At 49.6% G+C, this 268,602-nt stretch overlaps 4 protein-coding genes, 1 long non-coding RNA gene and 2 pseudogenes across 5 annotated transcripts; 3 read left to right on the top strand and 4 right to left on the bottom strand.

Annotated features, from left to right (window-relative positions):
- The first annotated feature begins 54,690 nt into the window (after window positions 1-54,690).
- Window positions 54,691-117,030, top strand: HK1 (hexokinase 1). The gene is made up of 18 exons (XM_088019922.1): window positions 54,691-54,803; window positions 72,486-72,648; window positions 84,040-84,188; window positions 88,765-88,884; window positions 91,999-92,094; window positions 92,681-92,780; window positions 92,892-93,075; window positions 98,665-98,820; window positions 101,249-101,482; window positions 103,569-103,873; window positions 105,230-105,378; window positions 105,715-105,834; window positions 107,200-107,295; window positions 108,784-108,883; window positions 111,437-111,620; window positions 113,412-113,567; window positions 114,378-114,611; window positions 116,138-117,030. Exons 1-18 carry the CDS (start codon window positions 54,741-54,743, stop codon window positions 116,280-116,282), a joined length of 2,754 nt encoding a protein of 917 aa, XP_087876048.1. The 5' UTR covers window positions 54,691-54,740; the 3' UTR covers window positions 116,283-117,030.
- Window positions 117,031-117,121: 91 nt separating this feature from the next.
- On the top strand, window positions 117,122-119,462 carry LOC114214218 (uncharacterized). Its single transcript, XR_003610361.2, has 2 exons — window positions 117,122-118,590; window positions 119,140-119,462. It is a non-coding gene; the product is annotated as an uncharacterized LOC114214218 (long non-coding RNA).
- Window positions 118,696-132,389, bottom strand: TACR2 (tachykinin receptor 2). Its single transcript, XM_028109724.2, has 5 exons — window positions 131,998-132,389; window positions 127,305-127,499; window positions 123,596-123,749; window positions 122,122-122,318; window positions 118,696-119,192 (listed from the first exon to the last, which is right to left on the bottom strand). Exons 1-5 carry the CDS (start codon window positions 132,387-132,389, stop codon window positions 118,976-118,978), a joined length of 1,155 nt encoding a protein of 384 aa, XP_027965525.1. The 3' UTR covers window positions 118,696-118,975.
- A 4,789-nt stretch (window positions 132,390-137,178) lies between these two features.
- Window positions 137,179-137,931, bottom strand: LOC114214113 (large ribosomal subunit protein mL40 pseudogene; annotated as a pseudogene).
- Window positions 137,932-154,682: 16,751 nt separating this feature from the next.
- Window positions 154,683-204,414, top strand: TSPAN15 (tetraspanin 15). Its single transcript, XM_028109725.2, has 8 exons — window positions 154,683-154,890; window positions 181,776-181,961; window positions 183,207-183,281; window positions 193,228-193,323; window positions 195,935-196,051; window positions 201,258-201,305; window positions 202,945-203,061; window positions 203,598-204,414. The coding sequence occupies exons 1-8, from the start codon at window positions 154,795-154,797 to the stop codon at window positions 203,745-203,747; spliced, it is 885 nt and encodes a 294-aa protein (XP_027965526.1). The 5' UTR covers window positions 154,683-154,794; the 3' UTR covers window positions 203,748-204,414.
- A 22,081-nt stretch (window positions 204,415-226,495) lies between these two features.
- On the bottom strand, window positions 226,496-251,395 carry LOC114214112 (small ribosomal subunit protein uS2 pseudogene; annotated as a pseudogene).
- A 60-nt stretch (window positions 251,396-251,455) lies between these two features.
- Window positions 251,456-252,103, bottom strand: NEUROG3 (neurogenin 3). The gene has a single exon (XM_028109504.1). The coding sequence runs from the start codon at window positions 252,101-252,103 to the stop codon at window positions 251,456-251,458; it is 648 nt and encodes a 215-aa protein (XP_027965305.1).
- Between the last annotated feature and the right edge of the window lie 16,499 nt (window positions 252,104-268,602).

The following is a 268,602-nucleotide window of genomic DNA, read 5'->3' as shown; positions in this document are numbered from 1 at the left end:
GGCATGATTGAAAAATGAAGTGTTCCAAGAAAATTTTGGAAAAAGTAGAGGCCATTATCATGGGCTACAGACTGAAGAGAATAATATCCCAGACCGTCCAGGCTGATTTTATTTTGATTTATGTACTTAATTCCTAGTGATAATTGTCACCATTTGTTGAAGCAGGATGTTCAGACGGATAGAATGGAGGAGGCTGAAGGAGGGTAAGAGAGACCAGCTGGGGCTGGGGACAGATGAGGGAGCTGAGGTTCCCTAGGAAATATTTTTTCATACATTCAGTAAACACGTAGAGAGATACTTCTGTGGGTGGGGCCTAGATTTACCAAAGTGATTTTTTTTTTTTTTTTTTTTTGTATTTTAAGGTTATACCTCTCTGGGGAGATGTTGTATGGATTTATTGAATTTATCTTTTTGTATTTTGAAGTTATACTTTCGGGAAATCGTCCACCTTATCTGATTTTGTCTTCATCAACCCCAAACCTTGTTGCCCTTGTTATCTCTCCCCAGTTCTCTGTTTCCTTGGTAAGATACACCCAGCCCCCTAGTTCCTTTTCCTCCTGCTTCCGATGGGAGTCTCTGCCTTCGCCCTCCTGCCTGGATGGGTGATCTGGCCCAGAGATGCAGGCACTTGGGCCATTACATTGTCCCACACCAGGTCCCTTACCAGGTTTGAGGAGCTCATCCAGCTCTGGGCTCTCATCAGAAAAAGAACCCCCAAGGTATCTAGGCAACCTTGCACATTCTGACTAATTGAGAGCATCATAGAATCTTTGAACCAGAACGGAACTGCTGAGAGGGCACACATCCATCTTGTTGTCTTTGGACAGGCCAGCCCCTGAAACACCGGGGGCAATGGAAAGCTAACTTCTCCTCAAAGTTTACTAGGCAAGACCAGCAGCCACAGCAACAAGGTAAAGTATTCTCATGTGGACCTGACTTTTCCTCTTACGAGGGGCATCTTAGTCTACATTTCTACCCTGTGGTTAGTTTCTCCCAGCAACCTTTTGGCTAAAAAGAGCTGCTAGATTTAAGAACTAGATTTTCCCCATGACTCTGACTCTCCAGAAGAAGTGACCTTATTCCCATTTGTCTGTCTTCAGAAATCTTGTGTACTCTTCTTCCCATTAGCTGGAATGGGGGCTCTGTGAGAATAAGGACTTGGAGCTCATCTTTCCTATTTTCCCCAGGCCTACCACAGCGACTGGCATTGAATAGCCATTAGATAATTCTCTAAATGGATGCATGAATGAATGAATACTCAGACAAGTATGTGAATGAATTTATTGCTCTCCCCTGAATCTCTTCATTCTTTAGCCTCCCCCAATGGGACCTGAGCCTTAGACACATGAGGTACTCTATAAATGAGAGTTCAGTGAATGCCAAGCCCTGTTCTAGGCACCGAGGACCCAAAGGAATAGAAGATAGCGCTCCTGCTTTATTAGAATTCACATGCTGGCAAGGAAGGAAAGACATATAAATACCTGCAATCCAATATGGTAACAGGAACAAGAGGAGAACACAATTCCTGAACGTGTGCTTCGTCCTTTAGATCAGGAACTCTCAGCCTGTGTGCGAGTATTTGTGTGTATGCATGTGTGTACGCGTGCACCATAAACCCCTTTGGCAATTGCGCAGAGCCTACAGATCCTTTCTCATAATGCTTCTTCTTTTTTTTTTTTAAAGATTTATTTATTAGAGAGTGAGAGAGTATGAGCATGGCAGGGGGAGGGGCAGAGGGAGAGGGAGAGAGAATCTTTAAGATTTTATTTATTCATTTGAGAGAGACAGAGAGAGCACAAGCAGGGGGAGAGGCGGAGGGAGAAGCAGACTCCCCACCGAGCTAGGATCCCAGAGTGGGACTCAATCCCAGGACCCCAGGATCATGACTTGCGCTGAAGGCAGATGCTGAACCATCTGAGCCACCCAGGTGTCCCTGGGAGAGAGAGAGTCTTAGGCAGACTCTGTGCTGAGCATGGAGCCTGATGTGGGGCTCAATCTCATGACCCGGGGATCACGACATGAGCCAAAATTGAGAGTCGGCTGCTCAACCAACTCTGCCACCCAGGCACCCCACATAATGCTTCTAAATGCCTAAAATATGTAGGGGTACAAGGGAAGCCAATGGTATTGAATTACAATTATTAGATTAAAGCAACATATGTGTTTATTTTTTTATTGCACTGTAATGAGATCCAGCAGGAGCCTGATAACAACCATAATTCTGAAATCCTGATGAGTATAAACAGTATTTTGAGACATTTGCAACCACAGCACAGACGTGAAAATGTCCATGGTTTCTCCTGGAGACAGAGTCCCAGGGGCTGCTGCCAGTTCTGTGGTTTGTTGTCTGCATCCAAAATGGAAGGGAATGCCAAATTTCAATTAGAGGTGATTGAAAATAAGTCCCAAAGAAGCTCGGGGACTCCCCACTTTGGGGGTCTCTCCTTTGGGGGCTTAGGTTAATAATCCCCGATTGAAATATCCTACTAGACCTGGCACTTAATTAGGGAAAGCATCTCAGATGGCAGAGAGGCAGTGTGGTTTGGACTCAGAAAGAATCAGGCATGCTAGTCAACCTTTCTGAGCTGCAATTTCCTCACAGATAACAGCCTAACAAGGTTATGCCAACTACACAAGCTAAACATGTGGACACGGGGATAAGCTATGAGCCACTTGTACACATGTGAGGTAGTTGTGTTATGGTGGTTGCTATATTGTTAGGGGCCTTTTTATTTGTATGATCACCTTGACCATCAACCTAAAAGTCCTTCCAAGCTGATTGCCCAGATATGCAGATGGGTAAAGAATGGCAATTGAGAGAAATGCGTTTCTCACAACCCCTTCCTTCCACCTCCACTGTCTTGATATATTCTCTCTTTTACTATTTCACAGTTGAAACTCCTCGTGAACCATATTTTGTTAGAAGAAGGATGGGACTTGGGCCAAGTCAGGGATGATAGAGGGATCTGGTAGCTCATATTTGGGGTGAACTAAAAGGGTCAGTTAGAGTAGAAGAGTTGAATTCCTTTCTGTTCCAGCCAGGGAAAGAATGATGCTGGCGAGAAAATGAAATCTTCCAGTTTTGTTTTTTTTTAATATATAAGAAAGAAAGAGAGATAGCAAGAAAGGTAGGTTATTGATAATTTAGGGAATCAGAATGGTTTGGGGGATTGACCTAAAAAGCAGGGATGCATTAACAGCACAGGGACAATTCCAGGGGGGCCATTTACATCATTGTCTGTATGTGACCCAGTTCCTGCTGAGTCACCTCTGTGACAGTCTAGAGTGGCCTTTCACAAAGTCAGCCGGTCTGGAGTCATTCTTTCCTCTAATACTCAAATAAAATGGTTCATATCCCACATGCTGCAGAGAGGCCTGTCTCCTGCACTCACATTTCAACACTCCTGAATGAAAGGCTTACATCTTCCAGTTACTCCTCTTATTCCTGCCTCCAGTAAACTGCTTCCACTCATCTTAGTCGATGTCACAATTCCTGCAGGGGTTGCCATTCTCTCTCTCTCTCTGTTTTGTCTGATGTACAGAACTGTCCCTTCCTCTCGGATTCCCCAAACACCATTAACTCAAGGCTAGTGTCTGGAACAGACTGAACTAAAGGCTTGGAGACTGTGGAACAGGGACTACTTCACAGAATAGGAAACAACTTAAATATGAATATTAGATATCAAAGTTCTATGACTGTCTTCACCCCAGAGAATTTTTCACTGGCTGTTGTTCTCCATAGGCTCTCTGGCTACATGGATTACAGATTCTCCCCAATTCCTCTGCAAGCTTCTTTCTCATACTCTTCTCGTCTATGAATTCTGGACTCTTTCCATAAAATGAAAAATTCCTAGTGTTCTGTTTCATAGAGCTAATGACTCTTCTATACGCCAGCCCAGGGGACCTCACCTTTCCCAGCCAAAAAACTTCCCATTGAGGTATTTGAATAAAAAGAGGGATTTTCTCTCTAAAAGGAATTATTCTGTTCTCTTACAGTCAAGCTACAGAAACTTTTTTCCTTGATATCCAGCAAACTGCCAATATTCCAAGCTATGATATTGTTAACACAATCAAGATAATAAACATATCACCGCCAAAAGTTTCCTTGTGACCCTTTGTAATACCTCCTTTCTGCCCTGTTTCTCTTTCCTTTTACTCAGTTAACTACTGAGTTGCTTTCTGTTTTGATATAGTTTGCATTTTTTAGAATTTTATATAAATGGAAGCATATAGTTGGTATACTTTTTAAATCTGGCTTTCTTCATTCAGTATACTTACTTTGAGACTCATTCATGTTGATGCAAGTATTGATTTCATTCCTTTTATTGCTGACTGTTCCATTATATGGATATACCACGGTTTGTTTATCCGTTCATCTATTCATGGATATTTGGGTTGTTTCCAGTTTTGGGTTATTCAGATAAGACAGCTATGAGCATTGTATACAAGTCTTCGTTTGGACATACAATTTCATTTCTCTTGGGTAAATACCTAGGAGTGGAATAGTTAACTCATTCAGTTAAATTTTTAGGCAAAAGCCAAACTACTTTCCAAAGTAGGTGAACCATTTTATACTCCCATCACTGGTATATGAGACTTTGAGTTTTTCCACATCTTTGCCAACACTTGGATTGGTTGGTCTTTTTAATTTTAGACATTCTAATGGGTATATAGTGGTATATAATTGTGGTTTTTTAATTTGTATTTCCCTGATATTTAACATTTCTTCATATATTTATGGACCAAATGTTTTCCTTCTTCAATGAAATGTTTTAGTCATGGCTTTTGCCTGTTTTTAAGTTGAGCTCTTTGTTCCTTTTTATTGATTTGTAGGAGTTCTTTATATATTATGAATCTAGTCCTTTGTCAGTTTTAGGCATTACAAATATCTTCTCATTTTTTAATTTTCTTTAAGGTTTTGATGAACATAGTTCTTAATATTGTCAAAATTCTTAATCTTTTTTTAAAAAGTTAGCATTTTTGGGGGGGGCACCTGGGTGGCTCAGTTGGTCAAACATCTAGCACTTGATTTTATCTCAGGTCATGATCTCAGCGTCAGGGGATCAAGCCCTATGTCGGGCTCTGTGCTCAGCCTGGAGTTTGCTTGTCCCTTTCCCTCTGCTCCTACCCTCGCTCGTTCTCTCTCTCTTAAAGAAATAAAATCTTTAAAAAAAGTTTGCATTTTTTGTTTCTTAACCAATCTGTCTTTACCCTTAAGGTCAGAAGGATTTTCAACAATATTGTCCTCTAAAAACATTTAAAGTTTTGCTTTTGAGGAGCACCTGGGTGGCTCAGTCAGTTAAGCAGCTGCCTTTGGCTCAGGTCATAATCTCAGGGGTCCTGGGATCGAGCACTGAGTCAGCTCCCTGATCACTGGGGAGTCTGCTTCTCTCTCTCCCTCTGCCCCTACCCTTGCTTATGCTCTGTCTCTCTCTCTCAAAAAAATAAATAAAATCTTTCAAAAAAAAAGTTTTACTTTTGAGGGGTGCCTGGCTGGCTCAGTTGGTGGAGCATGTGACTCTTGATCTCAGGGTTGTGGGTTCAAACCCCATGTTGGGTGTAGATATTACTTAAAAAAAATAAAATGATAAAGTTTTGCTTTTGACATTTGTTCTTAATCCAAGTGAGATGATTTTTACATATGGATAATTTACAAGCCAATTTTATTTTTCCCCCTTTAGGTAACTAGTTTTACAAGTTCTGTTTCTTAAATAGTCTCTCCTTCACCATTGACATAACATGCAAGCTTGTTAAATTCCACAAAAACCAAAATTCAAAAAAGCCTTTTGGTAATTGTATTGATCTTGCATTGTATCTGTAGATTAATTTGGGGAGAATGATCTCTTTAAGATATTAATTCTTCTTAGCCATTAACATGGCTTATCTCTCCATTAATTTAGGCCTTTCCTAACGTTTTCCAAAAAGCTTTGTAATTTCCTACATAAATCTTCCACACTTCTATTCTTAGATTTATTCTTAAGTAGTTTATAGTTTTTGATAGTTTTGTGATACGGTTTTGTGATTAAAAATTCAGTCCTTTAGAAAAAGTTTTAGTTCCTAATTGTCTGGTTGCTAATGCAAAGAAATGCAATTGACTTTTATTACTAATCTTATATCCAATTACCTTACTAGACTTTTCTATTACTTTTATTAACCTTGTTAGTTTGAAAAAATCCAAAATCCATAGAAAACTGGCAAGAATGTTACAATGAACTCCCATTTATCCTTCACCTAAATTCATTGATAGATAATATTTGCCAGATTTGTTTTATCTCCCTGTGTAGATACATAATGTAATATAATAGGGATTACTTACTACTCATATTCTAGTTTTGCAAAATCATTCAAGAGTGAATTGCAAAGATCATGACCCTTCACCTCTAAATAACGCATCATGTATCTATTGAGAACAAGGACAATCTCTTACACAACCACAGTGAAATGATCAAATTTAGGAATCTCCTCTAGTTATTTAAATTAGTTTGGATTTTATGTATAGACCATTATATAATCCACCAATATTATCAGTTTTTCTTTCTATTTCTACACTTTTAATTTTGTTTCTTGTCTATATCACCTAAATCATACAGTACAATGTTGACGTGAAATGGCGGTGGTGAGGATCTTTGTCTTATTCCTGCACATTTCTTCATTTAGAATCATTTTTTTTTCATATGCATGGTTAGTGTTTTATTTTTGAAGAATGGGTCTGAAACATCACACCAACACAAGCTGTATAGTAAAGTTTAAAATAGTTTTATAAGGATCTGTTATAGCATATGTAATGACTGTTCACTCTACAAAATCTCGCTCACAGAACTTATGATACATCTAGTTGGAAGCAGCACTGGGCTTTCCAGACAGTCACTCAGCATTTTTCTCCTAACTGCGCAGACTTCTCATCAGCTGCCTTCTGCTTGTGCTGTGTGGTCTCAGAGTCCCTCCGCTTCCTCTGAGAGGTAGTCAAGGTAAACTCCTTTCTTTTTCCCTTGCTAATTTCCTCGGATTTCTTCATGCTTTCCTGATGGTAAATTCTTGTTGGTTTCCATGGGCCCCACCAGCTGCTGGATTGAGGCTGAAACAGAGCCACTAGGAAAACTGGGGGTCCCCTCCCACACTCATCGGCACCCCCCACCTGTGGATCTTGAAGGCTGAGCCCATGTAGGCCCTCCGTGAGGCAATGCCTCTGCTCCATCCTCCTAGAATGATTTTTATGGGTTTTTGGGAGTACATTTCATCCGCTTACATAGGTTCTCCTTTAGTCATAGTTTACTAAGACTTTTTGTTTTCCCACAAACAGGTATTGAATTTTATCAAATTATCTTACTACACTATTGATGTAGTATAAATTTTTTTTTCTCATTTACTTAACAAAAGTGAGTGACATCTATTTAATAATATTAAAGCATCACTGCAATGCTGGGTAAACCCATCTTGGTCATTTTTATTTTCATTATTTATGAAATAAATATTAAAATGATATTATCATTTTTATAACTGTTGGATTTGATTTGTTGATATTTTATTTAGAATTTCTGCATCTATATTTATGAGTGAAATAAGCTTATCTTTTTTCTTTTTCATACCACCATTGCTTTTGTATATGTATACTAGCCTCATAGAAGGAATTTTTATTCTCTGAAAGAGTTCATTGAAAGTTTTGTAGAATCTACTTCAAAAGCCATTTGGGACTTGTATTTTCTTTGGGTTAAGATTTTAACTACTGCTTCAATTTTTTTGAATAATCAGACTATCCAGGTTTTCCATTTTTTCTTCAATCAGGTTGGTTAGGTTATATTTTTCCAAGAATTTATCCACATTGTCATATTTTAAAAATATAATGACATAATTTTTTTTATTTAGATATAACCCAAACAACATAAAATTCACCTCTTTTAAAGTGTACAATTCAGGGTTCTTTAAAATATCAACAAGTTGTGCAACCATCACTACCATCTAATCCCAGAACATTTTCCGTGTCCCAAAAGAAGCTCCGTACCCATTAGTAACCACTATTCCTCCTGAGCCCTAGCCCAGGCAAACACTAATCAGCTTTCTGTCTCTACAGAGGCTCCTGTTTTGAACATTTCATATGATGGAATCATACCATATCATCCCCTTTTGTGTCTAGCATCTCTCACTTAACGTTTTCAAGCTTCCTTTGTGTTATAGCATGTGTCAAAACTAACTTCTGTTAAATGCCAATGATATTCCATTGTATGGATATACTGCATTTTGTTTATTCACTTACAAGTTGATGGATATTTGGTGGTTTCCACATTTGGTTATTATGAATAGTGCCGCTGTAAACATTTGCCAACAAGATTTTGTGTGAACATATGATTTTAATTCTCTTAGATATACATCTAGTAATAGGATTGCTGGACCATATGGTAATTCCATGTTTTAACTTTTTGAGGAACTGCCAAATTGTTTCCCAAAATGGCTGCATGATTTACATTCCCACCACAGCAGTGTGTGTGTGTGTGTGTGTGCGTGTGTGTGCAGTGTAGTGGAGCGTTGTACCACCACATCCTCATCAACACTTGCTATTGGCAGTCTTTTTAATTACAGCCATCCTACTTTTTATGAAGTAATATCTCACTAGGTGTAGATTTGCATTTCCCTAGTGACTATTGATATTCAGCATCTTTTTATACGCTTATCGGTCATTTGTACATCCTCTTCGGAGACATGTCTGCTAAAATCCTTAGCCCATATTAAAAGTTGACTATTTCTCTTTTCATTGTTGAGTTTTAAGTGATCTTTATATATTCTGGATACTAGACCCTTTCCAGATGTATGATTTACAAACAATTTCTTCCATTTCAGTAGCTTGTCTTTTCATTTTTTGAAAATATCCTTTGAAGCTTACAAGTTATACTTTTGATAAAGTCCAATTTATTTTTTCTTTTGTTTGTGCTTTGGTGTTATATTTAGAAAACTTTTGCCTAACACAGGTAAAGATTTACCCCTATGTTTTCTTCTCCGTGTTTTATAGTTTTAGTTTTTACATTTAGGTCTTTTACACATTTTGAGTTAATTTTTGTATATGGTGTGAGGGAGAAGACCAACTTCATTCTTTTGCATTTGACTATCCATTGTTGAATCCCAGCACCATTTCTTGAAAGGACTATTCTTTCCTCATTGAAGGTTCCTGGCACTCTTGTCAATAATCAATTGACCATAAATGTATGGGTGCATTTCTGGACTCTCAATTCTATTCTCTTGATCTATATGTCTGTCACTGTGACATGAAGTTTTAACTAATGTTCTCTCATTATTTTAAAAAAATATCTAGTGTATCTCTAGTTATGTCCCCATTTTCATTCATTACATTATTCTAAGCCTTTTCTCTTTTTGTTGATCAATTTTGCCGGAGACATTTTTGTTGTTGTTTATGTCTACTTTGTTTGATACTAAGATATTTGCATCAGCTGTTTTATGGTTAATGTTTGCATGTTATGTTATTTTCTGTACTTTTATTTTCAACAATGTGTACCCTATATTTAAAGTGTGTCTTTTGTAAACAGCATTTAGTTGGATCTTCTTTTGTCTTGTTTTTATGTTGTCTGATAATTTCTGTTTTCTAAATGGAGTATTTATTCTATTTACATTTAGTGTAACTACTATTACAGGTGGGTTTAATCCTATCCCCTGAATGCTTTGTTTTTTATTTGTCCTATTTGTTGTTTCTTTATTTCTGTTTTCCTGACTTCTTTTGGATTAATCAAAGTAGTTTTATTATTCCATCTTATTTCATCTATTGGCTTTTAAATTATACAGATTGTTAAATGCTTTTACTTTCTTTTGAGATAAACTCTGCATACAATGAAATGAGTAAACTAAAAATTTCCATGTGGTGAGTTTCAATAAATGCATGCCCTGATACAACTTAGATAGGCAATATTATCTTCACTCTGGAAAAGTTTACATTGTTTGAGGTGGTACTCTAGGAATTACAATATGGATTTTTAATGTATCACAGCCTACCTTGACTTAGTGTTTTACCATTTCATGGGCAATGTAAGAACCTTATTGTGTAAACCTATTTACCTTCCTCCTGCCCTTTATGCTATTGTTGACATATAGTTTACATATATATTTGTTATAATACCTACAATACATAGTTATTGTTGTTTTAAACAGTTGATAGTCTTTTTATATTAAAAACTGTGTTATATTAATCCACTTGGCTACTTTTTCTTTCATTATGCAGTTCCATGATTCCATCTGGGATCATTCTCCTTCAATCTGGAAAACTTCAATTGGCATTTCTTGTAATACAGTACTACTGGAGGTAAATTCGCTCAACATTTATTTGTCTGAAAATGTCTTTTTTTTTTTTTGACTCATTTTGGAAGGATATAGATTTCTAATTTGGCAGGTTCTTTTCTTCCAATATTTTAAGGATGTTATTTCATATTTTTTTGACTTCCATAGTTTTTTTTGTGTCTGTGTGTGAGAACACACACACACACACACACACACACACACACACACACACACGAGGCAGGGAGGGGCAGAGGGAGAAGGAGAGAGAGAGAATCTCAAGCAGACTCCCCACTCAGTACAGAGCCCTACATGGGGCTCCACCCAATGACCCTGAGATCGTGACCTGAGCTGAAATCAAGAGTCGGACACTTAACCAACTGAGCCACCCAGGTGCCTCTGGCTTCCATAGTTTTTGTTGAGAAGTCAATCATCATTCTTAGTGTTGTTCTCTTGCAGGTAATGTGTCTATTTACTGTGGCTGTTTTTAAGGGTTTCCTTTTATCCGTAGTTTTTAGCAGTTTAACTATAACATGCATGGGTGTGGCTTTCTTTTTATTTGTTCTGCTTGAGATTTGCTGAGAGCTTCTTTAATCTGTGGGTTAATGTCTTTGTTGGATTTTGAAAATTCTTGGCTTGTGACCCAGTATTTCTCCTCTCTTCTCCCAGGACTCTAATATACCTATGTTAGATTATTTTATCATGTCTCACACATCTTTCATGTTCTGTTCTGTTTTCATTAATTTTTTTCCCTCTGTGCTTCAGTTTGCATAATTTCCACTAACCAATCTTTTAAGTTCACTGATTTTTTTTTTCTGTTGTATCCAATTTGCCATTAAGCCTAGCCAATGAATTCTCTCTCTCTCTCTCTCTTTTAACAAAAATACTACATGAGAAATACTTAGAGGACATGACTAGGGAGTGCACACAATAAATGATTATCATCAGCATTGGATTAATAAAAAAATGTTTTTTGCTGTATTTTATATTGATATCCAGTTTTATTGGGTAATGATAAGAAAATGTCTTATAGAGTAGGACAAAATAAAACAAAGTAGTATTTAAAATTTTTACTGAGATATAACTGACATATAAAATTATATTAGTTTTAGGTATAAAATACAATGATCTGATTGGGGCATCTGGGTGGCTCAACTGGTTAAGCATCTGACTCTTGATTTCAGCTCAGGTCATGATCTCAGGGTTGTGAGATCAAGCCCCACATCAGGCTCCATGCTCAGCAGGGAATCTGCTTGAGATTCTCTCCCTCCTTCTCCCTCTGCCCTTCCTCACCCCCCTCTCTCTCTCCCTTTCTCTCTCTCTAAAAATAAATAAATAAATCTTTAAAAAATATATAAGGATCTGATATATGTATATATTACAAACTGATTGTCACTATAAGTTTAGTTAAAAATCCATCACCACACATAGTTAACAATTTTTTTCTTATGATGAGAACTTTTAAAGTGTACTCTCCTAGCAACTTTCAAATATACAATATAGTAATTGTTAACTATAGTCACCATGTTGTACATTACAGCCACAGCACTTATTTATCTTATAACTGGAAGTTTGTACCTTTTGATCACCTTCACCCATTTTGCTCACCCTCCTTCACCCTCTTTATCTGTTCTCTGTATCTAGGAGTTCAGGTTTTTTTAGATTCCACATACAATTGAGATCATATAGCATTTGTTTTTCTCTGTCTGATTTTCCTAGCTTACCATAATACCCTCACTCTCCATCCATGTTGTTGCAAATGACAGGATTTCCTTTTTTATGGCTGAGTAATATTCCATGTATCTAGAAACCAAATTTACTTTATCCACTCATTCACTGGTAGTCACAGGTTGTTTTTATACCTTGGCTATTGTAAATAATGCTGCAATGGACGTGGAGGTACAGATATCTCTTTGAGATAGTAATTCCATTTCCTTTGGATTAATACCCAGAAGTAGAATTGCTGGGTCATATGGTAGTTTTAGTTTTAGTTTTCTGTGGAACCTCCATATTTATTCCACAGTAGCTAAGCCAATTTATAGTCCCACCAACAGTGTACAAGATTCCCTTTTCTCCATATCCTCTCCAACACTTGTTATTTCTTGTCTTTTTGATAACAACAGTCTAACAGGTATGACGTGATATCTCACTGTAGTTTTGATTTGCATTTCCCTGATGATTAATGATGTTGAACACCTTTTCATGTGCCTGTTGGCCATTTGTATGTCTTCGCTGGAAAAATGTCTATTCAAATACTCGCCCATTTTTTAGTTAGATTCTTTTTTTCTGTTGATTTATATATGTCTTTAAAATATTTGGATGTTAAGGGGGTTCAGTTGGTTGGGCATCTGACTCTTGGTTTCAGCTCAGGGCATGATCTCAGGGTCATGGGGATGAGCCCCACAATGAGCCCTGCATCAGGCTCCACGCTCAGCGGTCTGCTTCTCTCCCTCTCCCTCTGCCCCTCCCCCTAGTCATGTGCACTCTCTTTAAAAAAATATTTTGGATGTTAAGCCCCTATCAGATATATGATTTAAAAACACATTCTTTCATTCTTTAGGCTGCCTTTTCATTTTGTTGATGGGTCCCTTTGCTGTACAGAGCATTTTAGTTTGATATAGTCACACTTGTTTATTTTTGCTTTTGTTGCCTTTGCTTTTAGTCTCAAATAAAAAAAATCATTGCCAAGACTGATAATGTCAAAGAACTTACCCTTTGTTTTCTTCTAGGAGTTTTATGGTTTCAGGCCTTATATTCAAGTCCTTAATCCATTTTGGTTCATTTCTGTGTATGGTGTAAGACAGTGGTCCAGTTTCATTTTTTTGCACATGGCTGTCCAGTTTTCCCAACACCATTTATTAAAGATACTATCCTTTTCCCATTGCATAGTCTTGGTTCCTTTGTTGAAAAGTAATTGACCATTAATGTGTGGGCTTATTAGTGTGTTCAGATTTTGTAGTTTTTCATGGTTTAGTCTTAATAGTTTTATTTTCTAGGAATTTATGTCTTCTAAGTTTTCCAATTTGTTGGCATATAACTGTTCATAGTAGAATCTTATCAACTTTTGTATTTCTTTGGTATCAGTTGTAACATCTCATCTTTCATTTATGATTTTATTTGAGTCCTCTACTATTTTCTTGGAGAATCTAGCTGAAGGTTTGTTTAGTTTATCTTTTAAGCCAGTACCATGCTGTCTTGGTGATCACTGCTTTGTAATGTAGCTTGAAATCGAGCGACGTGATGCCCCCAGCTTTGTTTTTCTTTTTCAACATTTCCTTGGTGAATCGGGGTCTTTTCTGATTCCATACAAATTTTAGGATTGTTTGTTCCAACGCTTTGAAAAACGTCATTGGAATTTTGATTGGGATGGCATTGAAGGTATAGATTGCTCTGGGTAGCATAGACATTTTAACAATGTTTATTCTTCAATCCATGAGAATGGAATGTTTTTCCATCTTTTTGTGTCTTCAATTTCCTTCATGAGTGTTCTGTAGTTCCTAGAGTATAGATCCTTTACCTCTTTGGTTAGGTTTATTCCAAGGTATCTTATGCTTTTTGGTGCTATTGTAAATGGAATCGTTTCTCTAATTTCTCTTTCTACAAGTTGCGTTGTTAGTGTATAAGAAAGCAACTGATTTCAAGACATAGATGTAGTGAAAAGAAGGGCCATATGCACCCCAATGTTCATAGCAGCAATGTCTGCAATAGCCAAACTGTGGAAAGAGCTGAGATGCCCTTCAACAGATGAATGGATAAAGAAGATGTGGTCCATATATACAATGGAATATTACTCAGCCATCAGAAAGGATGAATACCCAACTTTTACATCAACATGTATGGGACTGGAGGAGATTATGCTAAGTGAAATAAGTGAAGCAGAGAAAGCCAATTATCATATGGTTTCACTTATTTGTGGAACATAAGGAATATCATGGAGGACATTAGGAGAAGGAAGGGAAAAATGAAGGGGGGGGGAATCGGAGGGAGAGATGAACCATGAGAGACTATGGGCTCTGAGAAACAATCTGAGGGTTTTAGAGGGGAGGGGGGTGGGAGGATGGGTTAGCCCGGTGATGGGTATTTGTATGGGAGGGCACATACTGCATGGTTATACGAAAACAATGAATCATGGATCACTACATCAAAAACTAATGATGTATTGTATGGTGACTAATATAACATAATAAAATAAAATTTGAAAAAAAGAAAAAAAGAAAAAAGAAAAAAAACAACTTTCAGTTTCATTGATCTTTTCTATTGTCTTTTAAAGTCTTTGTTTCATTTATCTCCACTCTGATCTTTGTTATTTCCTTTCCTTCTCTGAACTTGGGGCTCTTTTTCTACTTCCTTTAGGTGTAAAGTTAGGTGGTTTATTTGAGATTTTTCTTGTTTCTTAATGTAGGGGTTTATCACTATAAACTTTCCTCTCAGAACTGCTTTTGCTGTATCCCATTAGTTTTGATATATTGTATTTCCATTTTATTTTGCCTCAAGATATTTTTTTGACTTCTCTTTTGGTTTCTTCTTTGACACATCATTCAATAGCATGTTGTTTATTCTCCATGTATTTGTGAATTTTCCAGTTTTCTTCTTGTAATTGATTTCCTAGTTTTATACTATTGTGGTCAGAAAAGATGCTTGATATGATTTCAGGTCTTCTTAAATTTATTAAGACTTCTTTTGTGGCCTAACATATGATCTATCCTGGAAGATGTTCCATGTGCACTAGAAAAGAATATGTATTCTGTTGCTTTTGGATGGAGTGTTCTCTATATGACTGTTAAGTCATTCTTTATCATTCTTTTTTCTTTTTTGCTCCACTTATTGGATGCATTCCACTGCCCTGTCTTTCAGTTTGCTGATCCTTTCTTCTCTTTCATCTAGTCTGATGTTGAGCCCTTTTATTGAATTTTTCAGTTTAGTTGTATTCTTCAGCTGTGTGATTTCTGTTTGGTATTTTCTTATATTTTAAATCTCCTAGTTGAAATTCTCATTTTGTTTTTGCATTGTTCTCCTGACCTTGGTGAACATCTTTTTGACCATTATTTTGAACTCTTTATCTGGTAAATCCCTTATTTCTGTTTCATTAAGGTCTTTTTCTGGGGTTTTATCTTGTTATTTCATTTGGAATATATTCTTCTGTTTCTTCATTTTTCTTGACTCTCTAAGTTGGTTTCTATGCATTAGATAATACAGCCATCTTTCCCAGTCTTGAAAGAGTGGCCTCATGTAGGAGATGAACTTTATCATTCAATCCTAACCTAGCTTTTGGTTTTGGTTGTCTCTCAAGTCTTTGTAATTGTTCAAGCAGGCTTCTTTGTTCTTAGTGGCTCCCAGTAGTTGAGGGTGTGCTAAGGTGTGTCAGTGTCCCAGGAGAAAGAATCTCATTCAGCACCTAGATGTAGGCTGACTGGAAGATCTAGTCTCAGGCAGCAGCTTTTAAGGTTTGCAACTACACCTCGTTCAGGGGAATTCTGGGAGATGGGCATTTCTTTTTGTTTCCTCTGCACTGATCCTTGGGAAGATAGCCACTTCTTAACTAGACTTGCTAGAGTCCTTTTGAGCCCATGAACACAAGCCATACTGGCCACCAGAGCCAGGCTATCAAGAGTTGTATCTTCTGGGCCACAGCTACAAAAGCCAGGGTGCCAGACTTACTCACAAGCTCCTTTTATGGAGACACAAGAGATCTGGGGCAGGGTAAAGGGTGAGTGGTAACAGGGCACCTGCCAGCCTCTCTTTCTCTGAAAGGGATTGGAGTTGGAGTTGGTCCCTAGATATGTGTTAAATTAGTGACCCTCAGGCTGTAGTTTTAAGATCTTTAAATAGGCCTTATGTGGAAAAACTGGTCATTTCAGTCTACTGCCTCTGTGCTGTGCCCTGAGGGGATAGGCAGTTAAAAACTGTTGTTGTTGTTGTTGTTGTTTGTTTGTTTGTTTGTTACAGTTCTGTGAGACTCTGGAATGTAAGGCCCACTGACCGCCAGAGCCACATAATTAAGGGGTATCCTCTGGGAGGCAGTTGCAAAACCTGGGGAGGCAGATGTGTGCACAAGCTTCTTTCTGGGAGACACTGGTGATCTGGAGTGAGGCATAGGGAAAGTATAAAGGTGGATTAATTAATTCTTAATTTAAAATATTGTGTTTTATAAATTATAGAATATCCATGAGTTTTTTTTTTTAAGCAATTCAATTTCTTTGTTGGCATTCTTTATCTTTTCATCCATTTTGCCCATCTTTTATTTTCTTTAACATATTTATAATAGTTATTTTAAAGTCCTTGTTTGCTAATTCTAACTCTAATTCCAATTTTGGGTGACCTGTAAGACTGTTTTTATTGTTTATTTTTTCTCTTGCTTATAGGTCACATTTTCCTACTTCTTTGCATTATTTCTCTCTCTCAATCTCTGTCTTGTATAATAATAGCCACAGAGTCTGAAGTAGATGTTATTTTTTTCCCAGAGAGAGAACAACCCTTTCTTCTCTGAGACAGCTGAAATGATGGACTCATTACTTCAATCCAGTTTGATATCCAGCTGGATCAGTCTGCTTTTAGCTTCCACTGTCTTAAGATTGATGCTTAACTTGTGTTTATTGCAGGCCTGCTTTTCAAGCAGACTTCTCTTTCTCAAACATAATATTTCAGGAAATCTTTCCCTGAATTTCCATTCTAACCCCTAGACTCCTCTATTGCCCTGAACATGTAAAAATCCTGTGGGGGAGCACTGGTAGGTGGGGAAACCAGTGTGCACTTAAGGCTTCTTGAGATTCTACTTTGTCAGGCCAACCTACATGGCCATTAAAAGCTGGTTTTTTCTCTTCATTCTCTCTCTCAGCAGGTTTGCCTTTGCTCTGACAAGTCCAATTTCTGTCAGTTCATGTCCAGACTCGGCAAATGCCCTCAGAGAGGAAAGCAGGAGCTAATCTCCATTCACCTTGGAAGAGTTCTTTCTGCCTTGGAGTTTAGTTCCATTAGACTTCTTTGTATCGATAGCTTTCTAGTGTCTCTAAAAAGAAATATGATTTTTTTCAGCTGCCCATTTTTTCCCAGTTGTTAAGTGAATACAGTGACCTGCTGCTACCTTCTCTGTCCTAACCACCAGTTTCAAATATTTTGAATTCTTATTATGATTTCTTATTTTACTCATTATTTAAAAGAGCTTCTAAGTTTTTACTTTCATAATTTCCAAAAATATGAAGTTTTAAAATTTATTTTGTTGTTAACTTCTGACTTAATTGTGTTTTGATCATAGAATATGGGGTTGGCAAACTTATGCTGTAAAAGGCCAGATAATAAATATTTTAGGATTTGTGAACCATATGGTTTGTACCATTATAGCACAAAAGTCGCTATAGACAATATATAAATGAATGGGAATGGCTGTGTTCAAATAAAACTTTATTTATAAAACCGGGTGACAGAGTGGATTTGGCCTGCAGGCCATAGTTTGCTAATCCCTGCTCTGTATTATATTTATTATTTAGAAATCTATTAAGGCTTGCCTTGCAAATATTTTATGTGTGCTTGAAAACAATATATATTCTATGTTAAATAAAGAATTCTATATACGTCTACTAGATTAAACTTGTAATTTTGTTGTTCAGCTCTTCTATGTCTTTGTTGACTTGGCTTGTTTGCTTGACCTAACAACAGAGAGAAATATATTTAAGTCTCTCTCTCTCTCTCTCCTTTTTTTTAAGATTTTATTTATTTATTTGTCAGAGAGAGAGAACGCACAAGCAGGGGAAGTGGCAGGCAGAGGGAGAAGCAGGCTCCCCACTGACCTGGGAGCCCAGCAATCTGGGATCATGAACTGCACTGACGGCAGACGCTTAACCCACTGAGCCACCCAGGTGTCCCTAGAGGCCAATTTATTAAAATTTTAGTATCTTCTTCATAAGTTAAAAATTTAACATTCTTGTAGTGACCTTCTTTGTCTAATGATGCCTTTCATTTTATAGTCTATATTGTCTGATATTAACTCACCAGCTTTCTTTTGGTAAGTAAGTCACCTCATATATCTTTTTTCATTCTTTTGCCGTCAATTCTTCTGTCATACTTCAGATATACTTCTTCAAAATAGCATTTGGCAGTATTTTTGTTGTTTAGTACATTAACATTTCTATAATTATTAATATATTTGAATTTTTTTCTACTATCTTTGTTTTTATGTCGATTTTAATCTATTTTTATCTATGTTTCCTTTTACATGTATTTCATTTTTCTCTTTTTGTCTCTTTTTTTGGGATGTGGAATTGAGAGGTTGATAGATAAATCTTTTTCCAAAGAAGACAAGTATTTTAGTATGCTTTCATGTGCTTTGGTCTCCCCTACTCCTGTAGAAAAGAGTCTAGAATCTTAGTTCTGTGTTGTTATTGATAAACTTTCACTTATTTGACTACTTTCTTCAAAAGTATTTTCTTTAAATTTTTTTATTGTTATGTTAATCACCATACATTACATCATTAGTTTGTGATGTAGTGTTCCATGATTCATTGTTTGTGCATAACACCCAGTGCTCCATGCACAACGTGCCCTCTTTAATACCCATCACCAGGCTAACCCATCCCCCCACCCCCATCCCCTCTAGAACCCTCAGTTTGTTTTTCAGAGTCCATCATCTCTCATGGTTCATCTCCCCCTCTGATTTACCCCCCTTCATTCTTCCCCTTCTGCTATCTTCTTTCAAAAGTATTTTCAAGGAGAGACTTTATGTGGCAAGTTGAAGATTTATAAACCTAAAAATATTTTTATATTTTTATTATGCCCTCATATTTAAGTGATAATTTGACTGGATGTAAAATTCTAGATTCAAGAATCCTTTCCTTAAATTCATGAAGTTCGTTGTTTTCTTATTTCATTGTTGCTGTTGAGAAGCCTAATGTCAATCTAGTTCTTGTTCCCTTTTGGGTGATTTGGTGTCTCTCTAGAAGCTTTTAGAATTTGCTCTTTGTTTTGTCTATGATATTCTGTAATATGGGGTGGATTTTCCCTTCTATCTTTTGTTTAGCACTCTATGGCCTTTTCTTTTTACTTTTTATTTATTATTTATTTGAGAGAGAGAGAGAGAACAAGTGAGAGGGGCAGAGGGAGAGGAAGAGAGAATCTCAAGCAGACTCCAAGCTGAGCATGGAGCCTGAGGCATGGCTTGATCTCATGTCCCTGAGATCATGACCTGAGCTGAAACCAAGAGTCGGATGCTTAACCGACTGCACCGCCCAGGCACTCTTTTATGGCCTTTTCAATCTGAGGTCCTTCATTTTTTTCCCCCTTAATTGTAGGAAATGTATCTGTTTTTTCTTCAAATATCTTCTATTTTAATTTTTCTCTTTTTCTGGCACTCCTATTATCCAAATGTTGACACTTCTGCTTCTATCCTTCATATTGTTTAACTTTTCTATTTCTTTTTCTTTCCCTACTACTTACTAGGAGAGTTCCTCAATCTAATCTTCCAACTCAGCAATTCATTCTTCATCTGTATCCATTCTAATAGATGTATCCATCTATTATGTTTTGCCTTTTCTTTTCTTTTTTTTTGCATTTTTTATTTTATTATGTTAATCACCATGCATTACATAATTAGTTTTTTGATGTAGTGTTCCATGATTCGTTGTTTGTGTATAACACCCAGTGCTCCATTCAGTACATGCCCTCTTTAATACCCATCACCAGGCTAACCCATCCCCCCACCCCCTCCCCTCGAGAACCCTCAGTTTGTTTCTCAGACTCCATAGTCTCTCATGGTTTGAGCCAAGATGTCCATCGACAGATGAATGGATAAAGAAGATGTGGTATGTATATACAATGGAATATTATGTAGCCATCAAAAGGAATGAAATCTTGCCATTGCCTTTTATTTTCTTAACAGGGTCTCCCAAAGAGCAAAAGTTTTTAATTTTAATGAAGTTTAGTTCATTCATGGCTTATGCTTTTGGTGCCACACACACACACACACACACACACACACACACACACACACACGCACACGTATGTATGTATATATGCCTAATTTTCTATTATGTTGTTTTTCAACTCTATGTTTTTCATGTCTTATTTCATGCTATTCTTCTTTATCTCATTAAATATATCTATCCTTTAAAAGATTTTTTATTTAAATAATTGAGTATATCTATCATCTTTATTTTACATTCTTTGTCTGTCTGTTCTAATATTCTGCTTCAAATGGTTTATATTGCCTGGTTTGTTGATGCTCTTTTCAGGTAGTTTTGTTCCTCAGATATCTCATTAGTTGCCTGGTGAGCTTCTTCACTAAGGGTTATCCACTATTCTGTCTTGGAATGTGTACTGGGTTAGAGCCTAAGGCTAGAGCCTAGTCTGAGTCAGTCCCAGTGAATTCATGGAGATGGGAGAGGCGGAGCTCTAGGATGTAGATTCCTGGGCCCCCAAACCCCATTAAACATTCTTATTAGCCCCAAGTATTTCCCTTGGTCAGGGTTTTAGGGATTGACCTTTATTTAAAAAAAATTTTTTTCTCAGCTTTGAAAATTTATTTATCATTACAATGTCAGTATAAAAAATAAAATAATTCATGGAAACCAAAAGGAATAAAGTTTCAAGGACCAGTAACATCCTGTAATACAGAAAAGACATAGTACTGATATGATATGAAGAGTTATTTCACATCCAAATATCTGGAGAGGAAAGAAGACTTACCAAGAAAAATACGCATATTAGAAAGACCTATCTAGAATGAAGACAATCACATAGTTTATAGATTCATTCACTCACTTATTTTAAATTCATAAGAGCAAACTCCAAAAAACATGAGAAATTAAATTTAAGAAATAAAGCAAATTGACTCGGAAGAGTGACATTATATTGGCTGGATTCTTTTACTAGTTAGGTAAGGTACTGGTTTATCTTTGATGCTTTGAGGATGAGAATGTGAAAATGAGGTAACTTCCCAACCTTGTGGAGTTAATTAAAGGATGTTACCCAGTACATCAGCTTTTGATATTTTTTTAAAATTTTTTATAAAGATTTTGTTTATTTATTTGAGAGAGAGAGTACCTGAGCACAAGCAGGGGGCATTTGGGGAAGCAGAAGGAGAGGGAGAAGCACACTCCCTGCTGCGCAAGGAGCCCAGTGCTGGGTTTGATCCCGAGATCCTGGGATCATGACCTGAGCCAAAGGCAGAGCTCAACTGACTGAGCCACCCAGCTGCCCCGGGATTAACCTTTAGTCTCTTAGGGAGAAGCAGCACTGGGAGGGAATATCTCACTGGGGTTGTTATCTCCCAGCCCTTGGAGATAGGTGAGTAATACCTGAGGCTATTCAAGCCTCACATGCTTTTCTGGCTCTGTTGGAGCAAGCCTTCTGCCCTGATCTTACTCCATGGGCCCCTGTCCTGGGGTCTGAGATATTCCTGCCCCTCTTGAAGGAGCAGGAAGTGACTGTCTCAGTTTGTATGCAGGGAGAGGCAGGAGCAGATTTTACATCACTTTTCTCTAACCTTCACCATCTTTCATCTACACAATCAGACATTTCCTATGGTGCAGTTGATATATGTGGATATGATTGTTTTTGTTTGTGGCAGTGGTAATAAAAATGGGATTTTACTCTACACATTACTCTCTATCTAACTTTTTTGGCTTAACAATATATCATGGATAACCATTATGATTTATGTCATCTTTTTCCTTTTTTTTAAGATTTTATTTATTTATTAGAGAGAGCGACAGAAAGAGCACAAGCAGGGGAGAGGGAGAAGCAGACTCCCTGCTGAGCAGAGAGACTGATGTGGGACCCGAGGCAAAGGCAGATGCCCAACCAACTGAGCCACCCAGGTGTCCTATCTTTTTCCTCTTTTAATAACTTCTTATAGGCCTAAATGAAATACTATTTATCAGGCACCCTGGTGCTGATAAAAACACTGTATGTTTTGAGGCTCCTGGGTGGTTCAGTCAGTTGAGCATTGGCCTTCGGGTCAGGACCTGATCCTGGGGTCCTGGGATCAAGCCCTGCATTGAGCTCTCTGCTCCATCAGGGAGCCTGCTTCTCCCTCTGCCTGCCGCTCCCCCTACTTGTGCTCTCTCTCTCTCTCTCTCTCTCACTCTCTCTGTCAAATAAATAAAATCTTTAAACAAACGAACAAAAAACAGTATGTTTTGCAGTCAACTGTGGAGGGACAGGGGGAGGGCTGGGTGCAAAAGTAAATCTGATGGTGGGACTAGGCCTGAGGGGCCAGAGGAAAGGAGACTGACATTTCCTAGGGAAAGGGACAGGTTAGCCCTGTCCCAGGTCAAATCCATCTTCTTGGAACCACCTGACATTTCCTCTGATAACTAAAGCACTTACTATTAAAGGACTTAACTGCTGACAGGACGGCTGCCTGGCTCATTTTTCTTGGGTGTATGTGGGCTGCATCTGTGTTTTGTCTATTAACTATTTGAGGACTTCATAGTTCAATTCTGCTCCCAGGCCCCACCACTCACCGATACCCTTTTCCTCCTGTGTCTGGTACACAGACGGCAGCACGTACTGGGTCAACCTGGGAATTCATCCCTCCCCTGGGAGAGTTAGAGCTATGTATGTGGCCAGTCCCTGGGCCCCAGATCCTAGTCTGTCTAGATTTCTGAGTCTGCTTGTGAGGTCAAGAGATGCTTCTGGCAGGGAGGACAGGGTGGACTGTCCTGGGTTTGAAGCTTGGGATCTGCACTGTTGGACAGTGTCTGGGGTTTTATACAAAAGAGAATTGAATTGTAGATCAGATGGGAGGTTATTGTGATAGGCCCCGGGGCCCTGTGCCTCCCGGGCTCTGGAACCCTGTGGGAGCACATAGCTGGCATTTTTTGCTCAAGATAGGAAGTCTTTGGCTTCCTCTGCGAAGAGGCTTGAATGCAAAGGACTGTTGTGGTAGGATGGAGTCGTTTTCGTGGTAAAAATGAAGCAGAGATTTGGCTCCGGTTGTTACGAGGTGGTGGGCAAATGAGCTCTCCCTCCAGCATTTGGTGGAAAGCCAGTTTAAGAGCTTGTGGTCACGTTGTTGTCCGACATCTAGACAGCATAGAGAAGCTGTGATTCCAGCCCCAGAGGAGTCAGCTTTTATCTCGAGGTGACTCTCCAAAGACCATCTTTATGCACAAGAAGTGTCAGAGGCCCATTTCATAGTAAGTTTCTTTCAGGGTTTTGTTTTGGTGGATGGTAAGTTCCATATCATCACTCAAGGGCTGGTGTCATCTCTAGATAGTGGTAACCCTGAGAGTCTTCCCAGGCCCGGGAGGTACTGACTGGTGGTGGATGACCAGGCTGAGAGGCAGGGCCCTGTGATGTAGTTCTTCCCGGGCCTCAGTCTGGCTCTCTCTGAAATGTGCTAATCATCTCCCTGCCCTCTTCCCAGGCTGTGGGGAGGGGAGTTTGAAAAAGAATTTACGTTGCTTTTTTATACTCTGCCAAATTCTGTTTTCTCGAAGTTGGGTCTTTTGTTAGCATATTCTTTGGAGCAGAACTTTTCTAAGCTTGGGTCTCTCAATTTGGAGAAGAAATTGGGTAGTGCCCACCCCCCGGTGGACTGGGACTGGATGTGCAGAATGGTTAAATGAATGTGTGAATGACCATGCAATTGGTTGGCTGAGATGAGGGACCTCAGAGTGACAAAAGAAACATGTTCTGGGGACTGTTCACTCCAGAAACTGTAAGTAGATCCTGGCTGTGAAGTGGTTAATACACATAAGCATTGGCAGTTTAAATATATAGTCCAAGTCATGAATGCAGGACTTAAAAGAAAGCAAATGGGAGGGGCTCAGTGAGTTGGGGAGCATCCAGCGCTCGGGACAGAGTTAGGAATCAGCTCCTTGTGACCTTTATTTAACATTCTTCAGAATGTGGGCCAGCCTGCACAGCCACCCTCAAGTCGGCCTGCCCAGCTGACGGGCACGTGTACTTGAAGTTGCTATCATGTTCACTCTTGCTTTAATAAAAGCATTTATAAGTCCAGGGTCTTCGTTCACATTCGGTTGGTCAGTGATTATGTCTTTGCTAAGAATCACAGATAAGCATGATTGTCATCCTTGGGAGGTTGTGGGGAAGGGGGAAAGGGTTTTCTGCAAGAGTCCAGAGAACTAAGGCCAATGGAAGGAAGTCAGAGGGAGGCATATTTCATCTCAGACACAACTGGCCAACAGTGGAGAAAGCTGCTTTTAAGGGTGAGATACTACTTACGGGGTCTTGTCTTGGATCGGGGTGGGAGTGGCACATGATGTTCTAGGTTCTTTCCAGCTCTCAAAGAATACGCTTTCACCTCCTGCAGTCTCATCTCCTGGGAAATTAACCTCTGAATTGCTAAAATCCTTGTATTTTACCCCTACCTCCAATCCCATCAAACAACTGGTCCCATTTCTCTCTATGGCTACAGATTCCTTTTGGGTATTCTCTCAAAATATCATCTGTGAATTCCTCTTTCATGTGGAGAGCATGAGAGAGGGGGAGAGGACCAGATCTATTATACTTTTGATGAGTAATGCATTTGACTGTAGACATAGAGAACGTGGCTCTGAACTCGAGCCGGTGGCAGAATGGCCAAGAGGGCTTCTTTTTTTTTTTTTTTTTAAGATTTTATTTATTTATTCATTCATGAGAGACAGAGAGAGAGAGAGAGAGAGAGAGAGAGAGGCAGAGGGAGAAGCAGGCTCCCAAGGAGCAGGGAGCCTGATGCGGGACTCGATCCCAGGACCCCGGGATCATGACCTGAGCCGAAGGGAGACGCTTAACCATCTGAGCCACCCAGGCGCCCCAAGAGGGCTTCTTAAACACAGATGGTTGGCTTCTTCCCCAAAGTTTTCAGTTGGATAGGTCTGTGGCAGGGCCTGAGAATGTGCATTTTTAACAAGTTCCCAGGTAATGCTGCTGCCCCTGGTCCAGGGACCACACTTGAAGAACCACTGCCCTAGAGGGCAGGGACCCAGGCCAGCCTACTCTCAGCAAGCCCCAAATCTGCAGGGGGTGAATTAATAAATTTTAAGGCACATTCTCCTCCTCTTTTATTAAGGCTCACTTGTCCCTGCCTCAGGGGCTTCAAAGAAAACTCTGACCCAGACCAATATGTCCCAGATCCAAAGTCACTTCCTCTGGGATGCCTTCCATGAATCCCCAGGATCCGATGCTGTGGCTTCCTATGCTTCCTCATGACAGTTACCAGATACAAGTCACAGTTTGTAATGGTAATTCATGTGATTTCTTAATTAACATCTCTCTCCCCAAGAGACTATGAGGAAAGCTCTCTGAAGGTAGGAAAACACAGTAGGAAAAAGGGAAGGTGGCAGCGCGGAGGAACAGTAGTGGGTCATGCCAGGCTTATGGAAGAGAGTGGAAGAAGAGGGGCTTTTGTCCCCCCCAAAGAAGTGCCTCATGACAGGAAGAGGAAGGAAGGAGGTGGCATTCTCTAGGATTTTTGGCTGAGGTCCACCCCAGCTCTGGCTGGCACCAATCAGACATTTGTCTTCTCTACTTCTCCCATCAGCCAGAGTATTTCCTCTCTCTCCTGATTGTAAAACCTCAGTTGGTTTTGTTTGCTCTAAGCCTCAGCTACTGCACCTATAAAATAAAGAGTTAAGCCCCAGGGTGGGAGAGGTCTAAGTTCAAACCCCAGTCCAGCTACATTTCATGTACATTACTGCTGCATTTCCATGAGCACCTGACTTCCCTTCTGTAAGCTTCGGCTTCCCTGGGCACAAGGAAGTGGTTTCTGCTTCCTGGCATTTGGTGGGAGCTTCCAGAGTCAATGCACAGTGTCTGGTAACTATCACGAGGGCTCAGTGCACGTGGGTCCCTGTTCATCACTGTCCCCACTGTCCTCTTCACCACCGCCATGATTCCTGCCCCTCACCCAAGGTTTTCATGAGGTTTCTATGAGTAGGATAAAGAACTCCATAACCATAAAGCACCTTCTGAATGTCTAGGACACCAAGTGCCCCAGCCCCTGCCCCTGCCCGTGAGGCCGCCGTACCATCCTCTTCACTGGAAACAGGGCCTGTGCTCCTCTTTCCACAGGACACCGGTGCATGCTCTCCCCCTGCCAGTCCTTTGGTGACTCTTGATATTATGACAAATGCATCTTTTGTCTCTGTCTGTTCTCAGGACTCCCAACTAACCAGCTAAAGAACTGTTACCCAGAGCATTGTTCCCGAGGAAGAAAAGAGCTAAACACCCACCCACAACTGCTTTGTGCCAAGAATCTACAGTTGGGTTGCAAGGTGGCGTATGTTGTCCTTTTGGAAAAATGAGAGTGAGACCAAGTGAAGAGGCAGCAGAGGTGTCTCAAGCCATCCCAAGGCAAGTGGCCTCCTCCCTGGGCTAGACCCCATCCTGGCCTTTTGCAGTTTGTAGCTTCCTGTCCTCTGTAAATAAATGCTCAAGTCTCAGGATCTCGAAGGCTAGCTGCTGGGGTTTAAACCCACTTATGTTACTGATGAGGCCCAGAGAGGGACAAACACTTTCCCAAGGTTACACAGTGATTTGTAACTGGACCAGAACTTACTATAGCTAGATCTCTTTGAAGTATTGGGGCCAATTCCATCTAGAGTGTGATTTTTTTTTTTTAAGGCAAAAGCTGTGTTCATCATAGCTTGATAAACTGTAAAAGGCCTCTCTCTCCTGAGTACTCACTTACTCTTCTCTACTAACCTCTGTGTCTGAATTGATGCTAGGCACAGTGGAGGAGGGTGTAGTAGAATGACAGAGCACCCAGGACCTGGAGCCAGCCTGACTTCAAAGCTTGGCTCTGTTCCTCACCCGCTGTCCGAGGTTGGGAAGTTCCTTCATCTTGCTGAGCCTCAGTTTCTTCGTCTATAAAATAGGATAATGTCACTTATGAGGGGTTCTTGCAATTTAATGCCCGAGTCTTTTGTAGCAGTGCCTGAAAGATGGGAAGTCAATTGATGAGGGGGTTCATGGTGTCTGAAAACAAGGCTCAAAGGATAAAAAGAAAGTATAGCTGGAAACGAGCAAGGAATCCAGCCATTAGGAGACACAAATGAGTTACATATTTTTCTGTTATTAAAATGCTGGGATCTCCGGATCCCTAAATTCAGGTAAATGATTCAAGAAATGAAGCATCTACTTTGAAAGTATGTTATGATGGTGCCTGTGCCAGCTGTTTTGGGAAAGGCAACACTTGGTTTACACAGATGCTTTAGAATCTGAGGAGGGAGTTCTAGAGAGATCTGTGCAAGTCCCAGGGAGAAGAGTGATGGGCTCCAAGGGTAATGGAGTGATAGGGGAATGCCAACTCCCAGCACGAAGTAGGCTGCATATGCAGAATGGAACCATGGTGGGCCCATGGAAATGCCATGAATTTCTATGTGAACTCTAGACCAAGCAGTCTCTTGACAATAAGCGATGCTGCTTTGGATGACCTTCAAACTGAGTGCCCTGGGCCAGTCACCAGGGCTCCTTTTTCCCCTTCCACTCCTGTCTCCTGGGTAACAGCAGATAGGAAGCCATGGAAGAAGGGGATGGTAGCATAATCTTCTTTGTCTTTCGACAGACCCATGGGAACTTAAGACATTAATGCCGATAGGGAAGATGTAACATTTATTCTTGGTAAGGTTGCTTTGGTGATCCAGAGCAATGTGTGAACTAGATTTGGGAAGTTACCCGGGTATCAGAGTGAAAGGCAAGAGTGCGCGTGGAATCTGTTGACGAACCGCTTTGAATGCTGGTGGGCAGCTTGGCTCCCGCAGGCTCTCCTTGCACAGGGCCTGGGGCTGGGAAGCATACAATTCCCTCCACCCCAGCATTCAGGAGGCTGAGGTGTGAGCAGGGGTGGATGATGTGACACAGACTCTGGAGGAGCGGCAGTGTATGGGGTGGGAAGAAAGAGGGCTCTGGAGTCTGTAAGATCTGCACCCTGCTCGTCTCCCCAGGTCCTGCTGTGTGATTTTGAGAAATTACGGCACCCCTCTAAACGTCAGCATCCTCACCCCTAAGTTAGGATCTTATTATCCCCCTTGTAATGGTGTGAAAGCATCACATGAGAAGTTGTGTAAGAAGTGTGATGCAGTTAGTGCTCTATGAATGCAACTCTTTCTTCTTGTGGCATTATTAACGGTTATTGGGCAACAAGGTTTCTTCCAGCTTCCATTCAGGCCGTGCTAATGGCTCCCTTGAGGGATCCAGGTAGCTGTATGTGATCCTCACCACAACCCAGTGAGGTAGACAGGAGAGCGGTTGTAATCAGGTGACACACTGAGGCTTGGAAATGTTAATCACCTTCCTGGAGACCATTTGGGGAACAGATTGTGGACCGCAGACCGGAGATGGTTCCCTATCTCCTGGTTCAGGGATCCTCCAGGAGAGCCTGCTCCTGAAGGGCAGGGACCAGCTCCTTGGGGCTCAGTTATCTGCTACGACATAAAAAAAAAAACCACCCCCAAACTTAGTGGCTTCGAAGAATAAGCCCATGGTTCTATGTTTCAGCAATTTGGGTTGAGCTCAGCTGGGTGGTTGTAAAGGAAGAAACACTCCACTTGGGTGTCTCCTTCTCACTCCTCACACTGAACCATTCTGGTTACCAACATGTGGGGTTTCTTCCCACACCAAACAATTCTGCATCACCAGAATTACAGAATGTCTTAGATGTAACTCAATTCAACTTGGAGATAAAAGAGGACTCCAATGATCTCCATTTTGACCTCGGTCTGTACTTGCTAATTGATTAAGTTCTTCCTAGCTTATCTCTTAACTCATACAAAAGACGGAGTGGGCAAAGCATCCCGTGATGGGAACCAAAACTATCCCTTCAGGCAATAGGGACTGCCCTGAGCCAGCAACACCCCGTGGGATTGACCCCAAGACGATGACTGCCCACCTGCACGTACCCACCGACTTTTGTCCCACGTTTTCCTTATATAAACCTGCAAGTATTCAGCCTTTGGGACATTAGTCTGTTGTCTTCTGGGTGATGGCCTCACTGAAATCAATTCCTTTCTTGTTTCACCACCACTCGGTCTCTGCCTTTGGATTTTGTCAGTGGCAAGTGGCCAAACCTGATCTCTTTGGGACCCTGGAGCGGGTGCTCTTACACCCCTGCGCCTGGTTACAGAGATGGTGTCAGACCCCACAGGTTAAGGGCTCAGTCCCACAGACCTCTCCCTCCCCCCCCCCATATGCCAATCACAAGGCCAGGTTGTCACCTGGGCTTCTGACCAATCAATCGGCTATAGAGTCTCAGTACCCCCTCCTCAGGTTTGCTTAATTTGCTGGAGCAGCTCAGAGTTCAGGAAAACAGTTTAGCGGCTAGATTACTCATTTATCATAAAAGGATGTAACTCAAGAACAGCCAGATGGAAAAATGCATACGGTAAGGTATATGGGAAAGGGTGCATAGCTGCCATGCCCTCACTGGGAGGTCACCCTCCCCCACCTCCACGTGTTCCCCATCCTGGAAGCTCTCTGAACCTTGTCCTTTTACGTTTTTATGGAGGCTCCAATACATAGGCACAAGTGATTAAATCACTGCCCTTTGGTGACTGATGTATCCTCCAGCCCCTACCCCTGCCTTGGAGAGGGGCAGGCTGAAAGTTCCCACCTTTAAATTACAAGGTTGGTTCCCCAGGCAACCAGCCCCATCCTCCTTAACATAAACTCAGGGTCATTGAAAGGGGCTTGTTATGAGTAACAAGACATGCCTACCACCTTTATCACCAGAACGATTTCAGGAACTGGAGCTACTTGAGGACAAAAGACCAACTATTGTAATACAAGATTCTCCCATTGCTCTTAAAACTTAGGAAATTACAAGGATTTTAGGAGCTGTGTGCCAGGAATGGGGACAAAGACCAAAAAATATTTCTTATAATCACAATTATCACAGTGGTTCTGCAGAGCTGAGCCAGGGGTGGCTGGTTTGGGTTGGGCTTATTCCTGCATCTTAGTCCCCTGGTTGGCTGGGGGCTGGCTGGCCTAAGATACTCAGCTGGGACGGCTGTTTCTACCTCATGTGGCCACTAGTCATCCAGTAGGCTAGCTGGGGCTTATTCCCATGGCAACAGTGGCAGGGGTCCCAAGAGCAACGAGAGAGAATAAGCCCCTCATGTATAAGCATTTTTCAGATCTTTTCTTGTGATGCATTGTCCAGTGGCCAAAGCAAGTCATTGGCCAAGGTCAGTCTTTGTGGATGAGAACGACCCAGGGGCATGGATAGAGAGAGGCATGCCCATCGTTGCAACAAGCTACCTTGTGTACAGTGGGCAGGGGAAGAAGGTGAGCACCAGGACTCCAGTCTTCATCCAACCTAGGATTCTGTGCCATGGCCTAAGGCTGGTACTCTGAAATGCCTTCTTGGATTCCCAAATCTATGTAGTTCCAAATAAACTACCCCACTCTCCCTCCCCCCATCACATTCACTGTAATTGCTCTTTGTTACAAGCTCTGCCAAGCCAGGACCGTATCCATCTTTTCCATCTTCTCATCTAGCACTGAGATTGGCATGCAGTTGGTGCTCAATAAATACTTGTGTGGAAGGGACATTTGTATATTTCCTCCTTTCGGAATTACAGAATGGTGTTTTCTCCTGTTTCATAATGGGGCTCTATCTGGTAGTCTGATACCCCACCTGCGCTCCTCGGGGTTAGAATAATCTCTTGCCCACTATGAGTTAGTGAATGTAGATAAAACAAAATACCAAAAACAATAATAATAGCCATTTATTTAGTACTCACAGTTATCAATTAAATACTTACTATATGCCAGGATCTCTGCACAACTCAATCTGTAACCCCCATCAGGAGTGTTCTAGACTCTACTAAACCTTCAGATTCAAAGACTGCTACCAGCCACACTTGGCTCCATTCTGCCTGCAGGGCTATAAGACGGCGACCACAGCTTGCTGGCAGGACAAGGCCAAATGTTTCTTTTCTGAGGGAATCTGTGTAGCAGTCCACAGAGGGAGAAGCTCTCACTGGGTGGGTGCAGGATTCCTCCCGGCTTGAAAAGCCTCCTGCCCAGCAGGAGCCAAATTCTCCTGTAACAACTCCATAGGGACATTTTCCATGGTCTCTATAGGGGACAAAACAAGACTCATCTCAGTTAGGGAAACCTAGAGCTATGGTATCCCATCTAGTATTTATAATGTTTCCAACCCAGGAGCAATCTACCAACAAGAGGTCAGCTTTATCATAAGAAATGTTACTCAGTAACAGGGGCGCCTGGGTGGCTCAGTCAGTTGAGCATCTGACTCTTGATTTCAACTCAGGTCATGATCTGAGGGTCCTGGGATTGAGCCCCGCATCCGGGTCCAGGCTCGGTGCAGTTTGCCTGAGGATTCTCTCTTCCTCTCCTTCTGCCACCACCCCCCCCAACTAAATAAATAAATCATAAAAAAAAAAAAAAGAAATGTTACTCCTAACATATTTGATATTCCACCCTTACTGGAAGGGAGCTAACATGAGTTCCCTCCTTGGTGAGTCAGATAGAAGCTACACCAGGTGTTGTCACACAAAAGAAACTTTATCTGTGGCAAAGAAGGAAACCATAGGTAATAACGTCCAAAGCTGTGACTCTCTGAGCAAGGATGAATGGGTTTTTTTTTTTTTTTTTTTTTAATTTATGGTTGGGATAAATATTTAGAAAGAGAGCCTTGTCATCTATGTAGAGGCAGGCATAAGGTCACACATGTGCCTTAAGGAAACATGCCTGTACATACATGGTAAGTTATGTAAATAAGGCTTGTGCCCCTCCGTGGGCAGAGATTTTAGCATTTCAATGAGGTAGAGTTGACTGTTGGTCACCATATGGGTTGCCCCATGGCCCATCTGTGTAGGCATGAGTCCACACTGGCCTGAGTTCTCTGTCAGGGTGTTCATTATTGTTTGAGGGGTAGTTTCAGTTTCCAGTGGGGATGCTATGCCTGGGGGGTCTTTTGTCTGAGTTAAAAGATAAGCTGGAAAGAAGGGCTTTAAGAAAAATGTGGGACAACTTTGGTGAGTACAAGCAGGTGAGCAGTAAAGGTCATACCTTGGGGTCTAGCAGGTGACATTACCAAGTAACGGGGGGAATGGAACCAGAGCATTAACCTAAGGCCCAGTTCTAATGCAAAAGGCGAAAAGGTTATTAATTCTCACCTCTTACCTCCCTCGTTTTACAACAGGGAAACTTAGGCTCAGGGAAGTTCAGTAAGTGGTAGAGCAGGATTAGAACCCTGGTCCCAGGCTCCACTGCTGTTTTATTTTTTATTTATTTTTAAAGATTTTATTTATTTATTTGTCAGAGAGAGAGAGAGCACAAGCAGGGAGAGAGGAAGAGGGAGAAGGAGAAGCAGGCTCCCCACCGAACAAGGAGCCCGATGCGGGGTTCGATCCTAGGACCCTGGGATCGTGACCTGAGCCGAAGACAGACGCTTCACCGACTGAGCCACTGAGGCACCCTGCATTGCTGTTTTAAACTGTTAGCCTATCATAAGCATAATTAGGGGAACATCTTTTTATAAAAACAAAGTTAAATCATAAATTGCAAAGCAAACTGCATATTATCTTTAGATCACATTCTGCTTTGGCCTGTGTTAGCTATTGGGCTTTAATTAGCATGGATCAATGGAGCCTGTGACCTCCTGTCACTATCTGTATGGGAAACTCAGAGGAGCTGGGGACAAAACCCAGAAGGTTCCACTCTCTCAGCCAGGGCTCTCCAAACCTTTTTGGTCATGTACTCTGTCAGTAAAATATTTCGGCAGACACATTTCCCAACACATGTATCTTAATTTTTTTTGGATTTATGCATTTATGATCTCACATAGTGAAATGTCCAGAATAGGCAAATCCATAGAGAAAGAAAGTAGATTAGCTGTTGCTGGGGCCTGGGGGGAGGAGAGAGTGGGAAGTGACTGCTGATGGGGACAGGGTTTCTTTTTGGAGTGATGGAAATATTCTGGAATTAGATAGTGGTGATGATTGTACAACCTTATGAATATACTAAAAACCATTGAAATATGTATATATATATATATATACACACACACACACACACACACATATAGATGTGTATATATATATCCTAAAAGGTGAATATTTTGGTATATGAATTATATCTCAATTTTTAAAAAATTATAGACATTTAGTAATGTACTAAAATAATGTGTATGTTATAAAGAATAGCCTAAAAAAGTTATAGGGTGAAATTTAAAAAGTCATAAATAAAAGTTCTGATGCCATCTTCTGTCACTCCAACAAATTGTCTTTTGCTCTCCCTGTGGACTCACTGCTTTAAATCAGCCCCCTGAATAGTCTATGCCTCAATTATAAGCCATTTATGGCCCCTTTTTGCTTTCACAACTGTTGTGAATTTCAGTAACATTGTTAATCATTCAACAAGAATAATAGTTAATAGATATGTATCGAGTATTTGCTATATGCAAAGCACGATTCTAAGTGCTCTATTTACATACACAGACCTCACGTTCCCATGTGGCTCTATTACTACTGTTAATGTCCCCATTTCACAGTTGAGCAAACTGAGGTTCAGGTAGATTAAGTAACTTTTCCAGAGTCAAAGCTATTACATGGCTGTGTAGGGCTTCAAACCCAGCAGCCTGACCTCAGCACTGTGTTCCACACTTACTATGTGTAAGTCAAACACTGGGGGATGCACAAAATCCCTGCACCCTGGGAGTTTATCCTTTAATGGGAGAGGGGGGCAAATATCAAGTAAATATAAGACAAGTACTGATATTTCCAAGTTCTCTGAAGAACATACCACAGCCAAGTTCTGTGCGTCTTCTCTACCAGAAATGCTTAGGATGAAGGAATGAAGTATGAGCTTTAAATCAAATTGTGTTTATGTAAATAAATAACAAAGAAACCCCACAAATTTTGTTTATGCCTCTGAGCTGGGCCAGGGAGGGTTTGGCATGTCAGGGGTACCAGGTATCCCAGCAAGACCAGCTCTGGCAGAATTCACCAACCCTGAGCCATTGGGGTTTGATGGCTGGAGGCCCAGTGTTACATCACTATTTAGAAGCCTGGACTCTTGGCTTACTCTCTTTGAACTGAAAAGGCCTTAAATAGTAGGAAGTTTTTGGATTTGCTGCAGCACACTAATTGGCAGGCAAATCACATAATATTTCAAAGCTGCTCAGGATATGGCAGAGACTTAATAAAATTGCTCTCAATTTTGACTTAGGATATCTGACACTTATTGAATTATTATTATATCATTCTTGAGTAAGCCTTTCTGAATATGAACTATAAGATCTCTACCAGTGTAACCAATAAAAAAAACGATGGGATCTTTATTAATTGACATGAAAAGATTTTCATAATTTATTATTCCATGGAAAAAGGTAGATTTAAAAAGAGTATAAGAGCATGGTTCCATTTTTGTGTTGTTACTGGTGTGTAGTTATCTGGAGAAAAATATGAGGGAGGATATAGACCAAAATGTTAAAAGAACTTATTTCTATAAGGAGTAAAGGTGATTTTAATTTTTAAACTACTTGCCTGTGTGTTCTGACTTTTTTTTTTTTTTTTTTTTTTTGGTGATGATTGTGCATTGCTTTTATGATTAGAGAAGTGATTTTTACCCAGAGTTACACCCTACCCTGTTTAAATTAGGGGAAAAGAATGACAGTGTGGTGGAGATCACACTTCTGAAATTGGGGCTTTTTGAAGTCGCCTTGGCTAATTTCCACTGGATTTCTTCCCTAAAGCAAGACCCTATTTTCGGACCTTTTTGTAAGCAGAGGAGGCTGTAGTTGGTGATGAGGCACCACGTGAGGACCAGCTGCCAGGGAATTTCTTCTAGAATAATATCCTGCCAGAAACCTTATGACATTTTACTTGGGGTTATGGATCCTTCTGGACACAGGGGCCAGTTCTCTGCCCCTGGTCCTCAGTATTGGGGTGTTTAGCTTCCCAACCGGTGAGGAGAGGAATGAGGTTGATGAGCCCATCATTCTTCCTCCATTGGGCTTTGCTTTTCTCCAGGCCTCCCAGCCCTGACTGCTGAGAGCAGAAGAGAAGAGAGAAGCTGGGCACAGCAGGTGTCCTCCGCACCATGGGGCAGACCTGCCAGCGAGGATGGGTGAGTTCTCCCCTTGCTGTCCTCTAACGTCATGGGGTCACATACACCACTGCCTGCCCAGTGCACTCTCCCACGGGGTGTTACTTGCAGTCCATTTTCTAGGAGGTAAACCCAGACCCAGAGCTCGGCAGAGAAGTGTTATGGGGTATGGCAGGAGGCCTTCACATCTGGCCTCTAGCTCTCTCTGTGCAGTTTAATTTTTACCAGGTCAGATAGGTCCTGAGCAGGGGGTGCCCAGGGGGTCATTCACGTCACCCCTTGGTTAATCACTTCTTAGGTCATTATACTGCAAAGTCAGGAACGGGTGTTGAAAACAGGAGTGTGGCCTTTTCTAAGAGAAGCCTTCCTTGGCCAGATTATATATGGCCGTGTAAAAGCAGAAACCCATTCTTGCCTCCTGCAGAGAGCTTTACTTCTCCCCTGGATGTGGATATAACCCTGGGAAAGTGTTTATGGGACAAATGATGTTCTTCTGAGTAGCTGGTTCATTTCCAGTCAGCCTATGCTGCAGGTGGTCCCACTGGGGCAAGGACTACGGAGGCCCCCTTTTACAGTTGGGAAATGGAGGCACAGCAGGGGTGTTAGCCCAGTGACACGCATGGGGCTGGGACTTCAGTAGTGCCCTGGGGATGGGATTCTCTCAGAGCAAGCCTGCTGGTCCCTGCTGTGGCCTGGCCTGCCTACTTTGTGAAGACTTCCCTGGTCAGCCTGTGGGTGAAAAATCGTTCCCAATTGTATGTGGGAGTGGGGAGGAGAGAACACAAGCTTCAGGAGCTGCTTTGGCCTCCGGGTGAGGGGGGGCGGGCAACTTTCCCCAGTCCTGTTACAGGCCTGGCTTGAAAATACCCCCTTCATCATCTCTGGGGAGATGCATTGTCCAGCCCACATACATCCTTTGAGAGAACTGAATTCGACCCTGCTTCTGACACCCACGTGGAGGCTCAGGCTCTCCGTCTCAGTCTCATCTCTGCACTCCGAGGCACCTGTCTGGGTTACAGTGAGCAGGAGGCCACTGAACACATAAACCTGCAAACTCCTTGGGACCCCCAATGCCTCTTCCTTCTCCTTTACGCCACACTTGGGGTGAAAAAAGTTTTGCCTGCTCTGGGAAAGGAGGAGCACCTCCAAACCAGGAGGTCTGTTTGAGATGTCTTTGCCACCTCTCACGGTCCCCACCATCCCCTTCTGTGCCCCTACCCAGCCTTGCAAGCCTCAGGCAGAATGCCACCGAGAGCTTCCAGCGGGCCAGGCCAGCTTTGGAGGGGTGGCACAAAGCGGCCCGTGTCCCAGGTGCCACACGGCCATCAGCAGGCTCAGGCGCTGGTACTTGGAGTTCAGCATCAGCCTGTGCATCTCGGGCTGGTCCTCTGTGGTCCTGGGGGCTCCGGAGACAGGAAGCCAGGCTCCGGGATCTCAGGCGCAAGCGAGAAATCCAGGAGTTGGAAATGAGTTTCGTCCTCTCACGGGGCCCTGGGTGAGTTCTGATTATTGCCCTGGGTCTCCACGAGCCTGTGATCTTTACTGTATCTGCTGTCATTCAACCAGCAACTACTCTGCGACTGCCACTTTACACGGTCTCCTTACATTTTCACAAAGTCCCAACAACGTAGGTATGGTTCTCATCTTACAGATGGGAAAACTGAGGCGTAGGGAAGTTAAGGTACTTGCCTAATTTTACATAGTTCATCAGTGACAAATCTAGGACGTAAACTCAGGTCCCTGTGACTCCAAGGCTTTGTGCCCTTTCCACCTCCAGGACAAACTCAGGGCTGGGGGTAAGGCATGGGACTCCACCTGTAACTGCCTAGGGACATTCATATTTTGAGTTGTTCCAAGCTTAGAAATGTTGTGCTCTGGATATTGAATTCCCACTGTTAATCTAAGGAACGGCCCCAAATTATATGGTCTGTTCCATTTCTGTCTCCTTGGCTCCTTGGCTGTTCCAAGCCCCAGACAGTATTTTTCATTGTTTCCTTACTCTTAATTCTCCTGAAGGCCAATAAGCATCTATAAGGCTTCATGAGAGTGGTTTTCAGTAGCAAGTTTGCTCTCATGGGGCATCGGTGTAAAGCCTAGACTGTTTGGTTTTTGGCCACGTGAAAAACTTGCCGAGATGGGGTCCTCTCACTTGGGTTGTCTATGGAAAAATGCCTTTTCTTGCTTCTGTAGGACCATGATTTTCTGTAGAGCTTCTTTGCAAAGCAGCCTACGCAGAAGAGGGTGTGGTTTCTCTGTTCACGAACAACAAACACTTACTGAGCCCCTACCCTATGTGAGGCAGGGCAAGAAGGACTGAAAAGATGGTCTCTGCCCTCCAGGGAGAATGCATGGGTTACCCCTGATTCTTGTACGGACTGGCTACATGTCTGTGGGCCGCTATGCAGCCCTTCTAGGAAGTGGGATTACTTCTGGTGCTCCCTCACTCCGGGCTTCCTCCCTCCTCACCTGCCAAGAGTGGTGGTTGCAAGAGTTCCAAGAGCAGCAAGAGAGCACGGGCCCCAGCACAAGAGTTTTTGAAGGCGTTATTTTCTTACTGGCTAAAGCCCAGTCACACAGCTAAATCCAGAGTCACTGTGGGAGGAGACAACAGAGGGCTTGGGTACAAGGAGGAGAACCATTACGGCTCTTTTCCACAAACAATGTACTACAGCCTCCTTATCCCTTCAGCTGCCATCGTGGAGAGGTCTCCATGGGCCCCTCTCTTGACTGGCAGCAGCTTCCAAAATCTGTGAGGCATGCAAAGTCCTAAGAGCGTTACAGAAGGACAGGATGCTAGTTCATCAAGGGTACTAGCTCATCCAGCCAGTTGCTGCCTGATGGCCATGTTCCCTCCATGTTCCTCTGGGAAGTATTGCATCCTGCAATCTTGGGGACACATTGTGGCCAGTGGCTTGGCAGGGACAGGCCCCTGTGTTCCCCTAGCCACCCTGCACGCCTCTCCAGCGGCTCAGCCAGCGCCATGCTTTCATTATCGGTCAGCACATCTGTCTGCTCTAGTGGATTGTGGGCTCCCTGCAGGCAGAGCTACTGTGTCTGTCATCTTTGAACCCCCACTTCCCAGCACAGTCCCTGTAGGTTTGGAAGCACCTAATCAATGTTGATGGGAATACATTCACGAACAGGACATTTCTGAGCTCTGCTGTACTTCATCCAGAGAATTGTTCATCATGTCAGGATGTCGTCTGTGATTTCGGGGTTACGGTTGCTTTCTGAATATGATTGATTAGTAATGAGCATCAATATGTTGTGAATACCAGTTGCTAAGATGCCTTTGTCACACCTTATTTTGTCCTGTCTTTCTTTTCTTTTCTTTTTTTAATTTTTTATTGTTATGTTAATCACCATATATTACATCATTAGTTTTTGGTGCAGTGTTCCATGATTCATTGTTTGTTCATAACACCCAGTGCTCCACGCAGAACGTGCCCTCCTCAATACCCATCACCAGGCTACCATCCCCCTACCCCCCTCCCCTCTAGAACCCTCAGTTTGTTTTTCAGAGTCCAACGTCTCTCATGGTTCGTCTCCCCCTCTGACATACTCCCCTTTTCTTCCTCTCCTGTTATCTTCTTCTTTTTCTTTTTTCTTAAAATATGTTGCGTTATTTGTTTCAGAAGTATAGAACTGTGATTCAACAGTCTTGCACAATTCACAGCGCTCACCGTAGCACATACCCTCCCCAATGTCTATCACCCAGCCACCCCATCCCTCCCACCCCCAACCACTCCAGTAACACTCAGTTTCTTTCCTGAGATTAAGAATTCCTCATATCAGTGAGGTCATGTGATACATGTCTTTCTCTGATTGACTTATTTCACTCAGCATAACACCCTCCAGTTCCATCCACGTCGTTGCAAATGGCAAGATCTCATTCCTTTTGATGGCTGCATAATATTCCATTGTGTATATATACCACATCTTCTTTATCCATTCATCTGTCGATGGGCATCTAGGCTCTTTCCACAGTTTGGCTATGGTGGACATTGCTGCTATAAACATTGGGGTACACGTACCCCTTCGGGTCCCTACATTTGTATCTTTGTGGTAAATACCCAGTAGTGCAATTGCTGGATCGAACGGTAGCTCTAATTTCAACTGTTTGAGGAACCTCCATACTGTTTTCCAGAGGGGTTGCACCAGCTTGCATTCCCACCAACAGTGTAGGAGGGTTCCCCTTTCTCCACATCCCCGCCAACATCTGTCGTTCCCTGACTTGTTAATTTTAGCCATTCTGACGGGTGTGAGGTGGTATCTCATTGAGGTTTTGATTTGGATTTCCCTGATGCCGAGCGATGTTGAGCACTTTTTCATGTGCCTGTTGGCCATTTGGATGTCTTCTTTGGAGAAATGTCTGTTCATGTCTTCTGCCCATTTCTTGATTGGATTATTTGTTCTTTGGGTGTTGAGTTTGATAAGTTCTTTATAGATTTTGGATACTAGCCCTTTATCTGATATGTCATTTGCAAATATTTTCTCCCATTCTGTCGGTTGTCTTTTGGTTTTGTGGACTGTTTCTTTGGCTGTGCAAAAGCTTTTTATCTTGATGAAATCCCAATAGTTCATTTTTGCCCTGGCTTCCCGTGCCTTTGGCGATGTTTCTAGGAAGAAGTTGCTGCGACTAAGGTCGAAGAGGTTGCTGCCTGTGTTCTCCTTTAGGATTTGGATGGACTCCTGTCTCACGTTTAGGTCTTTCAACCATTTGGAGTCTATTTTTGTGTGTGGTGTAAGGAAATGGTCCAGTTTCATTCTTCTGCATGTGGCTGTCCAATTTTCCCAACACCATTTGTTGAAGAGACTGTCTCTTTTCCATTGGACATTCTTTCCTGCTTTGTCAAAGATAAGTTGACCATAGAGTTGAGGGTCCATTTCTGGGTTCTCGATTCTGTTCCATTGATCGATGTGTCTGTGTTTGTGCCAGTACCATACTGTCTTGATGATGACAGCTTTGTAATAGAGCTGGAAGTCCGGAATTGTGATGCCGCCAGCTTTGCTTTTCTTTTTCAGTATTCCTCTGGCTATTCTGGGTCTCTTCTGGTTCCATACAAATTTTAGGATTATTTGTTCCATTTCTTTGAAAAAAGTGGTTGGTATTTTGATGGGGATTGCATTGAATGTGTAGATTGCTCTAGGTAGCATTGACCTCTTCACAATGTTGATTCTCCCAATCCATGAGCATGGAACGTTTTTCCATTTCTTTGTGTCTTCTTCAATTTCTTTCATGAGTATTTTATAGTTTTCTGAGTACAGATCCTTTGCCTCTTTGGTTAGATTTATTCCTAGGTATCTAATGGTTCTGGGTGCAATTGTAAATGGGATCGACTCCTTGATTTGTCTCTCTTCTGTCTTGTTGTTGGTGTATAGGAATGCCACTGATTTCTGTGCATTGATTTTATATCCTGCTACTTTACTGAATTCCTGTATGAGTTCTAGCAGTTTTGGGGTGGAGCCTTTTGGGTTTTCCACATACAGTATCATATCATCTGCAAAAAGTGAGAGTTTGACTTCCTCTTTGCCGATTTGGATGCCTTTGATTTCTTTTTGTTGTCTAATTGCTGTGGCTAGGACTTCTAATTGTCCTGTCTTTCTTTAAGAGTGAAGCATCTGAAAGGCCCATCAAGCCCCCGCTTACTGAAGCTAAGGTAAGAAACCTAAATGCTCTTTCTGTATCCTTCTGTAACATTTTCTAAACAAGAGGGATAGTGTGTGGCAATTCCCTTTGGGAATTCTGATCATGGTTTCAGTGAGCCATGAAGCCCTACTGTGGATTACCAGGGGAGGAAGAACATTTACTTCTAACCTGTTCCTACCTGGGCCCAGCCCACCCCACAGGGCAGGAGCTTTATGAGGGGGCCTTTGTTACTAGGTTCCTCTCTTAGCCCTTTCTTGGGAGCAAAATGCTAAGTGTCCGAGCTAAACACAGGACCTTCCTACCTTGGAGCTGTATGGTTTCCTGACTGTGGGAGAGGCTCTGGGAGAGGGAATGGAAGGGTCTCTCCCCTCTTGTCTTTTCCACTGTGGGGAATCCGGCATGCCAGGAACTTGGTACCCATCCCCTCTGCACTGGAACATGGGCCAAAAAAAGTTTCAGATCTTTCCTATTGACATAACCCATATGGTTCCAAATCAGAGAATTTTCTGTGCTACCTGTGATGGCCCCTCACCTTCCCTCTCATTCCCCAAGCGGGCACTTTACTGTGCCTATCAAATTGCAGTAGAGTGAATCTGAGGTGGATTGCTTCGGGAAGGTGGTGAGGTGGAGGCTTTGGAGAGCCAGCTTGCTGGGAGAAAAGTACAGTAACTTTTGATTTCTCCTACATCCGGCTCCCTTATCTAGTCCCAGGTGAGGTCCGAGGCTGGGTCCAGATTCATAGCCACCTCTGCCCTGCTGCTTATTCCACTGATCGAACAGCCATATTCTTGTTCTTTCAAAAATGAATCAGAGACTCCAGCATTTGAGGATTTATGGCTGAGAAGTGAAACTCAACATGCAAAAAAGGAAAAAATTACAACAGAGGGTGACATGTGCCTTAAGAGCCAGACGAGGGAGGGATCCACCCTGTCTTGGGGAGAGAAGGAAGGTTGGACAGTGGACGTGAGATTAGCAGGAGATTCTTGAAGCAGAAGAAGGAATCTGCAGGCCAGGAAGGACATTACAGGCATAGCCAGCAGCTAGGGCAGACAGGGAGCCTGTGAAGGATGGAAAGATCCTGGGAGTCTGTCTGGTGTGGTGCTGGTGGGGAAGGCGGGAAGGGAGGCTGATGAGGTTGGGTTGGGCTGGCCCTGGATGTCCAGTTAAGGAACTCCATAGAGGGGGCCCAAAAGATCTTTAGGCCGAAGAGTCATGTGATTAAATTGTGTTCTGTCTGACAGCAGCAAGGAGCATCAGCGTTGAGCCTCCAGGGAATCAGCCAGGAGGTAGTGGGGATGAGTGTAGAGAGCTCTCCAGAGGCGGTGTGTGTGCAAGATGATCCACTTTGGAATGGGAAGAAAGTTTTACAAGTTCCCTTGCTAACAACTTTTTAAAGCTCAATTGGCACTGGTAGACTTGCTTGGTGAGGCTTCCAGATGGTTACTTGTATCATTTTGTACTCAGGGTCTCTCTCAATAAGAAGGGACAGATAGTGGTCCCTTCCTTTGTTTCCAGAGCCATTTTTAGCATGTTATGAGGCATTACCGTCTTCTGACTGCCTGGTTGAGGTAGTTTTGTACATCATATTATCTGGCTTTAACTAGGCTGACCCTCACAAAATAAGCAAGTGGCTTAGAAAGATGTCTGCGGGGGTGCCTGGGTGGCTCAGTCGTTAAGTGTCTGCCTTTGGCTCAGGTCATGATCCCAGGGTTCCTGGGATTGAGCCCTGCATCCAGCTACCTGCTCTGCAGGAAGCCTGCTTCTCCCTCTCCCACTCTCCCTGCTTGTGTTCCCTCTCTGGCTGTGTCTCTCTCTGTCAAATAAATAAATAAAATCTTTAAAAAAATTAAAAAGAAAGATTTCTGCCTAGAAACTATGGATTAAAGCTAATGAATAATGGGGCACCTGGTCGGTTGAGTCGGAAGAGAGAGAGTGACTCTTGATCTTGGGGTCTTGGGTTTGAGTCCTATGTTGGGTGTAGAGATAACTTAAAAAAACCTAATGAACAATGAGAAAATAAGAGCGCCAACTTGTTTCTTATCCCTGGTACCAGCTACTCATTAGCCACATCTTGGGGTTAAAAGAAATAAAAGATCTGATCAGATATAAAAAGTAGTCAGAGAAAAAAACAGACAAGGCTTTTTGAATTCTGGCTTTATTCTGTACATCACTAATGATAAGCTAATCCTTATGTTTACAGAGGACCTTGAGATAATTAGCTAATGGTACTATTAGGCCACCACGTTTAAAATTAGTTTATCTCATTTTTATGCCTTTTTTTAATTGAAGTATAATTTATTAGCTGTCAAACGCATACATTCTAAGTGTCAGGTCAAGAAATTTGAACACATGTCTATACCTATAGAACCCCATTCAAGATATAGAATATTTCCATCGCCTCCCAAAATCTCATGTCCCTATCCAGTTAATACTTCCCCCATCCCCTGTCCTGAGGGTAGCATTGTTCTGACTTCTATCACCATAGGTTAGTTTTCCTGTTCTTAAACTTCATGTAAATGGAATCATACATGTGTACTCTTTTGTACCTGGCTTTAATATTTTCATATTGCTGCATGTACTGAGTTCATTCCTATGTGATCTTTTATATAGACAATCCTAAGATACACACACACACACACACACACACACACACACACACACATGCTCACACACTGTTAGAATAAACACATTCAGCAAGGTTGCAGGATACAAACTTGATATGTGAAAATCAATTGTACTTCTATACATTTGCAATGAACAATCCAATAAGAAATTAAGAAAACAGTTTCATTTATAATAGCACCAGAAAGAACAAAACACTTAGGAATAAACTTAAAAGAAGTCCAAGACTTATACTCTGAAAAGTATAAAACACTGTTGAAAGAAATTGAGGAAGATCTAAAAAAATGGAAAGACATTCTATGTTCATGGATTGGAAAACTTAAGATGGCAATACTCCCCAAACTGATCTACAGATTCAACACAATCTCTATCAGAATTCCAGCTGGCTTCTTGGCAGAAATGGACAAGTTAATTCTAAAATTCATGTGGAGATGGAAGGTACCCAGATTAGTCAAAACATCTTGAATAATAAGAAGAAAGTCAAGGAACTTGCATTTCCTGTTTTTATAACTTATAAAGCTACAGTAATCAAGACAGCATGGTACTGGCGTAAGGATAGACCTATAGATCAATGGAATAGAATTGAGAGGTAAATGTAAACTCTTACATTTACAGTTATTTGGTTTTCAGAGGGATATGAAAACAATTCAGTGGGATAAGAATAATCTCTTCAACAAACGATGCTGTGACAATTGGATATCCACATGCAAAAGAATGAAGTTGAATCCCTGCCTCATACCATATACAAAAATTAATTCAAAATATGCAGTAGCTAAAATTATAAAACTCTTAGAAGAAAACATAGATATGAATCTTCGTGACCTTGGATTTGGCAATGGTTTCTTACTGTGATACCTGTTACGGGCTGAATTGTGTCCCTCTACTACCAAATTCGTACGTTGACGTTTTAACCCCCAGCACCTCAGAATATAATCACATTTGGAGATGGGGGTCTTTAAAGAGTTAATTAATTTAAAATGAGGTCTTTAGAGTGCACCCTATTCCAATCCGACTGGCATCTTTTCAAGAAGAGGAACTTTGGACCCACAAAGAGACATCAGGGATGTGTGCACACAGGGAGAAGACCATGTGAGGAAGGCGGCTATCTGCGAGCTAAGGAGAGTCCTTAGAAGAAGCTCAACCTGCCAACACCTTGATCTTGGACTTCTAGCCTCCAGAATTGTGAGAAAATACATTTCTGTTTTTTAAGGCGCGTAGTCTGTAATATTTTATCTATCAACTGATGAATGGATAAACAAAGTGTGGTATATCCACACAATGGGATCTTATTCAGAAATAAAAAGAGGGCTGCAGTTCAGATATGTACTACAATGTGAATGAACATAAATGAAGTACATTTACGCGCTTAATGAAAGAAGCCATTCACCAAAGATCACATATTGTATAGATTCCATTTACATGGAATGTCCAGAACAGGCACATCTGTAGAGACAGAAAAGTAGATTAGTGGTTGCCTAAAGCCATAGGGTAGCACGGGAGTTTGGGAGGTGACAGCTAATAGGTATGATGTTTCTTTTTGGGATAATGAAGATGCTCTAAAAATGACTGTGGTGATGATGTCACAACTCTGCAATTTATTAAAAATCATGAAACTGTATACTCTAAATAGGTGAATTACATGGTATGTGGATTATATCTCAATAAAATTATTAACAAAGGGGAAAAAAAGAATTCCATTTTTTATAGCTGAGAAGTATGAAGTATGTATAGATATAGTACAATTTTTTAATCTGCTTGTCTGCTCATGGACATTTGGGTTGTTTCTAGTTTTGGCTAATAAAGTACTGTCTACATTTGTGTACAAATCCTTGTATGGACACGTGCTTTAATTTCTCTTGGGTAAATACCCAGGAATGGAATCGCTGGGTCATGGGGTAGGTATATATTAATTTTTTTAAAGATGTAACTATTTGAGAGAGAGAGAGAGAGAGAGAGAGAGAGAAATAGAGAGAGGGAGGGAGCGTGCGAGAAGGGGGAGGGGCAGAGGGAGAGGTAGAGCGATAATCCCAAGCAGACTCCATGCTGAGTGTGGAGCCCTATGCGGGGCTCATGACCTGAGTCGAAACCAAGAGTTGGATGCCCAACCCACTGAGCCACCCAGGCACCCCTATAGTCACCTTTATTAGGAATAGTCAAAAACAGTTCCAAAGTAGTGTAATTTTACACTCCCATCTGTCTCATCTGTTTTCATGTCTATGTTTTAGGTATGTTTTATAACATAAATAATAGTGCAGTAGTATGCATTGATAGTTATAAGTAAGTATATAGATTGTTGAGATACGCGGTCAAAACATTTTTTGCTACAGGGGATTCTGAACAGATCAGTTCCGTAGCCTGGGACTAGGAGAGAGTTGATATTGTGAAGGGCTTTGTATCAGTTTTGTGGGGCTGCAATAGCAAACTGGTGCAAAGTTCGTGGTTTAAAATAACAGAAATTTTTTATCTCACAGTTCTGTAGGCCAGAAGTCCGAAATCAAGGTGTCAGCAGGGCGGGGCTCCCTCCTCAGGCTCTAGGGGAGGATCCTTCCTGGCCTCTTTCACTTTCAGGGGCTCCAGGCACTCCCTGGTTTGTGGCTGCAGAACCCCCTCTCATCTCTGCCTCCTCCTTCATGGGCCATTCTTCTTTGTCCCCTACTGTCTTGTCTTCTGCCTCTTATCAGGAAGGTCACTGGATTTAGGGCCTACCAGGGAGATCCTATCCCGGAAGATCTTATCTCAAGATCCCTAACTTAGGGATACACCAAGACCCTTTTTTTTTTTCCAAATAAGGTCACATGCACACGTTGTGGGGATTAAGGCATATCTTTTAGGGGGCACCATGCATCCCACTACAGGCCTGTTCTAGCAGAAGGAATGGGGAGCAGAGGATGGATTCAAGAGAGTTCTAGGTAGGATGTGTTTTGTTTTGTTCTTGAGGCACATATATAGGTTGACTCCATAGGGTTTGGTGACACATTAGATGCAGGACATTTGGGAGGGGAAAATCTCAAGGATAATGCTCAGGTTTTCAGCTTGGCTGATGGGAAGATGGTTCTACCTGGGACACTTTTTCCCAAGAGGGCAGAGGAAGCACAGACATGGTGTACTCCCTTTTATTCTGGTTTCTGCTCAAATGTCATATCCTCAGAGAGGCCTCTCCTATTCATGCTATCCAAAATGATACTCTTATTCTCTGTTGTTCAACCTAGGTATCAGTTAGGATTAGATTTGGCTGATAGTAACAGGAAACTCCAAAATAGCAGTTGGATTAACACATTGAAATTTTATTTTCCTCTGAAGTTCTAGAAATCTAGAGGCAGTGGGGGGCTGATATGGGGCATCTTGGTGACAGGGACACAAGCTCCTTCTATTTTATTTTGTTGCTTTGTTTTGTGTGGCTGACATTCCCAAGTTTATCTCAATATCCAAGACATTCCTAGTTCTCTAGCCAGTCTGTCTGTATTTCAGCCAGCAGGAAGGAAGAATGGCAAAGAAGAAAAGCTGCATAATTGCAGTGTCTTAAGGAAGGCTTCTGGAAACTAGCACGAGATGCTCTCACTTTAATCTCGTTGGCCAGAACTTGCTCCCATGGCCACATCTATAGCTGCAGGGAAGGCTAGAAATACAGTCTTTAATTGGGGGGGGGGGGGTTGGATTCAGTTAAAAATTGGAGCCATTCATTAGAACAAAGGGGAAATGGAAATTGTAGCATGTAGCTGTATTGCCTATATTCTGCTTCATTTTTCCTCCTAGCACCTAACCTGATGTGCATTTAATTCGTGACTTGTTTACTACCTGTATCTCCCCACCAGAATGTGGGCAGAGACTCCGTCCTGTTCACCAGCCCATTTCTAGTGACCGGGAAGTAGAAGCAGACCAGGTGCTTCACAAATGTCTGTTGAGTGAATAAATGACAAGGGAGGGGGAATGAGAAGAGAGAGTGAGTTTAAGAAGAAGAAATGACTGTGATGGGAGACCTACTGAGTTTCAGGTGCCTGTGGGGTCTAGGAGTTGATGTTCACAGGCAGTTGGAATATGGGTCTGGAGCTCAGGAGAGAAGGGGGGCTGGAGTGGTTCTGGAGTGACAAGAGTGGTTCTTTGGGTAGGGTACATGGGGATGGACCCCCAGAAGACAGCAAGCGAGGAGGGCACACTCAGCCAGCTCAGCTGAATCTACCGAGCCCCAGGCCCCCCCCCCCCACACCACTGGGAAGGACAACTGCTTCCATATCTCCCTTATAAAATCCCTGTGGGTCATGCGAATCTGCCTTACCATGTGGTTTGAGAATGCCCTTTATAACAGGATCCATGTGCCATGCTTTACAAATCTAACCAAGCGTGACTTGGTACCCTAGGGAAGAAGCTCCCCAACGTGGGTTTTTGGACCCATCTGTGACGCGACTGAGGCGTTGCTGGGCCTGCACAGAATAAGAGAAATAAGGACTCTATGGTAAAATGAATATTTCACCTTGTTAGAACAGCAGGGTGGTCTTGAACCAGACTCTCTGGGCACATATTCCAGCTCTTTGCAGTAGCTGTATGACCTTGGAGAAGTCACCTTACGTCCCCATGACTTAATATTCTCATCTATAAAATGAGGCTATGACCAGTATTTACCTCATTAGGTTGTACTGAGGGTCAAACAAGTTAATATAAGAATTTAGACTGGGGTGCCTGGGTGGCTCAGTTGGTTCAGCGACTGCCTTCGGCTCAGGTCATGATCCTGGAGTCCCGGGATCGAGTCCCGCATCGGGCTCCCTGCTCAGCAGGGAGTCTGCTTCTCCCTCTGACCCTCCCCCCTCTCATGTACTCTCTCTATCTCATTCTGTCTCTCAAATAAATAAATAATAATAATAATAAAAAAGAATTTAGACCGATACCCGGTCCACAGTGAGTTCTACCACAGTGAGTTCTGGCTATTATAAAGCCAGAGGTAGGTAGTTTAAAAAGCAGCCCCTGTGTTTCTTTCTCTGGCTTAAGACATCTTTTTTCTTTAGGAAATAATGGTGATAGGAGATGGAAATTGTGACTAAAAATTATTTTTTTCTTAGCAAAATGAAAAGTCAGTATCTAGTTTTTATTTGTATGCATGTTTAACTTGCTGGCCTATGAGACTCCACAGCCTAAGAACCCTGCCTGGGTGTTGACATGGACTCTCCTGCCTGAACATTTCCTTCTATATTTTGGAGCTAATTCCAAAGGGACAGGAATAAAGAACTTCCACTGGCCCCGGAGAGGTGGTTGTATGTGGGCGTTGGAGAGAACTAGAACTAAAACTCAGAGGAATCAGCAGGGTGATTTTTTAGATTGCTCTGTTCCAACAAGATATGGGCTTCCTTTGGGAAAGGAGCAGGCTTGAGATAAGGAGCAGGGCTGAGGCCAGGCAGGCCTCAGCCGTCTGGTTAACCCTGCTTCCAGGCCATCATTCTTGATGCATAGGAGGCTTATCAGGTTCAGAGGCAATGGAATAGAGGATGGGATGTCCAAGAAGCAACAGGGCCAGATGGGGCTTTCTGCACTCCTGTGACGGACAGTCATCCCCACAGGGAAGTGGAAACCTTCTTGGGACAGAAGCTGAGAGAGGTGTCTCTGGGTATCAGGGGTTTTCTGAGCCGGGGAAACAGGTCAGGGTTGAGCAAGGGGCAGCCTGGCAGAGAGCTTTAGGGGACTGGGATGAAGCAAGAGAGGTGCCTACAGTGCAAGATTTGAACGTTAAGATTTAAACCTTGCACCCCTAGGCACCTTTCTTGCCTCATCCTAATCCCGGCCCTAACACCTGAAGCCTTCTGCCTGTAGATTCCAATTATTGGGAGCTTAACGGCCTACAGGGGCCAGAGAGGCGTGTGCATCAGTGCAGGGGGGCCGCCTGGGTGGGGCCTGGGGCAAGCTGCAGCACCCCTGCACTGTCTGGAGGGGGCAGTGGCTACTCAGTTCTAGCTGAGCGTTGCCCCGGGATAACAGGGGCCCAGCGTGGCTAGACCTGAGACGCTGGGAACCTGGATTTTCAAGTGAAATCTCCTAATTTGTCAGTGTTTCATCATACTTGTAACATGTTAGGTGGGCTAAATAAGATATGTGCTGGGCCGTGTGGTAGCCTGTTGCCAATTTGTAACCTCTGTGATGATGTTGTCAGCGGGTAGAACTTTGGGCAAATAAAAGAGGAAGGGAGACAGGCCGAGAATGTGATTTTTTTTTTTTTAATTTAAATTCAATTAACTGACATATAGTGTATTATTGGTTTCAGAGGTAGAGGTCAGTGAGTCATCAGTCTTATGTAATACCCAGTGCTCATGACATCACGGACCCTCCTTAATGTCCATCCCCCAGTTCCCCATCCCCCCACCCCCCTCCCCGAGAATGTGATCTTACAGCCCCAGCCCCTCCAGGGAGCAAAACCGGCTGCCTTCAGCATTGTCCAAGAGGCGCCACGGAAAACAGTGCTGGTGGATTCATTTCAGAAATCTCCACCTGTTCCTGCGGAGAGTTAGCATCTAAATCAGCGATTCACCATCCTAAGCAGCACCTGAGACGTACCTGGGGAAACTTTGTAAAGTGCTGTTTGGCCTGCGTTCCAGGTCAGTTCCACCGCCCTCTGGGGCTGAGGCCCGGGCATCAGCATTTGTAAAAGCAGCCAGGTTGAAATCCACAGATCTAATAGAAATGTGGGTTTCAGGACCCCTTCCAGGTGCTTCCTCTCAGACCATGCTCTGCCTGCCAGCATCCCTGTCTCCTCAGGATTCCAACACGCGGCGGTGGCTCGCACGCTAGCCTTCCTTTTTCTTTCAGCCCTGTCTCTGCCTTGGAGACCTTAAACACTCTCTCATTGACTGATTAAGTGGGGATAATGATATTTGCCCTGGTAACCTCACCAGCCTGTTATCAGGAGAAATGAGGCATTATTCGAGAGAATAAATGCTCCGTAAACTGTCCGTATCATGCAAACGTTGCCGGTAGAAGTGTGCGCCCAGGTGCTGGGGTACAGCTCTGATCCACTGGAGAGAATTTCTGGGGTGCCATTCCCAGTGCCCGGGGTCAGATGGTAGTTGTCACATTCTGACATGGCCGTGGCCTGCCTTCTCTTACTGGCAGGTGCGTTTTGTGGGTGGCAGCCTGGTATGGCCTGACCCCTCCAGCCCCCACCCCAACTCTGGTACAAGAGGGAGCACAATGAACAGGGAAATCCAGGGCACTTTGGTGAGAGGGGAAGGCCATCTGGAGGGTGAGGGGAGACCTCCGGAACTCGATTTCCAATGGTCAAGGTCTTTGCTGTTCTTCCTTGGGGTCCAGAGAGTAATCAGCAAAGGGGGGCTTGATGTAGTTTTGGAACGTTGGTGAGGTCCGGAGCTGACGGCCAAGAAAGAATTCTTGAGATGTCTTTGGTGCAAAAAGGTGATTTTATTAAAGCACCGGGACAGGACCTGTGGGTAGAAAGAGCTGCTGCACCGGGGTTGTGAGGAATGGCTGATTATATACTATGGAGTTAGGGGAGGTAAGGAAAAAGGGAGGTGTCCAAAAGGGCTCTCATATGCCAAAGAGGACTCTCAGGCTACTGGAGGCCTGGCTATTATTAAGTGAAGGTTGTTTTTCCCTCTTAGCGAAGCATCACTGTTAAGACCGTTGGAGGTTTCCTAAAGGAAAGTCACATATCCCACCCAGGAGTGTGTGTGGAGGGGAGGTTGCGGTGTGTCAGCTTGTGCTTTGTCCTCAGCTGGCCTCCTGCTCCCTCATCAGGCTCAGCTGGGGTCTGAGAGCTATCTGACGGCAAAAAGAGGTGGGGATAATAAAGAAGTGCTCGAGGTGATCACTGGCATGATAAGACGGGGGAGAGAGGCCCAGCTCTGAGCCCAGGAGGGGACACAGCAGTACAGCCTGGGCTCTGGTCTCAGGAAGCTGTGTGATTGGGGCAGAGAAGGCCAGCCCCCCAGAAGACAGTCACCAATATCAGGCAGACTGTTAGGCCTTGGCCTCACTTATCTGAGGCCCAGGCTGCAGTGTGGTGGGGGTGGGGGAGAATGGACAGAGCACTGGCTGGGCATCAGAACTGGGTTTGAGTCCCAGCTCCAACCTCCACCACAGCCTGACACTGGACAAAGATGGCCCACTTGCTGCATCGCAGGTTCCTCATCTGTAAAGAAGAGTCTTGGTCTACATCTAGATGGACTGTGAGCACAGTCCGAGTTGGCCTTGTGGAAGTGCTAAGGCCTGGGAGACCGGGGTGAGTAGCATGCTCGGGAAAGGCTTTCTGTGGAGGGCAGTGGGAGAGCTGGGCCTCAAGGAGAGGGTGGACCCGGACACTTGGTCAGGGGGTGGTGAGTGGAGAAGACGGGGCAAGCAAGAATATACGAGCAGGGGCTCAAAGGGGCCTGGCGGGCCGGGGACAGTGGGAAGTGGCCTTCCTGGGGCCCCTGGGGGAGGAAGGGGTAAGTGGGGAAGAGTTGAGTCAGATCACAGAAGGCCTCAGACATCAGGCAGCAGTGTTTCAATTGGCTCCGTCAGGAAGGAGGGGGTCATCACGGGATTTGGGGTAGAGCTGTGATGTGATTAGGCTGCTTTTTAGCAGGAATAATGTGGCCTGGACTTCAGAATGACTTGGATTGTAGAAAGCCAGGAAACAGGCAGGGCAGCTAGAAGACTTTTGTAATATTTCTGGCACGGGACAATGAGGCCTAGGGGTTGAAGGAAGCAGTGGGGCAGGCCTAGAGGTATTTCACAGGAAATACTGATGGACCTTGGGGCCTGCGTGCATTCAAGGGGTGGAGAGGAAGGAGTCATCTTGAGAAGCAGTTTCTCTCTCCACTGCCAGGGAACAGAAAGCATTGGCAGCCGCCCTGCTTGCAAACATAACATCTTGGGGTAGCCTGGAAAACTGGGAAAGCTGCTCCCTGGCTCCAGCTCATAATGATGCAAGAGAACATGGACGTAATGGGGGCACAGTGATGGCGGCGGGTGGGGGTGGGTGGGTTGAGGGGTATGTATACTCTGAATGTTTCTGATCCCTGCACTGGGCTCATGCCATCTTGGAGGGTTAGGTGTGGAAGCCAGAGCAATTTGCAAAGCACAGTTCTTGATCCTCAAGGAACTTCCAGCATCCCAATTGCAGGCCTCAAATGGCAGTGGAGAACAACCAAATCGTTCTTTCTCCCAATTTTCTTTATGGCCATGTAGACAGTGTAAGCGTTGGATGGATGCCAGAGAACTTCTCTTCCTAGTTTATAACGATACTATCCTGAGGGCAGACCCAGGCTTTGTGGGGTTTGAAGCTTAAATAACTTTAGGGAGCCTCTTCGGAAAGCAATTCAAAATTACAAATATAAAATTGCTACACCCTCTCAGGGCCTAGAACGGGGAGGAATGCAAGTGAGAAGCCCTCATCAGGTTCCCAAATCTTATAATAATACCCACCATTTATGGTGTCTAATAAGCAGGTGTTTTAATGTAGTGGGTGGGTGGGCTTTAGGATCTCCATGTCATGGATGAGGAAGCAAGCTCAGGAAGGTGACTCAGAATGTCACAGCCAGAAAGCCAGCCATGAGTGCTGAGCTCCTGACTGAAGGCTCTGGCCTCAAGGGCCACATCTGAGGTCCTCTTTGGTTGGTGGTGACTGCCGAGGTCAGACCCCTGATGTTCCTGAGGAGGAATGTTAAGCCATCTCCCCGCTGAGACCACTTTTGTACCTTTATGTAGGCTGGTCAGGGCTCCCCCGGATCCAGGTCTGGGGTAGAGGTTGGGGGGTTGGACTGTGGTCATCTGTCAGGGCACCGCGTGGTGCAGCCGTGGTCCCAAGAGCACGGCCTATTTCCGCGGAGAGGCTACATACAATAGCAAGGACCGCAAACTGCAGGGGTGAGCACTGACTTTGGAAAACACACAGACCGAATCCTGGGATCTACAACTTCCTGGTTGTATAAAGTTCGGCAAGAAACGCCGCCTCCGTGAGCCTCAACTTGATTACCTGTTGAATCAGGATAGTAACCACTTCATTGTATTTTGAGCTCATTACATGTCCCCTTGTGAGGCAGTAAAACTCCCGCACCCAGACGCGACGGATCTAAGAACACTCTGGTAGCGATCGGTCCAAGCAGCCCCCTAACCGCCTGATTCCGCACCTCCCCTCCTCGTCGTTAAGGCTGAACGTTTTTCTCAGGATTCCTCCCAGCCCGGCTCACTTCCGTTGGGGAAGTGAAAAAGGTGGCACCTCGGAGGGGCGCCTGAAGGATCCCCCGGACGCCCGCGAGCCTGGGTGCCCGAGAGGAAGAGGAAGCCCGGGGTGGGGGGGGGTGCGGACAGGCCGGGGCGTGAGCCCTCGGGAGAGCGGCAGGAACCAGTGACTCCGGGGCGGGCGCTGTGGGGCGTCGCTCTCGATTTAGCAACACAAATCCGCCTGCCGGAGATTAGGCCGGGCGAGCCGGGTTAGGGGTGATGCACCGCCCGGAGGTCGCAGCTGAGGCTCGGCGCTCTTCCCGGCGGACCCGCAGGAGCCGGCCGGAGCGGGGATCCGGTGCGAGGACCGCGCAGCCTCCGGGCTCTCGCCTCCTCCGGCCCAGGCCCGGCTCGCTTTGCACGCCCACTTCTGCACCCGCCTCCGGCGTCTGCCCATCCGCGGAACTCCCGGGGGCGAGCCTCATTTTCCCGCGAAGGGGGCCGCGCCCCCACAGGCCGCTCCGGCTGGCAGCGGGCCCTCCTCGGGGGCCGCTCGTCCCGCCCGAGTCGGGCGGCGCCTCCTCCCGCGCCCCGCGCGCGTCCGCCCGGCCGGGCGCCGCCACGCGCGACCCTGCGCGCCCGAGCGAGCCTCCCGCCCTCGCGCCGGCTCCCTACGTGGGGGACGTGCCGGGAGATGCCTGCCCGTGGGGGATTTCGCAGCGCCGCCGCCCCCTTTCCGGCGCGGGAGGGAGCGGCCGCCGCGCCCCCCCACCCAGGCCCGGACGCCGCCGCCCGGCGCTGCAGAGGCGGGCGGCAGCCAATGGGCGCCGAGGAGGTGGGCCGGCTGGCGGCTGTCACCCTCCCGGGGACGGGAGCGCGGAGCCGGGGAGCGCGCGAGCCACCGCCTCCCGGGCCTTGGGGGTGGAGCCGCGGCTGGAGGAGGAGGAGGAGCCGCCGAGCAGTCGCCCGAGGACCACTGCTCGCCCGGGCTGCGGAGCACCCCCGCCGGCCCCTCGCCTGCAGCTCCGTGTCCGCCGCCGTCAGCATGATCGCCGCGCAGCTCCTGGCCTATTACTTCACCGAGCTGAAGGATGACCAAGTCAAAAAGGTGAGCCCCCGCGCGCGCCGCCGCCCGGCGCTCTGCGCGCAGCGTTGCATTCCGGCATCCGCTCGCCGCCGCCGCCTCCATCCTCCCGCGCCCAGGCTCCCCCAGGCCGGCACTGCTTGGACTGCAGGGCGGGGGAAGGCTTCGCCCTTCGATCCTGCCCGGGATTGTGTGTGTGGTGGGGGGAAGACCCCCGAGACCGGGCTGCTTGCTGCAGTGTCCTTGAGCCGGGCTGTGGATGTCAGATGGGTCCCCCCCGGGCCACGCGGGGAGGCGCCTGAGCCCGGGGACCGGTGGGTCGGTCCGCAGGGCCTGTTCGGAAGGTTCTGAGCGCCGTGGGCGGAGGAGTGATTACAGAGATGGTGGGGAGCTGAGTGCGCAGCAGGCGGGGCTGCCGGCTGGAGGCCGGGCATCCCACATTTGGGGTTCCCCGCGGAGGGCGCCGGGTGCCCGGGAGAAGCTCTCACCCCGGCTCTACCCGCTGTTGCGGCTGCCCCTTAATCTGGGGACAGGGTGACCCGCCCGGCTTCCCGGAACGGGGAGGGCTGCGGAGGCCACCGGAAACTTTGCTCATAGGCCTCAGGTCCAGAGTGGCATGTCTTGAATGGAATTTTTTATTCCTCTACGTGACTGCTCTCTTAAACTGTAATTTCCAGCCAGCGCAGGGAGCTTAAATAAGAGACTGGTCTTTTGAGTCGGATAGAGGCCTTGACATGTATGCCTGTGACATGTGTGTACTCGCACAGGGACGCATCTCCCTACCCTAAGGGGTTGCTGCCTTGGACATCTGTCTAGCAGAAAATGCTGTCCGCTGGCAGGTCTTAAAGGTGTGTCTCTCCCTTATGACAGCCCTGCCACCATGTTTTTAAGGAACAGCCTAGGTGGTGAGGAAAAGCGCCCATTTTACCAGTCCGGGGCCTGGCACGGGCTCCTGTCCCAGCGTGGGTGACGGGAGGACTGCTGGAGTAAGGTGGAATGGATACACAGTGAACCTGACTGTGGAGTTCAGACAAGGGAAGTACCCATAGGTGAGAGGTGGGAGCGTAAAGCCACAGGATGTTCCCTCAGTTCTCTTCCTATCTACCTAGGACAACCCCCTCTGGCACACTAGGAAGTAGGCCTGCTGAGGGCAGTGACCTCATCAAGGTCACCCGGTGAGTTAGAGGCAGAGCCAGGGCGGGTCTCTCCCTCCCTCCCCTGGGAACCGGGGCTCCTACTGGAAGTCAGCTGAGGGGGAGGTGCTGAGACAAAGGCCCTGGGGATGCTGCTTGGATCCTGGGTCCTGTGCTGAGTGGGGACCAGAGTAGGGCAATTAGGAGACAGGCCTGGAAATCTGCCACCGTCCCTCATAGCTAGGAGCAACAGTGCCTTTAGAGTTGTCCCACTGTGGGACTCCTGCTCACTGCTGGGCAGCACTGTGGAGCTTCCTCTGGCCACTGAGCTCAGGGAGCTGTGCCTGCCTCCAGGTACATTTCACGTTCTCTTCAGTGGTGGTGTGTGCCGTTGATGTTCTTCCCATTTCCAGTGGGGAATTTAGGGTACAGATGAGTTCACTGTCCTTCCCCTGCATGTGGCGCACACTGTAGCTCAAGACAGCAGATCACTGGGGTGGGGGACCCAGATGACCCCTCTAAGCTTCTACCGTCCATACCCGCCATCACCTGTGTGGCCTCCAGGGCCTATGTTGGGTTGAGGTTTGGATTGTACTCAGTAAGAATTGTTTTATCAGGCACTCAGTGTTAACTGTGGCCTCCCTCCAATTCTATCCACCAGGCTCCCCGAGGCATCTGGGTGTGTGACTTCTGAATCAGTTGGTCCTCCTCAAACCCCTTCTGCTCTGAGATTGGGATCCTGGCATTTCCTCCCCACTCTCTGCTGGCCTCAGAACATTGCTGGAGGAGGGTCTTGAGCCAAAACTTCCACCACATATTATTATTGGCCACGGAGAGTTTTAAGAACGAGATGGCTTTCTTGCACACCACCTTAAACTGCTTTCTATGGGGGGGGTGGTGTGTATTCCTGCCAGAGGATCACCTTGGTCTGCATTATGGGCTACGTAGCATGGCCATCCATGGGTGTGGTCACCAGGAAGCTTCCTGGGCCTCCCCAGAGCCTAGTGGAAACGCGTTCCAGTGGCCTAGTCAGCTTTCCCCACCCCCACCTGGGCAGAAGCTGGGGGACTGCGTCTTCTCTCTTGGGACTCAAGACTTGGGAGAGAGCAGCCCTTCCTACCCACTGCTTGCTGTGAAAAGCCTGGGTGGGGCTGCAGGACTGCAAGGCCTGTTCTTCTTGCTGAAATTGGGCCCTACCTGCGACCCAGTGGGGACCCAGTGAGGCTAGCCCCCCGCCTGCCTACCCAGCCAGCGTGGGTAGCCATGATGAGTCAGCCCTTCAGCCCTAGGCAGCCTCTGGGGCTCTGGAGACAGCCCTGGCACCCCCCCCCCCACTAACCTTCATTCATTTTCTTGCCTTCTGGCCTGGGGATAGGAGGAAGGAAGATGGGGATGGTGCCAGGGAAGGTTCCTTCGGGATTGCTCAGGATACAGAAGTGATCATGAAAAGGGTTATCATTTCTCTCTCCATTGCCTATGAGATATGTCACTAATTCAATCTCATAAATATATCCGGGGTTGAAACAGGCCAAGTGCCTGGCTGCCTGGCGTGGAGCCCCATTTACCAGACTCTCCCTTCATGACACTGGTTAATGGGGTGCTGGGAAAAGCGTGTCCTGGCATTAGACTGAAATAAGTACAAGACATACTTTCCTTTTACTCTCCTAGTGCCTTTAGCGGGAAAGGGAAGGCATGTGTGTGTTTGTGAAAGATCCCATTCATCAGAATCCCAGACATCTACTAGGTCTGCAGCTAGAGGCTGGGTCCTTTGACCTCCAAGTAACTTTTAACAGGCCCGTCATCTTGCCTGCTTCTTCCGCTTGGCTTTGCCGTTAGGAGCCTGGAGGAGGGTGATGGTATGCATAGTGCTTTGTTTGGGAGAGAAAGAGGAGTCCAGCAAGGTGAGAACTTGGCCTCTTAAGAAGGACTAGCTTCCCGGGGCGCCTGGCTGCCTCAGTTGGTAGGACATGCGACTCTGCATCTTAGGGTTGTGAGTTTGAGCCCCACACTGTGTGTGGAGATTACTTAAAAATAAAATCTTAAAAAAAAAAAAAGGAAGAACTAGCTTCGTCTCCTTCAAGTTTGTCAGAATGGTGACCAGTGGGTTATCTCTGAGTGGGGTCCCCGTGACCCTAAGTAATCCCCATTAGCCGGTGAACAAATAGGTGCGATTTGTCCAACAGCTGAACTCAGGAGTACTGGGCCCAGGAAGGTGGGGGAGAGTATGCTTAGCAGTGAAAGGGCTACCCACGGTTTATTTTCTCAGAGCTCATGTGTCCCAGCTGCAAAAGCAAGCATAAAAAATTGCCCTTTCCTTGTTGCTCAGGGGTGAGGGAGAGGAGGGTTAGGAAATTATGAAAAATGCCTCAGATACCTTTAGATCTATACAACTGTCCAGGAAGAGCCTCACTCCTTGGTGAATCTTCATCTCATAATCCTTGTCCCTGCTACCTCAGATGTCTTCGGAGTTCTCCCCCCCAAGAGAAGCCCCAGCGCTTCATTTGGTTTGATAATTTGGGACCTTCGTGAGGGAATAAACTGGGAAACCGGGTGGGTATGAGGGACTTTCACATCTGGCCATGCTCTGCCGTCCTCCCACGCTCCTGCTGTTTTCTGGAGATGGCATGGGCAGCCTTCTCCAAAAGAGACTGATTTGGTACTGTCTCCGCGTGTGTCTGCAGTCAGGGATTCCTGCTGGGTAGAATTAGCCTCTGGAGTCCGCTCTGAGCATGCCTGAGGACGCCCCTGCGGACAGCGGGGCAGCCATACACCTCCGAGGCCCAGAAGCAGTCATGGCCAGACTGCTGGCACCTGCTTATTGGTCTGAGGACCTTTAGAATCCAATCCGGTCATGGGAACTCAGTAGTGTCTTTGGAAGACGTTTGAGTCCTTTATTATGTGCAGAGGGCTGCGTGAGGCTGGGGTGACAACTATAGACTTGGTAGACACGATCCCTGTTCCCCTGGAGCATAAATAATGATTTGCTCTCGCAGTTGGGGGCCAGGGGTCAGATCATGGGTGGGAAATCACTTGCTCAGGAGTGGCTTAAAGCCAGGCTCTAGGTGGACAAATGGGAATATTATACTTAGAAACTTTGGCGGGGGGAGTCAGATGGATAGTTCTCAAAATGTAGTTTGCTTTCTCTTTAATGGCTTGTTATCTCTGAGCATCCCAGTACCGTTTCTGACTGTCTTATCAGATAGCGTGTGTGTGTGTGCGTGTGTGTGCGCGCGTGCACCTGTCTAACGATACACACAAGTGTACAACATGCTTGTGTGTGTGTATGCTTTCAAAAACCTCCTGAGAGGTTGTGAGGACAGGAAGTAGTAGTATTCCTGAGTGTCCCAGAGCAGCGCCTCCCCTGGGCATCCCACCGCCTGCCCTTTGTGCTGCAGACCCCAGGCAGGGATTTTATTCCTCATTTAGAAATGGACTGGAGGTCCCATGGAGAGAGACATGATTTTCTCAAGGTCTTAAGACAATCTGGAATGGGGTCCAGTGGGCTCTTCTTACTCCCTCTGCTTCTTTCCTCTAGAAGAAAAATCCACCTTTGTTGATTTTAATGATTTAACTTGGAGTCTGTATTTTAATTCTCTCCCCCACAAGTCAATACGTAGGAGTCAAATTTTATTTTGAAATATCTGAGGTGCATAAAAACGAGATTTGAGATTAATATTAAACACCTGTGTACCCACCGCGCAGCCTGAGAAGTTACAGACAGTTACAGTTACACTAGAGAAGCCTGGAAGCCCTGCCTTCCCATCTCCTGTCCCATTCTGTTTCTCCTTGCAGAGAGCGCCTCTGTCTTGTTTTAGATGTTTATTATTTCCATGCATGTTTTTATGCCTTTATTACATAGCATGTATCTATAAACAGTGTACAGTGTTACTTTATGTGGATGTAAGCTTTTGTAAAGGATGCTATACTCCATGTATCCTTCTGCAACTCGCCTTTTCTACCTCAGCCATCTATCTTCGGGGTTTTTCCATGTTGATCCATACACCTGTGTTTCATCAATTTAAACTGCTGCATGCTCTTACATTGTGTGAATATACCACAATGTATACTTTATCTATTGTTTGGATGGGGATTTGGGTTTCTGATGTTTCACATTACAAACAGTGCCACTGTGATTCTTCTCATGCCCGTCTCCAGTAGACACGCGCATTGCTCTGGCCTCTCGGGCTGTCTATCTGGGATGGAACTGCTGGGTGGAGGAGTGTGTGCATCTTCCCATTTTCCAGATTTTGTCAAATTGCCATCTTCATACTTCCCTCAGAAGTTTGTACAGGTTCCTCTTGTCCCACACTAACCCTCGGGACGGTCAAACCTGTAACATGTTTTAGTAGATAATTTTTTTAATAAAGATTTTATGTATTTATTTGTCAGGGAGAGAGATTGAGAGAGCGAGCTCACGCACACAAGCAGGGGCAGCGGCAGGCAGAGGGAGAGGGAGAAGCAGGTTCCCCGCTGAGCAGGGGGCCCGATGCAGGGCTCGATCCCAGGACCCTGGGATCCTGACCTGAGCCGAAGGCAGACGCTTCACTGGCTGAGCCACCCAGGCGTCCCAAGTAGATAACTTTAAAGAGACTCTTTCTTCCCAGTCATTTCCATTCACATTACAACACTCGAGCTTAGTTGAGCTTAGTTTAAAATTAGCCATTTCCTCGTTTACCGTATCAAGCAGAGCCCTTGTGAGGTTGACAGCTCTCGTTGAGAGCCGTGCCAGCCCCATTGACTGCTGCTGGGACGCGTGCATACTCCCGAGGAGGGGGAGTAGGCGCAGGGAAAGGCGGGGAGGGCTCTCTGTGGGCCCCCCCCCCCCACGCCGTGCTCCAGTGTGGGAATCCGTTGCACTTTTCCGGGAATTAAAACATGCACGTGGGCTTCTGCCCGCACACCCTTTCCCTTCCTGGGTGGAGCCAGGCGCGGCTGGCTTATCAGTCCCCTAAATGTGCCCGCCTCTGTTTGAGGACGCTCAGGCCCGCAGCCTCTCTGACTATCTTCCGTAAAAGGAGAGGGTGACCGTGCCCCACCGCAGGACAACTGAAATGCGAAGTGTGCAGCCCAGCCATTTGCAAACCGAGGTCCCTGCTCCGGGGGGGGGGGGGGGGGGGGGATGTCGGATCTTGTGTTCATCTGATTCCAGGCTTGGTTATAGGCCACAAACGCTGACACCTGAAGGGCACCTCGGAGGGACATTGAATGCCGACTAGGGGCCTTTCTTTCCTAACACAGGTCTTATTTCATCATCAGTGTTTCTTCATGAAATGCCTGTCACATTCACTGCTGGGTGCTGTGCTGAAGGCGATATATCCCCACAACGCCCCTGTGCCGGGGGGGGGGGTGGGTACTGTTATGATCTCCACTTTTGGAGAGAGACCCCTGAGGCTCAGATAGGAAACAGAAGAGCCAGCCTTCAGACCCATCGAATCTGATGGCAGAGCCCCGTTATGTTTTTAGTGGAGGTATAATACTCACAGTGTAAAACTCACCATTTTAAAGTGTACAGAGTGGCTTCAAGTACATTCACAAGGTTGTGCAACCATTACCACCATCTAATTCCAGAACATTTTCATCACCCCCAAAAGAAACCCCGTACCCATTAAGCAGATAGTCCCCATCCCACCCTCACCCCAGCCCCTGGCATCTACTAATCTATTTTCTTTTTTAAAAATGGATTTATCTCTTCTGGACATTTCGTATAAGTGGAATCATGCAGTATGTGGCCTTTGTGTCTGGTCTTTCACTGAGCATCATGTTTTCAAGGTTCATCCATGCTGTAGCACGGATCAGTCCGTCATTACTGAATATTTAGTTGTTGTATCCGGATACCGTGGTATGTTTATGCATATGTCAGTTGATGGACATTGGGGTTATTTCCACTTTGGAATAATGTCGCTGTGAACATTTGTGTGCATGTTTTTCCAGCGTGGACATATGCTTTCATTCCTCTTGGGCATATGCATAGGAGTGGCATTGCTGGGGGAGCCCCTGTCTTTATCCCCCTGGAGAAAGGCACCGTCTCCATTTAGAAGTGAGGAAACAGAGACCTCCCCCCCGCCCCCGCCAGCAAGGGGTGAAGTGACTTGTTGAAGACCACACAGTTCATTAGTAATAGGGACAACACTACCTGGTCCCCTGACTCAGAAACCCATGTTCTTCCCACCATACCACACCCAACCCCTCCCATTTTGTTGTTTAGGGAAACAGAGCCAAGGAGGTTGAGAGATGAGGCAGAGCTGGGCACAGGACCTACCCCTCCACCACCAGGTTCCCCAGACCTCTTTTGCTCCTTCCCCTTCCTCCCCATCCTCCCCAACACGAGCACATTGGCTTTGCTTGTCCCCCCCGCCCCATGCCCCTCTACCCTTGCTCAGTGTTGACGAACTCCCTCCACTTGGGAAGGAAATTGGCCCAACAAAGTCATTTACAGTGAAATGTTAGGGATTTCCCATTTTTCAAATTTCTCCCTGTACTCTTTCTATTTGTCTTCTCCCCCCCATCCTTGTTTGCATTTAAAAGAGGACCCCCACCGAGGGCAATGCCTAACCTGCAAGAAGAACCCCTAATGCTCTTGTAATGCCTAGTTCTGAAGATTGTCCTCTCCTGCAGCCTCTGCCTGGCTGCACTGTAAGCGGCTAGTTTCCTTGATTGGGGTTTGCTTTCAGCCCTGTTACTCGATCTGCCCTCGTTTCTCTGGTGTCACCTGGTGACTTCTCTGATGTCTCTCTGGGTGGCTGGGATGGGTGGAGGAGGAGACCCAGGCCACTGTCATCGTAAAGGCACCATGTCACCTTTGCAAAGTTCTTTTCTATTTACAACATACTCTCACGTGCTTGATTTAGTTGAGTCCTTCCAGCCAACTTGGATGTAGGTATTTCTTCCTGCATCTTACATATGGGGCAGCTGAACCTCAGGAAATGCAATTGACATGATCTTGGTGGCCAGAAAGCAGTAGGACCAGGAGAGGGATTGCAGGTCTGACACTGGTGGGCAGATCTCGCCGTCCCTGCAGAACCCGGACCGTGGTCCAGGGCTGCACACTTCTAAAAGAGTACAGGGCAGCAGCCTGCAGTAGAAACCATCACCGAAGCCTCCCAAACTGGGGATGCTAGAGCTATGCCGTCCAGAACAGTAGCTGCTAGCCGCACATGGCTACTGGGCACTTGAAATATGGTGAGCCTGATTTGAGATGTGGTCTTAAGTGTCAAGTATGCACAGGATTTCAAAGACTTTGTATGACAAAAAGATATATAAACTATCTCATTAATCATTTTAAAAGCATTGTTTGCCTGTGGGAATAATATTTTGGATATATTGGGTTAAGTACAATGTTACTAAAATTAATTTCACCTGTTTTTCTTTTAAAAAACATGTGGCTACTAGAAAGTTTAAAATTACATATGCGGCTGCATTATGTTTCTGTTGGACAGAGCTCTGCTAGACAGTGAATTTTATGGCTAAACTTTGGGCAGTGGCACTCTGCATTGAAAGTGGTGGGTTCTTCCGGGTCCTTGGGCTTCAGTGTCCTCATCCGTAAGACTAGGAGGCTGGGATCCATTATCTCTAACACATGCTTCTAGCTTGAGCAGTGTGGTGGTGGCCAGCGAGCTGTCTGGGCCTCAGTTTCCTTATTTGTCAGATGGAGTGGATGATTCCTGCCTTGCCGTCTGCTCATTTATCCAGTTAGAGAAGGGATGTGGAAACACTTGGAGAGCATAGGGAACTGTATGAATGCCAGGACACACCTTTAGGCGCTGTGAGAGGCTCGGTGAGGCAGAGTAATCCAGAGAGGGAGGAAGGAGAGTAATCCACGGTGTCTGGAGCTCCTGTGCCCTGTATGAAGGCCAGAGGGCAGTTTGTTGCTGTTTTGCTCATGGAAGTGACTTGTCCAAGGTGATGGGGGCGGGGTCAGTGTAGCTGGAGGAGGCCTGAGGGCTTTGGATTTCTAGCCAGGTCTACTCGCACCACTGCACTATTTGCACCCCAGGGCCTTAGGGTCTGGTTGTCTCATAGTGAAAGCCAAACTGCACTTTGGAGACTCTCTTCTCTCTTGGCTGGAGGTACCTGGGACGTTGGGAACTGTGAGTCTGGAGGCTGGCCCCAGCACACGAGGCTGAGAATTAAGCTTGTTGTTCTTGCCCTGCCACATTCCAGGGCGGTTCTGTTCCCCTTGAGGCCACTGGGTACCTCCTTTATTTTTAGCTAGTTCAGTGTGACAGCTTTGTTCTCGTCCTGGGCGGCAGCTTGGTCTCTCTCACCAGCCAGGAAGCGCTTGTTATGGGGTATTAATGCATACCAAGGTCGCCAGGAGGACCTTGGGCATGACTTCAAGGCCTTACACGGTTCTCCTCGCAAGAGGATTCTGAGGAACTAGGGGAGGAGTGTCGAGTTTGGAGTCTTGAGCGGGAGCCGCACCGGTTGCTGGGTGCTTGGGGTCCCTCACTTGATTTCATGGCCCCAGCTTCCTCCTGTGTAAGATGCAGTCCCTGCGCCCCGCTGCAAGTCAGGGCAGGTGGATGCGCCCAGCATGGGCCGGGTCCCTGCTTAACATCTCCCTTCCCCAGACCTCAATTTCTCATCAAGAGCGGGGATCCCATTCTCTTCCTGATTTGTTGTGAGTACATAAAAGTGTCAAATGGATAATCTGTGGTGCCCAGCCCATGCTCGTTGAAAGGGAGCTCGGAGCTTGCAGTTCAGAAGCATAAATAAGATGGCAGATAAGGGTGAAGAACCCATTCTGGTCCCTGGGCTGCCTGAGGGGATGAACCTCCGTAAAGAGCCTGGGGAAAGGGAACCTCCCCTTACAATATTTTGCCTTGCGGAAGGGGTCCTGTTTGCTCTGGTGATGTTGGTGCACCCATCTTTCACTCGGGAGCCTCTAGAGTGGAATTCATGTTCCCAAACACATTTCCTATGGAGGCTGTCAGGTATTTAGCAGTCTCTGGGAGGCCTGAAGAGTGGAGTGAGAATCTCGGTTATCTGTAGGGCTCTGTGTCCTTCAGGGCCTCAGCCTTGAGATGCAGATGTTGTGTGTGTGGGGGGGGGGCGGCGGGGTAGAGGACCAGAGAACGCCTGGAACACTCTGTCCCTCAGGGAGAGGCTGTTGGCCCCACACAGGTTCCCAGGAGGCTGAAGTGAGGGGCTGGGCCATTCAGGGAAGAGGAGCGTCCTTATCTGAGCCAGCAAACCCTCTGAGACCTCCCTGGCTAGGCGGCACCAGAGGCCTTCCCGCCCAGAAGCGCAGGCACCCAGCCCAGTGGAAAAGACACCCAGAGGGCTTTGCAGAGGACACAAAGGGCCTGGAAGGCATGGCCCCTGTCCCCTGGGCGCTCACAGACTAGCTGGAGGCACAGATCATGTGTGTGTTGCTGCCGCTCCTGAGAGAGGCTCTCCCGCCGCCATGTGTCCACCGGGGCAGATTAATACCTACATAGTGACCACTGATGGCAGAGGGGATGTTGAGAAGAGGAGCAGCTGCTGTTGGGCGGGGCGGATCATGGCATGCCCCTCGGAGGAGGTGAGTCTGGAGGTGGACTTTGGGAGAAAGGAGGCATGGAGAAGCCCTTTACAGGCCGAGCAAGCAGAGGGGTTGGTGGGTCCATGAGGAAAGGCCTTTGGGGGTGAAGAACCATTGTTAGGGCCCCAGGCTGCCCGAGGGAAGGCAGGCTGGTGCTGGGATGGGGGCTCCCGTGGGGAACTCTGCAGGGTGAGGATGTCTCTTGTTGTGGCCACGAGGAGCTGAGCAGGAGATGCTCCCCAGTTGCCAAGAACAGGACAGGAACACAGGTTCTTCGGGCCACCGCCCATAGCAGTGAGGTGGGGCGGGGCACTGAGGAGCCCGGGCAGGCGGGAGGAGGGGCAGGAGGGGGCTCAGGCCAGCACACACACCGTAGCGGGGCATAGCCTTTGGGCTCAGTGTGGTTCTGAACTCTCTTCCCGGGATTTTGGGAAGGGGGACGAGAACAGGTCAGACAGCCTGTGGGTGGTGGAGAGTGAAGAGGAGTGGCATGCTTTCTGCAAGGCGAGGGAGCCGTGCTGCCCGTAGAGTGGTGGGAGCTGTGGCCTTAATGCCGCCCCCATGCCCCCATCTCCTGGGTCTGGGAGGAACCTGGCCTGGGTTCTCCGCGGCTGAGCGGGAAAGCTCTCAGAGGAAGAAGCACAGGACCAGGAACCAGGGAACTTGGTGTCTACCCCAGTTCTCTTGCTGACCAGTGGTCACTTTGGCCATTCGAGGAACCTCTTTGGCCTCTGATTTTTCCTTAGGGCACTGGAAGTGATGGCACCATCACCACGTCTCTGGACAGGAGAGTTTGAGGACCACTGTGAAAGTGCTGTGCAGAGTAGAGAGGCCTTTGTAGTTCAAGGTCATGTGAACACACCCACGTGACAGATGGGAAAACCGAGGTGCCTACGGGGTATCAAAGCCAGAGGCGGATACGGGTGTCCACGCTACCCTGTCCGTGCCTCATCATTGAACCAGGCAGTGTCCTGAGGAAATCCAAGTATGGTTCTTAGTGTGAGTCTTAAAGGCAGGTCCTGGAGGAAATAGGAAGGTGGGGTTAAGATTTCAAAGGAGAAAGTGTTTATGATTCCATTTTCCCCCCTCTCCCACCCCCCCAGGTATGATTCCATTTTTGTAAAACAAAACAAAACAAAAAAAGGCACGCTCTGTATGCATGAGTGTTTAGGTAGAAAAACCATCCTAATCCGTAAAGCTCTTAGCAGGGATTTCTCTGGAAGGACTGGGGGGAGAACTTACACTTTTTACTTTTATGCATTTTTGTGTTGTGTGAACTTCTTAATAACAAGTGTATATTGCTTATTGTGACTATAACTTACTGTTAGTTAAAAAAAAAAAACAACCTAATAAAACTGGGCAACGCTTCAGAGGAATTTCGCCAGAGTCTTTAATTTGCCGTGATTTCGGGCATATGGCTGCACTACCTTTAGTGGTCTCTTCTACAGAATGGGGCAGTAATGTTTGGTAATCAGTGCATTTCTCCTAGCGAAAAGGAGTCAGGGCCATGTGATTACCAGTTAGCTGGGGCATGGAGGGAGACAGCCTCCCTTTTGGTCATTTCGATGGGAGGGTGGGAAATGTTATTTGATGTTTACCTTGTTCTTGGCACATTCTTAAAATTCTCCCACTAGCTGTCTGAGGTGAAAGCATTATTATCGCCTTTAACAGTGAGGAAGGCAAGACTCAGCCAGGTTAAGGAACTTGTCCAAAGACACACAGCTACTAAATGGCAGATCCGAGGTTCAAACCCCGTTCTCTTCATCCACAGTCCCATGTTCTTTTCAAGGCGTAAGGAGAAGCCCAGAATGAGGGCTTAGAAGACCTGGGATCTAGACCCGGCTGCCACTTCCAAACCATGAGACCTGGTGTGAGTCACGGGTCCCCGTTTCCTCGACTCTAAAATGGGGATAAGGCTGTCCTTCCTGCCTCCCTCCCCGGGTCGTTGTGGCGGAAGCTAACGTTCTTCGTGCCTGCCCCATGCCCGGCCGTGGCATCCATGAGCTCATTTCATCTCTTTCTGTGACATCCAGACGGGACAACGTGTGTGACAATCCTGTGTATAAACAGCAGAGCCCTCGGCAGATGGCGAGCTATTATCCAAGTGACACTCATCGGCCCGGTTCTCTCCTGAGTCAGCCTCCCTAAGAAAGAGAAGTGAATCCGATGTTGAAATCTCTGCCCTGTCCTGAAGCAAGAGTTTTCTTAACCCTCCACTGCCCGCCCCTCAGTTGTCTTTGCAAGTAGAGTGGCTCCCGTGGGAAGTTCACTTGGAAGGCGGGCGCCGGGCACCTGCAGTCACCCCTGCTGCCCTGCCTTGTTCTGGGGCCTCAGGGTAGAGCCGAGGAGAGAAGGAGTGAAAAATTTCCATGGCCATGTCCCCGTCCACTTGGGGGGGGGTGTCAAAATGCCTGGGTCACCAGGGGTGACCGTGCCTCCTGCCACACGGGCGTGTTCCCTCGGGCATGTCCGGTCTTGAGTTGGTGTTTTGTGCCTGTTCTGTTGGGCGCAGGAGGGGGTCTGAGGTCGGGCCCAGCGATGTTTGCGTGCAGCCCAGTGCCGGGCCCCTGGCTTCTCTCGCTAGCCCCACAGCTCTGAGCCAGAGGAGCTTGGTGGGGGGCCCTGCTCTGTCTTCCGGGGTCTCCTCCGGCCTCTGCCGTGGTCCAGCTTCTGGCGCGGCCGAGAGCTTCCAGGCCTTCTTGGTCCACAGGAAGGCCAATCCAGGACAAGGGTTTGCACAGTATTAGGGCACCTTCCCTTCAGGGGCTGGTGAGAGGTGCCCGGGGCCGGGACGGGGGTCCTTCTCAGTCATGGCCAAGAGTCTGCGGGACCCAGCCCCCGGGGTGTCCGGGAGCCTGGCACCTCTTGGTTTCTTTCCCAGTCGGCCCGGAGTCCTGCATGCGCTTGTCAGACGCCACGTGCGAGAGGGAGCGCGCGGTGGGGGGGGGGGGGGGGGGGGTGCTGAGGGTTCCTGTCACGGATTTCTGGGAGCTTCTGGCCTGTGACAGACCATCCGAAGGCTGAGGCTTGCGGCTTGCAGCCTCCGGAGCTGCCATGCTGTGGCCTCCGGTCACCAAACTGCAGAGGAAGGGGTTGGAGGCACGGGAGGGATTCTTGGGCACCAGCATGCGGGGCCGGAGCAGCAGCCCCTGTTTGCGCATGTGTCGGGGAGAGGGCGGGCTCAGGGAGGAGGGGCACGATCTGGAGACGCTGAGGAGAGGGGATGGAAATGGACAAGTTGAGAAGACCACGGACTTTGGCCAAACCCCCGGAGAGCAGAAGTTGTCCTTTCTCAGGGCTGCCTCCCTCTGCCGGCTTCCGCTCCTGGGCCTCTGGCCCCACCGAAGGGAACCCTCTCTTGCTGGGTTTCTTGCAGGGCGCAGCCGCCCCGAGATGTGCAGCACACGGGCCGGGGGATTGGCCTGACACCCTCCCTCCCTCCCGCCAGCCAGGACCCAGTCGCCTTTCCCAGGTGGACAGGGGCAGTGTGGCCAGCTGCCAGGCAGGGCTGGCCTGAACAAGGGGAGCGAGGCCCCTGGCTCGGTGAGGCGCTGGGCGCTCTGGGCCCCTGGGAGTGTTCTGCAAGTGTCCCCCACGTGGGCTTTGCACCTGTGTTTCCTGCGCTGCTTGAGGGGCCCCAGTCCGTGTGCCGTGGACCCGCTGAGCCCTGCACCGGGCGCTGCCTGGCTGGCCAGCCCACCCCCGGCCCAGCATCTACGCTGGTTCAGAGGCCCCTCCTGAGCTCCCGAGGACCGGTGGAAAGGGCTCCCGGTGGCTTACTCTCTCATTCACATGAGATCCAGGAGGCCTCAGGCTCAGTTACAGCTCGGCCCCAACTTACACCTTCTTTTTGGACCCCGTTTCCACATCTCTTCTGAGAGGGGTTGTCCCACATAATGATTCATGAACTTGAACCAGAGGAGGAAAGCCTCCTCTCCACAGATGCTTGGGGGCTGGCTTGTGTTCTGTGTCCCCAGCCTGCTTCCTCCTTTGAGCTTCTAGGCTCTTTTTGGGTTTTTTCTCGGATCACTGTCCCTGTGCTAACCTGCACCTTGAGTCGGGGCAGGATGGCTGTGGAGCTGCAGAGAGCCTTGGCTTTTCTAGAAGCTTCTTCCTGTCCAGCTGGAAAACCTCAGCAGCTTTACTTGGGCTTACCTTCCACAGAATAGGGGAACTGGTCTTCCCCGAGGGATGGGAACAGTTATAGAGAGCAGCATTAGACTTGCAGGTATGAGACCTGACTCTCTTGGCTGTGTCTTTGAACTAATCACTTTGCTTTGTGGAGGCTCAGTTTCTGCATCTGTAAAATAGGGATCAAGAGTGTGTCCCTGATAGTGTTGTTTTGAAGGTTAAATGACCTACTGGATATGAAAGCACTTGATATACTGTGAGCCATAAGATATAGAGTAGTATTCTAGCATTTAGTATGAATGGAATTCCTCTTTTGTACCAGGCAACCAGGTGAGTTCCTTTCCCTAGGGAACTCACATGTTTTATCAGAAGAGATAGACCCGTCAATAAACACTTCATGATGGAGGGTGGGGAACATGATAGCAGAAGCATGTCCCAAATGCTAGAGTAGCAATGTGACGTTTATTGATTTAGTGCATGGTCTTGCTCCTGCTCACCCATTCTCTCCCCAGCAGACAGCTTGATCTCACTGAAACACAGATGTCATTGTTGAATACTCGTCAAAGTCATCCCAAGGCTCGCTGTGCTTTGGGATCAAGTCTAAATTTGTTAACGTGTATTACTAGATCCTGCACAATGTAGCTCCTCACAGTCTTTCTAGTTGCCTCACTTTTTACACTGTGCTTGATCCATATTGAATTTCTTTATGTTCCTTGGACACCCCCCCCCCCCCCCCCGCCTTTGGCCTTCACACATGCTCTTGACTGTGCCTGGATGCACACCCTGACATCACGCCTCCGGGAAGGCTTCTCAGTAGACTCCTGTTCCTGGGGCTGCTCACACACCCTTGTATCGTGACTGCCTCTCCCCCGCCAGACTGTGGGCACCACGACAGCAAGTTTTGCTGATCTGGTGCCAGCCTTGGGGGTAGGACAGAGCGTGTCTTCTCCTAAGGCCGTGATTCTGGCAATTTCTACTTGAGCTCTTGGTGGTTTCTGATTGCTCTTCTCTGCAGGGCTTTATCACAAGGGGGAAGGGAAAAGGTGGCTGTGGTAGCAGAGCTTGGGGGTGGGGGCAGGGTTGTCTCTGGCCGCCGAGGACACTGGGGGACTCCTGCCAATGTGCTGATGATGGTTCGTGAGGCAGGGGACACGCAGGGCCTGGGGGAGCACAAGGCATGGAGACCAGAGTGAGCAGAAGGCTGCCCCAGCTCAAATATGCAGAAATGACCTAGGGCTGAGGACTCTGTGTCCTTGAGTCAGGACGTTTCCAGCCACCCTGCAAAGTGAACATGAGATGCCATTCTCAGAAGCAAATAAGCATCAAGGTCTTTTCAGCCTCATTGGGTCATAAATCTCTCTCTCCATCCCCCGGGAGCCTTCCGTGTGCAAGGCTGCGTGCAAGGCACTGGAGGGTCAAGGTGAATGGAGCAGACCCTGTAAAGGTGACAGGTGCAGAAAGCTGTGATCCAGGCTCTACCGTGCAGAGAGATCAGTGCTGAGGGAGGGGTCATCTCCAGCCTGAGGAACTCCGACATCTGCAGGAGGAGGTGAGATTTGATCTGAACCTGGCAGGGTAGGGGAGATTTGGATAGCCGGGAAGAGAAGGAAGGGCTTTTTGGTGGGAAAGCCCAGGGATCCCCCCAGGAATGGTAGAGGTGTTTAGGCCAGAGTTCAGAGAGCACGAAGCCACACCTGCAGAGTGTTGGCACCTCGGACATGGAAGACATTGCAAGGCTTTGAGCACGGAGAAGAATTGACCAGGGTTGCACTTTAAGAAGGAGACTGTGGCAGCGGTGTACAGGTTGGGTTGGAAGGGAGAGAGAATGAAGATGGAAAACCATTACAGTGAATGACTGAGGAGCAATCAGAAATGAGGAAGGAGAAATCCAGGCACATGGCTGTCAGGGCTTCCTAAGCCAAAGGGAAGCAAAAAGAATGAATGGTGAGACAAGGTGACTTAGAGCACAGTAGGTGCCCAATAAATACTTTCTGAGAGAATAAATGGGAAGATACTATGAAGGAAGAATAGCCAGCAACAGTCCAAGGGGTCTGTGGTTAGGAGCCTTGGAACCCCAAGGAGAATGGGGAGCCCAGGAAGAGCAGTAGATTGGGGCAGTACTTGGAGTGACTTGGAAGTATGGGCATGTCGGCCCAGGCCCATGGGTGTGGGAGCCTGGGGGCTGTCTCCGTACCTTCTGGGGATGGTGGGGTTAAGGTCTTTCTGCTCTGGGCCTGCCGCCCCATGTCCTGAATGATTCCAGCCCTTTGGCCACTATTTCCACCCACCAAGAAATCGTGCCCGAGGAAACCCACCAGCACCACTGTGTCACGTTAACACTAATGTTTATTGAGCACTTTCTGTGTTCTAAGTGCTTCTCCGTCTCATCTGATCTTAAAACTCCCATCTATGAGATTTACCATGTCAGTTTCTCAGTTGAGGAAACTGAAAATCACACAGCTGTTAAGTGATGGTGCTGGGATTTGAACCCCACGTGGCTGGCTCTGGCACCCTCGTTCTTAACCTCTGTGACACTGCCATCCACTTGAGGATGGGCCAGCTACTTCTCACAGAGGAAAGGAGTCATGTGCAGGCTTAGGGCGCCTCCGGCATGTGCTTGGGGATCAAAGGGCAACTTCCATGCAACATTCGAGGATTGGAAGGGACTTGGAGCTACCTGGTTCATTTTACAGGAAGAACTGGGGCTCGGAGCATTTGCAAGACTGCTCTGAGGGATGTGGCTGATGGCATTTGCGTGACTGCTTATCTCATCATGTGATGTGTCAGCGTCTGTGGGAGCTGGTTTGTCCTAGACAGGCAGGCACCTCACCCTGTCCTGTCCCGCCCCAGCCAGACTCAAGCTGAAATGACCTTCTTCAGGCTTGGCCTCACTTCCCTTCCTTCTTATCCTTCCCGCAGATTGACAAGTATCTCTATGCCATGCGGCTCTCCGATGAAACTCTGATAGATATCATGACTCGTTTCAAGAAGGAGATGAAGAATGGCCTCTCCCGGGATTTTAATCCAACAGCCACAGTCAAGATGTTGCCAACGTTTGTAAGGTCCATCCCTGATGGTTCAGGTGAGTCTCTCACCCAGAGATTGAGCTCTGAGAGCTGAATTCTCTGTGAAAACATCCTTCCTACTTTCTCTTCATTTTTTCATTTATTCCCTCATTCATTCATTCATTCATTCATCCATCTGTTCTGCCATCCTTCCTCCATCCATCTATCCTCTATCCATCCACCCTCTCTCCCTCCCTCCATCCATCCATTCATCCATCCATCCATTCTTCATCCATCCGTCCTTCATCCATCCGTCATCCATCCATCCATCCATCTAGCATATGCCTACTGAACATCTACCATATGCCAGGCACTGGAGATGCCATGGTTGGACAAGGCTAATCTGCCCTCATTGGACTGACTGTCTAGTGGCTAATGATAAGAAAGGGTCGTGTTTGTGTGTGTGTGTGTGTGTGTGTGTGTACCTTACAGATGCTGTGTGCATTGCTCTAGAACATGAAAGTCTCCAGAACAAATGAAGAGTTCATTTTAGGAAAATCTCTTCATCAGAGCACCAAGACCTCCCTTCAGATAAGTAGCAATCCAGTGGCCAGCTGGGTATTGGACTCAGAGGGGAGATACACATTCCCATCTAAAAGAATTTTATAGATATTAAATGAAGGTAGCCCCTCAAGCAGACAAACGGCAAGGGAGGTAGAATTAGGGAGAAAAAAATTCTCCTGTCTGTGTGTAGCTGTGTAGCTCATGGCCCACAAAGGGGAGTTGGGGGCTCCCCATGGATTGTCAGTACCCCTTCCCCAGAGGAGGGGGCTTAGCTCCTGTACCCGGCAGAGCGGAGGCTGAGAGGGCAGAGCTTGGCTCGCTTGGAGGAGGCCGTTCTGTCCGGCTGACCCGCAGCTAGTAGTTTGCAGGGGCAGGTGCCGTGCTGGGGCCGGCACGGCACCCTCCCAGGAATCCCGCTCCGAGGGGTGCTCTGTGCTCCGGCCTGGGGTTCACCTGCTGCACGAGAGGGAGGGGGAGAGATTATGGGGAGGTCCGGTTTCTCTCGGTTTCTCCAGGGGCTGTGAGTCCACGCCCTGAGAGCCTGGCCCTCACACCTGCGTGGTTTCTTCCCTGCTCTGGAGGCTTCGCTTCAGGCCTCGGTTTGGAGCATCTGGTATGCTCCCAAATGGGTGCAAAATGGGTGTCCGGAAAGCAGCCGTTCCAGCCGATGTTCACAAAGGATGGGCAAGCGCACAGCTTGTCGGAGCGGGCCGGCCGCGGTGGGACAGTCATGCCGGGTCTGCGGTGCTCTTTAGAAGTCCTGGATGAGATCTGGATGCTGATGGAGGGCATGTGCTCTGTTGGCTCTGTGGTCACGTACGCATTGGTGTTTATATCTCTCATGGCTCTCGACTGTTGGAAATCTATTCCATGTCCCTCCTTTTGTTTTCCTTGAGGTCCTGGTTACCAGCAGTTTTAACTTTTTAATAACGAGCAAAGAAACTCTGGTCACTTGGAGTGGTGGGGCTGTGGTGTGCCCGGGGTTTTGTTCTGATGTCTCTGGCTTTGTGGTTCACTCCTGCTTTTCCTCAGCTCCAGATGGCACCCACATCTAGGAGAATTGAGCCTTTCCAGGATTAGCAGAGTTCTGTCGGAGAGGCATGGCTGTGCCTGGTTCCAGCTAAGAGAAGGGGAAGGGGGAGGTAACGTGGGTGTGGGCAGCCCCCGGAGGGCCCCTACCCTGGTTCGGCTTGGGAGAGTGCCGAGGGCTACCTGATTCCCGCAGGGCCCCTGATCCTGTGTGACTGGCCCAGGGCTAACATGTCCAAGGACCATATGTCATGCAGGGACCGTATGTCAGCCAGGGGTGTTCTTTACTCTTTTAGAATCCATTTGCAGAGTTCAGGGTCTCTAAGTGTGATCCAGCTACATGAGTAATCTAGCCATTTACCCCTATCAGTTATTTTTCAAAATAAGGCCTAGCATTCAGACTCACTGGGGAAAAACACTCTGCAGCCCTTCTCAGACATTCATGTCAGATGCCAAGACACTGTAGGCCCTGAGCTGCAGAAAAGAAATCTATTGAACCTGGCTTACCTGCCTTTTCCCCTAACCTTTGATCTTTTCTTACATATTTCATCTATTTTGAGACACTTTCTAGTTTGAATGTTTCTGAAATCAGCAGTGCATTATCTATCACTGCACCTTAAGATTATAACGGGTGGTATTCGTTTGTTCTTCGTGTTATGTAAAATAACGACGCGTCTGACACTCAGCCCTGTTTTAAGTGTGATGACATGTGTGGTAATGCCCATGCTGGGGAGCACTGTCCTGGCTTTTCTGGAAAGGGAGCCAGCAGCCTGGGCCCCACGCCTCCTTTTGAGCCTCTCTTCTCCAGTGTGGACGGGGCCAAATATTTAGGGCCTCTGAGGAGCACAGAGTGGTGTTGACCAAAGGAGGATGAGGGGTGAAACCAAAGCCCTGCAGTATGAAGACCCCCTTCCTGTGCAGCCTGGGTCTGCCCATTGGCTCTCAGCGCCCTCCCTTGCCTCACCCGCCTAGCCCTGCCCCTGCCTCCATGCGCCTTCTGGCTTCCAGTGGTGGTGGGCAGTCCTTGGTGCTGCTTGGCCTGCCAGTTGCAGGTCTCCAGTCTCTTCCTATGTCATTACAGGGCATTTCCCTCTTATGGGGATCCTAATCAGATTAGGCCCCACACTCAGGGCTTACCTTAACCTGATTACATCTGCAAAGACCTTGTTTCCAAATAAGGTCACGTTTCCAGGTCCCAAGGGTTAGGACTTAAGTGTATCTTTTTGGGGAGCACGGTGCTCCCTGAACACACCCTTATAGCCTTGCTCCCCATAACTGTTCCTAATATTCAGGGTTGGGCTCAGTTCATATGCCCTGGGGCCCACACTCCATTTGGAACGGACCCCACAGCCCCACACAGGCTGATGCCAAGGCTTCGCATACCTGCCCCCAGTCCACTCCCTGCCCCTTTGTCACTGGGGTGCCTCCACTCTCACCTCCCCTGCACCCCTTTATCAACCAAGAACCAGGAGGTCCCCTGGAGTAGTCTGAATGCGGGCCTCCTTGATAGTAAACCGTGCAGTTCCCTTTTTAAATGTTAATCACTGCTTTAACTGTGTAATTAGTCAGCGACAGAATTAGTGGTAATCCCAAACCACTGAGGGATAAATTGGACTCAGCTCGGTGGAGAGATGCCCCCACCTGTTAAGGGCGGTGTGACTTCCAAGTCAAAGGGAGAAACAAACCTTTCCTTTCCTGCTGAACTTGACCCCGGGGGACTGGGCTCAGAGTTTTGAAACTCTACTGATTTTTTGGAAATGTATCAGCACATTTTTACTATTTTTCCCCCCTTTGGACATTTTTTATGGGCAGTGGTTTTTCTTTTAATTGCTCTTCAGTAACCTATATGTTAATTTTTTTCTTTTAAACCCTAAAGTGGCTTTTAGCTGCTGCATATCCTTTTTGGAGTAGGAAAGGTATGAATAATAAATAAAAGAAGGAAAATACTGAAGCTTTTTTACTTTGGTGACTTGGCTAAACAGAAAGTCCCTTTTCAGAGCTGTGAATCTCTGGGGATGGCTGGCCCTCTGCGTCTAGCTTCCCTTAGAAGGGCTCGCTCTGTGTCTCATTCACGAAACCTCCCCTTTTTTCTCTTCCTCTCATTTCTCAGTAAGGTTACTGGAAATACTAATTAGGTGGCAAGGTTTTTGAGGGTAAATTGTGTTGAATGTTTTGCTGTTTCTGCCTCGTGGTTCTGAGCATGCGCTTTCCCCAAAGGATAAGTTGGAAAATATTTGATTTGCGGTATGTTCGGTTAATTTTGGGGGCCCCAAATATACATAGCATTTCTTTAGGTCAAAGGAAAGAAAATACTATCTTTTCCCATGGCATTTGGGCTGGTCACTTCCCTTTCTCTGTCTTTGTTTCCCTATCTGGGAAGATGGTTGGATTGTCTCAAAAATTCTCTCCACCTGTGAAATTTGCATTCTCGGGTTCTGGTTGGGTTTTTGATGTAGGTGTAGAACTGTCATCAAGTAGCTGGGTTGCAGACGCGGAGGGAGAGCCTTTGTGTCTCACCTACGGAATCAACTTGTTGAGCAGGGCAAAAGTAGGCATTTCCTGAAGGCGGGGTTTCTGTTTGCTCTGTATTTTATCCAGTACAGACCAGGACTCGAGAGAGACATCTGTCCCCGTGTTTGTTTTCCATTATTTGCTGTGAATAATCGTGGTCATCATCAAGTGGAGAGCTGCCAGGGGCCCTTCAGATGCTTTGTGTAATGAGCCTTCTCTGGAAGAGCGGTTCTCCTGGCATTGGTGGAAATGGGAAATGTGGGAAGAAGTTGCAAGTAGGAGGCAGCAGGGCAGGAAGGAACGTTGAGGCTAAAGGTTTGACGAGGTAGTTGGAGGGAAGCCCAGTGCTATAAAAAGAAGCTGAACTTGAAATTAAAGGGCGGGGGGGGGGGAACAAACCCAGAACACTGGATTAATCTCTGGCTCTGCTGCTTATTATCTGTCTGACCTTGGAGGCGTCACTCAACTTCCCTATGCCTCCATTTCCTCATCTGTAAAATGGGTTATCAAACCCGGCTTTTCCCTGCCTCAGAGGGCTGCAAGAGGATCAAATGAAAGTGCTCTGGAAACCGCAAACCACCGTGAGAGTTCCAGTGGGTCCTTGTCCTCCTTAACACTAGTGTCATCTAATTAATTTTCTAAGAATTCTTTGGGAGGGCCCTTCCCAGTGGATGCAGCCAGTCAGAGGATCCCCACCCTCAGGCCTAACCATGTAGGTCTAGCCCTGGGAAAAAAAGATTCAGAATTTTTCAGAATTCACTGGCATCTCTGTGATGCTATAGGGGGAGGAGGCAGAAAAAAGGGGAAAGCAAAGGCAGGCTGTCTCACTTCCACCCTGGTATCCCACAGAATGTGGAGGAGCCCCCACATAGCAGCTCTGGTACCTCAGCAGTGAGGTGATGGGGCACCGTGGCTCTAATCGGGGAACCAACCTGAGATGAAATAGATGACTTTTGTTATGGAGGGCAAGTAGGTATTTGGGGGATTCATTCCCTAATAAAGAATATTGGACTCAGGAGCCTTCTGGTTGTAGCTGAAAGAAATCGAACTCGAATGTGTATAAGCAAAAAGAGCAAAATTTTAGGTTCATGTAACTGGGAAATCTAGTTGTAAGTTGGCTTCTGTATCCTGGGACTCACCTGTCCCTTATTCTTTCAGTCTGTGTGTTGGCTGCATTCAAAGGCTGCCTCTTCCTTAGGGTGGCAGAGATAGATGGCTCTGGCATCTGTAGCTGACAGCTGCCTCAGAGCCGGTGATCCTAGCGATGGTCTTGGAGAGGGTGATGGTTGGCTGACTTGGGTCATATGCCCATCCTGAGCCAATCATGATGGCCAGGATGGGAGACTCTGGATGCTCCTGGATCCTGCACCTGGATCACACATTGGTCCCCCTAGAGCTGGAGCAGGGGTTCAGCCTACCCCCAACCTCAGATGAAAAATGGGGAGGATAGTTATCTAAAGAGATGCTTAGACAGCCCCCAAAGTTTACCGGAAATCTTGCTGCCCTTACCAGAAGTCATCCCTTGGTATCTTTTGCCTTGGCAGAGAATAGGACGAGACACACATGCATTTGACCCAGACAGTTCTTTTGAACTAGCAGGAAACACTGATTCCCTGCTGTGTACAAGACTTAGCACGGGGGACGGAAGGAAGCATGTTACATTGCCCTCACCTTCAAGTTGCTTATCATCCAACTGAGGAAGAAAAGACACATACACGTAAAAGATAATGAGCATCACAATATTTGCAAGTATGTGAGTGACTAAGAAAAGGGAGGGGCTCTGGCAGTGCTAAAGATGTGCCCACGAGCAAGTCGTTCAGTTGGATTTGTTGAGCTTTGTCCCACGTCTCCCGAGCTGCAAATGTGATTTACAGAAGGAGGTGCCACCTGCCATTTCTTTGAGCAATCACACACGCACCCTGGAACCAGGGTCACTGTTCAGGGAAGGATCAGGAACTGCACTGGGCTTGACAATGACCCCCTTGTAAACTGCCTTCGGGGAAAGGCCCTCCTCAAATCGGTCAACTCCCACCTGCAGGTGTGGGGAGTGTCCAGTGTTTAGTGTTGTCTTGATATCTCAAGGTCACCTTTTCTGGTTGCTGTCTCTGACTCAAACTTCTTCTTGGGATGCTGTTGACCTGTACTTGTTGAACAAAGGAGCAGGGGAGAGCTGGAGTGGACGGGCCACAGCAGGCACCTGGGATGGAGCAGGGGGCTTTGCAGAGTTGCAGAAGTGGGGCCCAGCCCCATGTACCCTAAGGCCAGATTCTTCCGGTTATCGGCAGCTGAGGTCATTTTCACTTATCCTGCTTGAAAAACTTCAGGCCTGGGTCCTGCCGAGGTGCTGCCTGAAACCTGACTCCTTCCTGCAGCAGGGGCTGAAAGCTCTCGCCTGATCTGTGTCGGCACTGACACCACTAACCGGGAGCTCCCGCGCAGACACCTGGAACCTGAGTACAAGAAGCTGCTTTCACTTAAGACCTTTGATTCAACTGCAAATGAGACTTTTGACCATGATAGCAACTGAAAAATGGGTCATGCTATTTTTTTTTAAAGTTATGATGTAAAGACGGTGTAAAACAGGAAATAAATAAATACATGTTTATTCAAACATTAAAGCAGTAAAAAATTAAGTTAAAATGTTGAAACAAAGCAAAAAGCCCCCATAATTTCATACTAGCACGGTGTTTGCCTTTGTGCCCGTTCATCTGCTCAAGTGGTTTAGAATTGTTTACTGTACTGAGAGTGCACTGTCTTCACTGGAGAACAAGGAGGAACAAAACCAAAAGCCGCAAGGAGTCGTGGATGTTGAGGAACCCCAGGAAAAAAACGGCCATTCTGGTGGTGCTGAAGTCTCACTCCACTGCCGCCCTTAGGGATCTGTGTCCACAAGGTCTGTCTGGCAGGCAGCTGGAGCCAGTGGTGGTGACTTTGAGCTTTGGATTCATGTTCTGGCTCTGCCATGTAGGTTGTGTGCCTGGGCTAGTCACCTAAGCCCTCCCGGCCTTTACTTGCTCACCTGCAAAATGGAGGACACAATAGTACCTACCGCACAGGGTTGAGGGAGCTAAAAATAAAATGATGCATATGAAGGACGTAGCAACTGGAGTGCACAGAGGCTTAGTGAATGTCAGTTGATGGTAAAATAAAGTGCTTTTGATATTCTAGTAATTCGTCCTGAGAGAAGGAGCCACCTCATACTGAATTCAGTTTTTTAACTGGGTAAGCAGCATGGGGATTAAGGTTCTGATGGAAACCCCTAAGAAAACTCTAAACTGGGGCACCTGGCTGGCTCAGTCAGTAGAGCACGCGACTGTTGATCTCAGGGTTGTGAGTTCGAGCCTCACGCTGGGTGTAGAGATTACTTAAAAATAAAATCTGAAAACAAACAAACAAACCAACAAACCAAAAAACCTTCTAAACGGATGCAAACAACCCATAAAGTCTGGGTCAGAATTTCCTACCAATCTGTGACACCTGCTTCCTGGCGTTCTCCCTCGGTCTGTTTCCTTTGGACCATAGAAGCAGTTTAAAACCAGTGGCATGATGTGGTGTATTCATACAATGGAATATAATTCAGTCATAGACATGGACGAGGTACTGATACATGCCACAACATAGACGAACCTTGAAAACATCAGAAACATCAGCTATAGTAGGTGAAAGAAGCCATCCACAATAGACCACCTGTCCATTGGTATGAAATGTCCAGAGTGGGAACATCTAGAGAGACAGACAGTAGATTTGTGGTCGTTGGTGGGTAAGAGGGGTTGCCAGGAAGTGGGGAGTGATGACAGCTCGTGGGTACGGAGTTTCTTTCTGGGATGCTGAAAGTGCTCTAAAATTAGGTAGTGGTGATGGTTGTGCAACTCTGTAAATATACTGAAGAACCACAGAATTCTACACTTCAAAATGGATGAATTATAACAAACTGGAATTAAAATAAGAACCTTAAAAAACTAAAATGGATGAATTGTATGATACAGGGATAATTTCTCAATAAATTTCTCAACCGACCAGCAGTATCACTGTTTTGTGCTTAATGACCAATAAGCAGGGCTACCTTGAGTGAGTGAGTGATTGGGGCACCAGCCCCTGTGATCAAGCAGCCATCGAGCATTCGTTGAGTTCTCCTGGGTGCCATGGGTAGGATGCACACAAGCCCAGGTTGTGGTTTTTTTCCCTTAAGGAACTTGAGAGAGAGGTTAAGAATGGGGAAAGTTCACTCTGAGAATTCTTTGGTTTGTTCATTGATTCCTTTACCACCTCATGAGTTCAGGTATTTGTTGAGCTCTTACTGTATATCAAACACCATTCTAAGTTCCAGAAATAGAGCAATGTGTCAGAGCTGACAGGTCGGTGGAATCAAATACAAAGATGTGTCTGCTTTATAAAAGAGAAGCTTTTTTTTTTTTCTTCCTAACCATTACCTTAAAAAATAAGAAGAAGAAACCTCAAGAGACCCAAAATAGCCAAAGCAATCTTGAAAAAGAAGAACAAAGTTGGAGGACTTTCACTTCCTTGTTTCAAATTTTCCTACAAAGCAACAATCAAGATGCTGTGGTGCTGGCATAAGGATGATAGATCAGTGGATCAGAATTGAGAGCTCAGGATATCAATTATGTATCAAAATTGGGGGGGGAAGAATGGAGAGTTCAGAAACCCATACATGTATGGTCGCTTGAGTTTTGACAAAGGTGCCAAGACTGTTCAATGAAGGAATGAACCGTCTTTTCAGCAAATGTTGCTGGGATAAGTGGATATCCAGCCGTAAAAGAACTAGGTTGGACCCCTGCCTCACACCATAAAGAAAAATCAACTCAGAATGGATCAAATACCGACATGTAAGAGCTAAAACTATAAAACTCTTGGCAAGAAACATAGGTGTAAATCTCTGTGACCCTGGTTTTGGCAATGGCTTCCTTTAAGATATGACCCCAAAGGCACAAACAACAAAGGAAACAACAGATACAGTGTACTTCGTCAAAATGGAAAACTCGTATGCTTCAAAAGTCACCGTCAAGACAGTGAAAAGGTGGCTCAGTCGTTAGGTGTCTGCCTTCGGCTCCGGTCGTGATCCCAGAGTCCTGGGATCGAGCCCCGCATCGGGCTCCCTGCTCCGCGGGAAGCCTGCTTCTCCCTCTCCCACTCCCCCTGCTTGTGTTCCCTCTCTTGCTGTGTCTCTCTCTGTCAAATAAATAAATAAAATCTTAAAAAAAAAAAAGTGAAAAGACAGTCCACAGAATGAAAGACCATATTTACAAGTCATATATCTGATAGGGACTTAGGTCTAGAATGTGAAAGAACTCTTACAACTCAACACTCCAAAGACAATCCCATTTTTAAAATAAGCCAGGGAATCTGAATAGACATTTCGCCAAAGAAGGCAAAAAATGGCCAAGAAGCTCGTGAAGAGGTGCTCGTTGCATTTGCCAGAGAAATGCAAACCAGAATAAAATAAGATGATGATAAGAATTGAGGATGTGGAGAAATTGGAACCTTTATGATTCACTGGGGGGATGGACAATGGGGCCACTCCTCAGACACCAGTGGTAGTTCCTCAGAAAGTTCAAAGTGAGTTACCACTCGACAGCAGTTCTACTTCTAGGTATATACCCAAGGGAAATGAAAACAGGGCCGCACAAGAACTCGTGCAGAAATATCCATAGCAGTGTTATTCATGACAGCCAGAGGTAGAAATAGCCCAGATAGTCCATCCACAGACAAATGGGTAAATGAAATGAGGTACCTCCATACAATGGACTGTTATTTGGCCATACGGAAATGAAGTGCTGACCCCTGCTACACCAAGATGCTGGCCACAAGAGGCCACGTGCCGTGTGATGCCCTTCATACAAATTGTCCAGAATGCACACAGCGGTGGAGACAGGAGTAGGTTAATGGTTGCTTAGGGCAGCGGGGGAAGAGGGTGCTTGCTTGTTTGAGAGGGAGATAGTTAAAAGAGTACAGGATTTCTTTTTTGAGGTGAAAGCACTCTAAAACTGGTTTGAGGCAATGGTGGCATCGCTGAATTTATGAAAAACTGTGGAATTGCACACTTTAAATGGGTGACTTGTATGGTGATTTATATCTCAGTGATGCCATTACTGAAAAATAGAACATTAAAGATGCTTCCCTAGGAAAATGAGATCCCACGCAGACTTGTATTTATGCTGCTGTAGTATTGATGACTCTGGGGACTCCCGGGGCTCAGGATGGCAGTGGTGGCTGTCACCCCTGGCCTGATACCCATTGGGGTAGTTGGGGATGTCACATCGGTAGTAAAATTCACAGATTTTCACCACATTTTTGGAAACATGTGTAAGAATTACTAATGAGAAATAGGGTAAAGAATGTTAGGTGGTGGCTTGATGGTTTGGGACCCTTCCCATGGCCTCCTCCCCTGCTGCTGTGTGGTGGCCTGGGCGTACAGTGCCATTATCTGCGTCCCACTGAGGCACACCTCAGTCAGTGCACACACTGGGCCTGAAGGATGCAGCCATATCAGGCCAGTTCCTGCTACGTGACTGAGTGGGACTTCTGTTAAAAGCCTTCCCTGGGTAGAAACCACACAGTACCCCCCGGCAGGTGGGTGGATGGATAGGCAATGTGGTAACTGTACGCAGTGGGTTAGATCAGGCAGCCTCAGAAAGCAGTGAAACTCTGACACACGCTACAACATGAACTTTGAGACATTATGCAAAGTGAAAGAAGCCAGATATAAAAGGCCAAGTATTGTGTGATTCCACTTCTGTCAACTATCCAGATGAGGCAAATCTGTGGTGATAGCAAGGCGAGATCCGGTGACCCAGGGACTAGGAGAAGAAGAGTGGGGAATGGTTCTAGAGTTTCATCACCCTGTCAGGGCTGAGGGAGAGTCTTGGAGATGAATGGTGGTGGTAATGTTTGCACAACATTGTACTTAACGCCACTTTAAAGATGGTTACAGTGGTGAATTTTATGTTATGTAGATTTTACCACAGTTTAACCCTCCCCACCCCGGGGAGTAAGTGGAGGTGTGGCAGACACTCAAGGCATGGGATGGATCTCAGATATGGGGTGTTCTCGGAGTTGAAATGCTGTTTGTATTTTATGGATCACAGTGCTGTCTGGAGGAAATGGTAGGGAATTAGAAAAAGCTTGCGGGGGGCGGGGGACGCTCTGTACAGCACCCGCCTTCCCCTGCTTGGAGCCGGCCAGCCACACGCTGGGCTGGGTTGGGTCCATTTTCCAGACAGGGCAGTGGTTGGGTGAGGTTTGCACGGGGGAGACAGGCCAGCCGGACCCTGTCAAGAGGCGGGCAAAGCGTGGGGTCTTCCCGTCACATGTGACCCTGATGTGATACCTGTTGTCTCCCTAAACAGAAAAGGGAGATTTCATTGCCCTGGATCTTGGCGGGTCTTCCTTTCGAATTCTGAGGGTGCAAGTGAATCATGAGCAAAACCAGAATGTTCACATGGAGTCCGAGATTTACGACACCCCGGAGAACATCGTGCACGGCAGTGGAAGCCAGGTGGGTCCCCCCGCTCCCTTCTGATCAGCCTCGGCGGGCTCATACCTCTGGGAACCAGCCCCCCAAGCTCTGGTGTCTGAGCCCCTGGAAGGAGTCCCTCATAGGTTCACGTGGAGAGGGGCTGCTGGGTGGAAGGGTGTGACCGTCTAATGAGAGCCCACGGTCTGGGAAAACTGGTGCATGGGACGGGGGGCCACTGGGACTTGCATATGCTGGAGGGATGAGGAGGGGGCCCGGCAGCTCTGTGGGCAAAGGGATTCATTTCCTAAGGATCCTGGGGTTGGCTCCTTAGTGCAGGTTTCGCAGAGCCCTTGGGTGAAAACAGCCCTTCTTCCAAGTCATTGGCCTCCCCCACCAGCTCACCTGGGGCCCAGGCCTCACAGGGTCTGGCTGTCACCTTGTAGGGCGGCGGGAATTGGAGCTCATGGCCCAAGCGCTAGTCAAGGGCTCCTGGCTACTGATTTAATAGCCTCCTGAGAGTCCTTGGTACAGAAGGGCACCATCCCCTTCCGTCACATCTGATACCTGAGGCCCGTCCCCTTGATGGGGTGCCCCCCGGAAGGGCTGTCTTCTGTAGCTGGCCAAGGGGCTGTGGGCACCCTTGCCCCGTCCCTCTGGCTGTGGTGCGTGGTGGGGGCCCTCGCTCACTGAGGACCCTGTGATCGCGGTTTCCGGTCATTCAGTGTCCTGTCAGCCTGCTGTGTATGGGAGCTGCTCCTCCCGCTTTCCTGGAGATGCTCTGGCTCCTGTAGTCTGTAGCTCGCCTCTCAGAGTCATGGTTGCTGCCCAGGAGATGTATTCGGAGCTTGCCAAATACTTGTTTTAGGAAGGGTGTGTTCATGTCAAGGCTCATGACTAAGTTCACCAGAAAACTCATTTGTTCTGACCTGGACTTTGAGATGAGACCCAGGAGCCTTCTCCTCTTGACTCTACTTTGTTTCTAAATTAATGTGGGTGGGGCCTGGGGCCAGCGGTTAATGTGGGTGGGGCCTGGGGCCCCCCCCCGCTCCCCCTGGTTTTGTTTTGGTTTTTTTTGGTCTGAGAGAAAAGGGCTAATCTCAGCCTTTCGTTTGCTCCTGGGGGGCTTGGGTTCAGAGCTTTTCCGACTGTGTCATGGGGAGCATTGAAAAAGGCACTGTCTCCAGAACAGATGAGTGTATCACTCATTGGATGGCCCTGCCTGGAGATTCCCCTGCTTTCCCCTCCACTGCCAGGCTGCAGAAAACGGCCCATCCTTGTGCATGCGGGCTGCTAGCTGCGAGGTCTCCTAATCCTGCCCAGCAGTGGTTGCTGCATTGTCCTTCCTGCAAGTAGCCAGCAGCCTTGAGTTGGCATCCTGCTCCTTCCATTTGGCAGCAAGTGCTGACCCGTCACTGTCTGTTGTCCACGGGCCTTGGGTTGAGCCACCTCTGCTGCCTTCACCATCAGGACTATAGCCCGTGCTGACATTCCCGTGTGCTTTGGCTTGACCTTTTAGGAGCAGGGTTTGTAAATTAAGGGGGTGCCCCCCCAACAGGTGCACATTCGGTTATCTATTCACTTCCACAGTGACTTCTTCTTACTGCGCCCCTGGGACCTCATGTGTCCCAGCCTCTGTCCCCATCTTCTCAGCTCCAGGGTCACTGTTTCCTGCTGTCTGTTTCTGCTCCTTTTCCCCTTCCAAGCAGTCTGCAAAGAAAAGGCAATGAAGATGATGACAATGGTGGTAATGATGATGTATTATTATAGCAGTACTTCCACAGTGCTCGCTAGGTACCTGTCACTGACATCAGCACTTTGTATGTATTAACTCATTTTGTCATCATTCCCATTTTACAGATGAGAAAACGGAGGCTCATACATTGAGCAGCCAGCCCGTTGGGTCACACAGCTCATAAATGATAGAGCTGGAATTTGTACTCACGTAGTCTGGTTCCAGTTGTTACAGTTTCAGCAAGGTGGAACCCTCTGAGCCTAGCTCTTGTCTTTATCATCTTTAAAATTTTTTGATGGTGAAGAAATGTGAGGGCTGTGGGCAAGGAGGAGAGTCCAGCGGCTGAGGAAGAGGGTTGGCAGTTGAAAATAGGGATGAAACAGGAAGCTCTTCTTCAGAAGTTTGGTTTGAGGTTAGACATAAGTGTCAGGGGACCATTTTTCTGATCAACCTGTAGAATATGGTGGGAGGTTAAGGGCCCCATTGTGCCCGTGAAGCAACTCAGACTCAGTTTGTGAATAGCCCCGAATTCACGGGTTGTGATGTCATCTTCTGTAATATGCAGGAATTTTTAATAGATTTTTAGACCTTTTATTTGGAATAATATTAAACTTATGGAAAAGTTTTAAGATACACACAAAGAGCTCCCATATATGCCCTCATCCAGATTCCCCAGCTGCTAACTATTTGCTTTATCTTTTTCTTCTCCCCAGCTCACACACACACACACACACACACACGCTATCCCAAAAAGTTCAGTTCATCTTTAAGCTTTAATAATCTTGGAGGCATAAATGCAGGCTTCTTAAAAATTATTTATTTAGTTTGGGAAATTTTGAATAATAAATGTTAAATTTTTGTTTTCGTCATTTTTACCCTTTTCAATTGGAGAAACAATCTCTGGGGATTTTTAAAATAATGATTATGTTGTTAGGAAAGAAAAAAATAATGCTTTTTTAGACACAAGAATTTTGAGCCCGGCGAGGCTGGCTAGCTTCCCTCCCTGGTCGGTCACAGACTCGGGCTAGCGTGGTGGGAGCTTCCGGGCTCTTTGAGCAGGCTGGGAGCTCCTGGGCTGTGGGCATTTCCTTCTTAACAGAGCACTGCGGGTGGCTGTGTTTGGATTGGATCTGGGAGCTATTATAGCGCCTCATCCGTGGGCATCCTTTTCTGCAGGCTGCCTTCTCCCTGCTACTTCCTGTGGCCTTCCTTCCACCCGCCTTCTGCCCCGAGGCCATCTCTGCTGAGGGCCACAGGGGGGCCTGGGGCTTGTGAGAGCAGATGACGTGGGGCTTGCTGACGGACTTCGTAATGGGTTTATATTACTTAGAAATGTAGGTCGCAGGAAGCTTAGCCGGGCCCCTCCAGGGAAGGTGGTCATGTGTCTCTCCAGTCACAGTCACTGGCTGCAGGCACAGTCTGAGTAAGAGTGACTCAGGGACAGAGGCTCCTAAATCAAAATTGGCGGGTTTTCCTTTATCCTGGCAGCAAAGTCAGACTTTAGAGCTGGGTCAGGAACCTCTGGGGAAAATTGGGGATAGGAGTAATGACTTCTGGCCCCCTCTCGAGGATATCCCTGCAAGGAAGGCTTTCAGGAAGATAGCCTTGTCTGGGAACATGGGCTGGGATTGCTTTCTGTGACCATGTGGTTGGCCCTGCCAGCACTGCCTTCTTTTGGCATTCTAGAAGCTCCGTAGCTGTGTCAGTCCCATACATAAGGGAGGTCTAGTGTTATGATAGCCATGTGAAAAAGACGGGGTTACCTAGACTGTGGCTTGGTTGCCAAAAGATCATATATATGCTTTGATTACATTAATAGAGGTACAGAGCTAAGGAAAAGGGAGGTTCTTAGTTCAACTAAGCCCTCCTGTGTTCAGAACACATATGAAACATTATATTCAATTCTGGATACATTTTAGAGATGAGGGGAGGTATTAGATCCAAAAAGGTTGCCTTGGAGGTGGTCAGCCTTCTATCATTGACAGTATTCATGCAGAGGCTAGGGAAATCATGGTCTGTGCTCTTTCTAGTGGCTCCTAAGATGTGTATGTATATCCTAGGCAAGGTGTCATGGAGCTGGCAAACTTAAGTTAAAATCCACTAAATGCAATGAGAATGAATAGTCTACCAAGGCACACAACAGTGTGGATGATTCTCCCACACGTCATGTCGAGGGAAAGAAGGCGGACACCAAAGAGTGCACCCTCCCTGCTTTTCTCCGTAGTAGACAGATGGCAGAACGAATCCAAAGCGACTGCCAAACGCCCTTGTGGGGTTAGGTGCTGGCAGTAACCGCAAGGGGCGCGAGGGAGGAGTCTGGGTGCTGGCAGAGTTCCTTGACATGGGTGCTGGTGACACAGGCGGGTGGGCTGGAGAGAATCCAGTGAACTCTGTGCTTCAGATGTGTGCACTTTTCTGTGTGTGCGTATCCGACTTCAGTAAAATAAAAATAGGATAGTCTGAAGATTGTGAAATCGCGCAAGTGGGCTAGAGGCTCTGGAACTGCACATAGAATTTTTGGAATTTGCACAGACCGAGGTAGATAGAGATACAGATCCAGAGAAGGGGCCAGACACCACTCCACCCACTGCCCGGGTATTATGGAGGGGTGAGGGGATTTTCTATTCCTTTAAACTTTCCTGAGCACCCAGTGAGACATATTAGTGACCACTGATAGGCTAGATCTGATCAAAGGGTTTGAACTGCTTCCTACGCTGTGCTGCCCTGCAGGGAAGTCTCTTTTTAAGGGACTCTTTCTCTAGCATTCACACCCAGCATGGCTTTCCCAGCAGGGCTGTGGGGTGCTGCGGGGGTGGCGCGGGGATGGGCAGCCAGCGCGGCTACTCTCTTTCACTCCTGACTGCTCTCTTGTGCTTCCTCCAGCTTTTTGATCACGTGGCTGAGTGCCTGGGAGACTTTATGGAGAAAAAAAAAATCAAGGACAAGAAATTACCTGTGGGATTCACGTTTTCTTTCCCTTGTCGGCAGTCCAAAATAGACGAGGTAAGCGCGTGCTGGGATTGGTGGGCCCGACAGAAGCCCCAGAATGGGAAAGTCGACGAGCCCCTTTTCCCGACCCTTTGTCCCTTTTGCTCACCAGATGGATGGCCTGCATATCTTGTATTTCTCAAGAAACATTTGTAGGAATTAATGTGAGGTCATGTTGTTGTGTTTGTCTTTCAATTACTTAAGTGATTTCCAAATTTCTGGAGATGGGTCATGGTGTTTAGGTAGCTGGGGACACTTACGAAATGCAAGCAAGTGAAAGCATAGCAAGTAGTTTTGGTGACAGTGGAGAGAGGCGGGCAAGCCTTTTGTCAGGGCTGTGCAATGTGGGGTTTACCTGAAGGCCATCCTGGGAACGGGGAATCTGGTCAGGACCCCACGTCTCGGGTGCCCGGGCCACCTCTCCAGAGCTTCTGCCTGCGAGCAGCTCCAGCCCCAGAGAGGCCCTTTTGGACCTTCGGGTGGATCGTTATATGCCCACGCTGTTGTAGCTCATCGTTCATTCATTCATCTGCTTAGCAGGGAGGGACTCAGACATACCCCGTGGCACCATTGTACCTCAGACTGCAGGGAGACAGAATAAGTAGATGCAGCCTGTTCCTTTTCTACACGAGAGACAGAAAACACACACACACACAGAGCAAGCAACCTGTGAACAAACTCCTCATAATAGGGACTCTGAGAGTTCACATTACCGAGGGTCGCTCAGGTGCCAGGCTCTGTCCTAAGGCGCACTCTGCAGTGAACACGGTATCTTCCAAAACGCCCGTGCATGAAGTGCTTGTGATTCCCAGGTTACCGATGAGGACACTGAGGCTAGCAGGAGTCAGGAACCTGCCCAGGACCACACAGCCGGGAGGCAGCAGAGCCCAGATTCGCTCTGGGCAGTTTGGCTCCAGAGCCTGTGCTCCTAACCAGTCTGCTTTCCTGCAGGATAGTCACGTTGGTGCACATGGCCCCCTCCACGCTTCTGGGCAGCAGCCCTGTACCTCCTTATCAGTAGGGTAAGCGCCCTGTCCCAGGCACCGCTTCAAGCCCCTGGAGCCCCCCCGTCTGTGTCATTTGTATAATCACATCATGTTGGAGCAAGAGGGGGCTTGAGAGCTCAGTAGGCCAAGCCCGTCATTCCCCAGATGGAGAACCAGGCCCCCGAGGTCACAGGGCTTATTGACGACGGATCTAGGACCAGAATCCCATACGCTCCCGTCACCCTTACCCCCCCTTCCCCCCCACTGAAGACCTCTGAGATACTGCGGTCCGCCTGTCTCCGTCAGGACTGCCATGGCCTGTCCAGACTCTCTGGTGTCTGGCATTGCGACACCTCCAAGATGTTTGGATCACTTTGTGATGTGTCTTCTCGGTGTCTTCCCGAACCTTTCTCAAAGTCTGTTCTTGGTACTAAGTTTCCCTTGGCTTCTGAGAGTGGAGACATGACAGTCATGGCCCCCGGGCAGAGAGGTGGGGGTGGCCTGGGAGTGAAGTGACTGCTCGACCTAGCTCTGTCGTCAGTGACCACTGCCCGGGTGCCATCCCTGTGCGGCTGGGCTAGACCCTGGGAGAGGACAGGGAGCAGATGGGGCCTGCCCCACAGAAGCTGTGATCTTCCAGGGAGGAAGGCATTGCAGAAGGGGGAGAGAATATCCTCAGAGGCAGGAGAGCCCCCCAGGGCAGGGCAGATGTGTCTGCTAGAGGGGCTTTGTGGGCAGAGGGGCTAGAGGCACCCCCCCACACACACACAGGCCTTGACCCTCCCCATCCGGGGAGGGCTTCCTGGGCCGGGCCGCACTGCCTGCCGGGAAGCCAGTGGACCACAGACTAATTACCGATCTGGTGGGTGGTTGCCTAGGCCCACTCTTCAAGGCTACCTGGAACCTTCAGGATCGTATAAATCTAGACCAGCTGCCTCATTCCACAGATGAGCAAAGTGACCCTCAGAGGAATCTGGGGAGCTGCCCACAAGGAAGTGGGCAGAGGTGTGAGAATGGGACCGGCCTCCTGATTTCCAGCCCCACATTCTTTCCGCAGCATACTCTCTGAGGCTTTTGGGGGTTGGGGTAGAGGGGAAGAAAACAGTGTCCAGGGGTTTCTGGAATGCCTGGCTTAGGAACAGGCTGCCGCTGAGCAAAGAACCACAAAGTCTCCCGCACACTCCCCTTTCTGTGCATCTCACGGGGCTGTGCGGCTTTCACCGTGAGCGGGGGCAGGCTGTGTGCGGGCAAGCGCCCCATCCCTGTGGCACCCCCAGAGGCCCACGGGGCCCGAATGAGAGCTCTGCCCTGTCCTGCCGCATGTGTGGCAACCTTGTCCATTCAGAGAAAAAACAGTCAAGTATAACAATTATTTTTTTCGAGTATCTTTGATTTAAAAAAAAAAAACACAAAAGCAATATGTAAAGCTATTTATATAGATAATGTAAAGATGTAAAGCAAAGAGTAAAATTTCTACCCTTCCTGATTCCCGAGTGAGTGACCATTGGCTGTCTAGCCTTTTTGATATTTCTCCATTAATCTACAAACAGAAATGAGCCCTATTGTATAAATAGTGGAGTTGCTGCTTACAAATGGGAGTTAAAAATTGGGAAAGAGGCGTAACTCATATTTAGTTAGTATTATCCTTAAATCTCTAGCACCTGGCTTTAGAAGTTCAGTAGCCAAAAATTGCCTTGGCATTTTGTCTCTCTTCCCCATTTGGCTCTGCCTGTCTTCCCTCGGGGCTATAGGAGCTGGGCTCTGGCTCGCCAGTGGAGAGGGGTGGTCAGGTAATAACAGGATTTCTCTTGTTCTCTTTTTACTTGAAGTTTGGCTGTGCATTTGACATCCAGGTAGATTTGCACGCTGGGTGACACCACTGTCCTGGCAAGCCACTGGCTGGATTCTAGTGTGAGCTGCACAGTTTTCTCCATGGCAGCCCCCAGAGAAATCCGTCCTGCAGACGGATGGACAGGAGACGGGACGGAGTCTGGCTCTGTGGTTACCCAGTGTGATTTGGAGGGAGCCACCTGTCCTCTCTGGGCCTCTGCTTGGTTACTGCCCTTGAGCAGCCTCCCCAGGGACCTGGGGGTTCTGCAGGCCTCCCAGCCCTCGTCCAACCCCCATCTGCTCTCCTTTGCAGGGCATCCTGATCACCTGGACAAAGAAATTTAAAGCGAGTGGAGTGGAGGGAATGGATGTGGTGAAGCTGCTTAACAAAGCCATCAAAAAGCGCGGGGTAACTTTTCTCAGGGCCACCTGTCCCTGCCGCGTGGAGGTGGGGCGATGTGGGGAGGAGGCTGGGATCTGAACCAGACCAAGGCCCTTCTTGGGGGCGGTAGTGCATGGCCGGAGGCATCACACGGGGTGTCTTGAAGACCCAGGCAGATGACTGGGGAGGGCCCACAGCCCAGAAGGTTCAAAGCAGGAATGTTAGAAGCGCTGCCCAGAGGGGCCGAGCCCTGGGGGGCTGCCTCCTTCCGACAGAAGCGCTGGGCTGTGCGGGGGCAGCTGACGCGGGCAGGTGCAGCCTGCGTGGTTGGAACAAGGGCCGTCAGCACAGGCCTGGAGCACGTGGTTTGTGGAGGGTTGTGGCTCCGTGCGTGAAATCCACTCGGAAAAGAATCCTGAGCCAGGTAGTGAAGGTGACTGTGCAGTTTCCATAATGCAGTTGCTGCGCTCTAATCCGGCTGATCTGAGGGCCAGCAGTAATGAGAGCAGCACCCCCCTGCCGGGTCTGAACACGGGGGCTCGCTGGCCACGCCCTCCGTGACCTCTGCTCCCACGTGAGAGTGGGCGGTGACGCCCCCGTTCTGTGTCCCCAGGACTATGATGCCAACATTGTGGCCGTGGTGAACGACACGGTGGGGACCATGATGACCTGTGGCTATGATGACCAGCAGTGTGAAGTCGGCCTCATCATTGGTAACGTCACCCCTTTCCCCGTGCCCTCAGCCCGTGTTTCCAGAAGGCACAGGCAGCCTCCTCTTGGGGTTTGGTGCGGTCGCAGCTTCTGATCTGGTCTCTCTCTCCAAGGCACTGGCACCAATGCCTGCTACATGGAGGAACTGAGGCACATTGACCTGGTGGAAGGCGATGAGGGGAGGATGTGCATCAACACAGAATGGGGGGCATTCGGGGACGACGGGTCCCTGGAAGACATCCGCACCGAGTTTGACCGAGAGATAGACCGTGGCTCCCTCAACCCTGGGAAGCAGCTGTGAGTCCCACCTTTTCTGACCAGTCGTGTGCATGACTTTGGGGATACTTAGCCAAAGATGTGGGGTTGAGATGGGAGGGGCAGAAAGGCAGGTGATCACAAAGCAAGAAGCCCATCAGATTTGCACCGTCTGTCACTCCTTTGGATAGATATGCGGCTGTGGCGTCTGCAGCTTTAAAAGCATGTTTTAAATGATTTTCTCTTTGTCAAATTATGCTATAATTGTGTCCTGGTAAAAGATTTTGAAGATGAAGAGCACAGAAGCATTAGTATAGAGCTAGGGTTTTAAAACCCTTGTACACCCTGTAGTCACTAGCATTGCCGCTGGGTGCGGAGCAAGGCCACGCGGGAGGCAGGGTGGCTGGCAGGTAACTGCTTCCTTCTCAGGGAGTGTCCTGAGAGCTCTGTGCTGGGCTCCGAGGAGCCCCTTCCGGTCTGGCACTTAGAGCTAGTTGGGGAGGGATGTCCCACGTGTGAACGTCTGTCATGCAGAGGAGTGGGTGTAAACCTTTCGAGTCATACAGACCTTAAGGAGCCCAGAGAATGGAGAAACTTCTCCCATGTTATGTATGAGCAGATGGGTCAGAGTTGATAAAGAGCATCAGACTAATGGGGCAGGTTATTTTTGGCCTTAGCGAGCTCCTGGCTACAGAGGTATGAGTGACATTATTCATGGCAGTGTGGGCATTTCTTGATTTGAGCTCCTTAGCTCCTGAAGCGCCATGCTCCTATTTCTCTGTGATGCCGTGGGTTGCTAGTTCTCTCTGATCGCCCTCCCAACATCCTGGGCTTGGATGCTGTCAGTGTGCTGAGAGATGTTCATTGACCCTGTTGGCTTAATAGTCCTTACCTTGGGAGTTCATTTGTCATTTTGAAACCCATCACCCAAAGAGCTCCATACCCTAGGCTGGATGATTGGGCTTTCCACCGCCCGAGTTAATGGAATCGTGTAAATGGCCAGCCCCCCTCCACCGGGAATGGTGGTGGTGAATAAACTAGGTTCCTCAGTAAGAGAATGTCAAGTTCTTAGACCCAGAGTTGAACATCTACTTTGCATCCTGAGACTTGGGATAAAGGGTGCCAGTTCCAAAGCTCTGACAGCCAAAGGTTTTTTTTTTTTCCCCCCAATCCATTTGCCTAACTTGCAGTACTAAAACCTGACCCCACCTGACATGGAACTATTTACCGTGCCCAGTCATACGGTTCACTGGGGAGCTATGGACGTGCTTGATTGTACTGCTGTTTCAGGTACCTCTGGGGATATTCTGTAACATGTGCATATGCATCATATTGCATCTCTAAAATCCTCACATTTACACATTCCCAAGCATATGTGACCCCAGGGGTTTCAGATAAGAGATTAGGTACCTGTCGTGACTGTCAATCACTTAATCAGAAGGGCAGGTAACTGCTTCCTTCTCAGTGGAGCAGGGCAGTTACCTGTGATAGCTGAGCAAATATGACCCAGGCCCTTGTCTGTATCCTTTGCCCCAGTGTGGGGGTCCCCTGTGGCTTGGATGGAAACCTGGATTTCTCTGCCATCCATTTTGAAGTATTTCTGAATTTCCTAAAGGGCTGAACTATATCCCTAGGCTGAACTGTGAACCGGGCTCACAGTTGCCTTGCAATAAACATTTTTGGAGTGGTGGCTGAATGGATGCATGGAGCGAGATGGATGGATGGATAGATAGTGGATAGGGAGGGGGGATGTGATGGAGAGGTGGATGGGTGGATGGGAATGGATAGATGAAGGATGGGGGGTTGGGGAGCTGGATGGATGGATGGGTGGGTGGGGGATGGAGGAGGAATGGATGGAGGATGGGGGCTTGGGGGATGGATGGATGGACAGAGGATGGGGGGATGGAGCATGAATGGATGGGGGCTTGGGGATGGATGGATGGATGGCTAGTGGATGGGAGGTGGCCGGATGGCTAGCAGATGGGTGGGTGAATAAATAGGGGAATGGGTGAAAGAGTGAAGGTTGGGGTGAAGTTCATCTTCTCTAGTATGTTTCCCTGTGAACTGATCACCAGAGGTCAGGTCTTGTTAAGAACAATGCTGAAAAGGTGACAAATTCTTGACTTACATCACATATTCCTGGAAATAGGCTACTGGCCAGAAGAGTTTTTTTGTTAAAGCATATTTTTGCTATTCTCCTAGGCTCCTTGCCTAAGCTTTTGGAGATTCCCTGTGTCGTCTTCTGTGCAATGCTAAGGTCTTCAAAGCCATTTTGCCCTCCTTGTCAGGGAGGGGTGTTAGCTCCATTTGACTGGTGGGGAAATTAAGGCACTGGGATAGGACAAGCTGACCCAAGACTCTTTGTTGAGCTTTGATCTGGTTTAGGTTTAGGGTTTTCTGCCCCACTTGAAAGTTTGAGTTTTTAGAATGAGCTTCTAGAATGTCTAAGAGTCATCTCTTATTTATGGACAAACATTTATCAAGAAGGGTCTGGAGGAGTGTTTTTTCATCCCTGGTTGCGTATCAGAATTGCATAAAGGCCTTTTAAAAACATACTGCTGCCCGGGCACCCCTCATCCTATCCACCTCCCTCCGAATTCTGACTCTCAGTGGGCCTGGGCTGGGACCTGTCCTCGGGAGCCTAAGACCTCCCCAGGTGATTACAGTTTGTGGCCAGGGTTGAAAATGTAGGTGTGTGGGATTTGCACAAAGGCCCTTGGTACCCAGATGGGCAGTCGACCCCTACACACCCACTCATTCGTTTTGTCTGGAGTTTGCGTGCGTCACCCAGTGCCGACTATGTCCGGTTGCCAGGAAGGGCATGAGCACGGTAGCTCTGTGGTTCCTGCCTTCACTGGTGACTGCTGCTTTCAGGACAGCAGGGGACAGCTCCGAGTATTCAGCAACCCCAGCCTGGCCCAGAGTTAGGAGCTCGCTCTCTAAAACGGGTCAGATATTCAGCTTCCTCCCTACTGTCCTTGTATTCGAGGCCTTTGAAATTCTGGTCACATACCCAGATCCTACTCTAGATTTGAGTCCCATCTTCTTTCATTTTTAATTCTCTTTCTCCTCCCCTCCTGTCTCCTTGGCCTTCTTGATCTTCTTTATCTGTGTTGTGTTTGGACTTTTGAATTCTATTGCCCTGTGTGATTCCTTATCACATCCTTCAAAATGCAAGGAGACACTTGCCCCACAAAACAGCAGCAGCGGTGACTAGGACAGCAGGATGGTTCGACCTGGAGAATTCTTCGGCCCAAATGGTGGTGAAGTCCGTCCTCCCCAAACATCTGTTCTTCCCATTGCTCTGCCCACTCTTCAGAACCTCTGCACACTGCTGATCCCGCTGAGCACGGCCTCAGACCTCTCCCAGCTCTCTGTGCCCGGGCTGCTGGTCTGAGCACACCCTGGCTGCCAGGGGCACTCCCGACTGGCATTCAAGTCCTCGCTCCCCTTGTCTGAACATGACCCCCACCCCGCCCCTCCCAGCCTGTCCCCAGGCCCCGTGGGTCTCAGGCCTGCCTGTGCCTGCCGGGGGGCGCCACGGTATCACCTGCACATCTGACTGCTGACAGGCAGGTCACCACTTGCTGGGTTCCCAGGAGCAGAGGGAAGTGTGTCGGTGGAGAAGGAGCGCTGCTGTGTCCGTGAGCCTCCGGCTTGGGCTGAGCGAGGCACATCAGACATGCCTTTTCCTCGTCCTGCTGCTCTGACGGGTTCTGGGAAAAGGGGACGGCGGGATCTATGCACGTAAGAGACGTCGTGTGGAAAAGGGAGATCATTTTGAGTGCCCCTAGAGGGCAAAGTGAGAAGCAGTGGGTAGGAGGTGCCAGGAGGCTGATCTGAGCTCCTGCTAAGGGGAAGAAGCTTTCCTGTTGTCACATCGCCCAGTGGGGGCCGGCTGCCTAGGGAGGAAGTGAGCTAGTGACGGCAGCCAGAGACAGGGTCGGGGTGGGGCCAGCTGGCCGCTAGCGTGACAGTAATAGCTCCCATTTAATGGCGGTGCCCATGAGAGAGGCACAGTGGCGCAGTGCCTAGAGCACAGCCTCTGGGGCTTAACTGGTTCCACGTGTGCATTTGCTGCCTATTAGCTCTGTGACCGTGGGCAAGTGACACAACCTCTCTGAACCTCAGTTTCCTCATCTGTGAAACTGAGAATGATATTGTCCACCTCATAGGGCTATAATGAGGATGGAGTAAGTTAGTGCACGTGAAGTGCTCAGTAAAGCGTGAGATGCAGAGCAAGGCCACATACTCACGATGAGCTGAGATTGTAGCGTGTCACCCCTGTGAACCCATATTCTCCACACAGTAACCTTATCAGCAGGCCCTGCCGTTCTCCCCATTACCTAGGTGAGGAAACCAGGGAGCAAGGAGCACGGCAAGGGCAGAGCCGGCATGGAGCCCAGACAGTCTGGCTTCTATACCTGCTTTGAGATTCCGGCTCGGGGCTACGCAGAGGCTGTTCCCATAGGTCCTTGGGGTGGTGGCTGAGTGGCCGGGACTCAGAGAGGCACTCTTCTGCCAGGGATCCCCGACACAGTTGTGGCTGGGGCGATCGTGTCCGGTCCCGTCAGGAGCGGGAATAAGGAGAACCGTGTTTCTCTGTGCCCGTCTTGGGGCAAGGGAGGGCCAGGTGCTCAGCTAAGCAGCCTTGGCTCCTGGGCCCGGCTCTGAATGGAACAGGTGGTTCTGCTGTGTCACGGGCGGCTCTGGGGTTCCAGCTGGGCTCCTGGGTGAGGGCCTGCTGCTTTGATCTGTCCGCCTCGGGGCTCCCTCCTGGCCCCTGCTCAGCCAGCACGCGGAGTCTGAATCTGGCTCAGAGGTGGCACGGAGCTCTGGTTCGTGGTCGCCTCTCTCCTGCAGCGTTGGCCTCAACCTGGCTGCTGCAGTTCCAGAGCCCATGCCTCCCCAGGAGGCTAGAGAGAGGAGGCGCTCTGGGATGGGCCTGCGGCTGCACATGAGCTACTCAGAGCCCTCCCCTGGGATTGAGGGTGAAGTCAGTGGGGGAGGAGTGGGCTCCCCAAAGCAAATTCTTGGTCCTTTTGGCCAGAGAAGGAGAACACGGATGCCTGGGAGGTGGCCAGCCACGGGGGTCCCATGGGGAATGGCTGTGTTTCAGCCCCATCATCTACTCAGGCTTCCCTCCAAGAAGGCATTCATCCTTTGTGAGCTGGGAAACAGAGAGAATACTTCCAAGCCACCTCCTCTTGCAGGACTCGGGAACCTCCCTTGCAGGGAGGTTGGATAGGAAAGCCCCTTAAAAAAGCATAGTGTAGTGTCTTATAAGAAATGATCATATTCTGCATTTCTGTCTGGGGGCCTCCTCGTCATCCCCAGTCTCACCTCCAGGCAGCCTTCCCTGCCTGCCCCTGTGCCCCATGGTGCTTACCTCCTTTGCCCACCTGGCGGTGGGTGTGGGGTCTGGAGGAGATGCCCCCTCCCCCATTGCCGTCCCCTCGTCATTTAGTGGCACAGGTGTGCGGTTTTGCCTGCTGGTGAGACCGTGAGGTTGGGAGGACGAGGTAGTGCCTTCTCCCTTCTGCCTGCCTGTCTGTCTTACTCCTCGTGAGCCGCCCCAGGGGTACGCACGTAGGAAGGACCCGACAAGTGTCACCCGCTTTTCTCCCACAGGTTTGAGAAGATGGTCAGTGGCATGTACTTGGGGGAGCTGGTGCGACTGATCCTGGTCAAGATGGCCAAGGAGAGCCTCTTATTTGAAGGGCGGATTACCCCGGAGCTGCTCACCAGGGGGAAGTTCAAGACCAGCGATGTGTCAGCCATTGAGAAGTAGGTGCTGCCCCTCGGGGCTTTCTCTTTTCCTTCACTTCACCCCCAGCCCCTGCCTGCCTGCGCACACGGGCGAGATTAGAGTCCAGGGAGCCAATGATTCTAGCGGGGAACGAGGAGCTCACTGAGCCTGGGTGCTGGGCTCAGAAGCCCCCTGGGACATATGAGGACCTTCTCCAGACGCTGTTCCAGGGACCCTTGGTGACCTCATGATAATTGGGTGTTCCCTGAAGAAAGGGTTCTGTGGCTAACAGGATTGGGAAATATTGCATATTTATTCTCCATTGAGAGATTTATAGTATTCATTACCATATCAAAGAAAACCCAGTTCACTTTGGTTAGCTTATAATTTCCCAAACTCCTTTTTTTTTTTTCTGGAGAGAGAGAGCACGCAAACGAGAGCACGTATGTGAGCAGGGGGTGGCAGGAATGAGGGACAGAATCCCAAGCAGCCAAGTAGGCTCCATGCCCAGTGTGTAGCCTGACTCGAGGCTCAGTCCCACGACCCTGAGATCATGACCTGAGCACAAATCAAGAGCTGGACGCTTAACTGACTGAGTCACCCAGGTGCTCCAGTTTCCCAAACTCCTTTGGTGCCTGAAATGCCCTCCCCACTGCCTGCCCCCCATTCTCTCACCTGTTAACAACAGCCAGATGTGTTCCCTGGCACAAGTTTGAGAAACTGTGGTTAACAGCTGAGACAGGGCAGATAGACGGGGGTGCACAGTCCAGCCAGCCACCTGACTGCTACCTTCCGGCCTCACCATGAGAAACCCAGACTTCTCTGGCCCAGCTGTGCCTTGTGGGCCTGCACCTTGAGAGGGAAGAGGGTAAACGTGGTCCCAGGGCAGTTTGACATGGTTGGGCGCCTCTGAGTCTGAAGGACTCCTTTCTTGTGGCTGGCCTCCGTGGGCCACCAAGCTCTGTTCCTGGTTCGGAGACAGACATGCAGCCATGTGAGGCCACCTGCCAAAAGATAGGGCTCGCTGGGTGCTAGAGATGTCCTTTCATCTCTGCACAAAGCTGTCGTTCCCACTGCTCTGCTGTGTGCTGGAGACTCACATCGAGCTGGTGGCTTCCTAGCTCAGGCTCCTGGGAGCAGATGCAGGTCAGTGGGCTGCAGTTAGAGGAGGCGGCTGTGGGAATTGGAAGGGGTTTATGTGGACTCACTCCTCTGTCACATCCCTGGGCATTTACCCTCGGATCACTCTCCTTCAGGAGCTATTGGAGCAGAGCGACTGTCGGCAGGGCGCCATGATACCCAGTTTCCAGCCGTCTCTTTTCTCAAGCCTCCCGGCTCACTACTGCAGAGGGAGGGGGCAAGAGCCTCCTGACATGTCTTCACAGTCATTCACAGACTCAAGAAATGCCTACCTTCCTTTTGGCCTGCTTCTGGTGTTGGCTCTTTGGTTACCAAGAAGCAAAAGCCCACTTGAACTAGCTCAAGAAAACACATCTATTGTCATAAAGGCTGTCTCAGCAAAACCTGAGCATCCTACCAAGGCAGATGTTCAAAGCGTTCTCTTTAAAATCAGCAGTAAGACAGTATCACCCATTTTTATTTAGCATTGTCCTGGAGTCTTAGCCAGTGTTTAAAAAAAAAAAAAGGCATAAGAATAAAAAAAAAGAGGAAGTAAAATTATCATTATTTGCAGATGTTAATTGTCTGTGTGGGACACCAGAAATATCTAGAGACGTGAATAGAATAACAAGAGGCTAGGGAGTTGTCTGGAGATAAGATACAAAAGTCAACTGTATTTCTGTATATTGGCAATAATTAAAATATGTATGTTTTTAAATAAGTCTTTTATTTTAGAATATTTTTAGACTTAGAAAAATTGCAACGATGGTACAGAGTGTTCCTGTATATTGCTGACTCCATTTTCCCCATTGTTAAACATCTTATGTTACTATGGTACATGAGGGTGAAAAAAAGGAAAATATATATATATATATATATATATGAATATATGCCGTCTATACCATACCATCTGTAATAGTAACAAAATCCTGAAGTACTTCGGGATGAATCCAACAAAAGATACACAAAACAGGTATGCAGAAAATTAAAATTTCCATGGAAAACCTCAAGGAAAGGTGTGTAAGCATCCCAGGACAGCTCACAGACCTCAAGAGCAGGAGATTTGTCTGCATCTCCTGAGCACAAAGCTCTGGGGTGGAGGCAGCAATGTCTCACCTCCCTTCTCTCCGTGTCCCTGGCATGTCATAACCCAGCCCGGTACAGTTTCTTCTCTTTATTACCTGGTATTTCTTATGGAGGAGACTCCTTCGTGTGTTCTTCTCAGGCACTTGACTGTCTTCATCCCGTCATTCACCCATGGTGAACGGGGGTGGACTCTGGACCCTCAGTGCTTTGCACTGCCCAGTGTGGTCCTTAACTCACAGTTATTGGCCTCTAACCTCACAGGAATAAGGAAGGCCTCCACAATGCCAAAGAAATCCTGACCCGCCTGGGAGTGGAGCCATCCGATGACGACTGTATTTCAGTCCAGCACGTGTGTACCATTGTCTCATTTCGCTCTGCCAACCTGGTGGCTGCAACGCTGGGCGCCATCTTGAACCGCCTTCGAGATAACAAGGGCACACCCAGGCTGCGGACCACGGTTGGTGTCGACGGGTCTCTTTACAAGACGCACCCACAGTGAGTCTGCCCTTTGCTGTCATTGGCACTCAGTGCCCATCTAGGCTCAGGACTTCCCCCAAAGGTCAGACTGTTGCACCCAGTGGAGGTTTTTGGCATATGAGACAATACGTAGCTCTGGGCAGAAAGGTCAGAATTGCCCACTTGAGAAGTATTCCTGGTGTTGCTTCTGTACTGTCATTTGCCCCTCACTTCTTAGGTCTTGTTAGAGATTTCTGTGGCTGCCAGGAACACTGGGTGGAATATGTCTGTATCTTAAATTCTCTTGCTTATTCATATTGCATCAGAGACCTCCATCCTAACTATAGTTTGGGTCATAGGTGCGATGCCCACATTCTTGTTTTAGAAGCTCCTGTGAAGAGCCCCCCAACCCTCAGACGTGCCTTTTTTTTTTAAATGGGCAGCTTGTTGATGCTTTGCATCTGAGAGCAGGAGGGAGATACAAGTTGTCAGTGATCCCCGTTGGCGATGAGGGGCTCCTTACCATGCTGCCTTCTTGTGTATTGAACCCCTTAGCTGCAAAAGCCTTTTGTGGGACCGAGAACATGGCTTGTGCAGTTTTAAAGATGAAATTCTGAGTCTTCATATACTATTAACAATAGCTGCCTGGGATGTGATTTTTTTGCACAAGACCTCATATTTTGCCACTCTGTGTACAAAGTGCATGTGAAATGGTCTTGTGGTACCTTGACAGCCAGTTCTAGAGACAGTTAAGTGAACGTTGACTTAAGTGGAAACCGTTCTGTTACTGAGCAGGTAGGGTTTGAGCTCATTACATGTCCTTATCTGTTAGGTTCATAGTTTTATTTCTTTGTATTTTTAAAGTACTTGTAATTTTTTTTTAAGATTTTATTTATTTGAGAGAGAGAGTGAGCACAAGTAGGGGGCAGAGGCAGAGAGAAAAGGAGAAGCAGACTCCCCACTGAGCTGGGAGCCCGACATGGGGCTCAGTCCTGGGACCCTGGGATCATGATCTGAGCTGAAGGCAGACGCTTAACCGACTGAGCCACCCAGGTGCCCCAGTATTTTTAAAATTTTTGATAACGAAACTAGCTATCTTTTTCAGGGATGGGTGGTTTCTTGGCAAATGTTTGGACAAGAAAGGGATTTGCAACATCACATTAAAAATTTTTTTAATTGTGGTAAAATACACACTATAGAATTTCCTGTCCTAACCATTTTTGAGTATACAGTTCAGTGGTGTTAAGCATATTCACACCGTTGTGCAACCAGTCACCACCAGCCACCTCCCGAACTCTTCATCTATAATATCACATGTCAAACGAATAACTTTGATTAAATGTGTTCTAGTTCAGAAGTCACATGTATTTGGTATAGGAACTTTAGATAGTTCAAAAAATTACAAAGAGAACAGAAGTGATTTTTCATTCTATCCCCTGGCATTGGTCACTGTTGATGTTTTGGGGTTCTGGTTTCCCTGTTTCCTTTGGCAGGCAGCTTTCCATACTTATGACAGACCATAAACTTTGAGGAGGTTCTGTGTCTCACTGAGTCCTAAAGTCCTTTTCTAGCCAATAAAGAATGTCCCGACTCTTGGGAGCGGAAGCAATGGGCAAGTGAAAATAAAAAACAAGAGTGATTATTTATGGAGCCAGTAACCAATCAAAGCAATTGACGAACTTGTTTAGTTCTCACCGCCCCACTCTCTGCCAGGTACTGTCAATCCTCATGGACTCCAAGGTTAAGTCACAGGCCCAAGGTCACCTGATGCGGGTGGCAGAGCTCGTCCCTGTCTCCTGATCTGTCTGACTTCCAAACACCAGGCTCCGGACATCACTGTGCTGTTAGCTCCGTGTCATGGTGGAGGACAGAACCCTTTTTGGACCCTGAATTTTCTGTATTTGATCGTCATGTCATAATGTGTATGACTGTGGGCTATTTGCATTTTTCCTTTTTACTTGTCTGCATCTGCCAGCTTTTCTACAGTGCTCGTGTGTGACCTGGGTGATGAGAAAATCAGGTCTAGAGCATGGAATTCAGGTGTGGGAAAAGAAAGGGGAACCAGAGCTTCCTGAGAGATGGCTCTAGTCTAACTATTGTGGCCTGCTCCCCGCCCCACCCCCAGGTTTTCCCGGCGTTTCCACAAGACTCTGAGGCGCTTGGTGCCCGACTCCGATGTGCGTTTCCTCCTCTCGGAGAGCGGCAGCGGCAAAGGGGCCGCCATGGTCACCGCGGTGGCCTACCGCCTGGCGGAGCAGCACCGACAGATTGAGGAGACCCTGGCCCACTTCCGCCTCACCAAGGACATGCTGCTGGAGGTGAAGAAGAGAATGCGGGCTGAGATGGATATGGGCCTGAGGAAGCAGACGCACGAGAAGGCCGTGGTCAAGATGCTGCCCTCCTTTGTCCGGAGCACTCCAGATGGGACCGGTGAGGGCCTCTGCCGGGGGCTGACACACCCCTCCCGCTTCTCCCACCAGTGACCAAGTGGGGCTGCAGGGAAGTCGCATCTCCCACGGATGCGTTTATTTTAGCAAGGACTAGGAATGCGTTCAAAGCCCTCTGCTTTCCATTTTTACCACTGACTTGCCCCTTGTGTGACTCAGGGCCCTTGACTTGCCCTGGATCTGGCCTCCCAGGCAAGCACCATCTCTAAAACCACAGTCCTGCTCTGAATCAGAAAGTGTGCTTAAAACAGTGAAACTGGGCCAGTCCCACGACGCTGGGATTGCGGCAGGTTCTCTCACAGACAGATTCACCAGCAGAAGGATAGATACCCAGTGCGCCCTTCAAAAGTCCTGACGTGGTGTGCAGCAAGCAGACAGGGGCCTGGGGCTCCAGGCAGATTTGGAGAACAGAGTTCAGCCCTTAGTGCTGACCTTGCTGAGCGCTCTGGAGATGCTGAGGGGCTTCTCTGGTGGGTCCTTGAAATCAAATTTGTGATATGAATTAGGTCCCATGTGTAAGTTACTTATGATTGTTTTATATCCTTGCATTCAAAACCACCCTCAAGCCTAGTGGCTTAAAACAGCAACCACCTCTTAATGCTCCTCTGGGCCCAGCTCAGCTGGTCTCTGCTGGACGCATTCATGAGTCTGCAGTCGCTGGGGGGGTCAGCTCGGAGGCCTCGCTCACACGTCCAGCAGTCGGCACTCAGCAAGGGTGCAAGAGTGCCTGGCCGTGCATCTCATCCTCCAGCAGGCCGCCGGGCTCGTCCACGTGGTAGCACCAGGGTCCATGAAAGAAAGGAAGGACTTCAAAGCCTTTTGGAGGCCTAGGCTGGGACTGGCTCAGCTTTGCTTCTGCCACACTCTGTCGGCCAAAGTGAGTCATAAGGCTGGGCTGGAGCCAAGGGGAGGAGAAATAGACTCCATCTTTTGATGGGAAGAACTGCAGAGTCACTTTGCAGAGGAAAAGTACAGGGAGGAGAATGACTGTGCACATTTTTACGCACACGCTACACATAGACATAAAGGACTAATTTTTGTGAGGGCATCCCTAAAATCGGGTCACTGTTGCCATGCTTTTCAGTAACCCTGGAGAATTTTGTTTGTTTATTGTGACAGGTGGTTCATCCATGGGTCTTTTGTCCTTCTAGTGTGGCTTGAAGGTCGTGGTGGCCAGTGAGTTTGTGCCCACCCTCCCCGAGCCTGAGCCGTGTGCTGGAGGCAGCAGAAGCTGGAGCTTCTCCCCTGTATTTAATATGGGGGCTCGAGTCTTGGGGTTACCGGCTGCCAAGAGCCACTTAGCTGTTTTTGATGTTCTTTACATTCTTGACTCTAATAGAGCATGGTGACTTCTTGGCCCTTGATCTTGGAGGAACAAATTTCCGTGTCCTGCTGGTGAAAATCCGCAGTGGGAAAAAGAGAACGGTGGAAATGCACAACAAGATCTATGCCATCCCCATTGAAATCATGCAGGGCACCGGGGAAGAGGTGAGACGGTTTGGCTTTTCTTCCACGATGGCACATGTGTGTCACATGTCCAGTGGCATCGATGGTCCCCCCAAACCTGCCACGGGGTGCACGCAGCTCTGCCATCATGTCGTTGTGGCCTGAAAGCATCAGGCACCTTCGGCAACGCTGGGCTTGCCCAGGGGGCTACAGAGTTCCTGTAGCGGTACTTGCTCTGCATGTGTCAGCGCGTGTGCACATGCTCGTGCCTGTGTGTGCGTGTGTGTGCGTGTGTGTGCGCATGGAATCATGCCCTTGTACTCATGCACTGAAGCAGGAAGCCAGAGAGCACGGGTAATCCCTTCTTTTCTCCTACAGCTGTTTGACCACATCGTCTCCTGCATCTCTGACTTCCTGGACTACATGGGGATCAAAGGCCCCAAAATGCCTCTGGGCTTCACGTTCTCATTCCCCTGCAAGCAGACGAGCCTGGATGCGGTAAGTCTCTTTCCTCTAGGCTCGGGGCAGGGTTGGCCTTGAGGATTCCTCCAGCCTCACTTGTCCCCTTGATGTCAGAAACGGCTCACACGTCACAGTGGGTTGACCCAGGCTTTATGTCATGCCCTCCAGTTCATCTTGAAACCCTTCTCTATTCGTTTTTTATCCTTTGGCCCACCCACCTCTTCCGGGAAGCCTCCTCATCCCCTGGGCACAAGTATCTCACCCTCCTCAGTGTTCCCTCTTCCTTTAAATGTTATAGCACTTTTTTCGTAATTGTTGGTGATTGTGTCTTTTTTTTCTGCTATGTCAGGTGCTCCTTGAGCAAGGGCCTGTGTCCCCCTACCCCCCCCCCCACCATGCCCTAGCACGGAGTTTTATCAGAGGAGATACTTAATAAATGTTCAATAAGTGGAATGAAACAGGGTCCAGGGTCAGGGCTCGAGCACCTGCCAAGTACTAAGTGCAGGGTACAGAGCGGAATCTGACAGTTCCTGTCCTCAGGAGGCCGACAGTCTAATGGAGGATCCCAGCCTTACACCCGCAGCTCAGCACTGGGCTAAGGGCTATTGGTGGCAGGTGGGGTGGGGGGTACCCCGGCAGAGGGAGCTGATTGTGCAGAGTCATAGAGGTAAGATGGAGCCTGTCATGCTGGAGGAGTCACGAGTGCCTCCTTGTGTCACAGGTGGGGGTGTGGCTGGGGAGGGGGCCCCGGAATAGCATCTGATCACACGGAACCTTGGGATTTAAGGCAAATGATGGGCAGCACTAGGGAGGCTAGGTCAGGCCACCTGCTTCTGGAAGCCAGTTAATCAACTCACTGTGCTGACTTGGGGCTTTTTCCTCTTAAGCCCTTTTATATCTCAGCAGTTAGATCCATATAAACTTGCATTTTGCAGTTTTTAAAGGTCTGCATTGTTTAAGGAGTTCACATATACTGTCACCTGTATTCATCATAGTTGAGTACACACCCAACAAATGTTCACCTTCATTCAAACCAAAAGTTCACTTTAGGCAGTAACAGTGTTACTAAAAATTTGCATTTCTCCATTTATGTTGTTGGCATACTGTTCTTTAGGGGAACTAGTTGGTTATACCAGGGGCCCCACCGTTATCCTTCTATGCCTCAGTTTCTCCATCTGTGAAATGGGCATTATGGACCAGACTGCCATGGGGAACGGTTAGGAGGGGGCGGGCCTTGTGGAGGGCTCCTTCTGTGTTACTGCTTTGAGCCTCAGATGCTCTAAGCTAGTCTCCCTGTAAATTCTCAGCAGATGTTTACTCAGGAGGGAGGGAGTGAAATGTTATATTCTGCCCAGAAGGGGCTGATTACACAGGACTCTCCTGGTGCCTTTCTTCTTTCAGGGAATCTTGATCACCTGGACAAAGGGTTTTAAGGCAACTGACTGCGTGGGGCACGATGTAGCAACATTACTAAGGGAAGCAATAAAAAGGAGAGAGGTAACTATTAAAAGGATGTTTTTAAAAATCTTCACTGTTCAGGGGATTATAAAAATTGTCCTTGCTAGGTCGTAAAGAATTCAAACAATACAGAAGCGTGCATGACCTGGATAAGAGGGTTCCCTACACTGTCAGCAGTAAAACGGAGGTGAACAGTTTTGTGTTGTTAAAGGATGGTTTAAGAAAGGTAAAATCATGACTCTCTGACAGCTTGAAAAACAGAAAAGCAGCCCCCGGCGGCCGGGCACGGCCTGGCGCTGTCAGCCTTGGTGGCCTCCTGTTGAACACGGAGTGTCACTCCATAACTGATGGAATTAGACAAGAAGGAGCCAAGTCTGTACTCCCGTCAGCACTTAGCACACACTCAGGATTGCCCTGCTTCCAGACAGCCTCCAGGCCAGAGCGAGCCCCACTCTGAGCACCCCCTGAAACTCCCAACCCAGGCTCAAATCCTGGAGTAGGTGCTTTCTAACCCATTCCGAGATGCCCCATAAGATATGTCGCCCGTGTGGCACCCAGTCCCTGTTACCAGCTCTGTTTGACTGCAGGTGTGTTTCTGGTGGTCTTTGGCTGGAGGACATTGACAAAATATAAAATGGAAAATTTGAAAGATTTTATCTGACTTATTAATGAGGGAATTCGTTAAAAAAAAAAAAAAAAAAGTTCAAACGCCTCTAGTTCAGGAGAGCAGCCAAATCCCCAGGCAGTGGGGAAGGCTGACGTGAATGGGTTTTTGAGAGAGGGATTGGTTGCACTTGGCAGAGTATGCGAGACAACTTACATCCCGTTCGAAAGAAACCCGCTGACCTATTTTTGCCCATGTCCCCACTCTTCGTGTTAGCATTCTCCCGACCTACGTTCTGTGCAGAGACCAACACACGTATGCACATCTTGTAACGGGAATCCTACCGGATGTCCTCTATTACAACTTGCTTATTTCATTTAATGTGAAACAGGCATCTTGTCCTGTCACCACATAGGGGCCAACCTCCTCCTTTGCCGTGGCCGCATAGCAGTCCAGTGTTTGCTGGAACCCGTGTCTTACATCGCCCCTTTTGATCTATATTTGGGTTATTTCTCTTTCTGGTCCCTGCAAACCATGCATGCAGTAAGCGTCTTTGTGTACCTGCATGGCTATTTCAGAAGGACAGATTCTGAGGAATGGGTTTGGTAGTTCCGTTTTGCCTTCGGGAAGGCTGTAACCCTCTAAACTCCTGACAGAGAGAGCTATTTGGCCACAGTCCCTCATCTTTTCTCCATTCAACAGTTCCCTCCAGGCTGCCTCTCTGGTACTCGGCATCATCTGTGAAATGGGTAGAATGCTTCCTTTCTTTAGATCTCCAGTGTCAGATACATCATTAATAGTAGGTGGTTAGTCAGTGAAGGAATATTTTACTACCTTTTTAACGGCTGGTAAGGAAACTCTTTCAGATGAGGCATCAGGCAGCGCTGTCCCTCCCCTAAAGCTGTGTCCCTTTCTTCCCCAAGGAATTTGACCTGGACGTGGTGGCTGTGGTCAATGACACGGTGGGCACCATGATGACCTGTGCTTACGAGGAGCCTACCTGCGAGGTTGGACTCATCGTAGGTGGGTGTCCTGGGACGTCTCTCTCTTCGGGGCAGGGAAGGCTGCGTTTTCCTGTTCTGTGGGGCCATGAGCCAGCAGCTTAGTCCTCTGTGAGGGCCACTGTATCTGTCCCTATTGTCCTCTTACTGCCTCCAGAGTTTAGACCGAGGTTGCAGAGCTGTCAGGGGACTTTCTGCTCCCCTGACAGCTCACCCCAAGGCTCGTGACCAGATTGTCAAAACGGAGCTGCCCTGGATGAGGCCCCAGATGGCTCACACGGCTTGGGTGGACAGGGTGGGAGTACCTGGGGCCAGCCTCGGCATCAGGGCAACTACTGGGCTTATAGGGAGGGCCACCAGGCAGGTGTTGAGGGGTGGGAGCCTGCGATTGGGAAGGCAACAGAGCCCTCCTTCTCCCCTGACTGTGGGCAAGGGCCAGAGACTGGTCTTGGGCACCATTTTGCCTCTGGCAGCCACTGTCTCTGAGCAATCCCAACCACTTCAGTGGGTCGCAGAGAGGTTGGCTCTGCGGGTTCCCTTATGGTCCAAACACATGAGGGGTCTGGACTTGAGAGCACGTTTCCTGAAGCACATCAATTCGGGCTGTGAGAAGACCCATTTGTCCCACTGAGCCTGCGCCTGGTGTCAGGATGCTGGGAGAAGGCCCTGTTTCATGGCCAACCCCTGCAGGCCCTACCTGGATGAGGAGGGCTGGTAGCCCTGCCGGGCAGACCCTTTGCTGAGTGCCTGGGAGATGGGGATAAGGCCCCTGAAGGCGGCCTTCCTCGTGCTCGGGAGACCTTTTCATTTGTGAAGCCATTTTTGGCTCCTAAGGAAATTCTGAAAACTGGGGAGCGGCTGCTCGTGTAAGGTTTTTGGGGCTTGACGCAAGGGCTGTTTTGTTTCTTCCTTTGTTTTGCAAGGCTTTCTGTCTCCACCCAGCCCCTGCACCTCTGCTTCTGAATGGGCTTAGGTGTGACATGCAAATCCAGAGTGACAAAGCACATTCCCCCGCTTCAGGGCTGGGTCTGGCCTTCCTGCCCAGTTCAGGGCCGCCTGATTAGCTGTTCCTGGCACCTGGCACTGGGGGAAGAGTGAACCAGTGGGGCGGACGTTGTCCCACCTCGGGCTGCACGCACACCCGCTTTCTCCTTCTTCCATCCATCCATCTCTGCTCCCAATGCCCATTGGCAAGAAGTATGATTTCTGTGTTTTGGCTTTCTGTGCACCCCTGGCCGTTTCTGGGGGCTCTTCTTCTCTCAGTTTCACACTTTGGGGTGAAAGGGAGCTGAGAAAACAAAAACCCCAAACAATCCAGTGACACAGGGAGAAGCGTCTGTGAATTCTATGGAAGTTTCTTTAAAGGGAACGAAAACAATCCAAGCCCTTTTGGTCAGGCCAGTGGGGATTGCCTTGTGTCCCCCAAAGGGGCTGGAAGTCCGCCTGCATCCCACCGAGGCTGGGTTGGTGGTGCTCTGGGGCCTGGTCACGCAGAGTGTAACCAGCGTGTCAGAAATGCAGAGTCTCAGGCCCCACCCCAGATCTTCTGAATCAGCACCTGCATCTTAACAAGCTCCCCAGGTGACTGGGGTGCAGATTAAAATATCTGGGCGAAGTATTCCTTGGTTGGTTGGTTGGTTTTACATTTTCTAGTCCATTCACTGAGACAAGGCCGATGACCACAGGCTTGGATGTCATGGCGACAGAAACTGCTGTGAACGTTTTATATGCCGCTTCCTCTCAGTTTCTGTACTCAGCTCCTCAGGGACAAGAACAGCAAACTGTTGGTGGTTCCAGGCCAGTCCCTGCAGGGCCACAGCCTGGCTAGTTCAGGGATCGAGAGCCCAGGCTCCTGAGCCCCTGGGAACTGTATGTCACAGTGTGTGTGTGCAGTGTGTGCATCCAAGAAGAATCATCAGGTTTTCAAAGAGGGCTGTGACATCAAAATGACGAGGCACCATTACCTTTGGAAAGGCGCCACTGACGTGCTCGGGACACTGGCCTTCCCTGAACTAGCGGTGGGCTTCATTCTGAAACACGTGGGAGAGTGGACTGGGCCGGCATAGTCCATGACCATGTTTGATCCGTAAAGATAAGTGGACATCCATGGTGTGATGGTAGACGACCCCCCAATGTAGTATTTTATAGATACACGTGTATGTATACAGTTGTGTGTATATGTGTGTGTGTGTGTGTGTGTGTAGAGAGAGAGAGAGAAAGAAATATCCTTCCAATCTGAACATTGCCTAAACTTTTGCCATTGAAGACATAGCTCTTTGTTGTCTGACTGTCTTCTATAAAAATAAACAGAGCCCTGCCTGGGCAGGTACACGCTCGAGGCTCTCAATATTGACGTCTTGGTATAAAGTAAGTGAATCAGATGCTCTCTGGGTAGTTTAACTCTGACTCTCCTTTTCTGTTTCGAGGTTTTCCTGGGAAACAGTAGGAAAGCAAAGCTGTTGCTTTATTCATCTCAGAAATGTACCCCTTCTCTGTGGAGTCCCCGGCCCCAGGCCCTCCCCGCAACCCCAGGCCGCACGGCTCAGCCGTTCATTGCCCTCCTCGTGTGTTGCAGGGACCGGCAGCAATGCCTGCTACATGGAAGAAATGAAGAACGTCGAGATGCTGGAGGGGAATGATGGGCGCATGTGCATCAACATGGAGTGGGGTGCCTTTGGGGACAACGGGTGTCTAGATGATATCAGAACAATCTACGACAGACTGGTAGATGAATATTCTCTAAACGCTGGGAAACAAAGGTAACTCTGCTTGGTGGAGGGGGACACGTACGGGAGCCAGGACGGTGAGGGTGGAAGGCTGTGTTCTGCCTATTAAAACAGAAGAAGTTTCTAGTAGGAGTGGAGTCTGGACAGAGGCTCCGATTCCCTCCTGACCTTTGCTTTTGGCTCAAGGAGAGCAGAGAGCCAGGAGGGTGGTACACGTGGGCCAGGTTGATGTCCTGGCCAGGTGCCTCCTCTGCCGGGAGTCTGCCCAGAGGACAGGGTGGCAGCGGCCACACCACTTCCCTCAGTGACCGTGTTCATTCTGGAACATTCTGGTCTTTCCACTGCTCTGTGCTTCTTCGCCATCAGACTAATAGAAACCTTTGGTCAGCAGGTTTTTGTTTTGTTTGGTGGAAGTAAAACGCACTTGACCTGCAGTTGTCAGAGGGCACGGTGAATTAGGATGTGGCCAGTGGGGGCTTCCATTCGTCGTTCCCCAGCCTCCTGCACCGCCTCACGGCTGGTGGGAGCCTGGGTCCCAGACACCCTGCCTGAGACGGCAGTGTCTGTCCTCCCTGCAGACAGAGCGAGGACTCCTTGTCTCGGGCTCCCAGGACGCAGGTCATCCTCTGCCATCGCCGGGATGGGTTGGTCCAAGCGGTGTCGCCAGGAGCAGGAGGAAGCACTGGGGGGGATGGCACCTCCCAAATAAGACTTGTTCCCCAGCCACCCTCAAGATTTTTGCCTTTTCTAGAGACACCTACGCTGTTATTTACTTAATGGTTTTCTTTAAGTCAGCTTCTGTTTTTCACTTAAATTTAACAAGGGAGAAAAAAGGGGAAACCAGTATTACCGTAAATAGATGATAATCATAAAATGACATAGCGAAGATCAGTGTCACTCGATTCCAGCTCCTGTTGCCTACCATAGACCCCGTTGGTTGGCAGGGAGGTAGCAGGCGGTGGAGGGGGTTAGAACCCCTTCAGCACTGCGCTCAGCTGGTGTCCTTCACGCTGTGAGAGGGACTGGATGAGGACCGATAATAATAGTGCAATCTCCTGGGTTTTTTCTGTGGCGCGCCTGACATCCCCCGGAGTGTCCAGTGGCTCTTCCCAGCCTGGGGACACTGGGACTTGAGCGTGGTGAGGGCAGGAGTCAGAAGGCCCAGAACAGGTTGCCCTCCGGAGCACGGCAGCCGCCCGAACCCTCCAGCCTGGGTGGCTTCCTCCCCGTGCTGGGGGCTTGACCAGCACTCTGGGCTTTTTCAAAACCTTCCAGAAATCTAATGGGAACTTTGCCCTCCTTGTCGTCTTGTCCCTTTAAGACTCAGACCGGTTGTCTGCTTATTATGCAGATATTTATTGAGCATTTGACTGAGAGCCTAGCGCTGGGCTGTGCAGACCCTGGGCCTCAAAGCTGAGCGGGACACGGGTTCCAGTCTCTCCAGGCTTCTGCTGCCGGGCCAAGAGAGGCAGTGTGCCCGTGGGCCTTGTGACGGGGAAGGGAGGGTATATGGGAGCCTGAGACAGGCGGATAGAACCCGGTCGGGGGGAGAAGGACAGGCCTCTTGGAGGAGAGTTTTGAGCTAAGAGCCGGAGTGGGGTTCTGCTGGCCAAAGGCAGAAGGGAGATGGCCCAGCAGTTAGGTGTGAGGGCTGGTGATTTCGGTTCTGATCCTGGGGAGGGTTGAGGATCCCTTAGCCCTTCCTGGCCTCCCTCTGCCTCTGCTGAGGGGCACAGGGCTGGGTGTGCAGGCTGGTGATGTCCCCGCGGGGCTACTGGGAGACCAAAGGCTTCACGTAGACACCAGCCCCTGCTCCTGGTTCAGGTTTGAGAAGATGATTAGCGGTATGTACCTGGGTGAGATCGTCCGCAACATCTTGATCGACTTCACCAAGAAGGGGTTCCTCTTCCGAGGGCAGATCTCTGAGACGCTGAAGACCCGGGGCATCTTTCAGACCAAATATCTTTCCCAGATTGAGAGGTGAGTGATGAGGGGCGTCCCCGCAGGTCTGTTAGAGGTCCGTGTGGCCAGGGAGGGTCGTGATGGGCGGGGAGGCACCTCACGGGACGTTGTCGTTTGTGAGGACGTTTCTAACCCTCTGGAGTAGTAGGCCCTGAGCAGCTACATACTGAAATCATATAATTTTATTATAAAAGATTTTCCTTTTCTTCATGCTTTATGTTGGAGCATTATGTATATTTGGAAGTCAGGTGTAGAAGTCAGGTGTATGGACTCCATTTCAGGATAAAGGTGCATCACAGATACTTGTGTTGAAGGGCGCTGAGTCCAGTAGAGCCAAGAGCCACAGGTCTAGTCCCACCTGTGCTCATCTGAAAGGCAGCCTGGGATCGGGCCGTTTGGTCACCCAGGAAGCGTGCCTTCCTTCTGTTTTCCTGTGTGCGGTGATCGCTTCCTCCCTGCCTTTGCCCTCTTCCTTGGTGAGCTGTGAGAGGAGGTGCAGGGTGCTCTGTCAAAGCAAAAGCCGCCTTGTTTTTAGAATGGTCGTAAAAGCTGGGGCGCCTGGCTGGCTCAGCATGCAGCTCCTGATCTCAGGGTTGTGGGTTTGAGCCCCAGGCTGGGTGTAGAGGTTACTTGAAAAAAAAAAAACAAAACAAAACATCTTAAAAAAGAAATAAATTAATAAAAATAAATGTTGATTTGGAGGAAGGAAGCCCCCACGACCCTACTCATGGTAAGTACGGTGGTTTGGGGCTAGTCCCCCAGCGTCGGCTCCCAGGCTGCTCTGCAGGGCCCCGCTTCATCCAGCCTTCTGGCTTTTGTCCACCGCAGTGACCGGTTAGCGCTGCTCCAGGTCCGGGCCATCCTCCAGCAGCTGGGCCTGAACAGCACCTGTGACGACAGTATCCTGGTCAAGACCGTGTGCGGGGTGGTGTCCAAGAGGGCTGCACAGCTGTGTGGTGCGGGCATGGCTGCCGTGGTGGATAAGATCCGCGAGAACAGAGGGCTGGACCACCTCAATGTGACTGTGGGCGTGGATGGAACACTCTACAAGCTTCATCCGCAGTGAGTGGGGCTTCCGCTTGGGTGGGCAGGGCGTCCTGGGCTGCTGAGGTCCCTTGATGGGGGTTATGGGACAGCAGGATGTGAGTCGCAGCAGGAGAATTCCTCACCAGGACCCAGCTGACCCGAAGGCTGTGCGTTTAGGGACTGGGCCTTCTCTGGGACCAGGTGATGAGCTGCTTTGAAGTTTAACTGAGATCCTTGGAGAGGAGTGGCTTCACTTGGTTCAGCTCACACCAGTGGCACAGATGTCCCTCTCCCCACTCCTCCTGGGGCCCCCTTAGGTCAGGCAGAGTCCGAGGGAAGGGTGAATGTGGCCTTACCCATGCGCCTGGGTAGCTGCAGCCCGGCCAGGAGGCTGTGTCTGGTAAGTGGGGACAGGGAGTGAAGGACAGAGGGAGGAGGCCACCTTGTCTTGTTCACCTGCTAAATCAGTTTCTCAAGAGGCTTGCAAGGCAGGAAGGGGGATGGGGAGTGGGCTCCTTATGGTCAAGGGTCTGACACTCTGTGCTGAAGGAGGATCTTTGGCCCCACCTGCCCTTTGATCGACCACATATCCCAAAGCTTAGCCCCTTATGAATAGAGTGACCCTGTTATGTATTGTCTAAACTGGGGCGCTTTTGCCAGTGAAGAGACTGCACTAATAATTACACTGGGACCATCCCTGGTAAACTGGGCCTTAATGTCACTCTCCTTAAAAGCAGCTTCACCCACATCAGTGTAGGCATTTGCTGCTTACCTCACGGCTGTGGCTGGGGAGGGAGCCAGCTGCCCTGCTGCATCTGCACCCGTCTCCCCACCTCCGTAGCTGTCCTCTCTGTCACCTGGGGCAGCACACTGCCGTGGCTCAGAGCTAGGTTTTGGAGCCATACACGCTTGGCTCTAACGCCCCACCATCACGTGGAAGCTATGCTCAGCCGCCCAGCTGCCGAGCGCCCTCGTCCTCACGGGCTGACGGCCACGGGCAGGCCCGGAAGGTAGCGGAGAAGGCGTGGGGCAGGCCCTCGCAGGGGTGCCACAGCGGGTAGGCCGTGTCACCTCCATCGCCCTGAGCTGCTTCAACCTGGCCCTGTGTCACCGTCAGCACACAGTGTGTGAACCTAGAGTCACCTGTCACTGAGGTTCTCTCTCACCGGGGGCCTACCGCTCTGGGCCTCGGAGGCCAGGTGTTGGGCCGTGGCTGGTGATGGGCTGGGGATCTCAGGGGGCCAGGCCCTGGCACCCTTCTCGGTATCCGGTCCCCCAGACGCCTCGGGCTTGGGGGATGAGTGTGTCTGTGTGTCATTCCTGCCCTGGTCCCGATAAGCCGTCCAGTCACATCTGTTTGGATTCTCAGCTGTTTCTCCCTGCCGAAAACTGGGGCCATAGGATCGGCGGCAGATCCGGTGTCCCCCCCAACCCTTCCCAAGAAGCCCCTCCCGTCTCGCTTGTCCCCTGTCGTTAGGGTCCTGAGGCGTCCTCGCGCGCGCCCAGCGTCTCTTCTCATCTTGTCCACTTACCCTCCTCCTCCGTGTGTTGTTCTTTCTCAGCTTCTCCAGAATCATGTACCAAACCGTGAAGGAACTGTCCCCCAAATGTAACGTGTCCTTCCTCCTGTCCGAAGACGGTAGCGGCAAGGGGGCTGCTCTCATCACGGCAGTGGGCGTCCGGCTCCGGGAAGAGACGAGCAGCTAAGGGTGCCAGCCCCCCGGCCTGCTGCCCCTCTGGCACGTCTCTCTTCGGGCGGCCACCCCCGTGCCTCCCAGCGAGCTGGGCCGGGAGCCGCCGGCGCCAGGGCCCGCCTCCGCCACAGCGGGGAGGGGCCGCAAGCCAACTACTGGCGCGTAACGTAGGGTACAAAATAGAGCGTGTGCTGTTGATAATCTCTCCCCACTCAGGCCCCTCCTCGCCTGCCCTGCCACTCTGCATGATCCGATTTCAACCTGGTCGTCCGCTCCCCACGTGTGAAGTGTAGTGGCGCCCATTTCCAGTTTCTGCATTCGTCCGACAGTTATTTATTGGCCCAAGATGAAAAGTCACGCCATCTGACAGGCCTTAGGGGCCTCCGCAGCCCGTCCTTGGGGACCCACCCCCGTGTGAAATGTATTATCACCAGCAGACACTGCCGGGACTCCTCCTCCCAGGGGCATCTTAGCGGCTTCCTCCCGTCCCAGCCCCCGCTGCTGTCTGGCGTCCCGAGGTTCCCATCGAGACGTGTCCGTGCCACTGAGTCGTGTGTCCGTGGAACTGGTCAGAGCCACGTCGTGACAGTCTTGCCTTCTGTCTGTCTTGGGGGTGGGGGGATGTGGGCAGTTCTGCGGGAAAATGTCTTGTCTCCGTTTGGGTAAAAGGAACGAAACCAACAAACAGTGCCCTCGTTGGAATTCCCCATTGCTTTTGTGAGCCACGTTGTATGACCTAGTAAACTTTGTACCAATTCAAAGACCCCGAGTGATGCTTGCTGGCCGGAGAAGGTGGGAGGCCATGCCCTGGGGATCCTGGGTGGGGGGTGGGGTGGGGTGGGGAGAGTGCTTCAGCCCCCAGCCTTTGTTGAGTAGCATAACTTCTCTGTTCTCTGCAGAGTGTCACCGAGCTAGCCTCTGTCCTTGTTTTCTAGCACCTGCCCGGCCAGTTCCCTGCCGCAGCCCCAGGGTCTCAGCCCCGCACCGCACCGTTAGGAAGGTAAAGCGGTAGAAGGCCTCTGGGCTCCCAGGGATTGTTTGGGTTTAATGAGAGGACAGTGCACATTGGCTGTCCCCACCGCCGTCCCCAAGTAGACCCTGCCCTTCATCACCGTCTGCCAACTCCAAGGGAACAGAGGGTGTAGACCCTGCTCTAACACGGATGACATCTTGCTGCAGCCCCGGGAGCAGGTTGCCTGCACGGTCCTCCCCCCCACCCCCGTTAAACGAATCCCTTCTGTAGGAAACCGCTCCCCACCTGACCCTTTATCCCTGCCCCACCTCAACCTTGAGGCTGCTGATTCACCCCATGGCCCGCCAGTGGGTCCCACATCAGCCTGCCTCTCGTGCCCTGTGCGGGTTAAGGCCGGAGCCCCATTATTGGGCACTGTGATCTCTGGGGGGATCGCACCTAGCATCAAACTCTCTTGCTGTGCATTTTTTTAAAAATTTTTTTAAAGATTTTATTTATTTATTTGACAGACCCAGCGAGAGAGGGAACACAAGCAGGGGGAGCGGGAGAGGGAGAAGCCGGCTCCCCGCCGAGCAGGGAGCCCGATGCGGGGCTCGATCCCAGGACCCTGGGATCGTGACCTGGGCCGAAGGCAGACGCCCAACGACTGAGCCACCCAGGCGCTCCTCTTGCTGTGCATTTACAGTGTCACGTGGTTCTTCTGGAGGGGCAAATGGGGTGTGCAGGGCGAGGCGGCAGGCAGGGAGAAGGGTGTCCTTGCGGTGCAGCGGGTCAGGCCTAGAGCTCTCCGGGAGTCGAGATGCTTGGCGTTCCCTGCCCTCCACCTGCCCGCTGCCGGCGTGAGCGTGACCACCGCTGCTCGCGTCCTGCAGGCATCCGCGGAACACAGCCGGCTGGGCCGGGATAAGAGTCTCGCCTGCTGGTTCTTCAGCGCTTGACGCTGGTTTAGAGGCCGCACTTCAGTCTTCCTCCCAGCATCCCTGTGAGGCAGTTTTGTCACTGGGAGAAGAAGAGGCGGAGGGTCAGAAGGACTTGTCTGAGGCAACACAGCCGCGGCTCCTTTTGACTCTTAGCCACGGTGTGCACTGAGCTGGGTCTGAGTTAGATGCCGAAGCAGAGAAGCCCCAGGTCGACTCACAGGTGATGGGCTTTGCAAAGTAAGCAGCTCCCTCCCTGGGTGGTCTTTAGCCTGATAATAAATCAGTACCATGGTTGGGTGCTGTCCCCAGGTGTGTTCTGTTTGGTCTAACGAATATTTATAAAAAGGTGAGCCAAATGGAACAAGGCTGGAAGTCTCACAAATTTGGATTTCTGGCGTGTCATGAAAGATCCGGAAGATCTGGCAATGGTGGGCACCCATTACCTCATGACAACATTTGTCCAGAGCTGGTCAGCTGCTGTCCCCTTTGGCTGCGTACGCCCTCCACTTCCCCCCCGTTCCCTGTTACCCCGACGCCGGAAGTCACTGATCAGGGTGTATGCCCCAGGAAGGCATCCCTGCCTGTGACTCCTGGATGAGATGTGTTAACTCACACTGTCTTCTTGGACTCTTGTTGCTGTGAAGCCCCGTCAGAGGGGTGGCTGGGCCCTCTTATTAGAGTTGGCATCCACTTGCAGAGCTCCTGGCCCCATCTTGTTTTTCCACTGATGCACTGAAGCCTGGGGCATGGGTCAAACTTTTAGATCTGGACCTCTCAACTGGCTACTTCTCCAAGGGTGCCAGGCACAAGGCTTCAGGGTTCAGTAGGTACCCCATCTTGGGGACCCCTGGCCTGCCCATTGGTAGCCTGAGAGGGGGCGGTATCCCCAGCCATGAAAGAAGTCTCTTTAGTGTGACACCTGTTGACTCTCCTAGAAAGGGATGGAGAGTGAGTCATCTCCATCTTATCTTCCTCAGTCGGTGTGACCCACGGGCAGCAACGGAAAGCAAGCCGGAATCCAGAGCGAAACCTAGGAGGTGGAGGGTCACCTTGAGCAGAGGGGTGAGGGGGACAGTCCGGGAACTGCCCCCACCTCCAGGAGCCGATCTCCCCTCCGAAGGAAAGTGATCCTTTTACCCCTAACTGTCTATCATTGTTCACTGTTCCTGAGTGGATTTGAGTTTTGGAAACGCCCAGAAGGAATCTGGAGCTAAATCTAGTGATTGAAGTGGGTGATTAAGCCTAATTAGACCATTTGTTATTACAGACAAAGAAACCAAATACAACTAAAGAAATAACAGATTCTCTTGTTTGGCTTGTTAACTGGCTTCTAAAGGAATATTCTAGAGGAGTCTTAAGAAGTTTGGGCTTTGGCAGTATTGGACACAATAAGGATGCTCTCCCAAGGGGGGCTGCTCTGAAAGAAGTCATGCACAGAGAACTACTACATTTTGGTATATTTGCTTAAAAAGTAGCTCTCCCCATGGCCGGACTAAAGGTAAATTAGAAGGGGAAGCAGACGGCAGTGGAGGAAATGGGCTGCGAGAAAGGAACACTGGTCTGTCTGAGAGGAGCAGAGATCAAGGGGACCCTGGGTGACAGCCGCTTGTCTGTTCCCAGGAGACACGGGGTGCCATGTTCCAGAAGAGCAGGCCTGACTTTGGTTCCTCACCTTGCAGTTCTACAATATTCCATGGTGTGGCCCAACAAACGCCTCTCCTGTGGGAGCTTCACGGCCTCTGCCCCTTCCGCTCACACTCAGCATGCCCCCCCCCCCCCCCCCGCCTGCCCTCCAGCGTCCCCATCTCAGTTCCTGACAACTGGCAACTCCGTCCTTCCAGCTGCTCAGGCCTGGAACCTGTGAGTCAGCCTTGACTTCTCACACATGCCACCTCCCCTCCGTCAGGTTCTGTTGGCTCTACCTTAGTAATAGCCCGACTCTGACCACATCTCTCCCCCGTCTGAACCCTCTCCCCACCTCTCACCGTCATCCCTGCAACAGCCTCCCCACCCCCCTGCTTCTCTGCTTGCCCCGCCGCTGTGGTCCAGTGCCGACACACGGCCAGATGGATTCTTTTAAAAGGGAAGTCAGCGTACATGTCTCCCAACTCAGAGCGCCACTGGACTCCTCGTGGCAGAGTCCCAGCCCAAGGCCTTACCTTGACCGCAGGGACCCTTGCCTTGGCTGTTCCCTCTGCTTGGAGCCTTTCCCCACACAGCTGCAGGGCCCATTCAATCATCTTTGCTCAAAAGAATCCTCAATAAGGCCAACCCTGGCCCTGCTATAAAATTGCTCCCCCTGTGTCCACTCCTCCCCCTGGCACTACCGCTCCTCCCATCCCCAGCTCTGGTTTTCCTTTTTTCTGTGGAGCTTACCACCTAATATGCTATGTGATTCATCCGCTCCTTACGCTTGCTTACTGTCTATCTCCCCACTAGAATGGCAGCTCCCCAAGGAAAGAAACCATTGCTTTTGTTCACTGGGGTATCCCAGGGGCTTGGAACAGTGCCAGGTACACGGAGTCCCTTGTGAACAGGTTCTGAATGAATGAAACCTCCTGCCAGAAGCATCAGTCCTGCTTTAGAGCTAGAGTCACCAACTACTGAAGATTCTGAAGTTATTTCAGAAATGAGTAGAGCCTGGGGACTTGCTCAGACTTTCAGGGACTGTGTCATTGGGTAATGGGAGAGTGACCAATGCACACACATGGAGTGCTGGGGGCCCCTCCCTGATTATGACAGTTCCTGAGTCCAAGTTCTAGAAGCTGCATCAAGAGAAAGGTGTGCTGTGGGGTCAAGGTCACAGGCCTTGGAGATCTATGGTATTCTGGCTCCACTGCTTGTTGTATGAGTTTAGGAGTCTTCCTTTCTGGGGCTCAATTTCCTCATCTGTAAAATGGGGATAACACCTCCCTTCCTCCTATCATCTACTTCTTATAACTCAGGAGACAATGGAGGATTCTGGCACCCATTAAACACTCGAAAAAAAAAAAATCACAGTTCTCTCACTTCCTCCTGGCCTGCCCTAGGTGGCTGGGGTATCTGGGCAATAAGGACCCTAATGGCATCATGAGTGGCCTGGACACGTGGGCAGGCGGGTGACAAAAGGCATGGACACGGAGGCCTACGGCCAACCTTACCCACATGGCTGTCTTGTAGAGACCCGGACTCAGTGTTCACCTCTCATCTTCTCTTACCTGACCCCCCCCTTTCAGGGTTTTCTGAGGCCTTCCACCTCTCCAGGTGCCCCAGAGCAAACGCCAGCCCCTCTGGGGGACTCCGATTTGCCAGAAGTACGGGGCTGGGGCAACCAGGTGTGTCTGAGGGAGGAGTGAGAACTCGGTTCCTTCCTCCCTGGCTGTTTCTGCCAAGGTCACTCCTCAGCGGCCCCAGAAATCCCCCCTGGCGGCAGGAAATGCCCTCTGATCTCCCCAGGGAGCAGCCTGCTCCCTCTCCAGTCTTCGCCCTGGGCCCCCCAGCTGAGTGCTTCATACTGCTGAGGTTGGAGTGGTTCACCTGGCTCAAGGAAACGTCTCATTACGGGAAGCTCTTAAAAATGTCGGGACAGAGGAAGTCCCGCCCTCCTTTACCGGCTCCTTCCTTTCTCCCTCTCTGTCCGCCTTGCGGCCTCTCTCTGACTCTCCTCCTCCCTCCTCCTCTCTGTCCCTCCCTTCTCTCTTCTCCTGGTCCCAGATGTAGCCCCTGAAGAGAGAGCAGGAGCAGACGGACAGGGAGAACTGTGGCTTGGGCAACAGGACAAGGTTTTGGGGAGGAGGAGGGGCTCAAGCCAGGCCACGCCTGGAGGCCTGGCTTGAGGACTGTGCTGTGGGCTCAGTGTGAGGACAGCAATCCCATGCGGGGGTGGGAGGCACAGGCTCATGCTGTGCAGGGGAGTCCAGCTGGGGCCAGGCCAAGGGTTCCTGAGGGCTGAGGAGAGGGGGGCTGGGATGGGGGCTCACCTGTGGTTGAGGCAGCAGTAGATGATGGGATTGTACATGGTGGAGCTCATGGCCAGCCAGAAGAGCGCCAGGTACACCTGCTGGATGAACTTGTGGTAGTAGATGTCCTCCTGGAAGCTGCCCAGGATGAAGTAGAGGTGGTAGGGCAGCCAGCAGATGGCAAACGTCACCACCACCAGCACCATGGTCTTCACGAACTGGGTCAGGAGAGGCTCAGGTCACACCTCAGCCTGGAAGCACCACACCCCAATCCTCCAAGGGTGGTGGCAGGGCACCCCTCATGGCAGCCTGGGAAGCCCTCAGTCCCTTGGAGCATAAGCAGCCTTGACTGCTGGGCCCTGCACCTCTGCCCACACTGCTGTTCTTTCTTTCGAGTCCTCACTCCTTGAGGCCCAGCTTGGAGGCCACCTCATCTAGCAGGTGTCCCGGACCCCTTCCCTCAGAGCGGCTCCCCTCCCTGGAGAGCGGGTGAGCTCCTAACCCCATCCTTGCAGGATCCCCTATGTTAACTATGGGTTCTCAAGTGCCCCTCTCCCTGGGATGTGTCTGCCATAGCCCTTCTATCCACAGGTAGTGAGACTCTAGTCGGGCATCCAGCCTCTGCCCAGGAGCCAGCTCCCTGACCTTCCCCCCTCAAGCCTGGTCTCTGCAGGCCCTCCTAAACTGGCCCAGTACCCGACGAGGAATGGAGGGCAAGCCAGCGATGGCAAGTGGAGACCAGCTCTTCACGAGGAGGGACACTCAGACAGTGTCCCATATCTGACTACCTCCCTGAATTCTCCTATGAAAAATGCCCAGTGGTAGACCTGAAGCCAAGACAGTGACCTGATACATGATGGGATTAACCATTACCTTCCCTGGACGCCTAACAGGAAGGGGCACGGCAAAGATAAGCTTTGACTAGGAGACAGTGGAGGAGGTCTGAATCATAGAATGCTGCATCAGGACCCTTGGGGGGGCCCTGAGTGGCGGGGAGGAGGGGTGGACACTGGCACTTGGGTTGGAAATTGAAGACAGACTGGGTGCTGCTGGACTCCAGTCCAGTCTCCATGATCTCGGATTGGAGGTCTGCAGTTCCAGCATTTGAGAGTTCTCTTGTGATTCTATACGGGAGCCTCCCGGAGTTCTGTGGGGCTTCTTAAATTCAACACTCCGATTACTCAGAAAGCCTAAGATTTTGAGAGTCAATCATTCTAAGATTCTTGGGGGTATCTGAAATTCTGTGGGGTTTTAGGATTCTCTGATTCTCAAAACATTTTGGGGGAGTTCCTTTAACTTCGCATTTGGCCAAGGGCCAAAGGCAACTCTGTCCTCCTAGGAAGAATGAACTCGGACTCTGGTCAGGGACTTGGGACAAGTGCAAGTTAGGGTGGATCCTGTCCTCAACGGCGCGCCGTCGGGGCGGGCTTCGAGCCCGGAAGGGCGGGGCCCCAGGCCGCCCCCGCCCCCGCCGGGCCCCGCCCCCGGCGCCCACCTTCCTCTTGGCCTGCAGGTGGCGCAGGCTGGCGCCGTGCACCTGGTGCCTGGGAACCTCGCGTCTCCAGAGCGTGAGGCCGATGACGCTGTAGGCGAGGAGCATCACCACGAGAGGCAGCACGTAGATGAGGGCGATCACCACGAGGTGGTACCTGGAGGGAAAGCCAAGGGCCTGGGCACGGGACGGCCCGGGAGCGACTTCGGCATCCGCCAGCCCTCAGTCCCCCTGGCCCCGCGCGCGCCCCTGAGCCAATTCCGGCCGGCCACCCGGGGCCACCTCCCAAGGCCTTGATTTAACTTAAAGAAAAAAAAAAAAAAAAAAGGACAACACTGGCTAGCATATATGCCCAAAGAGGGCTTCCCCTGCTGCAAAAGGGACACGCGCTTTATCTCTGCGATCCTCCAGGTGATAGACAAACGCTACCAAAAAAGGAAATAAAGAGGAATGAAAAAGTTAACCAAATAACACATTTGTTTAACATTTAAAATGCCATTAAACACAAAGGAGGAAGTAAAGTTACCAATTCCATTCTCACCAATATTAACAATCGGGATATTTTCTTCCTCAGTCATATGTGTGTGTATCATATATCTCTGTACATATGCATTAGACAGATTATATATATGTATAGTCTACAGCTGCATCTGTCTGTCTGGAGAGGTAGATTTTCAGGAGCTGATCCGGTTCCATCCTGCCCCGACATCCTTATCAGGGAACAGGCCCCTGGCAACAGTACCAACTGTACAAGATATTGATCATCTCTTCCTGCCCATCAGCATTTGGTTGGGAACACGGCTCACATCAGCAGCCTTTCTCTCACACCACCTTTGAGCAAGCGGCCCAGAACACACTGATGGTTACTCATCCAATCCCTGTGGAGGACACCCTGGGCTGTGAGGAGCAGTTTCTTTTCCTTTTGGAAAGATGATGTAAAGGAGATGTGTGCTGCCCATTCTAGTTTCTGAGTGATGCTGCAGCTCTTCTCCGACAGGGCCCAGGTGGGGGCACCTCGGGAATGGGCCCGAGACCCCTGGCCCTTGCACATGACCTTTTTCTAGGAAGGCTGAAGTGTTCCCAAGGCCCCCACCCTCATGACCTGTGGGCCAGCCTTGCTGGGCTCCTTTTCTAGAGGTGCTGCCACCCAGAGGCGGGGGAGCAGGTGGCTCCAGCAAATGTCTTCCTAAAGCCTGTGCTTAGAATTCTGCTTGCTCGCTCTTTGAGCAAGTATGCTAATTACAAAAGGTTTGGGGGGACAGGTGCTCCTAGACCCTGGGATCCTTATCCTAGACCCCTGTGTGGTGCAGGTAAGGGCAGGGGGGAACAGCGAATGCCAGGCCCCTCTCACTTTACCTTCATTGTAAGGTCACAGAGTGTCTGAGCTAGATAGACCTTGAGGGTCAGCAGGGCTACCCGCCTCAGTGTCCGGAGGGGGAAACTGAGGTTCAGAGAGGTGCAGAAATTCTGTGACGTATGAAATAGCTCTAGAGATTTAATCAACACTCAGACGATTTCCCTGCTACTGAAGGCCAGCTCTATGAAGTCAGAACTGAGTTTTTGCTCAGGCTCTCACTTCAAAGTGTGACCTCGGGCAAGTCTGACCTCTCCCCCGGTCTCAGTTTCCCCTTTTGTAAAACGAGGAGGTAATCCCTAAGATCCTTCCCAAGTATGAGTGACATCTTGATTTTGCCTCATTCTTTCCTTGGGACATGGTTCAGGATAGGAGTTCACTCTGGGCTAGGTTCCTACGCTGAAAGGAGCTCCAAGGAGCCCTGGGGATCCATCTGGGGTCCACCAAAAACCAGGACTGCCTCCTCTCAGAGCCTGGGCTTTTTAAAAAGTATTTTGATTTTGGAGGGTCTATGTGTGTTTTCCTGGACGCGGCATCTGTAATTTCATCGGATGCCTACACACCCAGGATGGGAGCCCGTGAGTATGCAGCCCCCAATTTAAATCTCAGTTCCTCCACCAAGAACAAAGAACACATTTGCACACACAAACCAGGCTTTCCCCAAATCCTCGCAGAATTCTAGGTAACACCAAAGCATCGCCTTCCTAGCTCACGTCTTGCCCTCCTGTCTTCCCTTGGTGCCTGAATCAGGGTTGGAACTCACCATCCCCACAGAGCCGGTGCGGGGTCCCCAGAGTTATTACTGGTCCCCCTCTCAGGGAGAAAGGCCTGTAGTAAGGTGGAGAAACACTGCCCCCCAGTGGTCAGTCACAAAATAGTCGGCTCTCCACCCCTCCCCGAGCCTTCCCTACATGGACACTGGCTTTGGAGCCGCGAGACCTTCGGAGCAGGGCGCGGTGCAGAGGGAGGGCAGAGACCGTAGGCAGGGCCCGCCCTCAAAACTCATCAGTCTCCGGGACCGGGCTTCTCAGGCTTCTTCCCTAGCACTGAAGGCCACAGCGAGGCCCCCTTCTGGCTGGTGCTCGGGGCAGATGGAGCCGGTGTGGGGGTGGACGTTGGGGGAGGGGTGTTTAAGGAGGCGGGGCCGGGGGCGGGGGCTGTGTTGCCATGGTGACCTGGCAACCCCCCCCCCCTGCGCGCAAAGCAGGCACCTCCTCCTGCCTCGGGCAGCTGGGCCTCTGTGGGACGAAATCGGCCCCGTCCAGGTTTGCTCTCATTTGTCTGCGGCTTAAACTACCGCATATGGGTGCCCGTTCTGGGCCAGGCGCGGCGCTAACGGCTCACAGACGGGTCTCACACATGCTCACAGCAACCCCCCCTCCCCCCCGCCCCGCCAAGTGCTCTAACTAATCCCCACCCGGGAGAGGAGCCAAAGGGACTAGGAAGGGTCCTCCAGCCTGCAGGAGACAGAGCAGGACTCCCTCCCAACTGCTGCCTCCCAAACCTTAACCAATTCTTTACCCTCTGCTAAACGACCAAGCCGCGCATGAGGATCTGGAAGCCAGCACGTAGCAAACCGAGGCCCGGAAAGGAAAAGGACTTACCCAGGGTCGCACAATGGCTGGCCCATGTCTGAGTTCTTTTACCTGGTTCCCCGGCCCACGGCCCCCACTCAGCTTGAGGCAGGCAAAACATCCTAGGCTCTGCCACCTGCCCTTTCTTTCCGCCTCAATACCCTGACCCTCTGTGGCAGGAGCATGTACAGTGCCCTCCCCCAAACACCCCCCCACACACACATTTCCACACACCTGTGTGCACACACACTTCCATGAACATGGCCCGGACTCTCTCTCTCACACACACACACACACACACACACACACACGCACGTAGACATAAATGGGGGCAGCCTGGCTGCACAGTAGCGCCGTATGCATATCCTCATCTAAGGACATACCCATCCTTATCTGAGTCCTGGGGTGGCGCGGAAGTGGGGGGCTCTGAAGCGGCACTGCCCAGATTTAAGCCCTGGCGTTAAATCTGGGGCGTATTACTGTGGGACCTTGGGCGTATTACTTAGTTTCTAGTCTTTGGTCTCCTCATCTGAAAATGGGAATAATAAGACATGCATGCCCCGTAGCGTTAGGAGAATTGAATAGCTTCATGTGTGTAAAGCCTGACTCTTTGGAAGTGCTAAGTGTCCCTTGGTATATACATGGACTCACATAATCCCAAACACCCTCACAGATGCACATGCACACCCACGTGCATATGCACAAGCACGGACATTCTCAGGTGTGTGCACCTGCACACACACATGTGCACACACACTCATGCTCTGCACCCCACAGGCCTTACAAAAGGAGCATCTTGCTGCCGTTGTCCTCAGGCCAGACCACCACACACTTGGTGGCGCCCTGGTCCATGGTGATGGTGGAGTAGAAGCACTGGGGGAAGGCGAGGGCCAGGGCCAGCAGCCAGATGCCGACAATCACCGCTCTGGTGCGGGGGCCCGAGAGCCGCGGCTGGAAGGGGTGGACAATGGCCACGTACCTGTGAGCAGAGGGCTGTGTGAGTGGGGGCACCCTCCCATCAGAGCAACCCCCATCCCCTTCTCCCCCACCCTGTAGCCTCATTTCCCCCAACCCCACCCCTCTACCGCTGCTGGGGACCTGCAGAGAGCCACCTGGGCTGGTGACTCTCCCACGGCCACACAGCACTCTAGCGCCCGAACCCCCAGCGCAGGCCCCACCTCACCGCCTCTGTCTGACATGAGAGAGTGGTGTGGCCACACTGGAAGTCCACTCAGGACCTCTGCCTGAAGCTCAGCCCAGCCGAGCCCCTTGGCCCTCTGCAGGCCTCTCTTCTGCTTAGAGACCTTAGCAGAACCTGACAGTCTCCCGGCCAAAGCCCAAACCAGCACTGCCCCCCGGCTTTCTGCAGTGGTGGAAACGCTTTCTATATGCCCTGTCCTGTCCAGGAGCCACTAACCACACAGGGCTATGAACACTGGAAGCATAGCTAATATGACTGAGGAACTGGATTTTCAATTTTAATTAATTTAAATGTAAATAGGCACATACGGCTCTAGTTCCATTATCAGACAGAGCAGGTCCAAACCTTTAAACGCAGCATTCAAGGCCCTCTGCACAGGGCCAACGCACTTTCCAGCCCCCTGTGTCACTGCTTCCTGCACCGTCCCTGGCTCTCTCTGGTCAAGGAACAGCCCTGCCTGTGGGACCCTCTGTGGGGGCATTTCTTTCCCCTCAGACTGGAATTTCTCCCTCCATTCTGGATTCGTTAAAGTCCAAGTGAAAGACCACCTCTCCCAAGAAGTCGGCCAGAAGCAGCTTGTCTCCTCAGCTCCCGCCTCTCTCCGGGGAACCTGCAGGGATTTGGGCTGCTCTTTGGCACCCCTGGTGCCTGGTGGCCGAGTATCCCAGGCAAGGATTGGTCTCTCCATTTCCTGCACCAGCAGACTGAGGCTTAGGAGAGACAGCACGAGCTCTGAACAACATTGTGTAGCTCCCTCTGCCCCCAGGACGCCCGAAGCCACTGTGGGAGTGTCCTGCAGCCTGGTGGGGCTGAGGCCTCATGGGTCAGAGCCCCGACTGACCGGGGACGGAGAGCTGGGGGTAGCCGCCTCCTTCCAAGGTCAAAGGATCCAAAGAGCTCCAACCACCAACGACAGAGGCCCCCTCCTCGGCCCCCATATGGCTTCTACTGTGCTGTACGACCCAGGGCTTTGGTTGCCGCCTCGGAAGACGGAGGGTCTGGGACTAGATTGGGGGCTCTCTCTGGGTCATGGACCTGTTGCTGGCCATCTGGCGAAGCCCCTGGGCCCTCCTCAGAATATGGTTTTTACAGGAATAAATTACGCAAGATTAGAAAGACAACCAGTTATGCTGAAATACAGTTACCAAAATATGAAATAAGGTCCCCTGGGTGGCTCAGGAGGTTAAGTGTCTGACTCTTGGTTTCGGCTCAGGTCATGATCTCAGCGTCGTGAGATCGAGCCTCGTGTGGGGCTCTGTGCTCAGTGCGGAGTCAGCTTCAGATTCTCTCTCCCTCTCCCTCCCGCTCACTCTCTTTCAAATAATTAAAATCTTTATATATATATATATATATATTGATTTGGGGCATAGCAATACACACACTTATTTATCAACCCGCTAATAAGATCTAGAAGCAGGTCTGGAACCCACGGTAATTTTTAAGTAGTGATGGCTGGCTGTCGGCAATACTCGGAAATTTCTGCATAGCAGAGGTACCTGTGGTTTCTATTGGTGACATCGTCCTGGGCACTGCTGGAGTCCCAGCAAAACGTGGTGTGCTGTCTCCATGTGTAATTGTGATTTTTCACCCTCACAGAAGCTCATGACCCCTGGGATTTCTGTGCACAGTTTGTGGTCGCAGGTAACGTGCGTCTGGGCTAGATGATTGTTGACCCCCTCCCTCTTCTCCCCAAGACGCTGACCTTCTCCCATTACTGAGGCTGGACCCTGGGCCAGCTCCACCCCTCGGCAGCCTGGGCCCCGGCTGAGGGTCTCAGCAGAACAAGAGGAGAGGCCACTTTCTTCAGTGGCCCCCTCCCCACAGATGAGGCAGGTGACTAGCGGGTCAACGTGGGGGCTTGGACTCCCTTGCTGTTCTAGGCGGTGGGGTGGGAAAGAGGAGAGCTTTCCTTCTTACCCCATTAGTGGAGGGGCAGGTCTGGGACTTTGGATTCATACTGATCTGAATTTGAACCCCGGGGGCCCCTGGGTGGCTCAGGCGTTAAGCGTCTGCCTTCGGCTCAGGTCATGATCCTGGGGTCCTGCGTTCGAGCCCCGCATCGGGCTCCCTGCTCCGCGGGAAGCCTGCTTCTCCCTCTCCCACTCCCCTTGCTTGTGTTCCCTCTCTCGCTGTGTCTCTGTCAAATAAATAAATAAAATCTTTAAAAAAAACATTTAAATCTGAATCCTGACTTCGCTACATTCCAACAGTAGAGTCTTGAGCAAACAACCTAAGCCCCTTGAGCTTCTCTTTCCTCTTCTGTAAAGTGGGCCGACAGTCATTTGTGCCCCTCTGGTTGGCACGCTAAGGCAGTGAGATGCTTGAGAAGTGCTTGCAGGCTGTGGGGGATTAGGATTTGAAACACGGTGAGTCCCATGTATTTATTTCCTTTAAATCCACCAGAAGTGGCTTTGGTCCTGGATGACCCCTGGGCCTTCCTCTCCGGGATTGATCCGAACCTTGAGACAAGGCCAGGACAACAGGATGTCCTTGCCCTGCACAGGGGAGTTCCCATCTTGGTGTTTGGGGCACAAGGGGCTGCTGACTCTGTGCACCCTGAGTTTTTCCACAGTGTCTCCGTGAGGACCGCCCTCCTGGGGGCTCTTCACACACACCAGGCACGATCCTGCCATGGGCTTTTGCTGCCTCGGTGCCTGCTCCCTGGAATGTTCTTCCCCAGAGCTAATGGGGTCCACCCTCCTCCTTCCATCTTTTCCGCAAACCCACCGGCAGAAGGGCCGGCCCCACTCCCTGTCTAGCCCTACAGCCTGCCTGGCCCCTTGCCCCTCTCTGTTATCTTCCCACAGCACTCATGATCTCAAAATACAGTGTACCATTTCTTCCTGTGTTTATTATTTCAATTCTCACCAGGGCAAGCGTCTTTATCTGTTTTTCACCCCCACGCCCAGAACAGCATCTGTGCACAGGGGGCATGGAACATCGGAACGAAGAAACGAATGGATGAGTTCTCACTACTGCCACCTCGATCTCTGAGCACCATCCTCTCACCTGGATTGTCACTCGGCAGCCTCCTGCCTGGTCTCCTGGCTCCCACCCCGTCCTCTCAAGTCCATATGCCCCCCACCCCCACCCCTTTAAAATGGACGTTCCATGAGGCCTGATTTCAAGGACTATTGTTCGCTCTGGTATATATTCCCCAGTGCTTGAAACAGAGGGAACATTCGAATATTTGTTGAGTGAATGAAAAGGAAATGTTGGTGGACTAGCAGAAACATCCAGGGGGACTGAGGTGCTTTTGGTGGGGGGAGGTTGGTGTGGTTGGATGGTGAGGGGCCCGCCCCTTACTGCGAGCAGAGAGGTCTGGGTTCTGGGCCCCTGGCCCTGCCCCTGACTTGCTAGCAATCCTGCTTGTCTCGAGCCTCAGTTGCCCCGGGTATGAAGTCCGAAGCGTCGCCTAGACAAATGGTTTTCGAACTTTTCATTTTTAACCAGTAGAAATACAGTTCTCAAAGGAAATCTTCAGGAAAACTCCATAGAAATACAGCCCAGAGCAGGGAAGCCAGCTGCTAGGTGTTGTTGGGCAACTGAGTGGGGATGGAGACTGGGGGGGAGGGGGACAGTGGGGCTCGTGCCGCCGCAAACCATCCTGACAAGGGGTCTGTGTCTCTGAGGGTCCCAGGCCTGTCCCATCTCCCACACGCACCTGATGTCTTTCTGTGTCCCTTTTCGTTTGCTGTCTGTCTCAACCAGACTCCCTCAGGGTCACACAGTCCCCTTCTGAGTCTAAACTGTGCCCTGTCTGCCCTAACCAGCTTCAAAAGGATGGCAGATGGCTCCACACTGATCCCTCAGCGCCCTGAGAACAGCGTTGGGAAGACAATTGAACCCATTATAATTACGGGCTAACTGCACGCGGTATTAAATTCCTCCCCCCGCCCCGTATCATCTATCTAGGAATAGGAAAACAACAGAAGCAATTTCTTTGTAATAAAAGAAAGAAAAGAAGAAAAGAAAAAAAGATCAACTCCAGAGAAGAACATTCCAGAAGGTCTCCGAACACAGCCGTTCTCTCCCTCCAGCCTTGAACAACCATCTAGTGCCAAGTTCTCCTCCTGTGTAACCTTAACTTGGCCTGCTTTGGTTCCACAGCCCCCCGGTCTTCCAGAGGCCGACTTTTGGATCACAATCCGGCCGGGAGGCAGTTCCCTGAGATCTGCCCTTAACTTGCTGTATGATCGCAGGCACATCACCAGCCCTGTCCGAGCCCCAACACAGCGAACCTGTTTCCCCCGGCTCCCCACGAACCCCCTCTTGCCTGTCAATGGCGATGGCGGTCATGGAGTAGATGCTGACGAACGTGGCCGTGATGGGGAAGAGGTTCTGGAAGTAGCAGAAGGCACGGCCGAAGTACCAGATGTTGTGGCTGGCGTAGACGAAATTGAAGGCGGTGTTGAAGGCGGCCATGCAGAGGTCAGCCAGGGCCAGGTTGACAATGAAGTAGTTGGTGACTGTGCGCATTCTCTGATGGGCCAGGATGATCCAGATGACCGTGGCATTGCCCGTCACGGCCACCAACACCAGGGCCAGGTAGGCAGTGGCCCACAGGGCCAGCTGCCAGCCGGGCATGGAGAAGGCTGTGATGCCCGTGGTGTTGCTCTCAAGGCTGGATGAGATGTTGGCGTCGGTCACAACAGCACGGGCCCCCATGGCCGCCTCCAGGTCTGGGACACCTGGCCTGACTCCTCACTCCTCCGGAGCCCTGGTGCCCTGCCCGGATGTGCTATAGAAGAGAAATCCTCCTGGGTGCGGGAGTATGTGGGGCACAGAGGAGTAGGTGCAAAGCCAGGCACTCAGGGGAGACAGGGGGTCACTCCCAAGTCTCAAGTGAAGATGACGTGGGCTGTGCTGAGCGCTGGGTCCAGAGCCGTTTGCCCTTCAGATTCCTATGTCCTGTCCAGACTTCTCAAATGTCCCATGGAAATCTAGAATCCAAGACCCAGTTTCAGAGCAGGAAACATCCTTGCCAATCATCAGTCAACCACTTTCCTGCAGAAACGAAGAACAGATTCCAAGAGGGGACGTGCCCAGCCCAGGTCACTCAGTAAGTGGGTGACAAGCCAGGATTCAAACCCAGGTGCCTCCCTCCATTCTGGAAACGTTCTGGATCAGATGAACCCACAGCAGCAGCCTTTGGATTCCACGGGTCAACGGCCCAGCGGGCTTCGCTCCAGGCTTTGGGGTGCAGGCTGGGCTGTGGTCTGGGACAGGCTGGCTCACCATTCCGCCAACTGCCAGCCCTTGGAGCCACGGCCTTCCCTGCTGCTCCCCCAGGCGGGGTGGTGAGGGCTTGGCAGAAGTGCTGCTTGCTCACGAGGTTCAGCTCTATCTCCCGCCCCTCGTCCCACCCCCTGCTTGGATGGTCCAGCCTTGCCTTTCTCGAGAAAAGATTTCAGACTGGGTGCCAGGGCAGGAGAGACCCAGGGGAAAGAGGAGGTGGGGGGGAGGGGGGCTGGCATGGGGCAGAGTCCTGGGGTGTGGGGGTGGTGTTTACACTCAACCGGTGCGGGCTGGGGGCTACATCTAGAAAGTGATCAGGAGCACACGCTTGGGAGCCGGGCTGGGTTTGCGACTGCCTGGGTGACTCCAGGCAAGCCTCTTAAGGTTACTGCACTTTGGCTTTGTCATCTGAACAAAGATAGAACACATCAGGTGCACATCTCATGGCGTGCCTGTGAGTTTTAAATGAGATAATGCACACAGAGTCTAGTTAGCATGGGGGCTGGCACGGAAAAAGCACAACAGTGAGTTGTAGCCCCAGAGGGCGCCCCCTGCACCCCAGATGAGACGGCTCAGGGCTCAGCAAGAGGGAGAAGACAGAACTCAAAGCGCTTCTGGCGAGTTCTCTGGTGATGCTGCTGCTTCTCCCGGGATCTCAGTCTCTCAGGACAAGGATGGGGCTCGCTGCCTCCTCTGTGAACCCCAGAAAGGCCTGAGGGGCTGCTCTGGGTTTGTCCGTAGGCACCTGCTCTTGGTCACCCACTCTGTACCTGTGTGCGTTGGGGGGGGTTACCCTGTGAAGCTGCCGCATGATGCTGTTTCTGAGCCCCCGTGTGTGGCTGCCGTGTGCAAGCGCACACGCCCTGGCGCAGCTATGCACAACTGTGGGGGTGCGGTCCCTGGGGGGGCAGTCGCGGCAGGGCAGGGTGGCCCCCCATGACAGCAGAGGGGGGGTCTCAGTCACCAGCAGGGGTGCCCCCGTGGTGCTGCTACACCACACGTGCGTGGTCTCGGGGGGATCCAATCTTGCCCCTTGAGGCGGGTGCTTGCCGGGCCCCTAGTCCTCGCGTGGGCACGTGCGCTGCGGGGCCCTCCCAGCCTCGGCTCCTGGCACAAGTGGCTCCAGCCCCAGCCAGGCCAGGGGGCAGAGGCCTGTTCCCTCTCTGGAGCCGGCCACCACCCTCCGGACGTCTGTCCCCTTGCGGACCGGCCTCTGCCCTGGATCTCTCCGGCTACGGCAGATGTACCTACTCAGTTTGGGGGCTTGTTTCTGCCTCATTTGTCTCTTGGCTGTTCTGCCTTTTGCCCCCGGGCAGCCAGAACTTGCTGAGCCTCAGGGGCAAGCACAGTGCCGGGCTGGGGCCCTGAGAGCACGTCACCAGTTATAGAAGCCCCAACTAGCACCTGGTCCTCCTCCGGCGACAGCCTGTCGCCTTCCATGGATATGGACAGGGATTCGATTTTGAAGCTATTATATCTAAGGGTTTTCATTTCCCCCAGCTCAGGGGCTCTTGCAGCTCTTTGCACCTGTGTGCTTGCAGCCCCGAGCTGGCCTGCCGAGTCTATCGCTAGACAAGCATCTTGAAGGCTAGGCTTTGTTAGAATAGGAAAAGAACTCTAAGGTCTTTGGCTCCTCTGGACACACGAAGCCCCCAGTTTGCTCATGGAGGTTTGTGCATGGGAAGGACGTGTGGGGGGCAGGACTGCCCATGGGTTCTGGCCGATCGGCGGAACTGATGGCGCAGGTTGGGTACCTAGCAAATCATCTAGCTCTATCATCTATCTCTATCTAGCATCTATCTCTAGCATATACAGACATGGGCATGAAAACTTTAAAGTAATGGGATGAGCACTCATGTGGGCTTTGAGGCAACTTGGAGTGGATGGGGCAGCATAATGCTTTGCAATCAGCACCAAGCGGCTGCCCCATAAATGTCAGGTGAATTAATGAATAACGAATACCAAAAAAAAAAAAAAAAGTTTAAAATATCCTTGTGTCAGGGGTGAAGGGAGTAACATTCTTATTTTCACAGGATCTAAACTTTAAAAGAAGAAAACATGTCTTCGGAGCTCGGGCAGGGCTTTGGGAGGACATCAGGGTCTGCATAGGATTTACTCCTCATGCATAGCTACCCTTTGTCCATAAGGCGGAGGGGCCCAGGCTGGCCCCTTTAGGAGATGAGCTCTGTCCCCATTGCTCCCTGGCCTGCACATCAGTGGCCCAGAGTCTGGGACATTCAGTTGGGAGAGGGAGAACTGGCCTGTGCCAAGAGGATGGGCTAGAGCGAGCTGACATTTTTTTTAAACACCATGAGGGTGTGCTGGGGCAGTGGCTTGTTCTGGAAGCCTGCAGTTTATTTAGCCGGGGAAGAGAGGCTGCCAGTGTTTACATCTGCTGGGGTCCTGGTGCACACAGAGCTCAGAGGCTCTTAACACAAAAATGGGTCCATTTGTCAACATCAAGCTCCAGCAAAATCTGCCCATCTATGGCAGGCAGAGGAGGAAAAGGGTAGGCAAGGCTTGTCCTAGGAGGACCACCACAACACCCACTTGCTGGTTGGGTAGCAGGCTCCCCCAGAGGCAGGCCTGGGTCTTACAGACCGGGTGCTGGCATGCGCAGAAGCAAGTGAGCCAGCATGATGAGGCGAAGAGAGGCTGACAAGGGATGGGAACCTCCGCTGAAAGGGCCAAGCCCCGGGCCCTGTGGGTCTCTCGACCGGGCAGGGGCTCCAGTGATCAGCCCAGGATTAGGAGAAAGGGTCATGTCTCTACCTTCATGAAGCTCTTGGCCAAGTTGGGGAGCCAAGTCCTAGCAGAACCAGAGCACTCTCCATATGCATCTGTCAAATTGGTGACACCATGAGCTTCAAGCTTCAGAGGAGGGAGGGAGAGGCCTTTGGGGGTTGCAGGGAGTGAGGGGGGTGCTGCCCCTTGAGTGGTCCTCAGAAGTAATGGAGGAGGGGACATGGAATGAACCCCCATCTGGGCAGAAAGGCCAGACCGGGCTGGCTGGAGCCGAAGGTTCTGACAGAAAGGACTAGCTTAAGTGTAAATCTCAGTTCACACAGCCAGGGGTGCCAGAAGGATCCCATTTCCTTATTCTCTCATTCTCTAAAACCTCTCTAGAAATCATCTCAACCTTGTTGAGCTGACAGGGAAAGCCAATCTTATTTCTCTTGGGGCCCCCCCTGACCGCCCTACCCTGGGGCTGTGTCTAGTGCCAAGGCATCTGGGGTGGGGCCTCTGTTGGTCATTCAGTCACACATGTCACTCTGGAGAGGTCTCTTCTCCCTGTTTCTGCGGGCTCCTTGACGGCAGGTGACTGTCATTTCTGAGGCATGCCTGGGCCCTGAGAATATGGGGCTTACTGGGGATCGGGTCCCAGAGACCCATCCTTGCAGAGTGCACCGCCTCCCCCACACCGGGGTCATGTGTCCCAGGCCCCCGCCAGGGACAGGGACTGAATGCTCACTTCTCCTGGCTCCACAGTCCTCCCTCCTCCCCGTCCTCTTAAGGAAGTTCTGCTTCTGTAAACACGCAGCCCCTTCTTCCAAACCTCACCATGCTTCTCGCTCTCTCACGGCAACTTTGGTAAAGCCTAGAACACCAGGTACCAAAGAGATCATTCCGCTTTCCCCAAGGGCACGGAGACTTTAATCTTCAGATCTTCCTAGGAAGTGACAAACCTATTGGCATTTCATCCTTCCAGTGTGACAGAGAAAGGTAAGAAACACTAAAGCTAAGTTTCTGTATTAAGATGATGGGAACATCCATCTCCCGCTCCAGAGATGAGGCTGGAAAGAGTGGAAGCTGCTGGGGGAGAGCCTTGAATGTCCTTTCTGGGACATGTCTGAAGTCACCCTACTGGTCCTTCAAGCACCCACCCCTCAAGTGCCACTTTGTTGGGGAAAGAAACACCAGCATGTGCTCTTGGGGCCAAACGGCCATTTTTTTGGTTTTGTTTTGTTTTAAGATTTATGTATTTATTTTGGAGAGAAAGAGAGAGAGCGAGCGAGCATGTGAGCAGGAGGCGGGGCGGAGGGAGAGGGAGAGAAGCAGGTTCCCGGCTGAGCACAGAGCCTGATGTGGGGCTCCACCCAAACTCAAGAGTCAGACGCTCATCCGACTGAGCCATCCAGGCACCCCTTTTCTTAAACACATTTATTCACAGCATGCCTCATTCTGTGACAGGCGGGCTTGAACCCTGCTGGTTTGGGCTCTAAAGGGCAGGGTGTTCCTCCCACAGCTGCCTGCAACTCCAGGTCTTAAATGCCGCCTGCGTGCACACCTTGGCAACGTCAGGGTGCCCGCCTGCAGGGGCTGGAGCTGGAGACGGTGGTGTGTGATCTGGCCCTTCTCTGTCAAAGGGGCACACACTGGTGTCCCGCCCGGGGGCGTCTGTGTGTAGCTCTGTAGAGCTTCCTGCGGGGTGGGGGGGCCCCAGCAAGGGCCCCACGGCCTCCCTGCCCATCTCACGCTCTCCGGCCTTGGCCTTGGAGGGACCACCTTCAAGCAGAGCTCTCCACTCGCTCTCCTCAAAGGGAAGCTCCACGGGAGGCTGCTGTCGTGCTTTATGCCAGAGCCTCACAGGGATAATAGCATTTCCAGCGGGAATTATCTCCCGGCTAGCTTCCTCCCGTTGTCGGATCTTTTTCAAACGGTCCCTTTGCTGCTTGGGCTTTGTTAGGATCTGCCTTTTTCTTCTTTTGCAGAGGTTTTTGCTCTCATGGGACTGAGTTCCCAGAAGGACAACAATGAAGCTCGCTGGTGGATGTCTCTAATCTGTGTCTGCCAAGTTCCCAGAAGCCAGCTATGAGAGCACAGAGCACGGGTGGAAGCTTCCAGAGTGGTGATGTCGTCGCCCCTCTGGGGGCCAACTGGCTGCTTCCAGGTGCATGCCCTTGGCCCCAAATGGCCTTCTTGACCATTAATCTTGACCCCAGGCTGGACCACCTGAGATCACCTGCAACATGTCCCCTCCCCCACGCACCTCAGAGTTGGGGAGCATAGCCTGACCCCATTACAGGGTTGGTTCTACTAAAAATTACAGCTGACTGGCCCTCATGATATCAACTGCGGTTACTTGCATTTTGTTTCACTAAAATGACATCACGAGGCTGAGGGATTCTGAAGACCCCTAACCAGTGGAAAGCAGGGATGAATAAAGACGTCATGTGTCTTCAACTCAGGTTGGAATTCCATATGGTCTTTGTCACACTTTGTTATAAACATTTTTTCAATTAGCCAAATATATGCCCGGATCCAGATGCCCTCTGTCCATCCCCACTGGGTCCGGATCATCATTATCATTAGATTTTCAGCAATAGCCTCCTCACTACCCACTGTCTTATCTGCTGCCCCCTCCACTCCATTCTTTTAAAAATACACCTGACCATGTGCTTCCTGTTGGAAAACCTTCCGTGGCTCCCTATTGCTCTCAGGGTTAAGAGGAAAATCACCCCACTCCTTTACCAGGTATGACTGCCACCCATCCTTCAGGACCACTTCCCCCTTCTTCCTTCTAGCAACGGACCCTCCCTGAGTGTTAGCTGTCACCTGGCTGCCCAGCTAATGACTACATTTCCAAGCTTCCCTTCCAAGTTAGGTGTGGTCACACGATTCAGATCTGGCCGTGCGATGTGGGCAGGAGCGACATATAAGTACATACATATAACTGCAGGATGCAGGACCTCATCTTTAAAGAGGGAGCTGATTGCCCTTCACTTCTACTCCCCCTTCCTCCTGGCTGGGGATGGCAAAGGCAGGGGCTGCCCTCCTAAATCCAGAGAGGGAAGCCACATGTCGTGGATGGCAGAGCCCAGGGCCGTTACATGAAAAAGAGAAAGAAAACAAAACAAAAAACTTCTCTTATTTGAGGCACCCTCGTTTGGGCTCTAGTAGAACATTTAACCCTAAATGATAGACTAGCCTTCAAGAACTTCCTAGACGCTCACCCAGGTTAGCTATCTTTGTCCCATACTCTCATAGCTCTCCTATACCTTCCTTCTTGTTAACATCCTGACCTGTCACACTTGTTCAAAGTGCATTTTCCCTGCCAAGCTGAGAAATCCGTGAGGCCAGGAATTATGTCTGTCTTGATTGACACTAGAGGGTGACATCACTGCTTTAATCCCTGCGGCCATGAGGGCTTTAAGCAACCTCTGAATCAGATCAGGCTGATGATGGTGATGATGGTGATGGTGACCTTGACCACAGCCAAGGTTACTATTTATTGAGACAAACTTCCCCGTAATAAGCATGCATCACCTCTAAGCAGCAGGTCTTCCTGTGCATACCTCTTTCTCCTTCTGTGTCCTGCATCTCAGAAAACGGACCACATCTACCTCGTTAACCAAGTCTGAAACCTGGACTTGCCCAGCTTTTCCACCCTCACTCTCTCCCCCCTATCACCTACTCCTGTGCATTCTACACCCCAGTTCTTAACCCATCTGCTTCCTTCCATTCCACTGTCTGGCCTCCTCCCCAATTTACAGAGACTCACGGGCTCTTGCCTCAAGCCCTGGTGTGAGCCAGGGGTTCCCATGTTTTGCTGCACATTAGAATCACCTGGGCATGGAAACTGATGATGCCCCCGACACCCCGCTGCCCAATTAAGGCAGGATGTGTGGAGGTGGGAGCCAGGCACCAGTGCTTTTGAAAGATCCCCAGGTGGTTTGAGTTTGCACCAAGTTTGGGAACAACTCTTCCCTTGTATGGAGACCTTCCTCCACACGCTTTCATCTGGGCCACTTCCACTTAGTCTGGCAGGCCTCCTTTGAACATTGCCGCCTCCTGGAAGCCTTCCCAGAACACATTCAGATCCAGGCAACTGCTCCTCCTGCATCTGGACGCTTACCATGCTGTATTGTTCCTGCCTTTTCAGATGCCTGACTTCCCTTCCTTCCACACCTCCTTCTGCTCCATGAGGTGTGGAACCAGGAATGGGATGGATCTTTACACCAACACGAGAGGTGGATTTTATAATTCTGATGATTTTGAATTTTGTCCCAGGTTTTTATTTCCACTGTTAGTCTGCTGCCAGTGTTTGGAGCATAAAGAAATAGATTTTCTCTTCAAAAGTGGATGTAGATGTAAAGACATCTGTTCTTAATGCCCTTAAAGCCATTTTTTTTTTTAACTCGTTTTCTGTTTGAAAATAGAAACTGTGGCTAACATCTGCCCGGGGGCCTTGAGACTATGGAAAATAGCCAAAATGCTGTGGCTTATGGAAGACTGAAACCAAAAGAACTATGTTTTTTTTAAAAAAGATTTATTTATTTATTTTAGAGACAGAGAGAGAGAGAGAGAGCAAGCGTGGAGGGGTGGAGCAGAGGGAGAGGGAGAGAGAAACCCAAGCAGACGCCATACTGAGCGTAGAGCCGGACTCGGGGCTCGATCTCAGGACCCTGAGATCACGACCTGAGCCGAAAGCAAGTGCCGAACGCTTAACCGACTAAGCCACCCAGGTGCCCCCTAAATAACAATTTTAACCAAGAAGTGAAATCAGGGAGCTGATGGGCTGAGTGCATCTGCAAGGCTCTGTGGCTGGGGGTCCTGCCTATGCCAGGGAAGGGTATATGGGAGAGGACTCCTGATCTAGTCCGCGAGGCTGGGGCTCATCCTTGTCCCTTCCTATAGTGATGGACATATTAGTGCCCATTTCACAAAGGAAGAAAGTCTGACCTAAAGGTCAAATGCACTGCCCAGGATCCTATTACAGATAAGCAGTCGAGGCAAAATTTACACTCAGTCCTGTCTGGCTATCCATGTTCTCTCCACTGTATCAGGATGGGTCCGAGTTCCCAGGTTCACTTTCCCTTCATTCTTCAAGTATTTTTTGAATTTAATTTTTAAAAGATTTTATTTAGTTATTTTTATTTAAGAGCGAGCGAGCAAGCATGCGAGCATGAGCAGGGGGAGGGGCAAATCAAGAGAGAGAAGCAGACTCCCTGTTGAGCAAGAAGCCCGATGTGGGGCTCGATCCCAGGACCCTGAGATCATGACCTGAGCCGAAGTCAGAGGCTTAACCGACTGAGCCACCCAGGCACCCCTTAAATTTAATTTTTATCCAAGTAATACATTTATACAGTTTAAGAAGTCAATACCATAAAACTTAAAAACAATAAAAAGTGCTTCCCTATAATACTTCCCTAACCCAATTCCTGTCCCCCAGAGGCAACTGATTTCAACTCTTTGAGCTATTTTTTTGGAATTGATGTCCCTGTCTTAATAACATAATAACACTATTTCTTGATTTGTAAGTTTAAGTTATTAAACTCTTACTTTTTTTAAAGTAAACTCTATGCTTAATGTGGGGCTCGAACTCACAACCCTGAGATCAAGAGTTGCATGCTCTACCGAATGAGCCAGCCAGGCACTTCCCACCCTCTTGCTTTTTTTGAGTGAGGGAATATGTTTGATCTTTTTTTCTAATTTTTTAAATTTAGAAGGAAGTCACACGTTTTTAGTCTCCCGTTTTACATAAAAAAGAATTTCAGGTCATAATGTTTCCTTTGAGTATATCTTTACTATAATGCATAGGGTTTTAGATGTATTCTTTACTTCATTATTTTCTAGGAAATCTGTTATTTTAATTGCAATTTTCTCATTGATCTAGAAGTTATGTTAGAAAAATGTTTCATAATTTTCAGATAGTTGAGGGATTTTGGGGGTCAATCTTACTGATTTCTAGTTTCATTGGCCTGCGATCAGCGTATGTTGTTTGCAAAATCTCTGCTTTTCATAATTTATTAGTTTCTACTGCGGCTAAATACACGACTAATTTGGTAAACTTTCCAGGGACATAGGAAATGGATGTATATTCTTTATTTCTGATGTTAAAAATTCTTAGCATACCTATTAAATTGAGTATGTTGATTGTATTACTTAATCCTCTGTATTACGAGATTATTATGTTTGCTTGAACCATCAAGTTTTTTAAAAAGTATATTAAAATGTCCAACTATAACTTTTTCTTAAATTTGTCTGTAGACCTTGGAATTTTTACCTTAATATTGTATATATATTTTTTGTTACACATACTACAAATGTATAATATTATTTGGTACATTATTTGTAGCTTTTACACAGACTTTTAGGTTATGTAATAAAGTACTTGGTCCTGTAGGGCACATCAGTACTATTGGGAGTGGAGGCCCCAAACCTGTCCTTGCCCTTGGAGATACAGGGGCTCTCTGTGGCCCAGGTGCTCCTTCAAGTGTCCCCTCCAGGCTTCCTGGTTGTTACCTGGAGAGTGAGTGAGATGGCGGGGGTGGAGGGGTGGGGGGGTGGGGTGGTAAGGGATTACAGTCAGTGCTCAATCAAGCGAACTGCAGAATTCACCGGAGCCAAGTTTCTAAAGGCTTTGCTTTTGCTTCATGCCTTGCCTAGATACTTTCTGTACAAATGTTGGCGATCCAGGTGTGGCTCATCTGTTTGCGAAAGTGGGTCTAGTAGGGTTTCTCTGATGGCATTCTGTCAGTACTTTGTTCTGTGTTTTTTTAAGTAGGCTCCATGCCCAGCATGGAGCCTGCGGGGCCCGAACGCAGGACCCCGAGATCAAGTACACTTTGAATTAGAGTAGTGATTTGCAACAGTGGATTATGACTAGTGTTGAAACAAAGGGATAGCAGAGAAAATGTATGAATGTATCAGGCCACGAGGGTGGGTGTGTTTCGTGCAACTTCTACTCAGTTGTGTCTTTTGTGTTCACATGGGCTATGTGTAAAACACATCTCTGGGTAAAATTTTTAAAATGTGTGAGTGCTGCTGAATTGGAGGGCGTTCTGGGGGGCAGCTGATTTGGCTTCACAAGGAGGTAAATGTAAAGGAGGATTAGATTCCTTATGGAAGAGGGAAGAGACGCCCCTCCACCCCTAGCTGACTTGAATTACCAGGCCCCCATGGCATTTATGATGCTCTAGAAGTAAATGGTAAGCAGTAGCCTAAGCTGCCAAGGGTCTCTCCCCAGCCTGGCTTACCTGACCCTCCAGGAGCCCAGACTAGCCTGGTTTCTCTGCGGTCACTGCGAAATGCTCCGGGCCGTGTGCTCAGGCAGAGAGTGAGCACATCCCTCCGTGTGGGAGGGAAGCTTGAGGCAAAGTGGCGGAGGTGGCTGAAGGCAGCCCGGGTTCTAGTCCCTGTGCCGCTCCTGACGGGCTGTGAGTGTGTGTGACTTGGGGCACGCTCTCTGAGACGGTCTCCTCGTCTTGTGTCCCACACAAAGCTATTCTGATGACCCACGGGAGAGAAGAAAACAACCGTTCAGTCAACACGTGTCTGGGACAGAAAGAGGCATTTTGCGAATGGAAGGCCTTTTGTTTTCTTGAAGCAGCGCAGAGAGGGTTGGGGGTAGGCCAGACAGACAGTAGGCGCGGTGGCTAAGCCGAATTGTCAGAAAACAGGAAAAAGGAAGTTGAAATGACCTGAGGGAAAATATAGGAAGTAGGAGAAAGGGGTCAGAAAGTCTGGGAGAAGAGCATTGGCCCCGCCTGGTGACTCCACAAGTTTGTCATCAAATGCCGGGCTGACGGGAGTTCTGGTGGAAGCCTGGGGACGGACAGGAGGCTGCAGTCTGAAATGGGGTACAAGCCGAGTCAGCCCACATGGCCAAGGGGACAGCTGACTGGTGGCCTCCATGTCCATGAGCCCTCCCCCAGGCACCCAGATACCATGGCGGTAGGATGGTCCTGGCCTCCTGGTGCCGACAGTCCAGTGGGGAAGGAGGGTGACACCCGGGTAAGTCTGCACGTGGCCAAGACTCTCACACATGGGTGAAAGCACTTTGTATATAAACTGTGAAGTCCACCCTTAAGGGCCGCCTGGGATCCCACAGCAACCACCCAAGGCAGGACTTAACTTGGCACAGACCGGCAGATGCAGAGATGTTTTCGGAGTGTAAAGCCTTCTATCTCTTCTTCAGTAGCTGAAGGGTTAAGTCCAGACCCCACTTCTGTGTCCCCTGGACCCCATTCTTGGCACCCTGAGACTGCCCCGAGAGCTGGGGTCCTCGGAGGCTCCCCTCCCCCCAGCAGCACCCAGGCTTCTGGGAGCCGTTGCCCCCCCCCCCCCCCCGTGACAGGTGGAGCTACTATGAAGCCCTGCTGCCTGGGCACCCAGCCACTCCCCGTGAGTCACACAGGCTTGGCCCAACACCCCATCAGCCAGTGTTCCCAGGCCGCCTTCCCAGAATGCCTGGCTGAGCCCCAACAGGGCCAACCCCTGCTGGCAGCCAGCTCTAAGCCCCTTCCCCCATCAAGTTCAAGTGCCAGGAGACCGGCCTGGAGTCTCCTCAGCTCGAAGGGCTCTCGCTGTGGGGAGGACGGGGGTGGGAATGGCATTTTCTTAAAGCCTGTCAGCCGTTCGCATCGCCCGCTCCAAAGAAGCTATTACTTAATTGGAAAATGTACAAAGGAGAAAAACAGGAAATTTATAGAGCTACAAATGGCTAATCAACATATAAAAATACACTCAACCTTACTAATTATCAGGGAAATGCAAATTAAAATAAGAGAACATTTGTCTTTTTTTAAAAAAAAAAGTTTTATTGTGCAAAATAGCACACATGTAGGCAAGGGCCCAAGTGTAAAAATACACAGCCGTGAGCGGGGCGCTAACTCTCTTTCAGCTGCAGTTCTGTCCGTTCACAAAAGGGTTGGACACAATGATGTCCAAAGAGCCTCCCAGCTCTGGCACTTCCCGAACCGCCCCTGTCAGTTCTGCTTTATGGCTAATTCCCCAGGGGGGATATATTTCCCTGGGGAAAATGTCCTAACCTCTCTCTTCTCTCATTCTTAATCAGGCATACGAGCACCCACCCACCGCCTCAGCGCTGATCGGTGGCTCCAAAAAATTTCTAAGGAGAAAGCCAGCCAGCAGAAGGTGGGTGCCAGGCACGGGGCCGGCTCCCCGGGCTGTGCGGAAAGGGACGTGGCCTGGGTGGTCTCCCATGTCGTGCCTTCTCCACGTCCGGTGGTCCTCTGCTGCCCCTGGGCTCTGGGAAGATTTGACTCACATTTATTCAGTGCCTGCTTTGTTCTAGGCTCCGGGCTTGATAATTTCATCTGGGTACCTCGGAAGGTCCCATTTCACATACGGCACTGTCGTCCCGGGAGGGTAACTCACATTCCCAGGTCTTCACTCAGAGTTGGCTTGCGCATGGCAGGGCTGCCATGTGCCCTACCCGATATGCTGACTCTGAATCAAACATTTACTACCCCCCTGTGCCGCTTCCGGGTGCCCAACTCACCCTCCACGTGTCCCATAGGTCTCGCTCCCACCCCAGGGGTCCCTTGAAGGAGTTCCTCCCTCTCCCCCCAGGGCAGCCTTCAGCGAGCTGAAGACACTGGTCCCCCGGTCTTCCCTCCCATGCCTCTGATGGCTCCTTGGGGGTCTGAGGCCCGAGGCTCTCTCACCGCCGGCTATTCCCCTCTGAACCTGTACAAGGTGCTGAGAAGGCTGGAAAGAAGTAGGGGGACCAACTTGTCCTGCTTTTGCACAGGACTTTTCTGGTGTTAGCACTGAAATGCTGCACCCCAGGAAACCCCGCTGTTCCAGGCAAGCGGTTATGGCTTCTAGCGACTGTCCCAGTTTTCCAACTGAACACACCACATGCCCTGAAACCCCCGCTCAGGATGGTTGATGATTCCAGAAAGAAGGGACAGAGAACGGAAACATCTTGCCGGGGCATCCGGTAACATCCCCCTCCCCCCCCCCCCGCCCCCACCTGCCGAGGGATGCAGAGGGCAAGAGATCAGGAAGGAAGCCGGCACGCCGTCAGCGTCCCGGGGCTGGACGAGGGTGAGGATCCTCTCCCAGGTACCCAGGAAGACAGGTGTGAGGCCAGGGCCTGGCTGCGTCTGTGTGGCTGGAGCGGAGGCTCACATGGGCCATCCGTCGCTGCTGCTGGGAGAGCTGCAGGTGGTGAGCCTCACACCATCCTCAGGAATGTGTAGCCTGTCACCTGCTGAGGGACTGAAGTCCCAAAGGTTGTGCAGACACACCCGGGGCCCAGGCTTGGGCCTGAAGCCAAGTTGTATAGGAAAGGACTGGACATTTGCTGGTCTCTCAATTCAGAAGAAGCCCTCCTATCTTCTTCTTAAAACAGAGCCCCCTTTTCATATGGGGAGACCTCACACTGCCCATTGAGGGGCAGTACGTACTGGGAAAAAGCTACTAGCGTATTGAACTTACCTTTGGTTATCTTGCTTCCTCCACCTGCCCCACCTCCCCTTGCAAATCATGTCATGAGATAGGCCTTCCGGTTCACACGGGCCCTCCCCACCTGGAGCCCGGCACCCCGACATCAAATGCTCCCCTGGGCTGCCCTTCAATCACACATCCATCCGTAAGCCAGAAGCAGTATGAATCCAGAGCCTGTCCCCTCCCCGGAAGGCTCACGAGCCACAGTGGCCAGCTCCTGAGATGCCAGCCTGCACTGACCATTCCCTGTAGGACCCACCCACTTGCCAGATCCGGGGTCCTCCAGCTTGGCTGTCTGGGTTCTGGCCAGGGCCACTCCCCTTAGGGCTCCAGAGATGCCCCTTCTGAAGGCTGACAACAGTTCCTCCATAGGCCCTGCCCTCCTGTGACACCATTGCTCTCTTCGCCCGCCCATCACTGGGAGCGGAGGCCCAGAAAGCTGCTCTGAAGAGCCTGACATGGGCCCCACCCCCACTCCCAAACAGACAGAGCCTCTGCGTCCAAGGAGCAGTTCCTACCACACACTCAAGCCTTTCCACACCACTTCCAAAGTCTGCACAGGGCTCCCTGGCGTGGCTGTGCCACCCTCCAGTGACAGTCCCCTATGACCGGCCAGTTAGGCTGACGTCTCTCTCCCCCACACCCCTGCTACCTGTATACCCACCCACAGCTGCTCCTGAGGACATCAGCTCCAGCTGGCTGGTCAGGAGCAGACTTGCTGTGGGGACAACAGGGGACAGCAGGAAGGAGGGCCTGGGCTGGCCTCTGTGGGAGGAAACGTTTGCATAACTGATCCAGGATCCTGTCTCTAGAAGGAGGGGTGGGAAGGGGCAGAGCCCAACGGGCCTCCAGGGACCAGAGTGGGCCTCTAGGACAGGGGGTTTGGTTCCCTCTGCCCAGAACGAGGCTTTTGAAGGTCTTAGAAGCAGTCTGGGGGTGGGGCTGTAAGAAGGGGTGTCCAGCAGCCAAGGATAGCAGAGAGGCTGTGGGATGCAAAGGAGTCCCCCCAGCCTTCTTGGGGGACAGAAGGAGGCAGACCTTCAGGGGATTTACAAAATGGGAAATGGCTGGAGTGACCCAAGCCCCTCTGAGCATGAGCGTTTGGCTTTCCTTGGAGGCCCTTGTCTGGAATTCACCTGGTCCCCCAGGTCATGAAGTATGTGTCCCTCACCCCATGCAGGGCCCTAAGAGGTATGATCACAAATGGATCTGGTTGTCTGACAATCACAGCAAAGGAAGTTGTATAATTTCGCAAGGTCAAGCACAAAGCAGAAATAGTCTGTTTCTGATTTTCCTCTTAAATATAGAGACATAACTTTGAGGAGGTCACTTTCAACTTTAAAATAATTAGGAACCCGTCCCACGGGACAGCAAATCCCAAAGTATATTCTGAAGGACAGTGGTTCTTTGAGACATTATAGCTTGTGTCTGGGGGAAACTGAGTCATGCAATCAGGCACAGCCAAGAAAAGCTGCATACCCCTCTCTCCTCCCAGAGATGCACAGCCTCCGTTCCTGTGGTAAAGGCTCTGAAGTCCACACATTCCCAGACTTACCTGATAGATCCTTCTTTATAAAACACTTAAAATCTCATGGAACTGCTATTTTGCAGAAACCCACACTAACTCTATAAAAAGTTTCCACTCTAACCAGTACCGAACTCTCAATATGTGAGCTGAGTGTATTGTTCCCAGTTGCTTTTTAAGCCACATAGTTAACTCATTTTACTCTGGCATAGCTGGGGGCTAATTGCATTAGCGTAGAAGGCACATTCCTTGCTGAGTCACATAACACCTGAACCTCCTAATGGAGAAAAGTCAGTTTGCTTCTCTGAACTTCTGTTTCCTCCTTTGTAAAGTGGGATCTACAATATCAAATCCCATAGATTTTGAGGACTTGAGTGCTGAGTATGTGAAAGCCCACAGCTCAGTGCCTGATGCTAAACAAATAATTGGTAGAGAATAAATAGAGAACCTAGACTTCAAATGGGATGGGAAGGAGGAGAAGTGGCCTAAAGTCTGAGCCAGGGGGTGGCACCCAAAGCTGTCAAGGAAAGCCCAAAGGACAAGTGAGTCTCCTCTTGAGAATAAACATATAGACTCAAAAGTGCAGTACTTTGGGACAAGAATGGATGCAAGAGAGAGAAAGAAAGAGATGGGTATCTGAGTTTGTGTTTTTAAGAATTTTTGAATCAGGGCGCCTGGGTGGCTCAGTCGGTTAAGGGTCTGACTTCGGCTCAGGCCATAATCTCAGGGTCCTGGGATCGAGCCCGCGGAGGGCTCTGCACTCAGTGGGGGGTCTGCTTTGCCCTCTGCCCCTCCCCCTGCTGGTGCTTGTGCTCTCTCTCTCTCTCTTTAATAAATACATAAAATCTTTAAAATAAAAATAAAAACTGTTGACTCTAAGAACGTACCAGTTAGCTTTTGCTGTATAACAAAACAGCCCAGAATTTAGTGTCTTAAAACAACAATCACATATTAGTTCATGGTTCTCTAGGTTGGCACATTTGGGCTGGACTCATTCACACAAGTATAGTCAGCTGTTAGGGGGATGGTCCGGATGGTCTAAGATGCTGTCACTCATATATCTGGTAGTTGGTGGCTGTCAGCCAGGAAGCCGGGTTCTAGCTCCTGTGGTCTTTCCAGCAGACTAGCTCTGATTTGTTCTCATGGCAGAAGCATTCCAAGAGGGGCCAAAGCAGGAGCTACTGGGCCTCTTGGTTCCAAGACGTACAATTCAAGCAACCTCGCTGCTATCACATTCTGTTGGCGAAAGCAAGTCAGAAGCTGGCATAGATTCAGGAGGTAAGGAAATAGATTCTACCTCTTGATGGAGAAGCTGCAAAGAATGGTGGCCATTCAAATTTTCCCAAATAGAGGCCAACTCTTGTGTCCTTGGCCTGGGAGGCTATTTTGGCAGACTGGGAAGAGTTCCAAGTGTCCGTTCCTGGCCAAATGGTTTCTTACACCTGCCTGGGAGTGTCTACTCCCCTGTGTTGTCTGTCCTGGCTTTCTCCATTTCTTCCCCTCCCTCTCTCGGGGCTTTTGGCCCCACTGCTTGGTTGAAAGAGGTCTTATCAAAGTCACCAATGACCCACATCTTACAAAGCTGATGGTCGGTTCTCTGTCCTACCCCTACTTGACCTCTGAGGTGTAGATGAATCCTCAGTGTATTAAGGAAAGTTCCCAGGACACTAACTCCCATGGGACACCTCTTCTAATTTCTCGAAGCTCTTTCTTCTCCAGTTATCCCCGTCACCTTACTGGCCTCCAATTCCTTCTCCTCAGGGGCTCTACCTTCTCTCTTTCCTTTGCCAGCCCCTATTCCTCTCCACGCTGGAGGGCTCCAGGGTCTGTCTTTGTCTCTCTTCTCTTGTTACATACGTCTTCTTCCTAGATGATCTCACATGGTTTAATTTGATCTGATGACTCTCAATTTCATATCAATCGATCCAAACCTCCCCTCTGAGTTCCCTGGACAACTCCACCAGGATTTTGAAAAGGTATCTCAAAAAATTAAATGGCCGAAGAAAGTAATTGATTTTCAACCCAACCTCCCCCTCCTCTCCCTGAGCTTCCTCACCTTGGTAAATAAAGGACAGTGACATTTACCTAGTTGCTCAAGGCAAAAACCCTTGGGATCATCCTTGATTTCTCTTTTCCCCACATTCCACATCCAATCTGCCAGTAAGTCTTGTTGGCTCTATGTCCAAGATGCATTTCTGGTGCCGTGCCCCAGCCCAGCCCCAGCCTTCTTGCTCTGAGATTGACTTTCTCACCAACCCCCTCCCAGCCAGCACCCTCCTGTCCTGACTCTGTGCAGCGGCGTTCTGAAGCATCAATCCCATTTTGTATCACGTCCCTGCTGAAAACCTCCCCGTGGCCCTCACTGAAACTGGAAATAACTCTAAACCACTTGGCCAAAGCTGCGAGGCTCCTTCCTAGGTCCGACGTCACCCCCTCTACCCTCCTGAAGTCCCTTGCTTGAGCCCCCCAGGGACGCAGGACAAGCCTGTCCCTCTCTCATAGTCTTTGCACTTGCTGTCTTTTCCATTAGGAAGCTATTCTTCCAGATCTTGAATACATATCACTGCCTGAAATCTCCCTTTCATGTGTTTGTTTTCATATACGTTATATGTCCCCACCACTCCCTCCCCAGTAGAAGACAATAGAGACTTGGCTATCTTGCTTACAGATGTATCCCAGAGCCCCGGGCAGGGCCTGATTCACAGGAGAAGCTCAGTATACATTTGCTCACCGAGTTGACCACGAGGACTATAGCTAAGGTTGTTAGAGCTAGAAGAGAAAGGGTCCAACCTCCTGGTTTCCCAGATGGGGAACCAGAGGCACAGTCAATTGCCCAGGGACGTGAAGGTGAACTTATTATGCAAAGCCAAGTCGGTGATTGCACGTCCTTAGATTCTTTTCACTTAAGCAGTAGCCACTAAGAGTGTCAGTTAGGTATTTCCTCCTACAATCTGCTTGCCAGGATATCATGAAAACAGATCGCAGAACAAATTGTGACATCCATAAAAATATCTATAAAACAAACATTTATTGGCCAGTAGCCACAAAACGGGTTCCTACAATCTGTTCTGTAAAGTCAGTGAAGGCCTAGCTCTCTGTGCTTTTAGGCGCTCTACCACCTTGCATGAAGGGTCCACTCAAGGAAGATGCAACATTCCTGAGACTGCTGGTCACGTCTGGCAGCCAGATACCTTAGAACATGGGATCCTCAAAGATTTAGCCCCACGCTTCACCTCTAAGTGAAATTCTTTTACTCTGAACAAGAAATGGGTGGTGTCTCATTTTAGACAATCTACATATCTTGAATACTACTGATTTCAGCAAATGGGAGCTCATTTCTAATACCTGTTATGCTGGGACGCCTGGGTGGCTCAGTCAGGTAAGCGTCTGCCTTCAGCTCAGGTCATGATCCCAGAGTCCTGGGATCGAGCCCCACATTGGGCTCCCTGCTCCGTGGAGAGCCTGCTTCTCCCTCTCCCTCTGCGGCTCCCCCTGCTTGTGCGCTCTCTCTCTCTCTCTCTCTCTGTTAAATAAATAAATAAAATCTTCAAAAAAAAATAATACCTGTTATGCTAATTGATGAGCCGTGAATTTCATGCATTCTGTCATTATGGGTGGGGTTCTCTGGGTTAATCGGTCAAGCTGCAGGGGTGGACTGAAAGAGGGAGAGCTGCAGAGGTGTAGAGAGCTGTTTGTGTGATTATGTCTCTTCTTAACGCCCAGGGACCACAGGTGGAAGTATTCCCACTCTGGAGGCCAGCAACAGGAGCCCTCCCATCCACCCCCCGCCAACAGAGAGGCAGTTATTAAACCTTCACCAGCACACCACTGGCTAGCTGGGTGACCTCTGGAATGTGGCCTAGCTGTGAAATGACCACCTCCCCCGCATGATTACCTCTGGACTGGTGAGACGCCGTCCTGGCTGCACTTTAGAAATTACCTGGGACCTTTAAGATAATACCGATTCCTAGGTCCCCGTTGGTGGTGATTCCGACTTTGCTGAACTAGGGTGGGGCCTGGATATCAGCATCCATTTATTTTTTATTTTTTTAAATTTTACTTACTTATGTATTTGAGAGAGAAAGAGAGAAAGCGTAAGCAAACCAGGGGAGGGAAAGAGACAAGCAGACTCTGCGCCGAATGCAGAGCCTGATGTGGGGCTCGATCCCATGACCCTGAGATCACGATCTGAGCGGAAACCAAGAAGCAGACGCTCAGCCAACTGAGCCACCCAGGTGCCCGTCAGCATAGCTTTAAAACTCACTAGGTGGTTGTAAACTGTAGCCAGGGCCACACTCACACCTGTATATCATGCTAATGTTTCTCAAAACGTTCACTGCAAAACCAGGATTAGCCCTAGGCTACTGACCCCCAGCCCAGAGCTCCTGGCAAAAAGAGGTAGAAGTTAAAAATAAGGTGTCATTTCTTCTGAGGTCTCAGTGTTTGCAAATGTGGCTGGGGACAGCCCACAGTACTTGGGGTCAGGTTAGGAGTGGGGAAGGGCAACAAAGATGCTCAGGAGCCCAGGGAAGGATATGCTAGTCCCAAAGAGCTCCAGGCTCCCCATGCAAGGCTGTCACAGCCCCCTCCCTCGGGGCACTACTTACAGAGGCTCAGGAAGAGCTCACAGGGGTTGCTGGCTGCGGACGGACGTCACCAGGGAAGACTTGAAATAGAAGAGAAAGTGCAGCTAGCTAGAGGCCAGAAGAAAGGCCAAGCGCGACTGGAAAGAAAACCCCAAGCTGGACTGGAAAGAAAACCCCAGTGGGGAGGCTCACCCCCAGGGAGAGGGAGACAGACAGCCCCTGGGGGGGTGGCTAGGGGATGAGACCAGTACCTCAAAGAGAGGGTGTAAGGTGAGCTCTGCAGGGCTGGGGGAGGGAAGCTAGTCCCCCAAAGAAGGGTAAAGGGTTAGTGTCCTCCTCCTCAAAGGACAACTTTTAACACTGTGGTAAGATGTCTCTGTAACCCTTGGCTACTCTTTTCAGGTCATGTGCAGCGGTCCCTGGTTCTGCGTCCCTACCCCACACAAACAGTGCAGGACTGGCTCCTTTTGTACCAGGAAACTGAATTCCCTTGACTTGTCTGGGCAAGGCATTGCCTTCCAGCTGCAGGGGCCAAGGGCTAGCTGCCCCCAGACGGGCCACATTGGCATGAAGGTTATTTTGAATTAAAGAGCATCAAAGTCCAGCAGATTCAGGAAAAGCTCTTTACTGCCCCCTCAACTGCCTAAAAAGAATTTAGATGGAGCATCTGCTTCAGGAAGACACAGATAACTATGTTATGATATAAAGTAGGTATGGTAGGGGCACCTGGGTGGCTCAGTCGGTTGAGCCGTGGACTCTTGATTTCAGCTCAGGTCATGATATCAGGGTCGTGAAATCGAGCCCCACGTCAGGCTCCACGCTCACCGCTCAGCATGGAGCCTGCCTAAGATTCTCTCTTCTCCCTCTGCCCCTCCCCTTCTCTCTAAAAAAATAATAAAGTAGGTCTGGTAGAAAGGGAGGAACCTAGCCAGGCCTGTTTGAGCCAATCCTCTGTGACCCATTGTTCCGGGGGGGGGGGCGGCGCCCAGCAAACATTTATCAAACATTTACTCTTTTTCATCTTCCTGTGAATTGTATTTCTTTCTTGAAGTCCCAGACCCCTACCCCTTTCTCCTTAGTTCAGAATGACATATGTACCTCATTTTGCCTGTCTTTGGAATTTTCACATCTATGTGTATTCCTCATATGTATTCTATTAAATTTGATTTTCTCCTGTTAATCTGTCTCATGTCAATTTGATTCTTGGTCTGGCTAGAAGGCCCTCGAAGGGGACAGGACATGCTATCCCAACCTTACTTTCTTCCCTCTAGGGCAGAGGCCTGGGGGCTGGGGCGGGCCTGGTCTGTCTTGGCGTCTTTCTCTGGGAAGGTGTGTATATGTGAGGCTTGGGAGTCCAGGGCAGCGGACTTGGACTAGGGTGCCATTCCTGCAGTCACCACCAGGGACCCCGTCTAGCACTGTCTTGAGCCCGACCTCTGGGCCACACATTTAATTACTGAATGCCCCAAACAATTGCCTGACTCCCAAGCCCCAGGCTGAGCTCCGCCGGAAACAGCGGAGGAGTCAAGGGAGTCTTGACTCCCATGGCAATGGGAGACAGACTGACCCCAGGCGGAGGAAACGCCGGGAGGGGAGAGGCTGGGTCAGACCTGGGCTGGGTGTGTGCAGGGGTGCCATGGGAGACAGACTCTGACCCCAGAACGAGGAAACACTGGGAGAGGAGAGGCTGGGTCAGACCAGGACTGAGTGTGTGCAGCAAGGGCTAGGGCCACTGACCTGGCCTGAGGATGGGTGGTGGGAGGGCTTCCCGGAGGAGGAGGCCCTGGGGGGCAGTGTTGGGATCTCCACCAGCCTCAGATAAGGGGATTCCCGGAGACTTGTTGGAAAAAGTCTAGTTGGGGATCTGTGACAAAAGGAAACTCGCGGCCCCAACTCCAAGAGGACCCCTTAAACCCCACCCTGGTCGGCCACACCTTGCTAACTGAAGTCGGTCCTCCACCCCCCCTCAGGCTGAGCGGCTCCACGTCCTTATTCCATTCACGGCTTGCACATTCATTTGCACACTTTTAACACCTTAGAGGTTAATTCCTGCCCTCTCCCTACAGTCTTCCCTCTTGCCAACAGTGGAAAGCACGCCTCTCTACGTCCCCCCGATTAGGTACGCCGGCTTTCTCCCCAGCGCTCCTTTGTGCACACTCTCCCACGCCCCCCTCGGCGCCCTTAGCGCGGGCGTCTGCAGCGCGGCCCCAGACCTCGTTTGCATAACCCTCGCCCCCTCCCCTTCCTGCGCCTCCAGCGGGTCCCCGGCCGCGGCCCCGCCCCCCTGCCCGCCCCCTTCCAGAGGCTGGGCCGCGGCCTCGCGCCCATTGGCCGCTGGGCGGACTGGCCCGGGCCGCGGCTGTGATTGCCGCCAGCGCATGTCAGTCCCGGAGCCGGCGCGGGTGGCGGGGCGCGCGGCCGGGCTGGCAGCCGCAGGTGGGGCTGCTCACGGCGACGGACCTAGCCCGGGAGCCCCGGAGCCCCGGAGCCCCGCAGCCCCGCAGCCCCGCGGAGAGTGCCCAGGATGCCCCGCGGGGACTCCGAGCAGGTGCGCTACTGCGCGCGCCTCTCCTACCTCTGGCTCAAGTTCTCGCTGGTCATCTACTCCACGGTGTTCTGGGTGAGTGACCCCAGGGGGACCCTGAGATGGGGGCGTGTGTGGTGCCGACACTCCCTGGACGCCGTACCGGGGTAGGGTCTAGACTTGGCTGCTCCAGGGAGGGCGCGGGGAGTGCACGCCTGGTTCCTCGTCCCACTCTCCCTGGGAAGTAGGAAATTGTGGCGCCCTGGCTCAGCCTGAATGTCAGCAGCGGATGGGCCCGGAGCGTTAAAGCCCGTTGACTACGACGAAGGAGCGCTCTGTGGCTCACCTGTGTGCACCTGCCCAGAGCGTTGGTTTTCCGCGTCTGCTGCGCATGGGCTGGTGCGCTAGGCGGTGGTTACCACGGTGTACCGGGTGTTCTAGAGTTTGCCTCCCCATCAGCTTGTGCGGAAGAAGTCGTCAGGCTTTGTGGTCTGGATTGGGCGGGGAAACCTGGACTCCCACTAGCTACTTGCGGATGTCCCAGAGCGAGATGCTTCCCTACCGTGCCTCGGTTTCCTCTTCCGTGGAAGGAGGATGGGCGTGCCTTGTCAGCGGAGTAGTTGGGAGGATTTCACCAGATCACGTCTGGGGAGGTCTCCAGGAGCTCCTGGACGTCGGGTAACTTCCGCAGCCACTGAGTTTTACCTCTTCTTGTGTATTGCTGGGCGGCAAGGTGTTAGTGGTTGGACATGAACTAGGCCTTTAATCCTGCCGCAACCACTTTCTAGCTGACTGATCTTGAGGAAGTTACTTAAACTCTCTAGGCCATAGTTTCTTCATTTGCAAACAGAAACAGTAATTATATTCAACTTTAAGGATGGGTGTGGAGATTGAATGAAGTAGTCCAAGCACAGTGCTCAGCACCGGGACCAGTGAAGAGTTTAAGGAGTGTGAGCCATTATTATTATTATTATTATTATTATTATTATTATTATTATTATATACTGGGAAGCTGGGCCCTCCTGGTTAGCTGTCACAAGAGACTGATTTCTTTATGAAGGTTTCAGACTAGGCTGGACCCCCAACTAAAAATGAGGACATCTTTCTATAAGCCAGCTCCAGCCTTGCCACTCTAGAATAGTCTCCTGCCCCCAGTAGCCACAGGGCAGACTTGCCCAGGGACTGGAGGGGTGATCCCTGGCTCCCATCCCTCTTGAAACATTTGCACACCTTATTCTCCTCTTCAGACCCTCGTTGGATCTATTCTGTTAGCAGGAATAGCTAGATCTGCCTGATAACAGGTCTGACTTTCCATTTGACCCCTCTATGGATATGACCTTGCCTGGTGGGCAAGAGATCCAGATTCTAGTCTTGTTCTGTTTTTGACTCACTGGGAGATCTTAGGCAAGTCACTTCCTTGTTTGGGACCTCAGAGCTGTTAAGTGACTTGCCTATCTAGAGAACTAGGCTAAGCCCAATTCCCAGTCCAGTTCTCTGATTCTAGGTAATGTGGAAGAGAGATGAGCAGTACATTTGGGGGTCAGAGGATGGAGCAGAGGATGGTGGAGGCCTCAGGGAGGCAGAAGGTTGTATATGGGATTGGGGTGGGGGTGATTCTCTCCCAAAGTTGCATCAGCATCAACCAGAGACTTTAAAAAACACTACAGATCCCTGGGCCCCGGCATAGATATTTGTTTAAACTTATTTAAGCTCCCTAGGTGATTCTAGGTGTAGTCAGGGTTGTAAACTGCTGGGCCTGATGGTCTCACAGGCCCCTTGGTTCTGAGATTCTTTGCCTGCCCCTTGCTTGTCTGGCCGCAGGAGCTCTTCTCTCTGGAGGTCACAGTTGAAAGAGGGAAGGCTAAGGTTGTTGGGGGTGGAGGGTAGGTAAGAAAAGGGAAGACCAGGAATCAGAAGGTGGGGGCTGTGTTTCTGGCTTCACCCCTTCTCTCCATGTGTAATCCCTGACCAGTCTCTTAACCCCCTCGCACCTCCATTTTCCCATCTGTAAAATGGGTAACTGATACCCTGCCCCACACCTCAGTGGATTGTTTTTAGGATTAGTGATATGGGAAGATAGTGACACGTGGGTGAGACCGGTGCTGTACAAGAGAGAGTTATATAGTTACAATTGACCTCGATTGTCAAGGCCTTGTTCTGTCGCTGTCCCCTGTGGCCTGCAGGGAGACCACTCAATGGCCCTTGCTTTGTTTCTCTTGGAGCCGGGTGGGACTCAGAACTTGGAATCTTTCCTTTCCAGCCAACTGAGCTTGCCCTACCAAGTCCTTGACTTCCCATCCCTGGAAGTATTTCAGCTTAAAAACCTCCCCACCCATGCCAAGAACTCAGCCACCTGCCAACTCTGCCAGGTCAGCTCTAGGTGCCAGATTTTCACTGCAGGGTGGAGGCCCAGTGTGAAGAAGTAATGTGTCCTAGACAGGCTTTGCTGCTAACTGGAAACCCCTTATAGGAAGGCCCATTATCTCTGGTACCATCCCTTGGAGTGAGGAGTGGGGCCAAGGGTTACTTGCTTTATAAGCCCAAAGTACTAAGACCTTCATCTCAGACTTGGGTCTGGAAGGGGCCATAAGTTTTACCATAGTCATGCGCCTTCTGTAAGACTTTGTATTTTCAGTCTTATTATCAAATATGAAATGCAAGGACACTGTACAAAATTTTAAAGTACCAAAGAGTAGTCATCAGCGACAAGCCTCCAGCCTCCCCCTCTCCCCTGGTGCGCCCTGTCCAGAAGGGACATCTATGATCAGTTTCTTACCATTCACTTCGAAGATAGCATCCTAGCCATAGGATGCCCTAGGCGCGGACATGTGCATGCGTTATATATTCTTTTTTTTTTTCCATATAAGGGAGCACATGATACACAGTTCTGCCCTTACCTTTCCACTTACATTTAAGTCCATGTGAATTTTGGAGCTCTGGTAGTGGCCGCCTCATTCTGTCTGATGGCTACATAGAGCTCACTGTAGCTCTATGCTATGCCCAAAGTCATTCAATCAGTCCCCAGCTGGGGAACTCGGGTTGTTTCCGATCTTTGGTGACTGCAAACAGCAGTGCAGCAAGGAGCTTTGAACATGTCATTTTGCACATGTGTGTGTATATCTGCAGGGTAATTTCTAGAAGGAGAACCAGTGGGTTAAAAGGGTACGAGAATGTATAATATACATACAGACATGCACTGATCATAAGCGGATGCAGCCTGATGGATTTTTACAAAGTGAACACACATGTATAATCAGCCCCCAGGTCAACCACTAGAATGGAGAGCAGAGGCCAGAAGCCCCCCCCGCCCCGCACCCGCTTCCGGTCACCACCCCCTCCCTCCAGTGGTAATCACAGTTGGAATGTCTAATAGCATAGAACCGCTTTGCCTGGTTTTGCATGTGCGTTTAGAATTTTGGTGTTTGTTAAACTGCCCTACATAGGGTTTATACCAATTATAGTATTATTTACTCTATTACTTTAAACTGACTCACTTTTTAACCTTAACTTATTTTTTAAAAGGAGGCTTTATATCACCACTGCCAATGGGAAACCGATGTTGAGCATCGACGAGAGCATGCAACTATAACACTAAATAGTGCAGGGAAAACAAAACGTGATTAAATCCTGGCTGGATGGGTGATGTAGGCTGTGCACCTGAGTTCTGTGTTCGAAAGGCAGGCGGGCAAGTGTTTGAGAGGCTGAAAGACAAACTGGCACCAAACAGATTTGCTCCCAGATGCAATGGGAAGGATGGGAAGGAGAGTGAGCAATGAAAATTGTTTCTCAGTCTATGAGTCAGTATAAATGTGACCTGAACCCCTCACATGACCTCCTGTCCCACACTTGGGGGCCCTCTCGTTTTCAGAGGGGGGACTGTGGGGCTCGGGGCATGTTTCAGGGTGCCTCCTCGGCCCCAGTTCAGGGCTCCTTCCGGTAGGTCTCACCCAGAGGCATTGGGGCCTCCTCTTCCTACCATGCAGCATGAATCACTCTGACACATGTGCCCTCAGCCCACTGGGGACACACCTCTAATTTTAGCACTGACCACAGGGTATCCTAGAGATCCGTTTACACCACTGGTTTTCCTTGCTGGACTGTGGGCTCCTGGAGGTCAGGGGTGTGGCTCGTTCATACCCTCTTCCAAGTGCTGGTCTTGGGTCTGGGCACAGAGTGAGTGCTCAGGGAAAGCTGTGTCTTGTGAGCCAGGATCTGAGGTGGGGGCCCCTGACCAGGGCATGAATTGGTTGTGTAGCCAGCAGTGGTCAGATTTGCTGAGGCCTTGGATTTGCAGAGTGGCCTGGGCTGATCACGGAGGCACTGACCCTCTGGAAAGCCTCAGTCTGTTGCCTTGACAATGGGGTAAGGATTTCCAGTTGGGTACAAAAGAGTGTCAGGGCTGGGGGATGTTGACTAATCAGGAAGAAAAGGACTTGGGGCGGGAGAGGCGAGTGGGAAGCCCTTGCCTTCTCCAAGGATGGAGAAGCTTGGCCTGTGATTCTTTATATTTTCCTATAGTTTAGGTTTAAGAGTGTGGACCCTGTACCAGGCTGCGTGGGTTCAGATCCCAACTCTGGTGTTTATAAATTGAGTGACTTAAGCAGTAACTTCCATGAGGCCTCCATTGCCTTATCTGTAAAGTGGGTGATCCTGGAGAGCTGCTGAGACCCTGAAATGGATGAATATACAGGAAGAGCTTACAGCCGTGCCTGGTACATTAGCACAAACACTATAGCAACTACTTAAGGATTAGCCAATCTTTTCCTACCTTCCTCTCTATTTTTCTAGGAACTCAAGATCCATAGACTGAGAATTAGAAAGGTCCTTAAAGGTACCTCTAGAGTGACCTTTTCATTTTACTGAGGAGAACAGGCCGGGAGAGAGGAAGCGAGTTGCTTTAGACCCCATAGCAAGTTTGGGACAGACCAAGAGCAGGACCCATGCAACCTGACTGCATTGGGTGGCCATGACCTTCAGCAGCCCTCACCCTGCCCCCCTCTCCCCCCCGCCACCCCGTGGTCTCCCCCTGCTGTCAGGGCCCAAGGTGTAGGTGGAGGATAGCATTTCTGGAAGGAACCATGTCCCTGGCCTCCAGTTAAGCACTAGATGAAGCCAGACAAAAAAGAAAATAGATTCAGTTTCCAGCAGGAATTTCTAACTTTTGAAAAGAGCTTTACTGTTTTTGTGAAAATAATATGTGTGCTTAGTTAAAAAAACCTTTCAGGCAATTCAGTTGAGTACACTGAAGAGTGTAGAAGTCACCTTTGTTCTGGCCCTCGGGGAGCACCCCTGTTACAGGCTGTTAAACACACATCTGGATATTTCCTTGTACCTACAGGCACATACTTAATTTCCTGAATTTTAAAAATTATTATTGTGCTTGAATCCTCAGGCAGGCCCATTTTCCTCTTGTTCTAGGCAAGCATTTCAAAGAGAACTTGGTGAAATTTAAGCAGAAAGTGACTTCATCCTGGAGAAGCAGCCACCAGGTCTAACGGGCTGTCAGAAGATGTGGAAGCAATGGGGCTAGGGTCCCCCCTCCCAGCCTGGCCAAGAGGCCTTAAAAATCCAGAGAATCAAGAAGGCAGACCTGGAAGGCACTTGGAGAATCTTCCAATGCACTCATTTCGCAGATGAGTAAACTAAGGCCTCAAGGAAGTTTCTTTGCCCTTAGCTTAGGCTTCTGAGCCTGAGCCCTTCTCTTCCTCTAAGAGAGGCATTGTTTTAAATTGTAGGAATGGATTGGGACCTCCCCGTCTTTGGCTGTTTGTTCCCAGGACGCAGGAGTAACAACCTGTCCTCCTTCCTACCCAGCCTGGTGCCTTACCTCTCCGGGTGACTCACAATGCCAGCCTGGGGTGGGGCTCAGAGTAAACCAGATAAGAGACTGATAATGAAATTTCTGTACCGGCTGGCTCTGTGTACAGGGGGAAAGAGGTCTTCTGGGTTAGCCCCAAACACACGAGATTGAGATTAACCTTGTCCAGAGAGAACCTGTGCATGTGAGTGGGTTTGAATTGCATCTTAGTGGAAGGCGCGGAGTCCAGTCCTGACCTGCAATTCTCTCCAGGGTGGAAGTGGTTCTTTGCTCCTTCAGTCAGCAAATAGTTATTTGATGCCAAGTGTGTATGCCAGGCACTGTGATGTTTACTGGGAAATACCTATGAACAAGGCAGACTTAGTCCAGGCCGCCTGGGTGGCTCAGTTGGTTAAGCGACTGCCTTCGGCTCAGGTCATGATCCTGGAGTCCTGGGATTGAGTCCTGGGATCGAGTCCCGCATTGGGCCCCCTGCTCGGTGGGGAGTCTGCTTCTCCCTCTGACCCTCCCCCCTCTCATGTGCTCTCTCTCTCATTCTCTCTCTCTCAAATAAATAAATAAATAAATAAATCTTTAAAAAAAAAAAAAAAAAAGACAGAATTAGTCCAGGCCTTGGAAGACAGACATACCAGTAAATAAATGTAGCTTGTGATCAGTGCTAAAGAGGAAATTAGGGAGCAAGGGGAGGAGATGAAAGTTCCTACTTTCATGGTGTGGTCAAGGAAGACCTTTATGAGGAGCTGGCATTTCAGCTGAGGTCCAAGGAATGAGAAGGAGCCAGCCATAACAAAGTCCTGCGAGGGCATCTCAGACAGAGGGAGTAGTCCATACAAAGGCCCTGGGGTAGGCCAGCATGGCTGAAGCAGATGGGGAAGCCTAAGAAGGGCCAAGTTGTGGGTGGGAGGGTGGCAGGGGCCTAGTCCTATGAGGAGTATGGGGTCTGAGTGACTGAAAGCGGAGGTTTACTTGTCAGGACCCGACGGCAGGGCTGGCTGGAGACACAGATCAAGTGCTGCTTCTGCTGTGTGACCCTGGGTAAAGGACCACCTCTTTGAGCCTCCCACACTTCTCATCTCTGGATACACTAGAGGCCTTGGGGAGGCTTCTGCAAGAGGAGAGATGCAAAAGCATCAAGCACCCTGTAGGGCCCGGCGTCCCCGGGGGCCTTGCAGAGCTCAGGGGGGCTGGGACTTAAGATGTGAGACCTTCTGGAGTCTGTCTTAGTAGAGGAGGCTACTTTCTGCTGGGGATGCTCTGTCTGCCTAGAGCAGATGGCTGTGGCCATAGCCTTAGGCTGAGAAGTCTGACCCCTCGGGCGTGCATGTGGCCTTTTTCGGAGGCTGGGTCCTTCCCACCCCTTAGTCCCTGGGCTCTAGCAGTGCACCAGCAGAAACCGTGCTCCACGTGATGGGCATGCATGTCCAGGCAGAGGCCATCCTAGAAGTGTCCCACAAGGCGGAGCACTGGTCCCAGCACCTGGGGAAGTGGGGCCGGGAGAAGCTCTTCCAGGAGCCCAGGGGCCAAGGTGTCCCTATGGCAGGGAGTGGCAGACAGAACACAGGGTCACAGCCTACATCACCCACAGTAACTAGCTAGGATTTAATAAAGTTGTCCCTCCGCAACTCCTGTCCTCCTCTTATTTCTGCTCTGATCGTGACTCCCCCACCCCCACCCCGCCCTTGGGGATGCAAAGAGTCAAGTGGCCACTGCCACCCCTACGGGAGCCCAGAGCCCAGCTGTCTGTCCACTGCTGACTCAGTGTCCCCGCCAGAGCCTCCTGGGAGGCCCTGGCCGGCCCCGCCCCCGTCACAGAATGTCTGCAGCTGCCTGAGCTCTCTGCTAGCACTCGGTGACTGACAGCCTCTCAAGGGACAGGGCTGGTTCCTCTCCCCGCACCCCCAGCGCAGCACAAGGCCAGGCAAACAGTGATCCTGGGGCAGAGGTTGAGCGGAACCCAGCCAGCGTTCCAAGCTGCTGCCCGAGTTCCCTGCTGCACACAAGGCCACGCAGCAGGCCTCTGTCCCCGGGCACAGTGGCAGTCCTGTTCACAGGGGGGACCCCCATCCCCCAGATGGAAAGGCTAATCCCGGGGGAAATCACCGAGTGGGGCTCATCTTCCCCTCTGAACGATGTTGTTCCACTGGCCACACAGTTTGAGAACCAGAGGCAGCTGCTGTGGGGTCTGGCAGATTTCCTCCCGTCTGAAAGGAAGGGGCTGTGCCAGGTGCCCTCCGCGGCCCGTGGGAGTCAGCATGGGTGGGGCATTTGTCCAGCTCTAGGCTAGGCCTGGGCCAGGAGGGGGAAATGGAGAAGACGAAGGTGTCATCTTCCTCACCCAGTGGGTCACCCCGCGAGGAGGATGGAAGCTAAATGTGGGCAGGAGCAGCCAGAAGTCACGGGCCGTTTGCTGTCCCGCTGGGCAGCCTGGATTATAGAGGAGCCTCGGGGTGACTTGGGAGAGGAGGGAAGGGGGCTTAAAGGACGATGGGCACAGACAGGAGCGCAGACGAGCCTCAGGAGAGGGAGGGCGGTCACAGCAGAGGGACGATGGCTGGGCCTGGACGCAGAGGTCAGATGCACCCCTGGGGAAGGCTGGGCCTGGAGGCCACGGAGACCCAGCTCCATCAAGTAGCAGATCAGGGGAAGATCACTTGGGTGATGGGTGAGGAGCGAGACGGATGGGCTGCATGACTGTGGACAAGTCAGCCACAACTCTCTGGGCCTCAGTTTCCTCATCAGTGGGAAGGGGAGATCTCTGCAAGTCATGGGGCCAGGCAGATGGGGCGGAGCCTGCAGCATAGGTGCTGGGCGCTGGCATCACCAGGCAGGAGCCCTGCGCTCCAGGGGTGTTGGTCAGGGGGTGCCGGAGGGTATGGGAAGGATGCCATCGGGTGCCTGCCGCACCAACACTTTGTTTCACCTCTTTGGATCCTCAGAGCAACCCGTGTGAACCAGGCAGACAGGGGACACTTGTTCCATTTTACAGCTGAGGAGACTGAGGCCCCCACCGGGGAAGGGACTGGCACAACCCACCGTTTGCATCCATCCCCCAGGACCAGAGCTATTCACTGTTGAAAGTGCCTGCTGTGTTGTATTTAATCTTTTCCGAAGGGAACTTTCTCACCCAGGGAGGCATTTGCATCTTGGCCTGTAGGAAAGTAAATATTTGCATGGAGGGGAAGAAGGAAAACAGCTTTGGCCTGGTCTGGACTCAGGGGCTTAGAGCCCCCTTCCTTCCTGCTGGGAGAGAACCACCTACTCCCAGGGCTGCTGGAGGCCCCTCCCAGGATACTGTGCGTGGCCTTGGACCAGTCACATAGGCTTTCTGTGCTGTTTCCGATCCCTTACCAGGGGATGGGCTGTGCTGGGGGCAGCATGGGGGGACCACGGTGGTGCTTGGGGCCACTCAGTTCCTGTGCATGCATAGCATGTCGGGTGCTGTGCTGGGCTCCATGTGCTTGGCAAGAGAGCAGAAGCCAACCCCTGGGGCCACCCCATTGCAGACTGGGGCCAAGTCCTCTAGTTGGAGTGGAGTGGGATGCTGGCTTCCGGGGCTGGTGTCAAATTCTGAGTCTGGGTCACTTCCTGAGGTCAAAAGGACCTTCTAGATCAGTGGGCCTCGACTATGGCTTGAGGCTGCTGGTCCTGGAGGATTTTGCAAGTACACACCAGGCCCTATCTTCGGAGTTGATACACTGGGTATGAGGTGGGACCCAGGCAGCTCTCATTTTTAAACGTCCCCAGGTGATTCTAATGTGCAGCTTGGAGCGGAAGCCGCAGCTCTGGTGGTGCCTGTGAGGGAACTCTGACCGGACTGGCCAGGTTTCCAAGCCAATCTTCTCTCCGTGTGAATCCCGAGTGACGTGCTGAAACTCCCCCAGCCTCCTGGACAATCTGGACAGTGTCTGTGCGCTGGGAGTTAGTGTACTGTTTGCAAGAGGCTTGCTGCTGGTGCTGGTCCCGGGACAGGAGAGAAGGACTAGCTGGGATTGGAGGAGGGGCACGAGGGAGTCGGCAGGCTCAGCCTGGGTGAGAAGGGCCGGTGGAGGCCTGCGGAGACTGCCAGCTTGGGGATGTGGGGGATGGCTCAGGAGGCTGGGCTTCTCCGGGGCACTGGGATGTATCTGGGGAGTGGCGGGGGGGGGGGGTCCGTGAGTTCTAGAATATTGTTTGCCTTTTGGTTATCTTTACAACATTCTTTCACCTGTTCTAAAGGTAACACTTCTCTGTAGTCAACTTTGTAACTTAACAAGTATTTTTGTGAGTATTTTTGTGAGTCAGGGATTCACACTTGGGAGTTGAGCTAGGATGGTTCCCCGCCCCCCCTTAAATTATGTCTTCAGTTTGAGAACCACTGATGCATGGGCATTGTGTTTGGAATGTCCGTTGTGATCTCGTTGACCTGCAGTTCTGACCCCTGTAGGAGAGACATGGCAGGTGGTTGTCCATCCCCATTTCCCAGATGGGAAAACAGTTCCAGATAGGTGAGATGTATTTGTCTGGGGTCATGGTGATGAGTTAGTGACCAGTTAGTGGAAGGATGGGAACTCGATTTCTGACTCTGCTCACTGAGCTCCGCAGTGGATTGATGGTCCCCCACCCCACTCCACCCTCCCACCCCAAAAAAAGATACGTTCATGTTTGCGAATGTGACCTTACTTGGAAAAGGGGTCTTGGTAGATATAATTAGGTTCTGAATCTTGAGATGAAATCATCCTGATCATCTGGGTGTGCCTTAAATCGAAGGCCAAGCGTCTTTATAAGAAAAGGCAGGGGAAGCTTTGGGATGAAACACAAACACAGAGGGAAAGACCACACGGAGGCAGAGGCAGAGGCAGGCGGGGTAGGCGCCAGAAGCCGGCAGAGGCGGGGAAAGATTTCTCCCAGAGCTCCGGAGGTCGAGGAGCCTTGGGACACGTCGGTTTCAGACCTCAGACCTCCAGACTGGCTGTTGCCCTAAGCCACCCAGTTGTTACGGCGCAACTCCAGCAAACTTGGGATTCCTGAGGGCAGCTTCAGGGAACAAGCGCAAGCCTTCTCTGCTCCACGAGGTTGTCTCACTAGTGCGGGGCCCAGCTGAGCAGGGGGAACGGCTGTCCCTTCTTCCGGGCTGTGCTGAAGACTGCGGAGGCCGGGATGGGGTTTGGGGGCGGAGCAGGGCTGGCGTGGGGCGAAGCCTACCGTCCGGCCCCGCCCCCTCCCCGTCCCTGCCGCCCGAGCAGGCCAGTGGTTGTGCTCTCGGATGGAAGGAGGGTAAAGCAGGGGAGGGGGATGTGAGCTAGCTCTCAGGAAACTGCTTGCCAAGCGGGGCTGTAAAACATTTAGGCTTCTCGTACAGCCTTTCGGAACAGGAGTGTCACCTGTTACCTGGCGCGGGTAGAATGTGACTTGGACTTCCAGCTGGGCCAAACTCCCAGGGGCCGCGGAGGGCACCTGGCGCAGCCCCTTCCTTTCAGACGGGAGGAAATCTGCCAGACCCCACAGCAGCTGCCTCTGGTTCTCAAACTGTGTGGCCAGTGGAACAACATCGTTCAGAGGGGAGGATGAGCCCCACTCGGTGATTTCCCCCGGGATTAGCCTTTCCATCTGGGGGATGGGGGTTCCCCCTGTGAACGGGACTGCCGCTGTGCCCGGGGACAGAGGCCTGCTGCGTGGCCTTGTGTGCAGCAGGGAACTCGGGCAGCAGCTTGGAACGCTGGCTGGGTTCCGCTCAACCTCTGCCCCAGGATCACTGTTTGCCTGGCCTTGTGCTGCGCTGGGGGTGCGGGGAGAGGAACCAGCCCTGTCCCTTGAGAGGCTGTCAGTCACCGAGTGCTAGCAGAGAGCTCAGGCAGCTGCAGACATTCTGTGACGGGGGCGGGGCCGGCCAGGGCCTCCCAGGAGGCTCTGGCGGGGACACTGAGTCAGCAGTGGACAGACAGCTGGGCTCTGGGCTCCCGTAGGGGTGGCAGTGGCCACTTGACTCTTTGCATCCCCAGGGGCGGGGTGGGGGTGGGGGAGTCACGATCAGAGCAGAAATAAGAGGAGGACAGGAGTTGTGGAGGGACCCCTAGTCCCTGTGACAGGAGTGGGGTCTGTTTGTCCCCATCTTCTTTCTCCCCTATGGACTCCCCTGGGGCTGGCCTGTCTTAGAACTGAACTTTCCTTTTTGCAGTCGAGAAGCGCTCCATGCTGCCCCCTGTCCAGTCTGCTCGTGCCTTCTGGATCCTCCTGTTTTGTCCTTTTTAAAGCTAATGATCAGTGAGCCCTCCCTCGGTTTGAGGGACGTGCTCTCATTTACTCGGCCAGCCACCCGGAGAGGCAGCATTGTCGGCTCTACACCGAGGTGAGGAGAGGCCCAGAGAGGTTAGGGAACTTGCAAGGAAATGCCCAGCCTCACTCTCTCTCAGTTCCTTTCTGTCTCAGGAGCTTCTCCTTGGAAGACCGTTTCCCTTTTGGAGACTTGGGCTGTTTGAGGGAGTCGTTGGTTCATTGGCTCCTTTACTCAGGCAGCCTTGGGGGCCCTCCTGTTCTCCCCGACGCTCTGCTAGAGGAGCAGGGGCCCCGGTGTGGGGAGCAGCTTCCCAGGGCAGGGGCTCCGGACCCCCACCCCGTGTGGATTGTGGGACAGGAGGGAGCTGGCCCGAAGCGGCACAGGAGCCGGGACCCAGATCTACATCGGGCTCTCTGGAACTGCAGGAAGACAGAAAAGGAGTTGGCATCCCTGTCATTCAGTGTCCATCACTGTCCTTTTAATATTTCCGTCAGGAGAGGGCATGCCAGGGCGTGAGAACTCTTGTTCCTGATGAGGGAGGACAGCTTGTGGTGGAGGGAGCGCGAGCCTGAGAGTCTGGAGACCCAGGTCACAGCTGCTATCCAATGGCTAAGATGCTGTGTGACCTCTTGGGAGTGACAGCCTCTCTCTGGGTCTCACATTCCCATCTGCAAAATAAGGGGGTTGGGCCAGAGCCATGTCCATCTGCTTATTCCTGGTGGTTCGAAAGAGGCTTTTAGGTGGTCCCTGGGGTAACATTTTAAAATTTAATAGATATGCATGAACTGTGATATGTGCGGAAGAAAATGATTTCTCAAATCTATGATTTCATAGATATTGGTAGGTTAGGTCAGGATCCTGTTTATTTTACTAAGGAAAAGCTGATTTAAAGAAATGTGGTGGAAACTCCCGGTCAGGTGTAGGCACTTAACACGGTCTTTGTATCTGCTGACTTAAAAAAAAAAAAAATGGGGATTCTCACTACGTGTTAGAGCACCTTACAGCTTACAAAGGAGTTTCCCTGTCTCTTGGGGTCCTCTGTGTGACAATGGGCAGGTGTTAGCGTTCCTGGTTAATGGCAGAGGCAGCCAACGCTCAGAGAGGGAAGTGGTCTGTCCAAGGTCACACAGCTCCTAAATGGCGGGACTGCATCTTGCTAGTTTGTTGTGTGTGTGTTCCCTTACCCTAATTTTCTTAAAGCAGAGAAGGAGGGAACTGAGGGTGTAGAGTGACCCCCTTCTGCCTTCCCCCAGGCCGCTCTCCCGTGCACAGGGAGGACCGTGCCCCGAAGCCTCAGGGTCCTGTTTTCTAGTAGGCTTTCTTGGTTGTATAATTGGTAGGTTCCTGTTATAACCTACATTTAGCCCCAGTTAGCAGTTAGTGAGACATCTGGTGAGGGCATTAATCCCAGGCTGCAGGAAGCAGCCTGCCCCCAGCCTCTGGAGAGCAGGCCCCTGGCTGTGGCCACGGAGACTTCCCAGGCCAAAGGGAAACTCAGACCTGTAAACAGCCTTCCTCTTGGGAAAAATGGAACTTGGATCTTGCCGGCTTTCCCAACTTTTTATTGTAAAAAGATTAAAACAGAGAGAGAAGGTGAAGGAATGACAAAAGGAACACTCAGATGCCCATCAGCCAGAATCGAAACATTTGGCCAGGTCAAAGTCATGATGACAGTTCACTCCGAATATCCCAGGATGCATCTTCTAAAAAAGAGAGAGAGAGAGAGAGAGAAAGAACATTCTTGGCTATAACCATCATTATCATGCCTAGGGAAATACAAAGTCCATATTAAAATTTCTCCAGTCGTCCCTAAAATATTTCTCACAGTGCATTAAAAACAACAAATCAGGATCCAGCATCACAGTTCCTGCACTGCATTGAATCTCATTTTGACAAAAAAGGTCGCAGTGCATTTGAAACGTGAGTGGAAATACTTCTGAGTCCCTGAATGTTATATGTTCTGAAGCCCTGGAAGGACGATTGTGTGTCACCTGCCTGCCTTTGCCTGATCCACCAGGATCTGCTGGGGCCTTGTGCCCTCGTTGCTTAGGGAAAATCAGCAAGTGGATACGGGAAGACTTGCTGGACCTGGATATTGATGTGATGCAGGGGTAGAGGGGGCCTGCATGAGCCCTCGTCCTGTTGGAAGCCAGCCTTGGGACTCCCTGAGTGTCCACCCCAAATCCCTAGCCGCACGTGCTGGGCCCTGTGCCAGGCCCTGGGGGAGGTGCTCGAGGGAGCTGCACAAGCCAGAGCTGGCTGCCCACATGACCTGGTGTTGCTAGATCGTGGATGCTCTGCAAACAGCCAGTGTGTATGAGCAGGTTTTGGGGACGTCTGTGTGCCCACGGATATGTGGGACGCAGTCTTGGGTTCCTTGGTTCTGGAGGGTTGGGGTGGGGCAGGAGAGGCCCTTTCTCTCTTGCAAGCTGGAGAAACCTGGTTGCCAGAGAAGCTTCAAATCAGTAGTTCCGAAATCAAGTTGTCAGAGGGGAAAGGAGCTCGAAAAAAAATTTTCTTTTAAACCCACAGAAAAGTTGAAAGAAGAGTTTAAAGAATGCCTGCATGCTTTTGGTTAACAATTGCTAACATCTCGTCTTAACATCTCTTTCTCTCTGATCTTTCTCTCTCTCACTTTCTCTCTCTCTCTCTCAATACAACACTTTTTTGCCACCGAGCCGAAAGAAAGCTGCAGGCACTGTGAGCTCACCCTTAGATACTCCAGCGTTCAGCTTTCCAAAAAAGGCATTCTCCCACGCGCTGCCATTCTCCATCTGAAAAAGAATCTCCATAAAATAAAACCTCATCTCCTATGCGGTTCCTATCCGGTTGTTCCCCAGATGTCCTTTGGGGTGGATCTTTTACTCAGCCAGGATGCACTCGAGGTTCACACACTGGCTTGGCCAAGACGCGTCTCTGGAATCCCCCAGTCTAGTCCATCCGCACTGCCTGTGATTCCTTGGACGGCTCCGGGCCGGTGACCTGCAGACGCCTGTGCTCTGGATTCGCGTCTCGGTTTCCTGGTCACTGGGCTCAGGCCACACATTTCTGGTACAAGCGCTGCACGGGGGCTGTGGCGGGAGGCCCGGGATACTACACTGGTTTGGAGGCGTCTGATGTCCGGCCACCCCGCTGCTGGCCGTGCCAAGCCAGCCTGCCAGCCCCCTCCATTGTCAACATGCATGTCCCCTTGATGACAAATAAGCTGTGGGATGACTCTTCGGGGCTATATGAATATTCTCTTTGATGAAAAGACTTTTTTTTTTTAAAGATTTTATTTATTTATTTGAGAGAGAGAGAGCGAGAGAGCATGAGCGGGGGCGGGGAGGGGCAGCAGGAGAAGCAGGCTTCCTGCTGAGCAAGGAGCCCCGATGCGGGGCTCCATCCCAGGATCCCGGGATCATGACCTGATCCAAAGGCAGATGCTTCACCGACTGAGCCACCCAGGAGCCCCACAAAGAACTTTTGAAAGCAAATCTGAGCGTGTGACTCTCTGCTTAAATTATTTCAGCTATTTCCCTATTGCAATGTCAAACTATATCTCAGATCTGCCTGCTTCTCGCCCCCTCTCCATGCCCCCCCTCGTCCAGGCTGCTGCCACCTGGCATCAGGGTGACCGCAGGAGATTCCTGACTGCTTTCCCTCTGCGCCTCCAACCCCACCTCCAGTCTGTTCTCAGCACAGCAGTCAGTCCCAGTAACTCTTTTGAAAATCAAGGTCAGTCAGAGGTTCCTCTGTAAACCTGCGCGCCTCCCACACACTCGGAGCAAAAGTCTGAGTCCTCTCAGTGGCTTCCCAGGCTTGACCTGACTTGCTTTGCCCCCCCGCACCCCCGCCCATGCCCTCTGACCTCATCTCCTACACAGTCCCCCTCTGTCACCCCATAGATGCTCTTCTGTGAGCACAGGAGCACATTCCAAGGTCTTGGTAGCTCTCGAACATTCATCCATACGTCTCATGGATGTTAGAGAGCCCTCCGCTACTTCAAGTCCTTGCTCAAATGTCACTTTCCCTGACTAAGCCATTTAAAATGACAGTCTCCTCCCCCAGCCTCCCCAGCCTCCTTTCCTGTTTATTTCCTTCATAGCACTTATAACCATGACATACTGTGTTTTTCTTATTTGTCTGTCCCCAGCTAGAATGTGAACTCCCCCCAAAGACGGGACTTGTGTGTTTGGTTCGCTGCTCTAGCTGTGTCCCCCCCGCCTCTCGTTCCCCAAACAGCTGCTCTCAGGGTGTGCTCCAGCCTTCCCTGGGGGGCCCCTTTCAAGGGGTCCCTGAAGTCAAAACCATTTGGAGGACCCTTTTTATAGTGACACTGAGATGTTGCTTGCCTTCCCCTCTGTCATCCTCGGGCGTGTTTAGTGGGGGTATTCCGGGGCACTGGGTGGGGGGGTGATTATGACTATAGACTGAGCGAGGAGCAGCTAGGAGACGGCAGCCGTCTTCCTATCAGCCACACAGTGTTTGCAAAAATGTAAAGTTCAGGGGCGCCTGGGTGGCTCAGCCTGTTAAGCGTCTGCCTTTGGCTCAGGTCATGATCTCAGGATCCTGGGAACGAACCCCACGTTGGGCTCCCCGCTCAGCGGGGAGTCTGCTTCTCCCTCTCCCTCTCCCCCCAAGTCCTGCTGGTGCGTGCGCTCTCTCTCTCTCTCTCTCTCAAATAAAAAAATCTTTTTTAAAGAATGTAAAGCTCATACCACTCTTTTCACTCCATTTTTTTTTTTTTTGGAAAATATTTTATAAGAAGTATGCTATTTATGTTGTAAGTCTATTACTATTTCTAAATGAGTTAATAAATGTTTAGAATATGTCTGTTTTAATTTCTTATGTAGTCAATAATTAATAGATATCCACAAAAACAAAAGCTCTAGGGTCCTCCAAATGTTTTAAGAGTAAAAAGGAGTCCTGAGATCAAAACCTTTGAGAACCACTGGCTTAAAAGTCCCCTGAGTAAAGAGCTGTTGAATGAATGAACGTTTTGGTTTAACCTGAGAGGCCTGGCCTCTGTGAGCCTGCCTGGCCTCCTCCCTCTTCCAGTCACCGGTGCTTGGCTCCAGCTGTGCAAACCTGCTGTCCCCCTGGTACCTTCCTGGGCTTCCGAAACTGCTCGCCACTTCAGAAATCTTTGCTTATCTATCCCATGCATTAAATGGACTCCGTTCAAGCATCACCTTCTCCAGGAAGCCTTCTCAGATTTCACTGGTCTTGCCTATGATTTAGCATCTCCTCCTCTCTGGGCCCTCTGCACACTCTGCCCCGGTGTTTCCCTAACTCTGCTGCATTTGCTGGTATGCTCGTGTGTCTTACCAGATCGAGTTCTTTGAGGGCAGGAGCTAAGTTTTATCTTTTTATGCCCAGTGCTGGGTACATAATAGGTATTTAATAAATGTATGTTGAATCAGTGAATGCTGCCTTGGGATTCACAGCAAGGACTCTCCTTCCCCCAAATTATCCTTGGAGCAAAGTGCCTCTAAAAGGGGAAATGGTTTCTGGCCTCTAATTTGAAGATGTCCGTGTTAGAACTGTACTGTATCTTTACTGGGGAAGGAGGAATCACATTTCTTGAACACCAGAAACTTTTGCATGGCATCCTGCTTCAGGGACAGTGTGGTTGAGCCGGCCACTGTGGACCAGCTCTGGCCCTGAGCACTTTTCATGTAGCTGCTGTGGGGAGAGTGTGGTCTGGGACCTAAGCCCCCCAACGTCCTATGAACTTGTGGAAGTGACACATTTGCAGACTTTGAAGTTGTTGAGGTCAAAGATGGGACGTGTGTAGCTGGGTCCTGCCGTCACGCCCTGCCCGCGGTCGGTAATAAACACCTGACGTTATTTGCTCAATGGGCATAATTAATACGACGAATATCAGTACCGGTGAGGGCTTCCCATTGTTGATTTCATAGGTGATCAGAAGTGGAGAGAGATCCCTGTAGCTGGGGTGATCCAGAAAGGCTTCCCAGGGGAGGAGGGCTTTGAGCTGAGTTTTGGCGGATGGGTATTAGCCCCTTACACCTTTACTATTTCCAAAAAAACAGTTGGTGTCCTACCCACTGCTGCTGTAGGAGACAGAGTGCTGGTGGTTTGTGTCTTGGTGGAGGCTGGGGTGGGAAGGGCACCTCTGTCCCCTGTAGGGCTTTTTCTCATGCTGAAGCGTGACGTTCTGGACCAGGTAGGAAAGCAGTGGGATCCCAGGAGAGGGGTCTTTGGGCCACCCTTCGTCCGCTGATGGCCGGGATTCTGGGTGGGGCTGTCCTCGTATGAGTTTCCATGGACTTCTGGAGCAGTGAAGGGATTTTGGGGCTTGTAGCCAACATCCTCCCTTTTGGAGCAGGGAAACTGAGGCCCAGAGAGGGGAAGGGGCTTGCCCAAGGTCACATGGGAGCTGGTGACAGACTGGGATTAGTCTCCCCTCACCTCCAACTCTCCTTCCAATGTATGGTACTGCTCCTTTTCCCCTTTGCCCTTTGACCTCTTTGGAGTCATGAACCCTGGCAGTGGAGGCAGTTTATGTTCTCGGAGGCCCCGCACATGCCAGGCACTGACCCTTGCGGTCTGACTGCCCCCTCTCCCTTCCAGCTCTAGTTCAGGGGCAGAGGGGGAAAGAATGAGGTAAGGGCCAAATTTATATAAAAAGCAATTTGATTCATTTTTTTCTTAGATAAAAAACTACATCTAACGTAAAAAATAAGAAACATGAAGCACTTAGTGTAGAGACCACCCTTAATTTACATATGGCCAACTCAGCCAGGTGACCCTTGGCAAGGGGTCGCCTGGCCATGGGTCCTCAGCTCCCTGCTGGAGCTCTTCCTTCCCTCTCCCACTGCCCTGCCCTGCCCTGCCCACTCCTGTTCAGGCAGCTGCCTCTTTTTTTTTTTTTTTTTTTTAAAGATTTTATTTATTTGTTAGAGAGAGGGAACACAAGCAGGGGGAGTGGGAGAGGGAGAAGCGGGCTCCCCTCTGAGCAGGGAGCCCGATGCGGGGCTCGATCCCAGGACCCTGGGATCATGACCTGAGCCGAAGGCAGCCGCTTAACCAACTGAGCCACCCAGGCGCCCCGGCAGTTGCCTCCTTTACGGGGACTTCTTTCCGCAGCCCGGAGGGTCGGGGAGAAGTGAGACCACAGGAGGCCCCCGCCTACCCACCAACCCTGTCCCTTGAAGTTCTTGCCTTCACTTTGGGTTGTTTCTGGGAAAAGCCCCAGGCCAGTAGAAGAATCGGGGATGTCTGGTCCAGTACCTGGTGGACACATGCATGCTCTAAATGGCTGCTGGGACCTGAACTGGAAGCCATTGTCTAGAACAAAGCCCCCTTGTCACCCCTGTGAGCCTGTGTCTCCTTTTAAAAGGTCTGAGAGGCGGGGAGGCCTGGGCCACCTTCCCTGCTCCTGGCAGCAACCCACGGCCCTGAGCGGGAGAGCCTTCACTCGCTGGATGCTGGGTGCTGTGGCAGATGGCACCCCGGGCCAGAGGGAGAGGGTAAGCAGTGGTGGTTTGGCACAACCAGCAGGAAACACCCCCAGCCCCACACTGCAGAGCTCTTCCTCCTGAGGGGCCCCCAAGCCCGGATCCCAGTTTCCATTCTCTATTCTTCACCTCTCAGCTGGAGCTCCATCCCTAGGCCTAGGGCACTGCCTGCAGTGACCAGAGCGGGGGGACTTCCTGTCCCTACTGCCAGGCCCGCCTGTCTGCTGTCCCACCGCTGCCAGGCCCACCCATCCAGGATGCATTCCAGGGACCCGTGGCTTCTTGTGCTGATGGGCCTCTGTTAATGAGCCCGCCTGGCTGGGGCCCACGTGGGCCCGAGATCTGCGAAGATAATCACCCAGATGCCACGGGAACGCAGCCCTGGGAGCAGCTTCTGACTCTCTTGGTCCTGACACAGTGAAGGGGTTGGGGGAGAGGGAGGCCTGGAGAGGGAGGGAAAAGAAAACCAGGGAGAGGAATGTGTTGGGTGGAGGTGATTTGCTCTTGACTCTCCTTTTTCCCTTGGCTCTTTCCCTGGTTTTCAGATGAACCACAAGTCACTCTGATCTGTAGGCCTTGGAACACTCTGTTCTGGAATGCGATCACCTGCGTTTCTTTTTTGGGCTTATGGGCATCTGAAGCAAGATGATTTCTCAGATTCACTCCTCCAACAGGTACACTGGGCCAGTGGTCCCGACACTCATGGAAGATAAAGTGGTGGGCAGTCAAACTCCCTTGCATCCTTCAAGGCTCGGCTCCAATGGGCCTTCTCTGACTTCCCAGGAGGAAGTAATTCCACCTCTTGTCTCAGAATAGCCTTATCAGTTGTCTGTTTTACCACTTCCTACCTGTCTGTCCCCAAACTTTGGAGAGTCCCGGCTGGGTCAGCTCTTACCCACAGTTTTTGGTACGTGTGTGTGTGTGGGGGGGTGTTCTTGATTAGAAATCCCACTCTCTGCCCTGGCTGGGTTGAATAGCTGGGCTGCCAAGCCTCCCAGCTCAGCTCTTTTATAGCCTGGAATGTGCTGTGTGTGTGTGTGTGTGTGTGTGTGTGTGTGTGTGTGTGTGTGTGTAGGAGTCTTCGAATTCAAGCTTCCCTAACTGTAGGAGGGGAAGCAAAACAGACTGGTGTACCCACCTTGCTTCCTAGAGGTTTGTTTTCCAAAGGCCATGTTTTCCACCCCTGGACCTAGCTGGTGGGCCCTCCAGCCTTCCAGAGGTTTTTCCCCACTTCTGCCCAAAAAGCTCAAAGGGGATGGAGAGCACCCTTCATAGAGAAGTCATAATAAAGAAGACACGAAGAAGGAGTAAAGCATGCTCACGGGCAGGAAGCCCTGATAAAGATGTCAATCCTCCCCAAAGGGATCTATAGATGCAGAGTGATCCTGTCGAACCTCAGTGGGGTTTTTCTTGGAATTTGATTAGGTGACTCTAAAATGTGTAGGGAAGAATCTAGGTCTAAGGATATCTAGCCACTTTGAAAGAAGACAGGAAGGGACTTGGCCTTCCAGATGCCCAGATGTGTTATAAAGCTGTAGTTGCTATGATGGGGAGGTTTGTTTGGGGATAGCCAGACTGACTGAGGGAACGGATCAGGAGCCACAAACAGACCTAAGCATATGTGGGACCTTAATGTGTGACAGTGGGGTCATGCCAGATCAACGGGAGCAGAACTGGGTAGTCAACGGTGCTTACTATATTATAAGCGAAAGCGGGCTGTGTCAGAGATTGTCACGGACCAAGGTCTGCAATTAACCAGGTTCTCTGCCCTTGATGTCTATATTTTGTTAAAACAAAGAAGTCCTATCCAGAGTCAAGGCAGAGTTGACAGCAAAGTATCAGTGACAAAAGCCAGAAACTGGCTCCTTTGCCGGCAGCTGCTGCTTTCCCAACGGGCTGGCTTTGATTTGGGGTTGGGAGGAACCCCATTCCGGAAGCACAGGCTGCCTGTGGCGGGGCTGGGGCCAGGGTGGCGGCACTGGGCTCCAGGACCCGAGAGTGTGGAACTGCCCCGTGGTCTTGGAGCTGGGTCTGGCACTCTTCTGGAGGAGAGAGAACGGACCCTCTATCAGTCTGGGTTGGGGGCACTGCCCAGGGCCTTCTGGATCTGGCCTGACCTGCTTTCCTTGGGGGTAAGAGGCAGGGGACAACACGAAGTGAGCTTTCTTGGGGCAACTGGGAGAAGAGACTGTTTTCTGCCGAATGAGGTCAGTGAAGATGAATCGAACCCTTGCTAGCTAGTGGCTGGATGATTAGGGCCCATGATTTCTAAATAAGGGTGGTCGCTGTGACTTTAGAAAGGAGCATTGTGGAGAGCGGTGAGGGACAGCATCCAATGGGGGACACTCTAGAGCTGTGCTGTCCAACACGGTGGCCCCCTGGCTACCCGTGGTCACGTTTAAATTAATCACAGTGAAATAAAATAAAAAATGTAGTTCCTTGGGCACACAAGTCACATTTCAAGAGCTGGCTAGCCGCATGTGGCAAGTAGCTACCAGACTGGACGTTAGTGTCATCATAGGACCTGCTCTGGGCAGCACTGCTCTGCTCGTGGTACCTTTGTATTTTGCCAGGACATTTGCACCCAGTTCTCTCCAGGTCGTCTCGAAAGGCCTGTCTGGAAGCCTCAGCGGCAGGTCAGACAGACAGGCTTCAGTGGGGAATCCTGACTGCCTCCCCTACGTTTTGTGTCACTTGGTTTGGCTGAGGGTCTGGCCAGGAACGTGAGACTGGTCCTTTCCTGGGCGTGTGAGGGGGTGCGAAGGTTAAGGGAGGTGATACAGGTCTAGCATTTGCGGTCCCCTGTGCGGCATCATCACTCTGTAAATGGCAGCAGGCTTTATTATTTTACAGGTGACAAATGAGGCCCAAAGAGGAGACGGGACATGGCCGGGAGCACTGAGCTGATAACGGAGGCCCAGAATGCCAGCCCGCATCTCTTGTCTCTCCTCTGCTGTTCCCTCTGCGCAGGAGACAAGCTGGTACGAGCATGCTGAGGAGGAGCTGGCTGTCGCCCAGGCACAGGCAGGATTGGCCTGGGGCAGAAGGGCTGACGGACGTGAGGTCCAGAGGCAGGGGCCCTGCCAACCCCATCTTACTTAGAATCTCTCTAGGGCCTTAGAGTTTAGCTACTCCCTACATCCTTTCAAAGCTAGAAACTCAGGAAAGTGCTTTGTTGGGGCCCAACAGAGAACTCTGGAGCCTCGAGTGCCTTATGAAATAGTTCCAGAATGAAGCAGTTCTTGGGACCTTCCAGGAAACACTGACATCTCCAGGAAGCCCACACTGATTTCCTCACATAGCCTTTCTCCCCCTCACTTTTGTTCGAATCCCCAGCTCTCCAGCACCTCTCCAGAACTGCAGCTTGCTTCCCACAGACCAGGAAATCGTCACCTTTTTTGTGCCAGAAACATTTCAGCTAGAGGTTAGCAAAAGTAAAGATAGGACTTTTTTCTCCATCCCCAGTTCAAAGACCCGCTGAATTCCATCCATCGGACTGTCGAGGTCATTTCCAGCCTCTCTGACCCCTATCTTACCCCTATCTAGTCTTGTGACTCCTGTGACCTCCAGGCCTGGAACATAATAGATACCTAGTAAGTGCCTTTTAGGGTGAAAATGGGTCTCACAGGTCCGCTGTGAGACTTGCCCCAGTTGGGGATGAGCCAGCAGGCGGGTGACCAGATGCTTCCCGAAGGAGGAGACACAGGTGCCGGAAAGCCTCCCAGGGCCTCCTGCTTCCAGCATCTGTGTGAAGCTGGGCCTCTCCCTGCAGAGGAAGAAGCTGGTTCCAAGCTGCAGGGCTCCGCAGGATCCTTCAGGCCAGTTTATGCTGGGCCACAGAGTTCCCGAGCAGCCTGTGGAAGACACCACAGGGCTTGCAAAGCCTGGGGCTTTGGGCCTGGTCTGGGGACTGCCAGCGGTATCCCCTGTTTGGTCCCAGATGGGCATGGCTGTGTGCCCCCCCCGCCCCCCACCACCAGCCCTGTCTAGCTGAAGTTGCACGACAAATGGGCCATTTGCTTCTGGCTGGGGCTGGAGTGGTCGCCCGCAGCCTTGTGGAAAGGCTATAATTAGCCGAGAGTTCTGGACGGGATTGCATGCTCGCCCTGACAGTTAATTTTATACTCAAATGTGAACATAAACTGATGTCATCAGAGATGTAAATATCATCGGAAATCTCGATGTTCCTAGGAAGGGTACGGCTGCCTCTCCCCATGCCCGTGGCCCCTTGAGCACTTGAGTGAGGAGCCCAAGCAGCCTGTGTTTTGTGGGAGCCCCCTCGGGGCTTGTCTGGCGGGACCAGGGAAGTGGGTGTGTGATGGCTCAGTTTACACAGTGCGGGGGGAGTCGGGATGCTTGGGTTTGTGTTCGCCACTGGAGTTTTTCCTATGGCTTTAGTGGTCTGGGAATGTTGCAAGGCTGACCAGCAAGGAAAAGGCAATGCCAAAGCACCAGGAGGGAGAGCACATCAAAGGAAGTGTCGTTTCCTGCCGGCAAGGCCATCCTGGAGTGGGTCTGAGGCTCTAGGGAGCTTGTAAAAATAGAAGGAGCCACTTTATGCCTTTATGGAGAGGGCTGGGGTCAGTTCTACTCTGGTGTTTTGGAGATGGTTTCCAAAGCAGGCTACCTTAGCCCAGAAGCATGGTCTCAGGCAGGCATGAGCGAGTGGCACAGGGTGGGAGCCCAGAGAAGATGTCAGGGCCCTGGGCCCTCCTGTCCAGAAGACCTTTTTTTTTCTTTAAAACAGGAAACACAAAATTCTCAGAAGTATAAGGAATCAATTCTGAAAATATTAAGTTTTATTGGGTCAGTGACTGCGTAAGAATGACATTTTTCATCCAGACAGAGGATAAAACCCCACCTCTGTCACCTGCACCTACACTGTGTCCTTGCTTATTTAATTCAGTCCCTGCCTGGGCCCTCAAGGCTTCCGTCCATCTGTCTGTCTGTCTGTCCGTGTGGGGTCTTTTTTAACCATGATCTTCAGCCCTGGGGTGGAGGGATCTCTGCGCTCAGCGTCTGGTTCAGGGTTAGGGTTGAGCAAGCGACTCCTTAAAAGTCCAGTAATTCAGAAGAGGGAGATGGGGCTTTTTTTTTTTTTTTTTTTTTTACAGCTGCTTGCTCTTGTTCTAGATGACCCACAGGGCTTAGGCCGGCCTTGAACAATGATCTCACCTTGTTCTGGGTTTTGGAGCATGAACTGACCAGATAGCCTCTGGCTGATCTTGCTCTGTCAAAGGCAGATTTTACTTCCTGGGATCATCATTGTCCTGTAGAAAGTTTCGTGTGTGTGTGTGTGTGTGTGTGTGTGTGTGTTCTGCCTTACAAATTTAAACATTCACCCAACTTGGTACTTTTGATGACATCATTTCACGCACGGTTTTCCTGATATGGTCAACTTGTCCCAGGGAGACAGATTCCTGGCCATTCTCTTTTATACAATGTTTCTAAGTAAGCTCATTCTGTTTGACTTTTGGCATCCTGGCCACTTGTCAAAACTTTGGAGAAAGCAGGCACTTCCCTGCTTTCCCTAAACTACAGTTTACTCCTCCAGGGCGTTCTTAGTACTCTTCAGAAGGAAGTCAAGGGGATCTATTTTGAGGGCACATTAGAGCCAATTTAAGGCCAGTGAGGAACTGGAGAGGTGGCCCCCTCAGTTTTCTAGCTGTTGACTCTAGGGTATCTCACCAACATCCTGTCGGTGTCACTCCTCACTTCCTTTCCTTGGACCTTAGCTGGCTGTGCCACGGCTCTGGTTACTGTCCCACGCCACCTTCTCCAGCATATCTGGCAATGTGTCCTTGCTCTCAGGAAGGTGTGGCCCGGAAACTCAGAATCCTTGGACAAGCAGGGGACGGGGTACACAGCGTCAGACTCAAGCCCAAGGGAAGTCCGGCACGCATCCATTCAATACACATTGATTGTAAGCACCAACTGTACTTCCTAAATGTCAGGAACTGTCGTGGTGCTGGGGATGCCCCAAACAGTTGGAAAATCCCTCCTGACGTGGAGCTTAGAGTCTCTTGGGGAAGACAAACAATTACAAAGTAAAAGAAGAAAGCTGCTCGTTAAATACTGGTCAGGGCAGAGGAGAAAAAATGAAATGGGAAATGGGATCAGGAGTTTGAGGGGGAAGGATTTTCTACTTTTAAATAAGATGGCCCCAGAAAGGCCTCACAAGGCAGGTGACAACTGAGCAAAAGACAAGAGGGAGATGAATGGGTGAGCCATGTGGATGTCAGGAAGAAGAGTATTCTAGGCAGTGGGAACAGCCTGTGCAAAGGCCCTGGGGTGGCTCCCTGAGTGTGTTCCACCAGCAGTAAGGAGCCCAGTGCTGCGAAAGCCGAGGGAGGGAGGGAAGGAAGTGAGAGGTGAGCTCAGACAGGTTGTGTGGACCTGTCATCTGTGGTTAGGGTTGTGGCTTTCATTCTTGGTGCACAGAGAACCAGCCTGCTCTGATTTGGGTTTGCCTGGTCACTCTGATGTGGAGAATGGGCCGAAGGGGGCCAGTCAGGACACTACAGTGGGATCCCAGGGCGGCAGTGTAGCCCCAGACTCGTCTGAGGCTTGGGAGTGGTGGCAGCTGGTAAAACTCCCTGAAAATTTAGCACGAGACTTTGAGGCTGAGGGACAAGCGGGGCCCTCCAAGGGCTTTGTGACCTGGTTTTTCCTGACAGAGTGGGACTCAGTCATCTTTCCACTGCTGGGAAAGTTGATTTAACAAGGAATTTGACTTAAAAATCCCCTCAAAATTCCTCCTACCCTAACCTTCCTCCTTCCCGATGGTCCTCCTGCCTGTATATTCCACGTTCAGGGTGCTGCGTTTAGCAGCTCTGAAATGTCCCTGGGTGACCCGCCTGTGGAGGAGGTATCACAGGGCCCCCAGCTCAGCGGTACTTTCCTCTAAAGAGGGTCGGGGCCAGTTTGCTCGGGCTGCCCTAACAAAGTGCCACAGCCCGTGTAGCTTCAACCACAGAAATTTATTTCCTCACAGCCCTGGAGGCTGGGAGGCCAAGATCAAGGTCCGGCAGGGTTGGTTTCTCCCGAGGCCTCTCTCCTTGGGGTGCAGATGGCCTCCTTCTGCCTGTGTCCTCACGTGCTCTCCCCTCTGTGTGTGTCTGGGGCCTAATCTCTTCTTCTTATAAAGACACCAGTCCCTATTGGATTAAGGCCCCCCCCATATGACCTCATTTTTAACTTCGTTACTGGTTTGAAGGCTCTATCTCCAAATATAGTCACATTCTGAGGTACTAAGTGGGGGAGGTTAGGAGTGCAGCGTCTGAACTTTGGGGGAGCACAGTTCAGCCCATAGCAGCTTCCCTCATGTACGGTCATCTGGGGTAAGCCCCCCAGCGACAGGCATCGTAGCCCCGAGATGAACTCTTTGTAGGATCATCAAGTGACTGCCAGTCTTTCTTCTCTCTCACCCCCTGCTTTCTTGCTGCAGCTGATCGGAGCCTTGGTCCTGTCAGTGGGGATCTACGCAGAGGTGGAACGACAGAAATATAAGACCCTTGAAAGCGCCTTTCTGGCCCCGGCCATCATCCTTATCCTTCTGGGGGTCATCATGTTCATTGTCTCCTTCATTGGCGTGCTGGCTTCCCTCCGTGACAACCTGTGCCTTCTCCAAGCGGTGAGTGGGCCCCATGTACCCCTCAGCTGGTGGGCGGGGGGAGCGGTCCTTGGAGCCCCCCGGAGAGCTGAGGAGACCGCCTCGGGGCCCTTGGGCAGCCCGTTTTTTTTTTCAGTCCTTGCCTCAAACGAGACTTTCTAGAGGGTTTCCTGGATCAGCCTACCTGTTCACCTTGGCCCAAGAGAGACCAAGCCACTTCCACTTTTGCATGTCAAGGCTGATTTGAATCCCATTCTTCTTATTTAAACCCTGCGTTGGTCTGGCCTCTCAATTGCGAGTGGGAGAAACCACACTGAAATGAGAGCAAGTAAACCCCAAAAACGTTGGTGGTGAGTCATTGGCTCACATCATCAGCAAACCCACACTGGGACCAGGGGTGTAGATGGTGCCCTTGGGCTCTCTCTCTTTTGCCGCCTCCCAGGCCTCACGCTGTCTTTGCAATAGTCACCAGCAGCCTCAGGCTAATGGTCTTTACAGCTCCGGATTTGGGGAATCTTTCCTGGTAACCTCGGGCCCAAGTCCCAGGACTCCGATGGGCCTGCTTGGGCCAAGTGCCTGCCCTGGGGTCAACCCCACCCGGCCCCCTTTCTGTGAAGTAACGAATGGCTCCCCAAAGCTGGGGGGGGGGACTGGGTTGGCAGATTCACTCTGCGCCCACATGTGTGTTTGACCTCACGTCACCCCTCACGTGGGAAGCTCCTAAAAGCCCTTACAAGCAGGGTATTGGTGCTGGCTGAGGCTGGAAGTTGCTGGCATCAGTTTGGACAAGGGCTGCCCTGTGATAAGGGGCAGGGGTGGGGGTATATATCCTTCAAGCCTCAGACATCACGTCACCCACTCTGGGAGGTCTGGGAAGCGCTTCTGAGGGGCTCTGCGGGCAGAGCTGGAGATGCTACCCTAGCCTGCCCATCAGGCCAGGCCTGCCTCTGGGTCAGCTGCAGTGGGGACCAGCTGTCCTCGTGGTGGGGCTGTGATGGGAGGGAGTGTTTTTCCACCCAGACGCTGCTGAGTTCTCCTGAGACAAACCTCAATAGCAATCTGGCTTCGACAGCTGAGTCACCCTTCCTGACCACTGACTGGCTCCAGAGATGGGTTTTCCCGGGGAATATCTGTCCACATCCTGTGTCCTCACGGGAAGAAGGAGCAAAAGGCCCAGGGGCCAATAAGAGCTCTAGCAGACTTGACCTCGGAGCAAATGGCGCTTCGCTTGCCCCTCTAGGTGAATCTCTGAATTTTGTTTTTCAGTTTATGTACATCCTTGGGATTTGCCTCATAATTGAGCTCATCGGTGGCGTGGTGGCCTTGATCTTCCGGAACCAGGTGGGCCTCTGGTGCAGGTGTCAGCCACATGTGTATGCTGAGCACCCACCGTGTGTGCCTTGGGCTATAAACTAGGGGTGTGCGGAGAGCAGGGTAGATAATTCCTGTGGAATGTCCATTCTGCTGGGGAGATGGGCACTGAACAAGTAGACCAGAGTACAAGAACACAGAACAGGTGGCAGGTGAGTGCCTGGGGTGGATGAGGGAATGATGAAAGAATGAAAAGGAACCTACCAGGTGAGGAGCAGGGGAAACGGAGGTCCAGGCAGAGGGAACCACTGAGGCAGAAAGGAGCTTGGCAGCTCTGTGGGCCAGCATGCAGGCCACTGGGCTGAAGCGGGTGAGTGATGGGGAGGGACGGAAGGCAAAGTTGGAAGGGCCACCAGGGCAGATCTCATAGGTTCTCGTAGGCCATGGTTTGGGTGCTCAGAATTTTTTCTAAAAGTAGTAGGAAGCCTTTGGAGAGTTTTGCAGGAAAGTGATGTGATCTGATTTACAGTTTACTTGCTGTTGAGTGGAGAATGGACAGTAGGGAGGCGGGAGGCTGTGGAGGGGCCAGTTGGAGGCTGTCGTCTAGGAAGGAGGGGATGACGGCTTGGCCCTGGAAGAGTTGGCAGAATCAGGGCCCCTTTGAGCTGGCGAGGTTCTCAGAGCTTTTGGTCTCCAATCCTTCTATTGCAGGCTGCGTGCGCCTCATACTGGCTGTGTGACCTTGGGTAGCCTCTCAGATCCTCAGGTTCCCAGGGGATTATTATTCCTAGCTCACTGGGTTTTGGGTGAGGATTTGATGAGAGAATGCATGTGAGGGACCCGGCGTGGTTATGGCCCCCGGTGGACCCTTGTTACCTATCAGCTCCTCTGTCCCGAAGCCTGGAGGAGAGAAATGACTTGTCCAAGACCCCACAATAACCTAGTGGCTGTGTGGGGTTGACTTCCAACCCAAGGCTCTGTCATTTCTCCCATAATCGCATTCCTTTGCCTTCATCCCAGCTTTGGTGTTGGAGGTGGGACTTGGGGAGCAGGGTGAGTTTGAGTAAGTTCTCTTCGGTCTGTCCACTCCCCTGCCGCCACCCCGCCCCACCCAGACAGCTCGGTTCCTGGCGCTCTCGGGCATTGCTGCTGAGCAGGTGCTTGAGGGCTGTGGCCCCATTTTCTCTCTTGTCAGAGGTTGAGCCCAGGGCAGCCGTCGCTATCCCAGACACAGGGGGATACAGAGCCCTCCAGTGACCTGGTGTTTGACTCCCGCCAAACTCCTCGTGGGTGCAGCTGGATCCCGGCCCCGGGGAGGGGGCAGCAGGGGAGCCCCTTGAACATAGGCTTGTCTACACCCCTGGAATCCAGGGGTCTTCTTCCCATTTTAGGAACTGCAGGAGAGGGGTAGGGAGACTCCCATCAAATCAATGGAGTCAGTGAGGCACAGAGAGTTTAGGAAGCCCTTCCCACAGCACACAGCAAGACAGAGGCAGCTCTTCGGTTTCAGTTCTTTTTTCCTCCCCGCCCCCCAGCTTTATGGAGGTGTAATTGACAAGTAAAATTGCAACATATTTACATGCACATGTACAATGTGATGATTCGATTCACATATACATTGTGAAATGATTACCACAATCAAGTTAAATAACACATCCATCACCTCACACAGGAACTCTGCTTTTAGTGAGAATGCTCCAGATCTATTCTCAGCAAATTTCAAGTATACAACACAGTGTTATTAGCTAGAGTCACAATGCCATACAGTAGATCCTCAGAACTTATTCACTGTATAACTGAGAGTTTGTACCCTTGGCCAACATCTTATTTCCTATCCCTAGCCCCTGGTAGCCACCACTCTACTCTCTGATTTCTATGGGTTTGACTTCCTTTTTCTTTTTTAGGTTCCACATACAAGGGATACCCTGCAGTATTTGTCTTTGTCTGGCTTATTTCACTCAGCGTAATGCCCTCAAGGTCCATCCTTGTTGTCACAAATGGCAGGATTTCCTTCTTTGTTTATGGCTAAATAGTATTCCATTGTGTGTGTATGCAATGGATATATATACAATACAATATAAAAATAAAAATATATAAATATGTTAAATAAATAAGCATATTTCCTTATCCATTCATCTGTCAATAGACACTTAGGTTGTTCCCATATCTTGGCTATGGTGAGTAATGCAACAGCATATCCTTTGGATATATTCCCACAAGCGGGATTACTGGTTCATATGGTATAGTTCTATTTTGAAATTTTGGAGGAACTTTCATAGTGTTTTCCGTACTGGTTATACTAATTTATATCCCCACCAACCGTGTACAAAGGTTTCCTTTTCTCCCCACTAATATTTGTTATCTCTTGTCTTTTTGGCAATAGCCAATTCAAATAAGGCATTAGGTGATATCTCATTGCGGTTTTGATTTGCATCTCCCTGATGATGAGTGATGTTGAGCATCTTTTCATATAACTGTTGGCCATCTGGATGTCTCCTTTGGAAAAATATCTATTTAGTTCTTCTGCCCATTTTTAATCAGATCATTTGTTGTTGTCATTCAGTTATAAGGTTTCCTTATACATTTTGGATATTAACTTCTTAAAAGATATATGGCTTACAAATATTTTCTCTCATTCTGTAGGTTGCCTTTTCATTTTTTTGTTTCTTTCCTTTGCTGTGCAGAATTTTTTTAGTGTGATGTGGTCCCATTTGTTTATTTTTGCCTTTGTTAACTGTGCTTTTGGTGTCAGATCCAAAAAATCATTGCCATGACCAATGTCTGGGATTTCTCCCCCTATGCTTTCTTTTAAGAGTTTTACAATTTCAGGTCTTATCTTTAAGTCTTCTATCCATTTTGAGTTGATTTTTGTGTATGATGTAAGATAATGGTCCAATTTATTCTTTTGCATGTGGATATCCAGTTTTCCTAGCACCATTTAAGAAACTATCCTTTTCCCATTGTGTATTTTTGGCATTTTTATAGAAAATTAGTGGGTATGACTGGGTTTATTTCTAGGCTCTCTATCCTATTCTAGTGATGTATATGTGTGGGTTTTTTGGGTCAGTACCATACTACTTTGATAACTGTAGCTTTATAATATAGTTTGAAATCAGAAAGTATGATTCCTCCAGCTTTGCTTTTTGTGCACAGGATTGCTTTAGCTTTTTGGGGTCATATTGTGGTTCTACACCAATTTTAAGAGTTTTTTTCTATTTCAGTGAAAAAATGCTGTTGGAATTTTGATAGGTATTGCATTAAATCTGTAGATCACTTTGGGTAGTATGAATAGTTCAGTAATATTAAGTCTTCCAGTCCGTGAACAAGGGATATCTTTCCCTTTATTTGTGTTGTCTTCAATTTCTTTCATCAGTGTTTTGTGATTTTCAGTATATAGATCTTTCACTTCTTTGGTTAAACTTATCCCTAAATAATTTATTCTATTTGATGCTATTGTAAATGGGTTTGTTAATTTATTTTTTGGATAGTTCATTGTTAGTGTATAGAAATGCAACTGATTTTTGTAGGGTGATTTTTGTATTCTACAACTTTATTGAATTTGTGTATTGGTTTTAACAGATTTTTGCTGGAATCTTTAAGATTTCTTTTTTTTTTTTTTTTTTTTTTTTTTAAGTAGGGTCCATGCCCAGCATGGAGCCTGACATGGGGCTTGAATTCATGACCCTGAGATCAAGACCTGAGCTGAGATCAAGAGTCAGACGCTCAACCGACTGAACCACCCAGGCGCCCCTGGGGTCTTTAAGATTTCTGTATATAAGATCGTGTCGTGTACAAACAGAAAATTTTACTTCCTTTCTGGTTTGGATGACTTTTTTTTCTTTTTCTTGCCTAAGTTCCTTGCTCTGGCTTAGGACTTCCAGGACTAGCTGAATAGAAGTAGTGAGAGTAGACGCTTTTCTCTTCCTGATCTTAAAGGAAAGGCTTTCACTTTTTCACCACTGAGTATGTCAATTGCAGGTTTATTATGTATGGCCTTTGTTATGTTGAGGTGCATTCTTTCTATACCTAATTTGTTGAGCATTTTTGTCAGAAAAGGGTATCGTATTTTGTCAAATGCTTTTTCTGCATCTATTGAAATGATCATATGATTTGTATCCTTCATTGTTATTGTGGTGTATCACACTGATTGATTTGCAGCTGTTGAACCATCCTTGCATCCCAGGGATAAATCCCACTCGATCACGGCTATGATCCTTTTAATGTGTTGTTGAATTTGGTTTGCTGATATTTTGTTGAGGATTTTTACAGCTATGTTCATCAGAGATATTAGCCTCTAATTTTCTTTTCCTGTAGTGTCTTCGTTTGGCTTTGGTATCAGAGGAATGCTGGCCTCGTAATGATTTTGGAAGCGTTTCCTCCTCTTCGATATCTTGGAAGAATTTGAGAAAGATTAGTATTAATTATTCCTTAAGTATTTGGTAGAATTCACCAGTAAAGCCATCTGGTCCTAGAGTTTTACTAGTTTACTAGTTCCTGACCTGTTATTGGTCTGTTCAGATTTTCTATTTCATCATGACTCAGCCTTGGTAGGTTTTGTGTTTCTAGGAATTTATCCATTTCTTTTTGGTTACCCAGTTTGGTGGTGGATAATTGTTCATCGTAGTCTCTTATGATCCTTTGTATTTCTGTGGTATTGGTTATGACGTCTCCTTTTTCATATCTGCTTTTATTTATTGGAATTGTCTGTTTTTTTCCTAGTCTAGCTAGAGGTTGTTAATTTTATTTATCTTTAAAAAAATCTCTTAATTTTATAGATATTTTCTATTGTCTTTCTAGTTTCTATTTCATTTATTTCTGCTCAGATCTTTGTTATTCCCTTCCCTCTACTAACTTTGGACTTAGTTCGCTCTTCTCTTTCTGCTTTCTTGATGTGTAAAGTGAGATTTTTCATTCAAGGTCTTTCTCTTTTTTTCTTAAGGTAGATGTTTACTGCTATAAACTTCCTTCTGAGAACTAAGCTTTTTGCTTTTGCTTTTGCTGCATCCCCGAAGTTTGGTATGTTGTGTTTCCATTTTTGTTTGTCTCAAAATATTCTTTTATTTCCCTTTTTCTTTGCCCCATTGTTGTCTTTTCAATCTAGTGTCACTACTTGCTCCTCCCTTTTCCCCTTTTCTGTCTTTCAGACCATCCTCTCTGAGCTGGAAGATCAAGGTATTGGTTCATGTCTCCGCAGCCTGAGGGGAGAGAAGTGTCTATTCCATTTGTCCATGGGGATGCGTTTCTGTGCAGTCACTGGGCTCCCAGCCAGCCTGTGGCTTTCCAGAGGTTCTGGATTAGTGCTTTCCTAGCTAGAGCTCAGGTCCAGGTTGTGGTCAGCAGCATCGATTGTTTTAGTTAACAATCCCCTAAATGAGCAGCAGTTCTGGTTTCCAGCATGCTATCTCAAAGGCAGGCTGGTTTATCATTTTCCAGTCCCCCATAGGTCAGTAGCGGCCATGACACCAATTGCTCCTTCATCCAGCCGGAGGGCTGAGCTCTCTGGTCCTCACAGCTAAGGATGCCATGGGCTGAGGTCAGGGCTAAGAGCTTCTCATTATCTCATTATCCCCAAAGCCTGAGGATTGGATGGGGAGTCCCCTTACGGGGTCCTGTCAGGGGAGGATCTCTGTGTGCAGCCCAGGAAGGACCCTCACTATCAGGGCTCTTGGCTCTTCTGAGGCTCATCATGAGCCATGTGCTCATATGCCTGTGATATATAATTCAAAATAAATGAAAAATGAGATATAAAACTATAAATGCAGTAAGATCTCTACCATGAAAAAAACAGGCCTGGAAAAACCTGGAAAAAAATAGAAATATTCTCATATTAACTCTTATTTCCTCTGAGAGGTAGGGCTAGGGTGATTCTTATTTTCTTCTTGATATTTTTTCCCTGGCTCCCAAATTTTCTTTTTCTTATAATCATGGGGGAAAATACCATATACAGAAAAATAATGTCCCTTCTAACTCTAATGTAAAATACCAGACTGGCCAGTGCTGAGGATGGCTGTTGACGGCAGCAGGAAGGGGCAGCGTAGGGTGGAGAGAAAAGGTGGGGAGCAATGAAGGTCAGCTGCCAGGAGGAGGTGAGTCCCCAGTTCCACTTTCTCCTCACCAAGAGGAGAAGAAACATTTCTCTGAGCCCTACTATAACAAGTCTGGCTCCACAGGCTACCTGTAAATCTAAGAATCCACTCGTGGTGCCAGATGAGAACAAATTAGGCTAATGACCTCACACGTGGTTCTCGGGAAGGGGCACAGGCCATGGCCACCGCTGGCAGCAAGAAATCAACAAAACACCCAGGTATAAAGACAAGACTCTCCATCCCTGACCCTGGGCAGGGTTTCCACTATCGGGCATGACCTGATGGTCAGACTCAAGTGGCTTCTCTGTTGTACAGAGTCTAGCAGCTGCACACTGGGAAGCTGGGCACAGAGTTCCAAGGGCCTGGGCATCAGAAATGCAGTGTCCTGACCCCAGCCCGTGCGAGAAGAACCTGAGTGACCTCCACAACTGTCTGGGTCTCACCTTGACCTACCAGTATTCCAGCTTGTTCTGGGGCCTCTCTTGAGGGTGCAGGGGTGTTGGAAGAGGGCAACAACTGCCCATGTGTCGCCAGTCAGGCGGAGCTGAGCGGGAGACCCAGAGGGTGCCAGGTGGTAGCTGGTATGTCTGTACCCCCAGCCCAGGCCTCCTGGCCTCTACCTTCCCTCCACTGCCAAGGAAGGGGTGAAGAGTGGCCTCTTTCCTGGCCTTGATCAGAGGATGCTGGGGTCATACCCAACACTAGGCCATGGCACGGTGGACAGCATCTGACCTGTTTGCTTTATCATGGCACCGGCACTAGCTGGTTCAGGACACGCCCTTGAAGCCAGGGGTAGGGAGAAAGGAGATGACACCGTGGCTTGCTTGATGGAGCATGTGGACACACATATATCCTGCCCACCCGGAGCAAAGTAGAGGAGGTTCTGCACTGAGACCTGGCCAGACTCTCCCAGCTGCTGTGCCGCACTGTGGACAACGTGTGGGAGTGAGAACTGGAGGCCCAAGTCCCTGCGAAGCTGAAGCAGGACCTCCTCTCCCCCTCCCCCACCCCCACCCTGGATTAAACCTGTGACTTCCAGCAGGGTTGGTGGAAGGATCTGGCAAATGTTCCAAAGAACCTTGTAGCCCTCTCTCCTCCTTTCTTCTTGCTCCCTGGGTTCTCTTCAGGCTTTGGTTGTTCGACTGAGCCTGTCTCAGTACTGGAGGCAAGAGGACGCGTCCCCACAGTCTGGGGCACTAAGGGAAGCCCAGAGATGCGGGCTAGGCTCACGTGCAAGGGAAGAAAGGACGTTCTAGGCTGAGCAGCCCCTCCACATTGTGACAACCGGGCTGGTATTGGTGTCAGCAGGGCCTCTGCAGCCTTGGGTCTCAGGGAGAGAGCCACGGAAGCGCCATCCCTGGAGGCCAGGAGGGAGGCTCCCGTGGCCGCCCTTCCACTCCTCCCTCCTCCCCCTGCTCCTCAGCCTCTGGGCCTGGGGGCGGGGCTGCCACATGCCCCACCCCCTTGATTCCTCATTCACTTAAAAACACCAAGCCCCTCTGCTGGAAGCTGTGCCGCAGAGGCTTTGGAAAGCTTTAAAATTAGATTTAAAAGAAAGAACTAGAAAGGACGGTTCTTTGCAGCTTGCCTCTGGTGGTTTAAACAATAGGCTCTGAAAATCCTGTGGCCTTTGATGTTTGCTTATGCTTTGCTTAGTTTAGCCAGGCCATGTGGCCCCTGTGAAGCCATGCCAGCCTGGCGAGGAAAGGTGGTTTTCTCACCCTAGTTGGAGCTGGCCCTGCTGCTGTGAGCTGGTTTCGAGCAGGGCGGGGGTGGCACCGGGGGTTTGGTCCCCAAGGGGCAGAGGATCCCTGCTGTGCCCCACAAGGCACATCCTCCTAGTGGCTCCCCCAGTCCTGTAGAACGTAGCTGAACATAGCTGAGCACCTTGCAGTTAAATTCATGAGCTGGGCAGCTTGCTTGTCTCACTGGAGTTTCTCATCCATCCCCAGCCCCATCATGGCACAAGGACCCCCTAAGTATCCTCATATCTCTGGTATATACACGCGCACACATGCGCACACACACGTAGGAGGGCACAAGAGCAAGCCTGATCCAAAGAGGTCCCTGAGGGAGCTGGGGCAGCTGCTGTCCATGGAGCCTGGGGCCATCTGTTCCTCCTGCCCATTCGGAGGGGCCTCCAGTGGGGCCTCCCTTCCCTGTAGGGACCCAGCTCAGCTTACCAGATGGGAGGACTGATTTTTGCAGAGGCCTTTTTGGAGTCAGCATGTTTGGAAAGTACCCAGAGACTGAGTTGGTTTGGGGAGAAAGGTCAGAGCCACTTACTGAAGAGGGAGGGAGAGCCTTTCCCCACCAGGCCACTGGGCATCCCCTCTGCCGACCTTGCCCAGGGCCTCTTGCTCTCATCTGCTGGCCCCCCATCTCCAGCCCTGCGGGAGTCCTGGCATCTTTCTGCCAGCAACCAGTGGAGTGACCTTGGTCAGATTACCTCTCCAGGCTGCAGGGTGTTTGTGAGGGGTCCGAGGCTAGGGGCTGGCTCTTGCTTGGGAGGCCGCTTCCACCTCAGGAGGCCTTTTGGACAAGACTTGAGGCTTCGGTTTCCCTTGGGATTAGCCATTTTTCACTGATGATGTGATGGGTATGAAGCAGTCCTGTAGGGTATGTGTCTCCAGGAAAAGAAGAGAAAGATCTATAACAGTACCATGGCCTACCATGTGACTGGCCCCTTGCTAAGCACATTTGTAGCTTTACTCTATCTAAACTCAAATCTCTCCAAGGCAGAGGTTATGTTCCCCGTTTGGCAGGTAAGGAAGTGGAGGCTTGGTGGCTAAATGAGCTGTCTGAGGCCCAGGTGGCTACCGGAACTGTTCTTGACCACGAGCCTTGGCGGCCCCTCTCAGCCTTGTCTCTGACCCTCAGAGCTGGTAGTTATCTCAAAGATAGGCCTGCAGGTTTGATTCACAAGTGGGAAACCGAGGCTCAGAGAGGGGAGGTAGCTGTGGTGTGGCCTGCAGTGGCAGGACCAGGCCTGGAACCCAGGGCCCTGTTTTCCCAGTGGCACCCACAGGCGCCTCCCCCAGGGATCGTCTGGCTCCAGAGCCAAGAATGCCCCCTTTGTGCCAGCTCAATCTCTGGTGATTTGCGGGCCTCCCAGCGCTGAAAGCCCTGATTGTCGCTAGGAGCGTGGGGTTGGGCAGCCCACACTCCCGCCCCCACCCCTTCCCGCTGTGGGGCCTTTTGTGCTCCTGGATTTCAGCACAACAGCCGGGCTGTTGATCCAGAAGGCCCAGCGTGACCGGGAGAGGGCGATGTGCCAGCGCTACTCCCGGCGGGGGTCGACCAGCCCGAGCCAGGAGGTGGGCCCTGTCTTTCAGCCCAGAGCCCTGCAGCGATGAAGAGTGGCCCACTGGGGAAGTCAGGAGACCTGATTTCCAGTCCTGGCCAGGCCCCTAACCAGCCTGCTCTGTGCCCCAGGAGAGCCAGGCCCCCTGTCTGGGCCTCAGTTTCCTTATCCATAACACAAGAGCTTGGATAGCAGACAAGAGTGGAGAGGAGGCCTGGAGGACAAAGACTCGGCTCAGGCCTGTCTTTGGGCAGTGGGAAGGGCACCAGGCTGGGACCCGGGCCAGCCAAGTCCCAGCCTGGCGTGGCTGCTTCCCCAGACAGGGTCCCATCTCTTGGTGCCTGGGCTCTCTGATCTGTATAGGAAAGGGGGTGAATCATTCCTGCTCAGACGTGGCAAAGGGACCCAGGTATCAGATGGGCACCGGGATGCACAGAGGTGTGGGCAGGGAGGTGGTGCAGCCTGGGTGGGGGCTACTTGGGCTTGTGGGCTTTCTGTTCCAGTCCCGAGTTCTGGGAGCTCTTGGATTGGACTTTGAGGGGGTGGGGGGTTGTCTGTTTCTTTTGTAATGTCTCCATCTAAATAGACCATCGACTTTCTGAATGACAACATTCGAAGAGGAATCGAGAACTACTATGACGATCTGGACTTCAAAAACATCATGGACTTTGTTCAGAAGGAGGTGAGCCGGGTGCTCTAGGTCAGAGATGCGCCTGCCATGCCCTTTGCCCCTGGCTCAGGACCTCGCTCCAGAGGGCAAGGGTGGGGGCGAGGGAGCAGTGGCTTATCCATTCCCAAAGCTGGTGCTGGGCAAGTTGCGAGGCAGTGGCGGGGCCGTGGATGGGCACCAAGGGTGGGGGCCTGACCTTCTCAACCACATGCCTGGCCCAGAATGTCCTTACTCTCCCTCTCTTTAATTACACAGATAGCCCCCCATCAAAAAAATTTTTTTTTAGAATAAGATCTGCTATAGCTACAAGCCTCCTTGCAGGGTTCCAGGGGACCCTTCTCCAATGGGCAAAGGTCCTCCTTCCCTGAGGTGGGAGAGACAGACCTCCTAGCTGCCCAGTTCAGAGACCTTTCTGCCGAGTCCCTTCAGGGACGGGGAGCTCACTCCTGGCAAATCAGGGACAGCCCTGAGGTAGAGAGCACTCTTCCCCAATTCCACTTCCCCCTGCATTGGGGAACAGAACAGGACTTCTCCTTTTCCTCTGTAACACTTCTTTGTTGTTGTTGTTGTTTTAAGATTTTATTTATTTATCTGACAGAGAGACACAGCAAGAGAGGGAACACAAGCAGGGGGAGAAGCAGAGGGAGAGGGAGAAGCAGGCTTCCGGTGGAGCAGGGAGCCCGATGCGGGGCTCGATCCCAGGACCCTGGGATCATGACCTGAGCCGAAGGCAGACGCTCAACGACTGAGCCACCCAGGCGCCCCTGTAACACTTCTTTGAATGCAATGATCATCTTCTGGGGATACTGCCCCTTCCCCCCAAGGTCCACCCACGTCTGCTGGTGTTATAATAACAGCTGTGGCAGGCCAGCACTGCCCTTGGTGGCTTCTGTACATCAGTCTCACTTAGTTCTGAGGCTCAGGTTCTCATCGGCAGCAGGGGGTTGTGGGGGGCCCCTTCCTCTCGACTGTGGCGACCACTGCCACCATGTTCTCCTCGGCGAGAATCAGCCCTGGCAGCTTCCTGGGACATGGTCTAGGGGGCTTCAGCGGGCCTGGTTGCCGGGGCTAGCCCTCAGCGAGAACCAGATCTCCCCACGCCCACGGCCACCCGTGGTGGCCACTCCCTTGGCTCAGGCCTTCACTGTAGTCACAACAGGTGCAGCCTCCGGGAGGCCCCTTTCTGCCAGGGGCGTGTCGGCCAGCTCTGGCCATCGGGTGAAGCGTAATGTTTTTATTGGAACCAGCGTTCCCCTGGCTTCGGGATTTCATTTCTCCCAGGCTGAGTGCTTCATGCACGGCCTGACTTTGTAATCCTCAGCTCAGCTGTGCAATGCCAGCATTGCTCTTCCTGCTTGGCACATGAGGATCTGAGGCCCAGAGAGGCTGGTCAACTTGCCCAAAGTCACACAGCTAGGAATGGTAGTATGAGGATTTGAACTCTAGTCTCTTGGACTCTTGAACTCAAAGCAAATGCCCTTTGAGCAGCACCCTGGGGAGGCACTGCCAGGTCCTGAGAGCTGACAGCCGGAAGCCCTCTGTGGGGACTCTGGAAGGGTGTCTGCTTTGTGCTTGTGCTGGGACCTCTGACCCTGTCACTCCCCTAGTTAACCTTCCAGTGACTCGCCATCACTCCGAATATGATCCCAGCCCCCTACTTATTCTGGCTAACGCGGCTTTGCGTGGGGTGGCCTAGGCCGGCCTCTCCACCTGGCCCTCGCATCATCCTCGCCCTGCTCCAGACACACGGGCCTCCGTACCTGCGACCCGCCTACACCTCACTCATCCTGCGCGGGGCCTATGCTCTGTTGACTGGCTTTTTCCTGCTTTTCATGTTTCAGATGAAATGTCATCTCTTCAGAGGGGCCTCTCCTGACCTCCCAACGTACAGCCGCCCCCTCCAACCCCCTTCTCCTCTTTTCCCACGCCCCTGGCACACAACGCTACCCCACTGACCTTTCCACGTAGTGGTGACTCCCTGTCTCCCCAGCGGAGCCTGTCCCTGTCGCCCGCGGCTGTGTGGCTTTGGCTCACCCTTGTCGCTCTGGTGCGAGCCACCACACCTATCACACGTCAGCCCCTCAGGGGAATCACTGCTTCCCTGGGCGCCCACACCAGTGCAGGGGGAGATGCGGGGAGCAGCTAAGCTAAGGGGAAAATGAGGCCGCCTTGCCACCCCTGCGGTCCTGAGCCTGTGGCAGGATGTGAGGTGTGTGTGCCCCTGTGCTGAGGGCTGACAGGCAGAGCTGGGTGACTGTGGCTTAGGGGCCACTAGGCTGTGGGGGTGGCCCATAGAATCCTAGTCTCTGGGACCTTCAAGGGTCGAGCAGCTGCCCTGGGATGTGAAGATGGGGGTGTCAAGGAACGACTTTCCCTCCAGTGTCTAGCCTCCCCCCACCACGGTAACCCTCCGAGAGGCTGCCCAGCCTTGGCTTGCACGCCTCTCCAGTGATGGGGTGCTCCCTACCTCCCAGGCAACTGGCTGATAACCACAGCCTCCGGTGCCCCCCTCCCAGGTGACCCGATCAGAAACCGCCGGGTCTCTCGGCGGGGCCCCTTCCTGGTGGGCGCCTGGGGCCTCGGCGGTGATGGCAGCCCCCTTCCCTGCTTGTTTTCCTCTCAGTTCAAGTGCTGTGGCGGGGAAGACTACCGGGATTGGAGCAAAAACCAGTACCACGACTGCAGCGCCCCCGGACCGCTGGCCTGTGGGGTGCCCTACACCTGCTGCGTCAGAAACACGGTACCCACCCCGACCCGGCACCCGCCTCCCGTCTTTCAGGAATGGGGGGCAGGCAGGAGGTGGTGGTCATTGCCAAGGCGTCCCGGGTCTCCAGGGCCACTGGAAGGGGTACGTCTGGGGGTGGGGGCGGGGCAGGTCGTCCTGCCAGTAGCGGTCCTTACCAGCTATCCAACACTTGCCATGTGCGGGCCTGTTCGAGGCTCTCTAGTTGCGGTAACTCATTTAGCTCTTTCCACAGCACCGTGGGGTCGGTCCTGTTACTTTACCCACTGCACAGATGAAGAAGTTGGGGCACCAAGCATTAGGTGCCTGCCTTGCCCAGGCAAGGGTTTTTGAAGGGCAAAAACCTTTGCCCAGGCAAAGGTTTTTGAATTTGAAGGGTTGGTGGGGCTGGAATGAAATGCCACCATCATGGGAACTGTGCTCTGGACTCCTACACGGAGGCGCGGAGAGGGGTCCAGGCCAGGGGGGCCTCGTGGGGCGGCCGGCTCTGCAGCCTTCGCTGGGCGGCACCTGGGAATGGGTGTGGTGATATAAATGCCAGCCACGGCCTCCCCCTGGCAGGACCCCCACTCAGTGCTGTCACCTCCATGGCCACTTGGGAAGCTGTCCTCTGGAGTCACCACTTACAAATAAGGGGCTTCGTCAGTCCTCTGTGTTTGACTAATGTGTCCAAAAACTGCCTGGTTTCTGGATTGGAATGAGGTGGCGCGCTTTGCAATTACTCATACCCTGAATAGTCATGGAAAATTTCTTTTCGAACATCTCTGCCATTCTGCGCCCACTCCTGGATTCTGTAAACCAAGCAGTTGTCGATGGGGGTGGGGGCCTCTCCCGTAAGTCAGGGAGCCGGTGCCAAGTGCACCAGCCTTAAAAAAGCCTGGGCCAGGAGGGAAGGTTTGTTTGGAAATTTTAGCTGCCATCTTAGGGTAGCTTTCTGGGAAGGGGGAGTGCTGGGGAAGAGCCCAGCGTTTTCAGAGAAGCCCGTGGGGGGCGATCCTGAACTTCATCACCCAAGGCAGTGGCACCTGAGTGTCCAAGCCAAGCTGTCCAGGTCAAGCCCTATGTGTATTCATTCACTCAGCAGATATTTGTTGAGGGCCTACTATGTGCCAGATGTGATTTTAGTTTCTAGGGGTACAGAAAACACACAGAGAACTCTCTGCATAGAACTGACATTCTAGTCAGGAAGACTGACAAGATAAAAAGTGACAGATAGTATGCTCGAAGGCAGTAAATGCTCAGGAGAAAAAGCAGGGTGTGGAGGATTGCAACTAAGAAGGTAGGTTCTCAGTAAAACCCTGAAGGAAGTGAAGGGGTAGGCCATGTATATCTGGGGGACGGGCATTCCTGGCAAAGAGAACAGCAAGTGCAAAGGCCCTGAGGTAGGAATTGCCCTTGTGTGTTTGAGAAACAGCACAGAGGCCAATGTGGCTGGAGCAGAGTGAGCATGGGGGAGAAATAGTAGCAGATTAAGTCAGGGAGGTCCCGGGTACCCTGAAGGCCATGGTCAGGACTTTGGTATTCCCATGAGTGACGAGGAGTCAAATGAAGGGTTTTGGTAGCTGACTGGCAGATCTGACTTAGGCTTTACCAGGGTCCCTCTAACTGCTGTGGGGGGTGGGGCAGAGGTGGACCTAGGGAGTCTGGTTAGGAGCTAGCGCAGCGGCCCGTGTCAGGTCAGGCTCTCAGGGAAGCAGGCTCTGAGATTCTGGTTAGCGAGCAAGATCTGCAGGAGGAGTCAGGCAGCTGGGTATCCAGGACAGCCTGTGATGGAGTTCCAGACTGGGTCCAACAGCCTGAGAACCAGGAGAACGAATGGTGTTGTTCCTGTCTGAAGGCTGGCAGGCTCAAGAGCCAGGAAGGGCCAGTGCTTCAACTCAGGTCTGCAGTTAGACGGGCAGGAAGAATTTCCTGTTCCTTGGGGGAGAGGCAGCCCTATTGTTCTATTCAGGCCTTCAGGTGATGGGACGAGGCCCACCCACAGTAGGGAGAGCAATCTGCTTTACTCAGTCTACTGATTTAAATGTTAATCTCATTGAAAGACACCCTCACAGAAACACCCAGAATAATGTTTGAGTATCTGGGCACCCCAAGGCCCAGCTAAGTTGACACATAAAATAATAACCACATGTGACAATCACCACAAGGGACTGACAGCTAAGGCTCCTCCTGATTGGGCTCCCACAGTTGCAGGGCTTCTGGAAAGCTCCTCCCGGCGTCCACCACACCAGCTGGGAGAAGACAGAGGCTTAGTGGAGGTAGAAGAACTTGGTCCAATTCTGGCTTTGTTTTCCCTATAAGCCAACAGGATTTGCTGACAGATCAGATGTGGGAGATGAGGGAAAGAGAAATCAAGGAGGACTCCCAGGTTTTGGCCCGAGTCATAAGAAAAGACGGGGCTGCCATTGCCTGAGAGGGGAGGACAGCAGAGGGCAGGTCTGCGGAGCCTGTGTGATTTTCCAGCAGGGAGGTCAAAGAGGCACTTGGATATAGGGGGGCTGGAGTCTGGGGGAGAAGTCCAGGCCGGGCGTATAAACGTGGATGCCCCCCGCAGAGAAGTGGACCATGAAGCCAGCATCTGGATGGGAGCACTGAGGTGGGTTATCTCTGGTCTCCCACTGCAAAACCACCGTGGGTTCTCCTTGTGCCTCCCACCATGGTTTTGTCTAAATAGAAAAGAGGGTGTTTCCTGCCTTCATAGAATCTGCGTATGAACTTGTGTATGAATCTATTTATTGTCACTATTTCATTTAGCCACAGATCTGAATGAACACACAGAAAATACATAGAAGAAAAAAAGGAAATTTTTAAAAATCAGAAACTAGAGCCTTGTGCTTGGTGCTTTAGAGCTTCCTGGCAGCCAGAGGAAAAGGGGAGACGTGGTCTGTTACATGGTGACCGTTCAACAGAAGAAGGCCAACCAGTTCCTCAGGGCAAGTCACTTTCCCCCCTAGCTCTCAGCTTTAAAGGGAATGTCTTCTACCCAGCCTCCTACAGAGGATTTGAAGCAACAGAGTTCATACAGGCTTGTGAAATTTGGTTACACTGATGTCCCCAAGATTTGTTGGTGGGGAGGGCAGTTTGCCACTCCATTAAATGGCCTCCAGAGCTGTGCCTGTTGAGCTCTTGTGTCCAATTTGTATAGCTCTCCACTCTCTCATTTTTGGCTACCCTTTGGGGGCCTGTCCCTCCAGGCCTCTCTCTTCACCTTCCCACTCGCTTCTCAGGCCTCAGATAACCCAGCTCATCAGTCCTGGGCCAGAGTGAGAGGACGCACCCGTGAAGAACCCTTGTGAACTTTGCTGTGTTGTCTTTGGGCTGCTCAGGAGTCCCCTTCCTGACCTTGACCCTGTGCCACATGGAAGAGACTGCAGAGCAGCTCTTGGGGCCTGTGAACCTTCAGCAGAGCCTCTGGAGAATATCGGTTCTGTGGGCAAACCCAGGCAGGCTTTACCTTTGGAAAGACCGCGGAGACCTCTTATCCCCCCTCCTTGGAGGGGGCTCTCCCGGCAGGGGAAGCCCAGTCCGGAGGAGGGGTCTGGGCCTGACGGCAGGGCCCTGCCTCCAGGGCTGGAAGCACAGTGCCAAGTGGTTGCTCTTGTCACCTTCTCTACCATATCAATTACTTACTGTGCTCATTGAGTGTCTCCCTTTCTAGAATATAAATTCCATGAAGGCCAAGACTTTCCTTGGTTCTTCTACTTCCCCAGCATCTAGAACAGTGGTTGGTACATAATGGGTGCCCAGTTAATATTTGTTCAGTGAATGAAAGAAAGAACAGACATGTAGGGTAGAAAACACCGTTCCCCTCATTCTATCACGCACCTGCTTTCCGGGCCTGACCCTCTCCACGAGGGCTGTGCGCACAGCCTAGAAGAGCCACAAAAGCTGAGCGACGTTAAGTGGATGCTGGATGGATTTGGGTCTGAGGGCACCTGGGGTACAGTCTAGACTAAGGGAGGTGATTTTGCCTGCAAACCAGGTCCTGATATCTGAGAGGAGGCCTTAGGTGCAACCCAGTCTTGTGGAAGGAGAGCAGACAGCCTTCCTCGCCTTCTAGGGGCTGGGATCCTGTCCAAAGTCATTCCAGCCAGCGCCCCTGGGTTCTTCCATGTGTCCAGCCCTGAGATAAGCCCCTGATGGGTATATCTCGCTTTATGTTCAAAACAGCCCCATGACGTGGGGTCACTGAGCACCACTGCTTTATGGAAGAGACCGAGGAACCTATGCATTCATTCATTCATGCATGCATGCATTCAACAAATACTTATCTAGGGCCCCCATGTTCAGTCCCGTGACAGCACACCTAAGACTGGCCACAGAGCTCCTGGCGAGCAGAGCAGGATCTGGACCAGCCACGTGCTGCCAGAGGCCGTGCTGGCCACTGTGTGGCACCTGCCTGGCTGCCAGCACCCGGGGCCCCCTGACCCCACACAGCGGCTTCCAGTCACATGGATGGGGCCGGGGCCTCTCGCTTCCTCTCACTTTGCAGGAGGAGGAGACCGCCCGAGGGGCCTGGGCAGTGAGGGTGCGAGCCCCTGCCCACCCTCTGACTTAGGTCTGCTGGGAAGGGATGGGATGGCGCCCGGGGCCAACCACAGCTCTCCCTGCGCCTGGGGGGATTGGCAGCCCAGAGCTCCTGAGAGCAGCTCCCTTCCTGGGCCGGCACTTGTGTGGCCCTTCGCTTGGTGGAATGGCAGTCTGCAGGGGCAGGGACGTGTGGTCGGAGGCCCTGGCCCGGTCCTCAGGTAAAGCGCAGCTGGCCGGGGCCTGGCTGTGGTCTGGGGTTTTCCGTGGTCAGAGCGAGCGGAGCGAGAACGGCCTGGGCCCCACCTCCGAGACCTTGCACCACCCTATCAGCAGAGCCGTGGCTGTGGGGCGGCTGCAGCAGGGAGCCCGGGAAGGCACGCTTTTCTTGGGGGTCCTGGGCTGCTGGTGGTGGAGGGCTCCTCCCACCCAAACCTCACAGAACCAGCCTTCCCGTCGGTCCTCCTGGGCACTTCTGGAGTGGGGCAGTGGCGCAGGTGAGGAAGGGAGGTTAAGATGCAGACCCCAGCCAGACTGCCCGCGTGGGAGTCTCAGCTCCATCCATACAGACGGTGCTACTCTGTGCCTCAATGCTTCGGTCAGGGAAAAGGGGAGAATAACAGTCCTTCATAGTAAGCGCGATGGATGTGACAGCTAACACACGTTTCTGTTTCAGACGGAAGTGGTCAACACCATGTGCGGCTACAGAACTATTGACAAGGAGGTAATGTCTTTGCAATCTCTTTCCTTGAGAAAGGTTGCTCTTCCTGTCCCATCCCCAGAGTGATGGGAAGGGTTCTTGGCGGGGGTGTGGGCTCTTGGCTCGGAACAGGAGTCGGGGACTGCCAGGGTTTTCCACCTGTGCCCAGACATGGAAGGACTCAGGGAGCCAAGAATCCCCCAGGCCGGCAGAGCCTGCCTGCTTGTGTTTGCTGAGCACCTACTGTGGGCTTGTCCGTGGGAGGCCACCGAGCCCTTGCCCTTAGCTCCCACCCCCGCATGCCCGTGTGCCCAGCCGTGCTCAGCACCAGCCTTGCAACTCCGCTGGGCTAAGAGTGACACTGCGGTGGTGCTGAGAAGGGAGCCAAAAATCATGACAACTTGAGATGCCTGTGAGTGGTGGTTCTCAAAGTGAGGTCCCTGGACCGGCAGGAACAGCAGCCCCGGGGAACTTGTTAGAAACGCACATATAGAAATACAGGTGCTTCTGACACACATTTCAGTTGGAGAGTGATGGACTCGCAGAGGTTCTCAAGCCATCAGACCCAATGGCCAGGTTTTATAATAATCATCTGGTAATGGCCTAGTTAGTATCTCGAAATGAAATTCACAGATAACATAATCTACCTACACGCCTAATTTCAGAACAAGTGACGGATCTGAGATAATAGGAGAAATAGAACAATTTACAAGCAGATAGCATATTTCACATGCAAATGCTCAGGCATTAGATACAGCAGAAGACGCAACAAAGCAATCAGGTGTTTGCCCCCAGGGGCAGCTGACCCGTGGGAGGGGGAGTTGTGCTCCAAACGGGAATCCCATGGGCATTATTTTTGCCGTGGACGTGGTCTTTAAAAATGGTGGGCAATTCTTTTTTTTTTTTTTAAAGATTTTATTTATTTATTTGAGAGAGAATGAGAGATAGAGAGCACGAGAGGGAAGAGGGTCAGAGGGAGAAGCAGACTCCCTGCCGAGCAGGGAGCCCGATATGGGACTCGATCCCGGGACTCCAGGATCATGACCTGAGCCGAAGGCAGTCGCTTAACCAACTGAGCCACCCAGGCGCCCCTGGTGGGCAATTCTTGATAAAATTCCAAACAAAATACAATATAATCATTCTTGAATTTACATCTTTAGTAGTATTTCTGCAAAATTACGTACAGTATATATATGTGTGTGTGTGTGTGTGTGTGTGTGCGTGCGTGCGTGCGTGCGCGCGCGCGCTGTGTATCTGCGCATAGCAAAACCACACAGAAAACACTTTGGTTTTTATGAGTCCTGGGAGTTGGCCTTTTGGGTAATTCTGGATGGGTTTTCAGCCGTCTAGATGCCCCGGGGGACTTCTGAGAGGCAGGTAGACAGGGTAGTTGTTTGTGAGTAGGATTGCCCTTAGCTCTGCAGCCCCTCAGTCCCCAAACCTAACTGCCGTGACAACCAGAAGTGCCACCACAATGTCCTCAGTGCTCTCTAGGGAACACTACCACCCACGGAGACCCAGTGGTCTAGAGCCATGCTCCAAATTGCATGTGAGAAACTGAGGCTCAGAGAGGATGAGGGACTTGCCTGGACCTCGAGTGAGCAGCAGAGTTGGGGCTGGGGCTCTGCCAGGCGAGGGGTCAGCCAGTCTCCTCCCTGTGCAGCGCCTCAGCGTGCAGGATGTCATCTATGTGCGGGGCTGCACCAACGCTGTGCTCATCTGGTTCATGGACAACTACACCATCATGGCGGGCCTCCTGCTGGGCATCCTGCTCCCCCAGGTGGGCTGTCCTCATCCCCCCCGGCCCCGTCTCCCAGGGAAGGGAGCTGGAAGTGGAATGGTGGGCAAGGTGTCAGTTCAGAGAATGTGGCTTGGTGATTACAGAAGGCAGAAAAGGTACAAAACGGGTGGGGTGAAGAAGGCTCTCGTACCATCAATCTGGGCTCACCCTTGGAGGGCTAGAGGGCCGGAAGGAGAGGGCAAATGGCAAGAACCTTGCTTGTAAACTTCTTCCAAGTGCTTTACAGGCACAGCCGTCTGCAATCCTGGGAGGTAGATACTATTAGCATGCCCATTTTACAGAGGAGGAAACTGAGGCTTGGCAAGGTTAAGTGACTTGCCCGAGGTCCCCTCGATAGTGAGCGGCATAGCTGGGCTGGAGACAGGAGTCCCAGAATGGAGGGGCCTCTGCTGATGGGGCACAGAGAGGGTCTCTGGGATTTCCTGAGGGGTAGAGAAGGGCCCGGGCTGGGGGCTGCCAGAGAGAGCCACCCGGATCCCCAGCAGGCTCTCACCCACCCTGCCCTTGCTCCTCAGTTCCTGGGGGTGCTGCTGACATTCCTGTACATCACCCGGGTGGAGGACATCATCATGGAGCACTCTGTCACTGACGGACTCTTGGGGCCCGGCGCCAAGCCCAGCGTGGAGGCAGCAGGCACAGGGTGCTGCATGTGTTACCCCAATTAGCGCCCCCGTCTGGACCGTGCCGGGAGCGCACCGCTCAGGCCACAGCACGGTGGCTGCACAGGACTGCGGATCCTCTCCCCACACTTGGCACTGACCAAAACCCTGGCTGTGTTTGCTCTGGTGGCCTGTCCAGGCCTCCCTCGGCCACCGTCCCTCTGGGGAGCGGAGCCCCTCCCCAGCTCTGGGGTCCTGTGCCTGCCCACCCTCCTCAGCGTGGGGAACAAGGGCGCCCCTTCTCTAGGCCCGCGCCGCCGCGGAAGGCGCTGCTCAGGGCTCAGCTTAGGGCCCATTTCATTTCTGGCAATGCCATGGCCTGTGGTGTTTATGCCCCTTTGAGGGCAATTTTGTAGTAATTCGTAAGCGAGGACGGAGGAGACCATGTGTGCCTTGTGGGGGCTGGGGTGTGTAGCCCCCACGGCCCCGGAGTCCCTCAGCCACGCCCCAGAGGCCAGATTGGGCTCATTTCACAGCCTCAAGGGACCTTGAGCCCTCGCCAAGGCTGCTGCTTTGCTGACCCCGTTTTCTACGTGATTTTGTAACATTCATTTTGTACACGGTTAACAGGAGTTTCTGACTAATCAAAGCTGGGTGTTTACCCACACACCCCATTCTTGCCCTTCCAAGCCAGTTTATTAATCAAACAATAAAGATGTGATTTTTTTTTTTTAATTTTTTTGTGTGTATTTCATTTGTGCTGTTTGGGTCAGGAGGGGTTGGAGAAGTCCGCTGCTTGGGCCGGGAAGCCCCTGATTGGTGCAAGGATTGAAGGAGGCACCCTGGGGCCAAGATCTGGGATGGTTTGGGACCCGGCAGCCCAGGAGGATGGGCAGCTGGCTGGAGGCTGCCTGCTCCGGATTTGGAATGGCCGCTCCCATTCTTTGGTGTTGCTTTTGACAGAAATGGCTTTTCCCAATTGTGCTTGTGGGCTGGGCCTGGAGCCTCCCCTGCCTGTCCTTGCTGCTAGGGATTCACCTGTGGGAAATCTCTGGAAGAGGCAGAGATGGCCACACCTATTTTACACACTGGGAAACTGAGGCAAAGCCACCAATGGCAAGAGGCTCCTCCTCCGGGAAGTGGGGCAGATGGGAACTAGGAAAGTCAGGGGTCTGGGAAGGAGCTGTGCCCACAAACTCACCCGCAGCTTTGGAACCTGGGAGGCTCGATCCTCCAACACCGACAGCGGGTGTTCCTGGTTCTGGGGACGGGGAGGAAGAATGCTCAACGCCCAGCAAAGGTTGGTACCCATCGCCCCCTGCTGGAGATGGCAGGACCTGCATGGGTCAGCCCACCCAAGCCTTCCCAAGACTTGGGTTCCAGATTTCTGGCGAGGTTCTGAGTAGTCAGAGCAATAGAAATAAACAGCACCAGCCCCCAGATCTGAAGAACTTAGTCTGAGGGTGTTAGGGAGCTGCCCATCACATCTAGAAGCTAAGTTGGTCGGATGCTTGGTCGGCCATGTGTAGGGGCCTGAGTTGTCTGATGGGTGTGGGAAGGGGGAGGAGAGGGGTTTGTCAAAGCACAGACTAATGTAACAACAGCAAACACATCTGAGAGCGAACTCTGTGTCGGGAGCTCATGTAAACATCTCACAGCTACCAGCTCCTTTAAGTCTCACAACCGTGTGGGGTATCACTCTTGTTATGTCCATTTTATTGATGGAGAGACTGAGGCATGTTAAGTGACTTGCCCAAAGCACCTGGCTGGCAGGTGACAAAGCCATGAGGGGTACCCAGGTGGAATCTCCCCAGTGTTCGGTCCCTCTGTCGCCTGGTGTGGACACAGGCATGCTACTGGGCGTGCAAAGCCCCGATGGCTGCTACTGCTGATGTCCCCGTGCATGGGGTGGTCACTGCAGCTGCTGCTGGGAACTCCACCTGGTCCCCGTTTTGACCTATGCACGCAAGGCCAGGTTGCACTCTGCGTCTGGCTGGTGGCCTCCTGGCTGGCTGGCTCTGGCTAATTCTCTGGGGATTCTCTCTGGGCGCAGAGTGGGGGGCAGCTGCTTTTGGGGCAGCAAGATGGCAGAAGCACGGAACAGCTTTGGGACAGCACTGAGTGTGTCTATCCGAAGTCATATGACCCTGTAACCTGAACGCCTCTGGTCACCTAGTCTTCCCTCTTTCCTCCACCTTGTGCAGACACCCCTCTACCCGACACTGCTGCTGACGTGGGGCAGGGGTCATGGGTGGGTGGTCACAGACGGCTGAGCTCCAGCCGACACTTTGCTCCTTTTCTTCCAAACCTCAGCCACTCACCTCTCTAGAAAGCAAAACGGGACACATGGGGAGGACTCTTTCAGTCCCACGGTTCGGATGCTTCTCCTGTTGCACTCTCTTGGTGCTCAGAGCCAACAACATCCTCCTGACCGCTCATCTCACAAGAATGGAAGACTGACCTTCAAGACGAATCTCTTCCCCTCACCACAGCGCATACAGAAAATGGCCCACAGTAGTCGTGGAACTGAAGGAGATGTGTAGCTTTAATTTTGGACTTTTTTGTTGTTATATAATTATAAGAAAAACAAAACAATCAAATGTATTCGGGAAGGCTGGCTTTGAATAAAAATTCCAAATACGATCTCCCCCAAACTTATTTTTTTAAGTTTATTGAGGTGTACTCAACATAAAATAAACCGCACATGTTTAAAGTGACAAACGTATCATTAAAGAAACCATCATCACAATCAAGATAATGAACATTTCCTTCACAGTAAAAAAATTTCCTTTTGCCCCTTGGGAATCCCTCTTTGCAGCCCTCCCCACCACACCCCTGAGGCAATCATGGGTCTGCTTTCCGTTTCTATACATTATTTTGTACACACTAACATTTTATATATCAGTGGATTTATACAATGTGTACTCTTCTTTGTGTTGGCCTTCTTTCACTCAACATGATTATTCTGAGGTTTGCTCATTTTGTCGCATATATCAGTGGTACATTCCTTTTTATCACTCAGCAATATTCCATTGAATGGACGTGCCATTGTTTACCCATCTACCTATTGATGGGCATTTGTGCTGCTTTCAGGTTTTTGTTGTTGTTATTACAAATAAAGCTGCTATGAACATTTGGGTACATGTCTTCATATAGACATACACTTTCATTTCTCCTGGGTAAACATCTGGGAGTGGAATAGCCGGATCATATGGTAAGTGTATTGTTTAGCTTCATAAGAAACTGCCGAAGTATTTTCCCAAGTGGTTGCATGATTTTATACCTCCACCAGCTGTGTGGAGTCCCAGTTCCTCCATGTCCTGGCCAATATTTGTTGTGGGTGTGTGGTGATACCTCATGGTAGTTTTAGTTTGCATTTCCTCAATAATTAATCATGTTGAATATCTTTTCATGGGCATATTCACCAACCACTAACTTCTTTGAAGTATCTGTTCAAATCTTTCTTTAAAAATTGTATTGTTTGTTTTCTTATTGAGAATTCTTTCTATATTCTAGATACAAGTTCTTTAGCAGATAGATGATTTGCAAGTATTTTCTCCCCATCTATGGTTTATCTTTGCATCCTCTGAACAGTGTTTTTCAAAAAGCAGAAGTTTTCAACTTGATGAAATCCAATTTATCAATTTTGTTTTCTTTTGTGCATTGTGTTTTTGGTGTCACATCTAAGAAATCTTTGCCAAACCCAGGGTCACAAAGGTTTCTCTTATATTTTCTTTTAGAGGTTTTATAATGGCCCATTTAGGGCCATTTAGGTCAATGGCCCATTTTGAGTTAATTTTTTTATATGGTGTGAGGTATGGATCAAAATTCATTTATATGGTAGAAGAATATCCAGTTGCTCCAGCACCATGTGTTGAGAGACGGTCCTTTCTCCCCCAACTTGCCTTTGCACCTTTGCTGAAAGTCAGTTGTCCACATATGTGTGAGGTTGTTCTGGACTCTATTCTGTTTCATTCATTGCTGAATAGAAAGTGTGAGAATAGATGTCCTTGTCTCCATCTTATGGAGAAAACGTTCAGTCTTTCATCATTAAATATAATGTTAGATGTGAGTTTTTCATGGATGTCCTTTATCAGGTTGAGGAAGCTCTGTTGTATTTCTAGCTTACTGAGAATTTTTTTTTTTTTTTTTACCAAGAATGAATGTTGGAGTTTGTTAAATGCTTTTTCTGCTCTTTTAAAATTTCTTAACATGGTGAATTACATCAGTTGATTTTCAAATGTTAAATCAACCTTGCATTCCTCAAATAAGCTCCACTCACTTTTTAATTGTTGGGTTTGATTTGCTAACATTTTGTTTAGGATTTTTGCACCAATGTTCAGGAGGGATGTTGGGCTGTAATTTTCTTGTAATGTCTTCGTCTGGTTTTGGTATCAAAGGAATGCTGGTTTCATAGAATTTGTCAAGAAGTATTCTTTCCTTTTCAATTTTCTGGGACAGTTTGTGTGGAGTTGGTGTTATTTCTTCCTTAAAAGTTTGATAGGATTCACCAGTGAAGCTACTTGGACTTGGGGCTTTCTTTGTAGGAAGATTTTACACAATAATTCCAATTTCTTGGGGTGCTTGGCTGGCTTAGTCTGTGGAGCATGCAACTCTTCATCTCGGGGTTGTAAGCTTGAGCCCCACGTTGGGTGTAGGGAATACTTAAGAATGAAATCTTTAAAAAATAATAATTTCAATTTCTTTAAAAGATATCAGGCTATTTAGGTTCTTTTCTTTTTCTTTCTTTCTTTCTTTCTTTCTTTCTTTCTTTCTTTCTTTCTTTCTTTCTTTCTTTCTTCTTTCTCTCTCTCTCTCTTTCTTTCTTTCTCTCTTTCTTTCTCTCTTTCTTTCTTTCTCTCTTTCTTTCTTTCTTTCTTTCTTTCTTTCTTTCTTTCTTTCTTTCTTTCTTTCTTTCGAGTTTGGCAGTTTAGTCCTTCAAGAAATTTGTCCATTTCATCTAGGATATCAAAATCATTGGCATAAAATTGTTCAGAACTTTCCCTTATTATCCTTTTAATATCTGCGGAATACGTACTTATCACATTTTTCTTATTCCTGATGTTGGTAATTTGTCCTTTCTCTCTTTTCTCTAATGAGTCTGGCCAGGGATCTATCAATTTTATTGATCTTCTCAAAGAACCAGCTGGATCATTCTCATGAGTGCATAAACAAGCTATGCTTCCTATCTGGAAACAAAAAGCAAATCCCCTGATCTCAATTTCCCTATAGCCACTCCTCGATTTCTGGCCTTCCCTCCACCACAACCATTTGGAATTCCTAGTGTCCATACTCTGATTCCTTGCTTCTCATTCACTCTTTTTTTTCAGATCCGCTTATTAATTTCTTCATTCTATTAATAACTTTACTTTCCAACTGTCCTTCAAGTATAATTGATAAATAAAATTCTAATATGTTTAAAGTGTACAATGTGATGATTTGATATATACTATGAAAGGATCTCCACCATTGAGTTAATTAACACAGCCATCACCTCATTTACTTATCTTTTTTAAAAAATTGAGATATAACTGACATATAGCATTATAATAGCATTATATTCCATATGTATAGCAATACTTAACATTATTTTCAGAGGTACAAGATGATTCACTCTTTGTATATATTGCAAAATGATCAACTCAATAAATCTAGTTAACATCCATCACAACACGTAGTTACATTTTTTCTTGTAATGAGAACTTTTAAGATCTACTCTCTTAGCACCTTTCAAATATGCAATACAGTGTTATTAACTATAGTCCCAGTGCCGTACAGTACGTTGCCCGGGACTTATTTATTTTAACTGGAGTTTGTACCTTTTGACTCCCTTCACTCCTTTTGCCCACTCCCACCCTCACCTTTGTCAACCACCAGTCTGTTCTCTGTTTCTATAAATTGTTTTTTGTTTAATATTCTACATATAAGTGAGATCAGTTTTTGTCTTTCTCTGCCTTATTTCACTTAGCATAATACCCTCAAGGTCCATCTATGCTTTTGCAAGTGGCAAGCTTTCCTTTTTTTTTGGTGAATATTTTATTTTATTTTTTTAAAGTAATCTGTACACCCAACGTGGGACTGGAACTCCGGGATCAAGACTCACATGTTCTTCTGACTGAGCCAACCACGTGCCCCTCCTTCTTTTTTTATGGCTGAGTAATGTTTCATTGCGTGTGTGTGTGTGTGTGTGTGTGTGTGTATACATATACATACTCACAAACACCCACACATACCCCCAATACATATATACATACTCACAAACACATACACACATGCACACAATACAATACATATATACATACAAACACATACACATACACATATGCACACACATACATGCACACACAAACACACACAACATACATTCACACACTTACACACGCACATATACACACATATTCACACACACTTACACATATTCACATATACACACGCACATACACACATTCACACGTGCACATACACACTTACACACACTTACACACATTCACACACATACATTCACACACATACACACATATACATGCACATTCACACACACATACACATACACACATGCAAACGCATACACACATTCACATACACACACGCACGCACATACACACATTCACACCCATACACACTTACACACACCTTCACACACAGAGAGACACACACACATACGCACATACATTCACACAATGCACATACACGCACTTACACACATATACATACACATACGCACATACACATACACACACTCGCACACACATACACGCACGCACACACACAGAGACACCCAGACACACACATACACATACACGCACACACACATTCACACACACACGTACATACACATACGCACATACACTCACATAGACACACATCACACATCTACACACATACACGCACACATTCACACACGTACATACACACATACACGCACATACGCACATACACACATTCACACACACATCTACACACATATACACACACATAGACACATAGACACATACACACATATGCACATACCCGCACATACACACTTATACACACAGACACACATGCACGCACATACACACACATACGCACATAAACACATACACGCATTCACACACATACACATTCACACACATACACGCACATATACACACTCACACACACATGCACGCACATACATACACGCATTCACACACATACATACATACACACACATACACACACACATACACACACATACACACACTTATACATACATTCACATACCTGCAGCTGTCCTACATCTCAGGGAACGACCACTCCATCTCTCCAGTTGCTTAGGCCAATGGCCTTGGAGCCAGACTTGACTGCTCTAGGAATGCACCCGGCCTCTGCACTTGCTATTTCCTCCGCCTGGAGGGCTCGGCCCTCAGATGTCAGCATGGCTGGCTCTCAGTTTCATCTGGTCAAATGTCGCCTGCTTGGTGAGAGGTCCTTGGCCACCCTCGATAAAATGGCTATCTCCTTCCTTAATTCTCTGCCCCGTGCCCGGCTTTGTCTTTCTCCCAGCCCTTATCACTAGGGAACTGCTCTGTGCGTATTGGCCTTGTTTATTTCCTGTCTCTGATTGGAGTGAATGCTCCGTGAAAGTGGGGATGTTTGTGCGTTTTGTTCATTGCTTTTCTTAGCTTGGGTTCTCCTGAAAGCTGAACCGGAGACAAATCCCTCATACAGGTAATTTATTTGGGACCAGAAGTGAGGAACAAGGGAAAAAAGATAAGGAACAAGAGAAAGCTAATACAGGAATGTGTTATTGCATCTCACCGCAGTGGGGTTGGCTTGCTCCCTGAGACCCCATCAAAAGGCCTGGGAATGATCTCTCCACCCCAGGATGAAAGCAGGAAACATTTCTCCATCAGCTCCCAATATTCAAGAGTGGCCCTGCAGGGCCTAACTCCCCTGCACGTTAGATTCTGCATCCTTGAGTTCCAAGCAGGCCTTTCAGACCCTTGACCCCAGAGGAGCCCCAGGGCAGGCTGGAAGTAAGGCAGTCCTGCGCGGAATGCAGCAGAGAGGTGTCTGGTCCCCACTGTATTCCCAGGACTCAGCCCAGTGCCTGATACACAGCAGCAGCTCAGAGTGGTTGAATGAGGGGAAAGGATGAGCTGGAGAGATATACACTCCGCGAGGAGATAAACCCCAGGCAGCCCCTGCTCCCACACATTGTGTCAACCTGAAGGAAACCAAGACCAGACTAGTAAGTTGTATGCCAAGAGGCTTTGCCAGTAACCGCAGAGCTTGACTCCTTCCAGGCCCCTGCTCTGCCTACCACCCTCTTGGGGCCTGGGAAGCGCTCATAAACAATATGGGGTCGCTGTCTCTGGCACCGACTCCTGGCTCCCCACAGTCTGTGAGCTCCTCAAGGGAGCCAGATTTGCAGTCCTGAGAGCCCAGAAACACAGAAGGCACAAGTCTTCTGGCATGGCTGCATATTGCCACTAGGTGGCGCCGCCGGCCGCGACTTGGAGCCCAGTACTCAAACCCCCTCCTCCGTTCCACGCCTCAGAGCCTGGGCCGCTCCCCCGGCGGGGGTGCTGGGGCAGCAGCTGGAGTGTGCCTCCCATCCGGTCTCAAGGAGTGAGCCGCAGGGTGAGCGAGCCTAAAAGACCATAAGTGCCTGCATAGAGTAGGCGCTCAATAAATGGCCGTTAAAGGAGTGACCATTTTGTGAGGTTGGCATAGAGGAGATTTTCCAACCCTACTTTATAGACTTGGAAGCTGAGGCCTGATGCGAACACTAGTAACTGGTTATCGTTGTCCACCGTGCTGAGTGTATCTCATTCTTCATCCTGTTTGGCTGACACAGCAATGAGGCGGGTGCTTCATTATTCCCGATTCGCTGGTGAGGACACTAGGGCTCCGAGAGGCCAGTTTAGCGGAATGAAGGAAGGAGCTGGGGTTTGAAGCGCTCTGCCTGCGTCTGAGCAGGGTCACCTGTTGGTTCCAGTGCCTCCGCCTCCCGCAGCCCAAACAGGACCCCAGGTGAAGAACCACCCCCCTGCTCAGGCAGCACAGCCTGCAACCTCCAGAGGGAAGCCTCCACCTTTAGATGGCCATAGAAGGGCCTGAAATGAGCCTGGGGAGGGTGGTAGGGACTTAACTGTCAGAATGAGCCAGTGCAGGCACCTGGGCTCTGGAGGGCAACTTCTTAGTCCGGGAAAGGAGTATAATCACTCCTACCTGGCGAGGTCACTGTGGGGTGACACGAGACCATGTGTGTAGAGTTGTTGCCCTGTGAGGGCTCGGCACCCCACCCCCCAGCCCTTGCCCCTTGCACTGAGCAGGCCATGCTAACAAGCGACAGTAATAACATAGTGGTCAGAGGGTGTTACCTATTTTACTGATTTATTTTGCTATTTGCGGTCTCTTCCACTGGCAGACACGGTTTTGCTCTGCTCCATGCGCAGCTATCTCCCCCGGTGCTTAGCCAAAGGGTGCCTCGTGCACGGTGGGTGCTCATCAGCAGGTGCAGACTGAGAGAACAGAAATGGCCAGGAACATACGGCACCTGTCCTGGGCAAGCCCCTAGGACCCAGAGGGCCCTGGGCATTCCATACATGAGCCCCAGAGGGCCAAGGGCTGTCCACCTGGTCAAATCTGTGTCCCTCTTAGGGCTTCTCTCTCCTCTCCCGAGGGAACATCTAAGGGTTTCTAGATGTGATGGCTCAGGGAGTAGCTGTGTCAGATGTAAGGATGCTCTTTAATCCCACCTGCCTCCCCTGCAGATGGCTGCCCTGTCCCCTCCCAATCCTGCAACCCTGTCCTTTCTTCCATCTCCAAAGCAAATGTGTCATGGCTGTCTCTCCCTTTTCCAATACCTACTGAAAAACCTGGGCGGCTACAAATAAAAACAGATCTGTGTCAACTTAAGAAACTGAGCCTGTGCCAGGGGCAGATCTTGTAGCAGCTTCTAGCAAGGATCCAGACTAAGATGCCATTCGTGAGGGACTTGGGGGGGGGAGGGCTGGGCCGCCTGGCTGGGGTTTTATGACTGGCTTAGCTGTCCTCCTGATGCTGACCTGGGCAATGTTGGGGAGTCTCCAGAGCAGGACCTCCAGTAGAGGTCCCTTCAGACCCATTTGGACCCTGTGGCAGCAAAAGTGGGTCTCAGAACCAACTTCAATGGGAAGACCTGCCCAGTCAGAGAGTAGGCAGTGGGAACAGAAGACCCATCTCATCCAAAGGCTCATAGTTGATGTTGCCTGGAGGATTAGCACAAGGTCTCACACGCAGAAGGGGAACCAGCATGTGGAGAATACTGGCCAAGGCGTGGCTGGGTACCACATACCCCAACATCTCCCACCTTAGATTTGTGAGGAAGATTCCTTCAGGGTCTGAGGGTCCCACGTGGAAGCTGGGGCAATCCACGCATTTGACAAAGGACGGGGAAAGAACTCTTCATTAGAGGAGGAGTCCTCAGGAGAAAAACATGGGCCCATGGAAAAAGGTGCAGCAAAGGGGAAAGGAGGACCAGAGGGCTTGGGCTGCATCGTATAATCACTGTCACTCCAGTACCTCACGAACACATAGCAGGTGCTCAATGAAGATGACAAATGAGTACGTAACCCAGAGAATAATCTTCCTCAGCAAGAGATTTTACCGGCAAAATTAGAATATTTGTACTTCAGGCTCTATAAGGTGCAAGAGAATACTGCTTCTATGAAGTAAGGGCAATTTACCGTGATGAACAGAAATACGGCGGCTGGCTTAAATTTGCACTGGATGCAATAGGGAGTCGAATGGAAAGTGTAAAATTCCAATGAAAGATACAAAGGACCAGATGGAGAAACATTTCCAGGATGCAAAGGAAAAGCCTAAGGACAGAGCAGTACTGAGAACAGACAAGGACGAAGGCCACAGGAGGCTCACCTGAGTGACAGGCATTCTCTGCCTTCCGCCAGACACGCACGCATGCGCACACACGGAGGGGCGGGAGGAGGGAATATAGGAAACAGGCAATAAAGTTATAAAAGCAGTGAACTCTTGATTGAAAAAAGAGAAAATCCAGTCGAGTTAAAAATGTGTAAGGCTTGTGGCAATTTTTCCTAACTTTCCTCAATGCTTATAGAGAGAGTGATAATATTTATGAGTTCCCTGAGTAAAGGGTAAAGGCACCAGGCCCTAGACTTCAGACACCAGAATCTCAACTCCCTGTGCACCGCCCCTCCACTCCCCCAGGGGCACATAGGTGCCCTGGGAGTGGTTACCAGGACGTCCCTTGCAACACTGTAATTGTGAAAAATGGGGAAACTCCTAAGTGGTACCCAAAGAGAGCGAGAAGACACCTGATGATACATTCCTGCGGTGGAATATCACACAGCGCTTAAAATTAGGGAAACACCTGGGTGGCTCAGTTGGTTAAGCGACTGCCTTCGGCTCAGGTCATGATCCGGGAGTCCCGGGATCGAGTCCCGCATTGGGCTCCCTTCTCAGCAGGGAGTCTGTTTCTCCCTCTGACCCTCTTCCCTCTCGTGCTCTCTGTCTCTCTCATTCTCTCTCTCTCAAATAAATAAATAAAATCTTTAAAAAATAAATTAAGGAACCAGAGCTCATGTACCAGAGCTCAGGAGGGCTTCTTCATTTGATAGTTCAGTGTTAGGAGATTTAGTTACAGTGTGTCAATACAACAATTTCAACACCCATTTCTAAAAGAGAAACTCCTAAAAAATAAAATAAAATAAAAGAGAAACTCCTTCCTCATGAATAACATAAAACGGTTGTAAACCTTTATGTGCTGAACTATATAGCAGTTCAATAAGCAGAGTAAAGACTTCTAGAAATACAAACAGAGCTGAAAAACAAGGAACCAAAAAAACCCCACAGTCATGCTGGTGATCTAAATACAAAGCTTTCGGAATTTGACAATTCAGTAGACGAAACTATGCAAGCGAGTGGAGGATCTGAATAATTAAAAAAACAAGACCATACCTAAATGCATCTTGTATACATAAATGCATCGTATATGTACATATATATGCATCTGGCATTGTTTTGTCTCATGTAAAACTATATGATACATTAACAAAAATGTATTCTTTACTTGGTCACAAAGATAATAAATTTCAAACAGATTTTATAGGCCATATTCACTTAATCTTAATTCATTGAGATGATAATTAGATGATGAAAAGATTATTTAAAAAAAATTTTTTAAAGATTTTTTTTTAAAGTAATCTCCATACCCAATGTGGGGCTCGAACTCATGACCCCAAGACCAAGAGTTACACACTCTACTGACTCAGCCAGCCAGGGGCCCTAATGATGCAAAGATTATTTTTAAAAAAGATTGTAACCAATCGAACAAAGAACAAACACTTTTTAAATAACCATTGTGTCAGAGAGGAAATCAAAACTGAATTGTTAAATTATTAACAAATTATAAAAAACTTACCAGATACATCCAAAACTCTTCACAAGAGAAAATAGACAACATTTTTGTTTTTCAGAATAAATGACTTAACCAAGATAAATAACAATGAAAGAAAGAAAATAGAAAGAAAGTATAGGGAATTTCTAAAAAGTAAAAATTGAAATAAATAAGTAAAAAAATACTAAAAAATTAATAAAATGAAACTTTAGCTTTTATAAAAGATAAAAAAGCTAACTTCTGAGAAGCCTGAATCAGACCGGGGGAGCGTAGAGGAGAAGCTAAAATGCATAATATTAGGAGCAATAAACATGATGTAACCACACATATGAAGGAAATGAAAAGAATTGTAAATGAATATGATACACAACTAAATGGCAATAAATTTGAAGAACTGGAGAAATGCATAATTTTTTAGAAGATAAATGACCCAAATGCATCCCCTCCCCAAAACTGAGTAGACCCACAACAATATGCAAGATTAAAAGGTTGGGGCATCTGGCTGGCTCAGTCAGAGGAGCATGTGACTTGTGATCTCGGGGTCATGAGTTCGAGCCCCACGTTGGGTGTAGAAATTACTTAAATAAATGAATATTTTTTTAAAAAGATAATTAAGATCTATGGCTTAGGACAACTCAATAATAAAAAGATAAATAACCCAATTTAAAAACAGCCAAAGAGGGGCGCCTGGGTGTCTCAGTTGGTTAAGCGACTGCCTTCGGCTCAGGTCATGATCCCAGGGTCCTGGGATCGAGCCCCACATTGGGCTCCCTGCTCAGCGGGAAGCCTGCTTCTCCCTCTTCCACTCCCCCTGCTTGTGTTCCCCCTCTCGCTGTCTCTCTCTCTCTCTGTCAATTAAATAAATAAAATCTTTAAAAAAAAAATAAAAACAGCCAAAGAATCTGAATAGACATTTCTCCAAGGAAGATTTGCAAATGGCCAAAGAGCATTTAAAAAGATGCTCAGTGTCATTAGCCATCAAAGAAGGGCAAATCAAAATGGCAATGAGATGTCCCTTCACACCCACTAGGATGGCTAGAATCAAAAAGCCAGATGATAACATTTGTTGGTGAGAATACGGAGAAATTGGAAACTTTATGCCCCTTGGTGGGATTGTAAAATGCTGCAGCCACTTTGGAAAATAGTTTGGCAGCTCCTCACATGATTAAATATAGAGTTACCGTAAGACCCAGCAATGCTACTCCTGTGTATGTACCCAAAAGAAATGAAAACATATGTCCACACAGAAATTTGTATATGAATGTTTACTGCAGCATTATTCATAATAGCCAACAGGTGGAAACAACCCAAATGTCTATCGATGGAATATCCATGCAGTGGAATGTTATCTGGCCATAAAGCATAATGAAATTCTGATACAGTCCACAATATGGATAAACCTTTAAAGCATTACATTAAATGAAAGAAGCCGGTCCCAGAAGACCATATAATTATGTGATTTGATTAATATGGAATCCAGAATAGGAAAATCTATAGAGACAGAAAGTAGATTAGAAGTTGCTGATAATTAGGGGTGACGGAAGAGGAATTAGGGGGGTGATAACTACAGATAGGAGGTTTCTTCTTGAGACGACAAAAATGTTTTAAATTGATTGTGATGGTGGTTGCACATATCTGTGAATGTATGGAGAACAACCGAATTGTGCACTTTAAACGGGTGACTCATAGTATGTGAATTACATCTGAACAAAGCTGCTAAAAGATGTATGACTCAAGAATGCATTAGGTCTAGATACTTTTAGTTAGTTACAGTGTTAATAAGGCAATACTACCTGCTGTAACCTCCCTCCTTAAATCTCAGGGGCTTAACACAATAAAAGTTTATTTCCGACTCATATAAAGATCCAAACAGATGTTCCTCATTGGCGGGTGGCTGATTCCCACTGGTACTTTAAGGTCTCCTGTTCCTTCCACCATCTACAACAGATCACGGGGGCAGGGAACATATGCAAAGATATTTTAAACCATTTTCAGTAATCATATTGGTGTGGCAACAATAGCGCTGCTATTCTGATACTGTTGTACATGCAGAGTGTGGTACAGCAAACCTTTATTGGCTATTCGAATCCTTTGTTTCCTGAGTGTTGGGAACTAGGAATCTTGACATGGAAAAAGGAGACACTGGTATAGTACAGTAGAGGTTAAATAACGACCCTGTGATATTGGATTTGAATCGGGAAATCCAGTATGAAAGTGTTGACGTATTATATCTTAAAATATTTATGTATTTTTAATTTACATTTTCTATCTCTCTCCACTGAAAACATCTAGGAACAATGACCAACCCAGCAGCAGTGAGTATTCCTAGGACCCAGATTACAGTCTTTCCCACTTCCCATGAAAGGAAATCAGGGTTTTTGAGAAACAGAAGATCCCTAGTTTGGGACAGGAAACATCTAAGATGAATCTGGAACATCTTGTTATACTTGATAGAGAGAAATTTATCAAACTACTAAGGTTACATCAAATGGACCCAGGAGCCAACTAAAAGAGGCCTCCCCTGGCCCAAATGGGACAATTTGAGCTTCAAAGACAATAATAATGATAATGGATTGAAATCTATCAGATGTTTGACTCATGAGTTCATAATGATACTGAAAGGAAAAAATCCCCACAATATTAGTGGGTTTCTTGTGAAGGATGACAGAAAAGCGATTTATTGTCTTAAAACCTGATAAATAAATGGAAATCATCAAGCATTTATATTGATTTTCTTATATGACTGGTACCATGGACTAACCAAATAAGAAGTGAAAGGAGCTATTGCTTTCTAAACTTATTCCAGCTGAGAAGACAGAATACCTGGTGTGATTTAAGGGCTTCTACCCACCTCCTCCCCCCGAAACATTTTCCCCATTAGCCTACCCAGTGTCTGAAATGCCTCCCTCAGAAACCAGCCCTGGACCCAAAGCACCAGAGTGAGCAAATGCCGCACAGGACCCGTCGGCTAGAGATACTCAGGAGAGAAAGTCTTGAGCCTATGTGGGTATGGGGGCCTGGGGTCAGTAAGGGAGATATGGGAGGCTCAGGGCATCATGGTCACCAATGAGGGTGGCAGTGATCTTGAAACCAACCACCACACCCCTTTGGAAGAAGGTAACTCCAGCTGTATGGCCTCTAGCAGCCAGCGAGGCATCAACTCTCCGACCAAACCCATATCAAGAACCATCTTCCCCAGGGCGCCTGTCCTGATTTTGCATTTCTCCTCTTTTGGTCTCTTGCCCGTGTCCCAAAGAGCAGGGTGTAGAAGACAGCCTTAAGGATTCTAGAGCAAGTGGCAATGAACCAACACCTTCAGCGCTTACTGTGAGCCAGATATAGTTCTTAGCACATTACCTGCTTAACTCTGCTTTGGTTATTTTCTGCTGTGTCACAACCCATCTGAAAATTTAGTGGCTTAATTACCCCTCAGAGTTCCATGGGATGACTAGGTGCAGCTGGACAGTTCTTCTGCATGTCTTCCTTGGAGTGTCTCATGCAGGTGCAGTCAAGTAACAGCTGGGCCTGAGGTCATTTGGAGGTTCCACTGCAATTCTCGAATGTTGGCATGGCTGGTCCCCGCTCCTTCTCCATGTAGTCTCAGGACTCTTCCTCAATGACGTGTTCTGGTGGTTTCCCCCTCCAGCAGGAGAGCTAAACCTCTTCTATGGCAGCTCAAGGCACGAGATGCTAGTCATCTTGAAGACGAGGCTCAGAACTGCCACAGAAACACTCCTCCCACCTTCTATTAGTCCCAGGCCAGCCCGGGTTCAATGTTGGAGGAGACTACCTAGAACCATCACTCATTGGCGGCTGTCTTGGGAGACCAGCTACCACCAGCTTATTAGATCCTCCAACAAGCCCTTTGAGATAATAGTTATTATTAGCCCCACTTCACAGACGAGGAGACTGTGACACAGAGAAAGGGAAAATAAATTGCCCAAGCCACAGTTAGCAAGTGTCAGAGCTGGGATCTTCAATGAGACGATCTGACTCCAGATAACTTCCGTGGTCATTGCCCAGAGAGGGAAGTCTTGGAAAGTTTCACTAGACCCCTAAGCAGGCATCTTTCAAGAGAACAAGTGGGGTGGGCAGAGCAGGAACACTCCAGCATTGCAGACAGTGAGAAACACCAGAGCACATTCCTGGCTCTGCAGGTGGCAGAGGAATAGGATGTAAGGAAGGGGCACAGTGCCGGGGCTGGAGCAGTTAGCAGGGCTAGGTCAGACCTTGGAATCTGCACTTGACGGTGATGCGAACTACAGATGACTTGTGAAGCAGGAGGGTGATGGGTGAGGTCTCCACTCTTGCCCACCCCTCCAGCAGCTGTGAGGAGATGGATCAAGGGCAGCAAGGACCCAATTAGGGAGCATAGTAGTTTGCCAGGCTGATGTGACAAAGCACCAAATATGGGGTGCCTTAGAACCACAGACGTGTGTCTCACAATTCCGGAGGCTAGAGGTCCGAGATTCAGGCGTGGGCAGGCCAGGCTCCCCCCACAGGCACTAGGGGAGGATGTGTTCCTGGCCTCTCTCCCTGCTAGTAGCTCCTGGCCTGTGGCATGAACTCTCATCTTCACGTGGTGTTTTCCCTGTGTGCTTGTCCTGTTTATAGGGACACTAGTCATGTTGCATTAGGGGCCCACCCTGCTCCAGTAGGACCTCATCTTCGCTAATTACATCTGCAGTGACCTTATTTCCAAATTAGGACATATTTTGCGATACTTGGATTAGGACTTCAACATACGAATTTTGGGCGGTCACCATTTCGCCCATCACAGGAAGCTCTGGCAGTAGTCCCGACATGATCTCGTGAAACGGATGGTGGGGCTTCTGGGAGTGGGGGAAGGAAATGTCGATGCCATCCCAAATCGAGTTTGCTTTGTAAATAGTAAGCTTAGGGGACACCTGGCTGGCTCAATTGTAGAGCATGAGACCCTTGATCTAGGGGTCATGGGTTCAAGCCCCACACTGGGGGTAGAGATTGCTTAAATAAAATCTTTAAAAAAATAAACAGTAAGCTTAAAAACGGGACAGATGCAGGTTTGAAACCCTTCTCTGCCATTTTCTCTGCCTTCTCCTTGAGCTGTGCAATTTTGAGCAAGTACTCACACAGTACGGACCTCAGTTTCCACACTTGGATAGTGCTGGTAAGGGTGGGGTTTATCTTTCTTCCTTTGGGGGAACAGGTTACAGATTCATAAGACTGCCTTTCCATCTTATTTCCCCCATTTTTTCACTTTGTCCACAAACTCTTGGGGAAGGACTGGCAGATGCCTGGGTACATCATGAGCCATTTTCCCCTGCTCTGTTTCCAACTAGGAGCCCTGAGGGTGAGGAGTGTGCACCGTCCAGCTGAGGTTAGGTGGCACCACCATGGCTTTTGGATTGGTCAGCTCTGCTAGATGTAGCAGTCTCCCAAGGGAGGTCACCGCGTCCACCCTTCTGCCCCAGCACCTGCCCTGCGCCCTCTCTCAGTCTGGCTTACAAGTGCCCTAACGTCTTAGAACTTAGGGCATTTTCTCTCTCAGGGAAGCCTAGCCCCCTCTCTCATTTTCTCTCTCAGGGAAGTCCTGCCCCCTCCCAAGTGCCCACACTCAGGGGTGGGGAATACTCGGAAAATCAAATACCTCCAGTGCTTACTTGCTGCTGGTGGGTGGTGGTGACCTCAGAACCTCAAACTCTAGTCCCCCAAGCCCTTGGCCTGTCAGGGCTACTCCCGGGAGCGGCTGGGCACACTGGTCAGTGTGGAGGCACAGGGGGGCATTGTCAGGGAAGCAGCCAGCTGCCCCACTGGGAGGCAGGGAGGCCTGAATAGCTTCACAGCTCAGGCCAGCCTCGCTGAATGGGGGCCAGCCCCTCCCTGGCGGTGGCCCGAATAGATGACATTTTCATTGCAAACTAACAAGGGGAGAAATCCAATTACCTTACAAAGGGGCTCCTGAAGGGGCCTCACAGCCTAGGGAGAGAAGGGGAGGGGGAAATCTCAGGAGAGGGCAGGAGTGTGTGTGTGTGTGTGTGTGTGTGTGTGTGTGTGAGAGAGAGAGAGAGAGAGAGAGAGAGAGAGTAGGGAGGCTCCCAACCAAGCCAGGAAGAAACAAAGCCCTCGGCCCTAGGAGGTCTGGGGGATAGGCAAGCAGGCAGGAAGGTGGAACTGCAGGCTTTTAATTCATTCCAGTGGCCAGAGCATCTGCCTGGGAAGCTCCAGGTCCCTGGAGTCTCTGGGCAGCCAGGCCTCCATTTTGGAGCCACGTGGGTGGTGCAGGAGCCGCCCCAGCTCCTTCCAGGCAACCCCTGCCTCTCTGAACCCCACTCTCCACCCATCACACCAGAGTCTCCCAGACCTGAGTTATCTGGTACCCACTGCACACTTTTTGCCTTCATCACATCCACCTAAACTATTAATCCTTTTTCTTTAAACTTATCTATTTTTAAAAAGATTTACTTATTTATTTTAGAGAGAGGGAGGGAGGGAGCCAGCGGAAGATGGAGAGAGGATCTTAAGCAGGCTCCGCGCTGAGCCGGGGACTCGATCTCCGGACCCCAAGATCATGACCCTAACTGAAATCAAGAGTTGGACGCTTAACTGACTGAGCCACCCAGGCACCCCTCTTTAATCTTATTTAAAGTGTATTACTGAAGCTTAGTGTTTAAGAGGAAAGGTTTATATCCTAACTGCAAATAGACAAAGTAGAAGTTAATTCTAATAACAAATGTAATTCAAACACCACAATGTTGTTAAACCTCAGCTAGTTAGTGGGGCGGCCGAGGGCTTTGGAGCTGGAAGCCCGAGGCTCTCTGGAGGTGGGTGTTAGCCAGTGTCTGCAACAAACCTAGACCTATCCTGGGCCGAATCCCAAATCCCAGAGGATCAAGAGGATTAAAAATGAACACCTTCTGGGGCGCCTGGGTGGCTCAGTCGGGTAAGCGGCTGCCTTCGGCTCAGGTCATGATCCCAGGGTCCTGGGATCAAGCCCCGCATCGGGCTCCCTGCTCCGCGGGAAGCCTGCTTCTCCCTCTCCCACTCCCCCTGCTTGTGTTCCCTCTCTTGCCGTGTCTCTCTCTGTCAAATAAATAAAAATCTTAAAAAACAAAAAACAAAAAAATGAGCACCTTCCTCCCCCCTCCGTTTCCACAGTGACACAAGCACGACTGTGCCTCGAGGCCCTCCCAGCCCCGGCCCTGGGGCAGTGGCTGTGGTGGTTTCAGCCTGGCTGCCCTTAACCTCGGTTTGCCCCACTGCTGAGTGGGAAATAGGGGCAAAGTGGGGACCTACTGCATTTTTGCATGGAACTGCTGCTTTCTGTGCTCACTGGGGTCCCAGAAGGTGTGAGAAGCCTGGGGGTTGTGGGGGAGGATGTTGGTCCCAGGGCAGTCAGAAAGTCCTGTCTTCCCCTCTCCCTCTCTTTTGGACTTGAGAGAAAGGAAAGCAGACCCTCTTCTGGAAGAAAGGAGCATTTGCCTCCTCCAGCCCTGCCACAGCAAATCAGCTTGCAAAAGCTGGCCAGCCTCCAGCCACACTGTGTGCCCCTTTGCGGCTCCCTCCCTGTCCACTTTCCCCCCATTCCCAGCTAATTGAACTCTCTTCCCCAGAACACGTGGATGGGAGTCTCCTGAGGCACAGAGACCTGGAGGTGTGGAGGGATCAGGATGTTCTAGGTGTCTTTGCCCATGCCCTCACCAAACCAGAAACACTGCTTGCTTCTCCTAACCCATGGGGGCATTTTGGAGAGCCTCGGCCCCAGAAGAGTTCACAAAAAAAGAAAAGGACAATACACCTCCACCCCGGGATGGAGTGGATGGTGCAGGACAGAGGGGGCTGGATTTCTGCAAACTGGGAAGGACGGGGGAGGGGGCAGCACATGCTAGGGGCGTGGCTCATAATAAGCCCCGCCTACTGCCCACTGACCAATCAGGGACCACGCTGGGCTTTGGGGACTTCTGGCTCTTTCCTGCTACTCCAGGCCATCTTTACCTTCAGAATCGTGGGCCTGCGGGGACTTGCAAGATATAATTTTGAATGAGAGACCCAGGGACACCCCAAATCATCCGGGGGCTCTCCTGTCGGTCGGATGCTTGGGGAGTGAGGCAGAGAGGGAGGTCCAAGGTGGCGGTAGTCTGCACAGGCTGAAGCAGGCAAGGAAGCTTTGAGAAGGTGAAAAGAGAATAATCCTCATCAATAAAGCAGGAGCCAGCATTTCCTAAGCATTTACTCAGCATGTGCCAGGCACTTCGGAGGGCCCAGCTCCTTTACCCTTCCCTGCTCTAGGCGGTAGTTGAGGCGGGTGACTGGCTCTAGAACACCAGCTAGTCAGGACAGAGCTTGCCCTGTATTTCCTTGCCATCTACCCATTTCCAGTCCCTATTCTTCACCTCCTTGTGGCATTCAATCCTGAAAGCCTTGCCTTCTTATACTCATCTTTCATGGCTCCAGGACACCACTGTGTCCTTGGCCTCCTCCCACTGCTCTGGGCATGCTGTGTGCATCTTCCTCTGGGCCCTGCCCAGGCCTCTGCTGTCAGGGTTGTGTATATGTGTGTGTGCGTGTGCGCACGTGTCTGTGTATTTGATACATAGTGTCTCTAGACTACAGGTGCCTTCTGGAGTGATGTAATTGTGCAGTGTTGGTCCCATGCATTGAATGTGCCTCGGGTTCATTCCTTGGGCTTCTCACCTATAACCGGTCTCATTGTTTTAATATTATCTCTTCCCTGACAACCTCCAAACTTATTTCCATCCCTGACAAATCTCATGGCCTCTAGGACTAATCCACGTGGCTGTCTCAACTCAAAAATACCAGAGACCATCAACAGAACTCATGTTCCCTCCACACTGTCTTCTCACCATGAAACTTTCTGTCCCAAGATCCCAAAATGGAAACTCCTGGGTCTTCATTGATCGACCTCTGCCCTGACACCTCTGATCCCCCTCTCTGACCCAGACCTACCCCCAGCCCATTGTCTTACTACCCCAACATCCAGTCACCAGGGTGGATCTGCATCTTGAATCTCTCTGGTACCAGCACCACATTCCTGACGTGTCCATCATTTCACACCTAACTGAGGCAGTCCCCTAGCAAGTGTCACTGCTTGGTCATTCTGCAAAAAGAGCCCTCTAACCCAAATTTTACCATAGAAATCTCCCTACTAGAGAGAAGATGGTACTAGAAGCAGAGGCTGGAGTGATGTGGAGGCCACAGACCAAGGAATGGGGGCAGCCTCTAGAAGCTGGAAAAACCAAGGAAACCCCTAGAGCTTCCATAAGGAACACAGTCCTGCCAACACATTTTGGGCTCCTGACTTCCAGAACAAGGTGGACCTGTCTTTCTAGGAAAAGCTGAGCCCACCACTTCCTTCCAAGAAGGTTCTCTGAGAAGACTCAAGCTCCTGCAGGACAAGCTGATGTCACATTACTGATTCAAGGGCACTGACGTTAGGTGGGTGATGTGAACACATGGGGACAGGGACGGGGACGGTGCCAGAGGTCCCAGCATCAGTTCTGCGGCTCCAAACAATCACCGAGGCAGAGACTGGGCTGGAAGAGCTTCCTGGACACCTATAACACCAGATTCTCATCCCCTTCCCCATCTCAGCTGGTGGCTACTCCTTCCTTCCCATTGCTCTGGCCGAAAACCCTGGGGGTTGTGGCCGACCCCTCCTTCTCTCGCACCCTATCGTTGCCAGGGATTTTAGTTGCCTCTATGGTCACGACAGATCCTTCTGCAGAGCACCCTGGTTCAAGCTGCTGTCCTCTCTCACCTCAGTCACTGCCAATGGCCCCCTAACAGGCTTCCGGTTCCACCTTGCCCCTCCTTCAGCCTGTTCTCTGAGCTGTGGCCAGAGGATCCTTTCCCAATGCAAACCTGACCACAGCTCTGCTTGAAACCCTGGAATGGTGCCCCATCTCCCTCAGAGTAAATCCCAAGTCCTTGGAATGGCTACACACCCCACAGGATCCAGCCATCCTCCCCTTGTCTCTATGGCCTCCTACCCATCCACCTGAGTTTTACCGGCCTCCTTGCTGTTGTACAAATAGGTCAGGCCTGCTCCTGACTCAGGAATTTTACTCCAGCTGAATTCTCTCCCCTCCTTTAATCTTTGCACTTCCTGTCCTCAGTGAGGCTACCCTGATGAATTGTGTCCCCGCCTTCCCAGAAAAAAAAAATCTCCCTACCAAAAATTTCCATGCCCTTCCCTCACCGAAACTCATATTGCTTGCTCTTTACCTGCCATGTCCACTTGTTTCTGTTCCCTCCACCCCACTACAAGCCCTTGTTTAAACACCACTCATCTTTGCATATTTATTCATTCATTTACCCAGCAAATATTCATTCATTCATTCATTCATTCATTTGTTCATTCATTACTTTTAGAACCTTTGTTTCCCATCAACCTTATTTCCCCTTTCTGTTTAAGAGTCTGTAGAACAGCTTAAGACCACTCTGTTGTTCCTAACCTTTCAGTGTCCTGAGCAGTGGGAGCTGCAGAGCCCTCATCAGTGGCTGGCTGAGCACTCCAGTCTTCCTTGGGGTGGATGGTTGCACAGGGCACCTGCATGCCTTCAGACCAGTCTGAGACCCTGGGCTGGGTAGCAGTAAATTCAGGAGCTGGGGCAGTCCATTCACCCTGAAATTCCCCTTGGGTCACTGCCTTTTCAGCAGCAGCCTGTCCTAACTCTTCAGTCTCTTCAGGCTCTCTGTAGAGGTAGAGATCAGGCATGACATCCCATGGGTGTTCACGGGAGATGGTGCCATGCATGTGCAGAACTTCTCAGTCGGCATCCCCTACATCAGACCCATTGAGTGAACTTTCTTGTTGTTGCAAGGCATGGCAATGTCCACATAGCACAGGGGAGAGTCTGTTCCACAGAGCAATGGTAGATGGGTCAACATAAGAGGCCTCTGTGAGAGGCCAGTGTTTAGCCCTGGAATCAGTAACCACCAGAAGCCACCAGGGAGGCTGCCTGGATCTGGTTGGTGAAGGTCCCAGAGGTGAAGCGGCCTGCAGTAGGAGTGGCTCTGGTGGCAGCAACAAACGTCAGCATAGCTCGCTGGCTGGGATTCCTGGAGGATATGGTGCTCACACCACCTGGGTTTTCAGTGGCAGCAATGGCGCAAGCTGACGGCGGAAGCTTCTTCCAGGTTGTCTTCAGATTTATGATGTAGATGCCATCACTTTTCCTTTTGCAGATGTACCCTTCCATTTGGAAGTCAAGGTCAGTGCCACCCAAATGCGTTCTTGCTGCAAGAAATTTGAGGACATCCTCCTCCTTCATTTGCAGAACATCAAGGGCTATGGACCTTGTGAAATTTCTCTTTAAGTTATGACAGGAACCCAGAACAATGTTGTATGGACCCCTCTCTGGGTATCATGGGAAGGTCAGCAATTATTTTTTGATGTCACCTGTGAGTCAGGCTCTGTGCTCAGTGCTGGGAAACATAAACATGAGACAGATCCTGGCCCTGCCTTCATGGAGGGTGGACTCTAGTGTCCATGCTGTCACACATGTTATTCTGCCATGCTGATATCCTCTTTTCCATCTGGAAAATGCCTACTCATAAATAGATCTTATACTTTCTTCCCATGCACCAATGGATCATCTTGTATACCCCTTAGAGGATACACACTGCATTTTGAAGACACCTAGACCAAGACCTCAAACAGTATGTAAATAGATTTTTTTTTTTGGTTGAATGTGACAGAAAATGAATCAAGCCAGTAGAAAAGGGAGTTTATTGGATTATATAAACAGAAAGTGCAGGGGTGCATCTAGCCTCTGGGACTGCATGGACATCACTCATGTTGCGAGGACCCTCTCTGCTCTTTGCCTCAGGCTTTCTGCCTTGATCTCTTCTACTGGAGAGATGAAAAGAGGAGAAGGATGTGTCCACAGGAAACTATAGGCTTGTATCAGTCCAGACTGGCAATGACTCCGGGAAAAGCTATCTCTCTTAGCATCCATGTAAAAATCTTAGGGAAAGGATGTGATTGGCCCAACTTGGATCATGTAATCATCCCTAACCAATGACTGAGGCAGGGAGATTAAGAGCTTTGATTGGCTGGGCATGGGTCACTCATCACTGTTGCCTAGAGGGCAGAGCACTATGATTGGCAGCCAAGTGGAACCATATAAAATAAGGGAGGAGCAGTTCTCCAAAGGAAAGCAGATGTTATGGCTAAGAGGGGGGGAATGATGTGGGGCAGACCAAAACAAAATGTCACTACAGTGAGGGGGCAGAACTATATCCCTGATCCATTATTTGTCCATTGCACCACACAGCTTGGCAACTAGATGATCAAAAAGAACGTCCCTCAGAGCACAGGTATGATCCTAAAATGGTCCAGGTCCTCACTGTTGCTCACTCTTGTGTAGGAACTGTTAATGGCAAAACATTTCCTCATTCTTTCTTTTTTAAAAAGATTTTATTTTATTTATTTGAGAGAGAGAAGGAATGAGAGAGAGAGAGAGAGAGCATGAGAGGGGGGGAGGGTCAGAGGGAGAAGCAGACTCCCCTCTGAGGAGGGAGTCCAATATGGGACTCTATCCCAGGACTCCAGGATCATGACCTGAGCCAAAGGCAGTCACTTAACCAACTGAGCCACCAGATGCCCCATTTCCTCACTCCGAATATTTCTTTCTAGACTTTTCTCAGTCACAAGGGAGTAACAGGGATGGATTTACCTAGAAGACTGGACAAAACATATGACACAACAATTTTTAGACAATAGAAATCAGGCAACTCAGAATTATGATCTTTGACTGAAGAGAAACAAATGAGGGAAGCCCTATGAGAGATACCAGAGGGTCATATTTCAATAGTGGGACTAAACTAACTCTAGAATAAAGGTTACTCTAGTCTTACCTTTAAAAAGCTTTAAAACAAGCCTCTGAAAGATTATACCGGTCTTTTAATGGCATGCCAGAACAAAGTCCAGCCCTCTTTAATGGACTACCAACCAAATCCTGTACTCAACAACATAAATTTACATTGCATCCAATCAAGAATGACTAGAAGTGCAAAGAAGCAAAAAAAGGTTACCCTTAACAAGGAAAAAAATAAATTAATAGAAATATATTCAGAAATGACAGAGATCTTGGAATTAGTATTCAAGGATACTAAAATAACTCTTACAAATATACTTATGCTCAGTGATTTGGGAAAAAACAGGAACATAACGAGGAAAGAAATAAATGATAAAAAGACCCAAATGGACTCCTAGAGATGAGAAATATAGTATTTGAAATGAAAATTTCACTGCATAAGATGAACAGCTAATTAGACACTGCTAAAGACAAGCTCAGTGAACTTGGAGACATAGCCTTAGAAACTTTCCAGAATGAAGCAAACAGAGAAAAAAAGATTAAGAAAAATATCAACAGAGTCTCAGTGACCAATAAGGCAAATGAAATAGTCTGACATACATGGAAGTGGAGCCTCAGAAGGAGAGAGTGGAGACAGAAAAAACATTTGAAAAAGTAATGGGCAAAAGTTTCAATTTTTTTTTTTTTTAAGAGAGGAGAGAGCAAGTGTGGTGGGGAGGAGGAGAGGGAGAGAGAGAATCTTAAGCAGGCTCCATGCCCAGCACGGAGCCCAACGCAGGGCTCGATCTCACAACCCTGAGATCATGACCTGAGCCAAAATCAAGAGTTAGATGCTCAACCAACTGAGCCACTCATGTGCCCCAAAAGTTTTGAATTTGATGTAAACTATAAATCCGCAGACCAAAGAAGCTCAATGAACCCCAAGCAGGATAAACACAAGTAAAATCACACCAAGGAATATTCAATCAAATTGCTGAAAGCCAACAATAGAGACAAAATCTTGAAATCCGTCAGAGAATGAAAAAACAAACAGAACATACAAAACATGCACCTGGGAACAAAGATAATGACAGCAGACTTTTCATCAGAAACTATGCAAGTTGGAAGACAGTGAATCAATGTCTTTAAACTGCCACGGGGAGGGGTGGCAGTTTAATCTAGAATTCTATTAATTAATAGAATTAATCTAGAATTCTATTCCCAGGGAAAATATCTTTCAAAAACAAAAATGAAATTATTTTTTCATACAAATTAAAGGTGACAGAATTAGTTGCCAGCAGATCTGCTCTCTAAGAAATGTTACAGGAAATTCCTCAGGAGAAGGAAAATGATACCAGATAGAACTTTGAATCTACAGAAAGAAATTATGAGAGCAAGAGCTGATAAACATATGCATAAATATAAAATATTTTAGAGATAATTGACTGTATAAAACAAAAACAATAATTCTATATTTGGAGGTTTATAATATCAGTAGAAAATGTATGACAACTATAGCACCAAGGATGCAAGGGAATAATGGAAGTGTAGTGTTGTAAAGTTCTTACACTGTATGTGAGATGGTATAATATTAGGGATGGCAGATGGTGATAATGTGGTATGAAGCAAGCCTCCTGGAAGTAAGTCCTTAGGCAATCACTAAGAGAATAAAAAGTGTAGCTACTAAGCCAAAGGCAGAGATAAAATGGAATCTTAATATTTCCTTCTGTGTCTAATGAGCCCCATTAAGGTAACACACCCAGTTTCTCTGCTTTCTCTCCTTCATTCTGCTCCAGGGAACATTGAGTGGCTTACCTGATAGATGAGTCAGGATTGAGTGACCCAGCCCCTTTTTCTGGCTGCAACCTACCTGCAAGGTGCATGCATTTTTGCTGTGCTCTTGTGGTTAGGGGAGGCTAATGATGGTGCAGGATTGCTTGTGAGTTCTTTGGTAAATCTAATTCTGGGTTTCCATGTTAGGAAGCCCAGTTGCCCACAGCCATGAACCATGTTCTTCAAAATCAGCTTCATCCATAGTAAATCAAAATTTGGTCTCTATCTACCTTGCTTCTTTGTCTAATTTCTTACTTGGTTTAAAAATCAGTATTTGTGGAGGAGATACTCCCCTGGGCCATATACCACAGTGGGTAGCTTGTCAGTCAAGTCCCTGATGGAGCAAAGGTGCTAGACCCCTCCCCTAGCTGCCCTGTGTCGTTGCTCACAGGGGCTTGAACATAGAGTCCCGGAGCAGAGGTGGCAGAGGTGAAGAGGAAATACCTGGTTGCTGGACCCCCGGGCTCATAGAGGACGGAAGGTGCCTTAGGTGAGCCTGGCAGAAAGGGAGGGGCTCAGCTTTCCTCCTTTCACCTGCTGCTCAGAACCCCCCAATGTCTCCCCAGGGGCCCCCCTCAGCCAAGCAAGTTCTGACAAAGTCACAGGCTGGGGGCAGAAGGCCTGGATTCCTTGCCCAGCCAGGCCACTAACTCACTATGTGACTTTAATCAAGTTATGCCTCTCTTGGCCAATCTGGCTTCAGTTTCTCCATCTATTTTTTTTTAAAGAATTTTTATTTATTTGACAGAAAGAGAGAGAGCACAAGCAGGTGGAGTAGCAGGTAGAGGGAGAGGGAGAAGCAGACTCCCCGCTGAGCAAGAAGCCTGATGTGGGACTCGATCCCAGGACCCTAGGATCATGACCTGAGCCGAAGGCAGACGCTTAACCGACTGAGCCACCCAGGCCCCCCTCAGTTTCTCCATCTAAAACAAAAGGGTTATGCTAGACAATATCTAATAGTGGCTCCTCTGGCCTTTATTATTTCTGTGTCTAGGCCAGAGACTATAGCCTAAGGCTACATTCAGAATTTTTTGTTTGTTTGTTTGTCCTACACTGTGTTTGAATTTTTTTCTAGTTAGTTGGTAACATTGGGAAGATTTCACATATAAATCCGAATGTCCAGCTCTCTCAAGAAATTCTAAGTCTTCACTGATGCCTACAAGTGAGAAGATGGACTTAAGTCCCAGCTGGCCCCCTTAGGGGAATGTGGCCTCTCCAGGTGACCATAGTCTCCACTTGGCCACCACCATTCATGTGTGTTGTCTTCTGGCCCCCATAGCACTCGCTCTAGGGCCTCAGTACCGACAGTAGGGAGGCTGTGATATGAAACCATGTCTCTGGATTCCCTCACCACTGTGATTTCTGCCATTTTCTGTGGCCGATTGGGCTCTCCCTACATGGGCCAGGGGAGAGGAGTGACAATATTTCGGAGCTGCCTGGGGTTACCCTAAGGGAAGCTGGATTTAGGGTGGGGGAAGAGACACAGAACTGTATGGGCTTAGTGCGTCCCTCGTGTCCCATGGTGGACTCCAATGCTGGAAATGCAAGCAGAACCAGAAGGTCCCCTGGGTCCTGTTCCTCCCCACCCCCAACTAGTGGCTGAGCCAAAAGGCTGGAGTTAAAGTCCCTCACTTGTTGACAGCTTTACAAATCTCCCCCAAACCTCCACTAATGTGGTTAAATCATTGTCAGAGGCACAAGGTCGGGTCGCCAGCTGGCTGCCCCATGCCGAGAAGGACAGTGGTGGTAGTGGTAGGGGGTGGGGGAGCCTGTAAGAGGCCCTGCCTTCCATCTCCACAGCCTCAGATCCCACACTCCCCAGCTTTGGGGACCCCAGCTGTACTCCCAAGGACTTCTATCCCGAGTGATGCTGAGAAGTAATCTCAGCTCTGGTGGCAACCTGGCCCAGGGAAGTCTCACGAGCTATAGGGCCAGACAGACCTGGGGTTGAGTCCTGGCTGCCCACCAGCTGTGTCCACCAAGTAAATTACTAGATACTCTGAGCCTCCGTTTCTTCACCTGTTGGAAATTTCACCCACTCTGGGAAGTCTTCTCTGACTTCATGTCCCCTGGAGATTTTCTCCTCCTCCAATCTGACTTCTGTGCCGCTCCCAGGTACCGGCCCCCAAGCCTTGAGGTTCCTTGCCTGCTCGTTCAATGACTTCTCTCCCTGGGGATGGGGGTTGGGGGAAGGCTGGATGACAAACCCCTGGACAGTGGGATCCATGCTAGATTGGCCTCATTTCCAACCTCTTGCCCACAGGCTGCCTTGCTCCTGCCTCTCCCCCTCACCCCAATGCAGGAGGGACCATCCACAAGCTCCAATGAACACAGTGGTAAACCTTTAGCGGTATGCACCAAAAGCCTTAAAAAGCACATACCGTCTGGCATAACAGTCTCACTTCTAGGACATTTCCCTAAAGAAATAATAAAAATGTTCATCTCAGTGTTATCTACAAAGGGCAAAAGTTGGACATGACCTAAATATCCAAAAGGGGATTTTTTTATTACATATATGATGATACTGTACCTGAACAGTCAGAATATATGTAGCAATTAAAACAATGAAGTAGATGTATAATTCTTTGGCTGTTCATAATATGTAAGTGTTAAAAGAAGATTATAGGACAAAAACTATAGAGTGAATTCTTTGTGTCTCTTCTCTCCATATATATGTATGTGTGTGTTTGTGTTGGTGTGTGTAGATAGAGGTATAATATCATAAATGTTAACATTGTTGACAATGGTGGTGAGATTAATGGGTGATTTATAGTATTTTGCTAATCTACACTTCTCTGCAGTGAGTTACTTGGGAAGTTAAAGAAACAAAAAAACATTTATTTTAAAGCTGAGTGCCACAGGTTGGGCTCTGGGGGCCTCCCTGTGGGCCCCCACGTTGGAGACCGAATGAGGCCAGGTGAGGCCAGGTGAGGCCAGGGACGGGATGGGCAGCAGAGCTGGCTCCAGCCCCCCTCCAGGCAAGCCCGAGCCAGGCTGAATGACATCCGCTTTGGTTCTTGGCCTGTGTTGGGCACTCAGTCTCCAGGGGGGACCTTGTCTGGCCAGGTGATTGCCCGCCCCCCCCACCAAGCCCGCACCTGCTCCATTAATCTTCCCTGTCCTCACCTGGCCGACGGAGCCCACTCTGTGTGTTGACCTAAGAGGAGGGTGCCAAGGGCCCAGGGAGGGGCTCCTGCTCCAAACCTGCCGTTGCTCAGCAGCTGAGGCCAGGTTTGTCATTGCTGATGGATGAGCTGTAGGAAGGCTGCTCTGTCCCCCCACCTTCCCTGGTCCAGGCAGTTCCTTGGAGCAGGGTGGCTAATTAAGGTCCATGAGCCACACACAGACCCCTCTTCCAACGCAGATCTGTGGTACCATAAGTTTTCTCATTTAAACCTCCCCTAAGCCCAAGAACATAGCAGGTCAGATAACAACCATTGTATAGATGAGAAAATGGAAGCAATTAACGTAGCAATTCAAATGACAAGGTAGATCTATATTTCACTAAGAAGGAAAGATGTTCATAACATATTAAGTGAAATAGGATAGTATAAAAAAGTAGAGTATAAGGTTTTCTTCATGTCTATATAAAAGTCTGAAAGGATATCTGCCCATTGCTAACAGTGAGTGGGCTGGGATTCCAACCAGGGCTTTAGACTCAAATCCCATACTCACTTCACTGTCTGTCATTGTCTCTTTGTCCTGAGGCTCTTTCTTCCTTCAAGTTCCTACTTCCTCTAGGTGGCCTTCTGGGCCTCCTCCCCAAATCCGGTGTGGGCCATCTCAGTCATTCTAGAAACCCTGTCCTCTGACAAGCTCTTAGGCCAGCACTGTGCCCTCCATAGCAAGTCTGCATTCGTCCTGATCATCCACATTCCTGAGAGCCCCCAGCTGGTACCCCGGGGCTTTGCCTCCACCCCACTAGATGAGGCCTCCCTTCTTCCCATCTTCTGGCATCATCCTGATGACATCAAGTCCAAAACCCAAAGCTCATACATTCAAGGGAAAGGCCACGGCTCCTCACTTAGATTCTGTTAGTTCTTCTTTTACGCAATCCCACTGAGCTTGGAACACTGGCTCCCCAGGCCATAGGTGATGGGGGGCAGCACACTAGAAAGAAGGTGGCCAGCCTCCAGAGCCAGGCCACTTAAAATAGCCGAGGCCAGGATAAGAGGAGGAAGAGCTCCATCCTCACAGCAGTCTGGGGCCGTTGTCAGAGAGGGGGGCACACTTCGGGAGCTCCGGGAGTGCCCAGAGCTGGACCACGGCTGACACTTGCGAAGTTTGCCTAACCACCACGACAGGTGAGTGTGGAAGCCAACCCCTGCTGAGCTTTTACTGTTGGCCACACACTTGGCATGCGGTGTGTGCTCTGTAAAGAGGTAAGAAAGATGCAGTATTTTTTGAAAAGTCTGTTAGTTCCCCGGGGCCACCATACCACATGGTCACATAAAACAACAGAAATTTATTCTCCCACAATTCTGGAGGCCGGAAGTCTGAAATCAGGTTGTCGGCAGGACCCTGCTCCCTCCAAAGCCTCCAGAGAAGACGCCCTCCTTGCCTCTTCCAGGTTCTGGTGGCTCCTGGCACTCCTCCGCTTGGGTTCCCTAAACCCAACCTCTGCCCCTGCCTTCATGTGGCCTTCCTCCCTGGGTCTCAGGATCTGTTTCTTCTCTCCTCTCTTCTAGGGCCTTGTCACTGGATTTAAAGCCCACCTAATCCAGGATGAGCTCATCTTCAGACACACAACTTAATTACACCTACAAAGACCCTTCTTCCAAATAAGGTCACATTTATGGATTCCTGGTAGACATATCTTCTGAGATGGGAAGTGGGGGGAACTATTCACCCCACCACAGAGAGATTCTTAATCTCAGATGGTTACAAATTTTTTAAAAGTCCTACTTTAATGTTTAACCAAACCAACCAGTTTCTGGTAAATGTTTTTATACAGAAAGCTCATTTCCTGAGCAGGTGCTGGAGCTCCGGATCTACCTTGAATTTCCAGAGTGCCTGGCACAGTGCAGGGCACATGGGGGGCACCTGACCAATCCTGAACCAATGCACGCATTCAGTTTCCCTTCCATCCCTTTCTCAAACCCCGTGTGGTACAGTGGGAAACTGGAAAGGGAGGAAGAAGGATCACTAGTTTTTGAGTTGAGAGGCGGGAATTCCAGCCCCCCTCTTGCTCCTCACTCACTGACGTCTTAGCCCCTGAGTGCCTATACCAAGGCTCCTGATCTCTGCTTGCCTGGCCAATTCACTGCAAAGGTCCCTGTCTGGGAAGCCATCCCACCAAAGATATTTTTAAAAATCAAAGTACTATTGCATTCATTCTTCAATGCTTTTATTTATTTATTTTTAAGATTTTATTTATTTATTTGAAAGAGAGAAAGAGAGAGAACTCAGGGGAAGAGTGAGAGGGAGATGTGGGGCTTGATTCCAGGACCCTGGGACCATGACCTGAGACAAAGGAAGATGCTTAACCGACTGAGCCACCCAGGCACCCCTCATTAAAACTTTTAAATGATAACACTTCCCACTAATTAAAAAATAATACAAGCTCAGGGCAAAAAACAAACAACTTTTATTTTTTAATTTTAATTTTAATTTTTTTTAAGATTTTATTTATTTGTTTGACAGAGAGAGACACGGTGAGAGAGGGAACACAGCAGGGGCAGTGGGAGAGGGAGAAGCAGGCTTCCCGCTGAGCAGGGAGCCCGATGCGGGGCTCGAACCCAGGACCCTGGGATCATGACCTGAGCCGAAGGCAGACGCTTAACGACTGAGCCACCCAGGCGCCCCAAAACAAACAACTTTTAGAAATGAAAGAAAGTCCTGCAGTCTCGTTGTCTAGTCAATAAATCGGTCGATGTGTTTCCAGATTCTTTCCTAAGCATAAACATGCATGTATCTTGTGTGCAAATAGCTTCATACTATACCTCTAAAATAATGTTTGTTAGATTTTACCCAGAGTTTCTAGATATTTTGTAGTGGAGTAGTTTGCAAGTTGCCTTTCTTGCCATCTTGCTTAAAATCAGGTGTGTTTTTTCCACTTGGCAATATATTGTGAACATTTCCTCATGTTAACAAGTATTATTTTTTCAACACTATATATATATATTACACTATATATATATATATATAAAAAATATTCTAATCTGCCCTCTATGGTTGGACATTTCTTTTGTATCTAATTTTTGAGAGAGATATATATGTAATATATGTAGTGTATCTAAAACATGTAATTTTAGATATATATAATAATCTAATAATCTAATATTAACCTATAATATATAATCAATATATCTAAAATATAATAATCCAATCTGTCTTCTATGGTTGAACATTTCTTTTATATCTAATTTTTACCATTATAAAAGATGGTATTATGAATACCTTTGTGGATACATTTTATGTAATTTCTGATGATTTCTCTAGGAAGAATTTCTGGACCAAGAATTTGACCATTTTTTTTAATTCTTTATTTTCAATTCAATTTAGTTAACATACACTGTACTCTTATTTCAGGGGTAGAATTTAATGATTCATCAGTTGCTTGTAACACCCAGAGCTCATTATATCAAGTGCCCTCCTTAATACCCATCACCCAATTATCCCTTCCCAAGAATTTGGCTATTTTAGGGCATTTGATAATACTGCCAAAAAGAAAGGATGGGTCAGTTTTTAAATAATTGTAGTCATATACGGACATAATAAAAATGTTTTTAAGTACGGAGGGGCAATAATCATGATAGTAGCACCAGCTGACATTCACTGAAGCTGTCACACAGTCCCTTTCTTTTATATAGTATTATATTGTAGACAGTGTATACTTATTGTATTGTAGGTCCTATATTTAATCTTTATAACCATCTAGGAGAAAGGTACTATAATTATCCCTATTTCACAAATGATGGGGCCAAGGGAGAGGCCATGCCCCATTGGGGATGTGCTTTTGAGCCTGACCTTCCCCTCCTTCCGAGGCCCATGTGGCCCCACAACCAGCAGCTGCCTCTTTCCTTATCACTCAGAGGGCCTGGCACAATGATGACACTCACGGACACAGGCAGAGCCAGACCCCCTCATAACCCCTTCTGCCTTTCTTACTCTGTCCTGCTTCTCTCCCGCTCCTTTCTGCTTCATATGGTTCCAGATGAGATGCCCATCCCACCTCCTGCTCTCTTAAGGACTCCAGCTCTTTTTGCCCTGCCCCTGAGAAGGGCGGGAACAGCCCTCCCCCTTCCTCCCAGTGTGGGTTGTTCTTAGGAGGGGCAATGGCTGGTAAGGGGTCTGACTGCTAAACACATAGCCTCTTCTGAACTTTTCTCACCCTCCCTTCTCCCCTGGGCCCAGGGGGACACCCTGAGCCTGGCAACAAAGCCACAGCCCAGAAGGTGGCTGATAAGAGATCCAAAGAGTTGGGGGCAGCCTGGCACTCACATTCCTTCAGTTCAATTTCCTTAGAAACACCACTGCCACCATCAAACGCCTACCACATGCTAAGCATTCAAGGGGCACAGCAAAGCACTGGATGTGGCCAAGGCTTTCCAGCTATGACCCCAGGCAGCTGAGAGTCCTAAAAGGGCAATCAATTCAGTGCCGTGGGGACAGAGAAGGAGCCATCAATTCTGCATGGGGGAATCCAGGCTGAGAAGCTGGGACGTTTGGCTCTGGGCGCTGCTTTGCAGTTAACTCTGAGTGTGACCTTGGGCTGGTCTATTCCCCTCTCTGAGCTTCAGTTTCCACAGCTGTGAGGCCGAAGATCAGCACTTAGGGGGCCTTGAGGCCATTTCCAGCCAGGGCACGAGGCAATTTTGTTCCTGGATCCTGAGCCATTTGAGCTGCTGCTGGCTTTTTGCTCCCACTTTTTTAAAAGCAGTGAGTGAGAAGGGGCCTGGGTGGGGGCAGGGGCACAAGGACTGTAAAGAAATTCCCAGACTGGTCTGTTGCCTTTTTTGTGTGGACAGAGGAACTGGGGACTGCTGGGGGAAGGCGGAGGGGAAGGACCGGGGTGGGGGGAGCAGGGGAGAGGAGGGTGTAGGAGGAGATGGGAGAACGAAATAAAGGCAAACTCACAAAAGGATGTGGAAAGTGAGTGACAAGTTTGAGGCTGCAGGCCTGAGGCTGGCTGGGCCTTTAGGGCAAAGAATGGAGACAAACGAGCTGGATTTTCATGCTTGGTGGACGGTGAATGAAGAGCATCTTTTAAAACCCTATCAGGAACTCTTTGGATTGTCATTAGATCTGGAGAGGGGAAAAAGACGAAGGGAGGAGACTGCTGAATTTGGCCCCCTGGGTGTGAAAAGATCCTGATTCTCTGCTGGCGACAGGGGGCTTGGGGCCCTCTCCTCAAAGGTTTCAGTAAATTATTTGTTATTTTGAGGGCCCTTGAAACTCAGTGGCAGGCTCCCCCTGCTCTGGGTAGGTAACACCACACTGGAGCTAGGAGTGGGAGGGAGGGAGGGCTGGGGTGGGCACCAGGCTTCCAGCTCCTTACAGGGTGACCAACCATCTGGGTTTGCCAGGGACTTGCAGTGTCCAAACTGGGAAAGTCCTGGCCTAACCAGGATGGCTGTCACCAAACCTTAGGGTGGGGCTGGTTGGGAGGGGGTGGGGAGGGAATTGACTTGCCCAGAGCCAGTCCTTCCAAGCCATGGAGTCAGGGCTGGCCTGGTCTTGGTCTTGGCCTTGGTCCTGGCCTCCAGTGGGCTGCCTGGCTTACCTGCTCAAGCTGGGAGAGAGGAGATTCCAAAATGGGAGGTTCTTTGTTCATTTCTTTGTTTGTACATTTGTGAAAGAGACGATTAGAAGCATTTGAATATGACTGGATATTAGATCATATTACAGAATTGTTAATTTCATTGGGTATAAAAATGGCTCAGTGGTTCTGTTTTTTAAAAATGTCCTATCATTGGGGCGCCTGGGTGACTCAGTTGGTTAAGTGTCTGCCTTTGGCTCAGGTCATGATCCCAGGGTCCTGGGATCGAGCCCCGCATCGGGCTCCCTGCTCTGCGGGAAGCCTGCTTCTCCCTCTCCCACTCCCCCTGCTTGTGTTCCCTCTCTCGCTGTGTCTCTGTCAAATAAATAAATAAAGTCTTTTTTAAAGAAAAGTCCTATCATTTAGAAATGTATTTACAAGTGGGATGATAGCTATCTGGGATATATTTAAAAATATTCCACACACAAAGGAAAAATAAAAATTAAAAATTCCACACACACCCAGGGGATGCCTGGGTAGCTCAGTTGGTTGAGCGTCTGACTCTTGCTTTCAGCTCAGGTCATGATCTCAGGGTCGTGAGACTAAGCCCCACATTGGGCTCTGTGCTCAGTGGGGAGTCTGCTTGACATTCTCTCTGTCCCTCTCCCTCTTCCTCCCCCCTCCTCTGTACTCTCTCCCTCTCTCAAATAAATAAATAAATAAATCTTTAAAAAAATGTGTTTGCAGGGACACCTGGGTGGCTCAGTCAGTTAAGCGTCTGCCTTCATCTCAGATCATGATCTCAGGGTCGTGGGATCGAGTCCCGCATTGGGCTCCTTGCTCGGTGGGGAGCCTGCTTCTCCTTCTGCCTGCCACTCCCCCTGCTTGTGCTCTTGCTCTCTCTCTCTGACAAATAAACAAATAAAATCTTAAAAAAATGTGTTTGCAGGATTGGGGTTGATAGGATTGGGGAAAATAGAAGAAACAAGATTGGCTGTGAATTGGTGGTTACAGAAGCTGACTTACAGTGCATGCATTTTCTCTCTCTCCACTTTATGCATTCTTGAAAATATGTAAAATCAAAATGGAGAGCACATCAGTTATGCAATGTAGCAGTGTTCAAGACTTCCAGCTCTGGATAAGGAGAGCGGGGGTTCAATCCAACTCTACTTCTTACCAGGTAACATGTAAAGTGTCATTGAATTGCTCTCAGCCTCAATTTTATCATCTGTAAAATGGGAATAAGTCTGCTCTCATAGACTAATTAACAGAAACTGCTAGGGCTATGATTACACATTGTAAACACTCAATTGAAATTAGCTGCCATTAAGATAGGGAGCTTTTGGGGAAGACATGCTCTTTCAGCCAGGAGGACTCTTCAGAGCTTTGATTCTCTGGGGGTGTGGGTGATTCCCTGGAATAAACCATCCCTGGAGAGGTCCACTATTAGGGCTAGGCCGTACCTAAACAATGAACCCAGATGGGCTGCCTCCTTTCCCATGCCCTTGGCTTCCATGCAGCCCCCTGCCTGCCCCTCTCTTGTTTTCAACCTAATATGTTCAGCAGAGATTAGTTTTCTCCCCACCTCCTCCAGGTCTTAGTGGCTAAGCTTGCGTCTTCATGTCTTTGTTTGACGACTTTTCCTCTGGTCTCTTGTCAGTCAACCATGAACTGCAAGAGGGCAGGTCTAAGTCTCCTCCTGGGGGGTCCCTCACAGGCTGAGCCCCGGGAAGCGTGAGAATATGCTAGTTCCCATGTGGGGATGGCACACACACTCAGACACACGTGCACACACACATAAACTTCAGGCAGGTATATTAGCACCTGCTCACAAATGGGACCGGCAGCAAAGAGGTCAGAAGGTCTAAAGATACAAGAAGAGGAGAAGGGGGAACCTGGTCTTGCTGGTTGTGGGGGGGTTCATGGTGGAGAGCTCAGAGCAGCTCTGTGAGCAGCAGAGCTTGGGGCCCGTCATCACCCGGAGCCAGGCTCACTGTTGAGATCTGTATTCTCAGAGTCCTGAGCCAGGCAGAGAGTGATAACAAGGTACTTGCCTGCATGCCAAGAGATTTCACTAAGAGACCTGGATTTTGGAAGCCAAGAGCCAACATTCTGCTATATGACAGCCACTGCTGATGATGTGGTGGTAGCAAGAATGGAAACATTGACCCTGCATCTGACACAGGTGCTGAGCACTTATTTTGCCTTCTTTCATTTAATCCTGACCATTATCCTATGAGAAAGGTAAGTGCATCATTTTGTAGTTGAGGAAACTGAGGCTCAGAAATATTTGGTCACTGGCTGAAGGTCACGCAGCTGGGAAGGGACAGAGCTTGGACCTGAACCCAGACTTTTTGTCTTCAGAGTCAATTCCCTCTGCTGCTATACTCTATTATGCAATTTATGCTGAGCAAAGAAAGGACACTGGGGAAGGATTGAGGGTTAAAATTGTATGATGTTTAAAATTTGCTTCAATGTAATCTACACAGGTAGTGCGGGGGAAGTGGGTAAGTATGTGGGCAAAATATACTTGGTTCTGAGTTGGTAATTGTTGAATATGGGTGGTAGATAACATGAGATTTCCTTATACTCTTCTTTCTATTTTTGAAATTTTCTATGGTTAATTTTACTAGCTCCGGGTTCTACCCTGGCTGTACCATCACTGAGTGAACTTGAACATGTTTCTGAACTTCTGTAAGCCTCAGCTTCCCCCCTGGGCTTTGCCCTATCTGTTTCCAACTCACTGCAGGGTTGCAATGCTGCTCAATCTATACCCAGGAGATAAGAAGTGTAGTAACACCTGGGTCTGTCAAGACACAAATTCTCTTTCTAAGGACAGCCATGGACCCCTTCTAACTGAAGATCATTTTTTGCCTCCCACTCTCCGGAAAGAAAAAGTCTGGCAGAGATGCCTGTGTGTTTGGTCTGTGTCTGGACTCCAGGAGTGGAAAAATATAAGTGTGTGTGTTGGGGAGGGCGGTGTGCAGTGCACCGTTCACTCCACCTATGTGGGTCTTCTCTTCCAAGTCACCACCTGTTCATTCCTCATTCAAAAGGGGCCTGGAGGCCCCAGGCAAAGGGTGGTGCCCAGACCCCGGGGGAGGCAAATGAGGCTTTGGGCCTCCCAAACACTGGGGATGATAAATGGGGTCCGAGTCTTTCAGGCTTCATTATAGAGTCGCCATGGGTTTGCCCAAACCATGGCAACCGATTCAAGCAATGATTAACCTAATAAAGCAGAGGCAAAGGGGAAAAAGATGCATTCAAGACCCCAAGTCAGGCCCTGGTTCTCTGGAGGCAGTAAATTTCCCTTCAGTGGGTACGGTGTCCAGGCCCCAGACGTCCTAAATCTCTGCCTCCAGGAGTGGGGGCGGGGAGGCCTGTGAAAGCAGTAAATGGATGTCAGAGATCAGCTGGGGTGGCTCCAATGTGCACTTAGTGGTCCCCCTCCTGGGCTCTTAGAAGCCAACCCAGCACTGGAGAGATCTGCTTTAGCCCAAGGAGTCAAATCACCTGGGGCTTTCTTCTTATGAATCCTGGTGTATTTGACCCTGTGGAGGTGTGTGTGTGGCGGGGGGTGCGTATGCCTGCGCGTGTACATGTACCCCTGTGTGCCCATGTGTCTGTCTGTCTCTGGGGTCTGAAAAGCAGGCAGCAACATTCTGCTACTGCCAATATGATGGGCAGTCTCTGAGATGGCCCCCAATGACCCCTGCCTCCTGGTATCTATGCCCTGTGTAATCTCTTCCCCTTGGCTTTGAGCTGGATTTAGTAATTTCTTCCTAGTAAATAAAATGTGGCAGAGGTAATGGGATGTCACTTTTGAGATTAGATTACAAAAAGACTGTGGCTTTGGTCTTGGTGTCTTCTTGTTTACTTGCACTGAAGGGAGCCAGTTGCCAGGTTGTAAATTGCCCTATGGAGAGACCCACATGGCAAGGAATTGGGGAAAGCTCTGGTCCAAAGCCACTGAGGAACTGAGGCCCTCAGTCCAATAGCCTTCGAGGAATTGAATCCTGCCAACAGCTCAAATGAGTGAGCTCGGAAATGGATCCACCCCCAATGAAGCCATCAGATGACACCATATTTCTGACTGACATCCTGACTACAATCATGAGACCCTTCAAGCCAGGGGCACCCAGCCAAGCCATGCCTGCAGTCCTTACCCACAGAAGACCCACATAATGAATGTATCTTTTTTAAGTAGTTAACTTTTTTGTAATTTGTTATGAGCAATAGACAGTACAACAGAGATAGTATAGCTGGTGATAATGTTAGGATATCAGGAGCCTCAGGTTGTCTCCACAATTAACAGGCCTTGGGCAAGTCATATAACCTTTCCCTAGTTAATGTGGGAAAGTCAGTTCTGGCCCATGCCTTCTTGGCTAATCATCTGTAGGAATAAGATAGAGATGGAGTGGGTACTGTAATAAGTTCTGCTTCAAATTCCTGGCAGGCACACGAAGTGTATGGACACATCTGTCCTCTCATTTGAATCCTCATAAAACCCTATGTGGTAAGTGTGGTTTTCTCCATCTTTATAGATGGAGAAATTGAGGATTGGAGAAGCTAAAAAACTTAACTCAAGGTGATAGATTTAGGAAGTGATGAGTTGAGATAGATGTCAAATTCACTAGAGGACTATCTCAGGAGGGACAACCACACCTGACTATGGGCGTTGTTACTAGTGATCTCGGAAATAATCATACTGTGGTGATAACCCAGTCTCATCTAATCAGATGGGGCATCTTCTAAAGTAGACCCATAGGCAACCATGGACAGGTTATTTTGGCGCTGAGGAGGGTATGATGCAGGAAAGGTAATGGGTCTCTATATAAATTATTCATTTATTCAACATATATTCATTGGCCTTTATGTGGTAGCCAGTCTGGGGAAGGATAGAAATTTCTAAACAAATAATTGAAATGCCTTTCATTCATGAGTCAATTCACTTACTCATTACTTCATTCTAAAAACATGCAGCATATGGTTGAGAATGGGTACTCATTGGATTCATGAAGGACAGTTCCTACCCTTGAGAAGACCAGTGGAAGGCACAGGTGAATAAACAATACTACCTGGAGAGTGCAAGGATATTCCTATGCACAGAATATTATGGGAACAGGAGCAAAGAGGGAGGAATAGTTCAGAGAAAATTCCTGGGAGGAGGTAATGTCTGTGTTGGAGGTTTGGTGGGAGCTGGAGAGGATGGAGAGAGGGTTTGGGCAGAGAGAGCAGTGTGGAAAAGAAAAAAAAAAAAAAAGCATGGAAGGGATACCTGAGTATGTGTAAGGAAAAACTTCAAGCAGGTCAGTATTTCTGGATGGTAAATGTCAAGGCAAGTAAAGCATTGTGAAAAAGAGGCTGCTGCAGCAGGACTCTGGTCCTAACCTTAAATGATTTGTGATGATAAAAATAAATAATAATAGCATATATGATCCAATTTAATCTGACAATAACCCTGTGGTGCAAATTGCTCATTACCCACCAGAATCCATATTTCACTTCTTCTTAGGCACATAAATACTCTTCCACTTGGGTACAGTGATATGATCATGTTCTTCCTGTGGAATGTGAATGGAATGTGCTACTTCTGAGTCTAAGCTTTAAGACTGTGGCTGAGGTTCATCCATACTGTATTTTCCCTTCCCACTGGCTAGAACTTATGACAATGCAGCCTCAACTATGTGGATGGCAAAGACCTAGGAACTGGTGGAGAAAGAAGAGAGAAGGAACCTAGGTACCTGAATGATGTCATGGAGCAGAGCTACAACCCACATAGAATGCTCACCTCAGATTGAATTATTAGTGAATGTGTTATAGCACTTTAACCTAAACCCTACAAGCAATATTATCTCCACTTAACAGATGAAGAAATTGAGAGAAATGTTAAGAAACTTGTTCATGGTCATACTGATAGTTAATGAACCAGCTGGGAACTGAACCCAGATTCACAGCTCACATTACAACATCATTCTCTATTGGAACATGGGCTTTATCCCAGGGATGATTGGAAACCACTTGAAGATTTTATTTATTTTTATTTTTATTTTTTTAAAGATTTTATTTATTTATTTGATAGAGAGAGACACAGCGAGAGAGGGAACACAAGCAGCAGGAGAGGGAGAGGGAGAAGCAGGCCCCCTGCGGAGCAGGGAGCCCGATGCGGGGCTCGATCCCAGGACTCTGGGATCATGACCTGAGCCAAAGGCAGACGCTTAACGACTGAGCCACCCAGGTGCCCCACCACTTGAAGATTTTAAACAGGAGAGTGACAGTGTTATATTTGCATGTTATTCTGGCTGTAACATGGAGAGTACAGTGACGAGTGTTGAGATTAAAGATAGGGAGATCAGTTAGGCAGTCTCTCCATGTGAAGGATGAAAGCCTCAACTAGAGTAGTGGTCATAAGGAAATAAAGGAACAGCCAGATTCAAGAAATAGTGAGAAGGAAAAATCAGCAGGACATAAGGGTTAATTGGATGTAAGTAGTGAGAGAGAAAAGTCAAGATAAAACCTAGATTTCTATTATGGGTGCCTGGATGGTGATACATAATGAAGCAGGAATAGGAAGCAGCGTTAGTTTAGAGTTAGGGGAGAGGAATTCCATTTTGGACATGTCTCGTTTGGGGTGCCCAAGGGACATCTGGATGCATAATCCTGGAGCTTAGGAAGGGTAGATAGCAGCTGAGGAAGGTCACCAAGAAGGATAAGTGGCCCTTAGCCTTTGTGCCAATTTACACTGTACAGAGGCGCAGAGGAAATTCAACTTCATACAAAAGCACCCCCTCCTAAAAAGTCCAGGGAGAATAAGAAGAATTTGAGAGAAATGAAGATGCTAATGCTAATAATTACCATTTATGGCAGCTAAGGCCGCACTAAAAGCAAGCACATTAATCAGCCCAGTTGGGCAGCCGCTATTTATCATCCCAACTTCACAGTTATTGAAAACCACCAGCTACTGGAAGTACCAGGCTTCAAACCAATGTCTGTGTACTTCTAAAGTAACTGTTCTTAACCACTCTGCCATCCTATGTATGCATCTGGGGGACTTCCTTAGGCCTTTGTTCTTGGAATAACTAAAATCTCTTTGTAACTCGGAGAATGAGACTCCCATTGAGGGCCAAGTTCCAAACCAGTTTTCCCAGTTAGGGGTGTTGCAACCTACACTTCCAATGTTGCTCCACTTCAGACCTCTCAGATGCTGTCAGAAGTTCCTAACACGGTCACTCAGTTCTAGCTCTATCATTGACAAAGGAGTCTTTTGGCCTAGTGAAAAAAGGGCCTTTCTGAGGTCATGCAGTCAGCTAACAGCAACAGAGCCCATGCTTTCCTCACCATGCCAAGGAAACCTGACATTCTTTTGGATCTACATATCCACAGGGGACCCCCTAGGGACTGCAGTCTAGAAACGTGGGCAGGGTCGATAGATGGTTTTCCGTGTTGAGAACACTAAGTTGCCAGGAACGTGCGTCTCCAGCTCTGAAACAACACGGTACTTTCAGCACCATGGTCAGGGGCGCGCGGCCGCTTTCAGGAAGTCTGTGCCCAACCGGGTTAGCCAGGCAGGTGCCCCCAGCTTCCGCCTTGGCTGGCCCTCAGATCCCAGAAGCAGAGGGGGCAGAGAAGAGCAGCCTAGGACCTCGAAAGAGAACGGGGGTGGGGCGGGGGGTGGGGTTGGCCAAAGGCAAGGGCGCAAGGGAGACTTTGGCCTTACAAGACCCAGAAGACCCAGCTACGGCCAAAGCAGGAACAAACTATCTCAGCACAGAGCTCTAAATTGCACAGAACCTAGAGCCAGGTCACAGTCCTAGCTTATTTCAGTAATTCATTGAGTGATTGAGGGTCTGAGGAAATCACCAACTTCTAAGACTTTAGGTCTCTGTTTCTATGGGTGTGAACATCCTTCCTTGCCCTCCTCACCAACTGTAGGAAGGGACCTAAGGTAAGAAGTGTCCAGCCTCAAATCTCCCACTGTCTGTGCTCTTGGCCCTTTGAAGGCAGAGCAAGCAGGTACAGTAAGTGCCCCCTTCCTTTTCTTGAGCACAGCCTGAAGGTATTTAAAAAGGAGGGGGAGGAGGGAAATAAATACAATAGAGAATATTAATTATGTAAATATAAAAATGTAATTATAATATGCTCAGCACTTATTCTGTACCACATTTTCAGCGGAAATCTCTTACACCCTCCCCACAGTGTCCCCCCTGCCAAGGCCTAAGGGTGTTCTCCACCCTTCTGGTTGTGGGCAGGCTGTAACTCGTCCTTCACAAGCACTGCCTTCTCTTAGTCACCCAGAAATCCAGTGAAAGGGTATTAAGGACTCAGGGGCGCCTGGGTGGCTCAGTTGGTTAAGCGGCTGCCTTTGGCTCAGGTCATGACCCTGGAGTCCCAGGATCGAGTCCCGCATCAGGCTCCCTGCTCAGCAGGGAGCCTGCTTCTCCCTCTGACCCTCCCCCATCTCATGCACTCTCTCTCAAATAAATAAATAAAATCTTAAAAAAAAAAAAAAGGACTCCCTTCATATTCTCCAGCGAATTAACTGACACTCAGGGACTTGTCCAAGGTCACACAGCCAGGCAGAGTGGCCCTTAGGGGAGAGGAGGGGCAAAGGGCGCCTGTGAGGTCGCGTGCGCCCCCAGCCCCGCCTGCCTTTGTGCCAGCCCTGCAGCCGGGCTCCCAGACATTAGCATTCCAATGGCCCCGGGACGCTTTGTCTCCCGACCAAGGCCGGCTTGGGGGTGGAGTGGGATGGGGGCAGGGCACCATAAATCTACCTGCTTGTGCGCACGGATGGGGGTGGGGTGGTGGTGCAAGATTCATGTGCTGTTTTTCTGGAAGTCAGGCTTGGTCTCAGACAAAGGCAGAAGAGGGGCAAGAGCCTTTCGACCCGAGGGTCTTTCCTGGCCCCGCTGGGGACCCTGTCTGGATTTCAGAGAGCTGGGGCGCAGGCGACGACTTCAGACTATGGGAGGCTCCGCACCATTACAGCGGAGGCGTCGTCTGCAAGCGCGGGCTGCCAGCCGAGACTGAGACCAGCTTGACTGATTTTAAAAGCTTCTGAAAGCAAAATGCCCGTGGGGGTTGGGGGGCATGGTGATGGTGAGGCTGGGCTAGTTAGTTTCCACACCACTCACAGAAATATTTCTGAGCTTCTTCATGAGTGGCTCTTTGGAAAGAGGCATGGACAAAGTTTCCCATCTCAGTGCAATTCCATACACAGTGATGGAGCTCACCCTGTGCAAGGGAGCCCTAAACTTTGCAGTGATTCTAACAAACCCAAACCTTTCTCTGCTTCCTCTTGACTTGGAGAGTAGAGCCGGCAGACAGTTCCAGAGTCAAATCCACCCCTGACCCAAGGTGGCAGCCCAGCAGTCAAGTTGGTTAAACCATCCTTTTTTTTTTCCTTTTTAATTTGTGGGGTGGAGGACCAGTCTGAGTGTGTTTGGTGACTAATGGCTCCTTAATAAGCATCCTCAAAAGTAGGAGGGGGATGGGGCAGTGGATGCATCCACCTGGAACATGGAGCCAACACTCTTGCAGTTTCAGGGAGTCGTTTGCACCGAGGGAGTCCCCTGTCTATCTGAACACTTAGTTTCCACGGCCTCTCACAGAAAGGATTTTCCTGCTTAAGGACTTCTCTAAACCTGTAGTCCTTGGCCCAAATGCCCCCTTCTCTTGCAAGCCTCCCAGTCCAGCCCCAGGTAACAGCAGGCCCACCTACGTCCTGTGCTTTGTACCTCTACCCAGCACCAATAATTTTGGCCTCGAATACTTTTGTCTGTATACTTGTTGCTTTCCTGGGAAGACAGAGATGGACCTTCTTGTTTTTTGTCTCTCCACACTCTTCCCCTAAAGGCACAGAGAGTAACAGGCACTGGCTTGGTCCGTGCAACTAGGAGCTGCTGACACCTGCCCCTGGGTGGTGCCTCAGGCGGGAAATTGGCTGCTGCAGAAATCACCAATAACCCATTAATCTCCTCCCAGATTAAAGCCATGAAATGAAACAACACCTTCGTTCATTCTTTTGTTTGCCCGTCCCTCTCCCCTCCCCCAAATCCAGCCCCGGATAAATGAGGCATATTTCCTCAGAGCTACCTTTACTGGGAATAGAGGAGAAGAAAAGTTCAATTGGAAGCTGGGAGGGCGAAAGGGAGACGGAAGAGGTGTTAGCCCCGGGTAAAACGCCACCTTTTCGTTCTAACTGGAAAGTTACCTACGGTCTGGCTTCTGGCCCCTGACGGCGCCTCGCCCCACTGGGGTTGGCTGCTCCTTCCTGCGGCCAATCCAAGGAGGCCTCTGGGGTTCAATTCACAGGGTAGAGTGCCCACCCTCCATTTTCCTGTTCCCCAGCTCCTGGCAGACTCTGCGAATTCTTAAAGCTCAGCCTGCTTCCAGAGGTATGGGGCTCCCGCAAGCCATGTAGGGATGCTCCAATAGCGCCCCTGGGACAGGTTTCAGTCCCTGCTGCGCACTAGCGCAACTCTACCTTGGGAGTAAAGAGTGGCTGGAAACGTGGAACAAGTTCTTGGTAAGTTTTCAATCAAGACTGCCGGGTGTCCGGGGTGCCAAGAGATTTCAGCAGGAATCTCCACTTTCTCTGCTCCCTGCTGCTCAGTTCCACACATCAGGATGCCACCGCCCCAGAATCTGCTGTGTAAAATACGCTCAGAAGACGTGCTAGCGCTTTAAGCACTCTGGGAAAATTGCTGGAATGCCCAGTCCACGTTCCGTGCTTCTGAGGGCTCTGACCCTGTGGTCGGGCTATTACTCTTCCTCCCCAAATTCAACAGTCGCTCGAAATCCAGGCTAGTGGTGTAGGGGAAAGGGTCAGCAGCGCCAGCAAGTAGCCTTAGTTGAAGGCTTGTTGTTCATCTAAACCACAGTTTGGAATATGACAAGTCGCTTCCCTATAAATAAAACAGGGAACTGGACCAGTGATTTCTCAAGAGCCCTCCAGCTCTTACGTTCCATGCGGGTTTAGCTGACTTGCCCTCAGGACGCCATCTGCTCGGCCTCCAGCCTAGCACCACAGTCTCTTAACCCAAATCAGAGAAGGGGCCCAGACCCCCAGAACGTTTTATCCCTCTCCTTGGACTGAGGCCCACCCCCACCCCAGCCAGAGGCTGTGGCCTCACTTCTGCATAATCGAGTTACCTGACTGAGGTTTCTTGAGGGTACTTTTTTATTATTATTATTGGCTCAAAATCTCATCCACCAGTCTCTAAATAATCTTATGTACAAAATATAGACTTTTCCCCCTGCTGTGAAATCTCATCAATAAATACAAACGTGTAAAGGAGGGGGGCATATAATTTACCGTACCAAAATTCACTTCAAAAGATATCATATAATTTACAGGCTGATTTTTTTTCTTTCTTCTTCCTTTTTTTTTTTTTTCCTTTTTAAAGACAGGGGCGCTTCAGGTCGCAGGGAAGCGGGACAGACGTTCCCGAGGCGGACAATCTCTTTCCCAGTTCAGAGCCTGGTCTCCCTCCCCCCGGAGGGCAATGGCTCCGAAAAGTGCACGAAAGAAGGCAGAGGATCGCCTTCGTGGATTAAGGCAGCGGGGCGGCCAGAAACCAGGACTTGATAGCGACTGGAGGAGAAGGTCAGCGGCGTCTTTGGAGAGGAGAGCAAACGGTGAGGAGAGCCAACGGCGAGGGATCAAACACTGGATTAAATCACATTGGTGGAGGAGGAAAGAGAGACTGACAGACTTGAGTGAGGGTAGGGTGGCTGGAGACAGTGAGTGTCTCCAGCTGCCTTGTGCTACCATCCTCATCGTCTTTGCAGGAGACTTGGGGCGGCTGCAGGGAGGGGAGCGCGGAGCCTGCTTTACCCGCCTGCGCGGGCAGCAGAGGGCTGAAGTTGGCGCGGCGCCGAGGACCGGGGGATCGAATCCAGCCTGTCACCCTCGTAGGAGCCTGGGCTCACCGGGTGTCAGCGAGCCAGAGACTGGAGGAGCAAGTTCAGGGACGCCGCAATCGCGGTGCATCCCTGACAGCCTCCACCCGCCCCCCTCCAAGCACCCACCGCCCAGCGGCCGACGGCTCCTTCATAGGAAGTCTGAAAAAGCCAGGGCGCCGGTGCGCAGACCCGCAGGGGAGGCAGGCGCCTGCAGCCCGTGACGCTCCTCCAGCGAGGCGGCGGGGCTCAGGCTGCCCGCCTGGGAGACAGGGGAGTAGAGGGAGCCCCAGTCTCCCGGGGAGCCGCGGTCCTGGCAGCCCAGCTCCTCGCAGGGCGGTGCGGGCGGCTCCAGCCCGTAGAGGCTATGGTCTGCTATGCGCAGCGCCTGCGTCAGCGCCCAGATGTAGTTGTGCGCGAAGCGTAGCGTCTCGATCTTGGTAAGCTTGGCATCGTCCGGAAAGGTGGGCAGGACGCCGCGAAGCGCGTCCAATGCCGAGTTGAGGTTGTGCATGCGATTGCGCTCGCGGTCATTGGCCTTCTTGCGCCGGCTCCTTCGCTGCTTGCTCAGAGCCAACTCACTCTTGGGCCGGCTGCGCCCCCCGCGCCTCGTCCGGAGCTTCCTCGAGGCCCCTCGGCAGCCGCCGCCTTCTTCCTCCGTGCAGTTCCCCCGCACGCGAGCGGGGCTGGGCGGAGCCGACGCAACGCAGGTCACTTCGTCGTCCGAGGCCCCCTGGAAGGGCTGCTCTGTCTCCTGGGTCACTTGGACAGCTGGCGTACCCGAGGGATGAGGCGCCATCCTGCGGCGGGGTAAGAGGTCGGGGTAAGCGTGGGTCGGCCACCCGGGCGCAGTTCCCTATCCCAGGGCCAAGTGGGAAATAACCGATAAAGAGCCGCCCCCCGCTCCTGCCGGATCAGAGGACCCCTTTCCCCCTCCACCCGTCGCTCTGTGGCCTCCAGGTGTTACCTTGTTCTCTCGCGCAAAAGGGTAGAGAGCAGGGGGCCAGCAGACAGTTGGTGAGATGAGCTGGCCTTTTCGTCTGCAAGCGCAACTGAGACGCAGGCGCCGCTGCCTAGAAGTTTCCCCAGCTCCAGAGAAGCGAAGCGCAAAGGGGGTCCCGGGCCACCGTTGCTGTTTTGGGCGCGGCTGCGAGACTATTCGGATTTTCTGAGCCGCAAGTCGTGTGCCCCTTGGCACGCTTTATCTGCTCGGCCCGGGCCAGGAGCGTGCCTGCCCGGTTGCAGCCGGAGCCACCGGCCAATCAGCGCCGGGGCCAGGGGGCCGCGCCACGCGAGCCCGCTCCTCCCCCGCGGGGCACAGCTGGATTCCGGACAAAGGGCCGGGGTCGGGGGAGGGGAGCGCCGCTCTGTTTGCTTTCTCTCCGCGGGCTCTGTCCCAGCAACTCTCGGTTCCTCAAAGAGCCTCGCCCAGTGAGAAGAGCCTTGTCTGGCTCCCGTCTGGCCGCCCCAGACCGCTTTGCTCCTGTCTTTCCTTGGCATCTGTCCAGACCCTCTTTTGGTGCCCCAAAGAGGGCTTTGGGAAGCCTATAGGGTTCGCCAATCTTCATGCGTTACACACGGGGACATTAAGGCTCAGAGAAGGTGGCGGCTCGCCCCGAATCACTCCGCCAGAGATAGGACAAGGAGCAAGGTGCTCCGACTACCAGCTTGGAGGAGCGTCACTAATTCCCGATGCCACCCTGCTCTCTTGCTCTACGTGTCAGGCGAGGAAACGCACACAAGGTGATGTTTCCCTGACCCTCTCCATTCTGGGGCAGGGCGGACAGGGCGACCACAGAGAGAGATTCTGCCTATGCCCCTGCCACTTAGAGACCTTCCCTGGGGGTTAGGAGCCCCCTCCTCCCCCACCACCGTGTCCCGAGGTGAGGCCGCTCACTCCTCAGAGGGAGGCGCTTAGAACCTCTCCTCCCAATCTCCTTTCAAGAACCGAAGACATTTCCATCGTGTCCCAGAGGCGGAGGGTGGCCACGATGGGACCTCCAGGGGACATTCCACGACTAGCAATCGTGGACAGCCCCCTTGCATTCGGGCCAGGGCCTACGGGGAAAGGGCGCAGGTGAGAAGGGGTCAGGAGAGGGCCAGGAGCTCGAGGCCAGGCCTTGTCTTTTAAATGCCCGTGGTGTGCTGGCGCCGCGAGAAGCGGATCCCTTCTTTCTCCCCTCCGTCCTCCTGCCCAGTCACAGGAGGGCGGGGGCCGCTCGCACTACCTGGGCCAGCCAGCGCCGCCGCGTGAGGCCGGGATCCGGCCGAGAGCAGCGGGCAGGGACTCCGAAGGGCCCTGCTAGCGCCGTCTGGAAGTTTTCCAAAGTGAGACTGAACACGCCGTCCCTCCTTTCTTCCCCGCCCTTCCCTTTTGTCCCCGCCGCGGACGCCCCGTGGTCTTCTGCTTCCGGTCACTCAGGGTGAGGGGTCGCGGCTTCCGCTGCTCTCTCTTGGCCGCGACGTGCCCGGTGGGGAGAGAGGGGGGAAGCCGAGGGCGGGAAGACTGGGGCCCGTGTTACGTCTCTGCAGGCTGCGAAGGCTTTACTTTCTGGCCGACCCAGATACCCAGTGCCTCCCGGAAGCTGGCGGAGGGGGGCTGGACCCCGCTGGGAAACTGAGGGGATGGGGTGAAGGGAGGAGGTAAGTCTGCGGATCTGCCCCGGGGATTGCCTCTCCACACCCGCCGCGGCTGCTTAGAGGGCGCGGTTACCTCCTAGGCAGGGAGACGATGCGTATGCTTGGGAGCCAGGGAGAGAGAGCGCGCTCTAGGACTGAATGGGGGTGGGGGCGCTGTCCTCCAGATCTCAGCCGGTGTGCTGTTAAGCAGATGCTCCTTCCCTTTCTGCCTTCCAACTGAAGCTAGGGGTCAGGCTCAGGGGCAGCAAAGGGAATGAGACTCTTGGATTCCACATTTTGCTACTGCTCCTACTTTAGGTCACGAATTGCTCCAAATGTGTTTTCTAGTCATAAGAAGGAGAACCCGAGGCCCCTTTTGCAGATGGAAAAGTCAAGGCCCAGAAGGGGAAGGGACTCACCCAAGGTCACACAGCAAGTTCTATTGGAACCACATAGAACTCCAGTCCTAAGACTCCTAGTTCTAGATTCTCCCTTGTACCTGCTGTCTCTTTCTGATTGGAGGAATATGTATATATTTTTTCAAGGCAAAACCAGACACCCCAAAGTGTAGAAAATGGAAGTCCTGTATCTTTGAGGAAGACCGGGTCAGAGTAGACAAGAGGCAGTGGCCCCATCACCCAGTGCCAAGGGGAAACCAGTGTCCACCCACCCATGTTCCATCTCTCCACTTCCCTGCTCCATACACTCGCCTTGCTTGATTTCTGTCATCCTGCACGTTATGAACTGACAGGAAATCCAAAGCCTGCTTCCCTAAGGTTTCCAGACTCAGCCCCTCTCCAGGGAGCGAGCCCTGGCCATAAGGGATCAAAACGCCCCCATGGGTCCCAGGAATCCTGGAGAGCAGCTCAAAACCGGGACTCTCGTCCAGCAGTGGCCCTCAGATAAAAGGCATAAAAGGCAACGGTGGACTCGCTTGGCTCAGTTTTGCCTCAAGCGGCTAATGGGTACCGGCAAGAGCGGCAGGGTGAGCTTCCTGCTCCAGGGGAAGACTCTGAGCGTTCTTGGGAACCTTCTTAACTGGGAGAGAATTCTGGAAGGCACTTGGAATTCTTATCCAGCTTCTCCAGAGCAGCTCCGGCCCAGGGCTCTCCCGGGCTTTGCAGGCAGCCACCACTACTGCTTTGCGCAAAAAATAGGGCGAGGAGCGCGCAGCGGCCGGGAGCCGCGGTCTCCTTGAGCAACGCCAACAGCTCTCGGCAGCCCCTTTTCTGGCCAGGAGGGCAGGGCCGGAGGTCACGGAGTCCTGGGGGATTAGGGATCCGGGATCCACGTCCCCCCTCTCCGCTGTTGGGGACGCACAGACCTCTCTCCAAAGTCAATACCTGTGCTTTTGGCGGCGGAGGCGCAAGCAGTGACAACTCAGGGCGCGCCGGCGGTATTTGTGAAACGGCTCCTCCAGTGGGGAGCAGAGCCGGTCCCTGAAGCCCCCGGCCGGCCGCCGCTTCGGAGGCCTCCCGGACGCGCGCGCCTCTGCTCTCTGAGACCTAGGTAAGCCCGGAGGCCGGCGCGGCCCAGGAGACAGGCCACAGCCGGGCGCCTGGGGACCGCGGGCAGAATGGAAACGAAGGAAGGCCGCGGTCCGCCCTGCCGCCTTCCTGTCGGCGGGGGGAATCCTCGCAATGCCTGGGGGCTCTTTGAGAAGCAAGCGGGAGGGAGGGGGGGCCATGGGAAGCTGAATAGCTAATAGCTTGCCAGAGGAGGGGGCTTCTTTCTCTCGCCTTCGCCTCGGCACTGAAAGAGGGGAAGACAAAAATCTGGCGAGCGAGCTGCCTGGGCCGAGACTGGCCACTTCAAACAGCCCTTCAAACAAAAGGAGACGATGAAAAGAAAGCCCCACCTGTCTCCAGTGTTTGCTAAAATAATAATAAATAGATTTCGTTTAATAAATAATTACAAGAGATTGTAAAGTGGAGTGCTTTGGAAAACATCTACCACGGGAGTCCCGCAGCCAGCCGTCACCTGCTCCCAAGGCGGACAACTTTATTGTTAAGCCACCCCCCAACTAGTTTGCCTCTGATAAACTCTCCCTCGTTTTCACAATGACTGTTTACTCATAGTTAGCACAATATTACCTTTGCCGTGATACACCCAGAGGGGGGAGGCCTGGCCCCTGGCCCCTGGGCACACCTGTCCCAGAAGCTGACACATGGATTTGGCGCCGAGCAGGCCTCCCCCCGGGGGCCCTGCCTCCGTGTACATTGGCCCAATTGCCACCCATTTATAACAGGTTGGCTGCAAGGCCTATCTCGGTCCTATTTGTCTTCTTTTATTGAAAGCATATGGTCTCCAGGGGCTCACCAGCCCCATATTTCATCTGCCGGGAGCTGGGGCGCTCCCGCAGGCTGGTGCTGCCCAGCGCGCTGCGCCCCACTCAACGGCTGCCGGGCCAGCCGAGGGGATGGCCGAGATGGGGTGGGGAGAGATAAGGCGGGCTCCTCAGGCGCCTTGGGAGAGAAGCCATTCCCTCAGAGACTCCTCCTCCCCGGGCGCAGAGACCTCGTGCGCTCTTGAATGGGTGGCTGGTTCTTTTTCTTGGGTAGGTGAGAGGGCGCCATATGCCGCCCCCCGGGGCGTAGGAGGGAGCTCCAGCCCCGGGAGCCCTCGAACAAAGGGAAGAGAGGGCCCGGGACCTCAGGAGCGCCCGAGGTCTTTATTTCCAGATCCCCCTCCCTGCCCAGGGCCGCCTCCCCCCGGATGTCGGTAGCTCGCGCGCAGCGCCTGGAAACAAAGTGTCCACATTATCCCAGCCGCCAACGGATACAGTGAATGCGTGAAAAGGTGCATTGCGCACCAAGACACCTGTTGAAGCGGCGCCTCTTCTCAGCGCCTCTCTCTGTTCTGCCCTCGGTCAGCAGGGAGTGGGGGGTGGGAGGAGGGAGAGATACTGTGATTTGTGGCGACATATGTTGAGCAGATTGGTGTGTACTCTTCACAGGGACACACGCACCCTCGCTCCCATACACACCCCGCGAGAAGGAGCAGCTGCTCCCCTCACCTTCTCCCGACATAATACCTGGGCCAGGCGCTTTGGCGTCGCCTTTTGAGACTGCAGCTCTCCCCCCACCCCTTCTGCCTTCCGCCCCCACCTGCCGCCCCAATCTTGGCAGCTTCGCAGTAGGACGTTATTGTCAAATTTAACAGATGCACGTTTGTTCCCAGCGCCCGGTCGCAAACACACACACGCACACACGCAGGCATCCACAGAAAACGCGACCGATGACACAGATGCGGAGCGCAAGATGTCCATATGCCCGGCTCCGCGCCCGTCGGGGTTGGGGAAACAAACAGGACTGTGTGATTTTCTCTCCCCAGCCCGGAAGAGACGGGAACCTCCCTAGGCGGGGAGGCCACCCCCAGGCTCCTCTCACTTCGCGCTTTGCCCTTCGGCGCGAGGGCGCACGGCGGGGCGCGCGGCTGGGAGCCAGGAGAACGCACGGCTGCGGGCGCAGAGCGCCGACCCCGAGGCGGCAGGAAAGGGGTCCCTGGCAGGAGCGGAGAGGGCCAGAAGCTCCGGAGGTGCCGGTAGGGCACTGCCTGACCTCTGGCCCTCGCTTGACCTCTGGGCTTCCCAATTCCTGGGTCTTCCCGAGATTCCCAGGAGTGGACGTCCACCTGAGGCGCACTGGGGGCAGGCCCGTACCCCTGGAGGAGGCCGTTTCACAAGCGTTTGCCCACTCACCTCCTTGGCGCATGCAAATTCACCGAGCTGGGCTTTACCAGCGGAACGTGATGAGAGGAGCACTGGATGGGGGCCGGCTCTGCCACTATCCTTGTGCCGCCCTAAGAAAATTGTTTCACCTGGAACCTGCTTCTTATCTATTAAAGGAAAAAGCTGTGAAGGAAATACGTTGTCATTTTCTTTGCAAGTTCTGCAAAATTTGGAAATCTTGGATATCAGTGGGTCTTAGGCTGTGAGAGGAGGAAGCCCAGAGAGAGAGCCCCCACTCCCCTAATCCCCACACTTGGTTTCCCAGATCTGAGTTTCTGGCCAATGGATCTTTCACCAACAGTTGAGGTGCTGGGAGCGGGGAAGGTAGTGGAGAAAGGCAGGCACTGAGGTGTTTAGGAAGCTATTCTCTGTCCCCTCCATCTTCCAGTTCTTGGGGCACGGGCAACCCATGGGACACTGTGACACTCAGTGACAGCATGCCTACTGATGCCAGGCTTTCACACCTTCATTTCCTCCAGTGCTGAGGTGGGGCTGGGAAGCTGGGTGGTGGGTGTGTGGCTCTTTCCAGGCCTCTTTCATGAGAAAAGTGTGCCCCTCCTACCCCTGGTGTGACCTTGCATGAGCTTTGCTCATTCCCTCATCCTTACATAAATAATTTTTATTTTCCATATGTTTTTGACTGAATGTGGTCCTGACATTTCTGAGATCCACTAGCCCAGGGCAGAGGACAATTTTCTTTGGGAGAAGTCTCTTCTGTACAAACCAGGGGAGCCCTCTGTTGGTGGTCCCTCTGTTTCCTACCCTGATGCCCCCTTCCCACCCATTCCCAGGGCCATGGGGATTCTGTCTAGGCAGCAACAATAAAACCAAAGGGTGTCAGAATTGCTATGAATTGGGGACGAGGGCAGGAGAAATCTATCCACCTCACTTCTTTCGGTCACCCACTTTCTAGTTATCAGATTGGGAAGGCAGGAAGGGCACAGGGCTGCAAGGTGGGGAGGGTGCAGAATTAATTCTAGACTAACTCAGTGGAGAAGCAATAGAATGTCATGCAATGTGGTTTCCCACACAGTACTTAGTAACTTTAATGTCCATATGGGACTTTGAAGGAGGCAGATCACCCTCTCATACAACCTGAAGGGGAGCCAGGAAGGGATTTTTCCTAATTCCCAGTTTACTCCTGAGCATTCTGAGGCTCAAGGTCCCAGCGTTTAGGATTGGAACTCCTCTTCCCGTGTGTCCATTCCAGCTAGCTGGCAGAGAATCTTCATTTTGTCACCTTCCCGGCCCCCTACCCACTGCCCACACTCTAGGATCTCCATCCTGCCACCCTCTGGAACCCTGTGGAGGTGGGCAGGTCTGTCAAGGTCTTGAGAGTAGAGGAGCTGAAGGGTTTGGGAGCAATAAAAAATGGAGACTTTCCCCTTCTCTCTTGTTTTTCTCTTCGTATAGCTTCCACAAGCTTCTAGCTCCCCATCCAGATTTACAGGGCATTGAGAGTGAGGACCTTCTTAAATTTGGTGCCAAGGCACACCTTACCACTTGCCCCACTCCAGCCCCGGCTCTGCTGTGAGGGTAATGAGCTTCATATTGCCCCTTGCTTAGACCTGAAAGCGGGTGGTCCCAATTTTTTTGATTAGGTGGCATTAGCAGAAAACTATTTTAGGCACACCCTTCAAAAACATAATGATATGTTATTATATATAATGATATGTTATAATAGCTGTTCATTATTCTTCACAAATTACATGCAATATAAAACATATGCAAAATAAGATTTATTATAAGTTGTGGATGTCTTTCTGTACCAGGCAGCAAAAGTAGTGGAGAAGAAAATGTGATTTTGAGCCATGCGCCCTGGGTTCCAGATTGGACCACCTGGTAGCTGTGTAAGCTTGGCCCTATTGACTCAACCTCTCTGAGGCACCTCCATTTTCTCCCCTATAAAACAGGGTATAAGAGCGCCTGGGTGGCTCAGTTCGTTGAGCATCTGACTCTTGGTTTTGGCTCAGGTCATGATCTCAGGGTCATGAGATCAAGCCCCACGTTGGGCTCCACGCACAGCGCCATGGAGTCTGCTTGGGATTCTCTCTCCCCCTTTCCTTCTTGCCCCTTCCCCTACTTTCTCTCTCCCCCTGCCCTAAGATAAATAAATCTTTAAAAAAATAAAAAGGAGGATAATAATAGAGTACCTACCTCATGGGGCTTAAATAATTTAATTCCTGTAAAGCAATCACTATGAACATGTAGTGAGTGTTCAACCATTTACGAATACAATCGTTGATGATACAGACATTATAAAACATACCTCCAAAGAAATTTGCATCCAGGAAATAAACATAAATATAACTAAAATTTCTAATATGTGATGACTCTTGCACTCTCCCCTCCGATTTGAATCCTACCATCTTAAGCAACTGCCATGGCAGGATCATCAACAGTTAAGACACCGGTCTGTGTTCAGCACGTTCTCACACATTAATATTCCTCATCAAACCAGTGAGGCAACATGGTCAGAGTTCAGCAGCCCATTTTACGTATGAACAAACTGAGGCTTTAGAGAGCTGATGTGACTCACCCCAGGGCACCCAGTTTGTATGGTGGAGAGGCAATAAGAATCTAGGTCTTCTGACCCCAAGTCTATGCCTCATCCACCCTAGCTCTCTGTTATATTGTGGGTCCCCCACCCTGTGAGCTGGTTGTAGCACCCATCCAGTTAGACTTTTGCAGAACAACTACCAAAAAAGAGGGTGTGGACTAATCAATGAAGCCAGCTGGTGGTGTGTGCATATGGCTCATTTACTCTTGTCCACCAGAAACCATAGCGGGCTTGGAGGCAACCTGGCATGTAACCTTATATGATGGGTGGGGTACACTTTGTAGATGCAAGTGTGGAAGGGAGCACTTTTATGCAGAGCTTCAGGTCTGCACAGGAAACTACACATCAAATTTCTGTCAATGCAATTGCCCAGATACCAAGATGGCCCAGGTCAATTGGGCACACCTTACCTCTGTCTCATAAATGTTTATGAAGGGTCATTAGGAGAAGGTGGTGGCCAGCTGTTCCCCACAGTCACAGAGATTAGACTGTGGGAAGTGGTTTCAATTGGAAAAGCAGGGATTTAGGCTATTTAGGGCTTAGGATGACTATTCAGTTGTGTAGAACATATTTGGGGAGTCACCTGCCCCCGAAGGCCTTCAAGACCATGGGTGGAATTCATTGCTACAGTTCTTAACGTGAATGACTTGAAAGGAACACCAGTCCCCTCCTAAAGAATCATAGCATAATAGCACAAACCCGTGATGTGCTAGGTGTTGTGAGAAATACCGAGAACCAGAAGGTTAGGGCTGAGGAAGACCTTCACTGGCTTCTAGTCCTCAACACTGAGTTGACAAACGGTTGGGAAGTGAGGCTCAGAAAGGAAACATGTCTTATCCAAGGCCACTCTGCAAGGGTGGCCAAGTCAGAACCTGAGTCTCTTTCCATTAGTCCATGATCAAGCCCCAGAGCCCTTGTTCTGAGTTGCTCTCATTTGGTAGCCATCATTCTCTGCCTGGTATGTGGAGGTCCTTTGTCCTGTGTCTCCCTCATAAGAGGATGCAGTCCTTGAGATCAGGGGCTGTGTCATGTTGAGCATTTAGCAGGGACATTGAAAATGGTGGGTATCTGATAGAGATTGGCTTCATGGGTCCAGGAAGATGAAGGTTACGTGAGATCTGGGCATCTGGGCAGCCAGCAGGGGGCTGGCAGGATATGGAATGAGTGGAAGGGGCTGATCAGACCTATATGGCTGCTCTAAACTCTGATGATGGGGTTAATGAAAGCAGAGAAGGGGAGGCACATCCTTCCTTTTGAGGGCACAACCTAAAAGTTATATACATCTGCACGTTGGCTAGTGCTTAATCACATGGCTTCATTTAGCTGCAAGGGGAGCTGGGAAATGGAGTCTGAAGCCTGGATGACCATATGCCCAGTGATCAATGGGAAATCCATTAGCAATGGTCCTTATCGTGCTTAGTTATTGGAAAATACAAACTTTTCCTTGGACAACAGTGGAAATCTTCAGTGTAATGTCCATCCCCACCCTTGTCACTCCAGTTTAGGGGACTCATGGATTGTGAATCCCAGAAGATGGTAGGCAACAGTCTGTGTGTGCAATACATCTTTCTGAGGGGAAGATTCAGTTTCATTAAGTCGTCTAAGGGGTTCATGGTGCCCTTCCCCAAATATTAAGACTTTGTGGTCTGAAGGTTGCTGAGCAATTTTGGGCAAGTCATGCAATCTTTCTGGTTTTTCTGAAAATTATCTTCTATGGAGATGTGCCTGGGCTTTGAGTGAATGACAAATTTTGAGTAAAAGTTGTCAATGAATGAAATGGACAAAATGAAGGCCTTTCAGCCATTTAGCATGTATTCCCTGAGGAATATAGCACCAAACACTGGTGTCAGCACTGGGGTTAAATCCAGTCCTTGCCTCAAGAGTCCAGAGTCTAGTGGTGAGACGGACCCAATGATGTTTACAGGAATTCCAGAACACTTTTGAGCTTGCTATTCCAGAGTACACCCTCCTAGTAGCCTAGGAGTCTGCACATTTAGCAAATCCGTGCTTTTGATACAAAACCAGAGTTGGGGCCAGATCGGAGATGACTAGCTTACAAGCTTTTGATGAGGTCACTACAGGCCAAGATGCAGGAACCAAGGCTGGCAGAATGAATCTTGGGCTCTGGGTTCTAACTCCAGCTCTGTGGAACTGTGGACTGCTCCTCTCTGTTAGGTAGGAATCATCACCCACTCATCCATGAAGAGGCAAATAGGGAGTGATCAGGAGCAGACTCTGGAGCCAGCCAGGTAGATTGGAATCCAGGCTATGTATGGATCTTATGCTTTTTGTGATATTGGACAAATTATTTAATTTCTCTGGCTTTGATTCTTTTATCTATAAAATGGAGGCAGTAATAGTACTCACCTCTAGGGTTGTTATAGGATGAAATGAGTTACTAGATGTCTAGTACTTAGAATAGTGCCCTGCTCATAGCAAGGCTAATGCTTTATTGAGGGTTACTGTTACTGGCCACGGGGTCATTGAGAGAGATGCATAGGAGAGCAAAACATCATGGTCTCTAGAGGCAGATGTTAAACAAAGCAGTCATATGAATAGATGACAACAGAGCCTGGTGAGAGCTATGAAGGACTAGCTTTAGGGTGCAATGAAAGCTTGGGTCAGGGAAGGTGTCCTAGAGAAAGGACCAACATACCTAAAAGCCTGAAGCAGGAAGGAGCATTGAACAAAGTGAACGGGCCTGTGGAGGGAGCACTGAGAAGGAGGGAGAGAGGTTCAAGGTGAAGCTGGAGGGCTGGCCAGGCTCCACTTGATAGGGTTGGGCTGGGCCCAGCAGAGCTTTGTGGGTTTTTGCCCTGAGCAACAGGAAGTGGTTATGAACTGAGGACTGACATGTTCATAATGCACATTTATGAACAGATCAGTGTGTATGTGAAGAGAAAATTGGCATCAACAGAGGGGAAACCAAGAGGTTTTTCTGGGTGAAAGAGGGTGGGGCTTGCCAGGGGACAGGGCATGGAGAGAGATGAGTGGATTTAGCTGAGAAAGGGAGAGTGGGCAGAGTCTGGCAATAGATGGACTATGGGGCATTAGGGAAGGGATGATAGAAATGATGGGGGTGCCTGAAGTGAGATGAAGTTCCCCAGAAGACATGTTGTGTTTGGTGCCTCTGAGACATCCAGGTGGAGATGTTGAGTGGACTATTGGCCACAGGTCTTGGTGGAGGTCTGGACTGAAGATGTGTATTTGTGTTTTTTTTTTCCTTCAAGTTTTTATTTAAATTCCAGTTAGTTAGCATACAGGGTAATATTCGTTTCAGGTCAAATTTAGTGATTCATCACTTCCATACAACACCCAGTGCTCATCACAGCAAGTGCGCTCCTTCATACCCATTGCCTGTTTAATCCATTCCCCCCCACCTCCCCTCCAGCAACCCCCAGTTTGTTTTCTATAGTTAAGAGTCTGTTTTCTGGTTTGCCTCTCTCTTCCTGCCACCCCCAACCCCATGGTCATCTGTTTGTTTCTTAAATTCCACATATGAGTGAAATCATACAGTATTTGTCTTTCAAGATGCGTATTTGTGAGTCATCAGGGTATAGCCAGAGTTTGGGTGTAGATGAGCTAGTTTAAGAAAAGAGCATGGCATGAAGAAGAGTAGGGTCGAGGAATGAGTCTTAGGAACTCCAGTTTTTAAAGGCAGAAAGGAGGAGGAGGAGCTAAGGAGACTGAGGGGGCAGGGCCAGAAAAGGAGGAGGACCACCAGAACGGTGTGCTCTCCTGAAGACCAAGGGAAGGATCTCTCAATTCTGCGGGAGTAAGACATCATGTGTGAAGCAGCTTGATGAGGGGAGTTGGATGTTTTATACAGGTGTAAGAAAGCGGTATTGTTACAAATGTAGTGTGTGGGTGAAAGTGCTCTACAAGCAGTAGAGGGCTCTGCAAATGAGACTTAGATTACTACCCACCCGGACTGCGTGGTGAGACCTCAGAGCGTGGGGCAGGGAGACACTGTGGAGTTCCCACTTGATCTTATTTTTCAGCTGGTCCTTGATGGTCCATATTTTACACTCCAGCAATGCTGCAAGGACACTAGCGGCTGGCCAAAGAGGGCCTTGGAATGGCCAGCTGAAGGCACCGCAAAGTCAGCAAGGATGGAAGACCATCCTCTGGACCATAATATACATACTAAGATCAACACTCTATATGGTGCTGTGTACTCAGTAGGGTAGAACACATGAGTCCAGGAATCAAGAGAGAGGAAGCAAGAGTAGCCCCACTTTCTATCACTCTCAGTGACCTACTTGAGGAATTTAGCTCTCTGTCCCTACCATGTTAGGCTTGGAGACCCTATGAGCAAAGTCACCCAGAGTTCAGACAGACTCACAAGACGATGCGGTTGACTGGGTGATCTCAATGTCAGGCAAGATGGAGGGGGCATGGTGTAGGGTGGGGCTAGGTTGCCAAGTATGTCAGACTTAGGTATGCTTGGCAACTCAACAGGTCGCTGTATGAAGAGGGATTATAGGTTGAGGAAGAGAATCCAGACTAGCAGCAGAAGGCCCTCCGGAGTTGAGACAGAAGAAGATGTGGCTGGACCACCACGAGTTGCCCTGGTTGTGATGGGCCAAACCTCCCCTCTTCTGCCAAGAGATGTGGGAGATTTCCCGGCAGCATCTCTAGAATAGTTCCCTCAGATCTCCTCTTTGCCTTTCCCTGGCTCTGTTCTGTGTTGCAGGCAGCTGATTCCCATGGCCTGTTTCTGGGGCTCTCAGGAGAACCGGTTTCTGCCTGGGATCAGCCAATAGGAGACACTGGTGGGAGGTGAAAGTGTGGGAGGAAGAGGAATCAGGCCATTTCTCATCTTTCCTGTCCATCTAAGGTGGCATCTCCAGCACCACATTTATCAGTTAAGTTTTTAAACTTCTCTTCCATGGCTCTAGTTTCACCACCGTGTATAATGTCATTGATGGCCTTTGTCAGGTAGAAATGCTCTTCAGTGTCTGCTTCACTTAGAGTCTAAATCGTGAACAAATGTCACAGTTGGTCAAATGCTTATTGTGCATCTATCAAGATAATTGTATAATTTTCCTCTTTTATTCTTTAATGTGGTGAATTATACTGACTGGTTCTTAAAAAAAATTTTTTTTAAAGATTTTATTTATTTATTTGAGAGAGAAAGAATGAGAGACAGAGAGCACGAGAGGGAAGAGGGTCAGAGGGAGAAGCAGACCCCCCACCGAGCAGGGAGCCCGATGCGGGACTCGACCCCGGGACTCCAGGATCATGACCTGAGCCGAAGGCAGTCGCTTAACCAACTGAGCCACCCAGGCGCCCCTGGTTCTTAAAAATTTAAAACCAATTTTGCGTTGCTGGGGTAAACTCCACTTAGTTCTGATGTATTATTATCCTTTTTAGACATTGCTGTGATTGATTTGCAATTGTTTTGTTAAGGATTTTTGTATCTATGTTCAAGGAAGGATATTGGTCTGTAATTTTCTTGCGTAGTCTTTGTCAGGTTGTGTTATCAGAGTCTTTCTGGTCACATAAAATGAAAGGGGAGGCTGTGCCAGTTATCAGTTTATTGCTTCTCAACTCCAAAACCATTCTTCTTTGCCCGCTCTGTGATAAAGGAGATGGTGGGTCGTGTAATTAAATAATTAACAGCGGGCACCACATTAAGCCTTGTCAGTAGAGGGTGCTGGTGGGACATGGGAGGGGTAAAGGGTTTCCTTTTCCTGCAGAGTGAGCTTTCTCTAGGGCTTAGCTAGATGAGCATGCAGGCTCCTCCGGCTGTCGACTGCCACATGCTACAGGAACAGTCCCTTCTCAGGCAGCGGGGCGATACAGAGGCACCTTCCCACCAATGGTCACCCCAGCAACTTGGTAGCAAGCTCCACAGTGAGTGGATGACTTCCCTCTGCATCCCAGATGTCACACTAGCATGGCACTTCGGGCATCCCAGCCACCTCTCTACCATCCAGTGAGTCATGTCATGTCCTCTCCAGTGAGGTCTGGGTCTCAACCCAAGGAGGGGGATCTTTTTTTTTCTTTAAATTTTTTATTGTTATGTTAATCACCATACATTACATCATTAGTTTTTGATGTAGTGTTCCATGATTCATTGTTTGTGTATAATACCCAGTTCTCCATGCAGAACGTGCCCCCTTTAATACCCATCACCAGGCTAACCCATCCCCCCACCCCCTTCCCTTCTAGAACCCTCAGTTTGTTTTTCAGAGTCCATCGTCTCTCATGGTTCGTCTCCCCCTCCAGTTTCCCCCCCATCATTCTTCCTCTCCTGCTATCTTCTTTTTTTTTTTCTTAACATATATTGCATTATTTGTTTCAGAGGTACAGATCTGTGATTCAACAGTCTTGCACAATTCACAGCGCTCACCATAGCACATACCCTCCCCAATGCCTATCACCCAGCCACCCCATTCCTCCCACCCCACCCCCACTCCAGCAACCCTCAGTTTGTTTCCTGAGATTAAAAATTCCTCGTATCAGTGAGGTCATATGTTACATGTCTTTCTTTGATTGACTTATTTCACTCAGCATAACACCCTCCAGTTCCATCCACGTCATTGCAAATGGCAAGATCTCATTCCTTTTGATGGCTGCATAATATTCCATTGTACATATATACCACATCTTCTTTATCCATTCATCTGTCGATGGACATCTTGGCTCTTTCCACAGTTTGGCTATTGTGGACATTGCTGCTATAAACATCGGATGTGCACGTACCCCTTCGGATCCCTACATTTGTATCTTTGTGGTAAATACCCAGTAGTGCAATTGCTGGATCATATGGCAGCTCTATTTTCAACTTTTTGAGGAACCTCCATACTGTTTTCCAGAGTGGTTGCACCAGATTGCATTCCCACCAACAGTGTAGAAGGGTTCCCCTTTGAAGGAGGGGAATCTTTATGATCACTCCAGCTCAGCCCCTAGAGATAGTGGCTACTCCTTATGTTTGCTATTCCTATATTCTTTAGGTCTCTTGTTGACTCTTACTAGACAATTCCCTTTTCCCCCCCAATCTCCTGTTAATACTTCTTTATACTAAACTTCAAGTTACCATTTGAATTACTGTGTAGTTTCTGTCTCCTGATTGGACCCTGAATGATACAGAAATGCTTCCTCCTCTTCTGTTTTCTGAAGGAGTGTTTAAGATTGGTATTTCATCTTTAACAGCTGTTCATAATATTTCCTTAATATTCTTTTAAAGTCTGTAGGATCTCTAGTGATACCACTCATTTCATTCTTGATACTGGTATTTTGTGTTCTCTCTTTCTTCTTAATAAGTCTAGCTAAGGGTTTATCAATTTTATTAATCTTTTCAAAGAACAGACTTTTGTCTCTATTCATCTTCTTCTTTGTTTCTTTTTATTTCATTGAATTTTTCTCTTATTATTTGTTCTCTATTTACATAGGGTTGAGTTTCTTCCATTTACTTTCTCTAGCTTCTTAAGGTGAAAACCTAGATAATTGATTATTTTATGATATAGGCATTTAACACGGTACATTTCCCTCTAAACACTGCTTTATCTGCATAATACAAATTTTGATATGTTGTGTTTTCATTATTAGTTCAAAAAATTTTATTTCTCTTGTGATTTTTTCCTTTGACTCTTGAGTTATATGGAAGTATGTTATTTAATTTCTATTTTCCCCCTTCTGATATCTCATTGTTTATTGATTTCTAATTTAATTCCTTCATGACCAGAGAAATAGTCTATAAGTTTTCAACCTTTTGAAATCTATTTAAACTTATTTTATGGTCTAAAATATGGTCTTTCTTGAATGTTTCATATGCACTTGAAATTAATTTATATTTTGTGATTGTTAGTCTGTAAATGTCAGTTTAGTCAAATTGGGTAATAGTGTTTTTGAGATTTTCTACATTTTTTCTTTTCTTTTCTTTTCTTTTCTTTTTTGTTTACTTCTTCAATCAGTTAATGAGAGAGGATGTTAAAATCTTCCAGTTATGATTGTGGATTTGTCTATTTCCTTTGTTCTCTCAGTTTGGCTTCATAAATGTTGAAATGCTATTATTAAGTTCATATATTTTAGGAACTGTTATATCTTAATTAATTGTCCTTTTTAAAATCTTATGAAATGGCTTTCTGTATCTTTTGTAATAAGATTTCTTGAAATCTACATCGTCTGACATTAATATAGCCACACCCGATGTTCTATATTCAGTGTTTACATGGTATATCTCTCCATCTATTTAATTTTCACATATTTGTATTTTATATTTAAATGATCTCTCTTATGGACAGTATATAGGTGGGCTTCTGACATCTCTGCCTTTTAACTGGAGTTTGTAATATGTTTACCTCTAGTGTAATTAATGATGTGGTTGGGTGTAAGTTTAACATCTTGCTACTTGTTTTCCATTTGTTCCTTCAAGTTTTTG

This window comes from Eumetopias jubatus, unplaced genomic scaffold, assembly GCF_037043125.1.
Source record: "Eumetopias jubatus isolate StellerSeaLion01/CBP00866 unplaced genomic scaffold, mEumJub1_p1.0 scaffold_17, whole genome shotgun sequence".
NCBI classification, from domain to species: domain Eukaryota; kingdom Metazoa; phylum Chordata; class Mammalia; order Carnivora; family Otariidae; genus Eumetopias; species Eumetopias jubatus.
Note: the sequence above shows the minus strand (reverse complement) of the source record. Positions and strands in the feature narration are given on the sequence as shown.

Bases quoted from the DNA above. Each gene is read 5' to 3' on its own strand.
- HK1 (XM_088019922.1), top strand. From the start codon at position 54,741: ATGATCGCCGCGCAGCTCCTGGCCTATTACTTCACCGAGCTGAAGGAT. The intron at 98,821-101,248 runs GTAGGTGCTGCC...CTAACCTCACAG, and splicing joins GATGTGTCAGCCATTGAGAA to GAATAAGGAAGGCCTCCACA. The intron at 101,483-103,568 runs GTGAGTCTGCCC...CCCCACCCCCAG, and splicing joins CTTTACAAGACGCACCCACA to GTTTTCCCGGCGTTTCCACA.
- TACR2 (XM_028109724.2), bottom strand. From the start codon at position 132,389: ATGGGGGCCCGTGCTGTTGTGACCGACGCCAACATCTCATCCAGCCTT. The intron at 127,500-131,997 runs GCAAGAGGGGGT...CTCTGCTCACAG, and splicing joins ACCGCCATCGCCATTGACAG to GTACGTGGCCATTGTCCACC. The intron at 119,193-122,121 runs GTGAGCCCCCAT...TCCACCTCCTAG, and splicing joins TACTGCTGCCTCAACCACAG to GTTTCGCTCTGGATTCCGGC.
- TSPAN15 (XM_028109725.2), top strand. From the start codon at position 154,795: ATGCCCCGCGGGGACTCCGAGCAGGTGCGCTACTGCGCGCGCCTCTCC. The intron at 201,306-202,944 runs GTAATGTCTTTG...CTCCCTGTGCAG, and splicing joins ACAGAACTATTGACAAGGAG to CGCCTCAGCGTGCAGGATGT. The intron at 203,062-203,597 runs GTGGGCTGTCCT...CTTGCTCCTCAG, and splicing joins TGGGCATCCTGCTCCCCCAG to TTCCTGGGGGTGCTGCTGAC.
- NEUROG3 (XM_028109504.1), bottom strand. From the start codon at position 252,103: ATGGCGCCTCATCCCTCGGGTACGCCAGCTGTCCAAGTGACCCAGGAG.